Source organism: Canis lupus, chromosome 13, assembly GCF_048164855.1.
Source record: "Canis lupus baileyi chromosome 13, mCanLup2.hap1, whole genome shotgun sequence".
Lineage (NCBI taxonomy): Eukaryota > Metazoa > Chordata > Mammalia > Carnivora > Canidae > Canis > Canis lupus.
Window position 1 is genome coordinate 42359438 of NC_132850.1, and position 288358 is coordinate 42647795.

The window sequence follows — 288358 nt, forward strand, 5'->3', positions numbered from 1 at the left end:
TGATTATTATAATTTTCAAAATCTCTTAATTCATGTATTATTCTTCTCGATGAACTTTGGAATCATTTGTTGAGTTTCCAAAAATATATCCCCAAACCCACTGGGATTGCACTGAGTTTATTTATTTATTTGGGAAGAATTGACATCTTGATAGTATTAAGTCTTCTTCACTAGTAACATGATATAGTTCTCCATTTAGACACGTTTCCTTTATGTCCTTCAATAACAATATTGTGGTTTTCTTCACAGAGATTCTGCACATTTCTCATGAGTTTAACTCTTAGGTAATACGTATTGTTTTACTATTAAGAATGTAATTTATTTTCTAATTCATTGTTGCTGTAATGTAGGAAAATATTGAGCTTTATTTATTTTGTGATACTACTCTACTAATCTTTCTTATAAATCCTAGTTGCTTTGCAGATTATTTTTTTGAGTTTTATGCATAGACAATGATGCCATCTGCAAACAATATTAGTTTTTCTTCTTTTTAAAAATATTTGTACATCTTAATTTGCTTTCTTACCCAGTTGCATTGTCAAACTTTTCCACAATAATGTTAATTAGTAGACATATTTTACTTGTTCTTGATTATAATAATAACACATATTGTTTTGCTGTTAAATTTTTTTGTAGACCATGTGTAGTTGGATCTACTAAAAATATTTTTATTTTCCCATCTAATGATCACTGTCTTTTAATTGGTATGTGGATCATTTACCATTAATGTAATTATTGATGGTTGCTTTTTCTTTTTTTTTTTTTGATGGTTGCATTTAAGTCTGTATTTTACTTTTTTTCTTTTCTTTTTCTTTCTTTTTTTTTTTTTTTGGCTTGTCCTCTCTGATTTTGTTCCTTTATTTCCTTTTCCTTTTCTTTTTTTTTGTGATTCATTTAAATTTATTGTCTTGTTTTCTATATCTCTTTGTATTTTTTTAGTGCTTGCTTTAGAGATTATGATATACATAACCAAGTTAATATATTTCCAATTCAAGTAAAATGTAGAAGAAAATTTGAAGCCATAGAGTGTTTTGGACAAAAGAATGAAATTAATCTAATTAATAAGATAGCTTTTTTTTTTTCCTATTGAGAACAGACTCTAAGGGTACAAAGGCTAAAGTAGGAAGACTATTATAAATATAAGGAAAAAATAAAAGGAGTTTCCTTCTATTACTATTCTGCTGAGGGTTTTTAGTAAGAAAAAGTATTAATTTTGTCAAGTGCTTTTTCTGCTTTTTTTATTGAGACAACTTTTTTAATTAAAGTAATCATTTTATTATGTTAATGGGATGAATTGTAATGATTTATTTTTCAATGCTCAATCAACTTTGCATTCCTGAAATAAACCCCACTTGGTCATGAGGTATTATCCTTGTTATTATTTTGTTAATTTAACATTTGCTAAGGGGAGTACAGGGTGCTGGATGGTGAGCCATGGTTCCACAAAAGACCACAAGAGGAATTGAAATAGAAAGTTTATTACTCATAGGCCCTGAAGCAAGTATACAGTATGCCTCAAGGGACCATATAGGGAGATCAAGGCAAGGTGTAGGCAAAGAATGAGGCAGGACCTGGGGCATATGCATTTATCAGGGTCCATGGTGGGAGTGCATTGGGATTCCCAGACTAAGGGTGGATTATTTAATTCAAACCAAATTTTTATGGGGTTTTGATAAGCTCCATGAAGGTCCTATCCAAGGGGCATGCAAAGAAGACCCTGAGAGGCTGAGGAGACTGCTGGTCACAAGGGTTGTTGGGGAACTCATATGATGAACTTATATTTCTTTGTGACTCTCTGGGCTATTATCTGGGATATGTGCTTGCAATGAGGGGACTAATGTCTCTTTTAGACACTGGTTGCTAAATGAAATGGTTTCTGAGCAGCAATACCATGAAATAGTTTAGGTAACTCTCATTAATATATATTTATTTATATATATTTATAATATATTAATATATATTTATCAATGAGAGTATATATAATATATTTATTATATAAATATATGTTTAGACTTGATATATTAATATTTTGTTAAAGAATATTGAGATTATTCATGAGGGATAAGGGTCTATAATCTTGTTTTTGCTAGATTCTTGTCTACTTTTGGTATTAGGGTCATGTTAATCTCATACAATGAAATGAGAAGGTCTACAGAAGTCTTTCTAGGGTCCCAACTGAATGCTTGGGTATTCAGCCAAGTATCTTCATTGGGCTTGTCAAAACACAAACATCTCTCAGTATTATGAGGGCTTTGGAATCTTCATTAATCTCATGGCTTTTGAATAGTTGTTCCCTATAAGCCTCTTGGAATCTTGCTTTGTGCATACATAACTTAGTATTTATCCAGAGACTAAAAGGGATCTTTATGTAGATATATGGGGCTATTCACAGCTGTGGTACATTTCCTTACAAATTTCACTTTGCTTTCTCTACTCAGCAAGGTTTCTGCTGTTTGTGATCTGCTGTCTGTGCTACTATTTGTAAAATGCTTCCAGGCAGAAAGCCAGGAAGAATATGAAGTTCACCTCATGCTTTGTTTTTCCTCTCAAGAATAACACCCGTATTGTTTTTGTCCAATGCCTAAAGCAATTTCTTCATGTATTTTTGTTCAACTTTTTTTTATTGAGGTATAACTGACATAGAACATTATGTTAATTTCTGATATGCAACATAATGACTTAATATTTGTATATATTGTATAATTATTTTTGTTCAATTTTTGAGTTATTATGGAGGATGAATATAATACCAATGATTTCATTATAAATATACAGTATATAATATATATAGCTATACATTATAATAATACATATATACTGTACACACATACATATACATAATTGTACATTATATACTGTATATATACATATAAATTATATGTATAAATTATATATACATTATATACTGTATATAATGTTTTGAAGTGGATGAGATCTAAAAAGTTAGTTTCGATTGAGAGGAGATAAAAGGACTGAGCCTCTGGGCAACTTTAAAATATCAGGGAGATGAGGAATAATCAACAAATTCAGAAACATCAAATGGGTAGGAGTAAAACTAGTAGAGTGTTGTGACCCAGAAGTCAAGTGAAGAATATGTTTTAAGGAAGAGATGATCTTCCACTGTGCTACCCAGTGCTGATCAGTCAAGTAAGGTAAGAATATGAACAGATTATTGTATTTATCAAACACTGGAGTCATAATGACTTTGACACCGGAAGTTCTATTGGAGTAGTGTGGATGAAAGCCTGACTGGGGTGGATTCCGATCAGAATAGGGGGTGGGGGTGGAGGGAGAATTGGAGACAAAGTTTGGGGACTTTGTAAAATTAAGAATATAAAGATTATGAGGAAAGGAATGTAAATACAGATAGTAAAGAATATAGAGTAATTCTTTGTCCTTGAGTATTTGATAGAACATTAGTTGGAAACCACTGGATCTGAGCTACTTTAGATGGAGGGGTATTCCAGGAATATTCTGTTAAATGTTCAACAACTGGGTCTCTGAAAAGAAAAAGCCCTGATTTGTAGTGTTTGCCAATTTCTGTGATGTAAATATTTCCATCATGGGACATTTCAAGCTACCAATGTGATGTCACTGAACACAGAAGTGTTACATACGATCCACTCTCCAGAGCTCAGCATATCACCAGGTATATATTCACTTTTTCCAATTTATTGTATAACTATTGGTCTGTTAAGATTTTCATTTTACTTATTCTTGAATTAGTTTTATCAATTTGTGTTTTCCTGAAAAATTATTCATTTCATTTTAGTTTTCTTAGGCTGTTACTGACAATAGAGAAAACATAATGAAGGCTGTGAATTATTTAGGAATCACAAATATACAAAATTTTGTTTACACCCTTCGTTTGTGTGAAAATATAGTAATTATAGTATAACATAAGAGAAATCTTTGTGGAGAACAGAAATATGTCTACTTTCATTACTCTGTCAGAAACAAATTGCATAATATATAAAAAAGTATGATCAGAATTTTAATATATTATATCAGATGTATAAATAAGATGTAATAGGACTTTTAACATTAAAAAGGTTGATTGAACAGAAAAAAGACTTAAATTGAAAATATTGGAAGGAACCTTGTCTTTTGGTCTACTTCCTAGGAGATTTCTTCAAGTTTATCTTCTAACCCTCTTTTCATTTATCCTACCATATTTTTAATTTCTAAAATTTTTTTTCATCATCTTGTGTTTGTTCAAGGATACATTATCTTATCTTATGGAAGATATTAATTATATTTTGGAGGTTTTCTTCTGCTTCTAGTATTGCCTCTTTTCCTCCAAATTTCTTCTTCTGCCTTTTGGTTTGCTTTTTCTCTTTAGGGTTATAGTCTTTCCTCAAACATCTGTTAAGCTTGGTAGTTCCACCATATTTAAGAGCTCTGTATCTCTGCGTGTGTTTTAAATGATGTGCTTCATGGCTGGGTGATAGAAATAGGCCATTTCTTTGGGAGAAGACACACACATACACATATGTAAAATACACATGTATATATTTTTTCAGTGATCCAATTTCTCCAGAGAAAAGTTCTTTAACCCATTGCCTGACAGTTGTAAAAGCCTGGCTAACAGTATTCTGGGAAGCAAGTTAAAAATGGGGGCTCCCAAATACCACCACTTGTATATTCTTTCTAATATTCTCCCCCTACCTTTTTTTTGTTTGTTTGTTTGTTTTAGTATCCATCTTACTCCAATTCTCAATGAACCATGTGTTTCTAACTCCAGGATCCACTTGGTTAAGTATGTAAGAGAAGAAAGCCTTAGTCTTCTGTCAAGGTAGGGGAAGAGTGGTCACTAGCTGGTAGTATGAGATGGTGGTCCAGGAATCCTACTGCTTCATCTTTGGACTTTTTATTCAGTTCACCCATATTTAGTTCTAACTACACACTCTCTGGAATACATGAGGATTCAACTTACTGAGGCTGCTTTGGATTCTGCGGCCCAAATTAGTCTGGGTCTGGGGTTCCTTTATGGCCAGTTTACTTTCAGCTTTCTTTGGGCCATTGCTCAGTTCTACTTGTGTTTCTGCTTTCTCGTTTCCAAATTTGTGTGGCTTTCAATTCCTCTGCTATTTTCTTTATTTATGCCTGTGACTACCTATCTTAAACTTTTAAGTTATTTTAGTAAGGTTTCAGGAGAGGTAAATCACTATTAACACTAACTTCTACCTACTCTCTTTAATTATAAATTGACTAAGTTTTTTTCTTATGTAGGGCTACCTTCTCTCTGTCTCTTCCTCACTATCTCTCTCCCTGTCTGTCTCAACCTCTCTCTGTCTCTGAATTCAGAGCCCTTTCAACCTTAGGCATGTCTTTGTTAGCACAGAAATTGTTTTTATTATATAATTGATTACAGTACATTTTATTTTTTTTAAAAAGCCACTTTCTGTAACATCTAACTCTAGGATTATCTTCTCTGTGAACCAAATATGACCTCCCCCAGCAGAGCCAATCTCTTCATTCTCTGTATTTCCATAGCACTTTGAATAATCTTCTGTTGTAGCACTCATCACAGTGTTTTGCCAAGTAAGTTTTGTTTTGTATTTCTCCTCTGACTGTAAAATCCTTGAGGCATATTTTATGTAGTCAGTATATGCTACGGGAATGAGCAATTGAAACAGTATAGCCTAGAGAGGTTTCTGATAAGGTGAAGAGGTACAAATAAGAAATGAAATTAGTTCCCAGATATAGAATTATTAGGCTAAACTATAATGTAAACCAAGATCCAGAGATACAGAATCATATAGAAGTGTTCATGGCAGCCTTGCTTATTATGATAAGAAATGGTAAACAATGAAGGAGTGGTTAAGGATACTGTAGTATATTCATTTGATGATTATCCTCTTACTAATAAAAGAAAATTTAGAAGAATTTCACATGTGAAAAACTATGTGATAGAGTGTTAAGTTTAAGAAGCAAAATACAAAATTTTATATGTAGCATATTTAAAAAAACCCTATACACAGAAAAATATACTGGTTGTGTTAGGGTAGTAAAAATATGGGTGGTTTTATTATATTATCCAATGTTTTAATAAAAAATATATACTGTTTTAATAGTAAAAAGAGAAGAAATGAAAAAAATCATAAAAATGAGAAAATTTGTTATAGCAAGTTGAGAACTTCCCAAGTCACACTCCTAAGGTTGATTAAAAGGGAGGGCAGGAAAAGGCATGAAAAGAAGGGTTCAGGAGCATTTATCAGAGATCAATGAATGAAAAGCTTTTACTGAGTAAAAAGAACATGTGCATTGTGTTGTGAGGAAAAACCAGTAAATGACATTAGGTGGGAAAGCAGTCCTTCACAGAATGCCAATGAATTCTTTGAGATGAGCCTCAAAATTCTTAAATTGAGCCTCAAAATTCTTCCTGCTGTTCACTGACTCTTTTAAAAAGGAGGCCATGGTTTAATATGAGACCTGGTAGTTTGGGAGCATTGAATCAAGATATCTGGTATTGAGCACAACTGAGGATGGGTGGATGGGGATTTCATGTATTTCTGTATTGATGAAATAATTTACTGTCCATGTTTTATCTAATATGTTGGGTGGTCGTTAGGGAATGGAGTTGCTCTAGGAGTTCTACCTTGGCTCACAGTGTCAGAGAAAGCTTATTAACATTTACCAAATTTAAAAGTTTTGTCTTGTAATCCTTCTTTGACTGTAAAATTCCTTTAGAGTGCTTATTTTTGAAGTATAGGAGAAAATAATTATGCATCCAATTTCAGCAAATATTCTGTGAGTATATTATTTTAAAGTGAGGATACATGAGAATATGGTGGACAAATGATAGAAATGCACAATAGTTGTTCAATAGTTGGTTACCTGTATGGCATGCTGAGTGTTTTGGGCAGGAAGATAGCAACCAGTTAGCTATCACCATAATTTTAAAGTAGTGATATGTGTAAATGATATTTTTAGATATCTGTAGTAACTATAATGTGATATGAAAATATTTGTGGGGCATTGAGGAGGGCAATGTGATGTGATGAGCATTGGGTGTTATATGCAACTGATGAATTATCGAACACTACATCGGAAACTAAGTATGTACTATGTGTTGGCTATTGAATTTAAATTAAAAACAACCTGAAAATATTTGTGATTTCTTTTGGTGACAAAGTTATAAATGCTGCTAATATTGCTTTGATTTATTGCCTCTATTTATACTCAAGGGAAATAATCAAGTTAGAGTATAGTGAAGAAGAAAAGATACAATTTTTTTTCTCCCACCCATGGTCATGAAACTCTCAAATTCTACCCTTGGATCCAAGATTTAACACATTTGCCTTATATTTTTTATTCTAGTCTCACTCATGACCCTCAACTATATTAGTCATGGATGTTTAGACAATAACATTGGAGCCAATCTTAATTCCTTCTCTGCTGTTGTGCTTTAGTTTAATTGGTATTGAATCCTGAAGAAGGTGTTTTCAGCAAAAGTGTTTGATTTTAGATGGTGAAATCTAGAAGAATGAACCAGGCCAGAAACCATGGAGTCTGGTTGTTTTCAGATCTAAAAAGTGACTTGCTCTGAGAACAAACTTGCCCTGCTTTTCTTCAGGACTTGAGAAAGGTTGAGCTGATTTTTGTTTTCATGTTGAACCTTTTTCTTTGTCGACCACAGGAAAAGATCTGAATCAATGACACATGGTGGATATTTGGCCCCCAGAGGTATAGTTAGCCCAAAAAAACTATCCTGCAAAGTACAGTCTGAATTTATGGTTTTAATCAAAGCAACTGATCTGGATTTGTTTAGTTTTTTTTTTTTCATGTTAATGGAGATGGTGTGTGTGTGGGGGTAGGGGTGGGGGTGGGGGTGGGAAGAATCTTTATTTCTGCTGTAGGCTTAACTGTAGTCAGAAAGCTGTAGTGAACCCTAATCCTGTCATCTGTGTTAGGTTTTTCAAATGTATAAATTTAAGGTAGATATATTTGAGCTATATATAGTATCAACTATTATAATGGAAAATAGCTTTATGATGTTAGATCTAGTGTTTCTTCTAAATATTATGGCTTTGAGGCCATCCTTATAACTTAAAATCATAAAATTGAGCACATTGTTCATAAGTGAACACATTGTACCTAATTCTCTCTATGCACTGTTTCCTGGGGTTTGGAAAAATAACAAAGACTCTTACTTGTGTGGGTTTCTTAACTGAGAACAAGGAATAGGAACTTAAGGTTTGAGTTTGAAAGTTCTCTGGTTCCACTTTTGTTACACAGATAGGTCCTAATAAGTGCGAAATGCGTATGAGAGAAAAAGACTGCTTTTAAAAGGAATCATTTTAAATGGTGACAAAATTTTAAGATAAATAATAAAATTTTTTAAAATTAGATCATTAGTTTGAAAAAGAAATACAATCACTAAAACAAGTTTATTTTACTTCACATTACAAAATATAGCTTCTTAACTACATATTTACTTAAAACAAGAAATGAACAAAATGTATTTTTGGCATACATTTTCTGACAAATGGTATGATAGTAGGATATGACATTTTTATCTTCATGTTTTAATTTTTTTTAGAGTTATCATGTAGAGTCTTTTTTTTTTCAAATAATTTCAAGGGCTTAATTACTTTTCCCAACAGCTTTGTTTCATATTTTTATATTCAGATTATCCTCTTTTAGGTGCCTACTTTGTTTTTTCATTTTGTAAGATCTAAATTTCCCTTTTCTTTTTTTCAAAGATTTTTTATGTATTTATTTGAGAGAGGGAGAGAGAGAAAAAGAGAGAGAGAGAGCATATGAGAATATGAGGGGGGAGGGGCAGAGGAAGAAGAAGAAGCCCACTCTCCACTAAGCAGGGAGCCCCATGCAGGCTGGATCCCAGGACCCTGCGATCATGACCTGAGCCAAAAGGCAGATGCTTAATTGACTGAGCCACCCAGGTGCCCCTAAATTTCCCTTTTCAATCTATTTGCTTTGTGTTGTCAAATGTTAAGGAGTCTGAATTTCCATGAGGGTAGATGTTAGTGTATTATGTGGGAAAGGATGTTGAGCGGTAACTAATTTTATAGGTGTCTGGTGCTTTCCTGAAAAATTTCAGGTTATAACTATTATTGCCCTATACATCCTCATAACTGGGGTAGAGGGGACTCATCTACCAATTCCCCTTTAAAATATTAATGAAGGCACTAGAAGAAATATGAAGTTATGAAGTACAAACCTCTGGTTTATCAGCCAAAGATTGGCCTATACTGGGATGAATTTCCAATAATTGAATTGCGGAATTGACCCTGAGGAGGAATATGTAGGTGAGCAGGTAAATAGTAGGATATGTCTACCCCCTTCCCATGATGTCGTCTACTTTGGAGACAGGGAGCTTTCACTGACTAGAAGGCAAAAGTGAGTAAGAGAGTGTCTTTTGCCTTCTATCTATATCTTTTCTAAAACCACCCAGGACATTAGCTTTTATCTTGAACCCCATGTCATGTCTCTTTCAAATAGTATTTTGAAAATTCATTTAGAGATGAAAATTTGCTATAATGCGCTATATTGTGCAATGGACAGCCAGAGATGTTTTGTGAGAGGACATGGGAAGACTATAGTAATAATGATTATATAAATCAATACTGCTATTATTGCTAATAACAATAGTGGCTAACATTGAACCCATACTGTATAGTAGGGACTCACTAAGAAACTTACCAGGTCTTCACAACAACCCTGTGAGGTAGGTTACTGTCATCATCTCCATTTTACTGATGAGGAAACTGATAACATGGAGAGGTAGAATGACTTGCCCAAAGTCACATAGCCAATAATCAGAAGGTGAAAATTTGAACCTAGGTATCTGACTACAGGGTCCATAGGAACCACTGTCTTGCTGGCTCCCCATAGAAAGGAAGGGCAGAGACCACAATGGTTGTGAGACCAGATTACTTTAAGTTAGAGGTGTTACATGTTTGGATTTCACAGATTAATAAGAATACTAAAGGCATTGGAGCTTTGCTTGTCAGGAGGAAAGTTGGCCCTGGGATGCTTTCCTCAGGTAAGTGATGTAACATGTTAGAAAAAAGACATGTGTTCTTAAAAACCAGAACTTAGGTGAAGTTAGAAGATTCAGGGTATAGATAAAATATTTTTGAGAAACAATGAGAAAGAATGGGGCTGCTTCTTGTTTTACCAGCCAAGAAAGATCCCTCAGGGCTGAGAGGAAGAGATGTTGTACTGAGGGGTATTGATGAAAGCAGAGAGTCTAGGGCTTCTCAGAGGGAGGGGTCCTGCTCTCTGTTGTCCAGGCTGACAGCTGGGAAGGTGTCAGACCTTAGAGGAAGCTTAGGGATGGGATGGGAGATGAGCTGGATGTCATACCTTTCGTACCCAAGAGGATAAAGCCATGTGAGACTCACAGAGAGTCATGCAACCAGGAGGAAAAAGAATCCTGTTCTATTCTCAGCATGGTATGAAGGAAGCAAAGAGAACTGAAGACCCTGAAGCATCTGTTTAAGTAGGAAAGAGGACAGCTTTGTGAACTGATGACTGAAGAGCAATTGGGATAATGGATGTCTCCATGGATCTCTGTGTAGGGAGGTGATTCCAGCCCTAGATCTGCTCTTCCCCCTCCACTGCAACCAACGTCAGCTCCCCAGAACTTACACTCAGCCCCACAGAAGAGAAATGTAGCTGCAGCTCCAGATTTGTAAAATTTGACCACTATCCTGACAACATTTGTGTGCTCATTTATTCAGGTTTGCATGCTAAGATCCCTAGTTACCATGCTGCTTAGTCTCCAAAGTTTTGTTATGTTTCTGTAGGTATTCCTTAGTGAATCTCTCTAGAAAATTATGTCATACCCAAATTGCATAGTTTAGTCAAGCACCAAAATGTACTTACATGTTCTCCCCTCCCCGCAAACTTTCATTCATTCATTTTAAAGCAGGTAATATGTGTACTTAACAGACACACACACAAAAAAATCAAAAGGCATCAGTGAGTATACAATCAGAAGTAAGTCTCCCTCCTATGTCTGCCCCACAGTCTTACCACTGTCGTCAGTTTTTTGTTTCCTATCATATCATGTGTACCTATTCTCACATGTACAGTCTAAAAACAAACCCACAGTCATATTTTACACACTGCTCTATATCTTGCCTTTTCTGCATGACAAGATGTCTTGAATATTATTTCATGATTGTATTTGACATTTCATCCTAGAGATGCACCATGATCTATTTGAGCAGTTGATGGGAATTTATTTTATTTATTTATTTAAAAAAATTTTTTTAATTGGTGTTCAATTTGCCAACATATAGCATAACACCCAGTGCCCATCCCGCCAAGTGCCTCCCTCAGTGCCAGTTGATGGGAATTTAGATTGTTTCCAGATTTTTGTTACAAAGAGTAGTGCTACAATGAATTGTCTGTACATATTTCTTTGCACATTATTTGAATATATCTGAGTGATATTACTAGGAGTAGAACATAGGAATGACAATTATATACATTTAAAATTTTAACACACTCTCAGTGGCTCTCACAGATCCCTTTTTTTTTTTTTAAGTCAAACCATGTTTAAAAGAGTTGGCTCTAAGCTCCTTGGATGCTTGAAGAATGCTGAGACACAGGGAAAATCAGTTCCATTTCTATTCTTTACAACCATGCTGTAAAGAAAATCTTATCATGAGTATTCATTTGTACAGTCAAGATTCTTTCTTAGGCTTCTCTTCAATAGGAATGAAACAGTCTTAAAGTTTACATTTTGCCTCAGTGTAGGAAATTTTAAATAGCTGTAATGAATGGAGAGTAGTTCTGGAAATTTTTTTTCCTAATGCCTTTCAATGCTACTTTACTTTCAGTTATCCCTAAGGGAATATAGAAATCTCAAATGCTATATAGATTTTTTTTTCATATTCTCATAAACACTGTACCCCTGATAGCCATTGACATTATACCCACTTCTCATGTGACGTTATTATGGTTGACTGCATGGATTACATTAGGGCTAATTGATCATTCCTGACTACTTGATAGTTATTTGCACAATACATATGGGATGTTTGTTTGGCTTCATTGTATTTTGAAGATCTTTCATCATTTCAGTAGTACAATGTGATTATTTGATGTTTTGTAACAGTTACAATAACATAGAAGCTAAAAAAATGATTATTTTTTGTACTAAAAAAAAAAAAGGCAAAATGGTAACAATGATGTTACATGTGTGTCCTCAAATGAACTCTCAACATATGCAAAACATTATGGTGACTATGTGAAATTCCCACCTAAACATATGAATGCCTGTTTCTCCTTTTATCAAACTTAAAGTTTTTGTCTCATTTGATAAGTGAAAATGAATAGCTCATTGTAGTTTTTCATTTTATTTAAAAAAATTAATTTGTATTTTCTTCTGTACTTTTTTCTTTTTTATCCACTCATGATCTTTGCTCACTTTTCTCGCTGATTTTTGTTTTACATGTTCATGAAATACATTATACATTTTATGAACTTAGCCCTTTTGTAATATGTGTTGTGAATGTTTTCTTCCAGTTTGTTGTTTGTACTTTGTCTTCATTTCTTTAGACAATTTAGACTTTTTTTATTAACATATAGTTTAATTCATCAATTTTTTATAGTTTTAGTCAGACTTCCCTTACTCAATTGATTTTCTTTTTAAACCTCATGCTTTCTTTTAGTACATTTTTATGCTTTTATTTTTCTGTTTAAATCTTTCTCAGTCAGGAACTTATTATTGTAAAGGGAAAAGCAGAATTGCTGTGTTTATGATGTTCCATTTATAACTTTTTAAGTTCCTGATGAATCATGTGCAATGGAATAAGATTCTACTTTGTACCTTCAAAATCATCTGTTTGAATCACTTAACTTACTTGCCAAAATAAGTTTTGCAAGAAAAAAAGTCTTCAATATACTTTTTCATACTGCAAAAATAGCCATCCACTCTGGGTGAGTTAATTGTAACAAGACTGGAGTGGGGAGAAGGTCAGGGGGAGTGTTGGACTGTTGTAAACATAGAAAGCAAACACAAACCATGACAAACATGGTTTACAGTTTCATGTGAACAAAGACCATTCTCTAGGACCAACATTATAAAAAATGTAGTTTCCTATAACAAGACTTTATATTTTCAACATCTTAAAAGTCAATAGTCCTTGAAATTATTAAAACAGACCTTTGAGTATTATGGGAACACTTGTTCTGTAAACTTAAGTAGAAATTTAACTTTAAGAAAACATGATATGAAATAAGTATAGTTTTATTTTAAATTTTATGGTAACTGGTATATAAATATTATCTAAACTCCTTAATTATCTGGCTAGAACAAAGAGTAGTGGCTAACCCAATGCTTTGCATTTTTAAAAGCACTCATGTTAACTCAAAGTTTCTTCTTAAATAATGTTGAAACACATTGCTATCATTACAACTATTATTTTAACCAAGGCTGAGTTAAAGACCTTGGGCACAGAGTAATACACTCTAACTGATATGAATAACAGACTTAAGTTTTATGACATTGCAAAAGATTGCACTTTGAATTTAAATTTAACAGTTGATGAAAACTCTGTTGCAAGAATATTCTGTTGTCCAGCTTACTAATTTTTATCATAAACTTTAAGAAATTTAGTTTTTAATTACACTATTACAAAATAGATAGGCATCCAGTTTTGAAAACTATAAATACAACAGGTAAAGCTAAAATCCCCTTTTTCTCTACTCCTTTACCTGTTTTCTTCTCTGCTAAAACCCCAGCCCCAGACTGTTGGAAGTCTGATGCCTCTGAATTACTTCTTTATTCAACCCTATACTTCCAGCTGAATTACTTCTTTATTCAACACTATACTTCTATATCTATTCATATTGAAAAATGAGATCTTGTCAGTTTCTTTCAATTGTTGCACAATATTTCATCAAATGGAATGCTACATAAACAGTCACATTCCTCTGTTGAGGAGCATGTAGTTTCCTTTCAGTTTTTCATTTTTATGAATAACATTGCAGTTAATATGCTTGTAAATGTCTCATGCACCAATGATTTTTTATTTTGTTCATTTTTTGAAGATTTTATTTATTTATTTATTTATTTATTTATTTATTTATTTATTTATTTATGAGAGAGAGAGACAGAGAGAGAGAGAGAGAGAGAGAGGCAGAGACACAGGCAGAGGGAGAAGCAGGCTCCATGCAGGGAGCCTGATATGGGACTCAATTCTGTGTCTCTAGGATCAGGCCCTGGGCTGAAGGTGGTGCTAAACCACTGAGCCACCTGGGCTTCCCTGATGATTTTTTTAAAGGAGAAAGTTCTAAAATAGGAATTTTGAGGCTATAAGGTCTGAGCATTTTGAGTTACTATACTGTCAAATTATCCACCAAAGTGGCTGTACTAATTCCTGCTTCCATCAGTAGTGTATAAGAATTTTGACTTCCCCGAAATCTTTTCAACATTTGATTTTGTCAAACTTTTAAAATTATTGTTAATTTGGTGAATAATGAGACTTGTATCTCATTATTTTAATTTGCATTTCACTGATTACTACCGAGTTGACTATCTTTTTATATGTATACTGGCCATTCAAAGTTTCTTCCTCTATGAATTACCTGTTTTATCTCCTTTGCTCATTTTCCTTTTGGGCTTCTTTTTTTTTTTTTTTTAATTTTTATTTATTTATGATAGTCACACAGAGAGAAAGAGAGAGAGGCAGAGACACAGGCAGAGGGAGAAGCAGGCTCCATGCACCGGGAGCCCGATGTGGGATTCGATCCCGGGTCTCCAGGATCGCGCCCTGGGCCAAAGGCAGGCGCTAAACCACTGCGCCACCCAGGGATCCCTGGGCTTCTTTTTAATATCAATTTTCAGATTCTTATAGGATTGTTAGAATTCTTTGTATTTTTCCAGATATTAATTCCTGTCATGTTATTTGGGTTTGGAACTATTTTATCCATGCCTATTGATTATTATGGTATCTTTGGATATGTGGATTGGTATCTTTCATCATTCCTGGAATGTTATCAGTCATGTATTTCTTCAAATACTGTCTTTATTACACAACTCTTCTCTCCTTCTCCAATCAAATTAATCATTGCTCATCTCTATCTTCTATTTGTCTCCACTCCTTTTTTATTTTCTATATTTCTCTTTCTCTCTATGCTACATTCTGGGTGATTTATTATGGTCTGTTTTCTAGTTTAGTAATTCTCTCTTTAGCTTTGTTCAATCTGTTGCTAAATGCATACAGTTGAGGTATTAAAATTAGATATTCTATTTTCATTTTTTTCATATCTTGTAGGTTATATAATTTCCAATTCCTTTCAGATATTTACAAACTTGACCTTATTTCTTTAAACTTTGCAGGTCTATTTGTTATATAATCTCCATTTGATTATTCCAATATGTGACATTTTTGTGGATCTCTTTTTGCTGGCTATTTGTATTTCTATTTTCACTCATGGTATCATGTTTCCTTGTGGGCTTGCTTATTTTTGATTATGTACTACCAATCGTCCTTGAAAAATTATTTGTGAGGATTCCCTAGGGCATAGGGTAAAGTTTTCTTCTCTAGTTAAGATTTGCATTTGTGGCTGTCAGATCCCCAGAGGCATAACAGTGCAGAACCACTTTAAATTTACTGCTTGAGGTTTCCTGGACCACCCCACTGATGTGAGTTAGGGCTGAAAATCTATGCAAGAGATCATTTTTGGTTACCATTTTTAAGAGATAGGTTTTTCTTATTCTATTTTCCCCCCTCTGTTTTGTTCAGCATGAAATCCCACCCTCTCAAGTTCCCTGCATGTGGGTTGTGGTTAAGAAGGTGTGTTTACTTACTTCAGAGTTTTAGTTTAATGTGCTTATCTCCTGTATGGTTCCTCAGGTCTGGTGGAGTCTGAACTTTGACTTATCTACTCCATGCCTCTTTATGTTATCTAAATTGCAGTTCCATCTTATCTGGATCAGCAGATGTTCTGGAGGTGGGGTGGAGGTGGGTGGGAAGCAGCTTCGTGGCTGTTTACTTTTCTATATATCTGCTTTCTTCTAGAGTTTGTCTTGGCATCTCATTCTTGATATCCTTTGAATTCTTTGATGTTTCTAAGAAAATGGTTTTAATAATTAGAGTCGGTATGAATAAACCAGCCTTCCATTTCTGTAATTGGAGGTTGTAGGGAATCTTCTAAATTCATCTATTTGCTTTCTTTTTCCTTGAAATTCAAGAATGAAACCAGGATATTTTAAGATGTCAACTTCCAGAAACTAATTTTTCCTGGTACAAAATAAATCATTTTGTTTTATCGATTTCAAGGGTTTTGTTCCTTGATTAAATAAAATCTTCATTTTATTGCACATTTATCACTGCTGTTCCATTTCTCCCAATTTTTGCTTTAGGAACTGAGTCCTTCATGTCTATGATTTTCATCTTTTTATTTTCAACTATTAATGCTTTTGCACTTTCTTTTTTTTTTAAATTGGAGTTCAATTTGCAAACATATAGCATATCACCCTGTGCTCATCCCAAATGTGCTCCCCTCAGTGCCCATCACCCAGTCACCCCAACCCCCGCCCACCTCCCTTTCCACTACCCCTTGTTTGTTTCCCAGAGTTAGGAGTCTCTCATGTTCTGTCATCCTCACTGATATTTTCACTCATTTTCTCTCCTTTCCCCTTTCACTATTTTTTATATTCCCCAAATGAATGAGAACATATAATGTTTGTCCTTCTCCGATTGACTCATTTCACTCAGCATTAATACCCTCCAGTTCCAACCACATCGAAGCAAATAGTGGGTATTTGTCATTTCTAATGGCTGAGTAGTATTCCATTGTATACATACACCACATCTTCTTTATCCATGCATCTTTCAATGGACACCGAGGCACTTTCCACAGTTTGGCTATTGTGGACATTGCTGCTATAAACATTGGGGTGCAGGTGTTCTGGCGTTTCACTGCATCAGTATCTTTAAGGTAAATCCCCAGCAGTACAATTCCTGGGTCATAGGGCAGATTTATTTTTAACTCTTTATTTTTAACTCTTTGAGGAACCTCCACATAGTTTTCCAGAGTGGCTATACCAGTTCACATTCCCACCAACAGTGCAAGAGGGTTGCCCTTTCTCCACATCCTCTCCAACATTTGTTGTTTCCTGTCTTGTTAATTTTCCCCCATTCTCACTGGTGTGAGGTGGTATCTCATTGTGGTTTTTATTTGTATTTCCTTGATGGCCAGTGATGTGGAGCATTTTCTCATGTGCATGTTGGCCATGTCTATGTCTTCCTCTGTGAAATTTCTGTTCATGTCTTTTGCCCATTTCATGATTGGATTGTTTGTTTCTAGGTTGTTGAATTTAATAAGTTCTTTATAGATCTTGGATACTAGCCCTTTATCTGATGTGTCATTTGCAAATATCTTCTCCCATTCTGTAGGTTGTCTTTTAGTTTTGTTGACTATTTCTTTGGCTGTGCAGATGCTTTTTATCTTGATGAAGTCCCAATAGTTCACTTTTGCTTTTGTTTCCCTTGCCTTCATGGATGTATCTTGCAAGAAGTTGCTGTGGCCGAGTTCAAAAAGGGTGTTCTCCTCTAGGATTTTGATGGATTCTTGTCTCACATTCAGATTTTTTCATCCATTTTGAGTTTATCTTTGTGTATGTTGTAAGAGAATGGTCTAGTTTCATTCTTCTGCATGTGGATGTCCAATTTTCCCAGCACCATTTATTGAAAAATTGTCTTTTTCTTCCAGTGGATAGTCTTTCTTGCTTTGTCAAATATTAATTGGCCATAGAGTTGAAGGGCCATTTCTGGATTCTTTATTCTGTTCCATTGATCTATGTGTCTGTTTTTGTGCCAGTACCACACTGTCTTCATGACCACAGCTTTGTAGTACAACCTGAAATCTGGCATTGTGATGCCCCCAGATATGGTTTTCTTTTTTAATATTCCCCTGGCTATTCGGGGTCTTTTCTGATTCCACAGGAATCTTAAGATGATTTGTTCCAACTCTCTGAAGAAAGTCCATGGTATTTTGATAGGGATTGCATTAAATGTGTAAATTGTCCTGGGTAGCATTGCCATTTTTACAATATTAATTCTTCCAATCCATGAGCATGGAATATTTCTCCATCTCTTTGTGTGTTCCTCAATTTCTTTCAGAAGTGTTCTATAGTTTTTAGGGTATAGATCCTTTACCTCTTTGGTTAGGTTTATTCCTAGGTATTTTATGCTTTTGGGTGCAATTGCAAATGGGATTGACTCCTTAATTTCTCTTTCTTCAGTCTCATTGTTAGTGTATAGAAATGCCACTGATTTCTGGGCATTGATTTTGTATCCTGCCACACTGCCAAATTGCTGTATGAGTTCTAGCAATCTTGGAGTGGAGTCTTCCGGGTTTTCTATATACAGTATCATGTCATCTGCAAAGAGGGAGAGTTTGACTTCTTCTTTGCCCATTTGATTGCCTTTTATTTCTTTTTGTTGCCTGATCGCTGAGGCTAGGACTTCTAGTACTATGTTGAACAGCAGTGGTGAGAGTGGACATCCCTTTCTTGTTCCTAATCTTAGGGGAAAGGCTCTCAGTGTTTCCCCATTGAGAATGATATTTGCTGTGGGCTTTTCGTGGATGGCTTTTAAGATGCTGAGGAATGTTTCCTCTATCCCTACACTCTGAAGAGTTTTCATCAGGAATGGATGCTATATTTTGTCAAATGCTTTCTCTGCATCTATTGAGAGGATCATATGGTTCTTGTTTTTTCTCTTGTTGATATGATCTATCACATTGATTGCTTTACGAATGTTGAACCAGCCTTGCATCCTGGGGATAAATCCCACTTGGTCATGGTGAGTAATCTTCTTAATGTACTGTTGGATCCTATTGGCCAGTATCTTGTTGTGAATTTCTGCATCTGTGTTCATCAGGGATATTGGTCTATAATTGTCCTTTTTGATGGGGTCTTTGGTTTTGGATAAGGTGATGCTAGCCTCATAGAATGAGTTTGGAAGTATTCCATCTCTTTCTATCTTTCAGATCAGCTTTAGTAGAATAGGTATTGTTTCTTCTATAAACGTTTGATAGAATTCCCCTGGGAAGCCATCTGGTCCTGGACTTTTGTGTCTTGGGAGGTTTTTGATGACTGCTTCAATTTCCTCCCTAGTTATTGGCTTGTCCAGGTTTTCTATTTCTTCCTGTTCCAGTTTTGGTAGTTTGTGGTTTTCCAGAAATTTGTCCATTTCTTCTAGATTGCCTAATTTATTGGCATATAGCTGCTCATAATAGGTTTTTAAAATCGTTTGTATTTCCTTGGTATTGGTTGTGATCTCTTCTTTTTCATTCATGATTTTATTAATTTGAGTCTTTTTTGTTTTTAATAAGGCTGGCTAATGGTTTATCTTTCTTATTAATTCTTTAAAAGAACCAACTCCTGGTTTTGTTGATCTATTCCACAGTTCGTCTGGTCTCTATTTCATTGAGTTCTGCTCGAATCTTTATTAATTCTCTTCTTCTGCTGGGTGTAGGTTTTATTTGCTGTTCTTTCTCCAGTTCCTTTAGGTGCAAGGTTAGCTTTTGTATTTGAGTTTTTTCCAGTTTTTTGAGGGATGCTTGTATTGCGATGTATTTCCCCCTCAGGACTGCTTTTGCTGTATCCCAAAGATTTTGAACAGTTGTATCTTCATTCTCATTAGTTTCCATGAATCTTTTTAATTCTTCCCTAATTTCCCTGTTGACCCTTTCATCCATTTTCATCTTTTGGTTTATATTGTATGATAGTCTCTCATGTTTGCCTACCACATAAGTGATTTCCCCCTCCTGTAGTGTTGTTACTATTTTAATTTCTGCTTCTAGTCATGTTATGATATTGATGACATTATTTACCTCATTATAGCTTTAAAAAATTTTTTTACACTTTTCTCATCTTAGTATTTAGTTGGTCTCAAGTCATGTTTCTTTACATTCTTATAGAAATCATGATTTTTGTAACTTTATTGGGTATTACCTCCTAGTATATATCTCCTATAAAAATAGTTTTATCTTTGGGCAGCCCCGGTGGTCCAGTGGTTTAGCGCCACCTTCGGCCTGGGATGTGATCCTGGAGACCCAGAATTGAGTCCCTGCATGGAGCCTGCTTCTCCCTCTGCCTGTGTCTCTTTCTCTCTCTCTCTCTCTCTGTGTCTGTCATGAGTAAATAAATAAAATCTTTTAAAAAAAAGGTTTTATCTTTATTATTAATTACAGTATTTATATATTTTTCCTTGTTGGAGAATCTTTATATTTGTCTATTGTGCTTTTATTTATTCATTTTCAAAAATTTTGATAATCATTTTTTAAAACTGATAACAATAACAAACATTTAAATGGTGAATTCCACTGAAGAGAATTAACCAAGGAAATGAAATGTAAGCAATACCACACAATAAAAAGTAAAGCAGTTGAACTGTAACATTTAAACATGCAAACGATCTTCTTCTTTTTTTAACCTAAAGATAAGGAAGAAAATACTTAGGTCTAATTTATACACAAGGCATTTTTAGTAGTATATAAATGTGAGAAATCATTGGATTTAAAGAGAAGTTGAAATAGAAATTTCTAAGGCAAACATCCACCTTAGAAATGTGGATGTTTAGATGTTTTCTGTTCCTCTAATTCCTTCTTATTTATTAGAAGTGGAGAAATGAGTATAAATGAGCATTGAGACAACATGTGGATATACCTGTTGACACCACTGTAGAAAAAATAAATCTATCCTGAAAATCCTCGTGAACATCCAGTCAGAAGAAAAATACATTCAGTAAACCATGTTAGAAATTGAGGTGCAAAGTTTCTATTCAGGAGACACTTAGAGTCTAGTTGGGGGCTGATAGACATAAACCTTAAATAAATACTTATAGAGTGGCATCCTCTCTCTCTTTCTCTCTCTCTCTCTCTCCCTCTCTCCACTCAGTATATGTAAAAATGATTTATGTATATAATTTATCTGTATATATCATATATCTTGGTATAAACAGGGAAAATAAGCATCTGTATATACAGAATGAAGTTAACATTTGTATAAATATTTTGCCTTTTTAGTTTTCTTTGGAACATAGAAGCCATTGAATTCCTGAAATTTTAAACCTAAACTCAGATATTCCAATAATTGCATATCAGGTGCCCACTAGTAGCTAAGCATTTGCTACACAATAGCATACAAAAATTTGGAAGGTGATAAAAATGGTGCAAATGGGTTCCCCATTTCTTTTCCAAGAAAAACTTCCTAATGGGCTGCTGATGAGCTAATCAGGTCAAGTGCTCTCTGAGTTGCCCTCTTACAGTCAGCAAGCATAACATTTTGTTAACCTATTGACACAGAGGAAATTTGTTTTCCATCTGACCTTTTACAGTAACTACTCAAAATTACTTTCCCTTCAGCTAACAAAGTTAATGAATAAATTATCCAACTTTAACACTCACAGACAGGAGCATTTAAAATTTTTGTTTTTATTCCCAATCATTTGGTTTTCTCTTTCAGCCATTACTTCTTTCCCTAAGGAAAAAAAAATTTAATTTTTACTGAAAATTTGCAGTTGTGGTTTAGAGACAAATACTCTTGAACTATTTAGAACCAATCACATATTCACAAAGTAATTTGTTATTTTGCAAATATTACATTCACAGATGTTGAAATGGTCTCCTGGTAGTTCTATGATGCATAGAAATTCTATTAAGAATTTGTAAACATTTGTATAAGATAGAATAAAAGTTTAATTTTGAGCTGTTTTTAAAAATACATGAGACACTTTAAACCTGAGAATAAACCCTTTTCCAAAACAGAAAAGTAAATTGTGGGTCTTTCTTATCAATCCTTATTAAATCTTGATTCTGAAAATTTCTACTCATCAAAATTTTATTAAATATATTCATTCAAATTACTAAATTTCTTAAATATAATAGCACTTATTTTGAATTATTCTCAAGTTGAGCCTTTTAACTGTTTCAAACTGACCTTTCCCTATAAAGGTCCAAATTAGAAATTTAGTAAATTTGTTTTTAATGATTTTTTTATATTCATTATAGTTATGAAGATGGACATCGATTCAATTCCAAAGTTAAGTGTGCCTTCAGTTTGTTGGACTAATTTCGAATATTTCTTAGAGAATAAATTTATATATATTTTCTCAGCAGACTATGCTAACATTTACTGTCCTATGAATATTACTTAAGCATTGTTAAATCCATTTACCTCTCCAATTTCCAGAGAAAAATTCAAGCTCACTCACATTTCATTTATCATGAATAAGCACAGAGGCTATTATTTTAACAGGTTCTACTAACATAAACATATAGCAATATTATTGTACACTTGTTAGAAAAAATCTATAGACCTGAAAGAGCTGAGAACATTTTGGATTATCATTACAAATGGCCATTGTTCCTTTTGGAAGCTGTTCCTGGTCACTAAAAAGTGTATTGCTTTAACCACAACTCGTTAAACTGGGTTTAATGACTCACAAATTATACCAACAGCAGCATTTCTTTCAGTTGAATATGCAAAGTGGGTTTTTATTCTTGTCATGTTTGATTATCTACCTTGAGCATTCTTATAATGGAACTAGTTAAGACATCATTAAATATTCTTCTAATGGGAAAGTAACTCCTTTATTAAGACAGTATGCTTAAGTAATAACTACCCTGGTTATTAAATACTCTTGTATTACAAGATATTTTTTCCCTAACCTTTAATTTTGGAGGATGGTGAGTAAGGTCTCCTTTCCTTTAATTATTTATAGACCCAAGCACCCAACAGTCATAATATCTCTTAGTTTCTTTTAAAGCAGAAAAACAGGCCTTGCATGGAAATTCTTAAGGAATGTCAAAGAATGAGTCCTGTTGGAAAGGTTAGTAGTGATAGAAAAATATTTCAAAAACATAAATGCAGCAGTTTTAAACATGGTTTAGTGCCCAGAATAACTCGTTGGGTTTTTTTTTTTTTTCATTTTTAACATAAATATCAACTGCCACTGTGTAATTGAGTCGCAAACACATTTGAATTCAGGAATTTTCATACTGAAATATTTCTCTGTGAACAAATCCCATCTCACCAAACAGAAAGATTTTGTTACTGTTTGTGTATTTTAAAAGTGAGAAAGCCTTGTATTACATAGTACTCCATTGGGTGTTTTATGTATCTGTGTACTTTCTTATTCCATTCCCCCTCTCATTTTTGTGTTCTTCAAAATATCTAGGACAGCATTTTTTCATGCTTTCATATACTTAAGAATATAGCATAGTGATTAAAAATTTGGATTATGTAGCCAGACTCCCTGAGTTCAAATCTTACTCTGCAATCTTTAGCTCTATTATCTTTACAATTCACTCAACTCCTGTCCCTCAGTTTTCTTATCTATAAACCAGAGGCTGCATTAAATGTTTGTGGATTAGGGGATCTCTGGGTGGCTCAGCGGTTTAGCACCTGCCTTTGGCCCAGGGCGTGATCCTGGAGTCCTGGGATGGAGTCCCACGTCAGGCTCCCGGCATGGAGCCTGCTTCTCCCTCTGCTTCTCCCTCTGCCTGTGTCTCTGCCTCTCTTTCTCTCTCTATGTCTATCATGAATAAATAAATAAAATCTTTAAATGTTTGTGGATTAAGTGAAATAACACATGTAAAGCACTTAAAACCGTGTCTGGCACATAGCAAGCTCTTAATAAGTATTAGTTTTTATTTTATTTTTAGAGATATTGAGAGCATACAAACGTGGGGTTGGGGAAGGGGTAGACAGAGAGGGAGAAAGAATCTTAAGCAGGCTCAGCTGTAACAGGGCTTGATCTCACAAACCCCAAGATCATGACCTGAGCCGAATCAAGAGTGGATGCTTAACCAACTGAGCCACCCAGGTGCCCTGTTAGCTTTTATTTTTAATAAGTGTTTATCAAGCACCTGTTACACTGATGTTGTGCTGTATAAATGCCAGAAAAGCCACAATGAACAAGACAGGAATATTTACTCCTTTCATAGAATTTACATTTTAGTAGAAGATTCAGACAAGTACACAGGTCATTATAACACAGTACAATAGCCACTATGACTGGGTAGTGTAGGGTGCTGCAGTTGATTAATGGAAGACACTCTACCCAGACTAAGAAAATCAAGTTACATTTAAGCAGAGGTGTGAAAGATGGGTGGGAGCTTGCCATGTGATAGTGAATGGTGTGCAAGAATAGTTTCAAATGGACAGGGTATCCAGAGGACCCATAATGAGAAAATTGCCAAGGGGAGAGAGAACATGGCACATCTAAGGGCTTTAAAGAGGCTCAGTTAAATGTATTCTATGGTTCGGGGCAGGGCTAGTGCACAAGGCTGCTTCATTCTGAGAACGGAGTCACTGAGGAGATTTAAGAGGAGAATGTCATGTTCTGATTTTAGTTTTTTAAAGATCCCTGTATTTCCAGTATAGATCGTGTAGTTGAGTAAGTTAAAAGTGGATACAGGGTGGGCAGTTAAAATGCCGCTATGACATCCATAAAATTGTCCTGGCTACAAACTCTAGTACAATATTAAACAGAAGTGGCATGAGTGGACATCCTTGTCTTATTCCTCATCTTAAGGGGAAAGCAGTTTTTCACCATTAAGTATGATATCAGCCCTAGTTTTTTCGTATATGCTCTTTATCAAGGGGATATTCCTAGTTTAAGTGTTGTTTAATCACGGAAGAGTGTTGGTAATTGTCAAATGCTCAATGTGTCTATTGAGCTAATGTGGCTTTGGTTTTTAGTCTATTGGCATGGCATATTACATTAATTGATTTTTGGATGTTAAGCCAACCTTACATTCATGGGACAAATCCCACTGGGTCATGGTATATAATTCTTTTTATATGTTGCTAGATTTTGTATACTAGTTCTTTGATGAGCAATTTCACATCCATATTCCTAAGAAGTGTGGATCTGTGGTTTTCATGTTATATCTTTGCCTGGTTTTGGTATCAAGGTAAGACTGGATTTACTAAATGAATTGGGAAGTGTTTCCCTTTTAAAGAATTTGTGATGAATTGGTATTAAATACATCAATAAAGCCCATAGAGCCAATGTACTTTTTTATATGTGGGTTATTTTTGGATTAATAATTACTTCTTACTTTGATATGGATATATGTAGATTATCTGTATTTTTTTCTTGAGACCATGTGTATGTGAATATATATATATATTCATAGTATTCCTTATCAATCTTTTTTATTTTGGTAAAGTCAGTAGCAACATCTTTTTAATTTCTGACTTTGGTAGTTTGAGTCTTTTCTCTTTTTTCTTGGCCAATCTAACTAAAGTTTATCAATTTGTCAGTCATTTCAATGAAACATTGATTTTCTCCATTGTTTTGCCATTCTCAATTTCACTAATTTTCATCCTGATGTTTATTATTTCCTTTCTTCTTTCTTTAGGTTTGGTTGCTCTTCTTTTTCTAGTGTTTTATGGTGGAAGGTTAGTTATTGATTTTTGACTTTAAAAGCTAGACGTTTCCCTCTGAGCACTGTCTTCACTGCCTCTTATAAGTTTTTGTATGTTGTGTCTTCATTCTCAACATATTTTATAATTTTCCCTTTGATTTCACCTTTGATCCATAAGTTAGTTTGGAAAGTGTTATTTAATTTCCATGTATTTGTGAAGTTTCTGTTTACAAATTTTCTCCTGTTGTTGATTTCTAATTTTATTCCATTGTGGTCAGAGAACATATTTTGCATTATTTCTATCATTTTAAATATACTGGGGTTTGTTTTATGGCCTAGTGTATGGCTTGTCCTGGAGAATGTTCTATGTGCATTTGAGAAGATTGTATATTTTGCTGCTGGTGGGTAATGGTCTATATATCTATTATGTCTAGCTTATTTACAGGGTTGTCCAAGTCTCCTATATCCTTGTGCCTTTTCTGTCTAATTGGTCTATCCATTACTGAAAGTTGAGTATTGGAATTTCCAACTATTAATGTTGAATTGTCTATGTGTGACCTCATTTTTGTCAGGTTTTGCTTTGTGTATTTTGATGCTCTGTTGTTATGTGTATATATGTGTGTATATATGTTCATAATTGGTGTATCTTCTTAATTGATCTTTCATCATTATAAAGTGTTCTTTTTTTCTGGTAGTTTTTTGTTTTGTTTTGTTTTGTTTTAAAGCTTATTTTGTCTTATATTTGTATTGCTACTTCAGCTTTCTTATGATTGCTATTTGCATGATTTCTTTGTCCATATTTTTACTTTATTTGTATTTTGAGTTTGGAGTGTATGTCCTTTAGACAGCATATATTAGATCTTATTTTTTATCTAGCCTGACAATCTCTGCCTTTTGATTGGATTATTTGAACTATTCACAGGCAAAATTATTGATATAGTTGGAATTATGCCTGCCATTTTACTTTTTGTTTTCTGCATGTCTCATGTCTTTTTTGTCCCTCTATTCCTCCTTCACTTCTTTCTTTGATATTAAGTGAATGTTTTCTAATGTAACATTTTAATTTCTTTAATGATTTTTTTCGCTATATTTTTTGAGTTATTTCCTTAGTGATTGCTCTACGGGTTACTATATACATTGTAATTTTCCAGAATCAGCTTGAGATTTATACTAACTTAATTCCAGTGAAATATAGAAATGTTATTTTTCTATATCTCTACTTCTTGTTTTCCTTTTTGTAGCATTATTGTTATACATATTATATCTATAAAGTTGTAACATTTATAACACTACATTATAATTATAATATTTATAATTGCAATAATTATAACAATGCAATTATAATTATTGCTCTATATATTTTTATGTTTTTTAAAGAAGCTGAGAAAAAGAAAAACAAGTATGTGTGTGTGTATATATACTCTCCTATGAGAGAGAACAAGTACATTTTTTGTAGTACATACATAGAACATACATAGAACAAGTTTATATATATATATACATATATATATAGGCATATATGTCTTTTGTTATATTAGCCTTTTTATTTATCATTTCTGGTTATCTACATTTGTTTCCTTGAATCTGAGTTACCATCTGGTGTCATTTCCTTAGCTCAATACAACTATACTGCCATTCAACTTCTTTGTTCTGTTATTGTGAAATCTATTGCATTTCCATATGTTATAGTCTCAATAATACATTGTTCTTAAAGTCAGTTAAGAGAAGAAGAAGAAATATGCTGTCTTTTATAATTACATAGTTAGCTTCCCTGGTGTTTTTTGTTTTTTTTTTGTATAGATTCAGGTAACTATTAGGAGATATTTGCTTACAGCTTGAATTTCTTTTAATACTTCTGATAAGATGGATATGCTAGGAACAAATTCTGTTTTTATTTATTGATAAATGTCTTTATTTTGCATTATTTTTATTTAATATAAAATACTTAGTTGATAGTTTCTTTTCTTTGTGCATTCTGAATATGTTATTCTTCTGCTTTCTATTCTCAACTGATTCTGGGAACTTAGCTATGAATGTTATTGTAGTTCCCTTGCAAGTGATGAGTTACTTATTCTTTTGTCACATTCAAAATTTTCTCTTAATCTTTGGCTATCAGCCTTTTTACTATCATGTATGTGTTTGTGGATCTTTTTATACTTATCCCATTTGGAGCTCATTGAGCTTCCTGAACATGTGGACCAATATTTTCAATAAACTTGGGACCTTTTCAGCTACTATTTTTTTGAATATTTTTTCAGCTTTTCTCTTTCTTTGGTTTTTCTGATTCCCCTGTTTCATGTATTTTGGTTTGTTCAATGGTGTCCTATATTTCTCTGAGACTCTGCTTTTTTTCTCCATCCTCTCTCTGTTCTTTGGATTGCATAATCACTATTAACCTAACTTTATGTTTGCTGATTCTTTCTTCTTCCAATTCAAATCCTGTATTAAGCTACTCTGGTGAATTATTTATTTTATTTGCCATGCTTTACAAGACCAGAATTTTCATTTAAAAAATAATTTGTGGCTCCTTATTGATATTTTCTCTTTGGTGTGACACTGTCATCATACTTTCTTTTATTTTGTGACCATAGAATCCTTTAGTTATTTGAAAATATTTATAATGGCTACTTTGAAGACTTTTTTTTCAGTGTATGAGCTATTCTTTCTTGTTTCTTTGCTTATCTCATTTTTTAATTGGAAACTGAACATTTTAGAAAGTTTATTGTAACAATTCTGAGTATTAGTTCCCACCTCTAGAGCTTGTTATTATTATTATTTACTAGTTTACTTGTTTATTGACTGTGTTATTTTAGTGAAATCTGTTTCTTCTCCTGCAGTATGAAACCCCTGATGTTGCTCCTCGGGGAAGAAACTTAGGTATACCCACAATTACCCTGGGAAGACAATGAATTTGGCAGGACTTTTTTTTTCGTCTATATATTTCTCTGATCACAGCCAGCTGTTAAGTTCTACCAGCTTCTGTCTGATTGCTCTATTGCTTTCAATGATGACTTAGGACACAGATTGCTTTACAAACTGATCCAGTAAAATTTGGGCTTTTTTGAAAGGATACTTTCTGAAGTCAGTGTTTGATATAGCCTCTGACACCAGGAAGGCTCCTCCCAGCTCTCTTTTCTTGTTTCTCTTCAGCAAACTCTCAGTTTACAGTTTAACCTATATCTTCAGCTGAGTATCAATTTCATCCCAATTGTCTTTCACTACACCTTGATTGTTTTTGAGAGTGCCTTTAGGCTTGAACTTCTTCATGCTCTGTTGGAAATGAAGTCAGTTTCTTTGGGGAGAGAGTAAAAACCTGGTGTTTTAAATCCTCCTTCTCCCTGTGGGCAAAAATCTCTGTGTCACAGGTTTGGTGCTGGGGGCACACTTCTCAAGTGACACTCCCACTTTAGGAGATAAGCACTTAGTGGAGAGGGGGCAGTAGCCCCAGATCTCTTTGGCTTTATTCTTCTAGTGTGGGACTTCCACATCATAAGCCAGGGAAAGGACAACTGAGGTCCCAGTATTCTCTGTGGCCTGAAAGTAAAACCTCCCTTTCATGAATGGGGCCTGGGCAGAATAAGCGAGCCCCCACCTCTCAACTAGAGTTTGGAAAAGGTGACAGATCTTCCATTTTCAAGGAGACACATCTAATTTCTGGCATCAGAATCAAGGCAAAGTAGATAGGACTGGTCTATAAAATAAATTAGCACTGAGGGGAGTTCTTAGACTCAGGAAGTGGGATCCTTGGGGGACATATACTAAACTTTCTGTTAATCTGGGTCACTACGTCTTAGTGTTACATTGAAGCTGCTTTCTAGGATGACCAAGACTATTCCACTGTCTTCCTCCAATAAGTACCTCTCTTCTAATAATCACAAGTTCATATTCCAGACTTGGGAGGACCATGCCATTTGTAAAAGGCTGCTGCATCCTCTTTATTTTCATGACTTCCTACTTGCCTATTACTAGGATCCTTGTGTCTTAAGCTGGAAGACTAGCTGATATGCATAGCTAGTCTTTTTTCTAGTGTGTGCCTATCTTTTATTTTATGTGGATTCTGATTGTGTTAAAATGAATTCCCTTGTTGCACTGGCTTGTCTCATTGAGAGATGCAGAGTTCAAAAATGTCAGCCCATAGAGCTTTTCCTATGTATCTCTACTCCCAATTGAATAATACTGCAGAAAATGGTAGCAGTACTAATTGTGAAGGGAGTAAAATGTCCCAGGTTGCCTTTGAAATTAACTCTAAATCAACCAAGGCTCTCCAAGTCAAACTTTAGAGGTTAAAAATCTGGGCTGGGTAGATGGATTTGTTCGAATATATTTTTGTCCATATGCCTCTGCAATTGTTTATAGAGTTTATCTGCCATTTGACTGGTAGAATTTTTCATAGAATTCAGATCATAGATCAATATTGCTTGTTTCTAGGACTACTGGAACTTTGCATTTCTCACTTGATTTTCATTGGTGTTTCTATGGTAGGGAAAGGAGATGAAAAAATTAGAAGTTGGTAGTTTTTTTTTTACCATGATAACTAGAAAGTCTAGATTTGGATACTTTTATGGCAGAGAGGAGAATATTCCAGACCTCCCACCCCCAATTCCCAGGAGCCCATCTCTCTCTCTCTCTCTCTCTCTCTCTCAAATAAATAAATAAATAAATAAATAAATAAAATCTTGAATTCATTTATTTATTTGAGAGAGAGAGAAAGAGAGAGTACAAGTAGGGGGAGCAACAGAGGAAGAGGGAGAAACAGGCTCCCCACTGAGTAGCAAGTCCCATGTAGGGCTTGATTTCTGGACCCTGGGATCATGACCTGAGCAGAAGGTAGATGCTTAACCAACTGAGCCACTCAGGTTCCCCAATAGATTTTGTCTTAATACAACCAAAAACTTTCTAATAATTATATTTGTTCAGTGAGTTGTCTTGAGAAGTAGTAAGTTTCCCTTTGGGAACACCTCTACCAATCAGGTCATGATCTTAAAAATCTAAAAATTTAGATTTTTAATGGAACAAAAGAGAAAAGGAAAGGTAATGAGGGCAGATAAAAGGAGGCTATTTCTTTTTAGACTTGATTTACATTAGTACATCTCTTACCAATGATTGGTTGTTGTTGGGAGGAGAGAGGAAACAGGAAGATTCAAGCCAAAGAGGAGTAGAGCTTCCTTAGGCAGTGATGAGTCTTGGACCTTGAGTTATTATACAGGATCTACATGATCCTTGAGGAATATTCTCTCTATATTGGAGGATGGAGCCATACCTGTTCTATAAATTCTCATGAATGTCTGTGTATTGTGCTATCTCTGTAGGAGGAAGAGAAAAGGCAGAGATTGTCAGCTCTGAGTGGCTCTGGGTGACTCCAGAGATAGCTTGAGTCTGCTTATCAGGGCCTTCTGGGTTTTATATAACTTAGTATTATCAGTCAAGATAGTCTGGGTAATGTTGCTGTAACAAAGTGCTCCTGAACCTTAGAAGTTCATTCTTTTCTTTCTTCCCCTTCCTTCATGCTTCCCCTGCCTTCATCCCCTCTTTCATAATGCATTAGGGGCTGGAGGAGTAGGCTTTCTGTTTTCCTGTTTTATTGGCACTTCGAGTCACAATATTGTCCTTGAGGGAGGGGGAATCCTCTATGGCTGTAAGAGTTAAATGAATGTCAGGAAACAAGAGAAATGGAAGGAGCAACATAAAAGAACATTGGTTTGATATTTATAAAATATTAACTCCACTAAATTTGTAACAAAGCTGAAATTGAATAAATATGAAAGTTATTAGAAAAATGCTGATTAATTGGATATAGAGAGACAATGTCTGATTGCTAGATTTGTGGCCTATCCAGCCAATTGGAGGATGGAGTAATGTCATTCAATGGGATGAGCCTGGTTGAGAGATGAGGAAGGTTTTTTTGTTTTGTTTTGTTTTTTTAAGATTTTATTTATCCATGAGAGACACAGAAAGGCAGAGAGGCAGAGACACAGGCAGAAGGAGAAGCAGGCTCCATGCAGGGAGCCCAATGTGGGACTCGATCTTGGGACTCCAGGATCACACCCTGGGCTGAAGGCAGGAGCTAAACCCCTGAGCCACCCAGGGATCCCAATGAGGAAGGTTTTGAGGGAGAAAGTCAAGAGTTCTGTTGATATTTGTCAGCTTAAGAAGGTATAATTATGGGTGGTTATTTCTTTTTAATCCTCTTCTTTTGGTCTTATTTTTTTATTTTTAATTTTTTTGGTCTTATTTTTTTAAGGATTCTTTAGTAGTAAAAATAAGTTAATTATCAAAGAAAATATGTAGGTTATATTCCGAGTTCTGTGTCTGGGACATCTGCTGGTTCTAAGTCTCCATCCCAGCCTGGTTAGGCTATACCCAAGAAGGAAGAATGCTGCTGGAGAAGCCTGAAATGAGCTTCCTGTGGTTTTTTTAGATGCTTCTTGCTGAGTAAAAGTGCAGGGTATATGGCTCAGGTTGCCAAGATGGTGCTAAATACCTCCATTTGGCACAGGGTGGCTTGATGGATATTTTTGAACTTTTTTAAATGTTTCTCAGCTTGAAAATGTTTCCAATTTCCATCTTTTTCATGGGAATTCATTGAACATAAGTAAGCCAAATGTTTTTCTCATTAACTACAGAACTTAATCATGTAGCATGACAAAAGAAAGAAAGACAGAAAAGATTCACAATTCCCAAGAGTGGGCAATTCCCTTGAAGGGGTGGATTTTTCAGTGAAGCTGTTTGTTTGGTCTGGGTTTTCTCTGAGTTTATTGTTCTCCTCACTTTGAAGTTCAGTTGATACCTTGAGTGTTTCCAACTACTTTCCTTAACCCTATCACTTTTTCTAGGGTTTGTGCTCTGAATAGAGGGCCATCCAAGGGGCCTGTGGGTCCTCCAGCAAGTGTCCTTTGCCTCTTAACTCTTTTAAAGAAAGGTAAATTCTCTTACAAGGAAAAATGAAGTTATCTAAGGATAACTTGTGTATTATGTAGACTACATACTATGTTAACTCAGTTCATAGTGATTTATGCTTTTCTGTTTGTTTGTTTGTTTCAACTGTTGCTATTGAAAACTCTTATAGAAGAATTTAGTTTAGTTTTTTGGAATTTATTTAGTTATTTTCCTACTTTAGTAAATAGATTGGATTTTTCTATGGCTTGTGTCATGATGTAAATGTCTTAAGGGTAGGCAATAAATAGTGATAAGACATACACAAGATATATTTTTAAATGTTTCTTCCATAAACTCTTCATTTTTGTATTCCTACATGCTTGTTTTTTTTTTTTCCTACATGCTTGTTATATATTGGTATTCAACTGGATGCTCAGAATCATTTTTAAGAATGATAGAAAATGTTAAGAATAAGTGTCTGATCTTGGGTTGCTTATGAACTAGATGGAAAGAAGACATGCAGTTGAGAAAATAGTTACCAATACCTGATAAAACATGACAAGCACCATGTGAGCCAAGCAGAGAAAAATGGCTACAGGAGTTCAGTAAGAGTATAGTCTCTGTGCACAGCATAATCTGAGGAAGCTTCTTGGAGGAGATGGAAGTAGAGTTGAGATTTGAAATCTGATTTAGTGAAGTGGACTATGGGGAGGAAGTTTTCAGGGAAGGAAGAAGCAAAGGCACTGAGATGAAAAAGTATATGTGCTTGAATAGGGTAGAGGAGCATTGCAATGAACAGATATATTTGTTTGGAGCAGAAACCCTCCCACTCCAGCCACTAATCCTATTAACTGAAGGGTTCATGGAGTTGAAGTGAAGTAAAATCTGGTTCTTTACTGTTGTAAATCTGAATCAGTGTCCTTATTTGTAAAATGTATCAACCAGCCATGGATGCTACAAGAGTTAAATGAGATACAAAACTAAAGAGAAGGTTTAGCTAAGAAGGACTCCTCACTCTGTGTTATCCCTCTTCACTCAGTTCCTTGAGTTCAGCTTAATTCCAGTGCCATTATACTATAAAGAAATCTTCCACTCCCTCCTTCTTATACATCATTTAAATTTGACTGTTATTACATTTGTCTAGACCATTTTCTATTCATTTTCTGGTTTAGGATAATTTTCTTGGCATAAGCCATCTGTATATGAAAGGACACATGTCACAGTTAAGAGCTTTAAATGAGTAAATCACTAACTAGTGCAAGGTGGCTAGAGCCTAAAGGGAGAGCTGGAGATAAGAATGCATTCTTTTTCCTTTGTAGTTATATCAACATCTTCTGTGATATAAGTTTCCCAGTAAACAATAGGCAGAACATATACCATTACTCGGAGGAATTCAATTAAAAACTGACTGCTGTTATATTTGATCCATAGACGAAGATGACTCAGGTCTGGGAAGAAGGAGCACCGTATTATGTCTAATCTCTATGCCATATTAGAATGTTTGCACCAGCTTGAGTGGTTGTGATGGGGTCATCTACATCATTTGGTTCTTGTCCTTGTGACTCATTATTTCTGCTGTGGGGTTAACTCCCTGCAGTGGAAAAGGGAGGAATTACTTGCCAGACCATATGGAGGAGAAAACAGCAGATTGACTGAGGTTTTGGTAGAAGCTGAAAGCACATAAACTTAAGCCTCCCAAAGGATAACCTTGGAAAACTCTTTTAAATAGCATCTTCATATAGGTGTCTAATTTTCAAGATCTGTCTTGAAATCTTAAGATTCCAAAGTTAGCTTATGCAAAAAGCTTGAGAGAGGATAAATGGTACAAGGTCTGCAATTTTGCTGCCTAAGTTTCTAGCTTGGAGAATCTAGAAAAAAAGAATGCCTTCCTTTGATTTGCTATAATTATGCCTAGTTTAGGGGATCTGATCATGACCATGTGTGAATTGGAGATTCTTGGTCCTTAACCCTGTAAATTTGAGTTTCTGTGGTCCTATGTTGGACAAGCTAACGTTAAGGAGTGTGAATGAGCCAATGAAACTGGAAAACTGGAAATGCATGTGTTTCCAAGTGGGATTAGAGAATGCTCCTCCTCACATCTAATCCCAACAACCCATGGATTTGTTGATTAATGGTGGCCTTAAATCTATAGCGTACCTGGATTATACTTAGCGTTCCTGTTATAGAAAAATGTAGCTTCCTTCTTTAGCTCATTAATTGTAAACTTATGGAGCAACTATTGTTTAGCAGGTTTGTATTAGATACTAGGGATAGAAAAAATAGCAGGACAGAGTCTTGTGGGATTTTATAGTCAAGTACAGAGAAGTGTGTGCAGTTATAGAGCAATGTGATGAATGCTATAGGAATCTGTCATGAGTTATGGTAGCAAAGAGGAGAAAGTATTTACATCTGCTGATGTTTGGAGTGACAAGTCAGAGAAGGCTCTGTAGAAGAGCTAACCTTATAGTAGGTCCTGTAGAATGGGTAGGAGGAGGCAGGTACTGAAGGCAGAGGGAAGAGCATGCTCGTGGGTATGGTTAGAGAACAGTACAAGTTAGGTTAATAAATACATTAGCCCTCACTTCTTTTAATTCCTGTAGGATAAATAACCCAACTCAAAATTAGACAGAAATATCATCAGGAAGATCTTCAAATTAATTGGCTGATAGGTCCCAAAAAGTTAAAGAAGAGGAATGAGAAAGCAGAAGTAGACTTTAAGTTAGGACACAAAAAAGCAAGAGTGGAATGACTGAGGGGGTCCTGGCAGAAAACCTGGCATACTCAGAAGAGTTGAACTGATTTATAAAGGGACGATTTTAGGTCCAAGTTAAGGGAACCAACAAAGGATAGCGAAGTACCTAGGGACTAGCAACAGCAGGAAACCATTACTACTTTGGGACTTGAAAGGACAAAGTGAAGAAATGGTGTTATTGCAGCCCAGTGAGATCTAAAGTCATACAGGAGGAGAAACAGCTGTTCAGGAGCAGTAACTGTGAAGAAACATGGCTCCTGTCAAAATTACTGAGAGGCAAGAGGGAGCAGAGAGTGAATACCTCAAACACAACTTCCTCTATCCTCTGGTATTGGCCAAATCAGTGGCAACCAGAGGACAAGGGAGCCCAGATGACAAATTCTGCAGAGATCAGCCCTTAGGTTGCTTCCAGGCCCCCAATACCACTATATTTATATATAAAAAAATATAAAATACCACTATATATATATATATATATATATATATATATATATATATATAATAAAGTCCCAATGACATATCATTGGATCCCATTGACCCTGGCTAGAACCAAGCTGTGAGTTCTCTGATTCCCACAACACACTTTCTGTTGCAACTATTAAAGCCCTAATCTCATTCTTCAGAGTCTAACTAACATGTCAATGTCCCCATTAGGTTGTTAAATTTTATAGAGAATGCTTGTACTGTATCATCCAGAAATCCAGCCCTCTTTAGGATCAAGTCATTCATTTCCCTAGATGCTGGGAATATTGGCTGTTGACAGCTCATGGGCTCATGGTGGTGTCCCTCCTTGGGAATTATCCTCCTCCTGGGGGCTAGCTTGTATTCAAGGACTGGCCAATGCAGGGATACAAAGGCTGAACCCCTTTGCTTTAATTGGAACCACTCTGTAGTAGGCCCATTCATCTCCAGAATTCCCCATGGGATTGGCAGTGGCCAAATTGTCTATCATACCTATTTTTAAACTGTGTTGGGGGGGCATTATTTTTCTTATTTTCCAGCTTTGAGAATTAATCTAAGAATTAATTGGTTACACAAATTTTGACATGTTGTATTTTCATTTTAATTTAATTAAAATATTTTCTCTTTTTTTAATATTTTATTTATTCATGAGAGACACAGAGAGAGAGGCAAGGACACAGGCAGAGGAAGAAGCAGGCTCCCTGTGGGGAGCCCGATATGGGTCTCGATCTCAGAACCCTGGGATCACACCCTGAGCCAAAGGCAGACACACAACCACTGAGCCACCCTGGAGTTCCAATTCAAAATATTTTCTAACCTATTATTTTACTTTCATTTTTGATATGTAGATTAGACATGTGTTGTTCAATTTCTAAATCTGGGGATCTTTAGATTCCTTTCTTCTACTGACTTTTAGTTTCATTATCTGTGTTTAGAGAACATACGTTTTCTGATTAAATCCTTTTAAATTAGTTATTCTATGGCTCAGAATATGGTCTATCTTGATGAATGTTTGTGTCTATGTGAAGAGTATGTATTCTTCTGTTGTTAGAGGGAATATTCTGTAATTGTCAGATTGATTTAGTTTATAGTGTCAATCAGGTCTTTTATATCATTGACTGATTTTTGTGTCTACTTGTTTTATCAATTATTTAAGAAAGAGTGTTGAAGCCTCCAACTATAATTGTGTACTTATTTCTCCTTCATTTCTATAGTTTTTCCTTTATGTGCTTTAAGCTGTGTTATTAATGTATATACATGAAATATTATTATTTCCTATTGATGAATTTACCTCTTTATCATTAGTGATATCTTTTTTGCTGTTAATATACCTTACTTCGATCTACACAAAGGGGTGTTAATATAGGTACTCCATCTTCCTTTATTTAGTAATATAAGTTTTCTATCTTTTTACTAATTTTTAGTTGTCTGTGTCTTCATATTTAAAGCAGATTTGAAAAAAAAATAAAGCAGATTTGTTGTAGAAAATATATAGTTGAGTCATACTTTTGTATCCAACAGGACAATCTCAGTCTTTTAATTGAAGAGTTAATTTTAACAATTATTAATAATTATCAATGTGGTTGGGTTTAAATATACCAGCTGCTATGTTTTCAACTTGTCTAATTGGTTCTTCATTCCCCTTTTCCTCTCTAGTGCCTATTTTCTATTATTTAATTTACTTTCACAATTGGCTTAGTGTTTGCTTTAGAATTAAAAAAAATTTTTTTAGCTTTCAGATATATGTTACTTTCAAATATGTTGCTTCACATAGTATAGAAATCTTACCAAATACATTTTCATTTCCTCTCTTGATTTTTGTCCTGTTGTTATATATTTTCTTCTACATTTGTTATAAGCTCCAAAAATATATTATTATTACCATAGCTCTAAAAAGTCAATTATATTTTAAAGAAATTCAAAATAAAAATGTCTCTTACATTTAACTATATTTTTTTTTTACCATTTCTAGTGCTCTTTATTCTTTTATATAGATTAACTTTTCTACTTGTGCTGTATTTCTTTTTCCTAGATAACTTCTTTTAACATTTCCTATAGTGAAAGTTTGTAGACAACGAATTCTCTTAGCTTTTGTTGGTCTGAGAAAGCCTTTATTTCTTCTTTATTTTGAAAGATATTTTTGCTGGGTATATAATTCTGTTAACTTTTTTGTTTAAAGATGTTCCATTATCACCATTATCCATTATCATATGGATTGTATAGCTTGAGAAAAAGTCTACTGTAATTCTTTTCTTCCTTTGTAAGAAATGTCTTTTCTCTTTCTCTAATTTAATATTTTTCTCTTATATTTGAATTTCAGCAGTTTGACTACAGTTTTTATAGCTGTGTTTTTTATTTGTATTTATCTTGCTTGAAGTTTCCTGGGATTCTTTGAGTTTTTTTCACTTTATTTTTGTTTTTGTTCTTCTTATTTTCAGAAAATTCTCTATCATTATCTCTATTTCTTCTGTTCTTTCTATCTCTTGTTAATCTGGGAATAATTCCATACATGTTATACTATGGTCCTCTTCCAAAATATTTGGATAACCTATTCTTTTTTTCTCCCACTTTTTCCCTTGCTTTCCACTTTGGGTAGTTTCTATCTATCAAGTTCATTGATTATTTTTTTGCTGTGTCCAGTCTGCAGATAACATTATAAAGGAAAAACAATGGTATTTAATATTTCCATCCTTACTAGTTTCCTATTTCTATTGTAACATGTTACCACTATTGCTTAGAACCATACAACTTTATTGTATAAAAGTTCTGGAGATCAGAAGTCTGAAATGGGTCTCACTTGGCTAAAATTAAGGTGTTAGTAAGGCTATTTTCCTTCTGGAGTCTCTAGAGGAGAATCTTTTTCTTTGCCTTTTCCAGGTTTTAGAAAGTGCCTGTATTTTTTGACTGATGGCATCTTCCTCCATCTTCAAAGTTAGCAGAATAGATCTTCAAATTTCCAACTGTCCTGACTCCCTCTTTCACTTAGAAGAACCCTTGTCATTACATTGGGCCTATCTGGATTATCCAGGATAATAGCCCTGTCTCATGATGCTTAACTTAATCACATCTGCAAAGTCTCTTTTGACATGTAAGGTAACATATTTACAGGTTTAGGGGATGAGGATGTAGACATCTTTGGGGGAGGTTCATTATTCTGATAACCAGAACACCTTTTTTTTTTCCTTTTATTTATATTTTTAGTGGGTTGAATGGTGACTCCTAAATGATATGTGCATATCCAAATCCCTGGAATCTGTGAATATTATCTTATTTGTCTTATGTACTTAAACTGAGGTTCTTGAGATGAGATTATCCTGGATTATATGAGCAGGTCTTAAATTCAGTAATAAATATATTTATAAGAGATGGAAGAAGACACAGATACACAAAGGAGAAGACAACATGAAGATGGAGGCAGAGATTGGAGTGATGTGGCCCTAAGTGAAAGAGGCCAAAGAATATCTATGGCCATCAGAAGCTAGAAGAAGAAGCAAGGAAGAATTCTCTTCTGGAGCCTCCAAAGGAAATGTTTTCCTGCTGATACCCTTGATTTCAAATTTTAGGCCTCCAGAACTGTGGAAGATCAATTTTCTCTCATTTTAAGTCACCAAATTTGTGGTAATTTTTCACAACACCACCAGGAAGTGAATACATCTCTCTGTTTAATTTTCCCATCCATTCGTGCATTACACTTTTTCTACTAGGCCCTTTAACAATGAATTATTTTAAAGTTACTATCTGTTAGTTTCAATATCTAGGCCAAATCCAGAGTCTGTTTTATCTCTTGATGGTGGATCATTTTGTTCTTGCTTTTTATGTTAATCATAATTTTGATTACATACCAGGTAATATATCTAAAGGAATATTAGAGACTGGAACCAAACAATATTCATGCCCAGAACTGGATATGCCTCTTTTTCTGTTAGGTCATTAGTCTTTGGAGAATTGAGGCTATCTAGTCAGTAGATGAGCTGGGTTTGAATTTACTGTCATTGTTGTTGTGTTGTTGTCACCTGTAGTGAACTCTAGGCTTCAAATTTGTCCACTGTTGGACTGCTGCTACCTTATTGTCGGTGTGAGGCCTGGCATATAGAGAGATTTTCTGAATGTTCTTTCTCCATCCTCAACTTTCAGCAATCCCTAAGTGCCTTTGTCAACAAAGGGGATTTGTCTCCATGTTCTAGTTTTTCCTCTAGCCTTAGACTTCTGTTGCTTGCTATTCTGTGCAAAGCTCATGCTGAGGCTGAGGGTTTTTACTTCTTCAGCTTTAGCCTCAGTCTTGGGCAGATCTTTTGCTCCTGAATCTCATTTGTCAGGCTTTTTGATCACTCCCACTTCTCTGCCAAATAAGCTATCTTTGCCTTCCCCTCAGTGCATTTCCTCCTCTGCCTGCCTTTTAAAGAATTTCCTACTCCTCCCTAGGCAGTTGCAGACCCCTGCTTTGTTAGCAGTATAGGGTCTATAGGGTCAGAAAACAAGTTCTTAGGCACTTCTTCCTCAGAAACAGCCAACTTTTCCCTGGGAATAGAGACATGACTGGGTTTCTTGACTCTCCCTCTATATCAGATGCATTTTATTTCATGTGATATTTGGGATATGAGCAGTTTTTTTCTACTACCCCCAAGAAGATCAGAAAGATTTTGCTTCCTATCAAGGAGATTCTGGGCTGTGGGCAGTGGCAGCTGCTCAACATCTATATTCATGCAGAGCCCATTGTGAGATGAGATTTCATAGATATTCCTGTTCCACTTTCAAACAAACATTAGCAGGCCCTACACATTTGTGCTACCAAGGGGACTTTCTAGTTTCCTATCTGCACCCAGTCTTTCTTGTGAACATCCAGTGGAGGCCTGTGGAGAACAGCTGGTGTGTGGGCACAGACACCCTTATGCCTATGGCCTCTGAGGATTCTACACTTTTACACTAATCCACACTTGTCTTTTAAGAATGTGGAGAAATTTCAGTTGTGTACTTCTTACCCTTCCTATGGCTTTCTTCTTTTCCTCTTATGTTCCATCCAGGGTGAAACATTGGGTGTCTCATGTGTTTTGTGCAGCCTTTTTACTCTGTAATTTTGTTTACCTGATTACGTTGCAACCTCAGCTCACTGATGAACTCAAGAATGGTTATTTTGTAGGTTATTTCTTCTTTTCTAAGGCAGTGTAGATTATTTAAGAGTATAGATTATTGAAAACAAACAGACAAATCCAGAAAACCACATTGTTTTAGGACATTCCATGAGACAACTGACCCAGCCTCTACAAGTCAATGATATGGAAAAGTAAATAAAAGGAGAGAGTACTTAATAGTAATGTAGAAATACAACAACACAAGGCAATTTATAGACCTTGTTTGTCTTCTGCTTCATACAAGCCAATAGTAACAAGATATTTCTTAAACAAGTGGGAAATTTTGAATTTGGACTAGATAACTAGATTATGTCATGGAGTTATTGATAATTGTGTTAGAGGGATAATAGCCTTATAATTATGTAAAAAGATCCATTTTTTAGAAATATAAAATATGTAGATGTGAAATGATGGTATCTGGGATTTGCATTAAAATATTTCAAAGGCTCAGTTGGGGGGTGTGGGTACACGAAGCCAATGTGTCCACATCTTGGTAATCTTGGAACTTAAAAATATTCCCTAGCATATGTGAGAAGAATGAATTAGGAAGGTATGAGAGTTTAAATAGAGAAACCACTCCTATGGGAAACGATGGTAGCTTGGACTGAGAGGAACAGCACAGGGTAAGTCCTTGGTAAAGATTTTGTTAAATAAAGCCATGATAATGATATACATTTTATATACAAACACAGATTTTTAAAACAAATATGCGAAAGTAGAATGTGTCCCTTTTGAAAACCACATTAACTTCAAATCAAAATTAAATAGGAAAAAGGCTTCTAGACTTGGGAAGGCTAGAATTGTTCAGCTCATACTCTGCCCAAAGAAATCTTTCCTTATCAGCCTGTCAGTACCTGGAATTTAAATAATACAGGTATTTGGATTTTAAAAATGAGTATAGATTGTCAACTATTGGGTGATAGTGACATTTTTTGAAGCTTCTGCATCCTAAGTGAAAGGAGTGCTACATTTATTGATTTGACAAATATATCAACAAATGTATAGTAGGAGAGACTAATGGAAGTCTCAAACTTGAACATTAACATAATGGAACTTTTGAGTTTCCCCAACCTGTTCCTGTTCCACCTGTAACCCATCTCAGTAAATTATCCTGCAGTTTACTTAGCTGGTTAATCCAGAAACCCAGGAGTTATCCTTACTTTCTTCCTTTCACCCCACATATTCCATTGCAATAGTGACCACTATGATTACTGACTCTATTTCCAAAAAAGATATGAAATACATTCACTTATTTCCATTATTGTTGTCAATAGTGTAATCCAGGCTGTCATTGTCTCTTGCCTGGATTTATATGAAAACTAGCAAATTGGTCTCACAATTTTCACTTTTGTTTCTTTAGACTACATTATCCACTCAGCAACCAAAGTCAAAACCTAAGTCTAGACACATTCTAAAAACAGAAGTTAAATCAAGGTATGTCAAACCCAATGTCTTCTCATTGCCCTTAGAATGAAATCTTAACTCCTCACTGTGGCCTGCAAGGCTCTGAATGATCCAACCTTGCCTATTTTGCAACTTCATTTTGCACCACTTTCTTCCTTACTCTATCTGGCTACACTGACATCTTTCTGTTTCTTGAATACACCTAATTATCTTGCTACATGGTCATTGTCCTTGCTGTTTCCTTTACTTGGAAACTCATTTTTAGAACTTTGCAGTGCTGGTTTCTTATCATTACAGGTCTCAGCTTGAATGTTGACCCTAAATGTGCTTTCTATGACCCTGTAACCCAATGTCCAAGATAGCTTCATCTCCACTTCCTCAAGCCCTAGTATTTTCTTTCTTGGCATCCTATTTGTTTCCCCCACAGCACTCCTTAAATAGTTGTTTGTGTATTTGGTTTTTGAGTTTCTCCCTTACTAGATGTGAGCATCATGAGGGTTGATTTAGTACTATATCTCCAGTGTCCGGCACAATGGCTAGAATGTAGTCAGTACTCAAAAGAATTTGTTGAACAGATGAACTTATTTAGTACCATCTATATATTAAGCCCTATGCAGTGATGGGAATACAGTAGCAAACAAGCAAGAGTGGTTTTTAATCTATAGCTCAATACTTAATGAGGGAGACAGTTATTAACTGTCACAAAATTAACAATTTAACTATAATTGTAATTGGAGCTACAGAAGGAGCACAAACAGGAGAAGTTGACTTTATTTTGTCCCAAGGAAGTGGTGTCTGAAATGTTTCCTAAGATCTAGGGGGAAGAAACAAGTGAAAAAGGGTGGGCAAGAACAGTCTTAGAAAAAGAATGAGATGTAAAGGACCCAGGGCAGGAAGAAGAGTGGGTTTTTTTTGAGACAGAAGCAGTCCTGGGAAGCCTTTGTGCTGATCTCAAAAAAGTTTTCTTCGGTCCCTTCGCTAGGTGTATCTGGTCTTAGGCATTCACAACTGGGCAGTTGCCTCACTCAGTGGCTCTTATAAATTCTCACAGACATACTGCCTTGTACAGAAGGCACAAAGAGATCATCTGCTCTAATTGGAAAGATTAAGTTGAGATATTTCTTCAGAATTTTAGGGAAACCCAGGAAAGGAAGTAGAATAGGTTTCTTTTCCACCTTAGTTTCTCTTCATTCTGACATGTATCAAAGGCAAAGGTATCTCTTCTCTAATTTATACTTATGAACTAAGAATTTAAATATATGACATTAAAATGATGAAAAGCAGAGTTCAGTCTGTTAAGTAAGTCAGGAGAGACTGGTGTGACCTCAAGAAGTCCCTGCTGCTCTTGACTCCATGGTGGTTCAGCTGTGAGATGCCGTAAAAGTGATTAGCCTTCTCTGGACTTTTGTGTTTCATTTGTTCAATGATACATTTAAATCTATTAAAGGAGGCCAGAAGTTAAACAGATTACTTATAATCACACAATGAAGTATCAGAATACAAAGCAATATTTAGAGATTTATCACAATGCAAAGTGAGTTTAGTAAAATAATAATTTATTACCTGGAACACATGTCTAAATTATTTGGTTTGGTAATTTTGTTAGAGGAGAAAAATGCTTTTTATCATAGTTTACAAAATACTATAAAAGAAAACCTGCACTTACAAAATAGAATGTATTGTGGGGTACCTAATTTTTAAATTGATTTATAACAAGATGCTATAAATAACCTATGTCATTAAATATGTTTAATATGCCTTATTATATTTTATCTATAATGCTTTATAGGAACACCTGTTGAGAGGCATTCCCAATTTATGCATTTTTGAAGAATCAGAGCATTCCATGAACATATCCTTGAACTCTGTAAACTTTAAAATATGAAATATTATTCAAAAAAGAATTCTAAATTATTTTTGAGGTGATATCTCATTGTGGTTAAGAATTTTAAACTTTATATTTTAAAAGCTCTATTCCTTTTTTTAAATGATTTTATTTATTTATTCATGAGAGACACAGAGAGAGAGAGGCAGAGACATAGGCAGAGGGAGAAGCAGGCTCCTTGCAGGCAGCCCGATGTGGGACTGATCCCAGGACCCTGGGATCATAACCTGAGCCGAAGGCAGATGCTCAACCACTGAACCATCCAGGCATCTTAAGAATTCTAAACTTTATTTATTTATTTTTAAAGATTTTATTTATTTATTCATGAGAGACACAGAGAGAGAGAGAGAGAGAGAAGTAAAGATACAGACAGAGGGAGAAGCAGGCTCCATGCAGGGAGCCCAACCTGGGACTCAATCTTGGGACCCCAGGATCACACCCTGGGCCAAAGGCAGGCACCAAACTGCTGAGCCACCCAGGGATCCCCAAGAATTCTAAACTTTAAATCATCTTTATTTATTTCAAGTTTGCTTATTTTTTGACATATGTACATTACTTTCATCTCTTTCAAACCTGACTCATGTCTTTCATTGTTAACTTTATTTTTGCAAATGGACCATTGAATCAAAGCACTAAGTTAACTGATGACAGTGGATTCTCCTGAATCTTGTTTTACCCTTAATTGTTAAAATGTGTCTTTGGTACAGTCAATGCAGTTTGCTCACGGTAGGCATAAAGAAGGCAGGATGTCTGTCTTTGCTGTTTCCTGGCTATTCATCTCATTTGGAAATAGTCTACTTCAAGTAGTTAAATCTATTCCTGGGGGATCTCCTTTCTTTATGTCTTATTTTTTCCTTTCTTTCTTCTTTTATTTTTTTCTATTACATCATACAAGTAATTTGACATGAGGAGACCTTAAAGGCAATGGTTTCCTGTGGCAATGGTGACTTCCCTATCACTGGAAGTGTTCATTTGGGCATAGATGTGAGCCATTGGAACCATTCTTTCATCAAAACCAAATATTTATTAAAACACCCCCTTTGCCAGGTACTGAGATACTCACTAGGAGTTCAGGGGTAGAAAGCCATGCTCCTGGGGCCCCTGGATGGCACAGTCAGTTAAGCATCCAACTCTTGGTTTTGGCTCAGGTTGTGATCTCAGGGTCTTGAGAATAAGCGATGCTAGTGTGGAGTCTGCTTAAGACTCTCTCCTTCTCCTTCTGCCCCTCCCTACTGCATGTTATCGCTCTCAAGCTAATAAATCTGAAAAAGAGAGAGAGAGAGAGAAAGTCATGCTCTTAACAAGGGTCCATTTTAGGTGTCAGACATACAGCTTTAAATCAAGTGCTGATTATTCTAATGGAAAATGGGGAATTCAACTATCAAACTATTGCATGGCCCAGAAGACATTTAAGAATATTGTGAAAATCTCAATGTTACCCAGGGCAATTTACACGTTTAATGCAATCCCTATCAAAATACCATGGACTTTCTTCAGAGAGTTAGAACAAATTATTTTAAGATTTGTGTGGAATAGCCAGAGGAATTTTGAAAAAGAAAACCACAGCTGGGGGCATCACAATGCCAGATTTCAGGTTGTACTACAAAGCTGTGGTCATGAAGACATTGTGGTACTGGCACAAAAACAGACACATAGATCATTGGAACAGAGTAGAGAATCCAGAAGTGGACCCTGAACTTTATAGTCAACTAATATCGATAAAGGAGGAAAGACTATCCACTGGAAAAAAGACAGTCTCTTCAATAAATGGTGCTGGGAAAATTGGACATCCACATGCAGAAGAATGAAACTAGACCACTCTCTTGCACTATACACAAAGATAAACTCAAAATGGATGAAAGATCTAAATGTGAGACAAGATTCCATCCAAATCCTAGAGGAGAACACAGGCAACACCCCTTTTGAACTCGGCCACAGTAACTTCTTGCAAGATACATCCATGAAGGCAGAAGAAACAAAAGCAAAAATGAACTATTGGGACTTCATCAAGATAAGAAGCTTTTGCACAGCAAAGGATACAGTCAACAAAACTAAAAGACAACCTACAGAATGGGAGAAGATATTTGCAAATGACATATCAGATAAAGGGCTAGTTTCCAAGATGTATAAAGAACTTATTAAACTCAACACCAAAGAAACAAACAATCCAATCATGAAATGGGCAAAAGACATGAAGAGAAATCTCACAGAGGAAGACATAGACATGGCCAACATGCACATGAGAAAATGCTCTGCATCACTTGCCATCAGGGAAATACAAATCAAAACCACAATGAGATACCACCTCACACCAGTGAGAATGGGGGAAATTAACAAGACAGGAAACCACAAATGTTGGAGAGGATGCGGAGAAAAGGGAACCCTCTTACACTGTTGGTGGGAATGTGAACTGGTGCAGCCACTCTGGAAAACTGTGTGTAGGTTCCTCAAAGAGTTAAAAATAGACCTGCCCTATGACCCAGCAATTGCACTGCTGGAGATTTACCCCAAAGATACAGATGGAATGAAATGCCGGGACACCTGCACCCCGATGTTTATAGCAGCAATGTCCACAATAGCCAAACTGTGGAAGGAGTCTCGGTGTCCATCGAAAGATGAATGGATAAAGAACCTGTGGTTTATGTATACAATGGAATATTACTCAGCCATTAGAAATGACAAATACCCACCATTTGCTTCAATGTAGATGGAACTGGAGGGTATTATGCTGAGTGAAATAAGTCAATCAGAGAAGGACAAACATTATATGTTCTCATTCATTTGGGGAATATAAATAATAGTGAAAGGGAATAGAAGGGAAGGGAGAAGAAATGGGTAGGAAATATTAGAAAGGGAGACAGAACATGAGAGACTCCTAACTCTGGGAAACGAACTAGGGGTGGTGGAAGGGGAGGACGTCAGGGGATGGGGGGTGAATGGGTGACGGGCACTGAGGGGGGCACTTGACGGGATGAGCACTGGGTGTTAATCTGTATGTTGGCAGTTTGAACACCAATAAAAAATAAATTTATTATTAAAAAAAAGAATATTGTCTAATTCCTGAGAGTCTAAAAATTCATCTGCAAGCTTGCTAGAGGGATTATTAAAGATGGAAAATAAGAATGGTCTTCAAGTCCAGATGAACTTGGATTAGAAATCTGACTATACCACCTTTAAAGCTCAGTTAGCTTTTTTTTTTTTTTTTTATCTTTAAAAAGCAAATATTTTGAAGAGGGCTAGATGGGATAATACATAGAAAGCCCCAGTACCTGTTAGGTATGGTATAGTAGAGATGTGTTTATGAAATTGGAGATTGGATTTAAACAAATATTTCAGGGTCTTTTCCTTTTTTCCTCTCTCAATATGTATGTTGGGGCGATGGAGTGGAGAGGAGGTTTTATATTAAGCAAAAAGGGAAGAAAAATGTGAAGATCTAGGGAACACTATAATGAACTGTGACAATGTACTGTGTGTCCTGAGCCAGTTCTGAAGGCAGTGAGCCTCAGTAGAGCATCCTTTATGCACCCAAAGAAGATAATGATATTCAGTATGTCCAAGTGTTTGTGCCCGGTGACAGTTTTATCATCCGTTTCTGTTAGCAACCTCAGAGAACCTGGAAAAATTAATCTTAGTGTGCTTTATTTTAGAGAGAAAAGTTTTTAAAAATATATTTTATTGCTTTATTTATTATTTCTCATTATGGAAAGAACAGTGCATTCCTGACCTCATTAGCAGCTGGCTCTTTGTGAGGCACTTTAGTAACAATAATAACCAGTTTTGGAGGTGCCTGGGTGGCTCAGTCAGTTAATCATCTGCCTTCAACTCAGGTCATGATCCCAGAGTCCTGGGCTTGAGCCCCCCACATCAGGCTCCCTGCTGGGTGGGAGTCTGTTTCTCCCTGTCCCTCTGCCAGTCCCCCTGCTTGTGCTCTCTCTCTCTCTCAAGTAAATAAATAAATAAATAAATAAATAAATAAATAAATAAATATTTAAAAATATATAACTAGTTTTGTCAGATTGTACAAATTACAAATGTTTCCACAATGGGTGATCTCATCTTTGTGAATCCCATTTTACAGATGAGGACATCGAATCTCAGAAATGACTTGTCTGAAGTCATGTAGTTGGTATGTGTTATAGTAGAAACTTGAACTCTGGTCTCTCCTATCATATTGCACATAAATGGGCTATGCCTCAGATTAGGTCAGAATTTTCAATGAAAATAAAATTAAAATTGGATTAATATCTGTCATTATATTTTATTTCAGTCTTAAATATGAGTAGATAATCTTATAAAAGCTTTTATATTATCATTTAATTTACCCCTGCTGATCAATTTATATTCTACTCAATTTTTATATTCTATTAAATGTGGTGTCACTGAAAACTTATGGAGTATAATGAGTTGATTAGATTGGACAAACAAATCCCTTAAAATACACACACACACACTCCCCGAGGCATTTATTTAAACATAAGACCTGTATGCCATAATTAATTTAAGCAACTAATACTTGCTTGTTATGTTATTAGTAAGCTACTTTCAAATACTCCAATATAAATGGTGTGATGTAAATTAACTTTAATTTATACTATAAGGATGGTCAGTTACAGTAATGTGCTGGCAACACAGCTCTGGGAAGGATAGTCCTGATTTGTATTACTTGCTGATTTCTGTTTTGAAACTCTTCTCACCATGGCCAGTTTCAGCAAGCAACCAGTGTGAGGTCACGGAATGCAGTGTTGGGAAGAGATGTGCACTATTGACTCATAGCCAGCACAAGCCAGCTGTAGCACACACACTGTGACCTTGCAGTTGTCTACTCAGGGATCCAGATCCAGAACACTTCAAATGTTGCTATTTAAAACTGCACCAGAGGGTTTGGTGATAAGTGCAAGGGATGTTGGACATAACTTCTAGGGTGTAAGTGAATGATGGTGTGCAAAGTACATATTGGGCTAAAAGAAGATTGTATAGACATCTCTGTCCTTGAAGGAACAAAATTGAAGAATCCAACAAAACCCAGAAGCCTAACATCTTTAGATTATATGTTTTACGTCTAGAATTTTGATTCTGTGTCTCTATTTAATCAACACTGTGTCACCTGAGCTAATTAGAGTTTTGCTAATTTTTGTACTCAACTATTATTGTAAAGCTTGTTGGTGTGCCTGAAAAGCAGAAAGCAGGGACTTCCCCAAGCCCATGGGAATAGTTTGTATGACAATTTTGAAGCTTGCCTAGTCATAAATATTTCTATGTGGCAGAATTTGGTCTGAGATTTACTTTCACTATGCTTACCACCTAATGGTGAGGTAGAGAAAGAGATCATAGCTTCTACTTATCTCATATCATATTACCAAATACTGAGGCAATAAATATTTACCAAGAGAATCTGATAATTTTAGGGCCAACTTGGCATATATCAATTTTCAATGACACAAATGTGTACTATGTTTGGGGCATTGTAGCATGATAAAGTCCCTGTCTGCAGAAAGCTTTTAGGTTGATTGTATCATGAACAATTTCAAAATGCAATGTTACCATTTGCATTTGTAAGGAATGAAAACAAATCAGATGCCAAGATCACACATACCCGCAAAGAATGGTTTATTCATAATACTGGGGTTGAAGGTGAATATACAGATCCTTTCACTCTCTATCAGATAGCAAGGCCTTAAATAGAAACTAACAAAAGTGTGTAGGTAACATTTAACTGTAGTGATTACGTGGCACCTTGGTATAATGGGTTTAAAATATGGCCTCCAAGTTTCTGACCTTCCTTCCTTCTAGATGTGGGAGGTCTGTGTCCCTTCTCCTTGAGTCATTATGGATTGTGATTGCTTGACCAATAGAATATGACAGAAATATTGCTGTGCCAGTTTCTTAAAATATGAGTTTGGGAACTGGCACTGGATCTGGTAAGAAATAGGACCAGATTTCAAGAAATTGCTTGCAATCTTTGTAGAATGAGGTAAAAGGCTCATTCTAATAGTGAGCTACCTACTGGAGGAACGTAGAAACATGACCCCCACATACTACTCAATAACCAAATGATGTATCATCTTTGGCACACCAGTGAGCATTCTATCAGCCATGGCTACTTTGAAAGGATTGAGCTTCAAGTAGAAAACTCTAAGGGAACTAGATCTAAGACTTGATGGTATTTATATGTACTGCGGTGGGGGGATGTCAACAGGATATAGGAGCCCATCAATCTAAAAGGATTAAACTCAAGTCCAGATTCCCATCCCCGCCTCTGTTCTACTCATAGCCTTCCTCATTTCAGTGAAATGGAAACTCCATTCTTATTATTGGTCAGGTGAAGTCACCCTTGATGACTCCTCTTCCTCTCACATGCCCCATCTGACCCCTTGGGAAAACCTGTTGATTCTACTTTTTTTTTTTAATTTTTATTTATTTATGATAGTCACACAGATTGAGAGAGAGAGAGGCAGAGACACAGGCAGAGAGAGAAGCAGGCTCCAAGCACCGGGAGCCCGACGTGGGATTCGATCCTGGGTCTCCAGGATTGCGCCCTGGGCCAAAGGCAGGCGCCAAACTGCTGCGCCACCCAGGGATCCCTGTTGATTCTACTTTTGAAATATATCCAGAGTGGGATCCCTCTTCACCATCCCCATTGTCTCCACCCTGGTCCACATGTCCACTATCTCTTACCTAGATTATTGGAGTAGTTTCCCAGTGGCTCTCTGCTCCTACCTTTGAAACCCTACCTCCTTTTTATTTATGGTCAACACAGCAACTGGCGTGAGTCTGTTGAAAGGGCTAGGTGGATGCCGAAGTGTAATTGATGAACAATAAACTGCACAAATTTTAAATGTACAATTTGAGAAATTTTGACACACTTATGAACCCATAAACCATTGCCATAATCCAAGTAGTAAACATATCCATCACAGGCTATAAGTTCCCTGTTGTCTTTGGTAAGCTTTTTTTCACCCCCATCTACCCCAGTCCCCAGACAACTATTGAGCTAGCTGTTTTCTGTTACTACAGATTAGTTTGCATTTTTCATAATTTTATATAAATGGAATCACAGAGTACAAATTTCTTTTCTGGCTTCTTCCACTCAGCATAACTATTTTGAGATACAGCCACATATCAATAGTTCATTTCTCTTAGTTGCTGAAGAGTCGACCATTGTATGGTTATGCTGCAATCTGTTTATCCATTCACCTGTGGATGGAAATTTGGGTTGTTTTAGTTTTTGGCTATTATAAATAAATCTGTTATGACCATTCACGTATAAATCCATGTATGAACATATGATTTCGCTTTTCTTGAGTATATACATAGGATGGAATGGCTGCGTCATGTGGTAGTTGTACATTTGACACTTCAAGAAGCTTTTCCAAAGTTGTTGCACCATTTTCTTCTCTCCACTAGCCTGTGAGAGTTCTAGTTCCTCCAAAACTTCACCAACATTTTGAATGATGAATTAAAAAACTTTTAGCCATTCTAAGAAGCAAATAGTGGTATCTCATTGTAGTTTAAATTTGCATTTTTCCAAACAACTAATGGGTGTAAAAATCTTTTCATGTGCTTATCTGCCATCTATATGTCTTCTTTGGTGAATGTCCCAATTTCTTATCCATTTTTTATTATTGAGTGTTAAGAATTTTTTAAAGAATTTAAAAAAAATAGATTTGTAATAGAATCTCTTCATTGGATATATAATTTATAAATATTTTCTCTCAGTCAGTGGTTTATATTTTCATCCTCTTAACGTTTAGTATGTTCTTACAGAGTTTTAACACAGGTGAGTTATTTTACAAACTGTTTTTTGTTTAAAGAGGATCATAGGTAGATCTGGGAAGAAAAAAGTAATAGCAAACAATTCAATGGTTTGATGTTGAATGCTTTTTTTGCATGATTTTCTTTAGTTGGCATGTACTGAGTGACCTTTCTTTATAAAGCATTGTAGTGTAATAAGCATTGTGGTAAGTAATGTTTAAACTTGAATTCTGGGCCCAAAGCAAACTTTTAAAAACAGTTTCCAGTTTAGGGGTGCCTGAGTGGCTCAGTTGGTTAAACACCTGGCCCTTGGTTTTGGCTCAGGTCATGATCTCAGGGTACTGTGATTGCACTCCCTGTGGGGCTCTCTGCTCAGTGGGGAATCTGCTTGGGATTCTTTCCCTCTGCCCCTCCCCCCACTTTCAGATAAATAAATCTTAAAAGAAAAAGTCTCCAGTTTAAAGAAGACCTTATTCTCATGGTTCTCACTGTATTGTGTCTGGTCTGCAGTCTAAGCCAAAACATCCATGCATGCTATCTGTATTTCTATGCTTATGTTGTCATCTGTATCTATAACTATTTTTATTTCTATATATGTATGTATGACTTGCAAAAAAAATCCAACTTGCATTCACATTCAGCTCATGTCTTTGGTCAGATGTAACCATTGGGAATACTGTTATGAACTCAGAAGTAAACTGAATGATAATATAATACATGTCACAAAACCCATGTACTTTAGTCCACAGTAAAAACATGAATCTTCTCTCAGTCCTTTATCCAGACATTTATAAAGCAAGATAGATTATAACCAATGAGGCCACATTGACAGCATGTGGAATAACAGTTTACAATGGTGGGAAGAGAGAGATAAAATACAGATCCAACAACTACAATGCACAGAAGTCTGTATTTATTTTATATAGCTACAGAAAGCCTTATAAGCATGAATTCTCTGGAGGACCTTGAGTCATCAAAAGTTTATAATAATTTATTTCAGAAATGGTTGAAATAAATTATAACTTAAAGGAATAAAGTTTTGAGGAACATATAATTAAATTCTTGATTAATATAAAAGAATTTATGTTATGAAAGGATCTGAGGCTATAAAAAGTGTAAGACTTATAAAAGAATGGCATCAGAAAGCTGAATGGAGTTAGTGTGGAGAGTTTATCTTCAAAATGCTTCCGCTTTAAATGTTCTAAGTACAGAATAGAAAGATACGGTTAATTGGAGGGAGAAAGTAATACCTATTGAATGGAATTCTGCACGGTGGCAATAATGGAAAAGGGATATTCTTATTCAACGAGTTATTAAGCCTCATAATATCAAAATTTTATCTAACATTTGAAATATTTGATTTAGAAAATTAAGAACAGGTAGGATCTGAAGGAAGGAAGTTTATTTTCTCTGTTGGAGTTTTTCAGGATTTAAAAGCATAACTTTAGGGCAGCCCAGGTGGCTCAGCAGTTTAGCGCCATGTTCAGCCCAGGGCCTGATCCTAGAGACCTGGGATGGAGTCTCATGTCAGGCTCCCTGCATGGAGCCTGCTTCTCCCTCTGCCTGTGTCTCTGCCTCTCTCTCTCTGTGTGTGTGTCTCTCATGAATAAATAAATAAAATCTTAAAAAAATTTAAAAAATAAATAAAAGCATAACTTTAGAAACAGCCCAATCTAAGATTGGGTCATGGCATGATCTCTGACTTGGCTTCCAGAAACCCTAGGATCCTCATCTGCAAAATGGAGCTAGAAATCCCCACCTCACAGGAAAATGGTGGAGATGACATGGAATGCAAGCTTAGTACCGTACCTGGCCCAAGGTTTCAGACACTCAATAACTATTAAGTATTACAGTTATCGTTCTTGTTTCTTAAGGCAGATGTCTGAAAGTGAGGAAGCCCTGGAAAATTCAAAGAACATCAGTTGTCGGTCCTATAATTTGGTATTGAGGATTGAAATCAGGTTTCATTTTCATCTGTTTTTGTTCCTTTGATTTTAATACCAAACTTAAGCCCCCAGAAAAAACTAACTACTTTTTGGGGGTGTCCCCTGATGCTTTGTGGGCTCCACCTGGGTTTCAGCCATTATTCTAGCTACTCGACAGATGAGGAGGTCCCTGAGGTTAAGTGTTCTACACAACGATACCCAGGTCAAAGGCAGAGTTAAAGTATGCCCCGGGTCGCATAACTCATTCCCTGTTCAAGAATCTTCCCTAATCCCTGGTGCCATTTGGGAATGGTTTCAAAGGCATTCCAATTGCAGAATCATGCCAGTGCACTGGTTATCAATTATTTTGTTGATCCCTTAGCAAATCCTCAAACTGATTTTTCTGCCCTCCTGGGACACAAATCACAAAGCTGACCTTAACTGCTTTGGCATCCCCCTCTACTCCCAAGGCACACAAAAGAGCAATGCGGGGCTAGTGATTTATTGTTTTCCCACGCAGGTCACCCTCAAGCCCAGACAGATAGAGAAGATCTGTCTTTAATGAGAGAAATGTACCATTACTTGGTCATAAATTCAACTTAATCGTAATTTTAGTAGGGCAGCTTGCCCAGGCTTTGTAGAAACACAAATCAAAAATCCCAAATTCCAGGCATATCCTCCTAGAAACTCTTTTGGCAACTCCATTCCCCTTGCTTTTTAAGGAAATCCATTTCCCTAGTTATAGTCCCTAGTTGCTTAGGGTAGATTTGCACAAAGTCTAAAATCACTGTGGCAGCAGAGAGGGGAGTGGGTGGCATGCTGCTCAAATTATTTTTGCCAAGTGTTAGGCCCTGACTTCAGTCGTCAAGGAGGCACAAATGAACTGACACACAGATTCAGTATACAGCCCAGGAAAAGTAGTTTGCAGTAAGAATATTCAGACAATTCTAAGGAAAAGTTTTATTTTTTTTTCCAAATCCTTATGTCCTTGGTCAGTTCTAAACTGACTAATACTAGTCCTTACCACTCTTGGATTGCAGAACATGTTTTTATCCACAGACTTGGCTTAATTTGAGTTGCTGGGTTAGAAGTGTATAATAGAGTATTTTCATGCATAATGCTATAGACACCTTGCCACACTCTTAGAGGTGTCGACTTGAATGTACCCTCTTACCTTGTATCATATCCTGTGCTTACCTCCACTGTAACACCTTGCAGCTCCTATTGTGTTTAATTATTCATATATGTTGTCTTCCACTCATCTGTGTCATCCCAGGCGTAGGATCATATCTGAGTATGTTCCCCTAGTTTCTATACTCTAAACAGATAGTCAACATTTGTTGAGTGAGCAAAAGTATGAATGAAGGAAGTTTCTGCCTTTCCAGTACGATCTGACTTTTAAGTTAGGGAGCCTGGTAAACAGCCATTTTTTTCTATTTTCAGGATGATATGCTTGGCAAGGTGAGACAGTGCTCTGAAAGACAGTGGAGAAAGAACAGGACTGAGGACAACTGCCTCCCACAGGTAGGGTAACTGGAGTCCGTTAAAAATATTACTTCATTAATTTAAGCAAATATGTATAGATTGCCAACATATCTAAAGCATGTGTGCCAGCCACAAAGAACATTCAAGGTGACTAGAAATCAAAGAGCTTATAATCTTTAATTCTAAAATCTAATGTATAATGTTATCATAATTTTTTTTTTCCAATAGCATAGCTCTATCCAGAGAAAAGACATGGAATTCTAGTGTTCTTCTTCCGATTTGGTTTTGTAGGTGGGTCTACTGACACTCCTCCCTTCATTTGTAGAGGGGAGTTTAACTGGCAATTTATTTGTGTTGCTATTCATTCATCTAGGATATGGGAAGGTCAGGATTAGAGCAGGAAAAGGCCTGGAATTCTCATGGAATGGCATGTTTGAATCCTTATAATTCTCTAGGAAGAGTGATGGACAGCTATCATTTGTATACCTTCTATTTACATGATGTTAATTTACATTTACATCTCAGTAAAACTGGAAAAAAAGGAATTCAGAAATAATGACAAAAAGGCAGTGGCTCTCAAGCTTGGGCAAGCATCAGAATCACCAGGAAGCCTTATTAAGACACGGATTGCTGGGCTCCACCTCCAAAGCTTCCAAGTCAGTGGTTCTGGGTTAGGATTCCAGAAGTTGTATTTCTAAAAAGTCCCCAAGCAGTGCCGATGATACTGGTCCAACACCAGCTGATCTAAGGTAACCCATGATACTTATCCTCTACCATATCTTGCTCTGCCATTCTCTCATGTAACCCCATACAGTGATTATATTTTTATGGTTTCATCAGGGTAGCCTTGGACTGGGGTGAAAGAAAATCAGTTTGAATTATTTTTTAGCCATTTCTTAGTGACCCAGGACATGTATGTTTTATGTCAGGTATTTTCCTTTTGCCCATTTAGTCTGTGTACTTATAAACTGCCTCTTCTGCCATTAGTTGGAAACAAAAACGATGATAATATCAATGAAAGCAACACGTAAACCTACTGTTAGCAAAGACATATATACATGTGAAATATTTTACTTACACCATTGACCTTGTGTGAATAACTACCTGAAATGATGAATTTAATATTAGCTCTTGGATTCTTTCTTCTTTCCTTCATGTGCTCTGACTAGGAAAATAATTGTAGCTTCAGTCTAAATGGGGAAATATCAGCCAGGTCTTTCTGTCTTCTAGATAGTTCCTGTAGTCCAGCCAAACTATCTGGCTTTCTGATTAGACAGTTTCTATAAAGGGAAAAATTTTTTTCCTCAAGAATCTTTTTTAGTTATTTTCCCATCTCATGATGAAAGGCTTATCTAAAAGCCCAAACTTCATTCAGGATTCCTCCCCATTCTTTGTCATCACCCGTCCTTCCCTGACCCAACTCACCCCTCAGACAGCCAGGGATTTAAAAATATGTTGGAAGATTTTAATGGTGTCTGCAGAGTAGAATTATATTCTTCTGTAATGTGGCATTCGGACACCGAGCAGAAAGATAGCACAGTCTGTCTAGCTCTTTGTAATTAGTTTCATGATACTGTTTTAATTATGGCACAGCTTAATCACTGACTATGCACAAATTATACCACATAGTTAAAATAATTATGGGGATTTGATAAGATAATTATTTGAATTCATATAATGCTTCTTTTCCAATGGGCTCCACACTTTAAAAGGAAAGAGAGTAAAGAAGCAGAGCCCATTGATGCTAGTATTTGTCATTTTCTATACCTTGTCAGGGCTGGCCAGGGGAATATCGTTCCTTTATTTCAGAGCCTCTTGTACCTGCCCAAGGAAACATTTTATCCAGTACTCAAAGATTCTGAAGATAGTGAGAAATGATATGAACCTTGTTTGCCAGCTAATACTTAATACAGACTACATACTTAGTACCCTATACAAGCCTGTGTGGATGCATTAGTTCTAAATACAATGCTTTGTTTACATAACTGAGGGCTGCCATCTTCATAAGCAATTCTTTACTTTCAGGAGAGTACAGTCTGATCATAGATCTTTCTTAAAACTACTCTGCAATTTGTATGGTTTATTGAACATTCGTTCATTCATTCATTCACAGTAACATGCCTACTATGTGCCAAGTGCTATTCTAAACCCTAACAGTAAATAAGTTAAGCAAAATTCCTACCCTCATGGCACTGATGTAGGGGACATTCCAGACATAAGGGGAACTGACAGGGAACAAACAATGAAATAATGACTTCAGTTATGATTAGTCCTATGAGTAAAATAAATCAGGGCTGGGGAATAGAGAGTGTCTAGAGTGGGGAAATTTTAGATAGATCAGGAACTATCTTTTTAAGAAGATGACATTTGAACAGAGTCCTGATGATAAGGAGAAATTAAACATGTGAAGAGTAGGGGAAAAGGAATTTAGGCAGAAGGAAGAATAAGTGCAAGGGGCTGAGTCTATATTGAGCTTAGTGGCTCTGGGAACAGCAGGCAGAGTAGAGGGGCTGGAGCAGAATGAGTAGAGGGGAGAGATTTGGGGGCTGAGGCAGAGGCCAGGTCAGAGGGCTATGCCCCCTGACTGTAGGATTGGATTTAAAGGTGATAGGATGTCTTAGAAGGTTTATATTGCCTGATTCACAATTTCAATTTTTGATTTCTAATCTGACTGAAGAGATTAGATTTATGAGCAAGAATTGAGATGAGAAAGACTAAAGGATATAAGACCTTTTTGTAGACATTTGAGTTTGCGATAGTATCACACATCCAAGTGAAGCGTCTAATATAAATCTGGAACTCAAAGGATAGGTCCAAATGGGAGAGATGTATGTGGGAGTCCTTCTGTATACACATAATATATGTATACAGAAGCTGGATCTACCTAAGCTGGATCCAAGGTGAGTGGAGAAATGAGGTAATGCATAGGATATATATATATCCTATATATATATATATATATATATATATATATATAGGATATATAGGATATACGTATATCCTATATATATATATATATCTCCATATCATTGCTCTATCCTAAAAGATATTTTTAAAAAAATGTTATTTTTTAAAAAACTTGAGTATAGTTGACACACACAATGTTACATTAGCTTTAGGTGTGCAAAACAGAGATTCAACAAGTTTATATGTTGTGTTATGCTCTTTTATGATGCGTGTAATGAATAGGAAGTAACAGAGTATGACTTTAATGCATTTTTTGTTTCTTTGTTTAGTAGAAAATAGCAGAATTTAGATATTCAAATAAATCTTACTCTTCAAAGGAGCCATTTGAGAGGGCTAGCCAATTGGCCTAATAATACTGCCATTGCTTAGAACTTTCTTAGAATGATTGGGACTCGCTTTTAGATTTGCTTATGCTCCATAAGAAAGTCAGTCTTTTTCATAAAATTTTATTTTTGTTTAAAAATAGAACTGGATTAAAAATTAACCTGCTATCGTACTTGTAATGGTTTAAAAAAATAAAACCAAATAATTCACCATAGGGAGATGAATTGACATCATTGATGATTTTAAAATGAATTTGTCACTTGCTTTGGGGATTCTCAGAACAGCATTTGGATATTTTTTGAGCAATAAACAGATGACTAGGATTAGTACACAACCTCCCATGTGATAATTTTGAAGGAAATGCTGCTTATTTGGATTTTAAACTTTAGTTTTATTCATTCAATTCACTTCTTCATTCACGAAAAAATGTATTATCTGTCATACGACAGGTGGTTTTCTAGGCAGTGAAAAGGCAGTTATAAGCAATAAAATATGCTAATTTTCAGGACTTGATCTTTGGCCTAAAAGATTAGTACAAACAGCTTTTAAAAATCCCATTTCTGCAAATAGCTCCATTAATCAATTTATTGAAACAAAGACATTTACATGAAGGAATAAAATTTAACTTTACTTTTACCTTTCCTCTTCCTATTATATTTCCAGATACCTAACTCTCAACCTCTGATTTTTAAGTTTATTTATTTATTTATTTAAAAAAATATTTTATTTATTTATTCATGAGAGACACACAGAGAGAGGCAAAGACACAGGCAGAGGGAGAAGCAGGTTCCCTGAGGGGAGCCCCATGTGGGACTTGATCCTGGATCCCAGGATCATGCCCTGAGCCAAAGGCAGATGCTCAACCACTGAGCTACCCAGGCTCCCCTGGTTTTTAAGTTAAGTAATCTGTTCCTATATGCCATAAAATCCCTTCAGACATTGAACACCCTATTATTTTTCTTTCTCCTCCATCTTGTTACTAGGAGATGTTCACAAATTTCTGGGGTAGGATTCTAATTTATTAATTAATTCATAGTAAGGTGTAAATTATTTGATGCTGATTTACTACAGCCTGAATTTTAATTTTAAAAACAGAACAAAATTTAGATCAAAGAAATACATCTGTAATGATGGGGAAGTAAAGGATTTGCAAGTAGTAAAATGATATATTTCTTGGCTGAGAGCCTTCTCCATGTCTCTGAAATCACAGCCTATACAGCTTACATAAATTGGCAATCATAATCTCTAGGAACAAGAAACTTTCAGTTTCCCCTTGATGCTACTATTTCTTTTTCTTTTAAAGAAATATTCTGTAGCCCTCCAGTGCCATATAATACATTAGCAAGCAGTCCTTATAGTTTTGCTAGAGCAATGGACCAAATTTTGCCTTGGCCTTTGTTTAGCTGGAAGGTGCCTACCCACTGAACTTGGGCTCTCCACTACCATTGCTCCTCAGCCTTATGCAGCATATTATTACAATCAGCTTCACTTGTTCCCAGTTCTTTCAGCATCTGTAGTGGCAGCTGGCGCATCTCCCACATCATCAGGAAGTGCATTCAAGGGTATCCGGCTAGAAAGCTCCCCCAGCAAGCATTTCTTCATATTACAAAATGAAGAAGCAAGGTTTCAGTTGGAGGTATTCATATTTGGGGTCAAGTAAGGTAGAGTAAAGTTGGAGAGATCTTCCATCATCAAAATATCTTCATCATGGGTGAGACCAGTAAAAATATTCATTTTTTTTTCTAGTGGACTGGCATTCCTTTGACCCTGGTTTAATCAGAAAAGGGATGAGCAGAATTATGTGATTGGCACTGCCCTTGTTTGTTTTCTAAATTCTCAAAGAGAATTGCTCTCATACCATGGGTTTTCCCTCAAGATCTACAGTTCTGATTACTGTGGTTCACTTTTGTGTGGAGTTTTCTGCATTTTGCCTTTGGAAGCCCATATCTATCTTTATTCCAGCAGTTAATAGGAAAATTCCATTGTGCCACTTGTGGTTGCTTTTTTTTTCCTTGAGAAAACAACCTCTATTGTCCTCTACCTGTCTTTACCTCCTGTATTCTGTACTAATGTATAATTGCTTGTCAGAGAGGTGATGATGATGATCAGCACATGTCAGAAAACGGTTCTGATTAATTAGAAAGAGCTATGTTTTCAGAGATTTAGCTCATGTGAAAATAAGTGTGGCCCAGAGAACTGGCTTGTATATTTTCTCCTTGGGGAAGTGCTTTGGGACAACATCTCTCAAGGTCATTCATTTTTTGTCTAATTTTTTAGTATGCTGTATGTCTGGTAATGAGCATTAGAGCCAGAAGTGTTGCTAGCCTTCAACAGCCTTTGGCAGATATTGAGATAAACATATCTCTTGAAGAAAGACTAATTGGAATCTGATATGTTTACGGAAGCTAACAATTATTGAGTGCTTACTTTGTACCAGGCAATATGCTAGGAATTTCTGCATATATTATGTCATAAAGCCTCAATTTTTTGTATATTAGTTGGAATATAGATTTTACTTCATTTTATTTAAATCTTCTTTTTATTAATTTGATCTGAAATGTTACCTATGAGTTTTGTACTAGAGGGAAAGTGAATGTGGTGCTCTAAAAGAGCAATGGTAGTAGTAAATAATTTGAAATTAGATCTGTTTATGAAGTATATAAATTCAAAGTATACAAATAAATTTAAATTACAGAATTAGGGCCATTTAATACAAACAGAGTCAAGTGAGTAATTCCAACAATTTCATACTGTGGTAGTTACTGAGACTGTTCATCAACATTTCTAGACATCCCCCTTGAGTAATGCCTTGTGTCATATAACATGTCAGTAAACAATCCTCATAGTTATACTCTATTTTCCTACATCCTTAAAGTTAGGTGTGGGCATATAACTTGGACAACATGACTATCACCTTTAGGTAGAAGCCCTTACAGCCAGTGCACAAATCACCATCCTCCCATCCTTCAGTCATTATGACCAACAGCATTCCAAAGGGGGTTGCTCTGCCAACCTGAGGATAACATGAAGCCAAATTCACTATTGACCCAATACAGCATGAGTGAGAAATCAACTTCTTTTAAGACATTGAGATTTGGGGATTGCTTGTTAATGGAGCACAACCTAGATTATTCTACTTAATAATATAGGTTCCATCCATCCGGGAAGTAGAAACCCCAGAAGTCCTTCCTTAATGTATTTGCTTTCCTTACCTGAGTGGTTTAACCAGAGGTTTGAGTTGACCAGCCCTTTGTGATGACTGGCTAGTACAGAGGTTAAGAGGTCTGCAGAGTCAGGCTCCTTCTGTTCATGTACTGGCTCTGCTATTTTCTACCTGTAAAGATTTTAATGAGTTAATCTCTGAATCTCAATTTCCTCATTTGAAAAATCAGACAGTTAAAGTTCCTACCTTACAAGGCTATTGTGAGGTGAAGTAATATAATGTATAAAAAACACTTAGCTTGGAGGATACCCTTTTGAGGTCTTAGGGAGGGGGGAAATAGGGAGTTATTAAGAGTGGTCATAAAGTTTCTGTCAAGCAAGATAAATCAGCACCAGGATCTGCTGTACAACATCGTACCTCAATAGTCACATATTATACACTTAAACATTTGCTAAGAATGAATCTTGCTTTAAGTGTTCTTTCTCTAATAATTTAAAAATAAACATTAGCTATCATTCTATTATCTGATACCATTTGAGATTGGCTTCATGGATTCTGTCTTCTTACATTCTAATTGTTTGGGTGAGTGATCTTTAAAGTTGCTTCCAGCTCTAAAACTCTGTGCTTCCATGAAATACCATGCTTTCTGGTCCCTAACTTTACTTAGAGCAGCTTTAGCTGTGGTTTGAGTTTTGTGGTACACAAAGGAACAGATGCCAGCAAAGTTTCTCTGGCTTAGCAAGAAATTATCTACCAAAAAATCAATTTATTCTGCTTCATCTTTCTCCTGCTAGTCTATTCCATTATTCCTTGAAGTTGCTCCAGAATTCTATTTGATTTGTAGTTGCTTGCTTCTTTCTTGTTCTGAAATATATTTTTATTTTTGGCCTTTGACTCTGGACAACATAAATTTTCCTTTTGGTAAACTTGGTTATGTATATAGTAAATAAGACCAGGAATATGTCAAACAGACTTCCCCAAGAGATGATAGAGGTTTTTGATGGCAATGCAGTATACTAAGATATAGAGACACGGAAGAGGGTAGAGGAGAAACACTTATTGTTAGACACACATTGATTTTAACATTATATCAAAGTATTTCATGTGTACATATTTGTAGAAATATTTCTGATTTGCTATGTACATTTGCCAGTCCTCTCTCTGGGAAAGGATGCATTGTTCCCTGAAAAAGTAGTCATCATTGGCTAAAAATTTTTTGTTAAAATAAAAAAGTGCAGTCTTAAGTATTTTATTAGTGTGGTTGGGATTAATGACTATGCTTTGAAATGTGGATGTGGATTGTGAAGCTGTGAGTAGGATTGCACAAGGAAAATGCCATTGTCTAGCAGGACCTGTGTCAGATGTGAGCAGGTAGTGCCAAGATTATATGTAGAAAAGATGATGAGGGAGGAGGCTGGTTAAGTTCCTGGGACAATAGCCAGAGAGCTCATGGAACTGGCACAAATAGAGGGCAGGAAAAGTGACCATGGGTGTGGGGTAGGTGAGAAAACCTCAGCAGGAAGACAGACGAGATCAGAGAGGATGCAGAATCAAGGCAGGGCTGCAGACAAAGCCCTCAGGACCAAAAGCCAGAGAGAATCCCAGTTTGTTTAGTCCAGAGACAGGAAAAAGGACATCCTCTAAAGGAACCTAGGTTAAGGGCTGGAGGGAGAAGATAGATAACAGGAAAGGACCACGCTTCTCTGGGGACTCAATGAGCAAAGCCTGCCTGTCTGTTTCCCCTCCCCTCTTTGTCCCTGACCTAACCCTTCCATAAGACAATAGCTTGAGGCTGAAAGGTAGAAATGGAACAAACTGAAAGGAGAGAGAACCTGAGCATCTAAGTCAGAGGCCTACCAGGGAAGGCCTGGCAGGAAGGCCAGCATATTAATGGGGCCTGCAGTCACAGTCCATGCCAGGAAGGGCTGGTCTTATACTTTGAAAGCATTCTTTTATTGAATAAGTGAGTCTGTGGAGTGGGAAGCACTGAACTTGAGCTGATCTTACTAGCAGCATGGCATTTGATTCTACATCTAGGAGCTGAGAGCCTCAAATTTCCTCACAGGTGGAAAAGTGCCTTGTCTGGAGTTGATGCCCAATGGGTACTGTGTGAGGGAGATGATTCCCTCCCGGAAGCTGAGTCAGATGTGAATGGAGGTGGGGAGAAGGAAGAGAGGTACCCTGTGCTGGAAAGCAAGTGCATTGTGGCAATTCCCTTTTTTCTCTACCTCCCCTCTTCCCAGCTCTCAGATTATTAGGTGAGAAATGGGGAACTCAGATTGGTAAATCCATCACCCTAGGGTTGCTTTTATGGGATGGCATTGTATAATTTACTATAACACTTCCATCTTCTAGGCTCTAGTAGGGGGTCACTGAAAATCCAAAGCAGATACAGGAAGAGTTTGGAAAGCAACTAATGCTAGGAAAATTTCCAGAATCCTCTGTCAATTCAGTGTCATGAATCCTTAGCTCTTTTTCCTTTGCAGTTTTTATGGATCCGAGTTGAATAAGATCTGACTTAAGGGACTTGGATTCCCCTAGTTTGGGTGACTAGATCCTTGACTTGCATCTTTCCCTCTGAGGGGTCTTCTCCAGTGTTTTCCGGGAGGATAGCCTTGGGTGCTATTACCTCAAATTCTGGTTCTCCGCTCATTAGCTATATCCTTAGGAAAGCACCTTACTTCTCTGAACTTCAATTTCCTTATCTATAAAGTGGAATACCCACACTACCACACAGGGAGGTTCTACGAACCAGAGACATGACATATTTGAAAAGTGCCAAGGCATGTGCCATATACAGAAGTCCTCCAGTAAACATTTCCCTTTTCTCAGAAGGCTAGACATCTAATATATCTTACTGGAGGATTTTGCCCCAGGAAAAAAGCAAGCCAGCACGGTGTAAGCATGTCAAAGACTGCTCCAAAAAGACAAGTTTTCTCCTAAATAACTGAACAGCCATGAATAATGGACAGTTTCATTGTTACTTTCATCCCCTAGCAGCAGACCTCTTCTTAGAATTGTAGCTGCCTGAAGGGATCAGCCACTGAGGCCAATGTAAAAAAGTAGGTCTTAGCAAGGCTGAGGATGATATTAAATGGGTTATTTGCTGAATGTGGCTTTTCATGAACCTGCAAATTCAAACAGGAAATAATTTAGGTGCTTCCCTGACCTTCGGCCACATCGCCCCAGAACCCAGTGTGGTAACCTCATAGCTGCACTAGCATTGCATTCCTGTCTTAGTCACAAGTTATAAAATAATTTACTGGATGTCACACAAATGTCACCTTAATGATGACTTATCTTTTAGTCTGATGCCCGGGAGAGACTGAGTACCTCTAGCCTGGCTGTGACCTTCACAGGCCTGCAGTGTTGGTGCTGAAGGCTGCTGTGATTCGGAGAGTCAGCACTGTGCATAGTGTGGAGCCCTATATGTCCTGGCAGATCTTGAAGAGCTCATGCCATCTGCATGAGGGGCGCTACGTTTACCAGATTTCCTTGCCAACCGGTTTGCTGGTGGGTTTGGCCACTGTGAAGGATTCATGGAAGACTGAAAGGCAGGATGTACCAAGGTGTTTCTCCTCCTTTTTGTTTCAAATGAGGCCTCCAGCACTAGCGGCTTTTGTTTGCTTGTTTTTGCAGTTTCCACTGCTATTAGTTAGTCCCATCCTTTGTGTTCCCAGCTACCATGGAGGGGTCACAACCACAGTTCTAGGTCTCACTTACTCGTCTCAGTTCCTGGCTCTGGTAATGCTACATCTTCCCTGTGTCCCTTCAGCCCTAGGCAACTTTCATTTCTTGCTAATACCTGAGTTACCTCACCAGCCTTCCTTGACTTCTTATTTCTTTCATCACCTGTGAAATTCCCTGTATGGGGAATGTGTAGGGTCACAATTCCCTGTATGACATTGCTTCTGTTTGGAAAGCTACTGGCACATCTGTTTTCCTCACTAGATGCTCAACTAGACACCCAACTGCTACACCTCCTTCAGTCAGTGCTATTTTATCTTCGTGTTAGACCTAAGACTCTCAGGTGAGATATGCAGTCTCCCATGCCATACACTGGGAAATTAGACAATGGTTCCCTGCAACAGTTAGTTGTCCCTGAACATACCCTAGGTTTCACTTACCCATTAGGCTTATGACCCTGTGAAGGAGACAGGGTGCTTATCATTTCTTAGTGACCTACTTTATATAAACACTAGGTAAGCTTCTTGAGATTGTCCTTGTTCTCCCTCCCATTGGCTAAACTATTTTCTTTTGAGGTAAAAAGTTGCTCTTAGTTCATCATCCATTTTTCCCCTTTTCCTTGGTTTATGTTATGCATTGTATGTTATTTCTCCAGGCTTTGCTGCTAGAGACAAGCCTTTAGATAAACACAAATGCAAAAGCAAGACAGGGATGCAGAGCATCAGGGACTATACAGATCCATTAAAGTGCTTAGCAGCTATATCTGATTTCCAGCGACAACAGTGGCTGCAGAGCTATCAGCAATGTGGGGCATGGGACATCTAGTTCTTGTGAGAGTAGCAGTGGTGTCTTCAGCAACCAGGTTTTGTAGCATGATTTCAAACATGGTCTCTGAATGTGTAGCATCTGAGCTGGGTTTGAAGACCCCTAGAGATTTTGTGAGCTACCCAATGTCATTTTTTGGTAAATAATATGAAGTTTGTTTCTGATATTTATAACTAGATAGTAGATACAGAAATTGAAAGCATGCACAGTGTTTTCTGATCCATAATGATACATTCAGGTGTGCCCAGGTACACTGTAATCTAATGTGCTTTCAAAATGAATCCACAATATCTGATTTCTGTATGAAGATTCACTAAAAGGACCTATGATAATTAGATAATTACTATGATCTGTCCTTTGAATGCTACTAGGTATTTGACCTCAGCTGTGCCAATGGTGCCCAGTGGGCTCATTAGTTAAATGGCCATGGTAGCAGGAACTAACCTACTAGTTATGAGGAATTATGTGGAATTCCCTTCATTAAGAGTTTCCAGGAATCACCAACTTGTCAGGTCTAGTGGCCAACCCTGTCTCAACTGAGACCATTCTAGTAATTCACATGGTGGCAGGTGTATCATATTTGACTTCTTTTGTGGAGGGAGAAGCAGTACTGCCTTACTAAAACAGATACTATTTGGATTTGGATTTGCTTCCCTTCCCTCTGTGCTTCTGCCAAAGCCATCATCTGTAGATACTCTAAACACCTTGTTCACTGTCACAGTATCTCACCCAATGTTGTTTCATGCCAAGAAACTCACATTTTAGAAAAGGAAGCCAATGCGCTGAAGCCCATGGAAATACGTAGTCTTTCATAAACTCTGTCCTGGAAGCACCTGGCTTTTTACAGCAGAATGACTTAAGATAAGACTCAGTTATTGTGCCAACATAAAGTCCACATCTTGATATGTTAGAGAGCCATGTTAGAGGTGATACCTATGTTTACTTGTGTTTGATATATGATGCAGACCTTTACAGAAAAAATGGATCCAGGGACCACAGCGAGGAAATGGGACTGCCACTTCTCACAATTACATTTAATATGATGGTCATTATGTTATGTGTCGGGGCAATAGTTGTATAGAAGCTTTAGTACTTGGAGGAGATATGCCTCCCCCAGAGGAAACAACAGATTGCCACTCTATCATCTCATGCTCCTTTTACCACTGGGCCAGGAAAATATAGGCCACAGTATTGGCTAGGGTGACTAATGTGACTTATCCTAGTTATCAAAGGTTTCTGATACAGCAGGGTCAGAGAGGAACAGGAATGAAATCCAGAGAAAACTCCTAGGACTTTGCTGTTCAGTTTTAAGTTAAGGGAAGCTATTTCAATTCTCTCTAAGGAGGAACCACTGAAGGCTCAGGTTCTTCAGGAATAAAGTTTTGAGTTACTCCACAGCATGAACACTGGCCATTTGAAGAGAAAATAAAAGGATGAATAGTGGAAGGTAGAAATAATAAATATTTACTATGGTCTTCTTACCAGGGGAGTCATGGTTTGAAAGTAGACACAGAAAGGGTAGGAAGTAATCTGTATTTTTCAAGAACATAAAGGAAATCGTCCAAAGGTTTTCTTTTGCAATAGGAATAAAATCCAAAGTTTATTCTGATTTACAAAAACCTGTGTGAACTGGCCACTGCCTACCTCTCTCACTTCATTTCAGCCTCCCCTTTGCCTGCCTGTTAAAGCTTACCAGTGAAATTCATTCTAGTTTCAAGGAATTGTACTAGCTGTTTCCCCAACCTGGAATACTTTCCCCCTAGATGTCCATGCAGTCTCATCTCTCACTTTATATGGCTCTCCGCTCAAATGCCCCTTATCAGGGCCCACTCTATAAGAACTGTATTACCCTGTTCTTTCTCCACCTCCTCAACCATACTTTAGTTCTAATGAGTATGGAACTAACGACTATATTGCATATTAGATAATAGGCATATGTATGTTTATTGTCTGTAACTTTCCAATGGAATATGATCTCCATGAGGACAGAGACTTTTTGTTTATTATGGTATCTGTAAGGCCTGGAATAGTGGAGATATTCAGATATTTGTCAAATAAGTGATTTAATTACTTAATTAATGGCAGAGATAAAAAAATGTATTACCAGATCCTGGAAAGCCCAGGAAATCAGATGAGTTGCTTGTGTCTCTCAAAGTTCAGACAGCTTAATAAACATAGAAGATGCCTTAGAGTTTTTGAAATTGCTCAGAGTCCTTTGCTAACTTCTCAGTTCTTTAGCCACTCAGGATTGTGCTAATGGCTTATTGTAGTCTGAAAATGCTTTTATGTTGATTCCTGTTCTTCCCAAACTACCCCCAAATCTCCCTTCTGAGCACCTCATTTCCTCTTCCAGTAAAGTACTGACTTCTGTTTTTTCCCCCCAACATTTTCTTCTTCAAGTGATACATCTTGATTATCTGGCAGCTGCTTCATAAAGATGGTGGGAGAGGGCCTTATATCTTTGTTATCACCCAGCATCCTGATTAATGTGCCTGTTTGCTTCTGTATATCAGCTTTTGAAGCTATTCCGAAGCTTTTGTTTGGTATTTTCATTATCAGAACATCCACACTGCTACTCAGATGCCTGGTTCTTTTTTTTTTTTTTTTTTTTTGATGCCTGGTTCTTGTGAAATATAGTATGGACTTAACTCCTTACTGTCCATCAGGGCAGTCAAGGTGGCCTTCTTTTCCACCTGGTCTGTCCACACAATCCTGCTGCTTCAAGGTTTCTCCGGAAATTTTTGCTGCTCTTCCATATGCCTTACTGCTTTTCTCTTTGAGCTCGTTTCACATACACAGTTTCCACCTCACATGTAAGCCCTTAATTACATACTGTTAGGCATTCTATTTCAGTGAGGGCTCAACTCTTTGCTGCCAACAGAGAGTTACCAGTTCCCACATTCTCATTACCGATATCTCTCCTGTCAGTGATCATCAGGTGTAGAGAATTTGACATGTCCCACTGCGTTCTATTTGAAAACCTTTGCCTATTTCATTTGTCTCAATTATCTTTCTCAACTAGTTTGTAACTTCTGAGATCCTTGATTCTATCTCATGTTTCTCCAGTATTCCTCCAAATAGTGGCTTAACATCTGGGATAGTGCTAGACACATAACAAATACTCTTCAAAAAGAGTAATTGATTGATAGTTTTTTAATTGGTTACTAACTGAGGGTTATGTTGAAATTTAGAGGAGTCATTATGTATATATACACATATATATATACATAAAACGTATATATACAACATATATATGTTATACATAATGACATGTATTATATATAATGATATGTATATTTGAATATCTTTACCTCTATTCCAAAATATATACTATATAAGATGTATAAACATATCATAAATATGAATTATAAATATTAAGTATGTATTATATATAATGACACACACACACATATAATATATTCCAAACTTATAGTAAGGCTATTCTGGGATTGATGCCATGATTATGTATTGTGGATAGGGGTCCGATGGCTCCATGGAAAGTCTAGTTTTAGTTCTGCAAGCATTAACTCCCATTTCAAATATGACAAAGCCCAGGCACCCTGTACATAACCTCAGGCCTCTTCTAGCTCAGCCTCTGGGAAAGTGGAAGTGCCACTAGAGACTGAGTTTAACAATGTGGGCAATCAATAAGTCAATCAAATAATTATACCTATGTGATAAGACCCCAGTAAAAACCCTGGACACTGAATCTCAGTTTCCCACATCGGCAGTTACTGTGCTTGTGTTGTCACACGTTGATGCTGGGAGGGCAGTGTGTCCTGAGGATGACATAAGCTTTGCATTTGGAGCTCTCTGAAACTCTGTCCTATATGAATTTTCCTTTTGTTCTTTTTAATCCCTGTAATAAACTATGGCTGTGTATATAGTATCTTTCAGTGAGTTCTGTGAATCTTCTAGTGACTGATCAAAACTGAGGTATTGTTAGAAATTCCTTGAACATGTATTTAGTGTCAGATGTGAGTGAATTCTGGGAGACTGTGCCCTGAGACTTTGCAGTTTTGCTGACTCTGGTAATGACACCCCCGTATTCCTCTCCTTTCTCAGAATTTGAAACATGACCAGAATCACAACTTTACATTGTTGTAGTTTGGGAGAGACAGAGTGACCTTTGCTTTTGTTCTGATTTACTTTTCCACCCACTCAGTCTACAGCCTTTCTCAGCTTCTGTTTCCCCTCTCCACAATGTCCATTACCTTATACTCAGCCTTGCTCAGCTCCACACTTCATAGAGGTAGGATAGACAGGAAGAGCTGCCTCTCTCCTAGAGATTTTGTTTGTAGGTCTGGGCTTTGATTTGAGAGCCCGTATTATTTGAATTTAAATAATAAGTACACTAGTTATTCTTATAATTACTAACTGTACCCATGAGCCTGGACTTCTGCTTCATATTTACTTCTGACTTTCAATTACCATCTTATGTTTTTTTCTTGTCCCTGTTGGTGTTAGGACATAACCTGAATCTGTTTTGTATGTCCTCTGTGTTGAAGGAGTCATGCCCTAGTTTGGTTCTGGGGCTGGCAGTCCTCCTATCCCATCTTGTCATGGCCAACACTCCTCTCTGGATCTTTCCTGTGCCTTATCCCAGCATCTGTAGTCTTGCCACACATGAATGGATGGATATCAAATACGTTGACCAACTCCACAAACAACTTCATTTAATTTAATAAACATTTACTGACTTGAACTATGTCCCAGGCACTGTGCTAGTTGCTGGCGAAATGAAAAAAGGAAAATACTCATAGTTTAAAGGGTGTGACAGACACATAAAGAAACTGCCATAATACTGCATGATAAATGCTTTAGCAGAAGCATGTACAAAGTGCTACGGAAACTCAGACGGGAAAGTGATTAATTCCTCCTGGGAAGGGTCAGGAAAAGTCACAGAGAAGAGTTTACATTTGGAAGGTGACCGAAAGTTCTCTCAGAGGTCGGGGTGAGGGGAAGGTATTCCAGGGAAAGAGCAAATCCGAATCGAAGCCAAGGAGAGTGAGAGTGCTCTCTGTGCTCAGGCAACTTGGACTGAGTAGTTTGGTGGATAGAGAGCAGTGTTTTTTTCCAAGTGTGGTCCTCACGCCATCTGCAATGAGATTCCCTGAGGATTCTATTGAAAATGCATCTTTCAAGGCTTCCACCTCACACTCACTGATTTAGAATCTCGGCGGGGGGGGGGGAGGGGGGGGAGGAAGCCATCTTTATTCTTAACAAGCCTCTGAGATGATTCTTAAATCAAATGATGCAGTGATTCTCTACTTCAGTAAGTTATAACCACCAGGGGGCTTTACAAAATACTAATGCCTGAGTCTCACCTTCAGAGATTCTCACTTACTGGATTGTGAGCATAGCCTGGGCATCAGGGCAAACTCCCCTAGTGATTCTAATGCGGAGAACTCTTTCACCCCACTTTGAGAACCACAGGACCATAGCATCAGATTCAAGAAGATGAAATAGACACACGGAGAACTGCTACAAATTATGCTGGAGGTATAAGAAGTTCATGAAGGAGTTTGGGGAGGTTGGTTTTAATTTTATGGGTGCTAGAATAGAGGAGGTAGCTCCTTAAAGCTCACATTTCTTTAGGTCTCATTAAATGGTGATGGTAAGATACAAGACCCAATCTGGTTTGTACACACTTTGTGTTGGGGAAAGGGATATTCTCTGGGAGCTTTTCCACAAGAAGTGGCTCAGCTGTGCCCTCAGGATGACTGTGCTTTCCTGGTAACTGGGCACTGAGTATTCCTGTTACTTTCTTCAGAGCTGTATAGTGCACCCATACTGTGCCCACTGCTGAAAAATCTCTGTCTGTATCCCAGGTGAATTCTGAGCCATGTCAAGCTTCAAGGAGGCAAGACTGCAAGGAGATTGGTAGTGGGGATTATGCATTTACATAGTCTCCTCTAAGCTCAGAGGTCAGAGGTATAAGCTTCAACCAAGTCCCTGAGGTTCATGAATAGAAAGAAACGTGTGGATTATGGTGCCTTTGAAGCACAGAGGAGAAGTTTTGGGGGTGGACCAAAATAGCATATAAGGGAGAGAGGTAGGAGATGAGAGAGAAAGTACAGAAAAACAGCCAGCCACCATCCCAGACTAAGGTCCTGAGACCTTAGTGATCAATTTGATCAAGATAGAATGAGATATTCTGTGGGACAGGTGTGAAGGGAAAGGAAAGGAGGCCAGAAGTCTAGTACAGGAGCTACCTGAAGGCCCTTCCTCGCAGCTAGTCAAGCAGACTTCAGTGAAATCTCCTTAGAGTCTCCTCCAATTTCACCCTTTCCCTCTTATGTGTTCCCCATCCTTTGTCCTATTGATCCTATGCATCCTCATTACCCATAGAGCTCCCAGGAACAACTAACAAAGCCCATCAGACTCAAAAGTTTTTAAATGAGCCCATGAGTTATAGCCTTTGTTGAAACTTAGAGATGAGAAAAATGTGGGCAAGTCTTAAATATGGACTCTTTTAATTTGTGAAAGAAAAGTTACTGCCCAGAGAGGAAAAGATCATACAACTAGTGAGTGGTAGAAGTGAGACAGATCACTGGGTGTTGGTAAGTAAGTAATGAATCACTAAATCTTACCCCTGAAACTAGTATTATACCATATTTTAACTAACTGGAATTTATTTATTTATTTATTATTTATTTTATTTTATTTTATTTTTTTTAACTAACTGGAATTTAAATAACAACTTGAAAAAGAAACAAAACAAACAAAAGACAGACCCATGTCTTCTGACTTTTTCTCTGAGCCTATGTCTGTTGTACTAAGCTGTTGTCACAGTGGTGAATTCTTAGATTTTGGATGCTTTGAGTGAGAAATTTTATATTCATCAGCTTAGTCCTACAGCCACTTTATAAGAAGGCTACAGCAATTAGTTCTTCATGTTTGCTAAGTCAACTGAAGAAGAAAACTACTTTGAAAACACAAGTTTCTCTAGAAAGGAAGTACACATTTACAAAATAGGGAATTTCAGGCTTATATAGTTTTAGGCTGTATTATCAAATTTTTCATATAGTAGATTCTAGAATTATAGTTTGCCATTATCATTATTTAGAGTCCCAGAGCCACTACCCTGGGATAAGAAAAGACTTTTATTGTTCTGTGGTTGAATGCAGGAAAGGGCATTATGTGGTTACGTTACTTCGGTGCTATGACCTTTGTCTTACTTCCTTTTCACATCTGCTGACCTTATCTGCTGCTGCTCTCACCCTAGGATGTGGGAAATGAGCTCATTGCTTCTCTCACAAAGCAACACAGTGGTGCCTTTGGCCATGGCTTTATGAAACTTGGGGACCCAATATAACTCAGTGGCTGACACATAGCAGGTACCCAGATTATTTGCTGAACCAAGTTGAGATGACATCTGCAGAACTGCACTGAATAACCATCAGGGCAACCTTGGACAAGTCGTTTCCATTCTCCATGTTCACTCTCTCCTACAAAATAATAGACAAGAACCAGACACTTTCCGATGTTCCTTCCCACTCAGAGATTATATATATTTTGGCATTTCTTTAAAAAAAAATCCCAGAAATTTGGACCAAGGAGTGACTTTGAAGGTCAATTAGCCCAACCCACAACTTGTTCAAGGCAGAGCCAGACTATTCAAAGAAATGGAGATTTGGCAACTTTGTGGTTTGTGTAATAGTGAAAGTCAGCCAAAAAGAATAATTCAGATTAAAAATCATTTATTTGAGGGCCAGAATTATTCTTTTTTTGCTCAATATCCATCAAGTCAATGAGAAATAATTAAGTCTCTGCTTTGGTTTCCTTCTTTGTTTTCTATGAATGTATACCTTACATACCATAAAATGCACTAATCTTAAATGTTACAGCTTGGTGGATTTTTACAAATGTATCCATCCATGCAACTATTTCCAAAATATAGAACATTTCAATACCAGGGGAAAGCTCTCTCATGCTGTCTTCTAGTTGTCCTCTTTCAAGGAGTAGAGATCTACTTTCTCCAACCACTGGGTGCTTTTGCCTAGTTTCATACTTTTATATGAATGGAATCTCACAGTATATAACCTATTATGCCTGACTTCTCCTCTTAATGTATGTCTGAGATTTATCTGTCTGGTTTCACATGTCAGTAGGTTGTTTTATTCTTACTTGCTATATGTGAATTATATGACTATATACATTGTATGACAATCGCACAACTTAAGAATTTACCAGTGCAGGATATTAGCTACAGCCCAGGAGAAAAAGTCAGAAGACTTGGGCCCTAATCTTAATTTTATCACTAAGTAGCTTTATAAGCTTCTCTCTGGGCCCATTCTCCATTTGTAAATGAAGAGGTTGTGATAAAGAATCACTAGGAATTTTTCTAACTCCAAAGTTCAACAAGTAGTATATGAGTCACAGACTTAATAAGGAATTGGAAGATAGTCATAATCATATATCTGACTCACACTGAGAACTCAATATAAAGAACCCATCTTAAGAATTGTAAGGGACTCCTATAAATCAATAAGAAAAAAGGATAGACAAGACAACTGAAAACAGGAAATATGCTTATATGCTGTGTGTGTTACTGTTATCATGATGGAGGAGAACATTTTTAAGTGGGAAATCTTGGAGTGCTATGAACGTGTAATAAATATATTTAGACACTTAGAACCATTTGGTCATCTACATGCTGTAGAAGCTGATTTTTTTAAAAGCATCCTTTTGTTTTCTATAAGGGAGGCATCATATTTAAATGAATGCATGAAATGTACATAAAAGGGCTAATAAGCTGTAAAGCTTTCTGCAAATTAAAGGCATTATTTTTATTCCAGATATAATATGAATGCAGTTGACACCAACCTCCATTCATCCCATTTGCAGGTGTAACAACCAACAAGGGTATTTTCCTTTGTTCCTTTGCCATAGCCATGGGAGAGTTTCTGAACCCAGTACACAAATAACAGCTGTGATTTTAATTGAAACTTTTGAGTGGATAAGCAAGGTGTACACTGAACGCATAGCAACAGATAGACTTTCACTTGGGCAGCCACATTATTATTTCCTCAGACTTTGAAAAGGAAAAGTTTTAACAGACCTCTTGGAAGTGACCCTTGTTTTTCCCCCCACCTGTTCACAGTTACTGTCACAGAATGCGTCATCTCTCTCCCACGCACACAGTGGGAAAACAACTTTGCCATGCAGAGCAAGAGAGTATTTTGCTGCGTCAGGGATATGAGAATCTGCATATGGTTCACTGTTCATTTCCCAATTGGGCTCCCTCCCTAAGTAACTGGCGTTTCCTGCCCAGAGAGCCTGCCTGGGATCCTTATCATTTCAGCAGAAATAAGTCATCATGAGAGGCCACTGCAAACCAGAATTTTGCCAGAATGCTTGTGGTCTGCCTTGCCCTTTTTAAAGATTTTGCAACTCTGGTCTCTCCTTAGAAGAGTGAAAAATTGTCCCAACAATGTAATCAACCCAGATCGGTCAACCAAAGGGAATTTGCTTGTTCACTCACATTTGCTTTCTGTATCTTCTTGGATGAGGATATCCCCATGGCTCTGCCCCTTGACTAGGGTAACTAACCATTGGGTGTTCTCTTTCCGGTATTGGGCATAGATGTGTTTTGGAATGTGTATTTGCCCATTAATGTTTCCCCTATGGTGGACTTAGAAGTGCTTTAGTAACACACATACACACACACACGCACGCACACACACACAATAATAGATGTAGAATAAAAAGGGTTTCAGGGTCCAGAAAGCCTGGGTTTGAATCTTGGATTTGCGTGGATTTGTCACCACACCTGGATGATAAGCCTCAGTTGCCTCATCTGTAAAACAGGGATGAAGATACCTTCCTTGCTCTCAGAATTCTTGTGAAGTAAGAGAGGTTATTCACATACCCTTTCCTTTCCCCTGGCCCCCAGTAATTGCCTCATAAATGGTGGATTGTTCCATAGGTTGTGCAACTGGGACAGATTACCCAGCAGTGCAGGGAGGTAGCCGGCCCAAGTTTTGCAATAAGTTAATGGCAGACTTAGGACAAAGGCTAAGGCCTAGAGCTGTTTTCCACTCTGGAGCAAATCAGGCCATGTACAAGAATTGCTTCTGCAGGTTTTGGGAGGAGGCAAAATGAAACAAAAGAAAATGAAACCATATACTTCAATGAAGTAAATTATTAGGCTTTGATATTTCTTAATTGAGTAGAGTATGATTGGCTGGCACAAAGGGAGGTTCTTATTTTTATTTTTGTTTTTGAAATAATAACCTCTCTGTATGCTTCAGCATTTCTTCCATGTTCAGCCAGAAGCATCTATATTGCTTTGAGGAGAGTTAGGATTGTTAGATAAGGAAAGGAAAAAGAAATAAACTAATAAAATATGTTCATGTAGCCTACAACAGAAACATAGATTCGAATGCCAGAGATTTGTAAGGGACAAGTTTTGTTGGCAGAGAAAAAAACCCTTGAGTATCCAAAGGAAAGGTCCTTAAGGAAGCAGGTTATAGAATCTATGACATAGAATTAGGTGACAAAGGGAATAAAGAACCAGATAATTGCACTCTTTCTTTGGGCTACCAAGTGATAGTCACCTGATTAGAAAATGGAGAGAAGTGGTAACCTGAGTGTTGAGATAAGCAGGCCAGACCTGAGGGGGCCTTGTGGAGGGAAGTTGGTGAGCATAGAGGGACAGGGCATGCCTTGCAGACTGTGTATTGCCATTTAGGGGATGGTTGTGTTAGCTGTTTCAGCCTTTTTTGTTGAGGATCTTTTGTAAACAGTGGCCTGCATGTCACCTGTGTGTGGGCTGTCAGTACAAGTGAAACCCCACAACGTCCTAAGAGTTTGCCAAGCACCATAAGAGTTACCTATTTGACCAATGACACTAACAAATAACCCCCAAAACATAGTCATACTTCTCAGAAGGTGGGTGGAGATGTGGAGGGTAAGCCGCTAGCATTTATCCTGAGTCATCAGCCATCTTCATTACTAAGGCTTAACATTAATTTTGGTGGTTAACAGAGCATACATAGTGATTAAGAGCATGTGCCTAATATCGTGGTTCTCTCTGCTTTTTAGATGGGACACTTTGAGAAAATCTGAGACTGTCAATCTATTGGTTTCCTTGTCTGCCAGATGGCATAATCACAATGTCTGCTACATAGGTTTGCAGTGGTTAAAATGAATTAATACACATAAGGGACTTCATTAGAACAATCCCTGGTACATAGAAGAGTCCACCAATTGTTAGTTCTAGTTGCTTTCACTATCTATGTTCAGCCACACTAGAGCAAATTTCTGTGTGTGTGTGTGTGTGTATGTGTGTGGTATGGATCTGACGGTTTTTTACAATAATCAGGAGAGAAGTTATATTTCACTGTCTCAACTTTCTAGATTCGCTCATCTGATTTTCAATTCATTCATTTATATGTACTTTCAAGAAATGTTTACCTAGCTCCTTCTATCTGACTGCCAAGCATTGTGCAAGGTGATGAGGATAAAATGACTAAGGGAGACATATTTCCACCCTCAAGGAGTTTGCAACCCCAACTAGTCCTTTCAAATAACTTCTTTCCCTTTATCTGATCTGGGGACACAGGACAGTCTCCTGAGCCTATTCCCTAGTGCTGGCAATCTGGGGTCCTGCAGCAGGCCATAAAATACATGGTATATGGGTTTAATAATGTCAGGGGAAATTTTCAGTTAATCCCTTGGACTGTGGGTATACTTAGGATTAAAAGGCCAGACCAAAATGGCATGAAGAGAAACAGAGAACCGGTAATTATCTGGCAAATTTGGGTCATGTGGAAAGCCAAACCAAATTACTTTAGCCAAGGAAAAAATGATTTTTTTTCTCTTCACAGGAATTGGTAGTTTTGGTAAGATTTTGCAGGGGTCTTCCCTCCTCTTTTTGCTTTATTCCACCAAGTATTTCCTAGAAACCAGCATATTGTGGGAAAGATATGAAGACAAGGACTTTGAGGGAATGACAACTGTCCATTATGGGGTATTATTTTGGTGGCATTGGTGTTGGTCTTCTTTCCAGGGCATATATGGAAAATCAAAGCAAAGTTCTCAGTCATACTAAGTTGACACTGCTATCAAAAATCCAGTCAACTCTTAGGTGTTCTAACTTTGAACTAAAACTGACAACTTTTCTTAATTTGTGAAATAAATATTTTGAGTTAGATGCTTTCTTTTAGTTCTAAATTATATTATAAATTTGTATTTCTAATGCAAAATCAAATGAAGGGAACATTCTTTAATTTTTATATTTTGAGTCATTTATTATCCTTTTAATAGAAGGTTTCAATGTATTCCCCATCCAGGAAATGGTAATGGAAATCTCCCACTTCATGTAATCTATAAAATTTTGTTAAATAGTGTAATAAGAATTTGTCACTTTGTCACCTAGCTGAACTTTTACAACCCTGAGACCCAAAGTGAAATGACCCAAAGTGAAATTCCCCAATTCAGATGAAATGCCCACGTATTTTACTGTGTTCTTACCAAGAAAACTCTTCAGCCAAAATTCAGCTAGTCTAAGTCAATTTTTAAGCAAAGTGCATAACCAGAAATTGGCACAAACATTTGTGTATCATCCTTTCCATATTCAAAAGCTGTCTGAGACTCATTTGATTAAGCATAAAAATAACTCTGTGAATGTCATTAGAAAGGCTGATGAACATTCCATGTCTGGTCCCTTGAATTTGTATTCTGAAGATGCATTATTAAGTCACTGCTAAATAGTTTCTCTTGTAAGAACCTGATCATGCTCTCTAGAGTCTGAAGGAATTATTTTTATATTGAGTTTAGGAGGTTTAATTTTTCTATTTCCATTCAACAGAAAGGAAACAGCTGGTAAATTAGGGAAGACCGTTACAGTTTATTTGGCTACGTAATCTCCACTGACTTCTTTGGTTAATAGAGCATCTTTATTCCAACCAGGGCCCACTCCCTGCCAAATCTCCTCATTAAACTGAATTGTGATTAGAAAAGAATAAATGACATTTTATTTCATATGTGGTTCCTTCCAAGCTTCATACTCCTCTTTAAGTTTTCCTTTTATGCTACTTTTCCTTGGCCTTAAGCATTTCTTCTCTCTGGCAGCTCTTCAACACAGGATGTACAAAGTTCTTGTCCAGTCTTATAGACTACTACTGAATGCAGCATCTCCTTGCCTCCTCCTTGGACTCAACTGTTATACATTCATTTATTCATTCCACAAACAATTCTTACACATGAAATGGTCTTGTGTACTTTAGACTCAAGCAGTTATCTCTGAGGATGATTAATTGGTTCAGACATGGAAGTCCTCCTTCACTTTCACAGATTTGTTTCTGTTAGGTGGAGCAGTGGTATGTGTGTGTGTGTATGTACATGTACTTCTTTCCAGAGTCAAGAAAGACAAAAATATACCTTGCATGTGGTAGAGTGTGTTCCAAATGTGGACAGATGATGATGGAAAAAGTATCACTTGAAGAGTTTCTTAAAAATGGAGATTTTAGGATCTTATCCTGAAAATGGTGGTGTAGAAAGATCCTGAACTCTTCTCCCACAGCCAGAAAAAAACTCCCTATATAATGATTCCCTCTGAAAAGACCTGAACACTTGCTGAACAGCATCTCCACAATAAAGGATAAAAAGGCCATACTGAGATAAGTAGAAGAGGCAGAGATACCGTTTTGCCAAAAACTCCACCTCTGGCATGATGACCCACAATTGTGAGGGATCTCACAAATATAGAGCTTATCCCTGAGGAACTAAGGGCTTGTGCTCCACATCAGGCACCCCAGCCCTTGGAATCTGCCCCAGAGAGACAAGTCTTCAAAACATCTGGCTCAGAAAAACCAATATGGCTTAGGCCCTGGAGGACCAGAGGGCTGTAAGGAATAAAGATTCCACTTTCAAAGGGCTCATATGCAAACTCTTTCAGCTTGGGACTCACTGAAAACCAGCAGTTTGAAAAGCACCTAAACCATGTGACAGGGAGATTAATTTACTAATCTTAAAACAACTATTAGAAGAGTGAGAGTTTGTTAGAACTCTCTAGGGACTGAGGCAGGTGCCATTTTTTCATTCTCCCTCTAACCTGCTAACAGGGGGCCCACCTCTATGCTGCTCCTATAACTCTGACAAAGCCACACATGCAGCTCACACAGCAGGATGCCTCTTGAGCATTTACGTCTGGTGGTCAGGGTCTATGGATCTGAAATAATCAGGGAGATGGTTGCTGGTTGGCTAACACTCCAGGGCAGCAGACAACAGACCAAAACATACCCCAGTCTTCCTATGAAAAAAGGCCTACCTCCTTGTCCTGGAGCTTCAATCTGAGGGGCAGGCTCTAGGCTTACCACACATCTAGAGGTTCTTAAGGAACACAGGACAGAGTAGGCCATTTTTGTGCTCTCTCTTGGCCTCATTACAGCTCACCATAATCCCCAGAAAGGAATTCATACACTTGTCTGAGCCCTGATTTTTGCAACTGTTGCCAAGGGGACATCTCCATGTGACATGGTTTGAAGGTCATCAGGCTTTACAATTGAAACCCCACAAAACTGTATATATTTACATATCTTAAAAGTTGCTTCTTGAGGTTCTAGCTTCCAATCAGCCTGAAATTGGGTGCTGATTGAGATCTTGCCTTCTGGAACACTTGATGTACCCTCAACAATAGGGTTCTATTAAGAATAAATCAGGCTGCTTAGACAATCACAAAAGTTCAAGAGACAACTGAGAGCTAGAGAAACGTTAAACTATAAGGTTCATCTTTCTACAAGGCCACTCCTTCAAGACTGGAAGAGATATTTCACCTACTTCGTAAAAACAAACACAGAGAGTCAAGCAAAATGAGAGAAGAGAGGAATATGTTTCACACGTAAGAATAAAATAAAATTCCAGGGAAAAGAAACCTTAATATAATATGGATAAGTAATTTATCTGGTAAAAAGTTTAAATGGTCATAAATATACTCACTGAACTTTAGAGAATGGGTGAACACAGTGAGAATGTCAACAAAGAAAGTATAAGAAAGTACCAAGCAAAAGTTAAGAGCTGAGGAATACAATAATTATATAAAAAGAAGCAAGAGAAAAACAACTTGTTATGTATAAGGGAATTCCCATAACTCTGTCAGCAGATTTATTATTAGAAACTTTGCAGGCCAGAAAGGAGTGGCATGATATATATTCAAAGTGCTGGAAATAAAAAACTTTCAACTAAGAATACTCTACCTGGAAAAGTGATCATTCAGAATTGAAGAAGAGGAGCAAAAGCTAAGGGAGTTCATTACCTACTAAACTGACCTTACAAGAAGTTATATAGTAAAGGAAATGAATCAATCAATTGTAAAGCTAGTCTGAAGGTTAAAAATCAAAAGTAGCAAAAATAACTATAAACTATGATGTAGAAAATAAGATGTAAAATGTGACATCAAAAACATAAATGTAGAGTTTTAGATTGTGTACTATCAACTTATCAACTTAAAATAGACATATATATGTATGTGTGTGTGAATATATATATATATGTCTCATGGTAACCACAGGACAGAAACCTATAATAGATACACAGAAGATAATAAGAAAGGAATCTAGGCATTAACATTACAGAAAAACCCCAAAGGAATAAAGCAAGAGAAAAAGAAAGAATCAGATAGGAACTACAAAACAACTAGAAAACAATGAACAAAATGGCAATAAGTACATATCTATAGTAATTACTTTAAATATAAATGGATGAAACTCTCCAAATGACATAGAGGGACTGAGTGGAAAAAAATAAAAAGATCCATATATGTGATGCCTACAAGAGAACCACTTCAGATGTAAGGACACGCAGACAGTGAAAGTGAAGGAGAAAAGATATTTCATGAAAATGGCAACCAAAGGAAGCTGGGGTAGCTACACTAATATCAGATAAAGTCAAGTTTAAAACAAAGAATGTAAGAGAAGATGAAGATGGACATTACAGAATGATTGAGAGGTCCATCCAGTAAGAAGATATAACAATTATAGATTTTTATGCACTCAACTTAGGAGCACCTAAATATATAAAACAAATATTAGCAGACCTAAAGGGAGAAATTGACAGTGATACAATAATATTAGGGGACTTTAATACCTTATTTACACCAGTGGTTAGATTAACCAGACAGAAAATCAACATTAGCCTTAAATGACACATTAGGCCAGATGGACTTAATAAATAAGGATAGAACATTTCATCTAAAAGCAGAGGAACAGGGGCAGCCCTGGTGGCGCAGCAGTTTAGTGCCGCCTGCAGCCCAGGGTGTGATCCTGGGGACCTGGGATCAAGTCCCACATCGGGCTCTGTGCATGGAGCCTGCTTCTCCCTCTGCCTGTATCTCTGCTCTCTCTCACTCTCTGTGTCTGTCATGAATAAATAAAAAATAAAATAAAATAAAATCTTTAAAAAAAATAAAAACAGAGGAATATATATTCTTCTCAAGTGCACATAGAATATTCTTCAGGATTAAGCATATATTAGGCCACAAAATAAGTTCCTAGAAATTTAACTGTGTCTCTCATGAATAAAATAAAATCTTAAAAAAAAGATAAAGAAAAAGAATTTAAGAAGATTGAAATTATATCACACATTGTTTCTGACTGGTAGGAAACTTGAAAAGAATTACAAGAATAAAATGGGAGAAAGACGTCACAAATATGTGGTGATTAAACAACATGTTACCAGACAACCAATGGATCAATGAAGAAGTCAAGGGAGAAATAAAAATACCAATTATTAGTTAGGAGATTGAATCAGTAGTCAAAAAACTCCCAACAAACAAAAGTCCAGGCCCAGACAGCCTCACTGGTGAATTTCGCCAAACATGCAAAGAAGATTTAATACCTGTCCTCCTCAAAGTCTTCCAAAAAGATGAGAGAATACTTCCAAACTCATTTTATATGGCCAGCAATAACCTGATACCAAAACCAGACAAAGATATAACAAAAAGAAAATTAAAGGTCAATATCCCTGATGAATATAGATGAGAGAAAACCCAAACTTAACAAAATATTAGCAAACCAAATTCAATGCATTAAGAGGATCATGCATTATGATCAAGTGGGATTTATTCCAGGGATGTAAAGATGGTTCAACATTCACAAATCAATCATTGTGACACACCACATTAATACAGTAAGGATAAAAACCATATAATCATCTCAGTGGATGCAGAAAAGGCATTTGGCAAAAGTCAACATCCATTTATGATAAAAACTTTCAATGAAATGTTATCTCAGTGTAATAATATATAACAAGCCCAAAGCTAACATCAGATTCAACATTCATGCAAAGCTGAATGCTTTTCCTTTAAGATCAGAAACAAGATTTTAAATATGCCTTCTCTCATCACTTTTATTCAACATAATATTGGAAGTAGTGCCAGAACAATTAGAAAATTAGAGGAAAGAAATAAAAGGTATTTATATTGAAAAGGAAGAAGTAAAACTGTCACCATCTGTAGATGACATGATTTTACATACAATTGACACTTCAACAATACAGGGGTTGGGGATGCTGACCCTCTGCAGAGTCGAGCATCTGTGTTTAACTTTTGGCTCCCTCAAAACTTTACTAATAGCCTACTGTTGACCAGAAGCCTTTCCAATAACATAAACAATTGATTATCATATATTTTGTACATCATATGTATTGTATACTGTATTCTTACAATAAAGTAGAGAAAACATGTTATTAAGAAAATTATAGGGAAGAGAAAATGTATTTATAGTACTATACTATATTTATTGAAAAAAAAATCCACGTACAATTGGATCCACACAGTTCAAACTCATTTTGTTCAAGGTCAACTTGAAACTTAAAATTCTAAAGGCTCTACCAAAAACTTTTAGAGCTAATAAACAAATCCAGTAATGTTGTAGGGTACAAAATCAATATAGAAAAATCTGTTGTGTTTTTATACACTAACAACAAACTATCATTAAAATAAATAAAGAAAAAATTCCATTTATAACCAAAACAAAAAGAATAAAATACCTAGGAACAAATTTAACCCAGGAAGTGAAAAACCTGTATACTGAAAACTATGACATTGATAAAAGAAATTGAAGAAACACATATAAATGAAAAGATATTCTAAGGTCCTGGATTGGAAGAATTAATATTATTAAAATGTCCGTATTACCCAAAGTAATCTACAGATTCAATGTAATCCTTGTCAAAATTCCAATGACATTTTTCACAGAAATACAACAAATCTACAATTTGTATGGAACCACAAAAAATCCCCAAAGCCAAAGCAATCTTTAGAAAGAACAAAGCTGGAGCACCACACATCTTGATTTTTAGAATATAGTACAAAACTATAGTAATCAAACCAGTGTGGTATTGGCATAAAAACAGACATGTAATGTTGATAGAACAGAATAGAAACCCCAGAAATAAGCTTATGCATATATGGTCAATTAATTTATGATTAAGTATGAATATTCAATGGGGGAAAAGAGCAGTCTCTTCAATGAGCAGTGCTGGAAAAACTAGACAGCCACATGCAAAGAATGAAACCATATCATCACTTTACATCACACACAAAAATTAACTCAAAATGGATTAAGGATTTCAGTGTATGATCTGAAACCATAGGAGGACCTGAGTGGCTCAGTCAGTTAAGTGTCTGATTTCAGCTCAGGTCATTATTTCAGGGTTGTGAGATCAAGCCCTGGATGGGGCTCCGTGCTGGGTGTGGAGCTTGCTTAAGATTCTCTCTCTCCCCCCCCCTTCTGCCCCTCCTCTCCCTCCCTCTCACACACACAACAACAACAACAAAACAAAACCCTGAAACCATAAAACTCCTACAAGAAAACATAGGAAATAAGTTCCTTGACATCAGTCTTAGAGATGAGTTTTTGGATTTGACTCCCAAGGCAAGGCAATAGAAGCAAAAATAAACATATGAGACCAAACCAAACTAAAAAGCTTTTGCATAGTAAAGGAGACCATCAACAAAAAGAAAAGGCAACCTACTGAATGGAAGAAAGTATTTACAAATCATGTGCAGTAAGGGATTAATATCTGAAATATTTAAGTGTCCATACAATTCAATAACAAAACAAACAAACCAATAACTAAGAGATGGGAGGAAGATTTGATTAGACAGGCACATGAAAAGATGCTCCATATCACTCATCATCAGGGAAATGCAAATCAAAACCACAATGAGATATCACCTCACACCTGTCAGAATGGCTATTACCAAAAAGACAAGAAATAACAAGCATTGGCAAGGATGTGAAGGAGGGGAACCTTTGTGCACTGCTGGTAGGAATGTAAATTGAGGCAGCCACTCTGGAAAACAGCATGGGATTTCCTCAAAAAGTTAAAAATGACCCAGCATTTGGGATCAAATGAAACCGCATGATCCAGCAATTCCATTCTGGGTATTTATCTTAAGAAAATGAGAACACTAATTTGAAAATAGATGTGCACTCCTATATTCATTGCAGCATTATTTAGAATAGCCAAGATACAGGGGCAACCTAAGTTGGATAAAGAAGAGGTGCTATATGCGTTGTATACAACAGAATACTGCTCAGTCACACGGAAGAATGAAACCCTGCCATTTGTGATAACATGGATGGACCTTGAAGGTGTTATGTTAAGTGAAATAGGTAAGACAAAGAAAATACTGTATGATTTCACTTATCTGTAGAATCTTAAAAAAATAAAGAAACAAAACATAACTTATAAATAGAACAGATCGGTAGTTGCCAGAGGGAGGGGGTTAGTGGATGGGCAGAATGGGTAAAGGGGATCAAGAGTACAAACTTCCAGTTATAAAATAAATAAGTCACAGGGATGTTGTGTACATAGAGCAGGGTGACTGTAGTCAACAGTATTGTACTGTATATTGGAAAGGTGCTGAAAGGGTTTTAAAAGTCCTCATCACAAGAAAATAATTTTCTGGTAACTTTGCATAGTGACAGATGGTAACTAGACTTACTGCGGTGTTGATGCATAGAAAGTGCATAGAAAGAGTGAATTAGTGTGTTGCATGTCTGAAACTAACATGTCAGTTGTACTTCAATTTTAAAAAATGGGGGTTTTAGGGTCTAGAAGTTCTGAACCAGTTTGGGTGGAGCTTGAGGATCCTTCTGTGCAGCTAGCTTTTGCCCTATTGAATGTGCAGGGTTAGAGTGAGAGCAGTAACTATGGAATGCATTGGAGAAGCACCCAGGAGGCAGAATGGGAGAGCATGATGGCTACCAGCGGTGACAGGAATCAAGGAAAGTGAAGAATTAAAGTTATACCTATTTCTCGGTTATTTACAAAAACAAACAAACAAAAATCTCATTAATGGAGAAGCTTTCAGAACAGCTTTAACGAAGCACCACCAAACAATATTCTCCAAATAATTCTTGGATGTCAAAAAATAAATGGCTGATAGAATGCACACTTTTTGCTTGACTACGAGTTTGCTGACAGTTGAATGAAAGTAAAACTTAGAGCTGTACATTTTCTCTAGTACATTTAACCTATAGCCACAGACAAATGATCCTCTTGACGTATAGATTTGTAATCCTCAGCCTCAAATAGACATTCTCTGCTAGTGCATTTCTCTACTGAGGTTGTCCTCCTACTTACCATGATACATGTATTCTATACCTTTTACTCCCACCTCAAACATCAACCTCTCCCACACCTCATGCTGCCCTCACTTTTTTTTTATTATATGTGTTTCAGACATACAGTATTGTAATTCAACATCTGTATACATTAAAAAGTGATCCCCCCCAAAAAAAAAGTCATCACCCATCACCCTACAGTTGGCTGCTTTTGTCCCTTTTGTCCACCTCTAACCCCTTTCCCCCTGGTAACCACCAATGGGTTCTGTGTATCTATGAGTTTTGTTTTGTTTGTTTGGTCTTGGTTTTAGATTCCGTTCCATATGGGTGAGATCCCATGATATTTGTCTTATTCTTCTGACTCACCTCTTTTAGCATAAAACCCTCAAGTTCCATCCATGTTGTCACAGATGGAAAAACCTCATTCTTTTTATGATAACCTTGAATCCTACTACTTCACAGAGAATGTAGGCATCATCAGACATGCACACCCCATTTTTTTGCTACCAAGTTTATAAGCCTATCTGCAGTGGCACTTTTTTCCTCCTTCCCTCTTGTTATCATTAAGGAAGTTTCCCCTCTCTTATCAAATACCTTTTTTAAATTTTTTTTTCCTGCAAGAATCTGGATCTTATCCCTTTTCATCTTTCCAAGGGTTTTGTTTTTGAAGTTTTCCCTTTTCTCTCACTTTCATCTTTGATTTTACCTTTTTATGGGTCATTTCTGTTAACATACATACCTTCTCTAGTATCTTCCATTAAAAATAACTCTTGGGCCCACATCCCCCTGTGTCTCTGACACTTTCTTGATTGAAATTTCTCTATACCTTTTTCTTCATTTTCTCACCTCTCATTAATTCTTTACTTTCACTTGAATGTGTTTTCTCTCTCTTATTCACCAAAATTACCCAAGAAAAGCCACCCATATCTGCTATGTTGCAAAATAACCTATTAATCATTTTTATCACCTTTCAAAGTGGTGGAACACTGACTATCTCCTGGTAACATTTTGTTGACCTCGCTCAGTTGCACCTCAATGTTCTGTTTCTCTTCCTATCTTTGTGACTGCAGCTTCTCAGAACCCCCTTCCTTTACCCAAACTCTGAATAATGTAGCTCCTTGGGGTTTAGTCCTGGACCATTCACTCTTCTGCATACTCTCTCCTTAGGTGTTTTATTTTTATTTATTTTTTAAAGATTTTATTTATTTCAGAGAGATAAAAAGTGTAAACATGAGCAAGGGGAGGGAAAGAGGGAGAAGCAAGCTCCCTGTTAAGTAGGGAACAAGATGTGGGGCTCAATACCAGACTCTGGGATCATGACCTGAGCCTAAAGGCAGACGCTCAACCATCTGAGCCATCCAGGTGCCTCTCCTTAGGTGTTTTAATCTATTTTCTTGTTCTAAATGCTCTTGCTTTCTTCCTTCCTCCTTTCCCTCCCCCTCTCTCCCCCCCTCTTTTCTTCCATTCATCAATCAATCAATCTATCCATCTAATCTATTGTTATGGTCTGAATGTTTGTGTTTGACCAGAATTCACACGTTGAAAACCTAATGGTCAGTATGTTGATATTAGGAGATGGGGGCTTTGGGAGATGCTTAGGTTATGAAGGTAGAGCCCTCATGGATGGGATTAGGGCTTTTAGAAAAGAGACTCCACAGAGTTCCTTACTCCCTTTTGTCATGTAAGGATAAAATGAGAGGTCTAAAGTCCAGAAGAGATCCCTAACCTGATCATGCGGCACCCTGATCTCAGACTTCAGTTTCAAGGAGTATAAGAAATAAATTTCAGTTGTTTATAAGCCACCTAGCCTTTGGTATTTTCTTATAGCAGCTTGGATAAATTAAGATATTTATCACCTATCTGTCTATCTATCTCCACAGAAAATGCATTGATCTGTGTTCTCTTGCATATATTATGTGCTACTATAGATATCATTCTAAATCTTACTTTGGATATGTATTCATATAGTTTATAGAGATACATCCCATTTTTAAAAATTACATGAATAGAAGGGAAGGGAGAAGAAATGGGTAGGAAATATCAGAAAGGGAGACAGAACATAAAGACTCCTAACTCTGGGAAACGAACTAGGGGTGGTGGAACGGGAGGAAAGTGGGGGGTGGGGGTGAATGGGTAACGGGCACTGAGGGGGGCACTTGCAGAGATGAGCACTGGGTGTTATTCTGTATGTTGGCAAATTGAACACCAATAAAAAATAAATTTATTATTAAAAAAATTACATGATAGCAAAAAAAATTACATGATAGCAAAAAAATTACATGATACTCATTACCATGAATGCACTTACAGTTATTTAATTACTCTCCCCACTGTTGACATTGAAATTATTTACGGTTTTGGCTTTAACAAATAATGCTTCATCAGATATCCCTGTGGTGTCCTCTATGCACACATTGTTAAGGGCTTCTCGAGGGTAGTAAGTTGAAGTGATGGAGGATATGGGCATTTTAAATTTTAATAATTACCGCCCACTCCCCTTTCAATAAACTAGAATATACATCCACAAGCAGAATATGAGAATACCTGTTTTTCCATACTCTTGTCAATATTTGATATTACCAAACCTTAAAAATTTTACCAATAAGATGAGTAAAAATTTTTTTCATTATGGCTTAGATTTTAATTTTTCTTTTTTTTTCTTTTTTTTTTTAGATTTTAATTTTTCTGACTATATGGGAGAGTGAGCACTTTTAAAAATATGACCATCAGCCATTTGTATGTTTACTCCTGCAAGTTCTCTGTTCAATTTTGTCCAATTTTCTACTTGGTTATTTTTATCCTTTTATTGATTTATAGGAATTTTGTGTAGATTCTGGGCAGTTTTTTCTGTTCTATATGTTGATGCTACTTAACCTTTCTAAGCTCAGTTTAGTCAATAGATAATCATGATTCCTAAAAGAATTGTTTTGAGGACTGAAACAAGATACTTAAAATCCTTCATCCAATGCCTGGCACATGGAAATCCTTAAAAAATGGTTGCTGCCACTATTGTTTATATTTTTATTACCCTGACCTACCATCCTTGGCTTATTACAAAATCCTACCAGATTTTCCTCAGGCTCCAACTCAAGTTTTCATTCATTTATGCATGCATTCCATGAATATTTATTGAGGGCCTGTTACGTATCAGAGACTGTTATAGGTGCTGGAGATATATCACTGAAGCCAACCAATAGTAAGCAAACCAATACAGAGCATATGGATAATATAGAGCTGGTAGGAAGTGCTATGGGGCAGGGAAAGGGGATCAAAAGGTCAGGACAGTGTATACTATTTTAGGTAGGGTGTCCAGCGATGGCCTCTTTTCTCTTTTTAGTGGAAACTTGTATGGATTGGAGAGGGGAGAGCCTATAGGGAATTACTGCAACTGTTCAGAAGGCAATAGGTGTTGCACCATGGTGATGGATGCCTTTGGAGATAGGCAAGAAGAGAGATACGGGAGACGTTTGAATATAGGTTTCAGGGGGATTTTGCTTTGGACTAAATATGCATTGGATGGTCAAATGTGTTGCTAAGGACAATTCCACAGTTCTGAACTTGGTTGACTGAGTGATGGCTCCAAAGACAGAAGTTCCAAATGGTAAATTCCTTTCAGGGGTGGGGGCTGAGAGAGGAAAATGAGTTGAAGTCAAAGTGATGGAAGATATCCAAGTGGAAATTTCCAGTAAGCCTTCAGATGACTAAGGGATTCAGAGAATGTCGTCTCTTTCCAAATCTTCTTTTCTTTTTGCCTATATAGAAAGTGTTTACTTTATGCATTTCCCTGTGGCTCTGTTGATTACATTCTTATGTGTGGTTTGAAGCTCCTCTGGCTTCAAACCTGTATTTATTTTGGGCATGGTTGGAGTAGAGTGCTAATGAGCCCAAGGTCATGGGTTTGATCCCTAGAAGGGCCAGTTAGTTTCATGGAGAGGAAAACTGTGTTCTGTGGTTCACAGACTGCATTCCTAATCTTGTCTACTTGTCTCTAAACTATGTAGCATTGGTCCCAAGAGGGCCCATGAGGAAGTGTGAGTGATTGTGTACAGTCCATTAAAACTACTCAAGAGTGTCTTCAAGTGGGTTTATCGGTTGCGTCTTCAAGAAAGTTTGTCTGCCTTCCTCCTTCAGCTTGTGGACAGAGATCATATTTTCAGAGACAACGTCATGACCAAAAGCACATGGAACTATATTGTTTATGGCCACCCATATCTGTTTACCCACATTTATTTACTTCCCAGGTAGAAGGCTGTGTGATGATCCAAGACTGTGTTATTCAGTACAAGTGTCTTCTTGGAAGTATTTTAATATTATCAGTCTGACTTTGGGGATTGGCTTACTAATATTGTACAAATAAACCCCAGAGAGCATGAATGTGCCCAAAAGACTCTAAGCAAACCTTTCACTGACAGATTTTCCTTATCTTATCAGGCTTTGCTAGCTTGCTGCAGAGTCTTACTGGGAAATAAGAGTCTCCACTCAGAATTCTTGCGAAATGATCATACATGGATACAGCATAGAATGTGCTATGTTTAAAAGAGTGACAATGTCCATAAAACAACCTTTGGACAAACCCAAGGAGGCGTGTTCTACACAGGCACAAAGTTTCCAGGATTTTCTGGTATAGTATCTGAAGTCTGTTTCTGTAGATACTGCATTTTCAAAAATCAGACCTAGAGGTTCTCAAATTGCTTTTCCAGTTAACTGATACATCCCTGGGTCCTGCAGGAGCAACCCCAAAGAGGATTTGGAATAATGTTACACACATATTGGAAGATTCAAAGTAAATCCTCACAGCTTAAGAAGGACTTGAAAATAGGTTCACTTTTCTTTCAGGGACTCTGTTTGCCACATTAGGGATATTTCTATTTGGCATTATGGAAGATTTGAAAGGCTAAGGAGTGAGAGACCAGACCATCAAATATCATTTAATAGATTGCTAGGAACTATAGCGATGACTTAGAAGAATGTAGTGTGGAACAAATATAATGAAGTAAAAGAATAACTGAAGTTATATGCTGATGAATCCAGGAAAAGTGGCTGAAAAATTCGTGGAGTTTAGGTTGCACATTACGACACAAAGGGGACTTATGTACATTGTTTTCTTGAACTGATTATAGTGACAAGAGTAATTATTTTTGTACTATATGCAGACAGCCTGAAAATATCATATATGTAGTTAAAAATCATAGGGAAAGAAAAAATCATAGGGAAAGTTTGTAGCTCTGATGGCTGGGCTGGGTTGGGGTGAATAAAAAAAAAAGGATTAGTGACACAGTAAGAAAATGCTAGGTTTGAGATTTTACATTTGCCTTTGTGGTACAAGGAGTTTTACATGCAAACAATGCTTTTCACCTGATTTTGCTAAATCAGATCAAATTAGGGAAAAAGGTGATCACTTGGTCAATGTCAGAAAAAACAAAGCTATGAACCAGAATGTACATAGAAAAGAGTGTTAGGGTATTATGCTGAGTAAAATAAGTCAATCGGAGAAGGACAAACATTATATGGTCTCATTCATTTGGGGAATATAAAAAATAGTGAAAGGAAATAAAGGGGAAAGGAGAAAAAATGAGTGGGAAATATCAGAAAGGGAGACAGAACATGAAAGACTCCTAACTCTGAGAAATGAACTAGGGGTAGTGGAAGGGGAGGTGGGCGGGGGGTGGGGTGACTGGGTGATGGGCACTGAGGGGGGCACTTGATGGGATGAGCACTGGGTGTTATTCTATATGTTGGCAAATTGAACACCAGTAAAAAATAAATTTATAATAAAAACAAAACAAAATTAAATATATTTTGACAAGAAAAGAAAAGAAAGAAAAAGAAAAGAAAAGAAAAGAAAAGAAAAGAAAAGAAAAGAAAAGAAAAGAAAAAAAAAGAAAAGAAAAGAAAAGAGTGTGACAAGGGGCACCTGGGTGGCCCAGTCTGTTAAAGCATTGAACTCTTGGTTCCAGTTCAGGTCATGATCTTGGGGTCATGAGATTAAGCACCCCCGCTCCCAACGCTCTGCACTCAGTGTGGAGTCTGTGTGAGAGTCTCTCTCCCTCTTCCTCTGCCCCTCCCTCTGTTCACATGCTTTCTCTCTCTCTCTCAAAACAAACAAACAAACAAACAAATAAATATATAAAAATAAAAGAATGTGACAAGCCAATGGAGAGGTCCTACCTTGGATATCTTAGATCTTTTCTTTTTTAATAGTAAATTTATTTTTTATTGGTGTTCAATTTGCCAACATACAGAATAACACTCAGTGCTCACCCCGTCAAGTGCCCACCTCAGTGCCCACCACCCAGTCACCCCCACCCCCCGCCGACCTTCCCTTCCACCACCCCTAGTTCGTTTCCCAGAGTTAGGAGTCTTCCATGTTCTGTCTCCCTTTCTGGTATTTCCCACTTATTTTTCCTCCTTTCTCCTTTATTCCCTTTCACTATTATTTATGGATATCTTAGATCTTTAATTAATTCTGTCATAACTAATAATAACAATGGAAGTGGTGATACTAAAGGTAATTGTACAAATGTTAGGAACCACACCACACAAGAGCTGATGAGCACACCAGTCAGGACCATGCCTGTGTTTTAATCTAGCCATAAAGAAACTGAAAAGATGAAAAGAACAAATTAATACAAAGTGATAAATTTTCATAAAGGATAATGTATTAAACTCAAGAAACTTCTCTTTATTCTGAGATTATATCCTTGTTATTTAAATGAATTCTCTTATAATGACTTAAGGATCGATTTTTTTTTACATGTCCTTATTTTAGTCAAATATATTTTTCCACCTTATATCAATTATACTTTTATTTTTTGGAAATTTCACTATTTTAAGAAATCTAGAAGTTTAGGGACTTGCATTATAATGTTCAATCCTCAAATAATATGAGGTAGATGGCATTATTATTATTGTCACTTTACAAAAGAGGAAACTGAGCCTCACAGAAGTTGTTTTAACTTGTCCAAAGCATCTCACAGAAGTGTCAGAACCACAACACAACCCACATCTGCCTGATTTCAGTGCTTGTGCTTCTCACCTATAGGTGATTCCTGTGGGTGTTAGTTTGAGTCTAGTGAGGGGAGCAGAAACCACTTTAGGTATTGCAAACAGTATTTAAAATGGATAATGGAAGGATGAGCAGCCAAATAAGAAAGGGGGGTCAACCCAGAGATCAATATCAGGAAGTCACTCCCATCCCTCAGACTAGGAAGACCCAGAGAGGAGGTGGTGCTCCCATCTGAGAAAATCTACCTGGATGGGTCTAGATCCCCCCAGGGATAGGGTGCTTATCGGGGTGGGGGTAGGGGTCATGGAAGGAGGAACTGCCATTGCTGCCATAGAAGCTATTTAACACAGAGAGAGAAAATGGGGTGAAACACCCTGGCTTCTTCCCTCCACCTGCCCTGCTTCTTTCATTAGTGCCTCTTATTAGGCAAACCTACTCAGAAACCAGAGAACATGGGGACTGGGCAATGGTAAATTGAAGCCAATGAAGGGAATGTTGGGGGAAGGATATCTGCACAAACAGATAAACAACCATTTATCGTAGCCTAAATATGTATTAAATCATTTCAGTGTATCTCTTACCATGGCAGTGAGGCCTAGAGATACTAGAAGAAACTTTTCAGTATTAACAGTGTAAGAGAATTTGTTTGGCTACAGGAGGGGGGTGGGCATATTTCCATTTCCAAATGACCTTTAAAGCAGAGAGAGGCAAAAGGAATAGGAAAGAATTCTGGTCTTGGGGTAACCCTGCCTTTGAATATTTTAGGTTCTATATGGGTGGCTGAATTAGAAGTTCTGGACCAAATAAGGTGGCAGAGCGAAGCCTTGGGTATCATTTCTGCCTGTCATTGTGTCTCCTTGCTTCTTTAGAGGAATAATCAGTTTCTCCTCATACACTCACTCTCTCTTTCCCTCTCCTAGATATTTGGGGTTGGGAAGGACAGTTCCATATTTGTGGAGCAAAATGCGATGCTCAGCCATAGCACTTGTATAGACATGGTCATGAAAAGATTATGATCTCCCTGCCTCTGCCCCCCAGGCCCCAATTTCCATTTGGAGAGAGGCTGTTACTACTGCTTTTATTTGGAGGAGGTTAGAGGCTAAGCAGGAGCAGTTTTGACTTCCCTGGTAATAGCCATTCACCTCCTGGGGTGCCAGATGGCTCAGCTGGTTAAGTATCTGACTCTTGGTTTCAGTTCAGGTCATGATCTCAGGGTCATGAGGTCAAGCCCTGCCTCAGGCTCCATGCTCAGCAGGAGCAATCTCTGCTTGAGATTCTCTCACTTGCTGTCTGCCCTTCCTCCTACTCTCTGTGTCTCTCTCTCTCAAATAAATAAATAAAACCTTTGAGAGAGAGACAGAGAGAGAGAGAGGGACAGAGAGAGAGAGAGAGAAACCTCCTTTCTAGGCCACATTTTGTACCTTGCTTGAAATCCAAGGTCGAATTTTACTTCTGATGCACTGCTGTAATTGTCTCAGATCCAATTTACATCTGTTCCTGTTTTTACTGATTGCTTTATTCTTTTCAAAATCATCTCATCCCATCACCGGGTGAAGGAAAGAACCTTTACAAACCAGATGTTATATTAGCCATAACCATTATCTTTTATGGGATCCCAAAGAGATCTAATCTCCATCCATAAACAGGTGAGGAAGACACCAGCTTTCAGCTCAGCTTCACACTTGTGCTTCACTGAGAAGAGGGCAAAGGCTCTGCCATCTACCTGCCATTATGACCCAGGGAGGCTCGTGGTTGGTATGGAAAGCCCAGTGGTTCAGTTCTTTCAAACCCAAAGCTCCCTTTCATGTAACAAATATTTCATGATACTCCCTTTGGTGTCCCAAAGAAAAATTTATAGATGATGCTGGCATATACAATTTCAACCACAATATGAAGGAGAACTAAAATGAAAACAGTTTGTCATAAGATAACATGCATTACAAAGTCAAATGCTCAGGCACAACTCTATTAGCACACATAATGAAGCGGTCAGATGTTTATGGGTACAGAGAGTCCTGAACTTGATGGCTGCAAGTTGACTGATCCACTCAGAGAATGGAGAGATTTAATTAGCACAATTAGCATGGTCATCAATGCTGTTTTTTTCTAAAATAGTGGACGACATTTGGTAAGGTTCCAAATGAAATAAAGTACCACCTTTCTCTCAGTTTACATGGTAATTGCATGCATGAAAATTCAGTGTATATTAAAATCATGGAAAAATACTTTGAGTTTATAAGCTTAGGTGATTACAAATACTTCTGTCACCTACATGAAATGTCTGGAGCCCTAACCACTGCCAATTAGATGCCAATAATGCCATCCTCAATCATCATGAGTGACAACCCCGAATGTCCCTATACATTTCCAAAATGCCATGTAGGGCTAGCATTATACCCGTTGCAACTCCCTAGACTGGGCCAACTACAGTTCTTTTGAAGGGCACTGATATAAGAAATGGGTCTCATGAAATTCACTCCCTGAATCCACATTTTTCTGTTGCTGTTGTGGAAGCCCTGATCTAATGATGTCCCTTGAGGCCACACTAGCTTTCACAAACTGTCAAGAGAACAGCAGGTGTATTATTGACAAAGCTCTTGCTGAGGTTCTTCATCAGCAGCTTCTAGTTTTACTATGTGGGAATGGTTTATTTCTGAACTGTGTAAGGACCCAAGTCGTACCTCCTCACTGAGGAATCCTGAGATTGGTTTACCACCAGGTGTTCCATACACCACGTGAAGGACTCTCAGGAACTGACATTGTGTGAATGAGCAGAGAAATGGCAGCAGGGAGGGATGAAAGCCCAGTGAGATATGTTGGTTATTGAGCAAAAATGCTTACTTATCTTGATAATATAATATTCATAAATAGTTTATCACTCAATGGTACAATTAGGTAGATTTCTGTCTGGAGCACATAAAAATTATTTTTAACAAAATGTATCTCTCACCATATGGAACTGTTCTTGTATCTGGTTTGGGGCATGAACAGCAAAGTAGTAAAAACACAGGTTTTGATGTCCTCAGGCCCAGATTCAAGCCTGTCTGTGACCTTTAGTAAGTTACATAATGTCTTTGAGTCTCCAGTTCCTCACCTGTAAAATAGGGTTCATAATAGTGCCTGCATGATAGAATCTTTGTAAAGGCTAAAGAGATAAGGGGTATAAAGCTCTTGGCATAGTGACTGACCCATAGTAGTTGCTCAACAAATGTGAACATTATTTTTATTTTATTTGTCTATATCTGGGGAGAAGGGGGCAGAGGGAGAAGGAGTAAGAATCTTTTTGTTTTTTTAAAGATTTTATTTATTTATTCATGAGAGACACACACAGAGAGAGAGAGAGAGAGAGAGAGAGATTGGCCTCAGAGACACAGGCAGAGGGAGAAGCAGGCTCCATGCAGGGAGCCCGACATGGGACTTAATCTCGGGTCTTCAGGATCATGCCCTGGGCTGAAGGCAGCACTAAACTGCTGAGCCACCCAGGCTGTCCAGGAGTGAGAATCTTAAGCAGGCTCTGTGCTGGGCATCTCACAACCCTGAGATCATGACTTGATTGTGACTTGAGCCAAAATCAAGAGTGGCACACTTAACAGACTGAGCCACTCAGGAACCCCAAACATGAATGTTATTAGTCAACAATATTAATCATTATTGTTGGGGTGGTAGTAATTATCACTCATGTAGATCTTGTAGGAAGGAAAAAAATGACATTTTTAGAAAGAGGCTACAATTGGACTCAGACGATTGTAAAGGAAGACAGAATTCCTCTTAAGGAAGAATTGCTCTTTTGTTTAGGAAAAATTTACCTTTGGGGTCTATTCAGTAATAAAAAATGAGCAGGCCCTGCACCAACTCCCACCCTGGGTGAAGCTGGGTTGGGTAAGATTGCTCTGCCTGAGAATGAAATAGAATTTCCTTGCAAGGCTTATTTTTTAAAAAGTGTATGGTGGTGGGGGAGCAGCAGAGGGAGAGAGAGGGAGAGAATCCCAAGCAGGCTCAATGCCCAGCATGGAGCCCCACACAGCGCCTGGTCTCACGACCCTGAGATCATGACCCAACCTAAAACCAAGAGTCAGATACTTACTTGACTGAGCCACCTAGGTGCCCTCTTAGCAAGTTCTTTCTAAGGGAGGAGAGGAAGGATTGAGTAGGAGGTAATTCTCAGGAGAGTTTGCTGAGGAGATAAAGAAGTCTTTAAAATGACAAGAGGCCCATGAGGAGCCGGAAATTCCTTAATGGATTTTAGTGACAGTGATATTTGCCATTGGCAGCCAGTGTCTGCCACATGTTTAATTGCCTCCCACTTCATCATCCCCAAAAGTACAGAGAGAGGCTGTGCTCAGACTAGCCTAGTATGAATGAAGGGGTAAGTGTCATCGAGGGAGAGAAACAGCACAGTTAGAAGCTAATGGCCATAGGACACAAGATGCTGAGCACAAATAGGACAAGGAGGCCCGGAGAAGAAGGTTAAGGAGAACTACAGAAGCTGCAAGAGTGACAGGAGCAACGGTGAGCTGCATGTGGGAAAATAAATAATACACTGAGGTTGCCAGCAGTTCCTTAAAATCAAGTACAAGGCTCCTGAGCATTTTTTTTTTTTTTTTTTTTTTTTTTTACATTTAGGTAACTTTCCAAACAGCTCATGAAAGAAAAGGGAAGTAGAATGAGATGCTTTCAAACAAGAGGGAAATTACTAATCTTTCCACTTTTGTGCTTCTACAAATGCTGCTGTGAGTTTGACATTCAGTAAAGAATTAGAAAGATTTATTAAAATAAAAACTCAGTGCTGAGAGACCACATTCTTATGAAATCTTACCATATGGGAAAATAGTGAATGTTACTTGCATATCATGTGCCTTATATAATGGAAAATCTTTTCCCAGTCCCTTTGTGTCATGGATTATAACTCACTGCTGGGTACAGTGAGTGGGGTCAGTTAATTAAATCTGCTTTATTGTTAATGCATATATCGTACAATTCATACATCTCTTACACAGTTTGTACAAGTTCTTTGAAACATTTATTTTTAAATATAATCTGTAATGGATGAGTAATATTCCATTGTATACATAAACCACATCTTGTTTATCCATTCATCTTTTGATGGACACCGAGGCTCCTTTCAGTTTGGCTATTGTGGACATTGCTGCTATAAACATCGGGGTGCAGGTGTCCCAGCATTTAGAAACGACAAATACCCACCATTTGCTTCGACATGGATGGAACTGGAGGGTATTATGCTGAGTGAAATAAGTCAATTGGAAAAGGACAAACATTATATGGTCTCATTCATTTGGGGAATATAAAAATTAGCAAAAGGGAATAAACGGAGAGAAAATGAGTGAAAATTTCAGTGAGGGTGACAAAACACGACACCTAACTCTGGGAAATGAACAAGGGGTAGTAGAAGGGGAGGTGGGCAGGGGGTTGGGATGACTGGGTGATGGGCACTGAGGGGGGCATTTGGCAGGATGAGCACTGTGTGTTATGCTAAATGTTGGCAAATTGAACTCCAATAAAAAAATTAAAAATATATATATAATCTGTAAATTCTGTAAGATATCTCCATTCTGTTGTATGATTAGTTTTACTTTTTTTCTGGGTAAGTTTTCTTGTTTATTTGTTGCAGTGACCTTAATTGATAGAAATGCTACAGAACAACAGAATTCTTAAGGAATGACACACCAACATTGTCCAAAAGAACTAATTAATCAAATGTGATTAATTTTAATGTAATTACTAAAGAAAGATATATCATTTTATTATGACGCTCTAGCCATACATTTTTCCAAATATGCTTACTTAACAGTAAATGTAAGATAATGATTCAGTTAGTTACAGTTTTAGAAGTCATTAGGATTGATATTCCTCTGCCATAAATGAATAATGATTTCAAATACAATCAGAGTTAATTTAATAAAAAATATGCTCTTGAACTAAGACAGATAAAATGAATGACCAATCATTATTTCCTGGTTTCAAAGTAGCAGGGAAAAAAAATTCAGTGTCTGTATGTGTATTTATCACACTTGGCTTGTAAGTGTGATAAAACCGTATGAAGCAAAACACATGATATAATCCCAGTTCTCATAGTTCATTAACTCCCTTAGTAACAAAAGATCTGACATGATATTTGGGGCCTTTATGTAAACTGAATACAAGCTGCATGGTGTTTGAAAGTTTTTAATATTTTGAATAGACATTCTAATGATACACAGATACAGATAAGAGATGTGAGTAGACAGTTCGAGGTTTCAGAGTCCCTCCTGCAGTGTATTTAGCAGCAGGTACAAGATAAATATCCAAACAATCAGATTAAGGGATTAACAGAAGTGACTTTGCTCTCAGTAGGTAAATGGGGCCAGTGGGTGGGTGACTTGGAACTTTGAGGTTTTTTTTTTCCCCTACTTTTACATCAGTGCATTTTGGGCAAAAGGAAATGGATAATGTTTACTTTTAGGATGCAGTAGGCCTGGGTAGTTAAAAAAAAAAGGGTAGATTATAAGGGTTGTGAAAAGTAATTCTGAAGGCGACAGGTGATTCAGCAGGGATTAAGCAGGAGAAACTATTTCCATTTTAACTCACATTTCAATTGGGCAGTAATGTTTGAACTTTTTTGTTCCCCTTTTAAAATTATATATATTTTTTCCTTTAAATACCATGTCAAGGACAGCTGAAGAACAAGGAAGAAAAGGGACCATGTTTAAGATCAACGTGTAGTCATAAATTAAGAGGGAATGTGTAGAATATGTATTTTTTAAAGAAGCCCCTTGAATTACAGGGTTTCAGCTTGGTGACCCCTCTATACAATTTTGAGGCAAATATTAATTGAATAAGGACTGGGAGGAATAGAGATAGTTTCAAAAATTCCCTGGGCTTCTGTCTTATGTATGAGAAGTTCCCCCGCCAAAAAAAAAAAAAAAAAAAAAAATTGTTTTAGGATGGACTTGGTTATTTCAGTTGGTATCTTTATCCTGTACCATATGCACTTTAAAGCTTCAGTCTTCTCATCTCCTTTTTTTTTTTTAAATAGAAATCACAAAAAAGATATCTATGTATCAGTTTCTAACACCTAACAGGAAAGTCTTTTAGAATATTAACATAGCAATAAGCAAATATGTACTATAGGATTAAACATTAGCACTGAAAACAAACCGAAAACAAAGAATCCACAAAATTTTCTTCTTGTTTTTAACCCCTCATATTTTGAACTTCATGATCATTGCAAGAGAGGGGCATAAAGAATTGCAATTCTTGTATTAAATTTTTTTAAAAAATAAATGATGCCATAATGATGGATAAATCAGATTTATCTTTTGAAAACATTGATGGGAAAGCCCTGGTGATTCTTCTTTCTTATGAAGAGAGCCAAACAGGATCTGTCTCTAATAAATTAGTACACTTTTTTAAGATTAAAAATAGAAAAAACATTTTAAATAGTCAAGTCAAACATACACTTCTATCTAGCCTATAGTTTTAAAGAGTCTATGTGGGTTTAATTTATCATCCCTCATTCCAATACAAAAAAAAAAAAAGAAGAAGAAGAAGAAGAAAGAACCAAATCGGTTTTGAACATTAAGATATTCATAAAGACTGTATAAAGTAAAAAACAAAAGAAAACAAAAAAAAAATCTTCACAGATTGTTAGCCATCTCTTTCAATGATTTCTCATAAATTCTTCTTTCCTTATCAGTAGATAACCCCCATCTCATAAGGAAATACTTCCCAACACTTCCCAATGAGATCAGTGATTGCTTTTTAGGAGAGCTACTGCTCCTTGAGATGTTTAGACAAAGGGAGAGTATCTTCTATAAACCAGTAAATGTCAGAGAATGACTTGAGGGGGAGGTGGCGGAAGCTGTTTTTAACAGATTTAATCTATGCAATTTTTTCCCTCATTTTTAAAAAAATTTTCTCCACTTGCTGAATATCAGTTTTAGAGCAGAGCACAAAAATCAACGAGTGACTTTATCATCTTTTGTTCTGCCATTTGCCTATAAGATCCTTTTTTTCCCCCAAAATGTACTCTATGCTCTTGATCGAGGTGTTCAGATTGGATAACATATTGCTAATTTTGCTGAGTTTAAGAGCCGACAGAGTAACAGAGCCTTCTAACTTTACAAAAATTCCATCTTCTGCCCCTACACCCCCAAACTCATAATTTGGAATTTGGTGAACAGTATGCTACTTGTGAGTGATTAAAAAGTTGAAAGTTGGTGGTAATGAGACCTCATGCTATTTTATTAAGCCATCTATCTATAGAATTGTTGTTCTCATACTTTAAAAAAATATGTCTATGCTTTTTTTTCCTTTTTTTTTTTCCTTTTTTTTTTTTTTTTGTCAAGTACTTTCTTAAAGAAACAATAGCACCACATTGGCATAGCCGGCCAAACAATAAATGGGAAAGCAAAATGTGCTACATCTTCCATTTAAGCAGTCTCCCAAGTGCATAAACTAGTAACAGAAACTCTGGAGCCACAGTGCATGAGATGGTTTCATCTACACAAACATTGACATTCCAAGGAGGGGATGTATTCTCAAGGGAGGCCAGGCTTGCTTTTCTTTCTTTCTTTTTCTTTCTTTCTTTCTTTCTTTCTTTCTTTCTTTCTTTCTTTCTTTCTTTCTTTCTTTCTTTCTTTCTTTCTTTCTTCTTTCTCTCTTTCTTCTTTCTTTTTCTTTCTTTCTTTCTTTTTTCTTTCTTTCTTTCTTTCTTTCTTTCTTTCTTTCTTTCTTTCTTTCTTTCTTTCTTCTTTCTTTCTTTCTTTCTTTTCTTTCTTCTTTCTTTCTTCTCTTTTTTTCCCCAATAAGTTTTTTTCAAGGAAGTCATTTCTTCTCAGTCTTTCATTGGACTTTTAGGGTGAGTGTGTGTGCGCACATGCACTTGCATGTGTGTGTATGTGGGGGGAGTGGGTGTTGTGAGTTTTTATCTCTAGAAGAGTGGATTCTGATAGAAAGATAAGTTAACTTTTTCAGTGGAGCCTCCTCATCTTCAAGTGTTCAAAAGACACTGTTACGTTATTTGGGGAACTGGGAACAGAAATTTGATCTAGGTATTCAGCATTGTCGGTTAAATTAGGACTTAAGCCTTTAAGCTTAAGAATTGGCTCATTCTTACCAATATTTACAGATTTTTCATAAACATTTTGAAATTGCCTTATTTGAAAAATCCAAAGCAAAGCTTATGAAAGTTTTGAGTTGTGAAGTTTTAGGTGCTCCTTTCCATCAATCCTGGGTCATTCTGCTGTAGTGTATAGATCAACTGACTTTTGAAGTTTTGCACTGATTTGTCTTCTAGTTTAATGTCATTTAAAAGTAAGATAGTGAATTAGTATAATTAGTCAATTTTTGATTTGTTGATTTATGATACAGTTGGAGAGGATTATGTGTTAGAAAAATTAAGAAAGATAATATGGCTTTGCACATTTAAGCTTTCCTCACTGGGGTAGTTTTGGCCGTGAATAGAATTATTAAGTGAATCAAATAAGTCAGAGACACTTAGAATTACCATATCCAACTGTGTCTGGAAACCCACAGGTCTGCAGAGGATTGCACATAAGGGTATACATGAAGAGCAAGAATAAAAACCAGAAGTGCCATTTTGGGAAGAGGGGTCCAGCATCTAAATCCACAGAACACATCTGTCTGGAAAACAGATAAAGGGCAACAATGAGTTTCTTTTACCAGTTTCTTTTACCTTTGTCTGTAATGATCACAGCATGGCTCAGCATTCCAACGGTGCTCAATTCAAGTAATGCTGAGGGTCTGAGGGTTTAAAGACTTACTGGCTGAGTGGGGGACCCACCATATAGGCCTTTTTTTTTTTGCATATGTTTGAAGATCCAGGAAGTCTTAGACTTTCTCTGGTTTCTGAAACTCAAGGTGAACCAGTGGGATGAAAACTAAAGATGCTATTTTTGTTTTCCATGTACACTTTCCAAGAATAAAGAAATACAATTTGCATGAAGTAATCAAGCCTGGTTGCTTTTCACCAAAATGTTTAAAGGCAGATAAAAAAGATCTGAATGATGGACGATTCATCATTCTAATAAGAAAATCTTAATATGTATGTAGATGGGAAACATTTTTTAGGTCACCATGGGCCTGTCCTCACTGTTGGATTTTCTTGATATTAATTTTCAGTTGAATGGATAAGATGCACCCACAGAGGGCCAGGGGTCACTCTTGTAAGCAGACATGAAGGAAAATTTCTAGTTTTGGAAAAGAAAATTTTGCCTCTCAACTAGCAACTCTAGTCAAGTATGTTTTAACAAAAATTTATATATATATATGTAAATACAGGTAAGGATAAGAGCAAAATTATTAAAGAAAGTAATTTTGTGATTTTAAAAAATTAGATACTATGTCAATATTTGGAATCTTGGGCAATTTTTTTAGATTGCCCAAGGAGTAGGAATAACTATATTGTTCACAATGAACGGAGTATCATTTATAATATTACAAGAAGTATTGTCTTAGATTACTAGTAACTGCCTAGAAGAGTCAGTGAGTGCTAAAAGATGGAGTAGTTGCCCTTTCACTGGTGGAAGTCTTTTTTTCCCTTTTTTTCTTTTCCTTTTTCTCTTTCCACTTTGTATTCATACATCCAAATGCAGAATTCAAATGAAACTGTAAATCAGATATTTCTAACTTATTTTGAAAGGGTTTTAAAAGAGATGGAGCTGGCAGCTTTTCACAACTAGGAGAGTTGGATGGTCTGTGGAACAGCTTCATTAACAAGAGTTAGTGTGTCAGGAACGTTCGGCTAATCAGTTTCCTAGCTGTACCATGAATGGGTTGTTTCTACAATTCCTCACATCCCAGCAACTGAAGGGCTCTGACCTTATGCCCTCATAGCAACCCAGGATAGAATCTGGAGCTTTATCTGTGTAATCTTCATACCACCCCCATGAGGTAGGTAGATGGCATATTGCCCCCATTTTGTAGATGAGGAAACTGAGGCACAGAGAGGTGAAGTGACTTGCCCAAAGTCACACAGTGGTGAGTCCATGATGGAGTCAGCAGATGTTTGTTTCTTCAACAAGAACTAGAAGCCAGGACTGTTAAATTCCTAGCTTCTCTGCTTTTTCCACTCCTCTCTAGACTCGCCAATCGAATTGGCATCAGTGGACTTTGTGTCTTACGTTTTTCCCGGAAGGCATAATTGGGGGAATTTTGCCTTCTTCCCACATGGATGGATTTTTAGTACTCTTCCTCTTTGTGTCATCTTCAGCTCCAGGCTTCTTTTGTTTTGCTTTCACCTTTTACCGTTTTGGCCAGACTCTTTCATATAACAAACTACAAAATAGCACCATTGTACTAAAAAAACAGAGTTTTACATACTGTTTGTGATATATCCTGTATTCTTGATATGCTAAATTTACATAATGCTCTATATGGAAAAAATAAAAAGAGAAGTTACTAATCAGGTTGTACACTAACTCATCATTTTAAGGAACTGTTAAGAGTTTGAGACTTTCTATGCTTAAAACATATGCCTAAAAATGATTGGCCTCAATATTGCAACTACTTGCATTTTTTTTAGCAAGATGTGGAAAAATAAAGCTTTTGTCTAAAATAAATGCATCCAACTTATATTTTGGTACAAATGCCACAGATGGAATCTTTTGGGTTAAAATCTTTTGGGTGTGCTATTTGACTGCTTGTTGCTGCTCTTGAGGAGGCCAAATTTGGCAAATGTAAAGATGATGAAGTTGAGGGGGTGGAGATAGACAAGATCATCAGACATTGTAGAACAAACAGCCTGTGTTGTGTAGAAAGAAGTGCAAATAAAAAAAGATTAATAAACCACTTAGGCTGCTGAATGAATGGCTCCAGCAGCCAAGACTCAGAAACAAATTTAGTGCAACTGGATCTATACAACACCCATGCATTTGTGGCTCTTGAGAGGCAGGGATTAAGATATATATATATTTTTTTCTTTTTTCTCTATAGAACATTATTGATAAAGGATCAACAGCAATCTACCAACTCCAGGACCATTTTTGCAAGGTGCAAAGCTTTTAACAATCACTCCTAAAGACAACGTTGGAATGTTTACTTGCGTATTTCATTGAGGGGAATGCCCATCTTTTGAAATGTGATTAAATATTTTTTGGTAGGTCTTCTGGTGTTTATCAGGTAACTCCTACAGAGCAAACAATCCTGCCGGTGGCATGTCATTCTTCACAACTCAGGAAGGTCTTCCTACATTCTGTAGTTCTTGTTTCCTGCACTCCCTCTACTTGCATTCTTCAAATGTACTTCCTAAAAGTAAGGGAGAAACAGCAACATTAATTGATGCAGTTTTATGTGCCCCCCCCAACCAGTTCTAACATGGGGTCTCATATTTTATGTCTCATTAGTCAATCTCATAGATAGCTTTTTTCTAAGAAAGACATATGTAAGTAGATGGGCCTTTAGCTTTTAATTTAGTCAAATCTTACTCAGGCTACTTTTATGTGCCCCTGAGGGTGTCATGAGATTGTTTTATAATCACACAGAAATATGTTTCTATTCATCTGTTGCTGTCACAGATTTGTTGACAGGAAGGAGACTTTGAAAAATTCAGAATCCTGTCCTGTGGCATCTTTTCCTACTGAGAGGGGAGAAAAAAGAGAAAAAAAAAAAAAAAAAAAGAAAGAAAGGAACACATTCTGGGATCATCCTCTGTTATTTTATTGCATTTTGTTTTGGTTTGATTTTTATAAAAAAGGAGATCTTTCTTTTTATTTTTTTTCTCTTTCTCCTATGGAGAGAGGGAGAGTTTTTAGAAGTAGAAGATTGGGAAATTTAATGATTGACTTAGAATCTGTAAAATCATAGACATACTGAGCTGGGTTCCAATCCTGACTTTTTCAGTTTTAGTTATGTAAACTTGTGAAAGTGGCAATCTCTTATGTCTCAATTTTATCTATAAACTAGTATAATAATAGTTCCTACTTTGTAGGATTAAGAGTTAAAGAAGTAGTACCTAAGAAGACTTATAATAGGTCTGACACATGGTAAGCACTACATAAGTATTAGCTATTTATCATTATTATTATTTACTCATTATTATTATAATTTCATCTTCATTGGAAAGTAACCATTCCTAGACTACCTGGGTTCCTTATTTTGGTGCTACCATTCACTTATCAGCAAGCAATGCTGTTGTCCAAGGCATATTAAGTTTTGCTTAGAATAGAAGCTCCATGTAGTAGAAATCAGTCTGTTCACTGTTATATCCTTGTGTCTAAAACAATGCCTGGAATATTGCAGTTGCTCAATAAATAGCTACAGAATGAATTTAATGAATAACTATAATAGGCCCTTTAACAGTGCGTGATCATACTTTTCCTATAGTTATTATTTTTCCTTGAATATATTTATGTAGCAAAGTTTATTTAGATGAATAAGAAGATGTGAATTTAATCTGGGAGGACATGGCATCTGCGTGCATAGAAATTAGGTGCTGCTTCTCTTGGTTTCACCTTGAGCCAGAAGGACCTTAGTAATAATAGTAACTATTATGTATAACCGATAACTGTTTGTTACAGTGTGAGGTTCAAGAATTCACAGTATACCTTTTTAACCCCAAACATGTTTTCATCATGACCAAAAATAAGAGTTCTCACTATGGCGGCTGGAATCTCTAAATTCTTCCCTTCTGGCTAATGACCTCTTAACCCAAGCATTCTTAGGAACCCAGAGGTCATTGTAAGGGACCCTGGAGATTGCTCACACCAAAACCTACAGTGTGTGAGAAGCTGGGACAGAACCAGCTACAATCCCTGGAAATAATATCTATTGGCCAGGGCCCAGAGGGATTTGGTAATTTTTCTTACACCTATTTTTATCAGCTCTACCTGGAACATTCAAGTTATCACCGAGTCCTTCAAAAAAGCTAGTAGCACTTTGGAAATTGACGGTCAATATCCTATATTTATTAAATAGAAGGAAGATAGTGTTATTGTATAGATATGTTTATCAAAATAAACATAGCTCAGTGGCCATTGAGAAAAGGTTGTGGGAAGAAGTTTGGTATTTGTATAGGATAGCTTGAAATGCATCTGTTTTAAAATCCTGGCACTTTCCCCCCAGATACCATACAATTTTACTACGTCCACTGAACATGCATTTGTTGCTGTTAAAGCACCTACTCTTAAGCTACCAGTAAATTTGTATTTCCAATTTTATATGCTATTCTTCTTTCTTAAAGGAGTTCTCCTGAAAAATGGAAGAAAGACAAATAGGGCTATATAGTAGGCTCACTATTGTCCTAAACACCTTGAAACTTTTCTGTTCGATATGCAATGGATCCTGCAGATGGTATGTGGCTCATCAAAACCCCCACCAATGGCTATTATTAAGGATAATCAAACTATCAAACTACTAATCAAATCAAATAACAGATCTAAAAAATATGCTAATCTGAGTTTGCCTTCTTTTCGCTTTAACAGGCATACTAGCCTAGAAAAAGAAGACTTAAGAATCCTAATGATGCTTACACTTGGAAAATGCTCAAGAATGAAATAGTAACAAACTAAAAGATGAAGTATTTAATCTCTAGTCTTTCTCTCAAGCCAAATTAATCCCAGATTTACAGAAGAAAAAAACTCAGGTTATATTTATTCTATATATCCCTCTCCAAATTCATGAGGGCTGTAAGTCAAAGGACTGAAGTCAGATTGGTCAAGCGCATGGATCTTATCCTTTTCCCCAACAGAGAAATTCTTCTTTTCTCTGGATGGCAGAGGTGTAAAGTGTCAGTGAGCACAGAGATCCTCTGGCCTATTTCTTGTGGGTCTGTTTCGACCTTGCAGCAGAGCCATGGGCAGAAGCTCACTTGAGTCGACAGACACTGCGCCAAGTAGCATGGTTCCCATGCACACACGCGTAAGGTGGAGGCCATTCAAAACCAGCTGGGATGTTGTCTGGTTTGCATTTGGCTCCCTTCCCAGGCTCTCACATGTGACTTCTTTGTTGCAGACAATGACAGTGACAAAACAAAAGCACTCAGGGATTTGGTCTCAGTCGCATCTGTTGCTTTGCTCATTGTCTTAATTTAATTACGCTGGCCACCCTCGACAATGGGCAGCAAGTGGAGGCATGTTAGAAGCAGCCGGAGCTGGCACCCACCTTCAGTGCACTTCTTGAAGCGTTATGAAACTGTCCCACATTCAGCCAAGCAAAAACTTTTCACTTCAACAGCTTGTCCAAGACAAACAAACCAGCTGAAACTGTTTCTAGTATGCAACTAGACAGATTTTTGAAAGGAAAACAGTAGTGAGTAAATACTGTTTCCTATTGACACCAGGGAAGGTAAGATTATTTAAGAAAAAAAAAAGAAAAACAGCTGGTCCTCTAGCTTGCTCAGGTTGGTTGAGGAAATTTATCACTCCAAGGGAAATGTTGACCAACTCATAATAGGGAATAAGTTCCAGAAGGTCTTAATTTGCGATATACATATGTACATGTATACCATGTACATGGTACATGTGTACCATGCACACAATTTAGGAAGCTGGAAAATGCCCTGGATTATTACATGATATACATATCCTTCCATTGTCTCTTGACTTTTATCCTAGCTCCTCACTTTACAAATGAAAGCAATCCACAAACTTTTTGATTAAAAAGATCACCAAGAGGGGCACCTGGGTGGCTCAGCAGTTGAGCATCTGCCTCTGGCTCAGGTCGTGATCCTGAGGTCCTGGGATCGAGTCTCGCATTGGGCTCACCACAGGGAGCCTGCTTCTCCCTCTGCCTCTCTCTCTGTGTCTCTCATGAATAAATAAATAAAATCTTAAAAAAGAAATGGATCACTGAGTGTGAATAACAATGGCAGTAACAATAACCTTGATTAACATTTGTAGACACTTCATAGTTTACACAGTAATCTCCAGTAGGTGATATTATTTGCATCAGTTTTTTTTTTTTTTTTTTTTTTTTAATGATAGTCACAGAGAGAGAGAGAGAGAAAGAGAGGCAGAGACACAGGCAGAGGGAGAAGCAGGCTCCATGCAGGGAGCCCGACGTGGGATTCGATCCTGGGTCTCCAGGATCGCGCCCTGGGCCAAAGGCAGGCGCCCAGCCGCTGCGCCACCCAGGGATCCCTGCATCAGTTTTATTTATAATCTCATGCTTGCTAAGATTTGGTGACTTGCTTGAGGTCACATAGGAACAAACTGATAGATCTAGGACTAATAATAAGACAGTTTATTATGTTAATAAGATACTTCTATGGCTTAGCACCTGGGCTCTATATTATGCATGTTAGTTGCACGTATTTTTCTTAATTAATTCTCCTAGTTCACTTGGAGGTGGATACTGTGTCTTGCTCATTTTACCTTTAAGGAATCTGAAGCTTAGAAAAGCCAACTTTCCTAATTTCTTACAGGGAAGATGTGACCGTGGTTGGGATTTGTGCCAGTTTCCTCTGATCCTGGAGCTCACCAGTTAGCCATTCTACCATATGGCTTCCCCAAAAGATAAAACATTATTGGGTACTCCAAGGTCCAAATATCTTTCCAATAATATTGGAATAATGATTATTATTATCATTATTGACAATATTATAAGCTGCCCATAATCCTAGACAGTGTTAGATGCTTGTTTAGAGGGCAAGGGGGTGTCCTCCCTTACCAGTGTGAGCTGGGCCTCATTTATATTGTTAATCATAGGAATCTAGTAGCAGAGTATCAAGTTAGCCAAAGCTAACCCTGTGGATATTATAAGCCTTTCTTTTTTTCCCCTGCCCATCTTTATGAGATTTTGGCTCGAAAAATAGTATCTAAAAGAAGAATGATAATAGTCTCTTTAAATTCAGAGAGGAAGGGCAGCCCTGGTGGCTCAGCGGTTTAGCGCTGCCTTCAGCCCAGGGCCTTAATCCTGGAGACCCGGATTGAGTCCCATGTTAGGCTTCCTGCATGAAGCCTGCTTCTCCCTCTGCCTGTGTCTCTGCCTCTCTCTCTTTCTCTCTCTCTCTGTCTCTCATGAGTAAATAAATAAAATCTTTAAAAAAATTCAGAGAGGAAGCAGTGATGTTTTCAATAGATTATGTTTCCATCTCAACTACTCCAAACAAGTAAGTATTGTATGACACAAAGTCTAAGAAAAGCCTGGCACCCTATAAAAATGGTGGGAAAATAATGTCCAGTACAGAATATTAGCAGCCTACTATATCCCATAAAGTCCTAACTCAGCATTGACCTTTGCCCAAAAAGGGCAAAATGGGGGGGAAAAGGAGAGCAGATAATTGGAAAGATCGCCCAGGTATCAGCTCTTTACCTGCCAGAAAGGATGTGCTCTAGCTATTTTGCTTGATTTGGCCTGGAGACACATGAGATTGTGGAGGACAATTTAGATATTTCAGTATCATCTTTGATATTTCTTTACTTGAGGGAATCACAAGTTCAAATTCCAGGAGAGTTGGGTCAGCCTTTCATCTCCAGGAGCCAAGAAAGTAAGTGTCCTGCAATCTACTCAGCGCTTTGGGATGTGACTTTTAAAGCCACAAAGGTGCACATTTCAAGAGACTTGTTTTCCTGGTGTGATGGTTGCCTCTTAACAAAGTAAAAGGTATACAGTTTGGATGTAATGTCGGTCTGCTCAGCCTCTTACTTTTTTCCTAGAAATTACCTCATCCTACCATTTCTGCGGTTACAGTGGGAATGGCCATTTTTTTCCAGTATGACCCTCTTCTCTGGCCATGGGGAGTGGCCCAGAGCTGGCACCCCCAATTCCAAGACTGAGCATGGTGGGGACACAAGGTAGACCCATTCCTGGGACATGCAAGACTCCTTTCTTGGCATACTTTTGGTTCAAGGACCCCCAGGGCCTTTTCTGCACTCTTCCTTAGACTGTAAAGCAGTTCGAGACACTTCCACCCAACACTCTCTCCCCCTGCCCTTCTCCTTCACTTGGGGTCCTTCACTTGCACTGTGTTCTGATGGTCTGCCCAGACTTCCTGGTTCCTCCCCAGTTTCCTTCCTCACAGGTATTTGTCCCTAATAAAATCCTGCTCATGTAACCCAGTCCCATCTCTGTTCCCCCAAAGACCTGGGTTTATACACTTGGTTAGGATCCCACCTCCCCACACAGGAATTAAGGGACTTTGACAATCACAACATTGTTTGCTCCTATTTCCTCTTCTGTAAAGTAAAAGACGGGGGTAAGCACACCCACCTCATAATGCTGTTATGGGAACATGTGATCATCCTTACACACTTGACCTGGCATAGTTGTGTGTGAGCCTACTGTTTCAAGGGCCCTTGCTTTTGATTCATTTTATGAGCTCATTTATTAGCAACATCCATCTCTGTAGACCTTTATGCTCTCAAAGTCCACTCTGCCTCTATCTTTGTTAGAGCATTGAGGTGCATGCAGTAGAGTGAATTATGTCTGTGTGTCCCCACTGAAAAGTAAGCTCCTTGAGGAGAGATAACATGTTTCCTTCAACTCTGGATCTTCCCCAGACTCATGGTGCTTTGGACAAATGGAGCAAACCAGGAAATGCTTGTCAAATTGTTTAAATTTTCCTACAGTTAGTAGAACAGAGTTTAGCCTCCTCGCCTCAGCTTCCTACCTCCTGCCGTGTTCTCTGTGGGGACACATACTACGGAGGCCCCTCCTGTTTTGGAACTTACAATCAGTGGATGATAGTACAAGACACATATGCGAAAAAATGCAGAAGAAAGAGTGCAGTTCATGGCTAACGCCCTGGAGTCCATCTTGAGTTTAGATTCTGGTCTGACCACTTGTTAGAGCAAGACCATGGCAAGACATTTAGCCTTACTCAGCCCAAGTTTTTAGATCGGTACAATGGGGATAATCGTAGTACTTATCCTACAGGCTAAAGATGAAGATTAACTGAAATAATTCAGTATAATCCTCACCACAAGTGTGTGTTTAACAAATACCACCTATTCTTACTGCCCACTGCCCTTTTTATAATTGATGTGGTCAAAGCACATCCCATTGAAGGGTGTTGACCTTTCCCTGGCTGGAGAAAGGGAATATTGACTTACTGGGTACTCAGTACTCCCTTCAGTGCTGGGATAGCAGATGTATACCTCTTTTTTTTTTCTTTCTTTTTTTTTTTTTTTTCTTCTAGTGACTGGTGTATCCCTAGGAATCCCTAGGATTTAGGGAATTTATATTTGTCCTGTAATTCCTCGAGGATTATCCTGATTTAGCAACTTTCTTACTCTTCAAAGGATACCACCTGACTCTATCTCAGATATTTCTGTCTGTGATGTAAGAAATCACTACCAAAGTTGTTTAAAAGCCTGGAGAGAAAAAAAGAAAAAGAAAAGGGGAAAAAAAGTGCTGAGGGGTATTTTCCCTTGTTGACAAGAGGTATTTAGGTTGCCTTTAATAGTCTTGAAGGATGTTGTAAAACACTTCAGGGTTCAGGTTGCTTAGACTGTTGATTTTATGGGCAGCTTGTTCAGTTAGCTGTTTGTGTCTGTGATATATATATATATATATATATATATATATATATATATAAATTTAAGCCCACTATCTTTCCCAGAGGGAGTTGATTTTGGAATTGCTGAAAGGTTCAACTATTGTGGTATTTTAAAAAGTGAAACACCACATTCTAGCAATTTCACTGATAATGTGGTAAAGATTCAGTACATTTTTACCTAAAAACTGGATTTGATTATTATTATTTTTTTCTCTCTCTCCAGCCTCCAAAAGGCCTTTGTTTCCTCTGTCGTACAACTTATGCTGGGGTCCTGAAAGTAGTGTATGCAGCAATTCACATTACAATGTTCTGAGGAGATGTGAGGCCCAGGGTTGTACCTTTTGGTGTCATTTCAACGTTGTAGTGATGAGTTCACAGGATCAGTAGGAAAGGCCACCTCCACTCATTCTTTGTGTGTATGACACATCTGGGCACAACACTCAAAGGCTGTGTTCTAAATATTCCTCCTTGCTGAATTGAGAGAAATTTTGGAAGTTTGGAAGGCTTGTCTGAACTTTTAGGATGAACAAAATAACACTATGACAAGTTAAAGTGATTTGCATCTGTTTGAGGTTGATGGGAGACTTTCAGCATATAAAAGTAAACACACAGGGTGCCAACCAGAGCTTTTCCAAGACAGAAAATGGCACAAGAACAATTCATGTGCATATACAGTTTTTAGAAATCAGAATTGTTTCTACCTCCATCCTAATACTCACTTGAAGAAGAAAATAAATGTCATTGTTTACAGACAGACCCACCAGAGCATCCAACAGTGGCCTAAGTCAACAGATATTGAGGAAGTAACAGTAATGATGCTGTCTTTATTGATTCATTTATGCTTCTCTGATTTTCTAATCCTGCAATGCCTCATGAACTACTCAGTCATACCACACTCACACCATAGCATAAATATGGCATACTCTCAAGTCTGCGACAGTCAGCTGATTGGGAATCCTTAAGCAGCCATCAACCTGCTGTGGACTGGCACCACATCATTTGGTAATTTTGTCTTACTATGATTGTTAGCTACAGTTGTGAAAAGAGCACATCATATTTTCACAGGTGGCAGAGATGCTTAGTCTTTGATCGCTTGACCTCTTGGAGCTGGCCAGGCAGAAAGCTCCATACAAGTGTTTATATATTTTACACAGAATTTTATAAAAACTTCTGGCATGTGAATCCCATCTTAGAAGATTAGGCCATTTGGTCAGCTTGGGTTTGATGTAAAATCTCTTGGTCTCTCACTGGGAACTCTAGGGTTACTTCATGAGGCAGAAGAATTGCCATCCTGCTCAGCCTTTCATAGGTCTTGCTCTTAACAATGCCCATTCTCTGATAGAAGTAGGGGCAGGGCTTGCTGGAATGAAGACAGGCTGGATGCAACTGACCTTTGATTGTGCTGGGTCAAGAATTAGACCTCAAGGTTTCTAAAGTTGCAGACTGGTTCTATGTGAAAGTTTCTGTTTTCTAACCTACGGAGCCATTCTTTCTACCTCTGTAGATGAGATTGGAGGTAGTTGAAACCCATGGATCCTTAGAAGAAGATACAATAGAAAGAAAACCAACTTCTTTCTGGCACTTCAATAATGTTCCCGTTGTTTCCTGAATATTTAACTTAGGACTAAACCTTTGAAAAGACGAAAGAATAATGTGATTTCTCTTGAATGGTGATTAGTTTTCACATAAGAGTTTGCCTTTACTGAAAGAAAAGCCAAGAAATTGTATTTACCTATAATTTTGAAAGTGATTCACTCCAAATCACAGGTGGTTGCAAGAATCCTAGAACACAAAACTGCACACACACACACACACACACACACAATGTGAAAATAGAGAAAAGAATCCCTTTCTCCTCAAAACTATTTTCTGTAGTTAATTACAGATTTTAAATTACCAGCAAGGGCATTTAGAATAAAAATTAGTTGTATGCTTCTTTAACATTCTTATTTCTATCAAACTTCTACTTTTCAAGAGTCAGTTTCCTGACCAATGGGTCTTAAACCTGTAACCACATTAGTAAATAAAATAAAGATAGAAATTTTTCAGAAATGTTTTCCAGCTCTTGTTACTTATTTAGCCCATCAGATCTGTAATTGTGTCTCTAATATATGGTGAGAACTTTCCTGGCTGCTTGTTAGAAGTACCAGTTATGGACTCACAGGCCCATTGTCCCACATTTCATGTAATTTCCTTGATGTTCTCAATTCCTATTTCTCTCTTTTTGAGTTTAAGCATAAGTCAGTATTTCTAAATAACCTCCTTTGGTTGCTGGATAAAAGGGAAGTAGCAGTAAAGGCATTAAAGGGTCCCATCAAAGATGAACCCCAAACCTGTGGACATCAGGGCAAGGTGCTCACATTTCAGTTAGCACCCTGAGGACGGAGAAGCTGATTTCAACCTAGAAGTTTAGTGGCCCCTGAAGAACCTTTGCCAACCTCACCTGCCCCTTCTTTATAAGTGGACTTGTCTTGCTTAGGTCAATAAAGACTGTCACTGATTTTCATAGGAACCAGTTGCTGGGCTTTTAGCCATTTTGTTGAGCATACAAACCTGAGGAATTCTTCATTGAAAGAAAAACCAAGAAGTTGTATCTACCTATAATTTTGGAAAATGATTTACCCCAAACCCCTAACCCCATAAAGGGACATTCTGCTTCATCTCAAACAATTTATCTTATTGCTACCAAGGGCTTCCACTTTAACTTCCAACTGTCAACTTTGCCCTTGGATTAAAAGTCAGTTCCCTATTACCTATTAAAGAGTAAAAGGCCTTATTCCCATCACACAGACAAGTAAAGAGAATGGACCTCATCTTTCCCCATGGATGAATGCTCAGGGTCTGAAGAAATTGCAAAATGCATTACTTAGAAAACTATTTCCTGTTGGTGGTTGGCGGGAGGGAGGTGGTCAAGGGGTGGAGGGAGGGAGGAGGGGCTCTTTGAGGACTCTTTTTTTTTTTTTTGCCTCTTTTTCCACCCTTACATCCCAACAGCACACACATTCGAAGCTGTATGAGGTTTTGTTTGTTTTCAAGAGATGTTTGAAAGAAGATCAAATGCTTGTGAAAGGCACTGGATCGGCAGCCCTAGTAACTGAAATGTCCCGGAAGCTGTGTGAGCCCGGAAATATCCCACATTTCTATTTATTTTGGCAATTTTACTTAAAACTAGTAAGAGCTGGAGTTCATGCTACAATTAAATTTTCCTCAGGCACCATGAAATGAAAACACATATTACATTTGATTCTAACTGGTTGAGAAAAATGGTGGTTTTTCTTTCTGAAAGTTCATTCTGTGACCTTGAAATAAAAGTTAACGGTTCCTCACATGGGAGAACTGAGCTTCCATTTAAGATGGAATTATTCATAGAACTGGGGTTCTCTGGGTTGGAAGGACTCTAAGGTCACTGAGTCCTCTTCTATCATCTGCTTGAAACCTGGCTACCACCTCACCAAAAAGCACTGGCAAACGTGGCTTTGAAGGTTTTGGTGACAATACAAGACTCGCTTCCCCTTGAAGAGATCGATTTTTTACGTTTGTTTCAGATGGCTCTAATTTTCAGAACTAGATAAAATAATGTAACTAAAACTCTAAAGGTGATTACCATATGCCAAGAACCATTTTAAGCAATATAATATGTGTTTGTACACACACGCTCCCATACACATTTATATAGATGTTATCTCAGTGAATCCCTCACAACCCTAGGAAGTATCATCAGTTAGCACCCTTGTTTGACAGATGAGAAAACCAAGGCACACATAAATGTCATGATTTGCCTTGGTCATACAACCAGTGAGTGAGAGTCGGGATTTGAACCTGGGCAGTGTGGCTCTAGCATCTGTGTTCTTAACTGCTATATTTTCCTCCCTCTTCAATCTATTTTAGGATTCCCCTTCATGCCTTGTGCAGAGGTTGGTGCACTGTAGGTGTTCAATAAAGATATTTTTCTACAATTTGGCACATTGTAGGTGCTCCATAAAGGTATTTTTTGACGATTTTACTTCAGGATCATGATTCCTTCCATCTTCCCTTTAGTTTTGCAGCTGGTCATCAATTTGCCCCAAGAGAAATGGTAGAAACAAAAGAATTCTAAATGATGATGAATACTCTGCCTACTTTAAGAAAGCATTGGGGAGAGCAATAAGTGTACAACATTCACTATAAAGGACTATTCAATCCGTGGCCACCTTTCTCAGTAAGTCCTTGAATGCTTTCTGTGTAAGCTCTAGAAGGAAGTTCAAAACACGCAAGGCTGTGTCAGTACAACTCCTTTGCTTCCTTTTTTACTCTGCCTTTGTCTCGCTGTCTCATGCAAGGACGAGAGGAATCATTCATCTCGGCACTGCTACTTATTTTTATGGTCTTCTTTACCACTATTCAGCTGCCTCTCTCACTTTTTTGTCCATCTGTTTTTATCCAGCCATCCATCTGTCCACCTGTCCATCTAGCATTACATGTATCACTGGGTGCTTAGCATTGACACTAGAGAGGAAGAGATGGAAAGACAATAATAATAGGTTCTTCCCATTTAGTCAATTCATATCCTTCAGAAACCATATGTAGGCATTCAAGGTGACTGCTTTAGAGCCAATAAAACCCATTCCAAAAAGAAATTATTTTAATCCATAGCGTGAGAGTCAAGCATTCTTTAACTAGGAGGTTCCATTCTTTTGTTTTTCTTTTAAAGTCTTTGCCTCACTCCTTTTGAATGAAATTTATTGTAGAGTATAATTATAGTTTATCCAAAGCTTTCAGTCATAATTGGCATTTACTCAGTCAACAATGGGAAGAGAGATAATCCTCTGAGGAACCTTTCCATGGGACATGAGTTGTTAGTTCTTCTGTGGAACTTGAAGAGTCATCTGTATTTGCAAACCACTCTAAGGTGGTGGTCACAGCAAGCATCAGCTCACTTCTGAGCTGGTCTCAAAGCATGATATCTTAGTGGAATAACTCAGCATCTCCTGAATTAGGTGGCTGACTAGGTGGGCTTAGATGCCAGCCTACCCTGGTCTATTCAGACAGGCCAGGCTTTTGGAATCACAGCAGAAGTGGCTCAGCTCCCATCTGGGGCTTGACATGTATCTGACTAGAACTTTTCCTCCTGGGCTGAGCCTTGGACATGGCCTGTTATGTTACATTATGTTATATTTATTATATTTTTCAGTGCACCACAGAGGAAGGATGATCCTGAAGTAGAAAGCCAGCAGAGGCATGAAGGACCAGGCAGAAAGGAGGTTCATTTATACCATGACATCTTCAGAGTAGGTGATTTGGATGAAATGCTTCACTGTTGGTTTAGTCATCTTCTCACCACAAGTGTTGTCATGTGCTTGGCTAACCACTTCTCTCTTACACCCTCTCTCAGCTCCTATAGTTCATAATTTGGATGATCTTGACAATTTTTGTTTTATATCTATGAAGACTCCAACCCTACTAGTTAGATCAAAGAAGCTGAAGGAAAAGATTTAGAAGACCTAAATTCTGTGGTTCTACTTAGCTTTTTGTTTTGTTTTGTTTTGTTTTTGTTTTGTTTTTACCTTCAGGGAAATCCAGCCCCTTGCTCTCATTCATGCCCTTCCTTCCTTCCTTCTGGTGGAAAAATAGTAAGCTAATGGAAGATTTCGTGTGCTGTGTATTTCTGCCCTGACTTTTCCTTTCAGAATTCTTTCTCAGTCCATGTTGATTATGTGTGCTTTTCTCTGCTGGCCAGAAGGAGTGTAGCTTGGAACTCAAGCGTGCCTTCACCCTTCTATGGTTCTCAGTATTCTTGTCTTTAAAATGAAGGGATTGAACCAATCAGTTTCACAGGCTTTTTGTCCTAGTGTTTCCATGGAACAGAAACTCACAGGATGTCATATCTGACCTAGATTCGTGTCTGTGTGTGTGTGAGAGAGAGAGAGAGACAGACAGACAGACAGAGTTTTCATAGCAGATGGCATCAGAAGACAGTAGTCAGACAGTTATGGACTGAACCATGCCTCTCCTCAGCTGTTCATACATTCAAGGCCTGACTCCCAGTACCCAAAATGTGTCCTATTTGGAGTTAAGGTGTTGGCTGAGGTAGTTTAGTTAAAATGAGGTCAACCCCTTCATCTGGACTTCCAACTTCCAGAAATGTGTGAAAATATCTGTTGCTTAAGCCACCCAGTCTGTGGTACATTGTTAGCACAACCCTAAGCAGACAAATGCATCTTTTATATCTGATTCCAAAGTGCAAAAATAAAAAGGAAAGGATCAATGACCTCTTCTTCCAGGTTACCTCACTGGCCCCACAGGCCTTTAAGCAAACACTGAGTGCCCTTTGGCCTGAACATGCACTTGACTAAGAAACCCAGCCTCCAGTGACACCACAGGAAAGGAAATCTGGGAACTTCTGTGACACAATTCAGTCTTGCTGAGAATTTGGGGCTAATATTTAACTATGGACATATATTGACATGGGCAGTTCTACAATAGCTTCACACAGAACTTTAAAATGCATATAAAAAATCTTGATTTTTTTTTAAATCTTAATTCTTTTACTCTTATTTTTTTTTTTTAGCAGGGAGGGGAATGTAGTGTCTTATTTGCCTCTTTCATAATTTGTGTTCCTTCTTTCATTCTTGCCACTTTTTTTTCTCTGGGCTTCCTTGGGCATTACATTGGTCTTTTCCATCCTCTCCATATTTGTTAGCCACATTCTACAGCAGCTTCCACCTCTTTCCATCACATGCACCATCTAGCTCCACCACGCCTACCGTTCTTCATTCCTCTATAGCACTTCCCACTTTTCTTTATCGCTGTCTGCTTCTCTCCCATCGTCCTTGCCTCTGTCTGCTTAGTCCTTCTCTCCTCCAGTTTCCTTTCTTGCCTCTGCGTTCAGTTTCTAGCTCCAGTCTCCCTTCTCTGCTCTTTCTTCTTTCCTTTCATCTGCTGACTTGCTTCCGTCCCCACCTTCTGTTCCCCTCCTGGGCGTTTCTTTGGCCCACCTTTCCTTCTCCTCTGAGACTTCATTCTCTTGGTGGTAGATGGGGGATGATACTGCAAACATCACAAAAATAATTGCATTGAGAACAGGTGGCTCCCTGGGTGTCCCAGAAAACAGAGCCTTTGCGTCCGCCGGGAATGCCTGGGCTTCATGTGCTACAGGAGACAGCATTGGTGGTGGAGGGATGGCTAAGGCCTCAGTCACAAGACACAAACTTCTAGAACCTTAGGACTCATCTCTGACCCCTCCCACCCCCCCACCCCCGCTAGACATTGTGAGGCAGTGGTCACCGGGGAACAGAAAGAACTACCCTGCCTTTATCCCCCCAAGCACACTTCTCAACCACATTCACTTATGCTGCTACTGTGGTGCTTGCTCCCTGACTAGCCCCCGCCCGGGCTACTGCGATCCCCTCCCAGCCCCTTTCCATCATTCATGGTGGCTCCCTGGGGGTCACATCTCCGCTGAGCTCCTGAGTCCTCCCCCCAGCTTGGCAGCAGTGTAGGACCAGGAAGCAGCAAATATGTCACTGTGAGCTTCTAGGTTTCTCTTATGCTCTCTGCACAATGCTAGCTAACTTTGGCTCCAGAGATTAAAACCACAGTTTTGTTTTTGTTTTTGGTTTATGGTTTTTTAAACAGTGTCCCAAAGGGGAGCTCCTTGGGCTTTGCTCTCCTTACCCACCCTTCCTTACTTTTTTTTTCTCCTTCACTTACCCCCTACTCTTCAGTTTCATTTTTGCTACTTCAGGACTAAAATCTAAATCACCAAATCACTTCTATTCATTTGTTCATTCATGTATTCACTCTTACAACAAAATTTATCAAGTGACTAATATGCATCAGATAATTTATGTACTTTTGATGGCATAAATAGTAGCTCTAAGGTTCATTTGAAGTCTAGGTTTTAGAAAAAGACACCTATGGATTTTAGTCATTAGAAATTTCTAGGTTATTCTTATAGCCAAACAGAAATTTCTATGTTTAGTGTTTTTTTTCTTTAATTAAGTTTGCCATTGAATGTGAATTTCAAATAATTCCCATTTTAGCATATACTTTTTTCTTTGCACCTTCACAGATTACTAGGACTTGAAAAAAGTTGCATGCCTTGTTATTAATTACAATTATGAAAGATGTTAACACTTGTCCAACAGTTACTTCGTGCAGGATGCGGAAAGAATTGCATGTGTATTTATTAATTCTGAAAACAAGTTGATGTGGTAGGTATTATTATCCCAATTTTACTGATGAAACAGGTTTGGATAGGTTATGTTACTTGGTCAAGGGCTCTCAGTTGGCAACTGGACTTCAGTTTTGTCTGATACCAAAGCTCATGTTTAGTGACTGTTCTCCATTGTCTTCTGGTATCAGATCGTCCAGAGGAGTGGAAAGGAGAATCTACAATGTGGAGTGACCAGAGGGATGGAGCTCTGAAGTGAGGACGGTGTCTTTCCGACCTGTGAGCCAGGATATTGGCCGTAATTCCTATTTGGCCTCCCCACAGATAGAAGACACTTCAATGTCTTGAGGATGGTGGATCCTTCCCCGCCAGCTAGCTTACCTTCTGAGCCTTGGGCATGTCAGTGTGGCGCTGGGCACGGACCGAGCGGGCAGACTTGGCAGGCTTGAGGGGTGCACAGTACATCTCTAGCCTCCTCAGATCACAGCTCCGGAAGCAGCACTCATCCACGATGCCTGTCTGAGGTGCCCTCCGACTGCTGGAGCCGTACCCTGTGGGCTTGTCTGTGCAAATCAAACACAAGGTGGCCTGGCTTTAGAGGGGAATATGCTACCTCCACAGTTCCACCCAACCCCGGAAGCCTCTCTTCTCCCCACAGCTGGTCAACCTACACATCCCAATCTCTTCCTTGAAGCTTCCCCAACAATTCCTGGCCCCACAAATCCTTCTGGATCCCAGTGTGGCTCTGGACTCTGCCCCACATGCCTTAGCACTAACTTGTGCACTGGGGATTTTGTGTTAATTCTTGAGTTCTCAGAAACCTGTTGTCAAGGATCTCGTCTACACCCAAACTGAGTCTTTCCTTATATATTCGCTTAGTTAATTAAATGAAGATCATGTGTTAAGTTTTTTTCATCTTTTTAGCAAATCTGCCTAGTTTTTATGCTCAGGATGGCTCAAGTGTTTGCTCTTTTGCTTAACTGCTTCCATTATAACATCAGGTTGAGTATCAAAGGAATTTTAAGCCTGGAAAGGGCTCCTCATTTTACTGATGTGAAAACAGGCCCAGAACGACTTAAAGCAAGTCATTCATGCAGTAAGGGGTGGAACCAGGATTCAAGGTCAGATCTATCCCTGCATGTTCTGTAATTATGGACAAGTCATTTAAACCTTCTGGGCCCCAGTTTACCCATTTGTAAAGTAGGTTAATAATGTCTTCCTTATAAGGATTCTTTGAGGATTGCATGAGATAATCATAAAGAAAAGATAAAGATAAAGAAAAGTACTTAGAACATCATTTGATATGGAGCAGGTCCTAAATAAATGTTGGTTCACTTCCTCTGAGCACCCTTTTCTAGGGTCTTATAGAGTCTGTGAAGAAGCAGCTTTCATATTAACTGCATCCAGATGCTTTGGAACTTGAGATTGATAACAATACTAGTGTAATGGGCCTTCCTCCTCTATCACCGTAGAGAGAACAGAACAATTGATTCTGTTTTCTCATGGAATAGCTACTACCCTGAGAGAGAGAATGAGCTAAATGTCAATCCTTCGTGTGAGTCTCATTGCCCAGAGGCACATCATGAGTCCCATTTCTTTTGATATTTGCAAATCAATTAGACCTCTTTACTTGGCAAGTAGGTTTTGGTTTAGTTTTATTTCTTATTGTTTTGATTCGGACACAATTTTCCTGGCTCTAGAATTAAAAAGAGAGGGCAAAACAAGCTTACGTGAACTTGTCATAGGAACTTGAAAAGCACCTGAGTTCTTTGTAAACTTTTTGTCAAAGTAGAACTTCTGTTAAACCAAACTTTGCTTATACACCAATCGATAAAGCAGACAGAAGTGAAACTGCTCTGGCTCAGGCGAAGGCTGGGAGACTGGATCTTGGCTTTCTCTCATCTCTCTCATCTCTCATCTCCCTTGGGAGGTGCAGGGCCTGGTCTTCTGCACTGATATTCAGCCTTCATGGAGGAAAATTTGTGAACCACTGATCCAGAAGAATCCAACTAATCAATCTGGCATATGTTCAGTCTTTATTCCTGACACAGAAGACAATGTCATATTTTAAATAAAAAGTCTTACGTTTGTATAATAATGACACTATTGTTGGGAATGGTGTTCTGAAAGTCAAAATCCCCATGTATATTTTGAACTCCCTGGTTGGGAAGATCAGACCCATGGAAATGGCCTGCTACCAAACTAGTTTGGCTGCTTCACTGCTTGAAGGGCCAACCATTCATGGCATCCTCTACAAACCCAAATGTTTTCCTGATGTTTGGCACAGGAGCCTGGGGATCCTTCCTCCCCATAAGGCAGGTTTATTGTCATTCTTAGGGCAGCTGGGGGCAGTAATTCAGTGAGGGTTCATTTGTGGTCTCTTTGGGTGGGGTCTACTTTCTCGCTTAGGGGCAAACCCTGTGGGTGCCTCATAGTTGAGGGGTTTGGGAGGGACTAGGCAGCTGGCCCCAATTGAAGACTTAGTAGTGTTTTCACTTGCCATTGGAGGATCCACGTGCAGAAGACTCTCGTTCTGTTCGCCAGCCGGGCCCTGGCAAGCTGAGACTTGGCCAGTCCCTTGGGCAATGTAAACAATGTTTTTTTGTTTTTATAGTCTTTTCCTGGGACTATAAATTAGAGGAAAGGCACAAATAGGCTTACATGGTTCTTTGTAATCCACAAAGGACTTCTACATACTTTTTGCTAAGTGGTTATTTCAAGAGGTTGAAGGGGTCAGCCAGTTACGAGTAGCTGATACACTTTGGTTTTTCTCTTCGGGTGGGGAGAAGGTGACTCAGCCTACTTTGAGCTCTCCCTGTTGTCTACCACAGGTAATGGCTGCTCTCTGTTGAAACTATAAACTTCTTAATGAGACATAATTGGGATTTTTTTTGTTGTTGTTGTATAGTATAGATTAGTAGTTTGATGTTTTAGAGGTGGGGTAGTAAAGGTGGTTCCAAAAACATCCAACCTTGGCTAACTCAGAAACAACCCATTTCAAAATTCATGCTTATGAGTTGAAGATGGAGAGGGATAGGTTTTGTAACTTCAGGACCTCTTTAGCATTTCCATTTCATGCATCTCTACTGTAATCTTCCTTCTGGAGGAGGACAGCAACCTTAGTCTTGGGAAGGCAGAAAACACTATGTACTGCATATTCCCTTCTTGACAACTGTCAATAGCCATGAAACTCACCACACATCTATTTCCTTTTATGAAGTAGAAAGTAATCATCAGAGCAGAAAAAAAAAAAAAAAAAAGACCCACACTGGGCATCTGCTTTGTCATCTTTCTTAGATGAGCTCAGAGTTTGACATGGCTCAGTCTATAAAATAGCTGTGCTTTTTCAGTCCATAGAGCAATGAATTTATGAACAGAAATTTAGGACTTTTCTGTAATGCTCCATAAAGAAAGTTTACCTTATGTTCATCTATTCCTTTTTAATATTGTTGAATGGTGGTAAACAGACTTGGATTTTACCATAACAAGTAACTACTGGTTATCTCTAGCGACCATAATGCTAGAGAAATGTTTTTCTTTGTCTATTCATGGTATCTACAATGGACTAATTGTACTTCATTGGGAATATATGAATATAACAAATATTTACATATTGCCTTTTAAAGTGTAATTCACCCTTTGAAATGTCCTATAGACTTGATTTCTGGTTCTACATAGGACATGTAACAACAAAAACAAATCATTTCTTACTAATCAAGAGGCCACAGTTGAAGATCAAAGTTTCGTCCTTTATCTTCGAGTGCCTCATATTCATTCTTTCTTTATTAATTGAAGTGCAGTTGACATTCTACTATAATATGTGTACAAATGTGAAGTTTAGTTGACATATTACTATAATATGACTATTATATTAGTTTTAGGTGCACAATATAGCGATTCAACATTTATATACATTAAGAAATGATCCCCATGATAAATATAGCTACCATCTTTCACCATACAAAGCTGTTATAAACCCTGTGTTGGGATCCCTGGGTGGCGCAGTGGTTTGGCACCTGCCTTTGGCCCAGGGCGCGATCCTGGAGACCCGGGATCAAATCCCACGTCAGGCTCCCGGTGCATGGAGCCTGCTTCTCCTTCTGCCTATGTCTCTGCCTCTCTCTCTCTCTCTGTGACTATCATACATAAATAAAAATTAAAAAAAATAAAATAAACCCTGTGTTGCACATTGTCTCCTTGTTTTTCATTTATTTTATAACTGGAAGTTTGTATCTTTTAATCCCCTTCCCTTATTTTGCCCATCCTCCAGCCTTCCCCTCTGGCAACCACCATATTGTTTTCTGTATCTATGAGGCTGTTTCTCTTTTGTTTGTTCATTTGTTTTGTTTTTTAGATTCCACATATAAGTGAAATCGTGTTATCTGTCTTTATCTATCTGATTTATTTCACTTAGTGTGATACCTCTAGGTCTATCGATGTTGCTACAAATGGCAAAATTTCATTGTTTTCTATGGTTGAGTAATATTCCATTGTATGTACTATATACCACACTTTAAAAAAAAATCATCTATTGATGGACACTTAGGTTGCCTCCATATATTGGCTATTATAAATAATGTTGCAATGCAATGGGCTTAGAGGTGCACATAATCTTTCCAAACTAGTGTTTCATTTTTTTTCAGATAAATACCCAGAAGTGGAATTCCTAGATTACATGATAAACTTATTTTTAATTTCTTGAGGAACCTCCATACCATTTTCCATAGTGGCTGCACCATTTTGCATTCCTACCACCAGTACACTCATATTACTTTTTTTCTAGAACCAAAATATAGACATTTGTTGCTATGGGCTGAAACTAGAAGTCTGAAACAATGTAACTTAATAGAAAGGCTGTAAATTCATTTCCTCCAGTATCAATTTTGAGAAAAATGGGGATTTTTAACAACCTGTAAATTATTCCTCTTGTCTTTATGATTGATTTTTATTATTTTTTGTATATTTTTAAATTATTTTTAAAGATTTTATTATTTATTCATGAGGGACATGGAGAGAGAGAGGCAGAGACATAGGCAGAGGGAGAAGCAGGTTCCATGAAGGTAGCCCGATGTGGGACTTGATCCTAGGACTCCAGGATCATACCCTGAGCCGAAGGAAGACACTGAACTGCAGAGCCACCCAGGCACCCCTATGATTAATTTTTAAATGAGATATAATGAATTGTTCTATCCTTGCCTTTAAAAACTCCTCATTAGGAACTATGTAATTCTGCTTCTGTGGGCAGAGTCAGAATTGGTAGGTGAATGGGAAACAAATATTGCCTTCATATAAGAAAAAAAAATCCTAACAATTTGTACTTGAAAAGTATTAAAAATGGGACAAATTTCTTTTAAAGGTAATGAACTTCCCATTGCTAGAAACAGTGAAGCAAAGTCTTTATGAACACCCGCCAGAGATCTTAGGTGTATATTCCTGTATTCTGCACAGTGTACGACTGCCATAGACCTGTCTATTTCAGAGATTCTGTTACGAGTAAAGAAATGGAGGAGAAAACCCATCTAGGCCAAATATTCAGTATGGCTGGAAGCTACTTACTTTGTCTTCAAGAAAGAGGTTCAAATATTTTTTAACTTAGAAAGTGAAAATATTTTTTTCTATTTTTACTTGAGTTCTCCAAGAGGCATAAAATATTTTTCTTCACTTGAAACTACTACAAAAGGAATAGAATAGAAAAAGGATAGTCCTTTCTGCAAGTAGGTGTAGTCCCAGAGTTCCGTGGTACTGGCGTTATGAAGGGACCATTAGCATGAACAGACAGACATGTATAAAATTTCACAGAATTTTTCTTGCTGACAGTATTGACTTTGAAAATTTTATATATTTATATATTTATTTTGTCAGTAGTTTTGCTCCAACGCATGCACACCAAATATTGCTTAGCAGAAAAGTTGGCCACCACCTAACCTAGGCTTTGACTCCACAATGAGTAGACATAATGCATAGTCACAGTGCAGTGCTGCATCTTGAAAGTTGGCCAACAGACAGAATTCCAATGGTGAAGCAGCTGGCTTCTATAATAATAGCACTTCCCTTTAAATAATGCATGGTCAGTGGAGTAATTCAATAATCTTCAGGGCAAACTTGCTAGTTACAAGGGTTTTGGGCAGAATTGTGGCATCATCAAAACCACACCAATTAGCTGAGTCTCACATTTTGTCATAGATGCAAGCAACTTGCTTCCCTCCATCTCTGAAGGAGAAGGTGTAATGCTGAGATTAAACTGGGATCATCACTGCTAGAACAAAGAATTCTAGTTGTTCATTACTGGAGGAGATGGTACTACCTCTACTGGCACTATATATGCTTGTGTTATAGGTTTCTTGAAATGCAATTGGGATGCTGTACTCAATTTTGATTTCCTTTGAAACTTTCTATTTCATTGAGGAAAACTTTAATTATTTTAACCCCATCAGTGGAAAGAGGAGACCCTGATTTGAAGAATCGCTAAACAACGAAAAATGCAAATATTTTGCAAAGAGGGAAATAGCCAGTTCTGAAGACACAACTTGCTACTCTTTTGGTTCTGAGGAGTAAAACTGTTCTTTAGAAATTGCGAACAGGAGTAGGTTCTGAAGTCAATCATATTTTGAAGGCAGAAAAAAAGAAGTAAGACAATTCAAGTTGGCTATTTCTAGAAAATTCACAATTATGTGTTTGATAGAAAACATGGATGCGGTTATTAAGTAATAAGAAACTACTTCCATTTAACTTTGATTAACTGAGGATTGATCTCAAAATTAAATACTACAATAAGAATCTATAGAAGCCAGAAAATTAGATTCCTTATACCAACTATTTATCCCAAACCTCCAAACATGTTGACAAGTTTAGAGTAACTCAGAATAACTAATTTTTTAGGGCAATGTTTCCCCATGGGCCACCCTGTCTAATAAAAAATATCTGAGGCACCTGGGTGGCACAGTTAATTAAGCGTCTGCCTTTGGCTCACATCATGATCTTGGGATCGAGCCCCACATAAAACCCAACAGGGCTCCCTGCTCAGTGGGAGCCTGATTCACCCTCCCCACTCCACTCACCCCTCTGCTTGTGCTCTCTTCACTCTTTCTCTCTCTCTCACTGTATCACTCTCTCTCAAATAAATAAACAAAATCCTTTAAAAAAATCATTCAGCTGACATAACTTTGGATGGTATACTCTAGGAAAGTTGAGTGAAATAGGAGCAATCTTAAAGTTACTTCTATTTTAGCATTTTAATTGTTATTTTCATTTGTTGGAAGAGTGAGAATCACCTCCCAACACTTTTTACACATTTCATGGCTTCACAGGGAAAACTAGACTCCTTTTGTTAATTCCTAAAATGAGGAAAATTGTGATAAGACTATTTATCCAAATTCAAATGTAATACATTGTTGGGTTGATAGTTTCTGAATTTGTAGGATTGGCATTTAGTTTAAAGCCCTTTTGATGCGTCAATATTTTACCTTTAAAAAATTTCTGTGGAAATCACACGAGTGAAAACAATTATTAAGATCTATGTTGTCACGTGCTCAGTAAAGATACGGAAAGAGGCTTTCACTACTAGAAACTAGGCACCTCATTATGCAGTTAGAATAACACACACTTAAACGTGTCAAGGAGTCTAGTGAGTTACCATCAGTATCAAGGCTACTGTCAGACACTTTGAAATTAGGATTGTTTTTGAGGAAGTTTTTCTAAAATATCTATATATTCCCTGCCTTAAATGTTGCTACTGGACTCCATACATTTCTGCTTTTTGGCAGAAGGATCTTTCCAAGTAGGATCGACCTTTAGCATCTGTAAAAGTGAACACTGAGAAAATGTCCTCTCTTCTATGAACTACATGTCATGAACTTTTCTGAAAAACCTATCACATTTAGGCATTGATTTCATTTTGGCCTATGTTAAATTTTAACTGCTGGCGTTTGCTGGTCCCACTACTTCTCAGTTGGACAAGGTCATCTTTTCTAGGAATCTTGGCCCTATTTGACCCACCCCCACCCCCATCACTCAGTAACTCTTTCTCAGCTACTAAATCCCCACAACTCCAAAAGACCAAACTCTTCTCATCACCCAATCAAGTCAGTGTTTGTGTATCTGTGGGTCTGAAAAGAATGAAGCAAAGATCTATGGGGCTTCCCCTTTCTTTAAGCACTCCCTTCTTTTGGAAACCCTCAACTCAAGGGCAGGTGTAAAAATAGTGCTGTTTAGTCCACCTCTATCTCTAAGATCAGGAAGCTAAAACACAAGGCCTAGGAACAAGAAAACTAGCGATTCAGAGCAGAAACATTACCGTTTTAGGACTCTTTGGAGAAATGGGCCAACAGAGTGGGAAGCAACATGATGTATTACTTTAGCCTGATACAATCCCCTGGAGGACAAGCGTCTTGCCAGGACAGCACAATTTACTAGCTTAGGTCTGATTCCAGGGCTTGGAGGAGATAGATGTAGCCAACAAAATTATACTTTGGCAAGAGAAATGCTTTGCTGGACAGAAATGTCGTCCTAAGGGAACAGTTTGGTTTATCAACGTCTAAGGTAAAAGATAATCAAATGCCAAGAGGTCATTTTTATGTTTGAATTACTTCAGTTGGGTCTGCTATATAAGTTAGCTACCATTTTCTGGTCACATCGTTTCAATTATTTAGAACATAGTACAGGATTCCAGTATGATCTGCCTGTGACAGGAGACATACCAGTGTCGGAGGCAGTATGTGGAATGGCTGGCGGCACAGGGCTTAGAGTCAGGCGGACCTGGGTTCTGCCACCTATTCGCCATTCACCTTGGGCAAGGCAGCAAATCTTCTAAGACTCAGAGGCTGTATAAAATGGACGTATGTAAAAGAGAGCCCCCCGGGCTGATGGAAGATTAAGTGATAATGTATGTTCAGTGTTTTGCACAATGTCTGGTATGCAGTAAAGTCTGAATAAATGTTAGGTCTTATAACTAGTATTATCATAGACTCGAGTTGGATAACATAGCTAGCTGGGCAGGTATCCCCTTCCTCTCTTCCTCTTAAAAATGCATCCTTTCCAAAGTTTGGTTGCAAAAGGTCCTCTCCAGATAAAGAAGGACTGTTCACCATTAAAGTAAATGCAGAACTATTCCTTTGAAAGGATACCCACACTCTATGTTGTATAGTCTGTTCCAAGAAATTTTAATCCACAAGAGACACCGTGACAATGGATCGTCCTATCGAGTCAAACAAGGCAAAGTCATATGGTCTTATGACCAAAGATAAGCTATCTTGACCTCTTGTAACCTCAGTAGTTGTTCAGTGTTAGCATCCACATCCATCCACTTATTTCAAAACAGTGTTGTAAGGTATGAGATGGCTGTGAGAGAAAGAGATGGTCAGAAGTGGTTTCCCATTCACTTTTAGCCAGCATATGTATGTTTCTCCTCTCTCTTCATTTTGTGCCTCATCTCTTTCCTTTCTCTTCCTCTACATCTTCTCGCCTGCTCTTGACAGCCACTAACGTTTTTACTCACTGATGAGTTTTAGGACAAAAGTCGATGCTATGCAGACTAGGCTAGGTATTGGAGTTTAGTTTCTGCCCTGGAATGATGGGAAACTAGTGCTCCCTCTCCTGCCAACCAAACTTTGGGACTAAGCAGTCACCAAGGACACAGTGTCACCAGGCCCACTTAATCACTACTCCATCTTGGAGCCATACTTGAATGAGATGAAAACAGACAACAAGAGAAAGAACACTAAGGGATGTTGAGGAATTACATATATGGACTTTACTTATCTCACATTTTTGAGAAAGACTATGACGGAAATTGTAAGATGAGTCTGGCTCCAACTTGTAGATTGTAGCCATGCTACCAACATTATCTCCTATACTCGCATTGTTACTGCTTGTTTACTCTTTCAAATGTGGTAAGAGAGCCCTTGTGGACAAAACATAAGGCACTGGTGAATAGAGGGTAACGCCCCTCTCTCTGGTGCCATGGAAAGATGAATCAGCCAAAAGGGTATTAAAACACATTCTCTTTATTTTTAGTTTCACTCTAAAGTCTATCATTTCTCTTTTCTTTGCAACTTGGCACCTGCTCTGTGTTTTCAGGGGCCCTGTTCCCTGTCAGTCTCCTCACTCAGGCCTCTGTGTTTTGCTCAGGGCACATCTGGAGATTTTCCCAGGGGTGGGTGTGACACGGTCAGGATGGCAGGTGAAGGGGTGACAGCTGCCAGGGCAGTCTGGCGTGTCTGAAGGGAGAGTGTTGGGAGGAGGAGGCCCCATAAGGAGAGGCACTGGGCCTGAATCAGGGAGTGAGCTGTTGGAAGGCAGCCTCCACAGCAGCAGAGACAGCCCTTGGCATTACCACAGAGAAGGAACAGCCAGAGTCAGTGACAGATTGAACACAGAGGAGGAGGGGGGAGGGAGAAGGTGGTTAAGGCGTTACATGATATAAATAACCACATGGTGTACACTCCAGTGCCAGTTGCGTTGTGTGTGATGTCCCTTTCATGCTGGGATGTCAACAGTGCTGTTCCTGAATTGAAAGGTCCTGGGAAGTGTTTCTGTAGCACCTACAAGAGTGCCATATGCAGAGAGTGAATGAAAAGAAGGCAATGTGGTATGTGGAAAACAACATTGGATTTTAGCCCCAGATCCTTTGTGCAAACTCACAAGTCACCCAGACTCTCTGAGATCCAGTTTTCTTGTGTTGACAACCAAAGTACTGCTTGGTATCGAGGACTCATTCTAACAATATGACCCTAAGGATTATCTGGATGGTTATGCTACCCATTTTTTACTCAACCATGTATGTAGGGCCTATCAGTGCTTCTCTCTAAGAAGAGAAATTTGATGAAAGAACCAGGAGTTTCCTCTTTTTCGGGTTTAATTTTAGATGGAAACAAGATTTATAGGCTGAATTTAAGGAAAGCAGGGATCAGTGTTGAATTTGATGGAGGAAAATAGGGAATATCCAAGCCATGATCTGATTAAGAGGAGCGGACAAGACCATCTATGGAGATTACAGAAGCCCCTTCCAGAAGGACATGGGCATGAATTAGAAAGAGGGTAAGAAAGAGAGTCATTTATTGGAGCTGTTGAAATAGTAAAAAGAATCAAGCTGCATTCTGGAGATCAGGGTTCTGAAGGCTTTGAGCAACAAGTGAGGGATGGCCTTCCCTTGTGTGGCACTGGGAATTGAGAATTAGTGTAAAATCACCAGTCTTTCACCAATACTCTTTTTGAAGCTGCATCTTCAAAAACTGAGTAAGTGACCTGCCCCTCGAGGGTTGCTAATGTTTTTGACCAGAACGCTAAATCTCATAGCACTCAGAGTGGCCAACTCTTTATTTTACTACTTTCCTTGCTGTCTGTGAGTGGTATATGAACCCTCTGTGAGATATTTAGTTCCTTCCAGGGGACATGTGCATAGTTTCCCTGGAAAATTCCAGCTACAACTACATGCCGTCCCATCTCTGATAAAGTGAATGGGCTTCAGACAAGCCATCACCTTTGCCATTGGTACCCAACATCTGCCCTGAGGGCAAAATTAGAAGATGACCATTTTAAACATGGTTTTTCAAACATCACCCCCCCCCCTTTTTGGAAAAATAAATGAATGTTAAGGTTATTAAAAATTTAAAATTTATACAAGGAGTTCTTAAGCAAGTTTCAGTATTATTTATCAAAACACCAATCAGGTATGCAAACTGAAGCTGAATGGTTTATTTAGAGTGATTATATTATTCCAGGAACTTGCAGCTAAAATCTGGACTCATAAACCATCGTTTCTTTCTTTTCTTTCAATGGAATTTTGCTGCTATAATTTTTCTCCCTTTTATCTTAATGTTTGATTGCTTAAACATGACCAAGAGACTTTAAGTGCTCTCCTCAAATTATCGTATTTTAGAATTCCATACCTCTTTGGACAAGATAGCAAACTCAAGGTCAACTAAAGAGGTTTCTTAGTAATGTGGCAATCATTAAGTCTGTTAGCTTTTAACCACCCACTCAACCTCCTTGCCCCAAATGTTATTTTTCTGAATTGAAGAAGTAAATTATGAATAAGGAGAAAGAGAGGTGTGGTTAAGTTGTGGCTTATCTCCAAGATAAATACCACTCTTGATTTTGTTTCATAGTATGCCTACCTCTTCAAAATTTATCAATGCTATTTGGCGAATATTACTACCAACTAAGAAAAATCTCTGATTCTCTTATTTATTTTACTAAATCCAACAACAACAACAAAAAAAGATTTTCATCTTGTGATATTGGGAAATCATGAAAGAGAAACCAAACTCCTTTATTTTTATTTTTTCTTACATAGTCAAACATACTATGAATGACCACATTGCTCTGGCCTCCCACTCTGATGCAGGGGCCTTTTGGCCTTCTAGCCAGTCACTCACTTCCATGAATTTACTTTCTGAGAACTAGAGATGGTTGCCCTAGAAGTCATTTTTCAGTTTATCACAAAACCTACCCATGGTTGGAGAATTAATGAGCCTCATTAGGAATAAGCAACGTGAGGACCAATGTGTCACAGAGCTGGGGAGACTCCTTTGTGCACTGGGCCAGGATGACTATTTATGGGACATTTTATTTCCCTCAACATCTGCCTTTTATATGCTCTCTTTGGCTCAGATCTAAGTATGGGAAGGTTGCAAGGAGACATTGCTTATGCTTATGCTAATACTTAGGCATGATTAGCTCTGTCTTAACTCCAGCAGGAAGTGAGAGCCCAGGTTTACAAATCTCTTCTGATGCATATAATCTTCTAGCAAGGCAGCCTCCATTTTTCCTTCCCAGCTTTCCAGCAAGTATCTTCTTGCTTGTAACCCCACACCAAGTCTCTTATACTTGTGAGAAAGAAGATCAGCAGTTTAGTGCCTGCCTTCTGCTCAGGGCATGATTCTGGAGTCCTGGAATCGAGTCCCACATCGGACTCCCAGCATGGAGCCTGCTTCTCCCTCTGCCTGTATCTCTGCCTCTCTCTCTCTCTCTGTCTCTCTCTCTCTGTCTCTGTCTCTCATGAATAAATAAAAAATCTAAAAAAAAAAAAGAATATCAAATCCATTGACCTCTTGATGGGTATGGTCTCCATAACCTCCACTGTGTCAATTAGATGCATATTTGTCTAAAAACTACATATAGAAACCTTGAGGTTGATGTGAAGAAATGGTCATCAAGGTAGCAACTTCTCTATATTTGGGGTGAGAGAAGAGAAATAAAGTTTTTTGACTGAGTAGCAGGGTTTCTGGTAAGAGAATGTGGAGAGAGCTGCATACATCCTCATTTCTGAACTGTGAGTTTAAGTCATTGATGATGACTTTTTTAAAGAGAAGAATGATGGGAAAAAGGGGGCTGTTGGTCTAGAAACATTTTAATTACTTCTAAAGACTTGATAGCATTTATTTTTCTTCTAAAACAACTTCTTGTCCTCCTTCTCTTCCTCCTCCTCCTCTGCTTCTGGTTCAAGATGATACTCTAGTAAAGGTCACTTGTGAAGTCTTGGTCTTCACATATCTTCTCACTGAACCAGTGCTCCCACGGTCCACTGAGATCTGCCCTTGGCAGGCATTTCCCGCAGTCAGACTATGAATCGTCAAAAATTCCTTGCATTCTTCACAACATCTGTGCCTTCTTTTGCCACATCTTTCTTCCTGGTACTCAACAGGCCACAAATTACCCTGGACTTCTCTTTCCAAGCTGTTGATGTCTTAACACTCTCCCTTCAAACCAAATTCCTCTCTTGTCCTTGGCCGTGGCTCTTGGCTTCCCAGACTTCTCATCTCCCTCATCTGGGTTAGTCATCTGTGGCATCACCAGCACTGTCTCTTTCTCCTAGCCTTCTATCTGGCCTGAAATTATGCATTTCTTCAAATGTCAGAGTTACTATGCCCAAACATGCTACCTGGTTGGATGCTTGGTTAAATGTCCTAACATGATCTAAACACTGTAGTGCAGACAATACCTCCACACAGCAAGAGCACTTGACAAGACTCAAACACAGAGGACACTGATTAGCCAGTGGAGAGAAGGAGCTATAACAAGACCCAAAGACATACTCAAATGAAGTTGCAAACTTTTCCATTGAACACAAGTTTCTCTTGAGAATGAAAGGCAGCATTTCAATCTATTGAGCATTTTATATTCAAACTTATTTCTTTGACATTTAGAACAATGGAGGCCTTTGCAATAAAAACATTACCCAGAGCTTCCCTTTGTTGAGTGCTTTCTATTAAAGCACTATAGTAAATATTACTTTCCCTGTCTTTTTTCATTTACATCCTACAGTATTACATGGAGAGGCATTATTACTATATCCATTTTACAGATGAGGAAGCTGATGCTTAGCAAGTTTAAGTAACTTGACTCAGATCATACAGCTAGTTCCCCTTGATTGGGGACAGCTTGAAAATGGGAGGAGAAACTCTGAAATTGATACTGTTACTGGGATTTTTAAAAGCATGTAATACCAATATCCATGAAGGATGTGAGTGAGGCCATCTGTCAGCCAGCTCCAAGGTTTGAGCACATGCAGGAGACAGTTCTGCACTAAATAATCTAGAGAGTATCCGAGGGAAGGCCATGCATGGCTTTTGCCCTTGAGAGAGAAGTCTATGCAGTTCTGCAGTTTGTGGCACAGCTGGATATGGGATGCTCACATCTCACCCAGTACACTATGATTCTTTCTAGTTCCAGAAGGGGCAGCAGCCAGACCAACGTTTCCAATTCTTTGGAATTTCCAATGTTATAATAACTTTAGCAGAAATTAAAATAAAGAAATTTTATCCATAATTTTGGTACCTTAACAAATAATACTATCTTCACTTAAATTTTTTTTCTAGTTCTCCAGATGCACACATCATTTGGACATAGCTAAATTTAATGCAATACTGTTTTCTTTGCTTAACATTATATTGCAAGCATTTTACATCTTGCTACATATCTTTGTAATTATAATTTTAAAGCAGCAGAATATTTTATTGAGTAGAATTTTCATCATTTATTTCTTTAAACCATTTTCCTATTACTAGACATTTTGGTTATTTTCAGTTTATCGTTATTTTAACTAATGCAGCAGTGAGTGTTTTTGTGAACACAACTTTCTACTCTTTGAGATAATTTTTAAGAATAAATTCCCAGGAATGGAATTACTGAGTTTCAGAAGATGTTGTCAGACAACCCAATTTTGATGAAAGTCCACAATCTTCCATAAAGGCCAGAAGGGAAGACCAAAGGACTAAAACAGAGAATTATATCCAAATATTTTCCCAGGATTAGAAAAGACACAGCCAAGGTGGAGCACAAATAGAAATTTTACCTGCATCTCATGAATTAGAATAAAAGAACCAATTTCTGTTTTCAATTACTAGTACAATTTGCTCTGAAGGAAACATGGGGTGTAACCAAGGCTTTGGCTTGGCATCCAAAGGTTTGCTAAGTAGAAATAAAACCAGGAAAAATGAAATTGATGACAAGAGACCCTAGATCTCAACTTTGAAAACTACTGAGTACCTATGAGGTTTCTTCTCTAGGGTGGGGAAAGTGGGCACTCAAGGAACCAAGACAGCACCACACCCCACTGTATGGAGTGGAGGAATCTGTATTGTGAATAACAAAGTCTGTTCCGGTTCTCCTGAACCCAGTTCTCTGTGGAATACCGAGTTCTTGTCCAATCTGCTTTTGGGGAGTCATATCCCAGACCATTGGCCTCCCCATCCAACCCCAAGTTTGGGAAACTATGTCTGTCCTTTTTCATCCACCTTATTCTTCTCCTGCTTAATATCATTTAATCACAGATGTTAATGGAGCACCTAACTATGTTCTAGATTCTGCTTTCAGTACTGAGGATGAGTGAACAAAACAGACAAAAATGAGGTAATATGTCACCATTCCCTTTATATCCTGATGACTGGGATAGCCTTGAAGGAGACTGTGTGCAGGGATGCTGAACTCAACAGTTCAAAGACAGTTGCCCAGAGCAACTGAAGTCTGAGTCTAGCAATAGAAGTTTCCTTCAGGCCCTTGTGAAAATTCTTATCTGAGGACTTCATTTCCACCAACCTCTCTGAAGGTGTAAAATGATTACTTTATACATCATAACCAGCCCTTAACTACCTATTAGCCTTTATTTTCTGTTTTATGAAGACTGGCACATTTTCCCAACTTGATTTGAAGCATTTTAAGAGCAGAAACTCTGTCTCCTATTTCTGTGTCTATAAGGACAGCACTGGGTACTAACTAGGCACTTCATAAATTCTTATTGACTAATGGATTGGTAAGTCAAGTGCACAAACAGGACACATGGAGGTGCAAAATGAAGACGTTTTTACCTTGGTAGAAGAAATCCAACATGAGGACTAGTCTCTGTTTATTTTAACTAATGCAGCAGTAAGTATTCTTCATTCAAATGACTTTATACTCCTTGAGATCATTTATAAGAATATATCCCATTAATAAGAGGGATGATAATAGTATGTACCTCTCTCAGTTTGTAATGAGTTAATGCACAAAGAGAGCTTGGAATAGCTAGTGGCACAGAGCAAATATGACATGTCACCTCCCATCACCATCCTTAGATCATTACTCATGGATTAATTGTGAGGCTGTGCGATGAAGTTGGAGCTCTAGAGCCAGTCTGCCTGAATTCAGATGCTGGCTCCAACATTTCTAAATATGTGGGCATGGATAAGGTTCTTAGCATCTCAGTTCTCATCCACAGAAGGGGGTACAAATAGTACCCACCACAAAGGGTATTTGATGAGCAAACATTTACCAAATGTTAGTTATAATTATTCTGGCCATTATGTGCTTGGGCTCAGGGTTTTGAATACTGATGAGGACAAAAAAAAACACAGTCCCTGCCTGTGCGCTGCCCCCCTGCCCCTAATTCATAATACAGTTCATAATATACTTCAGCATTATTGACTTGTGTAGCTAACTCTAGAGCTAACTGTATAGAGTGCCTTGCAGTTCATGAATCACATCCACACACTTTCTGTCCTTCAGCCATTCCAACAACCCCATGGGGCAGAGTTGGGAGCTACAAAGTGGGAATGGGAGCTATTCCCATTTTGTAGATGAGAAAACTGAGAGTTCAAGTGACTTATGAATCAGGAAGTTCCTTTGATTTCAAATGGTAAAACTTCCTCACACACCAGTTGTCTCCACTAACCTCCACACAAGGATGAATTTCAGATTTCTAAACCTGCGGGCGTTCCTGAGGCAGCCAGTGGGCAACATGACTAATGGACCAGGAGGTGGGTGGTTACACAGTGATGCATATCAAGGCTTTTCCAACTTGAGCCTGTATCAGTATGTCCTGGAAGGTTGATTAAAGCAACATTCCTGGGCCCCACCCTCAGAATTTCTGTTTCAGTAAGTCTGAGGTAGTGCCTGAGAATGTGCATTTCCAACAAGTTCTCAGATGACGCCAAGGCCAATGTCTATGTGTGATATGGGCTTCCAACATGTGTACACAATGTATGATTTAGTAGAACGCTAGCAAGAAGGAAGGGCCAGTGAGGATGGGAATCCTGAGAAAGACCTCTTATACTTTAAAAACCCCAGATATGGGCAGCCCAGGTGGCTCAGTGATTTAGTGCTACCTTCAGCCCAGGGCATGATCCTGGAGACCCAAGATCGAGTCCCACATTGAGCTCCCCGCATGGAACCTGCTTTGCCCTCTGCCTGTGTCTCTGCCTCTCTCTCTCTCACTGTGTGTCTATCATAAATAAATAAAAGTTAAAAAAAATTAAAAAAATAAAAACCCCAGATATGCTTGATACCTCTTTTGATAATTACTAATCAAGGTACTCATGTGTTGTTAGTCTGGTAGCAGGACCAGTTTTATTGCAAAAAGGAAAAAAAAAAAACATGACCCTCCAAAGTAGGACAGTAAACTGAACCTACAAAAAAAAAAAAAAAAACAAAAAACAAAAAACAAAAAACCACACACAAAAAAACACATGTTGACCTTTTCCCCTTCCCTGCATTTTTTATTTACACAGTCTGTGTCATTCTGACTCCCAGCTAGTACCTGAAGACCAGCCTGGTCATAGGGAAGGAAATTAGAGCCTTAACAGATTCCCCTACCACATGGAAAGCTAGAAACACAGGGACATCCTCTGATACTGAAAGCCACCTTTTCTAAGTACCAGGTTTAATTTATTTTTAGGTTTTCAAAATTTTCAAGCCAATCTGCTCAATTGTAAAACTTACTTCAGAAGACAGACTTCCCAAGGACCCAAATCTACCTTTTCTATGCCCTCACCCTCTATAACCTCCCAGGGTAACACAGGGAAGCCAAAAAAATGGGGTGGGTTTTTGGCACACCTTCAGGACCACATCATCAAAACATCCTTTCATGGATCATTCAAAACTCATGAAGGAAAGTGAAAGGGAAGTATGCCACTGGTGATTGCCTATAGAACCAAGGTGGTTATATAAGCCAAAGGACATTCAATTTCGCAAAAAAGAAAAAAAATCATAATTTGTTATTTGTCAGGCTACACATAATCATCAAAATTTCTCAAGCAAGTGTCAGGATCAATCCTGCTGAGGAAACAGGGTTAATTAATCTAACTGCCTTCATCCAGAAGTGGCAGGAAGAGGGCAAATGCTGCTCTATTTCTTTTCCAAGCCCTTCTCATGAGAGTGTGTGTGAGGCTCCCAGAGCTCTAAATCAAACAGTACCCTGCAGGCAGGAAATCCATATTGGGAGCAAGGAGAGGAAAGTTATAACCCTCCTCCAGGTCCCTGTTTCCATTTCCCTTTTAAAGAAGTTGAGTTTTTAATAATTCCCTTTCTAGTCACTTCCTTCTCATTGCTTTGCTAGGTCATTTCAGTGCATGCCTTCTTCACAGATCTATTTCTGGAAAAGATCAGAGGAGAAAATGATCTCATTCACTAATTGGGAAGCCAACTGGGTATCCCCAGGGTTGGTTGGTCCTTCTTTGTTGGGGGGGTCTCCCCACCCTCCCTGGCTGTTTCTCAGGCAGCAGCCACCACAGGACCCTCTGAGGAGGTGACCACAGGTACACGGGTGCGTATTAGAATCCCTTGTGTACTGAGCACTCCACCAGGGCTGAATGAGCTCAGGAAGAGGTAGCACACCCAGTCTCAAGAAACCCACAGGCTAGTAAAAAAATATGAACCAAGAGGTCATTATGATCTAAAAAATAGAACCTTAGAACTTTAACACTGAACAGTTTCTTAGGAGTTTTCTAGTCAATGCATTTTTTGTAGGAGACCCATGAACCCTCTGCATGATGTGTAATTATGTATGTTTGTGGATTTTCCTGGAATAAGGAAATTTAAGACATTCAGAAGACTCCCCAAAGTCTCCCCAAGGAAACAAGAGAAGTATAGGCCCAGGCTAATGGAGAAGCTCATCTTGTTTCTGTCATACCTTTCAGAAACAACCAGGGTGAGCCTGCACACTGGGCACTTATGATTTGGAGCCATATCCCCAATGCCAAACCCAAGGTCAAAAGACACCAAAGGATCCAAGACATCTCCTCAGCCCAATGTTCATCACAGAATATCCTTCCACATAATAAAAGCTTAGGGAACAGCTGTAAATGTCCCATTTGGGAGACTTCTACAGTTCATTAACCTATTCAAGGTCGTAAGAAACCCTGTCCCAAAGAAATCAATGTGATGGTACTAGAGTCCACTCTCTCCACACTTGAGGGACCACAAGATCCTTGTTTTCCAGGAATGTCTATCCACTTCCTGTGGAACTAGGTCACCTGTATCCTGAAATTCATTTATTATTCTTTTTGATTAAAGAACATGAAAGAGTCCTTTGGAAATGTAAGTAATTTACTAAGAAACAGTGCATCATCAGCCATTAACATCCCAGCAGAAGTTAGTTCTGGGTCTGATAGAAGAGACCTCGAGGAAGGTTTGGTTTGCTAAATACAACAGGTTCAGAATAGCAGAACCCGGTGAGGATCTCATGTCTGCAGAGCCCCCTCCTTGGGGAGGTCCTTCCTGGACGGGAAAGCCACCACCATGATGTCTGTCATTCCACTGCTTCTTTCAGAACATTTATCAGGATTTGACATAGTATTGTTTATTTATTGGTTGACTTATATTTTGTCTCCCTCTTCCTCTACTTTTCTTAGGATGTGAGGTCCATAAAGGCAAGAACCTTATATGTCCTGTTCCCTGCTGCAGCCTCTGTCTACCCACCACAGGTTTGCAAAGATTAAGTACTTCATGAATATATTATGCGTGTGTATACATTATGTGTATATGTTACTGGATGGTTAAAGAAATTGTGACTTGTTCATGACTGTATGCCTAGTGCCTATCACTAGTGCTTGGAAAGATGTTTGTTGAATAGATGACTGGAGAAGGCTGGTCTGCAGTGCTTTTCATGCTCAAACCATGCATGTGGGTATGGGGGAAATAATTGAGACTCCTTCCTCAATGAAATAATAGACTTGGATGTTTTTCAGATTGCACCAAGCCAGGAAAAGATCTTCAAGTATTAGAAGGTAAGATTAGAATTTAAAGTGACCTTTAAAAAAAAATTAAAAAAAAAAAAATAAAGTGACCTTTAACCATGTAGAATGGGGGAGATCATGAAAAGCAGGAAGATGTTTAAAATGGGCAAAAATGGGCTCCAGTTGACAGAGACAAGTACTACAGCAAAATAGCTGTGGGCCTCAAGTCAGCAGGAAAGTACTATAACAAAACTGTAATATGAAGCAGGCGTATGTCGAGAATTATGAAATGAAAGCCTAGAGAGTAATCCTTCTACAAAACTTGGCATTGCTGAGGTTTTAATTAGAGTGGGGACTCAGATTTCATCCTCCTATTTTTAAGACTCATTTGGAGAAGGTGGAAAGAATCCAGCTTGGAGTAGAAAGGAAAAAAAAAGATGAACTGGGTGGAAAATGGAGTTAATGGAGTTAAGGTTTAGCCCCCCAAAAGGCTAATAGTTGACTTAATTCCACTGCCAGGTATAAGAAGGGTTATTATTACAGAGTGTCTTCCTCATCTCCGCTGAAGACCAGACAAGGGTAAACAGACGAGTGCTATACTGAAAGGGTTTCCACTTAAATACCAGGAAGAATTTCTTGATTGTAAGGGGGAAGCATGCTGACCCAGGGCGCTGTGGGAAGCTGCCCTGGAGATCTTTAAATGTAGGATGACAACCATCTGCCTTGGAAGGCTTAGATAGAGACAGGGGACTGGACCTACGGACCTCTTGGATTTCCTTCCATCTTTGATTTTGTGTTCAGAATCACAGCCACTAAGCACCCCCATTCTATGGTAATCCTCCATTCCCGTCATAAGACAGACCCTGCACTGTCAAAATCAGAATGGCTTCCCCTGGGAGGAGCTCGATTGTTCTCTTCTGAATGGGAAGGAAACTGATAGTGTTGCTTCAGCTGCTTCCCTTCTCCAGCCCTCACAGAGAGAGGCCAGTTCTTGTCCTGATGGGCCTCTCCAAATACTGGAATGGGCTTGCTCTCCATCTTGTGTGGGATTAGAAAATGTGGATCTAGTTGGAGACTGTTGATACCTCCAAGATTCAAGGAACGTCAGAGCTGCAAGGCATTTCAGAGCTAATTCAGGTCGATCTCCTTGTTACTCAAGTGAGGAAACTGATATCTTGAAAGGTTAAATGACTCTCTCCAGGTCACATTACCAGTTCTTTCTTATGGGACTAAAATCCAGGCCCTCTGACTCCTTATTCTATACCATCTCCTCATGACCTACCTGTGTTTGTACTTCAGTTGGAAAGAACATTTTTAATCAGGTAAAATGTCTAAAAACATATCTTTGGTAGCTGAACCATAGCTGAAAAAAATTAGCAAGGAAGAACAGAAATTCTACGAGTAGGTTACAGTTACCTGGCTATTCAGCATGAATGAACAAGGATAGGTCACCTGGACTCTCTAACAGGTCAGTTTCCCCATATGTAAGTGAGCATTTGGGTCAGGAACATGTTAGGGCTTATTCCAACTGCAGTATGTTTTGATTCTGTAATTCCAAATTTTAGTTTGAAAAAATAGTAATGAATAAGAACTCAGTTGCTAGCCTAAAGGAATGAGTTTTTTTTGGAGATCATTTGTGATATAATTGGATGATGCTCAGTTCTTTTGAGATTCTAAAATTTATATCTTCCTTCTTATTTTAAAAAATAGCTTAGAATTTAAATACTGGAGTGTATTCTTTATAAAAAAAAGAATTTAAATACTGGGGTGAGGGGATCATACTTTGGCTATCATGTGTACAAGAAAACTTCCAAACCTATTTCTTTGGGTGCCGTCTCTCTGAGCTTTGAACCAGCACCAATAATGAGCCATCGGAATTGTCTTCTGAATGCACCATTATGATGCAGTAAAAACCAAAGTCAACATCTTTGCCATTGACCAAAGTCAACCAAAGTCAAATCTTCCTCTGGACTTGTCCATGTCTGCACCATCATCCTCTTGCTTATCCAGACTCAAAGTTTTACAGTCACCTTTGTTACTAGCTATCCCTTCCCCACTTTGTTCAGGCAGGCAATAAATTGCATCAAGTGTTATCATAGCTCTGGGGGCTCCTGCAAAGCTCCAGGTACTCACGACTCCCCTGCCTCCAGTATTTTCGTACTCTAGATTCATCTTGATGGGCTAGAGCAAAGGGGGCGTGTGACAGAAGAAGGCATGTTCAGGAGTTTAGAGTGTCAATTAGGAGGAGGAAATAGTACTGGAGCAGACTGTGGAGTGAGTTAAGTAAGGAGAAGCCTGGTGCCCCCAATATTCAGAGCTTTTGGGCAGCACATGGGCTTCCCATGGAACGTGGGAAGGGGTCACAAGCCATTTTAAGTAAATAGTGGATAAAAGTGATTCCTAAGGAGACCAGAAAACCTGGGGACATCTGATTTATACATATACTGTCTCGATTAATTCTTAGAACAATCCTATGAGATGAACGCCATTATTATCCTCATCCTACAGTTGAAACCACCAAAGCTTAGAAAAGTCTATTAATGTCTCAAGATCACCCTCCTATTAAGTGGCCAAACCAGAATTTAAACTCAAGTCTGCCCAAGTACGAAATCATTCTACTACAGTACTTTTCAGAATAGTAACTTCCTGACTAGATAGAAAACAATGGGAGGAATTTAGTGCATCTTAGATCTTCTTCTAAGAGGAATTTAGTATGAAACAGTGGAAAATAAAGCCCAGTATACCTCTTAACCCATTTATTTGATGTGGCATAGCGGGCAGTACCAAAGTGGTATATATATTTCTTTACCCTTTTCCAGCGTGACTTTTCCACAGTAGTTTGCTTGACCTGATAAACAGAGTGAAGTGGAAATGAATACTCTTTGTATTCTAAAAAGCTCACTATCCTCTCCATCATTTTAGGCTCCTTTCAGTGTGCTGCTGATTCTAATTGTCATCTCTTGCAGTGCTGAGAAGTTTATTAATTGCTTTTGTCTTATTTGACACCATCTGACAAAGAAGGGGAAGGACAGCTAAGGATAAAGACATTCTCTTGAGCAGCCATTCATTTGCTCTAACACATCTGGCTAATGGATAGGATGTAAAATTGCTCAAGAAGCACGGCCACCAGGAGCTTTATTAATGTTGTCAATGCCCAACTTGGTGTAAAGCCTGCTACAGAGCAGACTGGAGTCTTAGAATGATAATAATAATAATAAATGTGGGCAGAATGATAATAATAATAGTAAGTGTGGGCTCAGCATCTACTACATGCCAGGCACCATACTATGCACCACCTGCCATCTCACATCACCCTATAGGAACCTAAATGGAAGGTATTATTCCCATATTTAATAGCATGGGAAAAGGTTAAGAGAGCACACAGTTGATTTCCTGATGCTGCCAGAATTGGCCTCTGGATCTGGCTGACACAAGACCAACCTTTGACTTTGTAGTGCATAGGTGAGGACTTAAGTGACCTGACTTAAAGGGCTCTGGGATGGCCCTTCTGGCAAGGATTCCTTCTCTTTTGCCCAATATCCATTCTCCTTCTTTCCATGATAATGGAAGAAACCATACCTATTCTACTAAAGCTGTTTGGAAAGATAGAAAGAGATGGAGTACTTCCAAATTCATTCTATGAGGCCAGCATCACCTTAATTCCAAAACCAGACAAAGACCCCACAAAAAAGGAGAATTATAGACCAATATCTCTGATGAACATGGATGCAAAAATTCTCAGCAAGATACTAGCCAATAGGATCCAATAGTACATTAAGAAAATTATTCACCATGACCAAGTAGGATTTATTCTCGGGACACAAAGCTGGTTCAACACTCGTAAAACAATCAATGTGATTCATCATATCAGCAAGAGAAAAACCAAGAACCATATGATCCTCTCATTAGATGCAGAGAAAGCATTTGACAAAATACAGCATCCATTCCTGATCAAAACTCTTCAGAGTGTAGGGATAGAGGGAACATTCCTCAACATCTTAAAAGCCATCTACAAAAAGCCGACAGCAAATATCATTCTCGATGGGGAAGCACTGGGAGCCTTTCCCCTAAGATCAGGAACAAGACAGGGATGTCCACTCTCACCACTGCTATTCAACATAGTACTGGAAGTCCTAGCCTCAGCAATCAGACAACAAAAAGACATTAAAGGCATTCAAATTGGCAAAGAAGAAGTCAAACTGTCCCTCTTCGCCGATGACATGATACTCTACATAGAAACTCCCCCCCCAAAAAAAAAAATTTCAGCTGACTGTATTTCCCAGCCTCCCTTGAAGCTATGTGCCACCATTTGCTCAAATTCTAGGCAATGGAATATAAGTGAAAAGTTTCACAAGACAGCTTCTGGGATCCTTCCTAAAAAGGACAACCAGCATGTATCCTTTGCTTTTAAAAAAATCTTCCTGCTGGCAGGAATGCTGTTCTAGGGTTCTAGTAGCTATCTTGGGCCGCGTAGATGAGGGCCACACTGTAAGCATGGTGAAACAGAAAATTAGAAGGAGTCCGGATACCTGAGCTGCTCTGTTCAGCTGGTAGTTCAGCAGCCCTGAGCTATGTATCTTGGGACTTCTATGTGAGAGAGAAATAGACTTCCATGTTGAGTAAGTCAATATAATCCTGAAATGTTACTTGCACAGAATCTCAATGATAACCACTTCTTGAGAGAGCAAAGTTTACTGAAGGTCACTGGCTTTTTATTGGTGCCTCAAATGACCCCATTATGGCCTTGTCCCATTGGATTAGGATATATTTATACAGAATTTATGGGAAGGAAGGTAATAGATCACTCAGGGTGCATGCATGGAGTAGGATGAGGTATAAAACAGGCAAGTCTGAGGTTCCCGTAATTCTGTGGCTGGGCTTACTAGGTGCTGTTGCAGGGGATACGGAGTCAGGATGAAAGGCGCAGAGCAGAGTTAGGGCCTCCCTTGCTCTGGACTATATGGAAGAGGCCCAGTTTATACTTTGTCTATTTAACAATTTAGTTCAGGGGCTGTTCTTTTCTAGGAAAATCACCCAGATCTGTGATTACACAGAGCAAAAGTTCAGGTTACATCAGAATTGGATTAACGGTGATGATGACACCTTTGTATCAGTGACACTAGCCTGAAACAGAAGAGGGTGGGTTGGAAAAATAAGAATTCTCTCAGTGCTGCCTCGACTTCAGCGGGGAGGAGTGGACCATCCTCCATGGGCAGCTGTTCATTGATGTATTCACTCACAAATTCATTCAACAAACTTATTCATTGTCTGCTATGTGTTAGGCATACTATCTATGGATTAAATATTAAGGGAATATTAAGGAAATTTAAATCTCTAATGACAAAATAATTTCTAATGTAGTCTTCCTATAGAACTAAGATGGAATTCAATTTAAAAACAAGCCACACTGGGGGCACCTGGGGGGCTCAACCAGTTAAGCATCTGCTTTCAGCTCAGGTCATGTTCCCAGGGCCCTGGGATGGAGCCTCACATCAAATTCCCTGCTCAGCAGGGGAGCCTGCTTCTCCCTCTCCGTCTGCCCCTGCTCATGTGCTCTCTTTCTCTCTCTTGCTCACTCTGTCTCTCAAATAAATAAATAAATAAATAAATAAATAAATAAAATCTTAAAGAAACCAAAAAAACACAAAAAAAGTCACTTTAAAAAGCAAACAAAACTTTATGTTATCTGCCATTTTTAAGATGCACCATCCTAAGTGTGGTAGTTTACATGAAAATAGTTGGGTAAGGCAAAGCCCTTGCTTTCAAGGTATTTATGACCCAGCAGGGGTTGAAACAACCCATAAATAAACGTAAGACAAAGCAGAATAAGGCTAAGTGCCTGAGCAAGTACAGATATAATGAAGGTTCAGAAAAAGAACCTTGCTGAGTTCCTGAGAGGTGACCTCTATTCATCAGAGAGGACCATCCCATGGGTTGGTATAACACCCTATTGCTGTGCTTCTCTGCTTGCAGGATGGGAGAGGCAGTAAAGTTGGGGGTGGGGGCGTTCAGCAGAGTCCTTCTGTCAGGACTTGCTGTTGAAGAGCAAGAGGAATTTTATGAGTTTGAAGGTTTTTTTGCAACCCTAGGATTCTACAGTCCCTCTATCTCCATTCTGTTTTTTAAAATATTTTATTTTTTATTTGAGAGAGATCTAGAGAGAAAGAGAGAGCACAAGCAGGAGGTAGGGGTAGAAAGAGAGGGAGAAGCAGAGTCCCCACTGAGCAGGGAGCCCGACTCTGGGCTTGGATCTCAGAACCTGAAGATCATGACATGAGATAAACTCAGATGCTTAACTGACTGAGCCATCTGGGTCCCTCTCTCCATTCTTGACAGAAGCTCTGACCCAGTGGTCTACCATGGATTCCTAAGGCTTGTCACATTCCTAAGTGTTGTCCATATGGTAGAAGTGAAGCACGAACGTGGGTAGGCACGGAGACCTCTGAGGGACTGACTGTACCTCATGGGTTCTCCTTTTTCATCTCCAATAGGTGCAAGATAGAGAGGGGGGGAGGGAGAGAGAGAGCAAAAGGAAGTATTCAACCACGTTAAATGAGAAGTCATTACGATGACTTTAAGTCAAATGATGAAGACTTAAAAAGCATTTAGTAAAGTGATAAATTTTTCTGAACTGAGAAAACCTATCCAGAGTGTATCTGTTCTACAAGTGTGGATTTTCACACAGTGGATTCTCTAAAGAGGAAGCATCCTCTCCAGGGCTTTTATATTATTTCCCTATCACTCTTTCCCTCACTGAATTTCATGCTTTTCTTGCCAATTCACTCATTTTCTGCTTAAAGCTAAAAATCTTACTTTTACACAACTTTCATAGAAATTGCTCCATTACAGAGTAAAAGAGCAACACAAAGAGCTAAGTGAACTATTTTGGCTGTGACAGGAATCGTATTTGCCTTTTGGCACTGCTCTCTGAATTTCTTTGTGAAGTTGCTCTTGCTCTGATGGCCCCAGCAGCTTTCTGCATGAACAGAAACACAGACACCAGGCAATGTTCCACTTGGAGACAAATGGACTCCCAATAGCTCTAGGACTAAATTAGACCTGATAAAACACTGCTTCTCTGAATTTCTCAATCTCTTGTCACCAAATAGGTTGGATGCGAGGGTTTTCAACCATCTCATTTAGAGATTATGATTTTTACTCTATGTTGGCAAATACAGATAAAGGACACACTGGTTCTCCTTTCAAGTTCATTTCGTGCACTTAAACAAGGTTTCTGCTATGTTTTATTTTATTTTATTTTCTCAAGTTCTACATGCTGTTTATCGTATCCTATCCTTCTTGTATGCATCTAATTTTGATTCATTCTTTCCATTCTAATAAGACTCCAATAATACCTTGGGTAGATTTTTTTCAGAAGAAAAGTCTTGGGTCATTTCTCCTAAATTTCTGTTAATTACAAGATTTGGGGTCTAGGGATATAGAATCACAGAGGTTTAGCCTTGAATGAAGCCTCAGGTAATGGTGTTATAGCAGATTAGTCTGTGATAGTGTCAGAGGAGAACAAAGAAAAAGCATTTTGGAAAACCAGAAAGGCTACTGGTGAGAAAAATAAGCAAGGTCAAAATATACATTCTAATATATCAAATGGGTCAGTTTCATATCTAATTTGATATGATTTGAGCAACGATTCCCCACATTAAGTCTGGCTCGTCTGTTCCCAGAACTCTTCTAGGTAAATCAGTTGGCTCCTGGGTTGGTATTGAGTTCATTAATGAATTTGTATCAAAACTGGTGACTTCCTTACAGATTCTATCAAGGACCAGAGACCACTGGTCTCCCTCGCACAGAGCACGTGGATATTTCTCAAACAAGTACCAGGAGACCTACCCAGTGTTTCTTACCGTTCTCTAGTTTTTTTGTTTACACGGAATAGGTAATACATTTCCAGGAAGCTGGCACTTTTAGAAGCTTGAGATCAAGGTGCCAAGACATAGGCCCATGGACATTTTATGGTTTCCTTTACTTAACACCTCAGGAACTGTGGGCCTTCCCAGGACAAGAAACTCCAGTGTATCTGGAATATCTCAGTATATGTAGAAAAATTGAGGCGAACAATGAGTTTGACTCCTGATGGAAACACACAATTAAGCTGCCTCCTTTGATTGTCCAGGATAAGAAGAGGAAAGAGCAAGAGCCCAAACTAAACCTAAGAGCGAGGCTTCCTTGCCACCAGGAGTCTACACCAGTGCCTATAGCAGTGGGTGTACAACAACACCTGCTAGAGAGGGCAATAATAATAAGAAAAGGTAAGAAGAAGAAGAAGGTGGGAGATTGATTAGAACAATATTCCAACAGTTGGGAAGAAAAGAAAGCTTGGGGGAATGTACTGTATAATTCCCCCCACCCCAGGCAACTGCAGGGCATAACTCATCATTCCTTGTTCATCCTTATCACCAGCCATCCATACCCCTCTGGCTAAGCCATCAGTACCTCAAGTAGGAACCCTGTCAGTTTGGTTCAGCACTAAACCCCCAACACCTGCTACAGAGCCTGGCATATAATAGATGCTCTGTAAATACCTGTGCACCCATCCACCACACTTCAGCACTCAACCTTACAGATCTATAAAGCTCAATCTGTATTGGTAGTATTGGCCTTGACAATTAGATCATTGTAGGCCATTCCACATGCTTGTCTGATGCCCTTTCAAAGGCATCACACTTGTTGTTATTGACCCTCTGAGCATGGAGGTAACTAATGACAAACATTAAAAGGATACTTTTTAAGAAAGATAAGTCCTTCTCTTCCTATTGGATACATTCACCTGTGGGAGAAAGAAATCCTTCAGGCCAGAAGAGTTGCGTGAAAGAGGGAGAGCTTGGGCTGGCATTTGCCTAAGTGACCTGGCCCTCAGTTATACCTAAGCAGCAAAGCAATTTAAGGACATGGGCTGTAAAAAGAAAACAGCACCTGCCTTGCTGAGCAGTCTAGTCTGGAAATTGCTGGGTTAGCAACACGTTGCACCCTGTGAAAACTTGTGACTTCAATGTGAGAAAAAGAGGTTTTAATTAAATGGGGTGTTTTTGAATCTCCTGAAGGGAGTTGGGATTTGGGGGTTGAGAAGCTGAGAACTTTATTAGGATAAAGGGAGCCTTCTCAGAAATCCTGGAACCCCACAGCCCTTGGTGAGAGGGCTTCATCCACGTTTTAGCCTTTAAAAGCACTGTTAGAGCAAGCATTCTTTTCCAGCCAAGCAGGGCTAACCCTGGAATGGAGTTCTTGGTCTGTGGCCTGGGACTGTCCACATTGTGCTTTTCCAAATGGTTTTTGATGGGCTGTAGGATTTCAGGAGTGGTAGAGTTCCCTCTAGGGCTCAAGATTTCTTAATCTTTGTTGTTGTTTTGAATTTGGAAAGATGATATAAATGAGATTTGGTGGGATTAGGGGACATTTCCCTAGGCTTCAACCAGTGGACTCTGGTATTCAACTCAGGGTATGTTAATTGAGCACTTTCTACATGTAAAGCACTATCTCAGAGTCGGAGGGTATAAAGGGAGATAGCATGACAGTTCTGGCCTGTAGAAGTTTGTAAAGGACCTAACTCTAATATAAGTAGGATTGGAAAAATTACTGTAGATACAAATAAAGAGGACCTTCGAGTAGGGAAAGATAAATTCTTACTGATGGAGTTGGAAGAGATCTCACTAAGGAAGGGATATGTGAGCTTTCCCTTATAGGTTATCCAGTGTTTCCATAGCTAGGGAAGACGGGATGGAGGAAAAAGTGAAGAATAGAGGCATTCTATGGGCAGTATGCTGAAAGGCTACCAGGTACAATGGATGTTGGGGTCAGCTGCCTGAGTTAAAACCATGGCTTTTGTCCCACTTAGACACTATGGTCCTTTATACACATAATATCCTTTTCTGCCTCAGTAGTCTCACTCTAAAGTGAGGATACTGATAGTATACACTTAAGTTTTGTTGTGAGGATTGAAAGAATCAACACATATTAGTGCTTACAATAGTACCATGCACATAATAAATGCTTGAAAAATGCTAGTTATTATTCTTCTTCAATACAAATGTTTCTCTAACCCATGTCTTCGGGCTTATTTTGCACTGTTCTCCACTAGCCTACTACTCCAACAACTGGCTGTATGGCTTATACACCTGCAAACATGCCCTATATTTTGCTATTCAAGGCTTTTCCACTAAGTTGTTTTTTTCCGCCCAGGATTTCTCCATCTATCAAAATCCTGCCTATTCAAGGCCTCTCTTAAACATCAGATCTTCCAGACAAATGTGAGTATCCTTATTCCATTACACAGGCATCATGGCAAATTTCTGGAAGCTTTTTTTCTGAAACTTCCCATTAAGCACAGCGACTACTGACCTTTTTGAGTGATTCATGAGGTCTGGGGGATGTCAGGGTTTTCCCTTCCTTTTCCCTAGGGGGAGGGAAGGGCAGATTCATCTCTCTGCCATTTCTAGATTCCCTGAAAGATGACAGCAACACAAAAAGAACAAGGGAAGCCTGGTCTCTTGAATGTGCTAATATTTCACTTAACCCAATCTGAAGGCCATTGCCACCTTTGTGCATAAGACAGGACTCAGAGACAGCTCTTCATGAAGTTCCCAAGAATATTCTGGACTAGCCTATTTCAGAATGGAGAAGGGCATCATCTTCTCAACTTTGAAAAAAAATGTTTCATAAATTGAGCTAGAGGAATGATCCAAGGGGATGAGGATGGAAGAGTCCCCACCAAAGAGTCAACAGGTCCAATGGCCAACATTGGAAGTAAAGTCAGGCCGTTAGACAGAATCCCAAATACCTGATTGGGAATGCAAGGCAGAGTGGGAACAGGCCTTTCCTATTTTCTGTGTGCCTCTCAGTCTGGGAACAAATGGATGAACTCAATCTCATCTTTTCACATTTTACTGTGTCAGAGGCCACCATAATGCAGTGCTCAGCAGAGAAGTTCAGGACTGAACAAGCAAGGCCCAGAGCTTCTTTCCCATTCAGCTCTCTCAAGCCTGCAGAATTTTGGCTGGGAGTGTGGGGGAAGGGAATGAGAAAAGAGGAGGACATGGCCCCAACCACCCACTGTGCCATTCCTAGGTTTTGATTAAAGAGGAAAATATTGGCTCTGACATTCTTCATTTGTAAGATCCAAATGCATTTTGACTTTTTAGAAGAACCAAGGGCTCAGGTTTCACGGGAATGATCCTGCTCAGAACTTCTGACTCAAAACATAAAGCTGCTCGGCTTCTCAGTAGTTGAATGCACAGCAAGTGCAGTTAGCAAAGTGACATTGCAATGGCTGTGAGTTGCACAACAGCATGATGTCAGTCTTCTGATGAGAGCTGGGCTGTTGAGCAATGCCACTTGGAAGAGAGAGGCCACACACAGAAACCTGTCCAACGGTTCTAAGAATTTTATATCTTTAAAAATATTCAATATATTTCTTTATGTGTTGGCACCCAGTCCTTCCAAATCCCTATTAGTGTTTTTCCAGAAATCTTCCTTGAATCTTGGGTCAGGCAGTGAACTTCCAGTTGACAAGCTAAGTTCATTTTAAAATATCCTATAGTTAAACCGGGATAGGGCATTTAAAGTGGGGGAGGAATTTCCGAAAAAGGTCCCTGCTCATTGCATCTGTCCTCTCCTCACAATTACTCTCACCTACAGCCTCTTTCTTAATGCTAAGTCTGGGGTAGCTGAGATCAGGAGTCTCTAAGAAGCAATGTAGGTTAGACTCAGATAAGGTTTTCCATCCCCTCATCCTAGCAGGCAAGAGACATAAATTCTGTTGCATTCCATCATGCCTGATACAGCAGCACCCTGCTGCTTCATCTGCAAACCCTCGTCCCAGGATGAATCTAGGAGACAGCTTGGATGGGAAGCTGCCACTTCTCTCTCTGGACCTAGGAAGAGATGAGTCATGAACATGAGCAGAGGACAAGGAGTTGGCTAACCAGACTTAAAGAGTTGGGATCCCTCTGGATATTGCTCCCTGTAGAATGAAAGGAAAATGGCTACATATATGACAAGTGCTCAGCAGCAACAACCTATGGCATATAACCCTTCCTCTATTGATTTTTTACTTTGTCCCTTCAGTCATTATGTTAATACTTGATTGCTAAAGACCCACAATTTGGTAAAGAATCTCCTTCATGTTCATGAAAAGGCAAACTTTTCTAATGTGGTATGGTGATCATCTTGGAGCCTCTGAGGAGAATTTTTACCTCTTTTGAATTCCTAACACTGATATTCAATTTATTCAATTTTTTTAATTTAAAAAGTAGTGTGTGTGTGTGTGTGTGTGTGTGTGTGTGTGTATTATAATATAGAAGATAAGAAGAGATCCCGAGAAGGTGGTGAAGTATGAATAAATGTACTTCAAAGACTAAAAGTGGATTCTAAACACAAATGTCTTCATTTAGAGAAAATCAGAGAAAATACCTCAGGGAGGAAAAGGTATCAAATCTGTTAGCATGTAATAATATTTTGTCAGTTTTTTCCCTCATTGCAGTTCAACTACAGACTTTCAGCTAGAACTAATCTTCTAATCAAAAGGGAACAAATCTATTTATAATTGACATAAATGATAGTCCTATTTATAGTTCTCTTTGGTGTTCCATGTTTCTCTGCGGGAGATTTTCCCTGAAACAAAAGCCTACTTTTTGAAGCAACTGTGTTCCAGGGGCAGCCTTGATCATTTCTGTTGCCCGAGAGATATATTTAATTAACCTCTTATCCCTACTCATGGGATGGTGGACTATGGGAAGTACTGACCAAGAATATAGCTACTCTTACTTTTGCCCTTGTAATTCTAGCAAGAAAACACACACGACCCAAAAAAGAATGGCTGTCCCAACCTCTAGAGGAAGGTGCCTGAATGTCATCTTAGCTAACCCAATTGCAACTTTGGAATATACTCTGGCCTAGCAACTCCATGAATTCAAACAACACCTTATTCAAATTTTCTCTAGAAACCGTAGCTGGCCTTGATTCCCTGATGACACCACAGGTATTATCTTGCCTGATACACACAAAACCCCCTTTTTGAAGGCAGAACAGGGCTGATAGTACCCTGTTTATAAGCAAGAGATATACCTAAAGGCACCCAGCTTATAACCAGCAAAGCCAAGTCTCCTCAGGATGTTCAGATCTCCTCACCTCATAATCAGAGCCCATTCTGATACCTAACATTGTCCCTTTGGTTAAAAAAAAATGTATATGGGGGATCCCTGGGTGGCTCAGCAGTTTAGCACCGGCCTTTGGTCCAGGGTGCGATCCTGGAATCCTGGGATCGAGTCCCATGTTGGGCTCCTGGCATGGAGCCTGCTTCTCCCTCCTCCTGTGTCTCTGCCTCTCTCTCTCTTTTTCTATGTCTATCATAAATAAATAAATAAATAAATAAATAAATAAATAAATCTTAAAAAAAAGATGCTACTCCTTTAAAAAAATGTATATGTATATGTATATGTATATGTATATGTATATGTATATGTATATGTGTATATATATACATTGTTCAAATATACCCAGACACTCACAGTTGGATTTCTGTTTATTTTGGAAAAATATCTGTTAAGGAATCTTTGTGCTGAAAGAAAAGGCGCCAATGATGCCCATGTTCTCTGTGTCTGATATGTCTGGACTAAGAGATAGAGAGAATCAGGTAGAAGGGAGCCTCATGACTCTATGTAGGATTTGGATACATCACTGGACCTGAGTTGGAAAACTTGGTCTGGCGACTTCACAAAGGGAGGGATTTTTTCATGTACTCTCCATCAACTCAAAGTCAAAGCAGCTTGCTCACCCAGTATTTCTTGCCTCTCTCAAGCAACAGAGCACATCCATACCTCTACCTAGTTAAGAACCCAGGCAGACAGAAGGCCCATGAAGATGACAAATTCTACCTTCCTTTTAAACATCAATGAAAAGCCTCACAAGACTATATGTAGAGAGAGAATGGAAATTTTCAGTATTCATTTGGAAATTTAGTAAGCATGTTTTGACATCTATCTTGTCCAGGAGAGAAATAGAAAAAAAGAATGCCATTTTTATATTTTATTTTTATTTTAATGCTGTTAGTTTACCTTGATGATAATTTCTACACATGAGTAAAGGTTGCATTCTTAACCAGATTGCAGGTAACTTAAGGCAGGCTTTTGTTACATCTGGAAAACATGGTGTGTGCTTGTTAATATACTAGTTTTTTTCCATTGTGTACTTGTTTTACTTTTCCCTTGATTTCTAGCACTGTCCTGGGTACATATTAGTCCATAGAACATTGCTGGGTTGAATTATATTTTAGAAGACTAACTTTCTTCCTTTTAGTTCATATTCTATACCTGATCATTCTGACCAAAATCCATTAAGTTGGATACATTTCTGGAGCCGCTCAGTTCTGACTCCTTGCAACTTGTTCCTGCTAGGGCAAACAAGAATGAGAGTGCCTTTTTGGGTGCTTGGTAAGTCTGGAAATGGATACCTTTGAATGCAGTGTGCAGAGTTCTTTCTGTTTCATTTTTTTCCCAGCATATTTGTGCTCTTCCTGGCACTGGCTCAACTCACTGTTTCAGCTGGACCCCCAGGAATAGACTGACTCCTGTAATTCTGACAAAGTCGAGCATACTAAAGGGTTTGCTGATGCTCCTTGTGAGACATGCAATAGGGATTTAATCGGAAGATCACAGCCGGCTTCCAACAAAAAGGATCATGTTCTGTTTACCTAAATTCCCTCAGTAGTTTCCTTTAGATACAGCATTTCTCACTCTCTACTTGAAAATGCTTAGAAGTCCATGGGGACCTTCCGACTCAGTCATGTCTGCATTTCAAATGAGTTACTACCTTCTTATGGGCACACACAACTAATGTAGGCCTGGAAGGCCAAAGAAAAATGGATAGCTTAATTAATTCCATGCAGACATTGACTGTACGAGGGAGTATGTGGGATTTTACAGAAGATTAATAAAACAGCCCTCACCTTTGAGGAGCTAATAGCAAACCAGATGGTATAAAGCATGAACACTCACCAAAAAGCACAGTATAGAATAGATTATAAGAGTTGTAAGAGTAATATTATTGTTATTCAGAGGAAAGAGAGTTGACATCTGGTAGAAGATTTTTCTGAGCAGGTGACATTTGAAAAAAATCCCAGGAGGAAAGCTCAGGAAAATAATATCTATGTTAGGAAATCACCTAGGTTCGATGTTGGAATATGTAGAGAACATTTGTAAACTCAAATGTCTAGAAAAGCCAAGCAAATCATGTAAAGAAGGATTGGGCCACAGTAATGCAATCAAAAGTGGTGAAGATTCTGGTGCCAATGTAGAAGTAAGAGTCATTTATATTGACGGATTATTCAAAGTTTTGTAAAAACACTGCCATTTGCCCATAAAATACTTCTGAAGATTGGATACAATTTGCAGACTGCCAGTTTGTGAGCTTTGTTGTAGGGAAATGGTAGGAAGGGAAAAAGTTAGATAGAGGTGTTATATAAAATGCCTTACTGTCAAATTGTGGAGTTTGGATTCAAGTTACTTAGCCATGGATGGTCCCTGAAGTTGTTTAGAAAAAGAATAAAGTGATTAGAACTGTGCTTTAGAAAGATTAATTTCATGGGTGGGATGGCTGGTGTCAAGTAGTATTGGACACAGAGTGATCATTGAGGAGGCTGTTGCAATAGTTTTGGTGAGTGATGAGGAGGTCCTAAATAGTGATGGGAATGGAAGGAAGGACACATGTGTAATCTTCCAGTGAATTGGTAACAGCTGTTCTGGATCTTGGTGCAAAACAAACTACAATGCTACAACTCACTTTGTCTGAAGAGTTGGGTTTGATGGCCTCCATTGTCCTAAACACTTGGAGTGATTGCATAACTTGTCCGTTGCATTGGCTGGGAACCTGGTCTTTCCTGCTTTATAAGGTCACTGGCCAAAAACTTGACTTACTCTTGAAGAAATATCCCTTTGATGATCTCTAAATTATGGAATGTTCAGTTTTTCAGACTTAGGCTCTTCCCTCACCAGGAAGACTTGATCATCTTTTAAATCTTACCTGAGCTATACCCTTGCTATATTTGAGGAGAACCATGAAGCCCCTTAAAGAAAAGTTTTGTGTCATATTTACATGAATCAGCAGTGGCTAGTCTAATATGTGGGTGGTAATGCAAGGCAGTAAATTAATATTGTGTTGAATAAGGGAGGAAGGTGCATAGTTAATATCCAAAGAGATTTTGTATATCTGGGGTAGGAATGGCACAGGTCCATGTCAGCTGAGGCCAGGTTGGTGTTTAAATGAATAAAGCAAGCCTGTAAGGCACTGTGGTGAGCTGGAGGGACATATGTCCCACCTAAAAAGCTCTCGCCAATAGCTGCTACTCAGGAATGCTGGCCAGCAATGCTAGATCACTTAACTTTTCAAGAGAAACTGTTAATCTTTGTTTTTGTTTAAAATCTCTTGGTTTTTATAATTCCAAAATTTTAAAAGTATATTTTCTGGTGCAAACAAAATGTATTTGTGGGCTAGATTCAGGTGGGGTGGAATAGGATACCATTTTGGGACATCTGCTCTAAAGTAACTCCATGAGGGTTGTTGGTATCTTTACTCATTTCTTTCATCATCAGTGTTTTGCCAACAAGAGGGCATTCAATGAATGGTGTAAGCTGAAATAATCTAGGGGAGAAACATTTATATCTGATCCAAGGTTGGGGTTCAAAATTGATATTTAATGGGTCCTCACATATGAGTGAGAAATCCCTTTGAAGGCATGGGCAGTGCCCATGAGGGGCATGCCCCTCTCTTGGGCAGTGCTTAGCACAGAACAGGTACCCAGTTGATGCTATAATTAAACAGGTTAATGCCATAATTTTACTTCCATACATTTTACTAAAGCTCTGATGAAAGAAGAATGCTAATAAAGAACAATAGTTCTATATCCAGTTGGATTTCTTAAAGGATTTTAGAGATTAGCATGAAACAACAGTAAATGTTAGTTTTGGGAAAGGTCTTCAAGAGTATCTTGTCAATATTCTTTCAACGGGTAGAGTGCCAAGGAGTAAGGGATATTGCATTAAAATGCTGTGGACTAAGTCTAACTAAAATAAATGTACAATTGTGAGCTAAGTCCAATACTGCCAATCCTAGAATTGAATACAATCAAAAGGTGATAGATACTTAAAAGTTTAAGAAAAATGTGTATGACAAGAATGTGAAAACTATTATCTATGACTTATTATTTTCTCCCTGGAGAACTGTGAAAAGAGATCAGAGTGACCCCATTTCAGAAGTGGAATGTCATGGTTCATCTTAATGTTATTGTTCCAATGGAAACAGATTTTGAGACTCTTGGGACTATTCACCAAATTTACCAAGTTATTTAGTGGTAAACCTCTGAGTAAATCCAAGATTCCCAAAGTCCCTATCCAAAGATCTCCCTCTTTTTTCTAGTGTCATTCAAGGAAAAGAAGTTATAAACTGGCCCTCTCTAACTTGTACCTGCCTTGCTGTAGGTTGAGGTCTTTCTGAACAATCGTGTCCTTTAGATATCTGGACCTTCATTAACAGGTTCAGGCTTGGGAACTTGCCAAATTCCAGAAAGGGTCTAGTGAAGGCATTCAACTGGGGAGCCAGCTGCCTCTTTGGAAAGTGGTTTTAGTTTACCCTTCATCTTCCAATAAGAGACAGAATCCCAATTTTCTTAGCTCAAAACCATTTCTTTTAGATTCCAATAGCAAACCTAATGGAACTAATCAACTCAGAGTCCTAAGAAATAATATTAGAAACTGGCTAAGCATGACAAGGGAAGCAATTTGATATGAGTAAAACACACATTTGTCCACTCAATGCAATTAGAAATATTTTTTTTAAAGGACTCTTGCTTGGCTGTTCTTATAAAATGTAACTATTGAAAAAGAAGCTGGCAAGATCTTAAGGACTGGATCTCAGTTCCTGGCCCCAGTGATGGGTTTGGAAATTGCAGCCACAGCAATTAGGAGTTCCAATTTCCAGTTCACAGAAGGTCAGGCCTTGGGATTATCCTTGGAGCAGTTCTATACTTCCTCTGAGGAAAGGCTCCTCAACCTGAAGGAATTGGGTACTTCATATGGTTGAATCAGCATATATGTTGTTAACGATCACAAGCATGTTTGGCCCCAACAAGATTTTTCAAATCTTCAGTGGGAGTTCAGCCCTGACTAGCTTGTGTTCTCTTTCTTAACAGATGAGTCACCAAGCAACATGTACCTGTTATTTCCTGTGATTCCCTAGACCAGGGCTCCTCAAATCCTAATGAGCATACAAATCCTGTAGGTGTCTGGTTTATAACGTAGATTTTTCTTTTAATTAGTCTGGGGTAGAGCCTCTGAGTTTGCTTTTCCAATAAGCTATCAAGTTGCTCTGAGTAACAAGGCTACTCTCTGTGTGAAGACTCACACTTTTCATACACTAAACTATGTATTTACTATGTGATATGTGTGACTCTTAGAACATTTGTTGGTCAAACCAAATTTTCCTGTCATAAACAAGAGACTATTTCTTGCTACAAAACACTTTCCATGGTCTTCAATAACATCTGGTTTCTTCTAAGAGACTTCTTTGTTCCTTATTATTGCCATTGTTTGTTGTTGTTGTTGTTGTTGTTGGGGAAAGATACTGAAATCATTTTTGTTGATTGAAATCAATGACCTGATGAATGACTTTAAGGCAGTAAGTGATCAGCATCTACCTCAGAACCAGACAGAAGTAAGTCCTTCTGTGTCTTTAGCTTACACAGCATAATGTTTTCATGCAATGTTACTGAACCCTTGTCTGGCTTCTCTGGTAAGGAAGATTTCCATAATTGCATGCAAAGCACTAGTAATCTACAGAAATGCCAGCCAGATTTGTGGCACTAATACGTTTTACAAGTCTTATGATTCAAATGACTCAGGGCCCACAGACTGTCTATCTTAAGGTAAGCCTGAAATGATGCTTATTGTATGTCATTGATCTTCTCAGAATCTATCCCCAAATATCTGTTCCGTAGTAGGAGGCAAGAATCATCAGAAAAGAAGGAATCTTTGGAAGCCAAAAACATCTCTACACCAAATTAAGAGAGTGGAATTATAAGGTGAATGCAATTAACTGGCAGTCATGTCTATGCCGAAAACATAATCATCTCTTTAATAAGGAACATTTGCTGTGCTTGACAAACTCACAGTGAAATGCTTGAATCCATAGGAAGGAACATGTTGAAAATGGTTTCAATATGATCCTGTTTTTTTCACTCGATAACCATTGATTGAGGGTATCCAGCCAAAAACAATGGGAAAATGAGCCAACAATAGTCTTACCCTTTGACCATATTAGATATAGTTGCAGATGAAATTTGTTATATGTTTCAGTAATAACAAAGCATCCATATGGAACAAATATTTGGCAGTATGGCAGCTGATGAAACCAGGAAAAATCAGACAAATTATCAATCGTTCGCTCCCAAATTACCCTGAAAAGAAATTAGATCCATTTTCAGTAGCTTTGCTTTCAAATTTCTTCATTCCATGAGTCACCACTACCTTCTGCCAAACTAAATATGTCTATGAACGGCTGGAAAATTTAATGGAAAGAAACATAAAACTCAAAATACGTAGGAAAATTTAAGCTTCTTCATGGAAGACCTTCATAGAAGACTAGCAAGTCAGAAATGTGTGGAGACAGAAATAATGCATTGACAATATCCTTTGTTTTGGGTAGCTTCTGAGTTAACAAGCAATACAAAATACATAAACTAGACTACCAACTAACATGACTTGAAATTAAAAGTATCTCTAAAAAGAAATTAGTTTTTTATTTTTTTTCTTTTAAGCTACCAATCCATCAAACTATGAGAATCTATAAAGAAGTCAGGTTGATCAGATTTGGAATAAAGGAACTTGATGATGTTTTATCCAGTGGGTGATAGAAGTTGGCAAAAGAAGTTTTCTGATTGGTTAAGGGCTCAGATTTTCAAACACTATTCTAATGCATTGTACCAAAAGAAAGAGTAGTTCTGAGTTGCTAGTACTACCTTCATGTGAATTTACCAAGGTTAAGTTTAAAGGGTCCTCCTAGTACCCTAGACTGAGGGAGGTGACTACAGTCCTGGCTTCCCCACCAGTGTGCTTTGTAACCTTATGCCCATTATGTTATTTTCTGGACCTTGCTTCCTTCATCTGGGAAGTAAGTGCAATGAACTAGATTGCTCTATATGATTCTTTCTAGATCTCCAATTCTTCAATTATGCTTTGGCAAATAAAAACTACTTGTGTTCTCTGAAGGCTGGTGTTCCAGTGGTTATTCCTATCTTGGGGGCTTGTTTGCCAAGGAGGTACCATTTGTTATGTGCCTTCCCTTGACTATCATCTCTCCTTTTAGTAGGAATATTTCAGATGAAATAGAGAGGAACTGAGTGGAGGTTCTGTTCTCAAAACCATTTCCACAGGTAGAATTTCTTTGTGAAGGCTCTTTTGGTAGACCTTGAAAATTACCTGTCGACTATAATTAGCTGGCTGTTGAGCTAGGAGATATTTTTTCCAGGACAATAGTGAAGAGGTTCCCAAGAAATGATACCTCAAATAAGCTTTTTTATTCTATACTTTAAATCTCAGATCTTTAATAGTGGCAGTAGCAAATGGAATGTCATGGGGGTAAATTTAGGGGACTGGTAGGAGGAAATAGCTGTTGGAATGATTTTGTCAATATCAAATCAAGCAGTTTTTTAAGTGCCCAACACTGATGCCGTGTAGGACAGAAAAAAAAACCAAAAAAACTCAAAAAACTTTGTTTTTCTGAAAGAGCTCAAAATAGAATGAAAATTCATGGCAGCAGTAACCAGTATTTGATTGTGAGGTTCAAAAGTGTCTTTGCTGAGTCAAATATTGTGTTTCTGACAGCTTTTGGATGTGAAGCCTCAGGAATAGAAGAACCACATGCCACATAGTCAGTGGATCATATGGTGATAAAACTCACAATTTTTATTTCATCAAAGCCACTCTCAAACAGCAACAAATCAATTCCCCTAAGTCAGACGGAGATAAGGAAGCAGTTATGATGGGCAACCTGAGAGTACAGAGATACTTTTCTGATTAGGAAGTATATTCCCGCTGCTGAACACTGCATTTTGAAGCTGAGCAGAAATCACCAATAGCTGACTTGGGAGAATGGAAATCTTTTGTCTACGTGTGAAACCTCAGTGACTACCTAACCACCTTGGAGACAGACGCTGTAAGCAAGCTTAGTGTGGTAAAGTAATAGGCTCTATCTTTTTTCTGCTTCCCACAATGAGGACATGAACAGTAATACTGGGTGAGCATCTAAAAATCCATTAGTTAACTCTTGGGCTGTCTAAATGCAAAGTGATATGTTAATGGAGGATGCCAACATACTTTTCTTTCTTTTTTTTTTTTTATTTATTTATGATAGTCACAGAGAGAGAGAGAGAGGCAGAGACACAGGCAGAGGGAGAAGCAGGCTCCATGCACCGGGAGCCTGACGTGGGATTCGATCCCGGGTCTCCAGGATCGCGCCCTGGGCCAAAGGCAGGCGCCAAACCGCTACGCCACCCAGGGATCCCATACTTTTCTTTCTAATTAATAAGGTTGAGACAATACACTACCAAATTAACTTTTCTAGGTAATTCTTGCAGAACAATTGAACTAATGGGTCATGTCATTAATAATTGAAATTGAACCACCGAACTAATTTGTGGTGGTGATTAGAGGGACAAGGAAAAACATTCAACTCAATCAATTAATAGTAACATATTTGGATGGCCCTTTAGGTTTTCAAAGCCCTTCTATAGCTGAGTCTCAAAACAACGCTCGGGTGTAATATTTTAATTCCCACTTTATAAAGAGGAATGTAAGACCCAAGGATATTACCTAATTGTTCCAAGGGGGAGAAGTGCTGTTAAGTATGGGAACAGGGTGAGGCTTAAATGTGGAACTTCTGATTTCCAATGCATTGAACTTCTTTCTGTTTTTCTGCTGGGGCTGTTCCTGGGTAATAACCAGATGTCTCTGGTGACATTCAGATAGGAAAGACACAAGAAAGGAAGAGAAAAATTGTGGCCACCGTATTTGAACCAGGCCTTTTCACTTATGGGGCATTGACAGCTTATTTATTATATGACTAAGAAGGGAATGGCCATAAATATTGAGGCCATAGGTAACAGGTTTCTTTTTCATTTGCTCCAGGTGGTCATAATCATATTTTTAAGCACAAAGTTTTGCTTTACACCATTTCTGCCTTCTTTTACTGCTGTTACTAAAATAAATGATTTCCATAGCTATAAGATGAAAGGAGTGCCTACAATATCTTCTAGATAGCCTATGGGAAAAGTTTTTTTATTTTCAGAGAAAAGTTTCTAAAACCACAATGAATCTTCTCATTGTTTACTCTGGGCAATGGAACATAGACTAATAGTTCCTGTGTTACTTTACTCATGGCTTTCCCATCCCTCTAGCTGCTTCCCTTCCGTAGACCTCTAGTCCAATAGTTTTCAACTAGGGGTGATTCCACACCCTCACCCTGGAGACATCTAGCAATGTTGAGATGTTTTTGATTGTCATGACGGGGAGGAAGGATACTGGCACCCAGAGGATAATAGCCAAGTACAGTGCTAAATAGTCATGATGCATAAATTCCCTCCTCCAATAAAAAATTATCTAGCCCAGAGCATCAACAGTGCTGAGGCTGAGAAACTGTTGCCAATGGCACTGCTGGGGAAGGTGAGTAGGGAGTATGAGAATGAAGTAGGATTTAAAAGCATGCCACTTGGTCTCATAAAGGGGCTGAGGCTGGGGGCAGTGAGAAAGGAGAAGTGAGGAGGCCAAAATCTACAGTATCCTTATGTCAGTTTAATCCAGAATTCTAACTCTTAGTGCTCCTTTCCCCAGTTTCATAGATAATCGGGAGTTGGCTGCATGTAGGTTGGCTCAGTGCAGTCTTTCTTAATCATTTGCCTCTGATGAAAGAGCCATTTCACCAGGGCAAATGGCACAGAGGTAGTACCATCTTCCCAGCAATATTCACAGAATTGACTCTATGACTAACCCAATTTCAGTTTAAAAAGACCCCCGCCCCCAACAACATTTTTAGTACCTCATAAAGCTACAGATGAAAGAAGAAAGTCCGAAGAGTTTCAATAGAGTATTTGCTTGGAAGTCTGCAAAAAGATCAGGTGTAAATTTCTTTTGGCCTGAGGCCGTCATAGAAATCTCCAGAAAAAAAGCTGATCCAACAACTCGTCAGACTGTTTCAGATTTTCCAGGAGCACAGCTTTGCTAGGTCATTCCAAAGCAGCTCTACCCAAGTTGACATTGGAGAGAGTGACCAAAGAGTCAGAATAATATAATATACAATAATAGTCTAAATTATGACCTTAAGTGGACTTGGAAGATCTAAAGCACATCTGAAGATTTTGTGTAATGTATAAGGAATAGGCAAGGAATTACTTTAGTTCGTGCAAATTTCTACAGCAAGGGAAAGTGTTAAATTTAAGTTTCAGGTGAGTTCATTGGAATGAGAGAGCCACCAAGTTCTATATTTATTTGGGTGAACTTGATTGTAGACCTTTCCCAGGCCATTTTAATTTACCACGTAACTCTGACATAGGCATGATTCATGGCTGCCAAAGGGCAAGCTCTGCATTGGAATCAGAAAACAGAATCAAAAGTATCTTTTTATATTTCTGCCATTAATTAGAAGTGTGTCCTTGGCCACATCGCCTCTCTGAGTCTCTTTCTTGATGTTAACTATTTTTCAAGGGTTTCCAAGGTTGTAGCAGTCTTTAATTTTACTTCCTTTGAATAATCAGGTATTTTTAAGAGGGAGGTATTAGAGGGATGTATACTTAATCAATAACCAGATTCTTGGGTATCATCACAGGGGTTTTAGCATGCTTTTAATTTTTTCTAATTTTTAATTTTTTCTTTAATTTTTGGCTTGGAAACCCTATCATGTAGTATGTCTGAGCATTAAATGCAAAAGGTTTTAATTTAAAAGACTGTGTGGTCTCTACTGGTTGCATAATTTCTTTGTGTCCGTGCTGCTGCTGATCAAATATTGCAAAGCTATTAATTACCTTAGGACAAATGCAGAGGGCCACGTGCAAAAGTTCTGGCCAATTGCATAAAGCAATATGCCAGATATAAAGTAATTGAAGGGTTTTTCTTGGTATAAATACCAAGGTTCAGTGAAAAAGTAAGAGGGGCAGCTATGCCAAGAATGAAAAGCCAGAGCTTGCCAAGTGCTTCTTTAAGTAGCTTTAGCCAATGTGAGACTAAACAATGCATTAAATAGGCGTACAACTTACTGCAGTTAAGGAATTGCATGTCAAATAACAGCTCTTTGCTGTTTTAAACATGATCTCGCATATAGATAAAGACAAAATGCTGTGTTGTCATCTCCTTACTCTAACAGCTAATAAGGCCTGAGGATTTGAATTTTCCAGGCAACCAAAAGTAATTCTTTGTGATGTAAGAGCTTGCTGATGTTTTACAGAGAGGTATAGGATGGAACTATGCCAGGGCAGGAGCTTAGTGCAAAAACGATTTTTTGCCACCATGGTTGTCAAAGACGTCTGGCTGCATAAAAGAGCAAAGGCTTTGTAGCCCATTATTGAGAACAATGAGAAATCTAATTGAGAGAGATCTTGTACATGTTTTCAATGTCTGATTTTTTGTTATAGGCTGTGAAACAGGAAGGAAGGCTGCTGGCAGAATGAGGTCAGCCCTTAACAGAGGCCCTGAGGAATGCTGGCATGGTACATAATGTCTGGAGAAGGTGTATGGTGGCCCAGGAAATTTGAAGGACATCAAAACTCTCTTCTGGATCCCAAATGCCTAACTTACCAGCCATGTAAGATATGAGACATCTGAAACCAATAGTGTCAAACAACTGGCTGAATGATGCCTGCACATCCAAGCCCCTGGCTACTCTCATAAGTCCTTCCATGGTCAAGCTGGAGAAGCCTCTTCCTGTCTAGCATACTCTGGATCATGGCACCCTGTGACCACCTCTCCTTTACCACCTCTCTTATAACACCCAGAGAAATATTCTTGGTCAAAGTAAACAGACCTTTATCAGTTGGTCTTTGAGAAAAACCAACAGAGCTAAGAGCTGCTGGAAATGAGGCACTTGAGGTTTGCTGGTAGGGAAGGAAGAAACTTGAAGTTGGCCAGAAAAGAAGCTCCCTCAGATCATATTGAGTATCGTGGTGCTCACAGGTGGGCTGAATTCCATCTGAGTGGAGTCTAATCTGTGAAGGCTTTTGGACAGCAGCAGCCCCTAATCAAAGACTTTTCTTATGCACTCTGGGGGAAATTCTATTAGTATTTCCTAAATTTTTCTGGAAGATGAAATGTAGCGTTATCACATAACTATCTCCCTCATGACTCCTTTCAACGAAGTGTTCAGAATCGACTGGGTTACCCTCCCTCAGAAGAGGACTGGTATTTTTGGAAGCATCTTCCTATGCCATAACACTTTGAGCCTCTAAATAATGTAAATGGCTGAATGAACATGCTTCTTAGAGACAAGAGACCTTAACTTTGGTTCTGGATCTGTCCTGTGAGGTAAGTCACAAAATCTCAGGGTCTCACATTTCTTATTTGTCCAGTGAAGCAATAATTCTTGCCTTCCAATAAAACCAATGTGAGAGAGCTAATGCAAGTGGATTTTGAAAAAGTAAATATACTAGCTAAACACAAGATATTCTTCTTGTTACTGATACTGCTATATACCTATTACTACTAATAATAGGTTTTATCAGCAGCCCCTAAGGAGAGAAAATGAATGTATGACTAATTGGGCTGTTCAGATACCTCAGCCTTTGCAATAGACTCTGAAACAGACCCCACGAGAGAGTAAACAAGTATAACTGCTGACATGTGGGCAGCCCTGGTGGCTCAGCGGTTTAGCGCCGCCTACAGCCCTGGGCGTGATCCTGAAGACCGGGTATCGAGTCCCGCATCGGGCTCCCTGCCTGGAGCCTGCTTCTCCCTCTGCCTGTGTCTCTGCCTCTCTCTCTCTCCTCTCTGTGTATTCTCATGAATAAATAAATAAATAAAATCTTTTTAAAAAACCCTGCTGACATGTGTATGGTGCTTACTATGTGTCAGGCAGTATTCTAAGTTAATATGTTCTAATACATTAACTCATTTAATCCTAACACCAGTTCTATGAGGTAGGACCCGTTTTACAGATGAGAAAATTAAGGAACAAAGAGTATAAGTAATTTTCTTAAGCCCACCGCTAAGTAAGCTAGAATTCAAACTCTAAATTCTTGGCAACAGAAACCATACTCTTGGTCTTGAACCCTTCACTCTTCTGCTTCTTACAATTCTCCATCAGGGAGATGGTATTAAAGAATATTAAAATGTCAGAAAAATGCAAATTATTTTCTAATTTTGTACGGAAACTATTACTTTTTAAGTGGTCTTTTGATTGCGTAGACTGGTCCTCCTGGACATATTTAAAGAGAAGTATCAAGCATTTAGGGTCAATATAAAAATTCATTACTTTTCTTTAAGAATATCTGTGGTCTATTAGCTTAGTGGTGCTAACGAGGCCAGGGCCATAACGTCAAACCCCATATGTGCCAATTAATTTCAAAGATAAAAGCTTTTCCACAGCCAGAGACTGTACCCTTAACTCTGACCAGCTGTCATACAAATGCATGGCTGGCGGTCAAAGGGATACACGGACTACAAATGGTGTAGCTCAAACCCAGACCCACTCAAAGCAATGGTAATGGTGTGTATCTTGGAGTGCCCACAACTATACACTCCCTTCTGTAATCAGAAAGGCAGTATCAGTAGGCTGGCAAAAGGCAGCTGGTCAAGGTTTAGAAGCCTATAGATTCTTATTTGTCCCATCTGACTTACAATAAAGGGCAACTAAGAACTGACCTACTCCCTTCTCCCTTGTTCTCACACCCAAGAGAGTGAGAGAATGTAAAGATAAGAACAGTCAGCTGGTCCTTCCTTGCAAGGAAAAATGGCAATATGCTTGCATGAGGCATGTGCTCTTTTGGCCAGATGACCTTTGTGTATTTAGTCATGCCTGAGCTTCCGTTCCATCCCTGAGGGGTTGAAACCCAGTTTAAAACAAAACAAAGCAAAGCAAAGTGTAAGTAGGTAGACTCTCCTATCTTTGGGGGCAAACAGAAACTCTTTAGAGAAGATAAAGGACGCTAAATATTCTTTGGTCACTACTTAAATCCAAGGCACTCCTTTCTTGAATAGCACCTAATCCTAGTTCATTACTACCTGGACTCTGAGTCTGTTAAAGTTAGAAGTCATTTACTTTGACAAAATCCCCTTGTTTATAGACAAGGACATTGTGACCAAGAAAGTTTAAATGCCTGCCAAAGTCATACAGCTAATGAGTGACAGGTCTAGGAGCAGTTTTCCAAGCACTCTATTTCAAATGAAAGAAGCCTGAGTTAATAATAATACCTAGATCTAGGAAGGTTGTGGCAATCAATAACAATGAAATTCCATGCAAAGTTTCACTTAAACTCCATAAAGCAGTATGTTTTAACACATAAGAATGTCCTTAGTTTATTCAGACTGTTCTTAATAAAGTATGTTTTACATAAGCTATAAATCTAGAATAGCTGAAAGGGGATCTAACTTTCTTTTCTAATTGATTTACTTCTCCTTTTTCCCAGACCAATGAGGTAAAGCATATACAATTTATTTAAGGGACTGTTTATAGACTCTTTAAAAAGGACCCCAGAAACTTTCTTTCTTTTGGTTGTTCTCAATTAAAACCATCCAAGATGGTTAGTTGTCTGTCAATTTTTTAAGTATCGCCAAAGAGAGAAATTCCACAAGCCCCTAAAGTACATGTTAAAATGGTTAATCATCATGACTGTCAAGAAATTACATCTATGGCGAGCTTAACATCTTCATTTTTACTTGAAGCTTGTTTCCTCTTGCTATGTTTCATGCAAAATGAGGTTATAATAAGCCCTCCTCTATGAGGGCTCCATCAATCTGACGAGATAATATCTAGCTCTTTCCCGATGTGCCACTTCATTACGCCACCATTTTTCTCAAAGGACTGTGAGAGCACAAGACTGGCTGATACCTTCTCTTACTATGATGCATAGGGAAGAATTAGTAATTAGCTCATCATTGGAACTTTCATTTCATAAAATGTCTGGGGAAGCTGCATTAATTATAGAGGAACTGTTCCACTTATGTTGGAAAAATTGTTCACAAAACAGATAATCTAGAAGGTTGCTTCCACTGTGTTGTAGTGGAGCTTGTGCTTGCAGAGAAATAGGAGCTCATCCACACACTGAGTCAGTCCATACGAAGTAAACATTAATTTTTTTTTCAAATTCAGAACTGTTCTGTTTCTAATACGTTAAGAAAACTCCCCTTGTTAAACATTCTGACCCTTGAAAAAGATAAATACGGAGCCAATTTTCTTTCAGATGTTCAAATTTCAAATGCAGATCAGAAACTGTTTTCCACTATTAAAAAAAGAAAACACTATTAAAAAAAAGAAAACAACAACAAAACTATACTTTCAAAATGGATTTGAAGCAGTTTAGAATAAAAGGCACATCCACAATAAAACGTTGAAAATAAGGGTAAAAACAATGAAAAAAGTCAACTGACAGAGGGTAGAGGTGAGGAAGACTGCTTTCCTCTAAAAAGTATCTCAAAGACTATAAATGCTTAGAGCTGATTTCTCCACACACACTAAATCTCAGGGGACAAAAAGGAAACTCAATAAAATTGGTTGACAACAGTTAATGCCTGTTAGAATAATTGGCTCAGACACAAAACAGACCATCAGTGAGGCTTGGGGACAACCAAACTGCAGCTTCTAAGTCATTGTTAGTATATGCTGTATTCAGTTGAATAAAAGAAAAGCAGTTTTATCCAATAGTTGAGTAAACAGGAGATACAAATTACCCAAAGTACTTGACAAATCTAATTCTTTATGGTTCTGAAGACTAGATCCCAAATAAGTAATTTCATTCCATTCAATTGGATTCAAGTGGATTCAATTCAATTTAAGCTTGTCAGTTCAGTGATCAAATATGAGACTGTACTATATCAGCCAGGCATTGAGCTAGATACTGGGATTCAATGGTAAATAAATCTAGTCTTTGGCATCAAGGAGCCCATCGAGAGGGTAGATCCTGGCTAGGTGATTTCAAATGGGACAAAATATTCAGGAAAAGCATAAAGGATTATATCTATTCTCCTATGATTATGACACTTGATAATACTTATGTGTGTTTTTTAACCTCCTAACTAGACTATGAGTTCCTGGACATATACTCACTCTGACATATAAGCATATGATCCACTGATGTTTTGGATTAAAGAATGTAAAGCGGCTAACTTCTCTTGGGCAAAAAGGATTGTCTGGTTAACTAGAAAGGTAACAAGAATACTTTTGTTCATGAGGCTCTATGTCAGATAAGTCATGGAATTGTATAAGGCAGAATTTATGAAACATGGTCTCAATGACAATACTGACAATAATCACAATTCATGAAACCACTTTCTATCCAAAGTCATACTCTAAACACCAAGAGTTGCTATATATAACCTTTCAGTTTCAAGTTAATATAATGGAATTTAAAAACATTTCCTAAAATTTGATCATTGTAGTAACAGTAAAAACACCTTTTTGGTGTCTTGAAATTGGTTTCCATCATAAATGTCCAATACTGTCTGAGTGCACATGTATCAATATTATACGGTTACTTGGGACCAAATGATTATTTCCATTCCCATTTTTCATCATCTAATGCAAACATTGCAGGCATCAAATAATCCAGTTTCCTTGCACTGTGCATGGAAATTTTGGAACATGTCAAGTTAAACAAGACAATTGATCCTGGCACATAACAGAAGAAAATTGTTGGCTTGCTAGTACCTTGATCCTTGGCTCAGAGGAAACTGCACAAATAGATTACCAAGGCAAAAAAGTCCTCTTTGGAATAATAGGTGGGAATTATTCATTTTTTTAAATATGTGAATCAGTAGCAGCAAAGTAAAGAATAATGGCAACCCACCATTGGGTGATGTTGATATAAAACATTTGCCTTTCACTGTATATTTCAAAGGCAAAAAAAAAAGTCTGCTATTTGAAACGTACCCACCCAATGAACTTATTCATTTGCTCTATAACAGAGAACTGGATAGAATTGCTTTAATGACAGAAAAATAAGTGAATTCACTCTTTTAAACCATTAGCTGGAAACAGAGGGGGCGTTTGCCCATGCAAGTAGTAAAAAGCACTTCTCATTCTCTGTCACTAGTTGTTTAAAGACTATTTGTTGCCAACTCTATAGTGAGTACAAATCACCAGTCCTCCATCAGCCTCTCCCTTCCTATCTCGCAGGCTCATCCCAGACTGCTGTATTCAGGCCCCTCCCCCTAGTCTCTCTCTCTCTCTCTCTCTCTGTCTCTCTCTCTCATTCTGTCTCTCTCTCTCTCTCTCTCTCTCTCTCACACACACACACACACACACACACACACACACGCACATGGGCACACACCACCTTCCCTGGGAAGAAGATGAGAGAGACTTGAAGTGTGTGAGTCATCAGAGGAGCTATTCAAAGCTGAGTGGGCAACTGAGGTAAGCTGTCTACACTCGAGTGGTAATGAACCTCTAAGAATGATTCATGCTCACTGAGGACCTGAACATCAGTTTCCTGGAACTTTCTAAAATTCCAAATAATTAATAGACTGAACAACTGGCTTTAAATCTTTCACTGCCCTCTAATATACAATGAGATGGACGCCTCCAAGGTAGATTCTGCAGGTGCTCAGTTCTCCCAGGCAATGTGTTGATTTATGTTTGTGTTTGTTATTTGCAAACATTGACTTGGCCGTCCATTTTTTATTGGCTGTCAAGTTTTTAATCACCTGAGACGTACTTATGGGATAAGTAACCCCATACTTGTCAGAAACCCTTTTCCAGATGGAGTTGTCACCAGAGAGCCCTGGAGTAATGCTAAATCACAGGAAGGCAATCACAAAAAGTCAAGGTTGATTTGCATAGAGGACACATTAATATGGCATTTCCGTTTGCATTTTAGAGAGCGCCTGTGTTTTTGCCAATGTGCCTTTGAGCAAAGTTCACCTTCTGTCCCTGGTGATGTCACAGTGCATGGATACATACGGTCTGTGCCCCCTTACTCCTTTTTCTGAGTCCACCTCACTATTTTACTCCAACTTACCCAAGCACTTAAAACAGGCCTATACATTTCTGCCTTGTGTTTAGATGTGCACCCCCGGGTCTCAGACACCAAAACCTGATCCCCCCCAGTTCATTTTGTCCCTTCCTCTCACTGAAGGGGAAGGAATAGTGAGGGCAGAGCACAATGATTTCAGGAAAGCCCAGCAGGAAGTACTTAAGGACCAACTGCCAGGAAGAAAATTCCATCCTAAATCTGCAGGACCTGCCTCAGCTCCTCCTCCTGCCTCACCTTCATAAGGTGAGGAGTCTCAGTGGCAGGACAGCCTCCAGCTGAGGGCTGTCACTCAGCCATTCACACTCTCTGTAGTTAGGAAGCCACCGAGTGGCGGGGGGTGGGGGGGATGGGGGGGTGGGCTTGTACTTACTGAAGTAGAACCCCCTGTCTCCGCACACGAACTGAAGAGCGTCCACCAGCTCAGCCCCGCAGAGCGTCTCAGGCCCAGCTGTGGCGGGGCTGGGGAAGGTGAGCAAGCACAGTGCCAGGTAGAAGAGGTGCGAGGAGGACACGGTGTGCATCTTCACCTGCCAACAAACCACAAGGGATGGTCACCTTCCCTCCTTGGTCCTCACGAGGCCGTGGGGCACCTCCCCTCAGCCTCCCATCCCTGCCAGGGTCAGAGCCACCCAGCACAGCGGTGCAGAGCGTAGGCTGCGGGTGGTGTGGACCAAACGTGCCCTGGCACCCGACGACATTAGCACTGAGGACTCCCCTGAGCCCCTTCTTTGCACAGTCCCATTGCAATTCAATGAGAGATCCTAAACATTTACTCTGTAAATGAAAGATGTCATTATTGCCGTGGAATCCCACCCCACTCAGAGATCCTGGTAAACCTTTTGAATTTATCACAGGTTAAACTGCGCTCAGTCCAGATTGGGGGCCAAATACGTTTTATTAATGTAAATTCTCTAAAGACTGGCCACCCACAGATGGCATTTGTGTTCGATATGACCAGAATATTAAGTTAACCAGAACGTCGTTCCCTGGCTGCTGATTGAAGATAATTTACTGTGGATAAGAAAGGATTTGTGAAAATACTATATGTCGTTACCGGGTTTTTTTTGTTTTGTTTTGTTTTGATTTTTGCTTTTCACCTGATGAGAGAGAGAAACAGAGACACAGAGAAAGACAGAGAGACAGAGAAACGTCTTACCTGGGGAATATCAGCAGTCAACACAACCACAAGTGGAGGTAAGAAAAAAATAGAAACAGGAAAAGTAGGATTTAGGCATGAAATTGGCTCGAGCTAAGTAGGCACTACACCTTTTCTACACGAAAGCCCTCTGAGTCAAATGCAATATCAAATTCACATATGTGGAGAGATTGCCCTCCGTGAACAGGGCATTGGACTCAAAACTTGCAAAAGAATTTTTTTTTTTTTTTTTTTGTCACAGGAATTCTGATTTCATGTCTTAGAGGTTCTTACGTGTCACTGTACCTATTTTATAGCAGAATACTCTGAGAGCCCCCGGTTGGCTTACTTAGCTGATGACTGATAGCCACAGGGCTGCCTGGCTGAAAGCTAGATTTCTGTGGCTCGGGGCCCCATCCTCTCTCAAAGTAGTAGAAACAATGCCAAGGTGATCACTGACTCTCCCACATCGCTACTTATGGCACAAAGACGGGGTTTCTTCTAGGAAGCCTCCCAAGGCGAGTGGCTGCAGTGGCCTTGGAAGAGTCACCGGCAAGATACAAGTGAGGGGCTCTATCCAAAGGGCCTTGGAGTTACACTGAAAGCGGGCACTATAAGGAGAGGCTTCTCCAGTTCTTGGGGTCATGGCCAGCCCGTCCAGCCCCCATCCCTTTTGGAGAAACAGACTCAGTCATTTGCCTTCCTTGCCCTCCATGAACTCTCAACTTAATGGCTCTTTACCTCTGTGGCAGAGTTTGCTCCATCGTTTTAATTAAGATTTCTATGTTTGTGGCCAGATCTTCAGCTCACACATTGGGAGGAAAAAAAACAAAACAACAACCTTAAAACTCCTGATTCTTGTTAACACAACGTAAATGTTTAGTTAATGCTTGTAAAACATTTTAAGATGAAAAGTGCCTTCTATTTGCAAATCATCATAAATAATGGACATAAAGTAGAAGAGGAGGTGAAAGCTCACCTGGACACCTCTTCCACGTTCTCGGGAGGAGCTCTGCCTGGAGACCCTGCACTCCCACATAGCCAAAGCCACCAGGATTGCTGGAGACAGGGTCTCATCCAACCTGTATTTTTCTTAGTTATCAAATAATTGGTGGAGTTTTTTCCCCCTTCAATATTCTCAGTGGAAATCTCAACGGTTTCAACCTGTCTGGACCTCAATGCCTTTTTCGGAAGAGCAAACTCCGAACTGATCTTATAGAACATATCCCACACTCTGGCAATTGGCCTGTTCTAGAGTGCAGGCTACACTACCAACTTTATTTCTCTGTCCCTCCCTTCTTTTTGAGTTCACAGCGATGCTGAAGACCAAGCACCTGCACCTGGACATGGCTTGAGGTTCTACAGTTCTCGTGAAATCCAGTGGAAAAGTGGATTAGTGAATGGAGAACTTCGTGAGATGTCAAAACTATATATTTTTTAAATAGCTATTTCTGGAGTAACACCTGTAAGTTCAACAATACATATAGATCTCTAGCATTTCAGAATATAAGATTTATTTTTTATGGTTTTTTTTTCTTTTTCTTTTCCTTTCCTTTCCTTTCCTTTTCTTTCCTTTCCTTTTTTTTTTTTTTCTGAGTTCTGTTTTTAGATAAATATCAGCACTTACAGTTCTAGGATGAGAGAGAACCTCCACTGCATTTCCCTTTAGTTCAGGGAGCAGTCCGGTACACCCACAAAGAACCAGAGAATTCTGTCGCATTATGTTCCCCAAAAGAAAACAATAACAAACTTGCTTAGGGGTTAAAAGTTTGAAACAAGTGGCCCCATATGTCCATCTTCTTCTTGGTCTTTTATTTTGCCAAACACAAAAGAAACAAAGAGAAAGAAAGGAAAGATAGAAAGGAAGGAAGAACCAAAAAGAGAAGAGAGAGAGAGAGAGAAGAAAAAAGAATTCAGAACAATCCCTCTCAGAAATCATTCACAAATTCACAATTTAAAAGACCTTTCTTTTTTTTTTTTTATCTTAAATAAATGGAATATCAATTGATTCCAGATGTCTGGGCTACAATGAAAATGCCCAGCAAAATTCGAGGGCAATAGTCATAAGAAAATACTCACTGTAGGTGTAACCATTTTTTGTTTGTTCCAGATCTTTTACAGCAGGTCAGGGTGGGTATTATGAGGCTGATGTGAATAGAAAACTGAGGACTTAAAAACATGTGCTGCCTTGTGGGTGGGGTTTGTGAAAGCATCTAGTTACATTTGGACACCCAGGCAGGTATGCCATTAGCCTGAGTAAATTGCCTTTTGTCCATTCAAACAATGAACAAATTGCACAGCTGGGATTTGAGTCCATCTGCCCCCCAACCCCTGATCCCCCCAATCACGGCACCGGTTTCCATTGTGTGCCTATGGTAGCCGGTAGCTGCCTGGGACAGTGACCCTAATGAGGCTCCCTCCAGTCCTCTGTCTTTACACCCTTCCCCAGACTCGAACACTCCCAAACATGTCGAGACTCAGTACAATCAGCTTGCGCGTCCCGCCTCTAGGCAGGACACCTTTACCTACTGAATTACATCTGGAGGAACCGGCGGCTCCCTCCAGCCACTTCTATCTCCAGGTACTGGGGGGGGGAGAAGTAACGGCATTGCTAGCTCTACTTTTGAAAAGTTCAACACACACAGCACGAAAAGTTCATTCGGAGACATTTTTCCAAACTTGTAGTTAATGCAGAGATGACACTCAACAACCCCTTTTATGGTCGTCTAAGTAGGGAGACAAAAACCTTAGCTGCCGGACCACATAGTATATTACAGACACGGTACAGGTCGTATGTGTTTATATATGGACTTCGCTGCTTGTAAAAGCAAGGCAGCCAGCATGTGTCTCGGCACCTGGAGGGCAGCAGAATCAGGTGCCTGACAAACATGTATTCTTAACTCCTAAGCCACTTATTTGACTAATAAAGTCCTAGTGGTGGAGTATTTGAAAGCAGCGAATGAATCCTGTACTGAGTGGCAGGGAGGTTTTATGAATCGAGCTCTTAGGCAATTGCATCGAGGAGCCAGTGACAGCGGCTTAAAAATGCTTGCAAATTGGAAAAACACAAGTCTTGAAGGATATAATTTTGCTGAGAATGGAAACTTGAACTAGGGCCAGTGATTGGAAACGAGAAGTTGGCATGAACGGCAGCAGCCAAATTTACCTAAAGAGACTTCACAGCACCGAGTATAAAATCAGAGTTTTACAACATGAAACCCCAAGTCCAAACTTCGCCCACGAAAGCCCTCTTCAGAGGAAAAAAATTGGACATGCAGTTGCTAGAAAGTTTCCGCTTTCCGTATATACAGCATGCATTTGTTAAATTATCCAAATATCTTGCAGGGACAGCAAGAGTTGTCAAGTTCTTTTTCAGAAGAACAAATTAAACTTCGCTCTAACTTTGACTCCCTGAGCATAAGTGCAGAGAGTTCTGGGACCTTAGCTCCAGAGTTCATATTTAAAAGCTTTAATATCATCTCAAAGGTAACTCTTCATATGTGGCTTGCCTTATAATAAAAAGTCCTGACAAGTTACACACACACACACATGCACGCACAGACACAGACACACACACAAACATGGTCTTAAAAATAAAACATCTGCACCTGCAAAAAAAAAATTTGAAAGTTCATATCCACGCTCTATAGCCCTTAACCATCGATAGGATTTAAAGGAATCTTCTATAATGATACCACTGAAGCCCTGCAGAAGTGGAGGATTTAGCATAAGTACCTTGCAATAGTTTCTACTCATACAGATATCTGTGCAAAGGCACCCCTCTCCCGGAGCTAATTTTTCAGATCCCACAGAATTGCATATTCAGCAATTTATAAATAACTCCCAGTTCCGAAACAATGAAAATTCTAAAGTGAATAACATTTCTAGGTAGAAGAAGCAAACAGTACACAATTTAAAGAAAATTCCCCCAATGACTTCAAAGAGTAAGAAATATTTACCTTCAAGAAATCACAAAAGCAGCACTTAAATAATTGGGTTGGAAGACTGCTGATTTTTCCCATTGCTTCTGAAGTGCAAAGTCTGGAAATGAATTGGTTAGCAGGAATAATGAGGCAAAAAGAAATCCAGAGAGATGGGAGATGTTGAGAGCAATGTCACATTTCAATTTTGAGGACTTTATTCCATTGCGCAGGCTCTATCTGCTCTGAATTTAGCAGTGACAGTGAGATTTAGCAAACAGAAGAGGGATTTAGAGAAAATCCTCACATTTATCTACAAAACACAGACACTGTAGACAGGAAACAGCTGGGGGAACATTTGCCTTCTCTCTCTCTCCCTCTTCTGGCAAAGTTATCGAGTAAGGACTTTTTTGGGCATGGTGACAAATAACATCATACCTTTGCATTTTAAAACTAGAGCACAGAAGCATTTTTTTCCCTTAAAAGAATGTGTGTTAGTGACAGGGTTCGCAGACATTAATATACGGATGCTGCCATAGAAAATAAGGATCCGTCCTCTGATTAACTTTCTCCTGGGCACGGAGAAACACACATCTGCTAATACACCTTACCAGTATTAAAGGAACACACAGTGGAGGATGGGTGAGCGTTTTCATATTCTAGAGCAAATGCAAAATTAGAAAAAAAAACAGAAATGAAGAAAAAACCCATCTCAAGCAAACCCTACAGGTTTAACTCTGAAATGACCGGGGTGAAGTAGGTTGAAAGACAGCACCGGGGTGACCCCTTGTCCTACTTGCCAAGCAAGGAGAATGATCTCATTTCCTAGAACCTAGGAAAGGGGCAGGCAGCGTTGCAATTGGCTCCCTTTAGGACTGTCTCATGGTTTTTTGCCTGCGACAGGGCAAAGACTTTGCTGAACTGTAAAACCAACTGAAAAAATAATTTTTTTTTCTTTCCTTTCTCTCCTAGGCTTCCTATCACCCGCCCCCACCCCCCGCCCCGGGGGAAGGGCACCTGAGGGGCAAACTATTTTTCCATTGTTCATGTTTTTCTGCATAGCTTGAACATGTGTGTGTGTGTGTGTGTGTGTGTGTGTGTGGTGTGTTTTCTTTCTCCAATTTTTGTGTATTCTAAATAACACCAGCTGGCTAGCAATAGCCTCTCAAGGGTTATGATGTCATTCAAATCCCTCAACTGGATGAGTGGCCGGCAACATGGTCCAAGCCAGCTGTTTTGCTATTTATAATGTATACTTGCCTTTGCCATTGAGAATCAAGTTCTGATCTTTTGTCAATACGGTTTGTACCAATTGCTCTTCGGTTTTGCGAGATAGTAGATAAGAAAGTGGATTATGAAATGAGGTTGCAAAAGCCCAGATCAGACATAACACTTTCCCTAGATGTCTATCCAAGCTTGGTTTCCCAGGGCGGGTGGAAATAACCTGGACTTTGCATTTCTCTCTCATGATTCTCATGGGGACTCGATGAGACTGATGCAACAATTAAAAACAGAGGCCTGCTGGATACCTTAGTCTGGACCTTCATGTTGTCCTGTGGCCAGAAAACTGAGTGCAGAGTTAAGTGCCTTCAAAGGAAAACCTGGTTGGTTTTGAAAGGGAGCTGCATTTGCTTGCATCTTCTGTGTAGTAGTTAATAACTTGTGCAATGTTTACCTTCCAAAAAGAAGGATTAGAAATCTGGAGTTCTGTTGTTTCGATGGTGCATTTCATTCCGTCGCATTGAGTGAATGTCTACTATGTGCCCAACAACATGCACCACAGTCAAGGCCCTGCAAGGGCTTTCAGCAGAGCCAGAGGACAATGTCCCTGTCATGTGGTGGGTATGGACTCTTTTAAAAACACAAACAGTGCACAATGAAAGGGAATAAAAGACTCTCCAGAAAGACAGGGAAGTGAAACTCTTTTGAAAATCCAAAATGAGGGATGTGTCACAAGAACATGTAGGGCACGAGGCTGGGAAGTTTCGGGAGATGTGATTTGACCTGTAGAGTACACAAGTACGCATTGTCAAGAGGTGGCCTGGGAGGCAGCTCCAGGTAGGTGGGCAATTCTTGCCCCTAAAGAGCAATTCAAACCTTCCTTTAATGAGCTGCCCTTCCTGCAGTTACTATATGACTTGATACATCAAGCATCTTCTCTGCCACCTCTGTGGATTACGCCCTTTGTGAAAAACAAAGTCCATGCTTTCATGAACTTTGAGGATGTCGATTGCGTTAACCCAAAGACCTATTCCTATTTCCCAGGTAGAGAGAACTGCATTTTCCGAGCGTGCGGTCCGGGGTTGGCTAGAGTCTTGGCACAAAGGGCCCTGCTCCACCGCTGGGCACCATCACAGGTGAAGGCCAGGATGTTCTCCTGCCATCTTAACGGATTTTAATCTTGCCAAGATATCCTCGAAGCTTACTGCATTTCTGTAAGGCCGTGGCCTGATCTGACATCTGCCCCTGGGATGCAGTGTGCATGGATTGCCTGTTCCCCAACCATCCTGTGTGAAAGGCTCTTTGGGATACAGAGCACACACTGTACCATCAGACACTGCACTCCTGCCATATCGACATGCCGATTCCCAGCCTCTTGGCTTTATAACCCCAATTACCCTTAAAGGATAATTGGGCTTTAATTTATGTCCCAGTTTTTATGTCACAATCAAAGAAAACTGAAATTTCAGGGAGTCGTAATTATCATCAGCTGTGCTGTGGCAACATTCCGATGTGAGCTCTCAGTTTCCAATAGGGAAAGCAATTTCCTGAAGTGATTATTGTCGACTCCAATAGGGAAAATGGTCTGTATTTCTGGGTAGGGCAAGCCAGCGACAGAGCAGGGCAATAATTCCTAGAGAAATGGCCATTTTCTTGGCTAATTCCAGGAGTCAGTCTGAAAGAGAAAGGGGCAATAAATATGCCACATGATTACCTTTTAATAACTGAGGGCTGTACCTGTTTAGGAGAAAAAGAAAGGAGATGTATCTATTACTAGACAGACCAGGGTGGTAATAAATCTAAGCCCAGGAAAAGTCCGGGTCAGTAGTCTCAGGGGATGAGGAACGTGCAGGGTCAGTCTAAAATTACTAAATGAGGGCAGCCCTGGTGGAGCAGCGGTTTAGCACCGCCTTTAGCCCGGGCGTGATCCTAGAGTTCCAGGATCGAGTCCACGTCGGGCTCCCTGCATGGAGCCTGCTTCTTCCTCTGCCTCTCTCTCTCTCTCTCTCTGTGCCTCTCATGAAAAATAAAATAAAATCTTAAAAAAAAAATAAAATTACTAAATGATTATGTCGTCTCCTGCCTGGAACAATCTAATGGTTGGGTATGGGAATCATGTGCCACCAAAATAGCTAACTGCAAGGATGCGCTCATCATGAGAACATCCACTCCTGGAAACTCAGAGATTCACAGTTTCACCTTTTGCGTGTGTAATGCCTGTGTGATATAAATAACTCTCCCCTAAAGCGGTCTTCTTGAGTAGCATATTTGCATAAAGCTGCCGCCTCAGAAGACTTCTGACACCTTTCTTAAAAAAAAAAAATAAAAAAAAAGAAGGTTGTTCATCTCCTTAGAGAACAGGCTGATTGAGACTCACAGAACTGGGTGAGCAAGGCCCAGTCTTGTCTTTGTGCTCCAGCCGCATTCCCAGCGCTTGGCCTGCCCACCACAGGGGAGCTCACCCAGGAGGCAATCCTATATCCACGTACAAGGGGCCTTGCTTACCATGTGGCTCATGAACGTCTTAGCTGACTCTCAAGAAGAGCTCAGAGTGGATATTTAGTGGGAAGGAGACTTTGGGATCAGATAAAGGGTGAGTTCTAAGGTGCTAGGGCCACCCACCAGGCAAGGAACTCAGGCAAGTCCGGGATGTACATCTTGGATGGTGATTTGTAGGGACAGTCGGTCTGGGAGTGTGTTCTGCAGTGTTTGACATCCAGGGCTTGTCGATTCAGAATGTAAAAGTCAGAGAAAAAAGAAAAAAAAAAAAAAAAAGCCGGAGACCTCAAAAATACAACATGCGGCCCACAAGGGCACCCATGTCAGCTCGGAGAGAACTACTGGGAAGGAGCTCTGTCATTCCTCAGAAAGATCTCCCGCTCACAGATGCTGCTTGAAATGCGTAAAGGAGCATTTTCCCCACAGCTAGGGATACCAGCAAGAGGGAGAAGAGGTCTTCTCACTAAATAAATCAGTGCTTCCTTTGCAACATCACACTTGGACCTTATTTCTTCTAAAATGTTAGAAGGACCGATGCTGAAAACGGTCAGAAGTGCAACTGCTGTGGTTTGGGGAGCAGAAGAGCTCTGGGTCACGGCAAAGAACGGGTCAGTGCAGGGCCGAGGGCGCTTCGGGGTGGGGGAGCCTGGGGCTGAACGACAGTGAGGAGGGAGGCTCCATCCCAAGCGCCCAAATACGCACTTTCTTTCGGAATCGAAAACTGTGCGCGCCGCCTAGTGGCCCCGCGGGTGGCCGCCCGCTCCTGGCCTGCCCCGCGCCCGCGCCCTTGGAGGAGCCCCGGGTGCAGACACCCAAGCCGCCCTCCTCTCATCTTTACATCTGTCGGAAATCAATAAGCTGCGTGTTCGATTCGCTGCGATTCAAAAAAAACAAAAACAAAAACAAAACAAACAAAAAAAACAACAACAAAAGGGGGGGGGGGGGGAGCTCAGGGGAGAAAAGATGAGGACTGTCAGCGAGGGCAAGACTGTCTTCCCCGTGCCTGCAGTTGCAAAGCGGAGCTGTTGGTTTGGGTCCAAACCGTTTTGTTGATTTAATCAAAGTCTGGAAAATAAGTGATGATACCAGTAAGCTATTTCTAAGTGCAAACTATGGTAGACTCTCTTGAGAGTGAATAGGGAAATGAGGAGGGGAGCATTGATGGATAGAAAAATGAGTAGTTCAATGAAACAAATTTAGGGCCTTGCACGTGGGTCTCCGTTCCAGTCTCCCTATCTGCTCTGTGCTCACCAGTGCTCAAAATGTGGGCTTTTATGCGAACGGTCAAAGACAGGGCATCAAAGAATCACACAGGTGTGGAAGCGGCTTCGTGTGCAATTCTTTCCACCCTGGTAACAGGGAGAAAAATCCCAGTTGGTCACTAGCAGCATGTCTTCCGTGCTCCTCCAACACTGATCTTCCGGTCTGATGACAACAATCAAAAAAACAAAAACCATGGACCTTAAATCCAAAGTCTTTGCATGCAGTGGTTTTATCCAGAATTTACCTGTTTTCTTTGCATGGTATTTATTTTTAGGGATAACTTTTTATTTAGGGCAAGTAATGCTGTTTTTGAGGTAGATAGTTTAAAGCTCAGTTTTAGAATCTAACTTAGTATGTAACTCTTAAAAAATCGATTTAAGAAAAAAAAATTAAGTAAATACTATTACAGATGGCCAACAGTTATGACCAAAAAAGAAAAAAAAAGTGTAATTGGTATTTGAATGTCTAGTGTTTGGGAATCACTGTTGTAGAACATGCCACGTGTTGGGGAGGAAAGTACATAGCCACAACAAAGAAGCAGGGAACAAAGACCCTGCATATAAAAAATACCACCATATAAATGTATTCATTATGTTTCTTGATAATTTAAATACCCTCTGAGCTCACGCTCATTTTTATTCTAGTCTTTCATAGAGCTTAGAAGTGTTGAAAAAGGTTTGGGGGAGTGAGTAGCAGTTGCATTAGGTCTTGAGGCATGAGGTCATTTCCAAGATGATGAGAAAATAGTAAAGGCTGTTCTGGGTAGAAGCAACAGTATGGACAAAGTTGTGTAAGAATGAGGAGGTTCCCAGCGTTGGGGCAATGTGGGCAATGAGGCTGTAGCTGGGCTCTCAGATTCCTGCACTCTGGAGGCCCTTTGGTCTTTCCCTTTCCTCATCAGTTAGCCTGTGCTTAGCTGGAAGACTGGAAAACAGTCTTAATTTGCTCACGATCCCCTTGTATAAAAATATTTGTGTGTAGCTGAATTTGTGATGTACTCTGAGAATGGCATCGTGCCTCAAGATATGTATGGAACAACAGACCTGGGTTATGTTACAACATCAGTTAGTTTGAGAGAAAGGCTAGGTAAGAACTGAGATGTCTACTGGTCACCTGATGGTCTTGCCAGAGCTTCCATTTTGAAAGATTAAGTTGTGTTTCTACTTTGGTAAGTAGATTTTAATGGAAAAATGAAATAATTATGCTTGAAAAAGATTTTGCACACTGAAGGTTGAAGCAAAAAGGTGTTGTTTCTGGTGAGCCTGAATTTCCTAGGAAGACTAGTTCATCAGAGCATCCCACTCTTCATGTGGGTCAGTTAGGGAAGTTTTGCTGTGTTCTTTGACAGCAGGAAACACAGCCTCCAGCCTTAATTCTTTACATAAAGAAGTCTGCTAGGGAACATTTCAGACTACTTCCTGTTAGGGTTCCCTGCATGAATCGCGGTTTGAGTAATCAATTGAAGAGAAGATACAGACTCCAGGGGAGCAATTGGTAATGATCCATGTGGTAAATATGTACCCATGATGACTGTACCATATCCTCTGCCAAGCACAGACCCTTGATCATGGAGGGAAAGTAGGCTGTGAACACATTGCAGGCACTCAGCTATGTCTACAACACTTTGCTCCTTTTTACAACGCCTGGTGTAGTCCTCGGCTTCTTCCAGAGCTCAAAATAAATATTTAAACACAGTTGTATTGATCAGAATTCTCCAGAGAAACAGAACAAATAGGATCAATTGATTGATCTCTCTCTTTCTCTCTATCTAAGTTTATTTTAAGGAATTGACACACATGAACATGGAGGCTTAGCAAAATCTGCAGGATGGGCCAGCAGGCTGGAGGCTCAGGGAGGAGCTACAGTTTGAATCCAAAGGTGATCTGCTGGTAGAATTGTCTCTTCTTCCAGGGAGGCATTCAACTAATTAGAGGAGGCCTACCTACTTCATAGAGAATAATCAGCTTTTAATCAAAGTCTACTGGTTTAAATGTTAATTTCATCTAAAACTTACCTTCACAGAAACATCTAGAATGTGACCAAATATCTAGGGACTGAGGCCTAGCCAAGTTGACATATGTATTAACCATTATATCACTGATTCACTCACTAGCCCTCCCTCACTAAAATTAAGCAATAATAATATCACCTTTTCCCAGTTTCAGAAAAGAAAACTCAAGTTAATGCATTATATTTTCCAATTCTAAGCTTTCCCTCCATATATTTTTCTTAAGCCTTTGACTCCTGTACTCACTATTCCCTAATAATTGATAGAAGGAAGTCACAGGGCACTTGCCTTGGCTATGTCATCACATTTTATAAAGATGCTGCTCATTGATGTCAAAAAACCCCGTTTTTTTTTTTTCTACCACTAAGGGAAACAAGTGTGCATATAACACACATGTACACACTCATACACCTTAAACACATGCACATAATCACACACATAAACATCTGTGCTTAATTTCTCTAGATAATAAGAAATGGATTCATCTCTTTATTTAAAAAATAGCTGTTTAGATCACTGGAGAGAAGTTTCAGTCTCATGGTGGTGTTTGGGTAGGGTGATGTCTTCCCTTTTGGCAAAATGGGGAGAGAAGTTTCCTACAAGCTTCTGCCTCCAGAAACTGACTCCATGCCTGGCTTTATGGAGGGTGATGGCCCTTTCAGTAGCTGGACAAGTGATTTTAACTGTCTTCTTAATGCTTTTCTGTATTTTCCAATTACCATTATGTTCTATATTCAGCAGGTATTACTTTTACAGTCAGGAGGAATCTAAAAAGATATTAAAAACATCATTGATAGGTGCTATCTGTCCTTAGTTTTGACTGAATATGTAGCATATATGTGTGCTTGAGTGGATGCCCATCTAGTCATTCAGTTTACCTTTGCGAATCTTTTGAACTTCTCTGATTACTTGGTCTTGGCTTGTATATATGCTTGCTCACCAAACCTCACCCTCGTTCTTCCGCCTTCCATCATAATGTTTAAAAAAGCTCAGCCTCTTCCTCTCAATTTGCCCAGCACTGTTCTAGATTGGATCAATGAATTCCTGGAATATGTCATGGGCTTCTTCACAGTCCTCCTTCAGGTCAACCTAGCCAGTCCAGGTTTCTGAAGTCATCCTCCTCCGATCCCATGCTCATATGTTTCATGCCTCCTCAGAGTCCATTGGCCATGTCTATATCTCTCTCCTCCCATTCAAAATGCCCCCTTCTTGAGCAGCGTCCTCTCTTACTGATGCCCATCATGGCTTCTTCATAACCTGCTGTTGTTTACCAGCATATCCCTAGCCTCAGCATAATGCTTGATTTTTAATGGGTTCAATATATATTTGTTAATTAATAATAATAATCACAAGCTTTATTGAGTATATGTTATATTCAATTCTTTACTTCATGTAACTTTAATTGTCTCAAGTCTCACATACCTCAATGAAATGCTTTATTTCCATTTTCATTTCAAAGTGTCTGGTGCAGTTCTTGGAACATAATCGGATTCTCAAAAATATTTGTTGGAGGAATGAGGAGAAAATTGAGTTAGGAGAATGTAATGATTTGCTTAATGTCCCATAGCGGGTAAGCTACTGAGCCAGGATTCAAATTCAAGCTGGTCTAATACACAACACTATACGATTTACACATCTTTAGTAGCTGGATGATCCTTTTCAGTATTTTTGTGTGTGTGTGACCACTCTATCCCCTTCGTAAAATGTTGTGCTTTCATTGCTGCTCAATGAAGGGATAATTAATTCTAAACATGGATTTAGAGCAATTGTAATAGTGATTTCCAAAATAGCTAAAAATTTTTAGAGATGAACCCTTTGGGCAGAGTTTGACTACAGCCATGTTTGGAGTATTTTAGGAGAAATTAGCAAAGAAAGATTATGCTTACTTCCAGCCTGAGCTACTGCCTCAGAAACAGAGAGAAGAAAACAGGTCCCTATAGATTTTTCACTACTATACTCCCTCTAATAAAACAAAGTAACCAAAGTTGCTTAAAGAGACAATTACTCTCAAGAAGTAAAAGGTACAAGAGCTCAAGACAAAAATTCAGGCAGAGCTTGCCTCAGAAGCCACTTATATTCCTCCAATTGTAATAAGAACAGGGGACAGATTTTCTGAGATGTAGATGTGGGCAGCTGCAGTAAAGCAACTCCCTGTCAAGCATCTATCTACTGAATCTTACTCTGATTTATATAAACTGTGTTTCAATGAGACATAAACACCTTAACATTTCCTATCTAAGGGTAATTTATGGTCAAGTTCGTAGACTCTTAGAGGTTAGGGCAAACAAGCCCAGGGCGGCTAGAGGGTTCTCAGAAAGTTGTTACTTTACCTGCCTGGCAATTCCCAAATGGAGCTCAGGATGGATTAGGGACAGTTCCTGAAGTCTTACTGACTTTTCTCAATTCAAAATAGGATGGTTTGACTAGACTGTATGCTCACTAACTAGAATTTTGGCCTTTTACTCCCAGTTATGCTTTGTGTTTGTTTACATCCTCTTGTCTTTCTGCTCTTTTCCTGGCTAATGAATACTAGCTGAACTAGTTCCCTTTAATCAACTGCTCTCTGGCTTTCCGTCCCTGATTCTTCACGAGGAAGATGGTGACTTCAGATTTGGATCCTGCTGAGGCTAGATCATTGCCAATCCAACTGGCAGGCCCTTCCCTGCTTGGGTTCCCATCAAGGTAGCTATCCCATATCCTGGAATGGCCAGCTTCTCTGCAAGATGCCAAGGCTGTTAAACTCACTCCATTACTTTGGAAAGCAAGAGACATCCAGAGGTATTTGTAGCATTCGCAGAGTTTGGAGAGAGGCTGGGGCTGCTGAGGGAGGGCATCTGTTTTTCCCAAAAGGCTATCTAGGTCAAGTTTTCCAACACCTGAACTTCTCCTACCCACTCACTTTTGTGGATTTTTCAGATAAAGCAAATGTTGTCAAACCAGACAATTTGCCAGGTGTTGCCCCCATGGACAGCCTCAGTGGGGCAAGTGGCTCTTGTGACCCAAATCTGACCAATTCTTAGGACCCAAACACGAAATAGACAAAACATGAAACCCAACGTTTGTGGGGAATGAAGGGAATCTTTTCAGTGGGAGAGAAGAACCAAGAACAGATGCTAAGTGTAGTCAGGAATAACCAGACAATAGCAATTGTCAGCATTTAGCACCAACGGTGATAAATTTGCTTTTTTTTTTTTTTTTTTTTGCAGTTTATACATAATAATTCCACAGGATCTTCATTGAGTCCTTCTGAAAACTTTTAGCAGCAACCATGCTGCCAAACATGCCAAACCCAGGGCTGTGTTATCCTACACCAAAGGGATTGTCTTTATGAAAGTAAAGGGCATTTCTGAAACATGGGACTAGAAGATGCAACTCCTTAGTTGGGCCATTCCAGCCACCCACACTGAAGCTGGAGTCACCCCAAACTGGAGACAACATTCTGCTATAACTACTGAACTCTGCTGCCTTAGTTAGTAGTTAACTACTAAAATATGCTTACATAGCTTAGTGTCAGGAAAATGGGCCGTTTGTCCAGAAAATGAGCAAGAAATTCCAGGGCACGGCTGACATGGGTACCCTAAGTTACAGCATCACTTTGAATGAGACTCTTATTTACTTTTTAAAGTAAATATCATGTGGCAAAATCCTGCCTTATACAAACCAGCTGAAGTGTGTGATGTAACCATGTTAACACGTTTTTATAGTCTTGGAAGAACGCAACAGGATTGGGTCTATCAGTAATCATGTAAAGAAGCCGAGTATACATTCCAGATGTTCATTATGTCCCAATCATCTGCTGGGAGCAAAGTGGAGGCTTTTTCCCTACCCGGGAAGTCTGATTTTAGTAACTGAGACAGAGACACACTTGAAATATGATATGTGTGGAATTATAATGCTAAATCCCATAGTTCCAGTTAAGTAAGTGTATGTGTGCAAAACAAAACAAACATGTAAAAAGCAGTGGGAAAAAAGAGAAAAAGAAAAGAAAGAGCAAGCAAAAGCGATACTGAAGGATCTTTTCTCTGAGACCTTTCCTAGTTTAGCCTCACAGCGCCATGCTCCTTTCCACCATCAAACAGAATCTTTGCTGGCAAGGTCTGGGGCATGGGATGCAAATGCAGATGGAGATCACCTTGACTGTATCACTGAGTAACCAACCTTCATTAAATCAGACCTTTCAATGTCCTGCATGATCAGAGTAAGAGGCTTTTATTTGTGGTGTTGCTAAAATTTCAAAATCTCCTCCAAAAGGAGAAATTCTAAGCAACCTCTACAGTGTCTTCTTAAAAAGTATTTAGACTTTTAGACTGTAGATATCCACTTGACAATGTTCTCTGTCCTGGAGGGTAATGTTTTGAATCACAGTAATTTTTTTTAAAGTTATTATGAAATTAATACAACTTCCAAGCCTTTTGCAGTTCAGCCTGAACTGATCTTTGCAAACAAATGTACCTCTTGTTACATAACTTCATATGTCCCTTGGGCCAAATTAGACTACTTGCTATACTCTAGACATGTTTGCCCTATTTGTCCCTGTAGCCCTTACTGAAGTATCTTTATGCTTACCTCAACCCTAGCACTTTGGGCTTGAAAATTCTGGCACATTTTCCACCCACCCTTCCTTAATCCTCCTGGCATTTCTTCCGCACCCTCCTTACCCCTGCACTAGCTAGACATGTTAACTCATCCCTATTAGCTCCTATATCACTTCATGCCCTTCTCCTCTTGTATGCATTTATGTAGACATAAAGATACTTATTTGTATATTTATTCCTTCATTCATAAAGTGGTAATTGAGCATAATAGGCAACATATGAAAAAGTGGAAATACAACCTGTATCCTACTAGCTGTATTCTTCTATCCAGTACCTAGATTAAATTGATTGTGTCACTGACTCACTTTGAAAAAAAAAAAAAAAAAAAAAAGGCCTCCTAGAAGCACAAAGGGAAAGTATGCTGTGGGTTTTAACTAAACAACATGAACCCAAAGTAACTTTAAAAAAAAATGCAGATAGAAATAGATTGGACTCAAGAGATGGTAGATAATTTAAATTTGAAACAATATTAGAAACATAAGCATCTATAGGTAGTTCTTTAAAAAATTGAACATATAGAAATCACCTGTTATAATAGTCATGGTGACAAGACACAATAAAAACCAAAATCTCAAGTTGCGTGAACCTTTTAACTAGCAGAATAAGTTTAGTGCTGTAGGTTGAATCAAATGTCCTCCTCATTTGAAATTGTAGTTTCTACATATTGAAAACACAGAGTTAGGAAACAAATACTCAAATGTTCTTGAAAAACGAACAAGCAAATGGATTAAGAATGAATCTTAATCTACCTAAATGCGACAGATAAAGGTTTTATCTACCTAAATGCGACAGATAAAGGTTTTACTGTATTTGCCCTGGGCCACATAAGGTTTTATCATGCCTCTTCGGTGACATTACTTGAACACAGTAAGTTTTCCAAAGCCATATGTGTGGTCTACAGTCTCCACAGAGCAGATGGCTCTCCAGTATTTGCATCTCAGTTGGTGCCCTCCCAGCCATTATTCCCAGCCCAAATCCCTAAGCCTCAAAGGCCAGGAGCTCAAAATCAACCATTCTGACCATATTCTCTTTCTGTGTTGACATCAAGCATGTGATATCCACCACACCAAGTCCTGATTCTAGAGAGGTACTGGGTATGGCTCTAATTGAATGCAGTGAGTATTCATGGAACCTCTGCTATGTGCTCAGCTCCTCTGGTAGGCACAATAGGAACACAAAGGAGGACAAGACATGATCTATGACCTTGAGGAGCTTGCTATCTTGCTTAAGAGACACTACACACACAACAAATATTAGAGATGATATAATCATGAAGTATCGAACTGAGCATGTGATCATTTTCTAGGTCATGTAATTATGGTTAAGTGTTTATTGCTATGGTAAGCAGGGAGTGGAGAATGGGCCCTTTACCTTGACTAGCAATCATACTTCATTTTCCTTATCTGTTTACTCACTTCCTCTTGTGGATGGCTGTTTTCATTTTCTCTTCTCTCCCAGATTCTCTACCACCTCTGCCCACATCCTCACTTGTAGGTGAAGACCTTACTTTCTGTTTCATCAAAAATATAGAAGCATCACAAGAGACTTACTGCAAGGTCCTCCCACAGTACACTTGTATCCACTCATTTTTTGTTACCACATATATTATTTTCTTTCTCGTTAGTAGGTGTAAATATTCATGCTCCAAGTTGAGGCTAATCACCATTTGCATCTCCTCTTGCCTATTCAAGGACCTCACTCCAGAAATTCTTCCCCTCTCTCCTGTATTCTCAATTAAACCTCCCTCCTACATCATTCTCACCAGCACAGAAATACGCTGACCCTTCTCCCATCTTGATTCTACCTTCCTAACCAGCTAACACTTCATTTGCTCTCCTTCTTTTTACCACAAACATTGTTTTGTTGAACTTTTTCCCACTGAATTAAAAAAATATATATATTGTTACATGGAGCAGGGAAAAATCACAGTTTATCAGTGGTAAGAGTTTCTAAAGGTCTGATTCCAACTGGATAGAAATGAAGTATTTTCCATAGGTTAAAAAAAAAAAGCACTTCTCAAAAGTAGGTACGATAAAAAGAAAATTGGAATAAAAATAAGGGCTTGTGTATTGTAAAGTGACTTCATAGCCAATATTCTAGCAAAAGGGTTATAGTATCCGTAGGCTTGAGTTTCTTCATGCAGCTATGATTTCTTGGAGTTCATAAACATGTAGAACACTTTGGTGAATTAGATACTGCTGCTTATGTAACTGAATTATAACCCAGCAATTGCACTGTTGGGGATTTACCCCAAAGATACAAATGCAATGAAACGCCGGGACACCTGCACCCCGATGTTTATAGCAGCAATGGCCACGATAGCCAAACTGTGGAAGGAGCCTCGGTGTCCAACGAAAGATGAATGGATAAAGAAGATGTGGTTTATGTATACAATGGAATATTACTCAGCTATTAGAAATGACAAATACCCACCATTTGCTTCAACGTGGATGGAACTGGAGGGTATTATGCTGAGTAAAGTAAGTCAGTCGGAGAAGGACAAACATTATATGTTCTCATTCATTTGGGGAATATAAATAATAGTGAAAGGGAATATAAGGGAAGGGAGAAGAAATGTGTGGGAAATATCAGAAAGGGAGACAGAACGTAAAGACTGCTAACTCTGGGAAACGAACTAGGGGTGGTAGAAGGGGAGGAGGGCGGGGGGTGGGAGTGAATGGGTGACGGGCACTGGGGGTTATTCTGTATGTTAGTAAATTGAACACCAATAAAAAATAAATTAAAAAAAAGAATTATAACCATGACAATTTTAGTTTATTGGCAGCAAATAATTTACTCTCATAGAACAGCACCAAAATTGTGTTAGATGTAAGTGCATAGCTATTTGAGAAAACTCATGGAAAATAAGAATAGACAAAGCTCAACTGGAAAATTGCCAAGACAGTTTCTAAAACAGCCAGTCTGTAGACATCTAGATGAAGCACATGAACCATTTGATAAATACACACTTATTACCAGCCTCAGAGACAGGCTAATCAATGTCATCTTACTACCAAGTATTTGAAAACTTGTATGACAAATACAGAAAATCATGACCTCCTTCCCTCTTTATAATCAAATCTTATTACTTGACGTCATAGAAGAAGCTACAGAAATGCAAATGCAACACTTAAAATAATTTATGCATGTTTTTGTCGGGGTGGAGGGAGGTGGGGTGGTAGCAGTGAAAGCACTTGTCTGCTATGAGTGCTTAATGTACCATATTTCAAGACAAGAATCAGAAGTGCAGTATTGAGAGACTCATGGCATTTTAGAATTGGAAGGGACCTTGGAAACTACTTCAAGTCCAGCTGCCTGTGCATTTGATATCTTACTGAAATGGAGAAAGAGAGATCTGATGAGGTATATGTACAGAATAATGAGGTACAGTAATCTCAACTGGGCAAGAGAACAAGAAGGAAGAAATGTGTATTTTTGCTACATATGTTCACTAGTGTGGCACTTCATAGAAGTGGCAAATGGTAAGGATGACTTCTTTGATACATTGATGGGCACTTAACCAGGAAAAAGATTTCTCCTAGATTTGCATGCCTCAGGGGCAGCCTGGGTGGCTCGGTGGGTTAGCACTGCCTTCAGCCTAGGGTGTGATCCTGGAGACCCAGGATCGAGTCCCACGTCGGGCTCCCTGCATGGAGCCTGCTTCTTTCTCCCTCTGCCTGTGTCTCTGCCTCTCTCTTTCTCTCTCTGTCTCTCATGAATAACTAAATAAAATCTTAAAAAAACAGAACTATTTAGATTTGCATGTCTCAGAAAAGAGAGGCAATACAAAAAGAAGGGAAGTTTAGACATAGATTTTTGGGTGGATAAATCAAGCTTCAAGATGGCCCATGTTGGGGAATAGAAGCATCATGTTGGAAAGAGTAAATAACAGTCCCCCAAAGTAAGTGTCACAGAAGCTGAACCAAGACCTGGGTTTAAATCTCAGAAGTATTGCCAAATAGTTCTATGGCCTTGGACAAGTTACTCATTCTCTCTGGGCCTTCCTATCTATAATCCCAAATTGAAACAGATTGGAACTTAAATCCCAGCAGCACCATTAACTGTTGGTGTGACCTCGGGTTTATTTATTCTCTGGGAAACTACTTGCCTCTAAAATTAGATTATGGATACCTACGTTATAGATTGAGCACACAAAAAGTGCTGAAAGTGCTAATAGATTAGACGTTGTTAGTATGAGAATGTTTGTATATATTTAGTTCAAACCACTAATATAAAGTTTTCCAATTTGGAACTTACATTGTGTTATCTGTATACAGAGTCTCCTGATGGCCTCTCTGTAGTAGAAAAGTTGAGTTAAGGTTAAGGTGACCTGTTTCAAACTGATTTGGGTATTCCCTCACTTATGTAAGCATTTTTTTTTCAAGATTTTATTTATTTATTTGATAGAGAGAGACAGAGGGAGCACAGGCAGGGGGAGTGGTAAACAGAGGGAGAGGGAGAAGCAGACTCTTTTTTATTTTCAGCATTTAAAAATTTATTATTTTGTTTTATTAACGTCTAAAAACAATCTTGATTTCAAGTTAATGTTGACTGTTCACCCTTTTTAGGGCTACTGAGATTTATGATTTCTTTTTTTTTATAAATTTATTTTTTATTGGTGTTCAATTTGCCAACATATAGAATAACACCCAGTGCTCATCCCATCAAGTGCCCCCCTCAGTGCCCGTCACCCAGTCACCCCCACCCCCCACCCATCTCCCCTTCCACCACCCCTAGTTCGTTTCCCAGAGTTAGGAGTCTGAGCAGGGAGCCCAATGTGGAACTCAGTCTCAGGACCCAGGGATCATGACCTGAGCTGAAGACAGAAGCTTAACTGATTGAGTCACCCAGGTGCCCCTGTAGGTCTTGATAAATAAGCTAGCTAAAAGGAAATTGCAAAGCCCTTAGGAATTATCACCTACTATAAAATGTACCATCCCTGTCATTAATCCACAGTGGACACCAAATCTAAATATCCAACCTAATAGCTACCCCCCCAAATTTCAGATTCTGAAATCTCATTGAGATCACAAATAGTCACATTGATCTCTCTGTCCTATTTGTCAGTTGTAATTTAGAAAGATATTACATTAAGTATTAGTATTTATTTTATTTTGATGATTTGATGATAGGAGAGTAGCAACTGTAATCCTTGCTTTGCCATATTAGCTCTCTAGACAATTAGCTGAGGTGAAGTAGGGACCATACATAAAATGGGTCAGAGGAGGCAAGATGCAGGGGCTCAGATCTCTTCCCTCCATACATGTAAGGAAAACAGCCTCACTTAAAAATACAAACAGTTCCTGAAAAAGTTTCAGTTTATGCAGAGCTTACTAGGAATTGTTTTGGGATTCCTCATAAGGCTAACAGAGCTTCTCATGCTTTTTAGCAAGACCATGTTGCTTTCCAACACTTCTCCCCTCACTACTGAAAACTACTTCAGAGAACAGTCTCAGAAAGGAGACTACAGCCAGAGGGGGCAACTAACTTCCCTCTAAAAGACCAGATGGACTAACCCTGTTTACTTGCCAAGTCACATCTCGTCATGAGTACTCTTTATCATGCTCTATACATTCTTTAATCTGACACAGTCCTCTTTATTCCTTCCCCAAATTCTTCTGCTGTGCTCTCTGAAACTCATGACATGTCATCAGCAAAATCCCCCATTTCTTCATCTTCTTTTGCTTCCCTTTTTTGCTCTAACTGAAACCCATCTGTCTTTCAAGAACAACAATTTTCCCCAGTCTTCTCTTGAGACTGTTTTATTTTTTCATGTTATATTTCACGAAAAACAGGGTCTGGATATGATGGATAGGTGTCCTCTTTATTCCTCATGACTATTTTCTGATTTTTGCTCTCTTTTCCCTAAGCTACTCCACTTTCGGCTCCTTGGGAGCACACGCTATTAGAATATACCACCTTCTCTTCCACCTGATTGCTATTACCCATTGTCTTCTTGGTCATTCCCCTTTATTTGTTGAAGATTTGCTGTCCAGATCATTGCTTTTCCTTCTACCATTGCCATTGTCACCATTTTTGAGGACTTCAGCATCTATATGGACAGTACATCTGTGTGGCATTTGAACTCCTTGACCTCCTTGCGTCAGTTCCTCCACTCTATCTCAGCTATCACTCATCTCCACACACACACACACACACACACACACACACACACTATATCCTATGTGTTACTATTTCAACTACCACTATCTTGAATATCTCAGTTGGATACATCAGACTTTTAATCTGAGGATTCAGGTTTCAAGTTTCTCTTTGGGGATTTGTGGCATTTGCCACTTACTTAGGCTACCAAATATTATCACTTAAAATTCCAATCCTGAAGCATGCTTCCACTTTAAATTGAATTCAATCATCTTTTCATTATTTTCATAATAATCTAGATAAACATGTTTTTAGGGAAGGAAAAAAAATCATCTCCAAAATCTTCATTTCAAGTATACCACTGGCTGCATATCATTCTCTACCTTTCCAGTTTACTTCTTTTAGTTCTCTAACTATTCTTTACCCCACCGGGATATCTAATCCTTTGATTCTACCATATTTCCCTCTTATTTCCTTATGTCCTTGTTTCTGTCTCTACCCAACTTAGATTCTATCACTCATCATTTTAATCCATCCCCATGTGCATATATACCTTGTCATCCCTCCTCCCATCATACTTGTCAGGCAAAACCTCAATTCTGAATCTCTGTTGACTCCATGGCTGCAGCTGAATGTGGCTGAAGAAAACATGTAATCAGGCTGAGCAACCTCACATTAGTTTTTTTTTTTTTTTTTTTTTTTAATATACGGCAAACATGAAGTCAACCTGCAGTGCACTATTGCTTGGAAATCCAAGACCTTTCTAGAAATAATGTGAAGAATATTGGGGGAGGAGATAAGACTATAAGCAAAATACTGGGTAGGATTCGGATGACAGTCAGAAAAGAGATGATGGGCCATGGACTAGAGCAGTGGTCACAGGAATGTAGGTCAGGAAATATTTTCTAGAAACATTTAGGAGGCAGAATTAGCATGATTTGATGAGTGAAACTTGACTTGGGAAATTAGATAATCAGCTTTGCTTATATCATGAGCCATCAAGTAGAAGCTAGAGACAATGGACAAACGAAATCATTCTAGATTTAAGATTTTACCCAGAGTACTTCATTGGGGATTAGAAAGGACTTAATAGGAAGGTTACTGTTCATAGGAAGTTGTTCATTTCTGTTGTTCACTGGTTGTTCATTTATTTGCACTCTGACCTTCCTTCAACAAGCTTTCTAAGAATTCTTAGAAATAGTCTTCGTAGCTCCTTTCCATTTGTTTGTAAAGTTTCCATTCTACTATCTTTTGTTATTTATAACCTCCAATTTGAGGGGATGAAGAGAAGATACTGATCCTTATTAGATCAAAAAAATCATTAATTTAAGAAGAAAAATCCATTCAAAGAAAACTGAGTAGGAAGTTAAAAGTAGGGAATATGTTAATTTCAGTTTGGGACATTTTAATCTTCTTAAGTGACAGTGTCAGTAGGCAATTGGTTATAATTTTTAAAGATGTAAGCCAGAGAATTGTATCTTCTGTTTTTACCCGGCTAGAATTCATGATTCCGACTAACATCCTGATTCTTCAGGAAGTTACCCTCATCCCCCTCCACAGCCTCATCACTCTCTACCCCTTTATCTTCCTAAGCTTATATTTATCTGTTTGTTTCATTTACTGTCTATACATTCCTCTGTAATATAAGTCCCATGAGCCTAGGAACTTTGACTCTGTTGGTCACTGTTGCATTCCTAGAACCAAGAACAGTACCAGGCACATAGTAGGTGTTCAATGTATGTTAAATAAAGGTCAGTTTGCTTAAAGTTGACCTCACTTCTACCTTCAGAGATGGTGATATGAGTCAGGCTTAATCAAATTCTACTTTATTGGAGACAATCATTGGTTTAGGAAAAAACTAATATGGCCTTGGAACTGAGAGCATGTGCTTTTGGAGCTTCAGGGGGTCACATAGCAGGGACCTGGACTGGAAACCAAGCCAACTCAGATGCAAGCAGAACTAAGAGACAAAGAGAATGAGCCCAAATCCTGATAACGTTATTTAAGATCCTGGGGCAAGACAAACATGTTACATGAACCAGTAAGTTCTATCTTTTGTTTAGTGATGCTAAACATCACTCAAGTTGAATTGCATTTTCTGCCACTTATAACCAAGAGTCCTGACTAACACTAACAGTTTGTAACTGAAGTGTTGTAAATAGATGACATCCCAAGGGCAGGACAGATAGTGAGATAATAGAGCACCAGGAAAAACCATATTTATGGATGAATGGAAGAAGGATACTAGAAAGGATAGCTTAAAATGTAAAAGAAGAACCAGCACTTCTAGCTCATAGGACCTACATGAAGAAAGAATTTTGCAAAGGAAGAGAAAAGGTTAGAAGAAGAGGTTAGAACTTAAACTCAGAGTCACCTAGGGCTTACTATAAACAGATTGCTAAGCCCCAGCCCAGCATTTCTAATTCAGTAAGTCTTGAGTGGAGCCCAAGAGTTTAAATCTTTCAAGGGTTCCCAGGTGATGTTTTATTTTTTTTCTCATCTGGGGCCCACCTTTGAGAACCACTGCTATAGAGATTTTGAAGAAGCTGGGATTTGAAAAGAGTTTATTGGAATTGAAAATGTGGAAAGCAGTATGTGTGTTTGTGGTGGGCAGAGGAAGATGCAGGGAGTTAGGAATTATTGGGAGGAGAAGAAGTGAAGGCAATGAAGACAGGCAATTATTTCAAGGCATCAAATTATCAAAGAAATGAGAAGGAGCCAGTTAGAGGGACTGACAGAAAAAGTGCCCTTTATTTAAAGATGGGAAAGATCTGGGCATGTTTATTTGTTAGAAACCAAAGGCTATGTGACATTTTGAAAAAGTGAAGATACAAGAGGAATAGGAGGTGAGCCCTAGGGTAATGGGTTGGAGGGGACCAGACAAAATAGGTAAGGTTCTTCAGTCCTCTCGGTAATCGAGAGCAGGAGATGGTACAGACGTGGAGAGATTTATGGATGGAGGAGCTATACAAATTTGGATTGCCCTTTCCCCCCCCCCCTTAAAATAGGAAAAAGGTTCATGTGTTTAGGTTAAGGCCTAAAGTAGAAGACCAGGGGGTTTAAAGAGAAAGGAGAAAATTTGAACTAGCTGCTGAGAAAAATGGGGAAAAGTTGCTCATGGACAAGTACAAATGATATTCAAAGTGTCCAGAGCCCAGCTGTGGTTGGAGTCCATGATGATAGAATGGAGGGACTTCTTCCCAGCAAAGCTTGGCAGCCTGGCTTAAAAGCAGAGAAGGCAGACCATGGCATTCATCCAGGATAGGGGTGACTTTCCTTTTTGTTCTTTTAAAAACAATAATACCTCCATTAATTTGTGCTCTGGGAATAAAGCTCTTTACTATGAAAACAGGCAGTCTGAAAAACAAAAACATGTCCATAAATCATGAAAGCAGAACATTTGTAGCTGTATGACAGAACTGCTCACCACACAGTTTCTTTTTGTCCTGGACTAGACCCTAGTCTAGATCACCATGTGAAATCTCTGAAGAATATTTTCTGTCCCAGGTCCCCCTGACCTACTTCAGGAGTCTGACATCTACTGTTCTCTTCAACCCCAACTTTCCACAAACCTGGGGAGGATTTGATCATCAGTCATATTGCTGCTGATTACAGATTTTTGGAATGCCTCTCTTGTGTGTTTCTTTACTCAAGATTATGCATTTTCAATGCTTTTATTCCAACTGTGGAATAGGATTGGATTTACTTTTCTTCAAAACAAATGTGGTGTCAACCTAAAGGAGGAGGAAAACAGGTAATGGAGGTATGTCTGATCGCTAGTGCTTTGTATTATATCCAAGGGCCAGCTAAGTGCCTGAAACATAGAAAAAATGCTCAAAAATGATCTATTGAACAAATGAACAAATGAATAAAAAATAATACTGATGATGAGTTGGGGGTGGGAATGGAATTGAGGCGGGGATGGGAGCAGATATAGTTGGTGGAAATGCAAATGATCACAACCTTTGTGGAGGGTACTTTCAAATTGTGTTTTCTCAGAAGTAAACCCTGAGACAAAGATTAGGGCAAGTAGTTTACTTAGGAGGTGATCCCCTGTTGCACTGGTAAGGGAGAGCAAAGAGAGGGAAGTCAATAAAAGGGAATGTTAACGAGAGAGTTATCATTGTGGACAGCTGAGGCTCAGATCCACTAGTGACCTCTGTATAGAGTTGTTCCCCGTGACAGGATGCAGAAAATGGGGGTGTTTATTTGTCATTGACTGAGAACTTCCCTTGGGTATGTTCAGTCCCCAACTTTTCTGGCCTACCTTGTGAGTGCACAAAACACACTTTTACAGCCAGGGAAATACCTCAGACAAAGAGGTGCAGGTGCTTGCAGTAGGAAGTCATTAGTGACTGAAGAAGGAGTATGGTGGGGGGCATCAAGAGCAAAACTACAGAGCCTGTCTGGCATAATCTTTCACAATTTTAAATGCCTACACCCTTCCAGGCAGTAATTCCAATTTTATGAATTTATATACTTGATAAAGGCTCACATCTGCACAAATATACACACCTATACGTGCAAGGATATTCATTACATAATTATTTGTAGTAGCATGATTTTGGACATTGTCTCAGTATTGCACTATCATATATTGGAATCCTGTGTGGCTGCTAAATAAATAAGAAGGTTCTATCTGTACTGGTACAGAAAAATCATCAACATATTATTAATATAGAAAAGCAAGATCAATAATGGTTTGAAGAGTATGCCACCATATGTGTAAAAATGTGTGTATGTATGTCTGTGTATATATGTGTATATATTTATATAAGAATAGAATATCCCTGGAAGGATATTAAAGAAAATTGAACGTGATAATTCCTCTGATATGGAAATTGAGAATGAGAGAAAGGCAGACAGGTGAAAGAGAAAAAGCATATTTTTTTTTACTATAATATGTTGTACTGTGCAATTTTTTAATATACTCAAGTAGGACCTATTTTAAGAAATTAAAATAGTAAATGAATTGGAGTAGTTGAGTGTGTATGTATGTGTAGATTGTAGTTAATGAAAGAAAATAGATACTTTCCTCCCTACTTCCATTTCTGCCTTCTAATCCCAAGGGAATTGACTCCCAAAGGATTCCAGCAATTTTCTGGAACTTTTAGATGCCCTAATGCTGAGATTACTCCATTCCCAGCCAATCGTGAAAACAACCTCCTCCAGACTCCTTTTGCTGTTGCAAAGGACCTACAAAGTAGGTCTCTGCTTTACTGTGAACCAGTAAAGAGAACTGTTGGCTGAGAACTGTTTTTAAGGCAAACACAAACAACAAATAAGTTCTGGTACAAGCTGGACTAGATGTTCTTGATAATACATTGCCAGCAGAAGTGTTCTCATCCTTGAGGGATGGTCATGACACTCTGGGACAGGCAAGCCACTCCTTAGGGGTCCCCAGAATGTCTCAACATTTGGCTGGGCAGTGGCATGTCACAGAATTCTCTAATACAGAACTTCATTTTAAGGAACTGGTGCTTTCTCTGGAGTCTGGGAGCTAGAGGAACTAATTTTCCCTAAAGAACTGGTGAATTGCTATAATTCCTTCTGCCTTCTCAGCCTTTCCATGGAAGAGATGATTAATTAGCTAGTTGCTCAGTGGAATCAGTATGGGCAGCCACATTTAGCACAGACTTCCTAGATTAGATGGTTTAACCTTTGGCAGGGAGTTGGGGGAGAAGTACAGAATTCCCATTTTTCTTAGTTGGCACCACTGAAGAATAAAAGAGATCACAATCACATCTGGATCATCGCTATGACAAACCTTAAATACCCTTCCTGTTTCCAGTCCTGCCATTTAAAAAATAATCTTCCAAGATGTGATCTTTCTAGAATATGGATGTAACTTTGATGATCCATTTCTTGAAACCCATTAGTGCAATCCTATTTTCCTATAAAGTAAAATATATCCCATTAACCAGGGTACTCAAAGTTTTTCATAGTCCAGCCCATGCCAACCTTTCTAGCTGTATTACTCACTAGTTCTCACCCTTTTGTATTTTTAGCAGTGTCTATGGGTTCCTATATGCTGCACATGTTCTCCTGTATTTCAAAGCACAGAGACACATTTGCTGGTCCTCTGAGTTCCCATGGATGCATTAGAATCCTTCTTTCTCACAATACTTAACACATGGTATTACAATTGCATGTTTGTTTGTCTATGTCCGTTATTAGATGGTAAGCTTTTCTAGATAAAGACAGTCTCTTAGTTTTTATAACCCCATGCAGTAGGCAATCAATAAAAGTTGTTTACATAGACTAACTTCCCTCTACACTCTTCCTGTCAAGTGCCTGTGCTTGAATGCCTTCAGCCTGTGTTCTTTGTAGGCATCTCATTCTATTTTAGTGATGGATAAGAATAGTGTCACAGGCTAGGTTCCCCAAGAAAAAGATTCTAAAATGGAGATTTGTGTGCAGGAAGTTTTGGTGAAGGTTTCTCAGGATCTGCACCTGTGGAGGAAGTGAAAGAAGCAGATTGGGAGAGAGGATGTACTGTGGTACAGCAGCCACAAAGCCTTAGCTAACCCCAGAGAGTTCTGAAGCTGGGGCAGACCTTCAGAGTTGGCCCAGGCTGGGGGAAGGAGGCTGAGCTTTCACATCTCTACATGAACTAGATGTAGGATGCAGGCTCTCTCTGGGGGGAGTCATGACCTTAGGCAAGGTGTCTCTTTTCAGCCAAGGGCAATTACTGTGGAAGCTTGAGGACTGAGAGCTGTTGGTGAGCAACACACCCAGCACTTGCTGACTATGCCTTTCTTTGCTGCAGGGGTATCAGGCCAGTGCATGACTCTGTATAAACTGCAAATATAGACTCTGGCATTAGAATGCCTGTGTTCAAATGTGAGCTCCACCATTGGCTAAGTGTTCCAGTTGTCTATTGCTATGTGACAAACTACCTCAAAACTTAAAACACAGCAATCATGAAAAATTTCATTTTAAAACAACTTTTGCCTTAAAAACAACAATCACTTACATAAATCTGTGATCTGGGTACAGCTCAGTGGGGACAGCTCATCTCTGTTCTACATGGTGTCAGCTGGGGTGGTACATGTAAGGTTGGGAGATCTACTTCCAAGGTGGGTCACTTACATGGCTGGCAATTTCAATGGGGACTTCTCCACACAAGAGCTTGGGCTTCCTTATAGCATGGTGGCTGAATTCCAAGGCTGAGCATTTTCAGATAACTATGCAAAAGCTGTATCACTTTTTCTGACCTAACCTTAGAAGTCACAGAGTATCACATTTAGGTAGATGAGTGCCCAGGTTTCATTGTAAGAAGAGCGTGTAAGATTGGAGCTATTGTTATACTACTTTTTTTTTTTTTTTTTTTTTTTAGAAAATACAGTCTTCTGAAAAAAAAAAAGTATAATCTTATGTAATCTATTTTCTGGTCACAATAATTAACATTTATTCTTTATGCAAAATATATTTACACCCCTCTCTAGACCCCCAAGTCTCATCTCATTATGGCTTCGGGTACAGTCATTTGACTCTTGAACAGAAGACCTGTGACTAAGAGGCAAGTTATCTGTTTTTCTCATACTCAACATATAATTTGGGACAGTCATTAAATAACCTCACAGACAAAGAAAGAAGTTTTCTTTCAGAGAGAGGGAAGAAACATATAACTGTTTGAGGCCATAATAATTTTGGAATCCTGCCAGACACATAATATTAGTTCCTTGATTAGGGCTCATCCTACTCTCTGGGAATAGTTCTCCATGGCTCTTGGTTTTACCTTCTTACTCTGGGTTCCATCTCCTGAATTATCCTCTATTTTCCATAAACTGTAGACCACATTTGCAGCTGAGTAATCTTCTTAGTCCACATTCCAGGCCAATTGTCTCTTTTAATTTTGTAGAGTCTCTGTCCCTTTTCAGCCCAAATTGGTAGGGCTTCCACCAGAAAAAAATTATCTTAAAAACATTGTGGGTTTTCTATGTATCATATTGATGTTTACCCATTAGACAAAAGTTATACCCACAAAACTATTTGGAACAGGCATTTAATATTTGGCTCCCTGTGAGTCTACTGAATGACATTACTTTTAAGATTTTTGGAAGCTCTGTTATTTAATGGAGAGAATTTGGTGATCTATTCCTCTCATATTCTCAGAGGTCCTTTTATCAAGGTATCTGAGGCACCAGCTCAAGTATCTTTGAAGTCTTAACAAAGGGATTTATAGTCACATCCTGATTTTAATCATTTTTGCCTTGAAGCCATTTGTAGATTTTATCATCTTGAAGAGGCTAGGAATGAGACACAGTTTTATTTTCAAACCTGCAAATCCTGGCTTATTTGTATACAATAGTTTGTTCTTTAGCTAATCTGTCTCCCCTTACATTTTATCATAGATATTGAGAAGAAGCAAGGTGGCTTTTCCAATACTCTTGGAATTCCCCTTAGCTAAGCCCTTAAATTCATTAGGTACCTTTCCTATTGGCCATATTGCCCTACATGACTGACTTGTCAAACTTTCTACCACTACATTATATGGATACCGTTTCCTCCAGCTTCAAAATAACATTGAATTCACTTTTCCTTTTGATACCTTTAGGCTTTCACTAACACTCCCTTCAAGATCCTTGAGATTTATTCCCTGTTCAATCCCAAAGGCTTTCACTAACACTCCCTTCAAGACCCTTTACATTTCTGCCCTGTTCAATCCCAATGCCAGTGTGGTTTATTTTTACTCCTCCCATCCCCCATTCTCAGTACCAAACTTTGCTCCCTAACATACCATTCCAAACATATGGATTAGAGTAAAACCAATAATTTATTTGGTTCATGAGCCTTTAACCTGAACAGCACTCAGCAGGAACATTTCATGTCTGCTCCTCCCAGTTGGGGTGGCCCATATAATATTGGATGGTCCTCTCCCAAGATGACTTATTCACATGACTGACAATTGGGTGCTGACTGACAATTTCTCTCCATGTGGTTTTCATCACAGGGAGACTGTAGGCTTCCTTACAGCAGAGTTACAAAGGTTACAAAGACAAGTGTCCCAAGAGAACCAGGTGGAAGCAGTATCACTTCTCATGAACTTGTCTCAAAAGATATACAGTGCCATCATGCCGTAGTCACGATTTTGCCCAGAGTTAAAGGTAGGAAATGTGGACTCCATCTCTTGATGAGAGGATGTTAAAGTCTCATTGTATGAATAACATATGTAATGAGAGATGTTGTTACAACTATATTTGAAAAATATAAGCTACCACAGGCATATTATATAACCTGTTTGAGCCTCAGTATATTCTAAAAGCGTGGTACCTGAGAGAGACACACTGCTGTAGGGTGGAGAGAACTTGCCTTTTCCTTTTGTTCTTCATATCAGGGTGCTTCAAACTATAGCCCAGTGTCAAATCTGGCTCAATGCCTGGTTTTATTTGCTTTATAAACCTTTATTGCAACATAGCCACACTCATTCATTTCTGTATTAACTATGGCTTCTTTCATATTATAATGGCAGAGTCTAGCAGTTGCAACAGAGACCATATGGTCTTCAAAGACTGAAATATTCACTATTTATTCCTTTAGAGAAAATATCTGCCAATGCCTACTTTACATCCTACCAAAACAGAGAATGGGAACTGAGAACCATCACAAAGATAGTCTTGAGCACATTCTATTCCATGGATAAGGTTGCTGAGACTTACAGAGGACTAAGTGACTAGATAGAAGTAGAGTAATGACCCTTTTTTTTTTTTTTTTTTTGCTCTTTGCTGTATACCTTGTTAATGTGCTTCTGAATATTTTACAAACATTCTCTCCTTTTCATATAACAGGAAGGTCTTATTGTCATTCCCAATTTGTATCTAAGGAAAGTGAGAACATAAGTAATTTGTCCAATTATGTAGAGACAGAGCTGAAATTCCAATCCAAGTCTTCCTGACTTCAGAGCCTGTGCTCTTAGCCACTGGAGTAGCCTTTCTCAAAGTGCAGTTTGCATTCTACTTGCCTCAGAATCCCAGTCTGAGACCCATTGCACCACACATATGCTAGGTTCTCAACCCTGGCTTTACATTGGAACTAATTGAGGAAGTAGATAAAAGTACACATTGTTTTATTCCATTTGGGTTGGTATAACAATAGACTAGGTGGCTTATAAACAATGGAAATTTATTCTTCACAGTTCTGGGGGTTGCAAGTCCAAGATCAGGGTCCCAGCATGGTTGGGTGTTTTCCAGGTTGCAGACTTCTTGTTGTATCCTCACATAGTGAAAGGGGCAAGAGACCTCTCTGGGAAATCTTTTATAGGGGACACTAATTCCATTCACAAGGGTGCTGCTCTTATGACCTGATCACCTCCCAAATGACTCACTTCCCGATACTGTTACCTATGCTGTTAGAATTTCAGTGTATGAATTCTGAGGTGACACAAACATCCAGGCCATGGCTGAGGAAATCTGTGATGGATCCCCAGGCATCTCTGTTTTTAACAAATTTCTTTGGTAATTCTGATGCTCAGTCAGGATTGAGAACCATTATTCCCTACCTACTAGAACAAGGTCCTCCTAACTCTTATTTAGGAGTTTAGTGGACAGTATTTTTGTTCAACTTCCATCTTTCCGTAGCCTCCCCCTTACTCCATCTTACCATTGTGGCCACAAAGAGACAATGAGACAGGCAGTTATGAAAGCTGTGCCCAATGCTGGGGGCATTTAATGCAGTGACCAGAAAGAATGCACATCTTTTTCTACCTGGCCTGACTCATCTTCCCAAGGCAAGTTTTCCTTTGAAGCAGGAAGAACATGGGTAAAGGCCAAACAAATCCTTACTCGAGAGCTCTGGAGCATTAGACTAGGAAAGAAAAAGTGGGAAAAATTAGGAGAGGAAAATGTGGCAGATTATATGGCCTAAGGAGCAGCTTCTGGCCAGTACTATGATGTGGAGCTTTCTTCTGCCTTCAATCATAAGTGTATTTGCAGAGGATCTAAAAATGGAATAGAAATGCCAGCAACAGCTCTAACCAGTCAAAATCAAGGAAACTAACAACTTTTTAAGTCATCACTACACTCATGAGCTCATTTAAACCTTGGAACTTTGAAATGGTACAACAATTATATCTCCATTTTACATATGGAAATTTGGTTTTATTTATAGTAGATGTGATTTCTACATGTATCACAGAAGTTTGGTGTGCTGCCCCATTGGGAGGATAGGAATTTAATCCCTGTCCATCAGGCACAAGACTGGGAAGAGAGAAACTTTCTAATTGAGATTCTCACATTGGTTAATAATTTAAAGCATTACTATTATCCTGGGAAGTGGCTTTTGAAAAATTATACATTCTTTGGTGTGGGAAGGTATGTTTTCTTTATTTTTTTTGGAAGATATGTTTTCTTTTCCCTTTTGCTCATTTAACCTGTTGCAAAACTGCAAAACTTGACAATGTTTTGAAAAATTTGACAGTCCTTTGGATTTTTAAAGAGTTATTTTGTAAACTAGATATTAAATGAGGTCTTCAATTCCTGTCAGTATGTGTGTTGCCCTGGAGTGATTAACTCCCCTGGTTTGTCCAGAACTGAGGGGCTCCTGGGACATGGGACTGTGATTCCTACACTGGGAAAATCCTAGGTAAACTGAGATAAATTGGGATAAGTCAGCCTAATGGTTGCCCCAAATTGGGTTCAGAATACAGTTATTTCATGGACCTCCCAAAAAAACCAACTACTCACCAATACTTCATGACCAATATTTCTCCTCTCTTTCCTCTTTCTTCATCCCTCCCTTTTTGAGGAACAAATACAATTCTCTCCTCTTCTGGAGTGGAGTTCTTCCCACCTTCCTGAAGCTTTGGCACCAAACCATTTCATGGCCCCAATGCCTCAACTTCCAGTCCAAGTAAGTTTATCACAACATGTTTTGAAATAAATACTGTGCTCTCCTCCAGTGGAATGCTAGCGAATACAGTGTTCGTCTTGCCTTTTTTTTTTTTTAAGATTTTATTTATTTATTCATGAGAGAGAGAGAGAGAGAGAGAGAGAGAGGCAGAGACACAGGCAGAGGGAGAAGCAGGCTCTATGTAGGGAGCCTGATGTGGGACTCAATTCTGGGACTCCAGGATCACACCCTGGGCTGAAGGAAGGCGCTGAACCACTGAGCCACCCAGGGATCCCTTCGTCTTATCTTATTACTGTTTTTGTACCCACCTTGCTGCAAATGGGTAGTTTTGTGGTGGGCCTTTCTAATCTGTGATAATCTTTCCCCACTCATCATATGAACCTCAATGTACTTTTTGTGTAATGTCATATATAAGGACATGACTAACACTGCAGCCTAAGGCAAGTCACTTGGCTCCTCTGAGCTTAGATACCTCATCTAAGAAAGGGAGCAAAGTAAATTGATTAAGAAGATTCCTTTAAACCCTAAAATTCCATTGTATTATTCACTGAGTTGAATGCAACTGGTCAAGGTAATCTTTTACCTATGGCCTGGAAAACTTATAACATCCTTAAACATATAATATAGAACAGGGGAGTATCAAAAAGGTTAATCCTTAAAATCTTTCATAACCATAAGTGGCTATTTGTGTTCCCATCATTCTCAGAAGTCACTTCTCTCTACTCTGTTCCCCTATGGTGGAGTGCTATTCAAAAAGTTGTTTTTAAATCAACTACTTAAAAACAAAAAGATGCATGCTTCACCCTACCTCCTAATTTTGAAAGCAATGCTAGCACTTTATAGAGATTGCAGAAAATTTAGAAAACATAAAGAATCACAGAGGATGACAAAAGCCACCAATAATCCCTTCATGCAGATGTAACCACTATTAAATTTTTGGAGTATTTGGTAAAAACAAAAAACAAAACCCCAAAACCCCCATTGTACTGTACTGTTTTATAATCAGCTTTATTCACTTAACAATAGATTACTTTCTCATTTCATCATGAGAAGTCTAGTGGCTCATTGTATTCCATTTTATGGGAAGCTATACTTTATTTAATTAAGTTTCTGGATAAGTTGGATATTGTTGGATCCAACAATATTGGATTAATCCAACAATTGTTGGATTAAGTTGGATATTGAGAAGTTCCTCTCCAAGGTTTCATAAATAAGCATCTAATGTATTGTTTTCCCACCAGATATTTTTAATGGTGAATTTCTAGAATACTAGCTATATACATTTCTGAGTTTTTAATATGTCTTCCAAAAAGTATCCTCAATTTATACTTCCCCTAGCAGGATATAAGAGTGACTCTTCTTGCAGCTTTGCCAATAATTAGCCATGACCAATGATCACATTGGCCAAGGGCTTTAGGCAAGTGGCAAAGTCCATAATGACAGCCAAACTCTGATATTGCTCTTTGATATTAGTGTGTTTATCAAATATCTGAAAATAGAACAAGAAAGTAAACAGCAACATTGATCATTTGGCAAAAGAGTCATATGCTGAATATTGGAGCATCTAAACATACATCAGGGATTCTTAACCTGGCGTCTATGAACCTTACCCCAGTCTTTTATCCCACTTAATATAAGTGTTTGCTTCAACCTGTACAAACCTATTGAAACCAGAGGCTATGGCTGCCACAAGGAAATTTGAGAATAAATAAAGTCTTTATGAAAAAAAGAAGAAATGAAGGGAATATTCTCATAATGAGTGCACTTGTCATATGGATCGACTTATTTCATTTTCTTTAAAAAAAAGATTTTATTTATTTATTTATTTGTGACAGAGACAGAGAGAGAGGCAGAGACATAGGCAGAGGGAGAAGCAGGCTCCTCGCAGGGAGCCTGATGTGGGACTCAATCCCTGGACCCAGGATCACCCCCTGAGCCAAAGGCAGCCACTCAACCGCTGAGCCACCCAGGCGTCCCAACTTATTTCATTTTCAAATAATAGTGTGAGTATTTTTTATACCCATTTTATCAATGAGAAAACTCAGAAATCAGAGTCTGAAATTTGTCCCATGGACATGCAGCTAATTAAGAACAGGTCTGGGAGCCAAACCATAGTTTTTCTGACCCCAAAGCAGTATTTCTGTTGTAACACAAAGATCTTCCTAGAAAGGAAGAATAAGGCTGGGGTTAAACATAAAGTGTAAAGATAATGTGAGGTTAAAGGCATAATGCCTAGTGCACATAGAACTTGAATGCATTTGTGCTGATAGATTGAATGAATGACTAATATTTCCTTCTTATCCTTGGCTTTAAGAATCCTAAGCAATGGCAAAGGGTTTGGAAGTTTTCCCTTCCACAGGGTTGTTTGGGGCAAGACTTCACCCTCTAATTATGACCCATATTTTCTTCACTCCAGATTAGTCAAGAATAGATGACAATAGCTTTGGGTGCCATGACTGGATAGGAGAGGCAGGCGGGAAATGTATTAGGCTGAGTGATATGAACCTTTATTTTTTGGTAGGTAGCATACTGGCAATTTCACGTGGTTTGCCTTAATATTTCAAATCTGCAATGTTGAGTGTTTTTATTCTGAGTGTTTATGAGAAAAACAGACCCACTTCTTCTTCCTTTTCAAGATCTTGGGGATACCCTTCCCACCTTCCAAGGAGGAAAAGCAAGGCAAGTTTGCCTGCTCTTGGTATACATGGCCCACCATTTGGGTGTTGACTGCTTTGGTCAAAAGTTGTTGTAAGGGGAATGTGAAGAGCTTTGATGGGGGATACGGAGATAGATCCAGAGGAGACCCACCATGTCAACAGCAGCTTGGCCTCAGTACAGATATGGGATAAGGACCAGGATCTAACTCCTAAGATTGGGGTGAGTGGATAAGAATAAGGCAGAGAGAGAAGCAGAAGAACAAGGCAGAGTCTATTAATGGCCTGAAAAATAATGTGGATATTTAGATGAAGGAATAAGCCATAGCCTTAGGAGTTAGACTTCAGGCCCAAGATGAGAGCAGGCCTAACATGAAGGGAATTAGATGTGTGATCCAAGCAAATCAGGGCTCGTTCAGCCTTTCCTAGAGTCTGGGCCCCAGGGGGGCCAAAGTGTGTCAAAGGCTGTGTACTGAGTTGAGGCCCAGAATAGAGGAGCTGGCAGGCTGATGCAAGAATTCAGGCATTCTTCACTCACAAGCTGTTAAAGGTTTGCCTTACTTCATCCACCTGATAAGTAGTTATTGAGCTCATTTTCTGTTCCAGGCACTGTGCTAGTTGTTGAGAATAGAGTGTTTAAAACATAACTTGTCTTCATGGAGTTTCTATTTTAATCAACAAGGGAGCAAATATATAAATAAGTAAAATAATTACATATAAGGACAGTGTTAGGGATCCCTGGGTGGCGCAGCGGTTTGGCGCCTGCCTTTGGCCCAGGGCGCGATCCTGGAGACCCGGGATCGAATCCCACATCGGGCTCCCGGTGCATGGAGCCTGCTTCTCCCTCTGACTGTGTCTCTGCCTCTCTCTCTCTCTGTGACTATCATAAATAAATAAAATTAAAAAAAAAAAGGACAGTGTTATAAAGTAAATACCCAGGATGATGGAACAGAAATACCAGGCAGGAGGTCCATCTTAAATAGTTTTCCCAGGGCAGTTGGTTAGAGGTCTGAAGGATGAAAACAAGCCACCCTTAGGAAGAGTTGCGGGGGAACAGGCCAGGCAGAAGGGAAAGTAGGTGCAAAATTCTTAGGTGGGACAGGCTGCAGGTTCTAGTTTCAGGGAAATGAAAAGAGGCCAGTGCAGGAGAAGAGAGGCTGAGATGGGGATGTAGAGACGGATACGAGGTAGGACGGTTGGGAACTTGGAGGCCTTGAGGAGTTCGGGCTTTATTCTAAGCACAGTAGGAGGACAATGGAAGGTTTTTGCTGGTGGAATGACGTGATTAGAATTGCATTTGAACAATTTCACCCTGGCTGCTCTTTGGAAATTGTAGAGGGGCAACAGAGCATCCAGGTAAGGGACTTCAAAGCTCTTTGGGGGAATCAAAGCCAGTCCTTGACCTCTTGTAAGATCTCCCAGAAAAGGTAGTTGGCAAAGGATTATATTGCTCTTTACAAGTATCTAAAATTTATATTGAGATGGAGTCATAGCGAGAATCTATTAACTATTTGGGCATTCTTTTCTGAAGGGATTTGTAGAAACACATGTTTAGAAAAGTGACCCCAAAATTCACGCATCTTTTAATTAAATCAATTAATCATTCATTCATTAATTTTTGTCTTTCTTTTATGTAACAAATATATATTAATCCCTTGATCTGTGCCATCTACCCAAGGAGTTAAATGGTGAATAAATAGATTAACTCTCTTCCTTCCTGTGGCTTGTGGTCTACTCTAGGGGTTAAGGACCAGGATCTAATTCCTAAGATTGGGGCAAGTGGATTAGAATAAGGCAGAGGGAGAAGCAGGAAGAACAAGGCAGAGTCTATATATGGCCTGAGAAATAATATTTAGATGGAGGAATAACCTTAGGAGTTAGACTTCAGGTCCAAGGTTAGAGCAGGCCTAACATGAAGGAAATTTTTTTTTTTTAAGATTTTATTTTTTTTTATTTGAGAGAGGGAGAGACAGAAACAGAGAGAGCACAAGCAGGGGGAGTAGCAGAGGGAAAGGGAGAAGCTGACTGTTATCTGAGGAGGAAGTCTGACACAGGGCTTGATCCCAGGACTCTGGGATCATGACCTTAGCTGAAAGCAGATGCTTACCAGACTGAGCCACCCAGATGCCCCTCGAGGCAGTTTTCATAGCCTAAGTTCTTTAAGAACTGAGCCACAGGGAAGCATGAGGAAGAGCAATGGAACTTTACATGGGCAGAGGCTTGGGTTCTCTCAGGAGTGAGAGCTTGATAAATATTGGTTGATGAACAAATGACATTGAACAAATCATTGATCTTCTTTGGTCCTCTGTGCAGATGAGAAAAACTGGTCAGAGGGTCATAAACTCGGAGTGGATTCTCTTTCTTTCTTTCTTTCTTTCTTTCTTTCTTTCTTTCTTTCTTCTTTCTTTCTTTCTTTCTTCTTTCTTCTTTCTTCTTTCTTTCAGACTTTATTTATTAATTTGAAGTGGGGAGAGGATGAGTAGAGGGGAGGGATAGAAGGAGAGGGAGAAGCAGACTCCTCACTGAGCAGGACTCCAAGATAATGACCTGAGCCAAAGGCAGATGCTTAACCAACTGAGCCACGCCTTGGAGTGGCTTCTTTCAGTGTTGAAATTGTATCACAAGGAAATCAAATTGAAGGATCAGGGCAACATTCCGTAAGTGCCCTTAATATGACTAAAAGCAAGACAAATAGACATTACTGACCTCCTGAAAGGCACGATACGATGTATGTCACACACTCTGTAAATTCTACTTGCCAAAAAATTGAACAATAATCCAGGTCTGGGGGCACCTGGGTGGCTCAGTGGTTGAGCAGCTGCCTTGGGCTCAGGGTGTGATCCTGGGGTCCTGGGATCAAGTCCCACCTTGGGCTCCCTGCAGGGAGCTTGCTTCTCCCTCTGCCTGTGTCTTTGCCTCTCTCTAGGTGTCTCATGAATAAATAAAAATAAAATCTTTAAAACAATAACTCAAATCTAGCCAAGTCTCTGGTCTGGTTCTACCATCAGCTCTCAGTAAATATTGGGATAAGGAGCACAGCAAATCCTCCCCAGGGTGCATGGGCTAGATCTAATGTGGGCAATTGGATAGGACAAATGACCTGGTTTCTATAGCAAATAAATGGCACAAAACAGTGCCAGATTTGCAGTAAAAGGGCACTGTTAAAGGAAATTTTTCTTAATAATATCATATTAATTTTTAAAAGGATGACAATGGTACTGGATTTTGCTACAGAAAAAAAGTCCTCAGGGGCTGCCACAGATCCAGGGTAGTTGGAGGCGATGATATGAAGAAAGACTCGGAGTCTCACTGCATTTTAATCTGGGGGCCAGGGGGACAGAGATTGGGACTCAGACTCAGATCCAGGCTTTGTCTCCTCGAGCTTTTATTAAGAGAGCTGGCAGATTGGCTATAGGCACGATTAACACTGTGAAGCAGAGAAATGTGCTTACTTTAAAAGGTAAAAGAAGAGGCTGTTGACTCCGGGATGGGGTGGGGAGAGCAGAGGAACCGCGTGTGGTTAACCATGTGGTCCGGAGTCGGGGAGCGGACTCAGGACCTGCCACGTCCCCGGTGCGCCCAGGGTCATGGGGTCGGTTCCCAGGCGGGCTCCGCTGCTGCCTCCCCACCAGGGTGACGTGCTGCCACGTGGGCGAGCCGTGAGCAAGCTGTGCTAACTGTAGTAAGCCAGACACGAGAGGACAAATATCGTCCCGTTCCCCTCAACCTAGGATCCAGAGGAGCCCAAAATCTTAGAGCCAGAAAGGGAAGGGAGAACGAGGAGTATCTAGTGGGGCCAGAATCGCAGCCTAGGAGGACGGAAACAGTTTCAGGGATGGTGGTGGCGATGAGTGTGCAGCAATGAGTGCTCTCAACACCGCTGAGCAGTACGCTCGAAAGTGCTTAGAATTGTAGAGTTCGTGTCATTCTTGTTTCTACCAGCACAACAAAAAAAGCCCTGAGGTGCTAGAGGTAAATTCTGGAGTAGTTATAGGTGAATAACACTATCACCTGGGATTTGCTTTGAAACAATCTAATAAAGCAAAATGAACAAAAGCGCTGGAGGACAGAGAGGAAGCAGAACTGGTGAAACAAACCTAGTCATTGACATCTAGAGATGAGTACCCGGGGTTCCCTTGCGCTGCTCCTTCAGTTTCATGCATGTTAAGCCCTCGATAACAAAGTTTGATACATCTATCACGTTTTGGTATGTTGAGCTTCATTTTCTGAGATGCTCTGAGCATTGCTTCTTTTTAGAAGACTCAACTAAAAAAAAAAAAAAAAAAATATCCCCTGTAGCCCTTTGATGTCCTGAGCTGTCATAGTATAAATAGGCCCAAGCTTGAGGAGAAGGCCACCCAGGCCACTTTCTAGGGAGCAAGCCCCTCACTCATCCTCCTTGATCCTCCCACCGACCTTGCAGGTTTGCAGGGGACGATACATGAAATTGTACATAGCAGCATTGCTTACTGCTGCCCCCGCCTTAGAATCACTAGAGAGTGTTTGAAAATACTAATGCTCAGCCCCCAACCCAAACCAATATGAGCTGAAATCTCCAAGGGTGGGCCCCGCAGGAGCAATATTTTTAAAAAGCTCCTTCTGGGATTCTAATGTTCAGTCAAGGTTAAGAACCACTGTGAACCCCAGGGTACCTAGAGGTGCTCACAAAATACTGATTGAAAATGGATCTGGAATGAGTTACCTAGTATGCTCTGTTTCAGTCATTTGACAAAGCCCTTTTATGGGACAAGAATTTATACGCAACCTTTACTCCCTCCCACCCAGGAGATCCAACTTTCCAGAGGCTGTAAACTTACTTCCTGAGACTTTACTAGGGCAGGCGTACTTATGCCCAAGAGAGTATCGAGGTGGCTGTTAGCAAGAGCCTAGAAAGATAAGAACAGTTTTAAAAATGTTTTCGGGGCATCACAAAAAGCCCATTGTGACACAACACTCTTTGAAATAACATTAAAGAAAAGTGAATTATGCTGTTTATCAAAGGGAAAATGAAAGCCCCTTAGACACAAATTTTATTTTGGAGCTAAAGCCTTTAATCAAATTGACAATTAAAGATATGGCCCTCTATGAACCGAGGAATGATAAGCAGCCATTTGCAATCTCAATATGTGGCCGCTGGAATTTAATTCTATGTTTCATCCCCCATGTATTGAGAATGGATAGATTTTCCTAACAGAGAGAGAAATGTAGTCCTTATGATGATTCAGTTAACTGCATGAACATGGAGTAGAAATAACTCTGCATATCTTCATTTCCTCACCTTGGCACTTCAGGATTTGGAGTGAATACTCACAGCACAGTCACTTCAAACAGATTGACAAAAAACAAAAACAAAAACAAAAACAAAACAAAACAAAAAAACAAATGCTCTAAACTTTCATGGCAAATAACTCTTCCATGAAGTGAGAGAGTAAGTGATCCTAAGTCAGAGGTATATGCATGTGTGTGTGTTTGTGTGTGTGTTGTGTGGGATGGGCATTTTTCTTTTCTTTTCTTAGCCCCAATCAGAGTTAAATGGTAGAGGAATAGGGTTGTCAGATTTAATATATAGAAAATGCAGGATTCCCAGTTAAATTTGAATTTTAGATAATTATTTGCAGATATGGCTCTGAATATACTAACACTAAATAATATTCAGGTTTTATTTGAAGTGCAAATTAAACTGGGCGTCCTCTATTTTACCCAGAAACCCTACGGGGAAGAAAAAAAGAAGTCCTTCCAAATGTGAAGTCTAAATATCTTATTCCAAGATGCTCATGTTGTCTAGGAGGTGCAGGTGCTCAGTGAATGTCCACGAACATGGGCCACAAAGGGGATATCAACAGCCAGTTTGAGGAAGTCGGTGTATCCAGTTAGCAAATGCTACATAACTTATGCCTCCAAAATTGTGGGGTTTAAAATAATAATCGTATAGCATTGCTAATGCTTTTGCAAGTTGGCTGTGATTTGTTCATCTAGAATGGACTTGGTTGAGCAAATCTGTCCATAAATGTGGACCTTTGGTTAGGTTAAGGAAACTCAGGTCAGACTATTGCAGTTGGGAAGGCTGTCACAAATCTCATCCTCTGCTTGGAACCAGTGATAACAAGTGTAAATAGAAGTATGTGAGTCCTCTGAAGGCCTAAACTTGGAACTAGCACATTATTATTTCTGCCCCCATGCCATGGGCCAAAGCCAGTCATATGGTCATACTCAAAGTCAAAGGGTAGGGTAGTACCTTGCTCCCAACAAGAGGCCATGGCAAGGTTGTGAAGGCAGGAGGGGTGAAAAACAGGAGCTGATGATCTTATTTACTGTGAGCAGACATGGGGAAAGTGAGACCCAAGAGAAGGAAGTGAAGTCCCTGGAAGCTTCAGAGCCCAAAAGTCTGACTCAGGAGAAGGGGGATGCAGGAGATCAGTTCTTAAGGGTTTCAGGGGTTAGAGGGACCCAGATACAAGGCCTATTGGATTCCAATACATCTATGTTTGCCTAGAAAGGTTCTCATGAACTGAGGTAAGAGTGCATAGGTTACCCTTTAGTGGTCTCATCTTTAAAAGTTAGAGGCCAGGCAAATGGTTTGAAGTTGTCTTAAATGTTATTACCCACAATTCACATGGACTCCTTGCCATCTTGTCCGCCATTTAATTATTCCTTTGGTTGTAAAGGTAAGACATTAAGGCCATTATAAAATGACAACTAATTTGTATCCATCAGTGTTTTGTAGTCGGTACTTTTCCCCTTCAAGTAAGAGAAGTCAACTAAAACTAGCTCAAGCTGAAAAGGGAAGTCATTAACATAATTGAAAAGACCGAAGATACAAGCTTCAGACAGGGCTGGAGCCATGTGCTCAAATGATGTCAATAGGATTCTGCATCTCTCCATTCCTAAGGCCTGTGCTGGCATAATTCTGAGGAAAGCTATTGCTTCATAATGCCACAATGGTCTCCGAAAACTCCAGATTTAGGGGATCCCTGGATGGCTCAGTGGTTAAGCATCTGCCTTCGGTCCAGGGCATGGTCCTGGAGTCCTGGGATTGAGTCTCACATCAGGCTCCCTTCATGGAGCCTGCTTCTCTCTCTGCCTATGTCTCTGCCTCTCTCTCTGTGTGTGTCTTTCATGAATAAATAAATAAAATCTTAAAGGAAAAGAAGACTCCAGATTTATTTTATCAACTTGGCACTCTGGCAGAGAAAGCATGCCTTTTATTCTTCAGCTCAGTGAAAATCCTGGAATTGAATTTTAGGTTTAATGCAGGTCAAGTGTCCACCTTAGAACCAACTCCAACGGTCAGGATACTGATTTGCTAGACATGGGTGTCGAAACCTGAATCATGATGTTTGGTCAGCTCCCCCTAAAACACAAGGCCTGAGAATGGGGGAGGGAAAATGGAAGTATGATAACAGATGGGAAAAGGGTGTTAGGTAGGCAGTAAAGCAAAAGATGGCTCTGTCCAATGGCTCCGCATTTTCCTTAGAGTCAAAGATACTATAGCATCCACCCTCCCTAACCCGTTTCCTCATCTCCTACCTCTCTTCCCCTTCCATTCTACTTCAGCTGTATCACATACAAGCATTCAAGGATTACCTGGTCTTACGGACTCTGGGCTGGCCACATGTTCAGTCACTTTCCCACTGACCAACCCTAGAGAGAGCCAGTGCCCACTGCCCAATTTCCATTTGGTTTTCTAAGGAAGAAATATTTGTTACTCACTAATACTTAGGCTGATGCTTTTGAGGAATGCAATGGAGAGATGAAGAGTGAGTTGGGATTAGTGGTGAGTGGGGATGTGTGCCACTTTTGGACCAGGGCAAGCATTTGGGGTAGAATACATTTGAAAGGCCCTATTTGAAAGTTTTTTTCTTAGGGCTTTTCTGAGAGAGCTGCACTTTAACTTAAAAAACAATAAAAAATATATATAAGTGGCTTGTGGTGAAAGCAGAACAAAGGGGAGAATCCCAAATTAACACTTGGGACTTTCTCAACTTAGGGATCTCCAGGACAGCACAGATCCTTGGGAATGTCTTTCTTTGCCAGTGACTTCATGTGTTTATTTAACTGCCCAGCTGAGAGCTCACCCTGACATTTCAGCAACTAGGCAGCGTCTGCCCATTTAGGGTGACATAAGAAAGGGAGAGCTGTCCCACAGAGCTGCAGGAAGACTATTCAGAAACCTGCTTTTCAGGATTTTTCTTTTTTTTTCTTTCTATCATCACAAGTGTTGGTGATTAAGCTCTCATTCTTTCATCCCATGGTTGTGCTCAAAATGACCTAACTGTGCCAAAGTTGGCAAAAGCTGTTCCTGCCCTCCAGGAAGGGCAAAGAGGCCTTAGGGTGGAGGTGGGGCAGGAAGATGCAAAAGACAGGAAAAAGGCAAAGAATGGTTTGTGTTCAGAGAGTGCTGCCTTAAAATGTCAGGGAAGGTAGGAAAAGGTGATTTAAAAGGAAGAACTACTTTTTTTTTTTTTCCAAAGGGGATTTCTGCAAGACACCTTCCAGAAGCTTCAGTTGTTACCCTCATGGAGGTGGACAGGAAAGCAAAAAAGGGACAGCCAGGTAGGGAGATTTCTGCTTCTCACTTTGTCACACTCCACAATGTTCAGTTATCTTGTGTACCTATTGCTTTTTAATGGAAATTTTTAGAAAAGACCAATTGAATGAAAACAAACTAAATCACAGGGACTTCACCCACTTTATATTTTTTATGATCCAAGAAAAAGGGCTTCATTTACTCACTGTGTGGACCTTGGCAAATTTAAGCTTTCTGTGGCCTATTACCTCATCTGGAAAATAGGGTTAGTGACAGAGCCTGCATCGTGAAGTGGCTGTGGGGATTCAAGGAGTGAAGGTGTGTAAGGTACTAAGCAACAGTTTTCATAAGCACTCAATCATCCTAGCTATGGCAGGTATTGTCCAAATTCTGTCCTAACACAGAACTCAATAATTTAGGCTTGTTCATTCTAAAGTCAGTGCCTAACTGTCATGGCAGGTGACCACAGCATCTGGGCTGTGATGGATGCTGGTGGTGATGGTGGAGGTGGTAGTGGTGGATAGTTGGTTCCTGAACATTCAGCACACTGGAAGTGGGGAAAGGAGCAGATGGTTGAGACTGAAGCCACAGAAATAGGCAGAAGGCAGGGTTGATGGGGGTCACAAGCACACCTGCCTTATCTTAGTGGAATAAATTGTCTGCCTTTTGTCATGTCCTGAATATGTCTGAGATGGACCTGAGAGGAATAGATAATGTGTGATGACTCAACAGGAAATAAGAAAAGAAGTATTCTTTCATTTGGTGAAAAATGTCTTCCCTGCCATCTCCTACCAGAACCCCTGTGCATTATTCATCTTTCTGTTGAATATGTACAGGGCTAGAAGCCACATCTAGGCCTTACCCATATCTAGGCTCATGAGGACTGAAAGGAACCATACAAATCAATTTGCCAGTGTCTCAATTAATAGGAAACATGATTCAAACTAACCTGTACAACTAAGGCATTGATTTATCTCATGTAATACGTTTAGCAATGAGGTGGACTTCAGATTTGCTTGATCCAGCACCTCAACCACGCCATAAAGTCCAGGTTCTCTTTCCCCTCTCCATCATCGTTGGTGTATGGGTTGTGTTCTTGGACTTCTTTCTTCCTATGGTCATAAGGTTTTTGTCAGTGACAGGTGGGACAACATGTTTTCTTGTTTCTAACCAATTGAGGGGGTGGGGTTGAAGGAGAGAAAATGAGACAGAGGAAGAAAGAGAGATTCTTCTCCAACTGTAGGGGGAAAGAAGTCCTTCGTTGCAGCCAGATTGAGTGAATTTAGGATAGTGCTCACTCCTGGACCTGAGCTGGTGGCCAGGTGGATGCTATGAGGTACAGGCATTTTAAACCAATCACAAGCAAAGCGTATATAATGATTAACTTAGACCAGGGTTTTCTACTTTAGCTCCATTGATATTTAGGGATAATTCTTTATTGTGGAGGTCTCCTGTGCATTGTTGTTATCAGCGTTCCTCGTGTCTGCTTACACGGTTACCAAGAGCGAGGGGCAGGTGAGTGTGGAGAGGCAGGCAGGGGCTAGATGGGGGACTTTGATTTTTATTCAAAAAGCACCAAATGGTTTTAGCTGGGATCTGCAGAAAGAAGAGAAGACTTGGAGGGAAAACAATTATTGCAGGAGAGCAGGTAATGAATGATGGCAGTTTCAGTTATGGTATAGATACAGAAAGAGAGGATGTAATTTAGGAGTTAACCAGGTAGGACCTGGTGCTGAGTGGACATGAGGAGTGAGGAAAGGAGGACAGTAAGGATGTTTCATAGGTTTCTTGTTTTCGCACTCCAGTGCACTAATATTATTTCTCATGGAATGAGGAACACCAGAGTAGGAGCAGACTGTAGAGAGATTATGTTCTGGTTGTGTTGAATTTGAGGCCTGTGTGAGTTACCCAAATAGAAATATTAAGCGGGCAGAAAGAGACACAAATGTAGTGCTAAGGGAAGAATATAAAACTGGAGATGATACCTGGAGCTGTGTGTGATTGGGACTCACCTTAAGGATGCTGGGCGGGGCGGGGGGGGGGTGGTGTAGAGATCCATGAGTCTTGAGAGGAGCAGCCAGGGGAATAGAAGGGTTCCAGGAGAGAATAACTAGGTTATCCCATTACCCACAGAGAACATTTGGAGAGACAGGGCTCTCCTGTCAGGGCTCAATCAGCAGAGGTCTGTACTATTGGGAGGGGGTGGGAGATAAAGACCAAAATACTGACCTTTGGATCTAGTGACATGGAAGGCCGTTGGTGAGCCCAGCAAGAGCCTTTTGGGAAATGATGGGTGTTGTGGTCAGAAGGTAGGCTGGAGAGGCCTAAGCAATGCCTGGAAGAGACAGGAAGTAGATAGATCCCTCTTGGAGAAGTTTGGCTGTGGAATAAGGGAGGAGGGCCCAGCTAGAGGGGAAGTGATGACCAGTGAGAGTTTTTCTTGAAGACAAGAGACCCTTTACCATGTTTAAATGGTTTATGAGGAACAGAGGTTTGAAATATAGGAGAGAGAGAGGTAGAGGTAGAGGCAGAGAGAGAGAGAGAGAGAGATTGGAAATGAGTAAGCTTCCTGAGAAGGCAGGAAGGAATGTTATCCAGATCCTTGAGGCTTAGAAAAGAGAAGGGGCATCAGTGCAATCATAACTACAGGGTGGGGGAGTGGAGGGGCAAAGTTGCAGGTGGACTTGAAGGGTTTGTAGCAGGAAGTTAAAGAGCATTCCTGTTTGAACTCTTCTGTAGTTTCTGTAGAGCAGGAGACTGGGAGGGAGTGGTAGTTTCAAATACATTTGGGAAACACTGTTAAGGTCAAGCAGTGATCGTCACCAGTGGACTTTTCAGAACCTTTACTAACACGAGGATCTGTTGCAGGTGTCCCGGGATGGGATAGAGCACCCATTGTCAGAGGAAACTGCAATCCTACGGTGGGAAGGGGCTCAGACAAAATCAATTGATTGGCTTAGCAGGTGTGGAGGGCCCTTCTGTAAGGAGAACAGGGACTTCCCCAAGCCCTCCATGCTGTGAGCAGGTGCCTCTCATCCTGACAGCACCGTGTAACCCTGGATCCCAGCCACTCTTCACGGTTAGGCAGGGATAGCCATCAAAACTTCCTGTGTGACCTGAAAGAGTATGAGGCAGGGCACAACTCTGTTGCCTCTGAGTTCAGCCTACCTGGAATCCATGACTTAACTGTGTGTCCTTGAGCAAATCATTTAATTTCTCTGTGCCTCAGTTTCTTCATCTGTACAGAAATGGCACTTGTGGCATCCTTGTCATGTTGTGATGGTTAAATAAAACAATACATATAAAGAGCTTAGAATAGGGTCTGACCTGTGTGAATAGTAACTCTGAACTATTACCTGGAGCAGAGGGACAGCTGTGTTCCATCTCAGAAACAGGGCATCAGAAAAATCTATTCTAGCAAAGAAAAGAAAAGCAAACAGATGTGTCGAGCAAAGTAGAGAAAGAATAGTAGAGAAATAATGGAGAAGGCATATTCCCTCCAGAGGTATGGATCAGCCTCTGGGTCAAACACTCCATGATAAACCTCCCTGTTAGTTGGAGCTATCCTGGGGATGCACAGAGAGGTAGCATGAGTACAGTGGCCGAGACGGGATTTGAACCCATGTCCCCTGGCTTCCAATCCAGTGCCCTGGTATCATGATGACTGCACACAGTTCATTTAGGCTCTGGATGGGATTTGGTGAGAAAACTCTTCTCCCAGAGGAAGAAAGCATATTTTTACAGCCAGAAGCAGGTTGTATCAGAGATTAAACTGAGTGTCCTGGTTTCCAGAGCAGCAGCCTTCTGATCTTCTGACTGCTGTGGCCCACACCTGATGGAAGAAGCTAAAGGGACTGAGGGCTCCTGGAGTATCTCAGCTCTTCCCTTTAAGGTCTTCAACTCAGTGGTCAGTCTACAACATCATCCAGAAATGGATGCAGTGCATAATTATTTTCAGATTCTGAGTTTTCCATGAATGTCCGTAACTCCAGATACTCACTTGGACATGTCTCCCTGCCTGAAATGTTCTAACCTTTCCTTTCTGGCTGCAGAGGGCCTCTTCTGGTGACCTCGAACTGTAGCAGACGGACCAGAGAATTACCTGCTGGTGGTGGCTGGGGTGGGTGTGGAGGGTGGGGCAGGGGGGCTTGTTAAATGGCCACTTTTCGGGACCCTCCTGAGACCCTGACTCTGGCAGCCTGGGATGGGACCCAGGAGTGTGCCTGTTAGACAAGCATCTCAGATGATACTGGTGTCGGAGATTCGGGCACCACTCTGTAAAAACCTCCCTGTTCTTGTATCCTGACATTGTGCAAAGAACTCCAGAATTGGGGACCATTAAGGGGTGGGGCCTTGAAACACAGTTTTGATGTTGGAAGTCAAAGTTGTGTGGGGGCTACTTTTTTGTTTGTGTTTCTTTTTTACCCCGAGCTCCAGTTTTCTGGTCTGTTAAATGGAGTTGACAACGGACACACCTCTCTCTAGAGGTTGCTGTGCAGCTCGAAGGAACTCAGTGCAAGTTGAGGCCATTTGTTAGCTGTAAAGTCAGTGGCGGTGATTATTTTGTATTAAAATGTGAATCTCTTCCGGAAAGGATCTTAGTGATGTGTAGTGTAGTCTTTAAATTTTCAGCAGGAATGAGCTGGAGCAGGATCCACGTCTTATTTCCTATTGTATCCCCTGTCCTGGCTCAGTGCATAGTGTACAGCAGCAGGCTTAATTTTTTGATAAGGACCTAATATTTTTAAGCTTTTGAATGCAAATGAGTCATCATCCAAGATGCCGATTGGCTGACATCAGTTCTCTCTGGTCGGATACAAAATAATGAGGAGAAAAAAACTGGTTATTAATGCAAAGAAGCTAAGAAAAGGCAGTGAATAGCAGTGCAAAAATAGCCTCAATAATTATAAGTCTTACAAAGCCTGTTGCGACACACTTTGAGTCAAAAATGAAGTGTGTGTGACATGAAATGAATCACTGTGTGCATAAGAGAAGGAATCTTACTTATGCAAGTGTGTTTTGTCAGCAGTAATGCTCTCACCTGGATAATGTGCGCCCTTAAACAGGAATGATGGATCACCTTGTGACCATCTAACAGAATAAATATCCAACACTTATGGACCTAATATGTACCAATGTGTAAAATCATGGGTAAAATTCTTCTTGTAAAAAAATCATGGTATTTCAATATCAAGTTGGCTCTGGCTCCCCTTGAATGAAAAAAAAAAATGAATCGGCTCCTTGCTCTTTGGGAACGTGTGGCTAGCACATTTTTTTGACTTTGGAATTGGACACTGGGTAGAAATAAGAAGACCATACTTCCCCACTTATCTTCCCTTCGAGTAATCTCTTGGTATTGCTACATGCTAGTCTCAAAAGCTGCTGCCTTCTATATCAAAACATACATATTTTCATACTTATATGTGAATGTTTCTAGTGTTTTTTGTTGAGGGCTTGGGGAGGGAAGGTTTCTCTTTGGTATATCAGCATCTTGCTTCCAGAAGAAAATTGAGGCAGATATATTAAGTGTATCATCTGTATCAATTTTCTGTAATGCATTGAAGGTATTGGGTTTCAGTAAATCCCTTCTTCCACTCCTGAGCTTGAAACAACTGAGAAGTCAAAGGAGATCCACATATTCCCCTCGTGACTAATAAACTGAAAATGTAGGTCTAAACCATGGATAGACAAGCTTGCTAAGATTTCTCTTATGAATTAAGTAGCCAAGACTGATAGTCCTAATAACCAATCCCTCTTTTTCCTTAGTAATAAAATTTTATTGGAACACATCATCATTCAGAATAAAGACCATATTTCCTAGCTTCCTTTGCTGGTAAATATGGCCATATGATTGACTGAGTCTTGTCCCAAGCAGTTTAATGGTGTGTGTGTAACTGCTAGATAGCCTTTAAAGGGAAGTCTTTCTTTATCCCTTTCCTTCTTCCTATTGAGTGGAAGATAGATGTGATGGCTGGAACTTAATAAGCCATCTTGCACCATTCAATTCTAACTGCATATTGACAATGATGGACAATAGGACAAAAAAAAAGCTGGTTTTCTGATGGCCACCATGATGAATAATTTTGTGTTTCAATTTGACCAGACCATGGAGCACACAAATATTTGGCTAAACATTATTTCTGCATCTGCCTGTGACGGTATTTCCAGATGAGATTAGCATTTGAATTGGTGAATTCCATGAAGCCGCTTGCCCTCCCTGATATAGGTGGACATCATCCAGTCTATTGAAGGCCTGAATACAATAAAAAGGAAGAGAAGGGGAGAATATAATCTCTCTGCCTGACTGCACAGCTGAAACAGCAGCCTTCTCCTGCACTTAGACTCCAACTAGGACTATATCGTTGGCTCCTCTGGTTCTTAGGACTGTGTTTCCAGATTCAGACTATACTACTGGCTTCCCTATGTCTCCAGTTTGCAGATGGCAGATCATGGGACTTCTCAGCCAATTCTTTCTATGTCTCTTTCTCTCTTCATTTCTGTTTCTCTCTTTTCCGATCTGTTTCTCTGGAGAACAGATTTGGTTCTGAGAATTGTCCAGAAGGTGAGCCTATAGCTACAGTGGGTCCGAAAGATGGAGCATTGAGCTAAAGAGGACTGTTCTTGAGCATTAACATCTCATGAAGTTTGCCTTGCTAAGTTTTAGATTCTCCTGGGACCCGTTATCCCTTCTTTCTTTTATATTTCTCATCTTTGGAATGGGAAGGTCTATCCTATGCTGTCCCACCAGGTATTCCTGTATTTGAACATCTAGTTTGCACATGTTCATAGCTGAAGATGCATTTTGCCTCAGGATGAGTCATATCTTGAGTCTCCCCCCATATTTGATTTAGATGATATTTAGATAAGACTTTGGATTTCAGACATTAGAGTTGATGCTAGAATGAGTTAAGACTCTTTGGGCTGTGAGGGTGGAATTAAAGTATTTACTTGTAAGAAGAACATGGATTTGGGGGGGCCAAGGGAAGACTGCTATGGACCAAACATGCCCTCCCAAAATGTACATGTTGAAGTCCTAATCTACAATGAGATGGTATTTGGAGGTGGAAAGTTTGGGAGGTAATTAAGTCATGAGAAAAAGCCCTCAGCAATAGGATTAATGCTCTTATGACAAAAGATAAGACAGAGATAATCTTCTGTCTGTTGTGTGAGCACGCAGTGAGAAAGCAGCAGTCTGCAAACCTGGAAGAGGGCCTTCACTTGAAACTGAATTGGTTGGCACTTTGGTCTTTGACTTCTAGCCTCCAGACAGACCTGTAAGAAAGAAATTTCTGTCATTTAAGCCACCAGTCTGTGGTATTTTGTTATAGCAGCTCAAGCTGACCAAGACCGTAATGAGATGCCATGCTGGTCCTAGATGCTTGTCTCCGAATTTCATTTACACAAGGCAAAGGATAAACTTCTTTGTGACTTAAACCCTAGTCATTTTTTATTTTTTTATTTTTGTCATTTGCAACCAAACATAATCTTAAATAAAAGTTCTTTAAGAAGCTGAAAATTACCCCTGAGATAATCTGGTCCTATAATCTTCACTTTACTGTTGTGAACCAGAGTGGTTAAGAGAATTTTTCAAAAGCTGGTTACAGGATTCCTATGGGTGCCATTAAATGCACCAGGACCAGAGCTTTAATCCCCCAAAGGTCTGTGCCTTTCCCCTGGGACTTTGACAAATTGGGAGGAAAAGAGGATCAATACAGGTGGAAGAGAAAGACATGAGCAGAGGCTGAAAAATAGAATTGCCAAAACATGTTCTACAGGCAGTAAAGTAGACCATTGTGGTTACAGTAGGTGGTTCATTGTGCTAAGAGGTGGGATGAGCAGAGCCCGTTATATGTGTTTTTAAATGTCACATGGAAGTGTTACGAGTTTATCTTTTGGCAAAGGATTTTGGAGCTGGTTTATTTATTGTTATGTGACCCTGGACCAGGTATCACACAAAGAGTGTGTCATGGGACTGTGAGCTTCTCAAAGGCAGTAGGGTTTGGCTAAAGCATCTCCCCTGATTTGCAAGATAAAGCTTGAGTGCCTTAGATGCCCACCAGACACACCTCTTAACGTTCTTTGATTTCAGACTCTATTAATACTAAGGTGCTTTCAGGCTGCAGCATCTGACAATTCCATATTTTAATGGATTAAAGCAAAATGTATTTCTCCAGTGTGTCACATGTCAGCTGCAAGCAAGCAAAAGGACTCTGATCATCACAGTAGGTCAGCTCCAGACTGATGGAGGCTCTATCCAAAAAACACACTCCAGATTGGCAGAGGCAGGGAAAAGGAGAATGCAGTAAACCATGCACTGAGTCTTAAGGCTGCTGCCCAGAGACAACACATCCCTCGTTCACATCTTGTTGGCCAAAAATTCACATAGCCAAGACTGCCTCCATGCCTCCCTGGAGTGCCACGTTTAACACTCCTTGGGGAGGAGAAGCAGGTAATACAGTTTACCATGGCCCCCACACCTGCTATCTCTGCCCTCGCAGGGCTTGTGTTCTGTGCTCCTTTAGCACAACCGTGTTCTTCCTCTCCATCATTGCTCACTGTGTGCCAGGCACTGGGCCAAGCCTTTCCCACTCTCTCTCTCATTCAATCCTCAGTGACTATACAGGCCAGTGCAGCTATTAACCTTACTCTACAGAGGAAGACATTGAGGTGGAGAGGTTAACAGCTAGCTCTTCACTCCCTGCCTCTGTCTGTGTTTCTGGCCCTGTGGTAACTCATTCTGATTTCTGTCTCCACTGGTCTTTTTGTCTTTCTCTCCTCTGCAGCTTCTGGTGAGAGACTGCTGAAGCTTTGGGAGCGCCAGAGGTCAGGGGGCATCTGCAGTACCTCCAGCCAGGGATAGGGAATTAGGGAAAAAGACAAGGTGCTTTGGGAACACAAAAAATTGACTCTCTTGATAATGAGGAAAGGGAAGGGCTATGGCTTAGGAAACATGTCAAGTACCAGTTTGCTGGGCAAAAGAACTGCCTGTGTGATATGTGGGAGCCCTGGGAAGGGACAGGTGTTGCTCTTATTAGAGAGATGCTTTTTATTGGCTCTCTTATCTCTGTAGTTCAGAATCTGGGCTCCACATGTGATGGTGATGAGGATGACAGCAAACATCCTATCATATGCTTATACGGCATATAACTCGTAATAATATTGCTCAGATGATAAGTTCTCTATATATCAACATATTTAATTCTCACAGTACTCTTGGGAGGAGAGACTATGATTATCCTCATTTTCCAGATGATGAAACTGAAGCAAGGCAGATAAGTGACCTGCCCAAGGCCATATACCTACTAAGTAGCAGAGACTGGGTTTAATCCCAGGCTGTCTGTCTCAGAAGTTTGTGTTCTTAACCTTTGTAATTGTGACATGGGTGCTTTCTATGGGCCAAGTTTTAAGTGTTCTACATGTGTTATCTTATCTGCCACATGCAACCGGTGTTATTTGGTGTTTTTGGTGTTATTACTCTGTACTCTTTTCATTTGATACATAGGAAGTTGAGGGACAGACAGATTAAGTAATTTGTCCAAGCTTGCCCAGAGGTAATTAGCAGAGCTGGGGTTTAAACCCAGGGAACCAGACTCCAGAGCCAGTGCTCTCAGCTACTGTGCTGCACTATCCCTGTGTTTGCTCATTTATAACCTACTGGATACAGAGCTCTCCATATTGAGACCAGATGGGTTTGAGTCTAGAGTTAACAAAGACAACATTGACTGATCTATCCCATGAAATAAGCTCTTTATAGCTAAGTGAATAGCTATGTATATGTATCTGTAATTAGTACATAAGCCTCAAAGGCAGTGCGATTCCAGTGTTGTGTCAGTTCCTCTTCACTAGAAATCTGGCAAAACTTTAATTTGATAGGGCCATGAAAGTCTCCTCTGTTCTGGTTCTGATTAGAAGCTATTCTGTGTCCCATGATGACCCACATCCCACAGAGACCCATGTAGTTTTGTTTGTTCATTTTCCATGCATTCATTGATCCATTCAATAAACACTTATTGAACCCTACTGCGGTCCAGGCATTGTTGTAGATTCTGAATCTACAGAATTGAGCAAAAACAGTAGAGTCTACAGTATAATAGGAAGAGTCAAATACTAAACAAATAAATAAGTGATAAGTCCTAGGGAGAAAAGGAAAGTAGCGAGGGATGAGATGGAATTCCAAGGAGAAGGAGAGTTGCTTATTTAGGCTGGGAAGCTAGAGACAAATTTTTCTATTTTTTAAGATCTTATTTATTTATTTGACAGAGAGAGAGCGCGTGCACACACAAGCAGAGGAAGCTGTAGGCAGAAGGAGAAGGCCAGCAGGGAGCCCAATGCAGAACTTGATCTCAGGACTCCAGGATCATGACCTGAGCCAAAGGCAGGCATTTAACTGATTGAGCCACCCAGGCACCCTGAGAAGGTCTTTTTTTTTTACAATAAATTTATTTTTTTATTGGTGTTCAATTTACCAACATACAGAATAACACCCAGTGCTCATCCCGTCAAGTGCCCCCCTCAGTGCCCGTCACCCATCCACCCCCACCCCCCGCCCTCCTCCCCTTCCACCACTCCTAGTTTGTTTCCCAGTTAGCAGTCTTTATGTTCTGTCTCCCTTTCTGATATTTCCCACACATTTCTTCTCCCTTCCCTTATATTCCCTTTCACTATTATTTATATTCCCCAAATGAATGAGAACATACAATGTTTGTCCTTCTCCGATTGACTTACTTCACTCAGCATAATACCTTTCAGTTCCATCCACGTTGAAGCAAATGGTGGGTATTTGTCGTTTCTAATGGCTGAGCAATATTCCATTGTATACATAAACCACATCTTCTTTATCCATTCATCTTTCGACGGACACCGAGGCTCCTTCCACAGTTTGGCTATTGTGGACATTGCTGCTAGAAACATCGGGGTGCAGGTGTCCCGGTGTTTCATTGCATCTGAATCGTTGGGGTAAATCCCCAATAGTGCAATTGCTGGGTCGTAGGGCAGGTCTATTTTTAACTCTTTGAGGAACCTCCACACAGTTTTCCAGAGTGGCTGCACCAGTTCACATTCCCACCAACAGTGAAAGAGGGTTCCCTTTTCTCCGCATCCTCTCCAACATTTGTTGTTTCCTGCCTTGTTAATTTTCCCCATTCTCACTGGTGTGAGGTGGTATCTCATTGTGGTTTTGAATTGTATTTCCCTGATGGCCAGTGATGCAGAGCATTTTCTCATGTGCATGTTGGTCATGTCTATGTCTTCCTCTGTGAGATTTCTCTTCATGTCTTTTGCCCATTTCATGATTGGATTGTTTGTTTCTTTGGCGTTGAGTTTAATAAGTTCTTTATACATCTTGAAAACTAGCCCTTAAAAAAAAAAAAAAGAAAACTAGCCCTTTATCTGATAGGTCATTTGCAAATATATTCTCCCATTCTGTAGGTTGTCTTTGAGTTTTGTTGACTGTATCCTTTGCTGTGCAAAAGCTTCTTATCTTGATGAAGTCCCAATAGTTCATTTTTGCTTTTGTTTCTTTTGCCTTCATGGATGTATCTTGCAAGAAGTTACTGTGGCCGAGTTCAAAAAGGGTGTTGCCTGTGTTCTCCTCTAGGATTTTGATGGAATATTGTCTCACATTTAGATCTTTCATCCATTTTGAGTTAATCTTTGTGTATGGTGCAAGAGAGTGGTCTAGTTTCATTCTTCTGCATGTGGATGTCCAATTTTCCCAGCACCATTTATTGAAGAGACTGTCTTTATTCCAATGGATAGTTTTTCCTCCTTTATCGAATATTAGTTGTCCATAAAGTTCAGGGTCCACTTCTGGGTTCTCTATTCTGTTCCGTTAATCTATGTGTCTGTTTTTGTGCCAGACCACACTGTCTTGATGACCACAGCTTTGTAGTACAACCTGAAATCAGGCATTGTGATGCCCCCAGATATGGTTTTATTTTATTTTTTTTCTTAATTTATTTTTTATTGGTGTTCAATTTACTAACATACAGAATAACACCCAGTGCCGGTCACCCATTCACTCCCACCCCCCGCCTGGTTTTATTTTTTAAAATTCCCCTGGCTATTCGGGGTCTTTTCTGATTCCACACAAATCTTAAAATAATTTGTTCTAACTCTCTGAAGAAAGTCCATGGTATTTTGATAGGGATTGCATTAAACGTGTAAATTGCCCTGGGTAACATTGACATTTTCACAGTATTAATTCTGCCAATCCATGAACATGGAATATTTTTCCATCTCTTTGTGTCTTCCTCAATTTCTTTCAGAAGTGTTCTATAGTTTTTAGGGTATAGATCCTTTACCTCTTTGGTTAGGTTTATTCCTAGATATCATATGCTTTTGGGTGCAATTGTAAATGGGATTGACTCCTTAATTTCTCTTTCTTCAGTTTCATTGTTAGTGTATAGAAATGCCATTGATTTCTGGGCATTGATTTTGTATCCTGCCATGCTACCAAATTCCTGTATGAGTTCTAGCAATCTTGGGGTGGAGTCTTCCGGGTTTTCTATGTGCAGTATCATATCATCGGGAAAGAGGGAGAGTTTGACTTCTTCTTTGCCAAATTGAATACCTTTAATGTCTTTTTGTTGTCTGATTGCTGAGGCTAGGACTTCCACTACTATGTTGAATAGCAGTGCTGAGAGTGGACATCCCTGTCTTGTTCCTGATCTTAGGGGAAAGACTCCCAGTGCTTCCCCACTGAGAATGATATTTGCTGTGGGCTTTTTGTAGATGGCTTTTAAGATGCTGAGGAATGTTCCCTCTATCCCTACACTCTGAAGAGTTTTGATCAGGAATGGATGCTGTATTTTGTCAAATGCTTTCTCTGCATCTAATGAGAGGATCATATGGTTCTTGGTTTTTCTCTTGCTGATATGATGAATTACATTGATTGTTTTACAAGTGTTGAGCCAGCCTTGTGTCCCGGGAATAAATCCTACTTGGTCATGGTGAATAATTTTCTTAATGTATTGTCGGATCCTATTGGCTAGTATCTTGTTGAGAATTTTTGCATCCATGTTCATCAGGGATATTGGTCTGTAATTCTCCTTTTTGGTGGGGTCTTTGTCTGGTTTTGGAATTAAGGTGATGCTGGCCTCATAGAACGAATTTGGAAGTACTCCATCTCTTTCTATCTTTCCAAACAGCTTTAGTAGAATAGGTATGGTTTCTTCTTTAAACGTTTGATAGAATTCCCCTGGGAAGCCATCTGGCCCTGGACTTTTGTGTCTTGGGAGGGTGTTGATGACTGCTTCAATTTCCTCCCTGGTTATTGGCCTGTTCAGGTTTTCTATTTCTTCCTGTTCCAGTTTTGGTAGTTTGTGGCTTTCCAGAAATACTTCCATTTCTTCTAGATTGCCTATTTTATTGGCGTATAGCTGTTCATAATGTTTTTAAAATCGTTTGTATTTACTTGGTGTTGGTAGTGATCTCTCCTTTCTCATTCATGATTTTATTAATTTGAGTCTTCTCTCTCTTCTTTTTAATAAGGCTGGCTAATGGTTTATCTATCTTATTAATTCTTTCAAAGAACCAACTCCTGGTTTTGTTGATCTGTACCACAGTTTTTCTGGTCTCGATTTCATTGAGTTCTGCTCGAATCTTAATTAACTCTCTTCTTCTTCTGGGTGTAGGATCTATTTGCTGTTTTTTCTCTAGATATTTATGTGTAAGGTTAGCTTTTGTATTTGAGTTCTTTCCAGTTTTTGAATGGATGCTTGTATTGCAATGTATTTCCCCTTAGGACTGCTTTTGCTGCATCCCAAAGATTTTGAATGGTTGTATCTTCATTCTCATTAGTTTCAATGAATCTTTTTAATTCTTCCTTAATTTCCTGGTTGACCCTTTCATCTTTTAGCAGAATGGTCCTTAACCTCCCCGTGTTTGAGGTCCTTCCAAACTTCCTGTGATTTAGTTCTAATTTCAAGGCATTATGGTCTGAGAATATGCAGGGGACGATCCCAATCTTTTGGTATCGGTTCAGACCCGATTTGTGACCCAGTATGTGGTCTATTCTGGAGAATGTTCCATGTGCACTTGAGAAGAATGTGTATTCAGTTGAGTTTGGATGTAAAGTTCGGTAGATATCTGTGAAATCCATCTGGTCCAGCGTATCTTTTAAAGCTCTCGTTTCTTTGGGGATGTTGTGCTCTGAAGACCTATCGAGTATAGAAAGAGCTAGATTGAAGTCACCAAGTATAAGTGTATTATTATCTAAGTATTTCTTCACTTTGGTTATTAATTGATTTAAATATTTGGCAGCTCCCACATTCGGGGCATATATATTGAGGATTGTTAAGTCCTCTTGTTGGATAGATCCTTTAAGTATGATACAGTGTCCCTCTTCATCTCTCACTACAGTCTTTGGGGTAAATTTTAGTTTATCTGATATAAGGATGGCTACCCCTGCTTTCTTTTGAGGACCATTCGAATGGTAAATGGTTCTCCAACCTTTTATTTTCAGGTTGTAGGTGTCCTTTTGTCCAAAATGAGTCTCTTGTAGAGAGCAAATAGATGGGTCCTACTTTTTATCCAGTCTGAAACCCTGCGCCTTTTGATGGGGTCATTAAGCCCGTTCACATTCAGAGTTACTATTGAAAGATATGAGTTTAGTGTCATCATGATATCTATTCAGTCCTTGTTTTTGTGGATTGTTCCACTGAACTTCTTCTTAAAGGGGAATTTTAAGAGTCCCCCTTAAAATGTCTTGCAGAGCTGGTTTGGAGCTCTTTCAGTTCCTGCCTGTCTTGGAAGCTCTTTATCTCTCCTTCCATTTTGAATGAGAGCCTTGCTGGATAAAGCATTCTTGGTTGCATGTTCTTCTCATTTAGGACCCTGAATATATCCTGCCAGCCCTTTCTGGCCTGCCAGGTCTCTGTGGAGAGGTCTGCTGTTACCCTAATACTCCTCCCCATAAAAGTCAGGGATTTCTTGTCTCTTGCTGCTTTAAGGATCTTCTCTTTATCTTTGGGATTTGCAAGCTTCACTATTAAATGTCGAGGTGTTGAATGGTTTTTATTGATTTTAGGGGAGGATCTCTCTATTTCCTGGATCTGAATGCCTGTTTCCCCTCCCAGATTAGGAAAGTTTTCAGCTATGATTTGTTCAAATACATATTCTGGCCCTCTGTCCCTTTCGGCGCCCTCGGGAACCCCAATTAAACATAGGTTTTTCTTCCTCAGGCTGTCGTTTATTTCCCTTAATCTATCTTCATGGTCTTTTAATTGTTTGTCTCTTTTTTCCTCAGTTTCCCTCTTTGCTATCAACTTGTCTTCTATGTCACTCACTCGTTCTTCCACCTCGTTAACCCTCGTCGTTAGGACTTCTAGTTTGGATTGCATCTCATTCAATTGATTTTTAATTTCTGCCTGATTGGATCTTAATTCTGCAGTCATGAAGTCTCTTGAGTCCTTTATGTTTTTTTCTAGAGCCCCCAGTAGCTGTATAATAGTGCTTCTGAATTGGCTTTCTGACATTGAATTGTAATCCAGATTTTGTAACTCTTGTGGGAGAGAGGACTGTTTCTGATTCTTTCTTTTGAGGTGAGGTTTTCCTTCTAGTCATTTTGCTCAGTGCAGAGTGGCCAAAAGTAAGTTGTATTGGGCAAAGGAGCAAAAGAGAGGAGAGAAAGAAGGAAAGAAAAGAGAAAAAGAAAAAAAAAGAAAAGGAAGAAAAAAAGAAAAAAGAGAAGAAAAAGAGAAAGAAAAAGGGAAAAAAACGGGTGGGGGAAGCAAACAAATCAAAAACCAAAAAAAACAAAAACAAAAAAAAAAAACACAAAAAAAACCCACGGGGGAGTATCTTCTGTTTCTGTATACTTTAAATCCCTTGACTTCCCCTGGAACTTGTCCATCTAGCTGGTCTTCTGGGGGAGGGGCCTGTTGTGCTGATTTTCAGGTGTTAGCACTTGGGGGAGCTGCTCTGCGCCCTGCCTGGTGCAGGGCTCAGTGGGGGTTGTTTACCCTGTGAGGCCCCAGGAGGAACAACCACAGTGGCGGCGGCCAGCTCTGGGGCCCTGGAGTCAGCTCCGGCAGTAACTACAGAGCTCTCCGTCTGCAGGGCCTGGAGGCTCCCGGGCGGGGCCGCTGATCTGCTCAGCTCGGGGCAGGAGCGTCCTTGCTGTCCTGGGCCCTCCTGGCCTCTGCCTGTCCCGGGGGGACGCCAGATCCTGGGCTGTGTCCCGGCGCCCAGTGCTCTGGGGCCTGCGCTGTTGGATTCGCGCTCCGGCCGTGCAGCGGCCTCTCCACGGAGCCCTGCCCGAGCCCTTCCGAGCTGCTCCCAGAGCCGCGAAGCCCCCTCCGCACGGAGCCTCTTCCTCTGCCGGAGCCACCTCCGAGCTGCTCCGGGTCCCGCCGTGCGCTGCAGCCCTTAGGGAGCTCGGCGCACTCTCCCGGGCGCAGGTGTCTGTGAGTGTCCCAGGGAGCCCGAGGGCATCCCCGCCCTCCTGGGTCCTGCTCCAACTCCCTGCGAGCCCCTTTCCGCCCGGGAAGGTCGGTGCAGCTCCTGCTCCTCCGGGACGGGGCTCTCCTGTCCTGGGGACACTCGCCCCGGCCTCAGCCCGGCTCCTCGCGGGGCCCCTCCCCCTTGGAGGCCTTTTGTTTCTTTATTTCTTTTTTCCCCGTCTTCATACCTTGATAGAAGCACGAACTCTTCTCCCTGTAGCGTTCCAGCTGTTCTCTCTTTAAATCTCAGGCCGAATTCGTAGATTTTCAGGATGATTTGAAGGTTATCTAGGTAATTTGGTGGGGACAGGTGATTTGGGGACCCTACTCTTCCGCCATCTTGCCCCTCCTCAATCCTGAGATGGTCTTAACAGAGAGTCCTGGAGAAGCTGAGGAAGTGAACCAGGTAGATATCGGTGAAAAATGTAAATCCAAGAGAACAGCAAGTATAGAAATCCAGAGGGAAACGCAGTGTGTGGTGGATTTGAAGAGCCACAAGGAGGCCAGTGTGGCTACAGCAGAGTGAGTGAAGCAGAGAATACCCAGTGAGGGTGGAAGGAAATGAGGGTCGAAGAATTATTCACAACCTTGCAGACCATTAGAAGGCCTCTGGACCTCATTTTGAGTAAGGAAGGGCACCTCTGGAGGGCATTGGTCAGCTGATTCACAATCCATGAGTGGCATTTAGACCGTGGAGCACAGGAAAACTGAATGTTCACCAAGAGGTGGTGGTTGAATAAATTATATCACAGTCAAACCATAGATTAGGCCATGATGAAGATTGACTTAGAGCTCACCTCTTGATTTGGAGGGAATTCCATGAGGAAATGTTGAGTGAGAAAGCCAAAATGAAGAAAAGCATGTATAAATCCCATTTTATAAGGGCTTTTGCAAGTTTCCATATGCAATATAAACATGCATTTATTGATATGATTATATAGGCATGGAGACAATTATGGAGCTAGGTAGTTCACGGGGGCTACATAGTTATGAGAAGGTAAGTTTGCAGGGGTTGGGGAGAGAAGAAGGAAGACGCTAAGTTAAAAAAAAAATGAGTGCTTTTCAAAAATCCAGTATGTCTGAATTGATCACATTTAAGCATTTATGGGAAAACCTCTGTGTGTGTGACACATGCATTTGTAGATATATAGTGTGTATATACACATATATGTGTGTGTATATATATTCATATATATGAAGAAATTTTAATATAAATATGGCATTAATCCTATGACACAAGCATGATTATTCATGCTGAGGGACTTGGTAAGTTCCATGTCCAGGGCCACAACTGTACAGCAACTGCAGAGGAGAGGTTAACAATTCTTACTCTACAGCCTGCATTTCTCCCCCCACCCACCCCCGTTCATTCCTATGCCTATTTCCCCCTCCTTCTAGAGGGAATAACTTTCCTTAGCCAAAATGGAAAGAGAAATCACCTACAGGATTGTCCATGAAGAGATAACAGATTTCCTGAGATTTTAAAACTTTGGAAAAGCACGTCAGTCTCAAATTCAGACCTGCAGGGACTGCGGCATTCATGAAAGGGGTGTCTGCACCATGTGGTAAAATACCATTGCTGAGATAATTGCCCTCTTCCATGGTGAACAAAAGAAGGTGAACTGGAATCTCTTCACACTGGAAAAGATAAATTGCCAAGGGAAACTAAAGGGAAGAAGGCCCTATTATGAAAAACAAAACAGAAAATGACACTTGTTGGTGAGATTGTACAGGAATGGGGACTCTTGTGCATGGCTGGTGGGAATGTAAAATGCTGCAGCCTTTATGGAAAACAGTATGGCGGCTCCTCAACAAACTTAACAGAATTACCATATGATCCAGCAACTCTGTTTCTGGGTATATAACAAAATAATTAAAAGCAGGATCCTGAAGAGGTATTCGTATACCCATTTCATAGCATCATTAATCATGATAGCCAAGCGTCTATCATCAGATACATGGATAAGCACAATGTGGTCTATACATACAGTGGAATATTATCCTGCCTTAAAAAGGAAGGAAATTCTGATACATGTTACACCATGGATGAACAATGAAGGCATTCTGCTGTGAAATAAGCCAAATACACAAAAGAACAAATATTGTATGATTCTGCTTGTGTGAGGTTCCTATAGGAGTCAAATTCATAGGGACAGAAGACAGAATGGTGGTTGCCAGGGGCTGGGGGCAGAGGAAATGGTGGGATAGTCTTTGGGTACAGAATTTCAGTTTAGGATGACAAAAGTTTTGGAGATGGATCGTAGTGATGGATATACCACCAAATGTGAATGTACCGAATGCCACTGAAATGTACAGCTAAAAATGGCTAAAATGGTGAACTTCAGGTTGTATATTTTAGCAATTAAAAGAAAAAAAAAAGGATAAGGAAGCCTTGTGTGACTGATAATCCACCATCCACAGTGGCTGAGGTCCTATGAAGACCACACCAGGGAGAACTCACCTGAGCCTATGGTGGCCCCCTCTTGGAACCCTTTATAAAACGGAGCCAGTGCTTTTGTGCTCCACCTTTCCCAGAATCAATGAGCTGGCAGTGACCCCAGTGGTGCTCCTTGCCCTGTTCTGCTCTCACAATCTGACTGAGTATGCCCAGATGTGGAGGCTCCTAGGGGAGGACAGATGGTGGTGGCCATCGGTCACAGAGACAAGACCATGGAGATGGCCCTCCTGGGAAGGGTCACCTTCCTAGGGAATCTGGTGAAGCTGGTAAAATTCTGGAACCAGGCTCTGGCAGCACAGAGGGCATGGGACTTAGGTGGGAGTAGAGGTGACAATCACATGGGAATTTCCAAAGCTTACCCAAGACTCCACTTCAGTGCCTGTTGTATTGAACCTCCTTTTCACTTCCCACCTTCCCCCATTAAGCCAGCCTTAGATAAACGTCTCACTCCAAGGAGGAGAGAGATTTGTTTTACGTGGCTGAAAGCAGGGGGATGTCACAAAAGCCTTAGTGGTTATCTGCCAACAGGATTGAAGCTGTTGTCTTCCGTTATGAGAAGCACCTACTGGCAGCCTCCCCACTTCCACTGTGAGGACCTTGTTGTGTATGGAGCATCCTGTTTCTTTCTCCTCTCCTTTCTCCTTAACCAGCTCCTTGCATCATGCCCCTCAGAAAGAAAGGATATTCTTCATCAGGCATGTACGAGCACCTAGCAGACCCTGGCAGCATGGAGCAACTGCACTTTCCTGACCCGGGATCACCTGCCAAGGCATAAAACACCCCCATGGAGAACCCAGCCTCAGCCAGAGCAGCCAGTGGAGGACAGCAGTTGGTGCTGAAGATCCAGGGCATTTTGGCTGATGGGAGAAGGGAGTAGTAGCAAATCGAGAACTCACCTCTACCCCTGGGGAATGTGTGGCTGGAAGGAAGCTACTGCTTAACTGTGAGCAAGGGCATGTGGGAAAGAAAGTGCTTCTGAGTGTAATGGAGCATTTACAGCTACAGCTATTCTGCCCTTGACTGCATGGTCTCCCAGCCTCCACTTTGCCTGGATGGTAAGGATGCTCTGTACGGCCTTCAATCTCCCCCCTCCCCAGCCTGTCTCCCCAGCATTCCTGACCTGTAAGCATGAAGCTGAGGTCTGAGCCTATTCTGCCCATGAGGCTGCAACTGCATCTGTCTTGCTCACTATCATCCCTCTCTGTTGCCACATCAGTTCCTTAGTCATGAGCTAGACTGCCTGGATTCAAATCCCACATCCCTAGACCTGAAGGTTGGCCAAAGGGCAATGCTTTGGGGCTGGGGGCAACCTGGGTTCACCCTGAAGCTCTCGCGGTGCTAGACAGAGGAATGCCCACCCCACTCCATCATCAGGGAGCCGACTGGAGTCAGTGTGCTGCTGCTTTTTCTGGCTGGCTTTGCTAATTCATCCCACATGTTTCCTTGCTGGATGGTGAAAGAAAAATCCAGTGTCAGGTTGTGCTTGAGACCAAGTCAGAACAGCTTCTCCTGACATGTCTGTGATCCTGGGCAGCTGCATTTCCAGGGCAGGGCAGCATGACCACCAGGCCACAGAAAGTCTGTGTCAGAATGAAGCACATGCATGGGCTGAGGGGCTCGGCAGGAACCTTTCAAGGTCACTCTGGTGTTAAACCTTCCGGCGTTGGAGGCAGGAACAGCCTAGCATGTCGGCTACCTGGGGCTGCATGGACCTTCACTTTTGGTTGCTGTTTTGTAGTTGTGAATGCATAATTCTTTAATCACAACCTTACACATAGCACTATGTGCTACTGGTATGCTCACATGGTCTTACTAGTGGGTCCAGAATATTCTCACCCTCTTTGACTGATGAGGAATTGGACTCACAGAAATTCAGGTAGCTTAGTTCCAGCCACCAATCAAGGAAGCGGTGAAACCTTGAACGTGAGCTCCCTGGCGGTGGAGACTGTGCACTTTTCTCCTACTGCAGGATGTGGGCTGACTCCGCAGAGGCAGAGAGAAGGGTGGTAGACAAGGGTCAGGGAAAGAGCCCTGAATTGCTTCCAGTGCCTTCTCTTAGTTAATCCGATTTCTTGTCAGGAAAGCAGGGAGCTTGCAGAATCCTAAGTTTGCTTTTAACACCCTTTGCTATTCTTATTTATTGATGTGTTTATTTACTCATGTATTTATTTTTCTTGCTTACTTTCTCTCCAGTGCAAAGCCATTTCTGTGTTGTTTCCTTAGGAGATTTTAACTCTCAGTGTGCATTTGTTTCCTTCCCAGCACCAGGTCTGGGCAGGGCTGCCTTCATGACAGAACGAACAAACATGGTATGATGAGATGCAGTAGGGGTGGGATGGGATGCCGCTATAGGGTCTCTGCCCAGATCTTGCCTCTGTCTGTCTTCAGCTGAACATGTACCAGCTCCCATGGAAACTTCAAAGCCCAGTGCAGTTGTCACCACCACAGAGAGCCTTCCTTACTATAACCCTGTGCTCTAGCTACCTCTAAGTAAAGTTCATTCCCCTGCTACTGTAGTTTGTACCTGCTGTTGTAGCTGTGGTGTCTTGGGCTAACTGCTTATTTACACACTTGTCTTCTCTACAGGTATGTGGATCTCCTGCATGCAGGGGCTAAGTCTTTTCACCCTGATTTAATAGTACCTAGACTTGGTATATAGCAGAAACTTAATCAAGATTTGTGGGAGGAAGGGAGGGAGAGAGGGGGGAAAAGATCTTAATTAGTTGGCTCTTTTCTGTAGTTATGCACTTAAGGAAATCTTCAAAAGGTGTGTGCCAGTGAGCAGGGTTGCACCACTACCTGATGAGGTTTTGCTGAGCTAAAGAGTCTCTCTCTCTCTCTCTCTCTCTCCTCTCTCTCTCTCTCTCTCACACACACACACAGCTTCACATTTGAGCAACATAATTAATTTTAATAGGCCTCATTTCCCTTCCCTTCAAACTTAGAGAAATTTCACGAAATATCCTTTAATTACTCTTTAGCAAAACTCATGGGTGACATTTGCATTATTCAGATCATTTACATATCTATGACTATCTCTCTTCCCTATTTGTTTCTTCTCCTGGGAAGCTTTATTTTTTATTCTTAAAAATATGTGTGTGTATAACATCAAGCAATAATGATTTTTAAAATTAGTTTCTTAAAACATTAAGCATCCTTGAAACTTTTCCCTCATTACTTATTTTTCTAAAATAGAATTTTGTGGTAAAAAATTATAAGAGAAATAAAGTCCTTGGGATGAGGAATAGTGTTAGCTGCAGGCATGTCCACTCCTTCCTATAGGTCATGCCTACAGGCTCAAATATACAGATACACAATAATTAGGAGGTGTGATAAGTGCAGTTAAGAAATAACTTGAGGAACAAGGCAGGAAGTCACGAATTAAGGTGACATCTCTCAAATAAGATAGACAGGCAAGGCTGGTCTGAGATGAGACCAGAAGGATATGAAGAACACAGGGAAGACAGTTTAGGATATCAGGAGCCATGTGTGCAAAGGGCCCAAGGTGTAGAACACTTTAGTATGTTCTAGAACTTGGCAGAAGGCCAGTGAGGTTGTAAACAAATGAGAAAAGCAGAGGTGACCCAACATGAGATGAGAGAAGGATGCGGAGGCCAGACCATGACCTTGTGCACTTGGGTGAAGCCACTGAATTTCATCCAAAGTCCAGTAGAACACCACTGGGGGTTCTACATCAAGGATTCTGTTAAGAAGAATGTGGTCTATTCAACATGAAGTTCTCTGGAGTGTGGATGAGATGGGTAAGACAGCATTCAGGGGTCCTATCAGGAGACCAAGACGAGGATCTCAAGGAGGGTTAACACGGACATAGAGAAACTAATGGTAATAATTACAAGGCACAGCTCTATGCCCACCCTCTGCACCCTGTTCTGTGTGCTTCACAGACGTGCGTAAACTGAATCCTCCTGAGACTCCCCTGCAGTCAGTTTGCTTACTGCCTCTATGTTACAGATGAGGACATTGGTTCATAGAGAAGCTAAGTAACTTGCCAAAAGTCGCTCACCACTTAATTGGTGTGGAACAGGATTTGAATCCAGGCCGTCTGGCTCGCAACTAAGGAATAAACAGTGATGTGAGAGGAGAGGGTGATGTGTTGGAGGAAGAACTGGCTATACTGTGATGTAGTGGTAGGAGGGTGGTGATAGAGAGGGGAGACTCAGATACCCTGAGAATGGTGACTTGGATGCTGGTATAAATGGTGCAGACAACACAAGGGTCTACCTTTTGTCTGTGCTGCACATAGGACAGCAACTTACAGGAGCCTGCCTTGCCATTGGCTTAGCATAAAGACAGGCCCTTGTAATCCTGTCTCCCAATTTGATCTGTACAGACTGAGGCTTCCAGAGTTGGCACACATGTGTATCATGTGAAGACTTCACTGGAATGTCACAGGGATTATGACCCTGCCTTCCTGACCTCCCAGGAATAATGTGACCATCAAATGAGCTAATGAGAGGCAGAGTGGAAAGCCAGAGGCTGGGGCCAAAGTTCTCTCCCTGTCTCTGAGCCCTTGTGGGAAATCAGCTAAGGCCAGCAAGCCTCAGTTTTCCCACTGGTGAATGGGAGTCATTTCTCCCCAGGAGTTATTGAAAGAATGCACCTTGAAAATTGTTGCGCTCTTCACATATATAGGAATGGTTGCTATGATCATAAGTACATGCCAGTGGGACAAGGAACTCTACACAGTGCATACTATTCAGGTAGATAATTTCCACTGATACACCTGTATAATCATTGAATAAAAGCAGTAAATTGACTGAAATTTTCAAATGATGGTCTGAAATCATTGAACTTTAAGCCTTAAAAAGAAATAGGGAATATTGAGTGATCTTAGTCCTAAATCCCTCTGTGGAGTCTTCAGCTAGGAATTCATTCATTTCACAACCACTTTTAAAGCAACTGGCCAGAGCACAGAAACTCCCAGGCTTCAGTGAGGTTGCGTTCTAGTAAAGGAAGACAAGCAATAAGCAAACCACCAGATAAACAAGCTATCTTCAGATTGTGTTGTGTACTGTGAAGGGCACAGTCAAGGTGGTAAGGAGAGAGTGACTTGGGGAGCAGGAGGTGGCAACTACTTTACATGGGCGGCCAGAGTGAAAAGGAGAAAGCTCTGGGAAGACCCAGGAAGAGAATCTTCTGGGCATAGATTCTAGAGTGCAAAGACCCTTAGGTAGGAACCAATAAATAAGAAAGCCCATGTCTTTGTAGTGTTGTGAGTGATGACAAGTGGGGCTGAAGTGATCGCATCATGCCGAAGAGGTCATATGGGACATAGTAGGATTTGGCTTTATTCCAAGTACAATAAGAAACCATTGGAGGATTTAAAGCAGGAGGATGACATCTTCTGAGTTAAGCTTCTTAAAAGACCCCTCTTACCACTGGTTGGACATAGGATTGATACGGGGCAAGTGTAGCAGGATGAGACCAGTCAGGGGACAGTCATCCAGGCCGGAGGTGATAACAGAGTGGAGAGAAGTTTGGGACACATTTTGAGGACAGAGGCAAAAGGACTTGCTGAAGAATTAGATGTGGGTAATGAGAGAGCAAAGACCTGAGAAAGATGCCCAGGTTTTTACCAGATAAAAGGAGGCTCTTGCATCAAACTCTTTGCTCCAGATTTCCATTAAGTATACATTCTTCTGTAAGATTGCAGTCAACAAAGAAGCTTTTATTTGTCCACACCTAGAATTGTCCAGTCATCAGAGTGAGCAATGCTTACTCAGAACAAGAGCTCTGGGAACTGGAAATGGGCTAAAGCAATAAGAAAACCTGAAGTGTAGAAGTAGGAAGAATGTCCCAGCTTATTTCCTTCTTATCTTTTCACTGAGATCATTACTGACTGCTCCTCTGTCCTGACAATTCTCCTTCATATCTGTGAGAAAAGCCAGAAGTATAGAAAAAAGCTCTAAAATGTTCATTCTTATGATTTTCAATGCTGTTATTTTTCTTCTCATGTCATTTCTGAGATTGTTCTGTGATGCTATGGTGGGGGGGGCAGAGAATGGAAGATGGCTAGAGACATACTGGGGGAGATGGGAGAGGAGTCAGAATTTACACTAAAGGAAATGGGTTGCTGTGGAATTTGCTCCTCTGCTCATCTTCCAACCTCACATACTGGGCCTAAGGTCCCTTCTACATGCACTATGGATGACCAGATTGAAAGGAAGACGTATACCTGGACTGCAGAGTTTCATTCCTAACAGCCTTGCAGCTCTGCCCCGAGTTAACCCTGGAATAAGAAAACAGTCTTACTGGAGCATTTATTACAAGGTTTCATAATCTCCTATTTGACAGCAGCTGGTGATACAAAGTGTGGAGTCTACTGGATCTGATTATTTAACAGACAGTTCTGTTTTCAAATTTACTCCAAATGTTCTGATGCTTTTTTCACTATATTCATATTTCCCATCTGATACTACCCACTGGGACTGAGCTTTAATCTGGGTTGTAGTTTGTGATTTTGAAAAAAAAATTTAAATCTCCCAACAGAAAGAGAATTCCCAAACACCAGAGGTATCACAGGGGCCAATGACTGCACATTAATACAAGGGGATTGTTCTCTGAGGCAAGTCTTGCCTCAATCAACCTCCTGCCAGAGGTAGACTTAGATATGCCCTATTTGGTAGAAGCCTCAAAGCCAGGCTCAAATGACCTTGAGATTTGAACAGTGTGTTCCCCCCCTTGGTCAGTAAGCGTTAGCGCATCGAAATTCTTAGTAGCAAATTAAACCTCTTTTAACAGAGAATAAAGGCACTAAATAACTGTGTTACTGGTCCATGATGTGTCTCTAATTGTGTCACCTCGCTCCTCAGGGTTTTACATTCATTATTTCCAGGTCCTTTTCCCACTGCTGCGCATTAACGGTCTCTCTATTCTTTCTCTTCACTCCAGCTGCTTACAGCTGTCAGCCACCCACTCCAGCTCTACCTTTCTAGTGTTTTTATCTTCCAGCATTATAAGATTTAATTTATAACAACAAAAATGTTCCCCAAGTCTCCTTTCTTGATGAATTTCTGGTTTCCTTCACCGTTTAGGATTCTCCCCATTTCTCTGGGCACCTGTTCCTACAGATGTCCTTTTAAAATGTTGCCTTTTCTCTGCCCACGTTCATGTTCCTAGTGGACATGGGAAAGAGCACAAAAGCTTTGGAAGGTGATTTGTACTCAGGAGCTAGGGTGGTGCTAGGTGGAGAGTATGGTGGTTTGGAGGCTTGGTTCTGAATCATTGTGCGACACATCTCCAGGGACCACTATTCACATAGAAAATCAAGTGAATGGTGACTTCTGCAGCTCTAAGATAATGAGGCTGAATGGGGCTGCCCCCTGAAGTTGTGCAAAGCAATGGCCCTCTCACCAATGATCTGTGAGACTTGGGGGTCCATTACCTCACATCTCTGGGGTTCTATTTTCTCACCTGATGAGAAAACTTCATATGTAATGATACTAAAATCATTGTTGCCACTGTTTCTAAACCCATTATAAGAAAAAGATCTGCCTACTGTTCCGTGTGTGTGCCTTTTCTATAAAGATTGGTCAGAGAGGGATCCCTGGGTGGCGCAGCGGTTTGGCGCCTGCCTTTGGCCCAGGGCGCGATCCTGGAGACCCCGGATCGAATCCCACGTCAGGCTCCCGGTGCATGGAGCCTGCTTCTCCCTCTGCCTATGTCTCTGCCTCTCTCTCTCTCTCCCTATGTGACTATCATAAAAAAAAAAAAAGATTGGTCAGAGATAGCTACACAATTTGTATGGCACAAAATGAAAATGTGGGACAGGGCCCCTTATTCAATGACAATTAAGAAATTTAAGGTAGTGACAATAGAACATTAAAACAAGTATGGGGCCCTTCTGAGGGTGACACCTTGTATGACTGTCCAGTTACCTGCCCACCAAGTCCCTGATGCTGCCACTATACCATGAACCATGAATAGTCTACTGGGTAAAGTCATACCCACTTAAGAAGGCATGTTTTCTCAGAAAGGAAAGATTTCCTGAGTCAATAAAATGAATAATAGACGGATCCTCAGCACCATAAATGAAAAAAAGAAAAAAAAAGAAAAGGAAAGAAAGAAAGAAGGAAAGAAAGAAGAAAGGTCTTTGTTTTGGTTGAAGTCCCTTGGGTCTAAATGTCAAAGAGCTTGTGCTGCTGGATGGTGGTGGTTTCTATGTGATGTTCTCCACATCAAGGCAGTCCTGAAACTTGGATAAAATCAGGTCTATGACTATTGAAGGCAGGTAATATTTGTAAAGTAGATTCTCTAAGTTTATATTACTCTCCAGGCTTATTACAAAGACAGAGAAAGGGAGATTCAGCAGAATTATTCTTAGAAATGCACTGTATCTATGTGGAGGGAATTCTTTGATGAATTTCTAGGGCAGGAGGGTGAGATTCCAAGGGTATATTTAAATAGCAGAGGATGTTTGCTAAATTGCTAAGACAAGGAAAGAAGCGTATATGGCTTCTCAGAGGGTTAAGGGTTGAGAGACCACAAGAAGAAAGGAGAGATGAGACATGAGTGGAGACTGGGCATAGCTAAGGAGATGGCTACTGGCTCCAACATAGGTAGGGAGCTTTGGGATAACAGTGTTCAAGAAGAGGTTTTCCCTCTGTTTGGTATATTTGATCTAAATCCTCATTCCCCTCGGCTCCTGTATAGAATCTTTAGGGGTCTGGATTATGTGGTGCTGTGTTGCGTGTACATATAAGTATGCCTGTGTGCGTGATGCTTTCTTGGGAAGGTGAATAGATGCTGATTTTTGTGTATTTGATTCAATGTAAAGGCACAGCAGCGTCTGTGAACAGGACACCCAGGACAGAAGGAACCTGAGGCTGTAGGGTCCTGACAAGCTTCTGAACAATCCCACGCCATGGTAATTGGTGAGGGAGGAAGGGGTGTAGCAGTTGGTTTAAAGGAATTTCTTCTAGAACAAAGGGATAAGGAGGAATTCCGCTTATATCTGCATTTTCTTTCCTTGTATTATTCCTGAGTCTTTAGAATTCCAGCTTGGTCTCAAGCTGTAGTACAGGCTATGAAAGAGAAGTTCATATGTTCACACTTGGACCAGAAAGTGAAACAGGGGAGAGGCACCCCATCCACCTCCTAAAGCTAGCACAGTAGTGGCAATTGTTCTTAGTGAAAGATGTTCATGGTGACAGTGAATTTTGGGGATAAGCGTGATGGTTCTATGATCCAACTTCCTTATCCCCACTTGAATGTGAAGATTTTCTCTTTACTAGCATCCATGAAGCATCTACAGTTTTATTTTATTTTTTTTAAAAAAACACCTAATGTCCTTCAATCCATCTGTTGTATATTTGTCTGCATCATGTGTTTGCACTTTGGGGAACCGTAATAAGAGCTATATTTTTGTTCAGTTATATTTCTAAGCATTCTGAAATTTATAAATCTTAAATCATACTATGATACATATCTGTGGAAGCTTCCCCCTAAAATAGAAATGCTGTTATAGATACTACAGAATTAATATTTTTAAAAGTTGATAAATGAGTAAAAGTGCAATTTGGTCATTAAAATTTAACATATTCTGCTCATGTTTCTCATCTACCCAGCTATGTTCTCAGAAGTAATTTTCACATTGTATTTAATGTGTTCTTTTTTGATAGCTTCTTTGATCTGTGTAAGATGATAATTCAGGGAACACATGAATGTGATTTTTGGTGTAGGGAAAAGCACCTTTTCTAATAAGAAGTCATTTCTTAAAAATAGTGTTTCAGTCAAGGTTCTCTGGCTGCAGGGAACAGTTTTCACAGTTCAAATATAGTTCAAACTAATTCAAATATAAGGAGAAATTTTATGGACGTCCAAGGACAGAATAAGAGTAGAAGGAGGGAGTCACAAACTAAGACAAGACTCCTGTGATAATTATAATTCCTTTCATCTCTCCTTATGTTGGATGAAAACTACCTTTCAATTTCCTGCCTTGGTCTATTTATTTATTTTGCCTCAACTCCAGGCTCCTAGATAACACCATGTCTCTGTGGTGGTTTGTGGCTAACAATAGCATTGTAGGTCTAAATGATCTATGTGATAGGTGCTGAGGAGCCCACTCTGCTATAGAATAAGAATGATAGTGCTCAGATTTGCTTGTGGAAGTTTTATTTGGGATGGTGTTGGCAGCACTGAAATCATATCTTCAGAGGTAGAGGAGCTTTTATTAATTCTTGGGGAAGATAATGCAGGAGAGGCTGAAGGAATACAAATGTCATCTGCCTGAGACTGAGCAGAGAAGAAATTGGAGAAGAGAGGATTTTTAATTTTATGAATTTAGCTCTTTCTACTTTGAGCTTTAAAATGGGACAACGTGGATAGAACTGGAGGGTATTATGCTGAGTGAAGTAAGTCAGTCGGAGAAGGACAAACATTATATGTTCTCATTCATTTGGGGAATATAAATAATAGTGAAAGGGAATATAAGGGAAGGGAGAAGAAATGTGTGGGAAATATCAGAAAGGGAGACAGAACGTAAAGACTGCTAACTCTGGGAAACGAACTAGGGGTGGTAGAAGGGGAGGAGGGCGGGGGGTGGGAGTGAATGGGTGATGGGCACTGGGTGTTATTCTGTATGTTGGTAAATTGAACACCAATAAAAAAAAAATAAAATAAAATAAAATAAAATGGGACTTTGGGGTTTAACTTTTGGGTTTTCATTTTGCTGGGAATTGAACAATTAGAGGAAGTTTCTGTTATGTAACTTTGGAACAGTCTTCATTGTATTAGTTGGTTTCCTTGTATAACCTCCGGCAAGCTCTACCAGACCACGTGGCTGCGAATGATTGGAGATAAGAAATAGAATAGTGATTCTTTAGCCTATGAAGAAATTGGTCTTGAAGGTAATAAATGTCTTTTTCCAACCCAGAGAACTCTGGGGCAATAGTTGAATGGCACATCTCAGAGATTGAGGAGAGCATGTTGACAGTGGTAGGAACCCAGAAGGTAGGGAGACCAAATGTCCTGGTTTGCTTGGGACTGAATGATTTCCTGGGATATGGGACTTTCAGTGCTAAAATTGCTAAAGTCCCAGGTAAATGAACCAGGTTGGTCAATCTGCCTAAAAGATGGAGCAGATTGGATCTGAAATATAGCTGGACTTTTCCCCTTGATGGTCACAATCATGAAAATGGGGAGGAGACAACTCTGTGGTTGTCCATAGCCCTGGCCTCCTTGCATGATAGTAGTCTCCTAGTGGTTGGACTTCTGATATGGTGGCTGGTTTTTAAAGGGGGGGAAGACAGAAGCTGCCAGTTCTCCCACGGCCTAGGCTTGACAGTTCAAAAACATTACACCATCACATTCTTTTGGTCAAAGCAGAGACAAAGCCAGCCTAAATTCAGGGGGAGAGGGAAAACTTTCCAACTCTTGATAGATGCAGCAGCATGTACATGCAACACAGAAAGAAAATGGTGATAGGAATCTTTGGAGACTATCTGTTGCAAATATCATTTTGTAAATTATGATGCACCTGGGAATGTAAAATGTTAATGTTGTAAGGGCTCATTGTAGGCCAGATCTGTCTACCTTGAGGTAAATGAGATAGTTTCTCTCCTTAAGAACCTATATTCTAGAAGGAGAGACAGAGATGGAAATACACAGATGTAATACAGCATGATGCCTATCTATTTATATGTACATATACATTTACATATTCATATATAAGATATACAAGTATTATATAGACTTCAGTGATTTTTTTTTTTAATTTGGAGGTGGTAGAAAATAACCAGATTTCACAGACAATATAGGGGATTTGAGGGATGAATAGGAGTTTCTGTGGTGTATAGGAAGGGTAAAAGCATACCAGGTATGGGGAAATCATGTACAGTGTTTTGGGAATTAAAGAATGTGGTTTGCACTATAAGATTAAAGCATAAGATGTGAGAGGTGAAAATATAGGACAGGTGGGGAATATAACATGGAGGATCTTGCCTGTCAGGTTGTAGGATCAATGTATTTTAAAGTGAGAGAGTGCTTGAATTAATTTTAGTTTTTTTAAAAGTTTACTCTGGGGATCCCTGGGTGGCGCAGCGGTTTGGCGTCTGCCTTTGGCCCAGGGCGTGATCCTGGAGACCCAAGATCGAATCCCACGTCAGGTTCCCGGTGCATGGAGCCTGCTTCTCCCTCTGCCTATGTCTCTGCCTCTCTCTCTCTCTCTCCCTGTGTGACTATCATAAATAAATAAAAATTTAAAAAAAAAAAGAGAAAAAAAAAGTTTACTCTGGCAGCAGTAAATAATAATAACAATAATCATAATAACTAATACCTAGTGGACATTTATTGTTTTCCAGGCACTGTTCTAAGCATTTTAACATCACTTGATATTAAAAGAACCCTAAAAGGTTACCATTACTATCATCTCCATTTTACAGTTGAGGAAACTGAGTCATAGAAAAGACAAATCACTTGCTCAATATCTTATAATCGCTAAAGGGCCAATCCTAAATTTGAAGAGAGGTAGTCTGTCCCTTAACCATCTACTCTGTGGCAGATTGCTCGGTTTTAGGACTGGCTGGAGATGTTTCCACCACTTAGGACACTATTGAAATAATTTAGATGAGTGTTATAATATCCTGAGAAAAGGAAGCAATAGTAGAAAGAGAGCTCCAAATACAGATACAGATGAGCCCCAAAGCTAAGGGAATACAGAAAACAGGATTCAGTGAACAACCAAATACAGAAAGTAAAGAAAGAAAAACTGAGGATGACTTTCAAAGTTCTGGTTTGGGTGAGCTGAAGAATGCCAGTGCCATTGTCAGGAATAAGGAAATGGAAGAGTATGGTTTTGTTTGGAGGGAAAGACAGAGTTCAATTTTGACACTGATTTTGAAGTGCTCATAGAACAACTGAGCAGAGGAGACAGTTGGAAGTTGGGAAAAATTCAATGGAAGAGGTAGTGTTTGCTAGTGCCAAATGCATTAGGAAGGTTAAGGAAGGTGAGGCCTGTGGAGCTACCATTGGATCTGTAAATACAGAGGTCAGCATGACCTTGACAAGATCAGGGTGAGTGGAGAGGTGGCTGCAGGCCAGACCACTGTGGGTGAAGAGAGGAGGAAGGGAGGAAGTGAAATCAGCAAGGGGTGGCCTAGATTTCCAAGAACTCGCCTGGGAAAGGAGGGAGAAAGATAGAGCAGGAACTACATAGAAAAATGGAGGATAGGGAGGGGGCATATTGTTGGCTCATTTGTTTTTTTTTTTTTTTTTTTTAAATGGGTTTATTTTCTGGGTTGTAAGGATCAGAGGGGAGAGACAAAGACTTAAGATTTATGAGGAAGAGGGCACAATGAATACTGGGAGTAACCCAAAAACAGAGGTAAACAAAGGACAGATGGCAGGACATTTCTTCTTTCAAAAGAGGAAGGAAGAAGATAAGAATGCTAGAGAAGTGGGTCTATTTGTACTTGTGGGGGTAGGGTAGGAGATTGAGAAATGTCATCGTCTCTAAGAAGTATTAGCAAGTCATTTGCTTAAGGAAGAGAAGAGGGCTAGGAACCTGGAATAAGAAGGACATTGGAGGTTGAAATAGCACTTTGGTGAATAGGATGATGGGAAGAAAATCACCTTCATGAAGGGTTTGGTTTGTGTTAAGTACTACACTAGATCTTTATGCATAATAACAGTGGTAGTAACTGATACCAACTGGAGGTAGATCCTTTGCAGTTACCCATACAAAGTTGGTCCTCCGTAAATATTAACTGAGTGGTTGCACTTTGCTTTTTGTGGCTCAGTTCACAGGTTAAGCCATTCCTCTCATTGAATCAGTGAATATTAACAATTACTGTGTAAAAACATGAGGCAAGAAGCAAGAACAGGTCCAAGGAAGTTACCATTTGCTAATGACACTTTTATCATTACAGTTATTTATTGAATGATTAGGTTGTCCCCAGCACCAAGCCATTCATATGGGATCATATTTAATCTTCATTAATAGGTTTTAGTTTATGTCCATTTTCTAGATGAGACAAGTGAGGTCAAATTGCTTTCTTAAAGTCACATAGCCCAAAAGGGGTTGCTGGGATTCAAACTGAGATTTGTTTGTCTCCAGGCAATTAAGTCACCAAATTATAGTGCTGACTATATAAGAAAAGTCTTAGGCTCTCAGAAAATAACCTCTCCTTCTCCCTCAGTTTCACTGTCTCTCTGTCTCTTTCACACTCCCACAATTTTGTCAGTGACTCCAACATTGGCTTGATTGATGGCTGTTACCCATCTTAGTAAGACATTCCTGTCTCTCAATTCATCTGTCCTTCCTTTCATCTTAAGTGCACAAGTCTGTTTTCTGGAACTCATTCTTCTTACAACTGCTCCACACAGTTCCAGCAAAATCCACGGGAGTCACTGGAAAGTACAAGGTGTTATGAGACAGCACACTGTATTCCATTTCACCTAAGCAGATGTCAGTGTTCTGATTCGTCTCTCTCTCAATTTCTCTTCTTTCTCCCTCCTGCTTACCTCCCACCCTCATTCTCCGTTCCTTCTCCTCCTCCCTTTCTATAACCAGTTGTCTTACTTGGTTTCTTCACATTGGACCCTACATACAGTTACTTTTGCAAGAAGCTGATTGTTGAACACATGGTGTACCAAGGACTGGGTAATTCTTTTCCATGAAAAAAGTGGGCATGGATCAGCTCTGTGACTACATTCTACATTGGCTCTGCTGGAGGGAAGATACTTTCTGGAAAAACCAGTCAATTTATCCCGCTTCTGGCAGCCTTGCCTTCTCACCAAGCCTGTGGTTAGGTTGCTGGAGCACAAGAGCTGCTGTGAGCCCTTTCTGCATCTGTGGCCATGGAGGTAACAGAGGAAGTGGGAGGCTCCCGTCAGCACCCCAAAGCCATAAGAATGATGCTATGAAGCTACTCTGCAGAGGTGGCTCCTGGGGTCACCAGCTGCCTAGAGCTTTCCAGGGCTTTCAGTGCTCCCTTGGCCTGGAAATACATTCAGGGCAAAGGGCTTGGGCTCCTGCCCCCCACCCCTTTGTGGTATTTGGCTATGTTGAGCTCAAATCCTAGCTCAGCTCTGGCAGAGCTGAGGACTGTATAAGTGAAAAATAGTGGAATGAAACCTCAGAATGCGTTATGACCTTCAAGAAGGTTTGGTTTGGATTGGTTTCTAGAAATGGTCTGGGTTTTTTTGGTCGCAGACTTAATTTTTTTCCAGAATGCATTTTGAACCTCTTCAGAAAGCTGTTCATGACCCCTGAGAAGTATCTGGGGCTCTGGTGGTACCCACTCTGTTCATCACCCTCAACAGTAACAATAGGTACAAAAGAAGGGTAATGTTAGAAGTTATCGTTAAATGAATGTCATGTACCAGGAACTGGACTAAAGAGCATTACAACCACCACCACATGTCACTTTCAAATGGGTCCAGTGAGGAAGGTATGGTTGTGCCCATTGTATTATGATGACACTAAGGCTTAGGGTATTTGATGTCTTGTCCATGTTGCCAGGATAATGGCAGTGTGGACTTTAACATCAGGGTATTGGACTTCAGGTGTGGGCTCTGAACCCTGTATTGTACCCCCTTTCTCCTTCCTTTCCTTCTGTTCTCCTTCTCTGTTTCCCGCTACTGTTTTTGTCCTCCTCTCCCCTCGTCTGTGTTCCTCTCCCCTCCTCCTCTTCTCCTTTCCTCTCCTTTTGTCATTCTTCCCTCTCTCCTTCATTCACCAGGGCAATTAAGGCAATGTTTTTGTAGTGCCTGCTGTAGGCAAACTATTATGCTGTTCAAAAATGAAGAAGATGTGCCAGTGTCAACGAGGAGACCTTTAAACATTGACAGGATAAGATTGGGGCTGGGTTAGTGAATCCGTTCTTCATGGGGAGGCCCTCGAAGCTAGTCTTATTTAAGAACACACCTTCTTTCCTTTGATGTCCAAATGGGGTGCTCAAAAATTTCCGATGGTTAGATCCTAATTAATTAAGAAGAGAAAGAAGTGAGGATATCTCTTGTGAATTGATTGTCATTTGTGGCTTCATGTTTGTGACTGCCACTGCATATTTAAGTTGGGACATTAGGGGATGGAAATCAGTTTAATCTATTCAAGATGGGTCACATGAACCAAGCCAGACCAATCAGAGATCTCTACAGAACTTTTATTGGTATTATCAATAATATCAATAATACTTTTTCTTGGGCCTGGCACTCCACAGTAGGCTTAGGGCTGCCAGTAACCATCTTACTACCATATGAAGAATGTCTGTCTGAAAATAAAGCTAAGAAGAGGTGCCCAGTATTGAGGGAGAAAGAGGACCTCTTAAGAAAAGCATTGGAATGATAGATGTAGCCATGCCCGAAGCTAACATATTATGAATATCCCCTACTTTCTGGAAGTTTACATTATGACACTTTGCTTTTATGAAGACCTGTTACATTAATACCTGTTTTCACTGATTGAAAAAAATCCAAAGAGAATTTATGAAAAAGTTCATTACTGTACTAATGAGGATCTTTTGTAATAGCAAAGTGGCATAACCCAAACTTTTGGAAAATGGAGATTCTTCCCTTTATGCCATTAAGGCTTACAAAAGGCTTTGTAGGAACAGTCTGTTTTCAGATAATAGGGGAAATCCGTCATTATGTGAGCCAATACATTCCAAATGTTGCTTAAACTAGTTTGAATTGGGTTTCAGACATTTGCAGACAAAATACTCTAAGCAGATACAGACAGAAAGAAATATAGCGAGTTGGGCATATGGGATGTCTGGGCAAAAGATGGCAAGAAAAGAGAACATTGAGTAGGGCCTTCCTGACCCTGCTCACTGACTTGTACCTAGCACCTAGAACAATGCTTGGCATATGATAGGCACTTTATAAATATCAGTTGATTGAATGAAAGAATTCAGGTTGGATCAGGCGACTTGCAGATCAGATTTAGATATCTTAAGTTTAGAGCATTGTGGTGATATGTTTAGCCATTTGCCATGCTTTTGTATATTTCTTTCAGTTTCCCCTTGGCTTCTAACAAAGTTCTTTTCTTTCTTTTTAGGTTTATTTATGAAGGGAAGCAGGGGAAGAGAAAAGTAGGGGAGAGAGTCTTAAGCAGATGCCATGTTAAGCACAGGGCCTCACATAGGGCCCAATCTCATGATCCTGAGATCATGACCTCAGCCAAAACCAAGACTCAGATGCTTAACCAGCTGCACCACCCATGTGCCCTGATAACAAGGTTCCTAAAAAATAAATAAATAAATAAAAATAAAAAATAAAATTAAATAAAATTCAAGCTTGTCTGTTGTGACAAAGTGTCAAAGAAAAGATTTATCCAGTTCTGGGCTAGAAAGAGGAACAGATGCCCTTGGTGGCTGGGTATGGTGAATGAAGTAAGGAAAGGATTTATATAGAACCGTGACATGAAGGTATGGAGAGAGATGGTCTGAGATCCACAATGAAGTACTATCCCTCTCACCCTCTCTCCCTCTTAAAAGCTCTTTTTCCTCCATCCAGTGGAAGATTTTTTATTTGCAGGGTGTGATTGTCTCCCTCAGTTGCTTGAAAACAGCTATCTTTCTCCTTTTTCTTATTTTATGCCTCTCTTTCTTCTTTATGCTACTACCCCCATTCTTAACCAGGAGGCTTTTCCCTCTCTCTATTTTCTCTTTTCCTTTCTTCCACTTCAACCCTCCTCCTTAGTGATTGCTTTCAATGACTTGCATGGGATCCCTGGGTGGCGCAGTGGTTTAGCGCCTGCCTTTGGCCCAGGGCGCGATCCTGGAGACCCGGGATCGAATCCCACGTCAGGCTCCCGGTGCATGGAGCCTGCTTCTCCCTCTGCCTGTGTCTCTGCCTCTCTCTCTCTCTCTCTGTGACTATCATAAAATAAATAAAAATTAAAAAAAAATTTTAACAATGACTTGCAAAGGCTGGTCCCCATCGCCATGCCTCTTCAAGCTCATCCCATGCTCTACATCTTTCCTCTGCCTCACCATTATTCCAAATTGTGGTTATATTATGGAGCAATGTGGACAGAGGCACATGCATAGATGAAAAGGAGAGAGCTCCTGGAAAGAGTACCAGAACTTGCTGACTCTCTAACACTAGTTGGCTCTGAGCCAAAAGGATTAGAGCATGACCAAAGCATGCTGCACAATTTGCTGCCTTAAAAAAGGTCACCACTCTCTATTAACTAGGGAATGAGTTGGGGCAGTATGGAGGAACACAAAATACAGGGGATCTCACAATACAATAAAAGGCTGAGACAGAGGGAAGAATGGAATCTTTGGAGTTCTTGGAGTTCTAGATTCACATCCCAGTTCTCATCTACAGAAGGGCTGAATTTGGCCAGGGTTCTTAACGTGTTTGTGCCTTAGTTTTTTATTTGTAAAATATAGATAAAATATTTATCTGTAAAATATAGATAATTGTAAAATATAGATATTTGTAAATATAGATAATTGTGACTTTTACCTACCAGGGTTTTTGTGAGGATTAAAAGATTCAATATATTTAAATTACCTCATTAATAATTAAGAGTTGGTAGTTCTTGCCTCCTTTCCTAGTTGCAGAAACAAAGTTTAACAGTAGGACACTTCTCTTCAAGAAGAAATTTCCAGCCAACCACAATTCCCACCACCAAGAGATCTGTGGTAGTTTCTTAGCCTTACAGCTGGGGTTGCAAACCTTAAAACCTCCTGGGGTCAGATAGAGAATGTAAATGATGAAAACTGGTTAGGTTTACTCCGTTACATAGGGTAGTATGGAATAGTGAGGACTGTGGCAAACTGGAGAGCGTTTGCCTCATATAACAGAGAAATCCAACCTCCATCAATTTCCTGTGAGACTGTAGGTCCAGAGTTACCACATCATTCACTGTTTTTTCATGAAAAGCTGAAAGTCTGGATTTTTAATAGTGAAATTTGCTGAATTTTACAATGTTATCAAATTCATTCTGATTAAGAACATCAGCAACAAGAAAATACTGTGATGGATCAAAATGCATGCCTTTAGAAATCAAACACATTTTACCTCTTCTTGGCTGTCTGTTTGGAAACTATAGCTCTTCTTTTGGGACCCCTTCTGCTTAGGCTTCTGCATTCTGCTTTCACTAGAAGTCCCCTAATCTCAATGAGCATTTGGTGTGACAAGAGATTTAGCTGGGAAGTTGAGGGTCACAGAAAAATCCCATCACACCATATGTTTCTCTTGCCTCTCTCACCTATACTCTTCACCTTTCTGTCTGCTTCCCCTCCACTGTCTCAGGAATAACTGATTTTTTTTTTTTTTTTTTGGTCTTAGCTGATTCGTGAAGCTCTTTTCTTTGAAGCTCTAGCACCAGCTGACATGTTTGCCCCACAGAGATTTTCCTATCCTAAGATTGTCCCCTTAAGACATTTTGCTATCAAGGCTGGTCCTTCCCCTGAAAGAATCCTCTGGCCTGCTGCGAGGTGGCAGGGAGTGGTAGGGATTATCATTTATATTTTTACAAATGAATGGACCAATCAGCAAGGAAGGCATGGTTTAATAAAGTACCAAAGGATGTGGTCCATAAGTTGAATGCCATACATCATGGGAGAGAAAGGTCCCTGAACCTGTAGGGGACTTTGGTCTCAAGAACACTTGATGTTCTGTGGCCATCCACACTGACTTACAGAACACTGGGAGAGGCAAACTATAGCAGGTGAATTGCCAAGTCTGTGTTTGTATAGGAATTGTCTAAAAGTTCTTCAGAAAACAGAATGGTGGACATAGGGAGCAAGAACAGAGGCTTAACATCAGAGAGGAAGACTATAGTGGTTATGAGGGTGAGGTTAGAATCCCAAATTGGCCATTTGCAGGTTATATACTCTCTTTGAACCTCAGTTGCCCTTATCTACATATAGGAGAACACAGTACTGTTTCCAATGGTTGTTGAATGAATTTCATGGAAAACTATGTGTAAAGAACCCAGCCTTTGTAGACACTGAGTGCAAGCTTCCTTCCTTCATCTTCTTTTTTATCAAACATTTCTTTGTTTGTTTTGTTTATTTGAGAGAGAGAGAGCAAGAGAGAAAGCATGAGTTGGGGGGAGTGGCTGAGGGACAGGAAGAAGCAGGCTGCACTCTGAGCAGGAAACCTAACCTGGGGCTCAATCCCAGGACCCGAGATATGACCTGAACTGAAGGCAGACAGTCAACCAACTAAGCCATCCAGCTGCCCCCATTTCCTTTCTTGCTAATTCCTTCTCATTCTTCCAGATTCATCATAGGGTTCATGTTATCCCCTTCAAGTTCCTTTCCTTGGACTCTCCTTCATTTTTTCCACGCTAGGTTAGTATTCTACTCTTCTCCACCCCCCAGACTTCCTGGAATACCATGTGTATATATCATACATGGATATAGCATCGAATGGCCTGCTTTTATTTCTGGATCTTCTTGAATGCTAGGAACCATCTCACATTTACCTTTGTCTCTCCAGGTCCTGGCATAGAGCTACATAAGTAATAAAAACTCATTAAATGTTTCCTGAACTAGGGGCTCTGAAGTGAGGAGAAGATTGTCTTAGGTAACTAGATAAACTTATGATTTAGCAAAACCATACAAAATATTTTTGAAAAGGGGGTTTAAAGAATTTATATTTTTCTCTATCTACGTTATTACCCTACATCAGTGCTTGGTCAAGCTCTAGCATTTGTGGAGGACATTAATAAAGGCAAGCATGGAGTTTAACCTGGTGTCAACTTGAAAGTTTGGTCAAGATCTCAGGGAAGGAGAACTGAGTGGGAAGGAGAATGCTTGTTTCCCTTGTGGAAAATGTCTTTGAGGGATGGCAATTAAAGACCCAGTGTACTTGAAAGTGTCTCTTCCAATTTGAAAATAAACTAAGCTTCCTGAGCTGCTTTTGGAAAACCAAAGCTTGGAGGATTTTTCTGACTTTCATCCTGCCTGTGTCAGCATTTGGAAGAGAAACAGAGAACAATTAACAATTAAAAGGAACCAACTGTATTAGCAATCAGTAGATTTGGGGGAGAGGGAGACAGAAAGGCTAATGACTCTAACTTTTTAATTTTGCGAAGCCTAAAGAATTATGGAATTACCTAGAACTTAAGCTTTTCATCTTTTTTCATTTGATCTCTAGCCAAGTAACTACTGTAGGATATTTTAATATTCTCTGAATCGTCAATAATAACGCTCATAATGTGATAGTTAAATGCACTTGAAATTTTGATGAGATCATCAATAATATCTCTTGTCAGTGACTTAACTCTAGTTAATAACTTCCTTGTGACTTTTGTCAAGTAGATTTTCCTGGGGGATATTAATTTCCAAAACTTTATAGATGTCCTTCAATTGTTAGCCAGTGACAGAAATAGCTTTTCTGCTGTGGCATGTTTTGAGGTTTTGCCCTTACTTCTAAGAAAAAGGCGATAATTGTGTAGACCAACTACTCATCTGTGTTTGGCATCAAGCTTTAACCTAAAACCTGAAGTAATATTTTCTAAAAAGAATAGTTTCATGTAATTTTCACAACAGCATGCCAACACCAACTATTCTAAAATGGCAGCCTGTTATTTTACGAGTTATATAAGTCTAATAGAGGAGAAAAAATCCTCTTACCGCCTCTCTTTGGGAACAGTTTCTTAGAATTTTTTTGACTAATAGGAGATCACGTCAGTATGCTCATTTCTCATCTTCTGCAGCTCACGCCACACAACCAATCCAAACCCACTTCCATTCCAGAGCCAACCCCAGAGTTTTCAAAGTGAACTGTATTTGTATCTGTTCTGTGGTGGGGAGGGAAAGCTTGAGAAAGGGTCAACAGAGAATTGTTCATCAAATCCTAGAACTGTTGAGCAGTGGGGCACCCGTCGACATTGGAAAGAAGTATTTCAGGGCAAGAAAGAGAGAGCAGTGCTATACATTGAATAATGATTCAGAATCTGTCACTTTGCATAGGAACCTCAGCCTTGGTGCCAAGCCCACACACATTTTTGTTGAATGGATGAATGTAATAAATTGAGCCAAGCAGGGTTTGGATAAAATTACAGATGATTGATATGTAACTGATTAGAAAGAGGAATTCAGTTTCTCTTAGGTTATAGACCGTCTACTTCTTTCTCCTCTCGTCTTCCTCTCCTAATTATGTGAATTACTGGAAAGACTCTTGCCCCTGGAACCAGGAGAATCTTTTCCACTATTATGTTCTTAGAAAACATAAACATATATTCTTTGAAATTTCTTCTTAAAAAAAAAAAAAACTGAAAGAGAACTTTGTACATGATCTCTAATGTCCTTTTACCATGCAGCCCAGAAAAGAGCTGTCCCTTAATCCAGTTCTTTGCTCCAAATGTAGTAGAAAAGAAGCAAAGGGTTGGGTTAAGAGATAGCCCAGCATTCTGGGCTGCATGGTCCTGTTGGGAGACAGGACACATTCAGAAATAGAGAAATAATGGTACAAACGAATATATACTGAAGTCCAAACAATGAGCAGGTCTATATGCGTCACCAGGAGGTGAGACATCCCTCTTGCTCCACTCTGCTTGTTCTTCCAGGCCATTGTTCCACCAATTCATCCTTTCTAATACCTCCACCTGTCTTGAACAGTTCTTCTGGGCTCAGAAGAGTGCTTAAAAACTTCCTAATTTAAACAAACACTATCTCATTTGGGCAATGTCTCACTCCAACTATTGGCCTATCTTTCTTTGTCCTATTTTGTCTCAATTTCCATGATTATTACTTCTACATTCTCGTCTGCCTTTCATTTCTTAACCTTCCCAACCTCTATAGTTTTTTTCACTTTCAGTCTTGCAGATGTTTTCTCTAAGATCTGGTAGCTTCCCTTAGCTAAGATCAATAACATTAGCTAAGATCAATAACCCAGTCTCTAAACACTTTCGGTCTCTGTTTTATTGGATGGGTCACTCCACTTCCTTTGTCACCACTTCAATGATCAACTGAGGTCTCTAATATTTTTTGCACCTTGGTTCTCTGCTCTCATTCTCTTCTGAACTTTCTTACCATTTTAGACATCTCCATTGTGAAATCCTTGTTCCTCTTACCTTTTCTTAGATGTTGGTGATCTTCTTTTCTTTTGTCCAGTTCTTTTATCAACTTATATGTTTTCTTGAGACAATTAAATTCACTCTTAGAATGTACATATAATTTTTTTCATAAAACTATATCTTTCTTGAGCATCAGACTAATATGTTCAATTGTCTTCTCACTGGGTAGTTTTATATCAGGTGTGATGGGCTTCATGCTGGAGTCTTACAGACTCCAGGCCTACTAAGACCTGTGAAACCTAAATAAATGAATAATAAACTCCAAAAATATTAAGACAACCCTGAGAAAGTTGAATTAATAAATGTTTTTGAAAGCATAACATTTTGTTAATTTCACTACAAAAGTAAACTTATTTTTTACAATGTTCAATTTGTAAACAATTGAAAAAATCATAACAAAAATTAAATGTATTGCAAATAATTTCAAAAATCAAAATTATAAAAATTATAAAAACCCTCTCAAATTTTTTATTGCAAAAGTTAAATTTAATGCAGGATGTGGGTAAATTTTAATATGTTTGTTATGATGTGGGATGGGGCTTCCAGAAATAAGAGTGCCTGGGACTTTGAAGGTCTTAAAAACAGCACCACTTCCTGTATTATCTCCATCTGGATATTCCACAGGCATCTAAAAACTTGGCATATTCAAGGCCAAATTCATCTTCTTTCCTCCCTGGTATTCCCTATTTTGGTTGGCATCACCCAGTCATCCAAGCTGGAAGTCATCCTTGGCTTTTTTATCTTATCCAAGACTCCTCATATTCTCCTGTTCAATCAGTTGCTACATCCTATTAGTTTTATCTCCATGTTATGTATTAAATATGTTCATTCCTTCTATTTCTTTCTTGCTGCTGTAGTTTAAACCCTGTTCAACCTTCACTTTGACTTTTGCAATAATCTTGTAAGTGGTTTCACTGCAGTTGTTGTGGTTGCCCTTCCCTTACAGGTGACTTAAAGCTCACATTAGAACTTGTCACTCCTACTTAAAATGCTTCGGGAACTTGGTAGTGATTATAAAAGAAAGCTTGAGCTCCTGAGCATGGTCACACAAGGCTTTAGTGATCTGCTCTTACCTGTTTCTCCAGCCTTATCTCTCACTTCTCCAACCCCCCCCCACCCGCCCCGCCCCAGGCACTTGCCAGTTAATCAATTACTTTTTTGGCAACATGAGGGCCCTCCTAGCCTCTGGGTTTGCTCCTGCTTGAATGCACTTTTCTCACCTCACCTTCAACTTATTCTTGAAAATTCCACTCAGTTATTACCTCTTAAAGAAAGCCTTCCAAGAATGTCTCAAACCAACAGAATTCCCTCCCCTGTAGCATCCTCACCTACCTCTATCACAGACAACACATTCTATGGAACAATTTATTCACATGTCTTTCTCTACCCTCTCAATGATAGGTCACAGGATGGCAGGGGTGCTCTCATTCTTATCTCCAAATTCTCATTCCACACTTCAAGACAGGAATAAATTTCCTTTAAAAAAAAATTATTTTGTTTGAGAGAGAGAGAGAGGTAGAGGAAGAGGAAAAGAATGTCAAGCAGATTCCGTGCTGAGTGCAGAGCCTGACATGGGATCTGATTCCACAACCCTGAGATCACGATCTAAGCTGAAACCAAAAATTGGATGATTAACTGAGTTACCCAGGCCCCCCAGGAATCAATTTCTTATTCAGCCTCTGTCAGGAAAATCATTTTCCAAGTATTAATCATCTAGAAACTCAAGTCTTGGCTAGAGTACTCAGGTAGAATTCAGATACATCCAACCTAGAAATCTATCTAAAAAAGTCCCTATAAAGTAATTTTTTAACTCAGGTTGGATTGAGTATGAATTAACATGTTCTTTGAAGTGGAGACCACATCTAGTTTACATAACAATTAATATAAACTTAATCATATGTGACCATGGAGACTATCAATTTTTTAATTGCTCCTCACGAAGAATTTGCTAAAATCTCTTGGCTAAGTGTGGCCAAGGAATTGTCTCTGTTCTGATCTGGTCCAGATGTGTTTTTCCTTTAATTTCCCATTTTCTGCTGTCCTGTCTGGGGACTTGGTGTTCTTACGGTCTCTGATGTTTACATACAAGGCTCATTCCCTCTAATCCATGGTCTCTATTGGAAAGAGAAGCCTCATTCTCTTCATCTGCACTTGTTCAAAGTCCATATCTAGATTTGAAATAGTGTCTGTACTGTCTACATTTAAAGAGGTTTTTTTTCTCCAGCACTCTGCCAAATGTTCTTTGACAGCTCCTTTCCTTCTAGGTCCTTTTTTTCTCCTTCCCCTACACACCACTGCAGAAAGTGAATGAGACAGGCAAGGGGAATGAGGAGACATTTTTGTTTTCTAATGTCCTCATAAATAGGATTGTTGGATTTAATAAATAAACCCAGGATTCCCAGTTACATTGAAGTTTTAGAAAAGCCATGAATTTTTCAAGTCTATCTCATGCAATATTTAAGACATACTTACACTAAGGAAAAAAATTCCATTATTCATATGAGATTCAAATTTTATTTTATATCTTATTTGGCAACCTATTCCTAAGTTGTACCCTTAGGCCCAGACACACTTCATGTGCATATTAAACAAGTAGGAATATTTTTCATTTGCACGAGGAAATATCTTCATTCCCACTTTTCCTAAAGCAAAGATGCCCTCCTGTCTATCTTTAATTTCTCTACATGGATCGGGAGCCCATAAAATAGTTATTTCCTTTTTAATTCTACAGTTAGAAAATGATATCACAATTATGATGATACCTGGCATCTGGCACCACATCTAGATTTTAGGGAGTTAGAAATATTGGGTTCTGTGGGAAACCAGAGGGCATGTGTTCCTTCTAAAGGAGGTGCCACAACTCAGTCTCAGGGTTGCCATTTGGCAATACAGGTTCACTATTTTGAGAGTCCTGTTTTTGTCCTCCAAATGAAATCCCAGACATCTTAAATAAATGTGAAAACTCCAGAATTTTAATCATTGATAACAAATTCAACTGCTAATGGAAATAAATGAGCACAAACTAAAATACACACACATACACACTTTGCACTTAAGCATCTCCCCATCTCTTGAGGTATTCAGCCTGCTGCCGCTAGAGTTGTGCACTTTGTTCTGATGTCTCAGGGCAAAAAAAAAAAGGTTAAGCTCTGAGTGAGACAATTTTGGAAGAGTTTCTGATGAAAATGTTCCCTCAGTTAGACAGAAGAAACACAGGTATTAAGGTAGCGAGATGATTTTCTATACATCTTTCTTCCTGAGTTTTCTCTTTTGCTGTCCCCCAATTAAGCAGACTGAGGAATCTTGCTTCCCTTTCTCAGGGAGTTTTATGGCAGAGAACAAAGAATGTAAACAATTGCCTTTTTTGGCTTTCGTTTTCAAAATTCCATGCCATTGAGGAAATTTTCTAAAGCTGTAGTCTAGAGAGTTTGAGGAGATAAAGAATGGCCCTGGGGGAACCATGAAGAGTGAGATTCTCCCACACTAAAAAAAAAAAATAATAATTTTCAGACAGTAGAAAGGGTCAGATGTTTGTGGTTTCTGTGAGCAGAGGACAACATCCTTCTCCTCACCATCCCTCCCTGGCAGTGCTTCAAGGAGGTGACTGGGTCCCGGAGGGAGTAGTGGCAGCGGAGGCCAAGAGTAAACACTGAATTCCCCAGAGGCACATCATAATCTCATGGCCTGAGGGAACCATCTGAATAGAAAAAACACAAATTACAAAGTGGATTGGTCTCTACCGTGATTGATAAATAAAAGGGCTTCTCTGTTTCAGGATGCTACTTAAGACCCCAGGGCTTATCTAGTGCCAGATGTGAGAGGAGACCCCAAAATGACCGTGGTTGGGGGATCTCTGGGTGGCCTTAGCGGTTTAGCACCTGTCTTTGGCCCAGGGCGTGATCCTGGAGTCTCCGGATCGAGTCCCACATCGGACTCTGCATGGAGCCTGCTTCTCCCTCTGCCTGTGTCTCTGCCTCTCTTTCTCTTTCTGTGTGTCTCTCATGAATAAATAAATTAATTCTTTAAGAAAAAAAAGAAAAAGTGACCGTGGTTGAATGTCCTAACTGCACAGTGTGATGGGGACTTAGAACTAAAATTAGTTTATTTCTAAACACAAGGCAATAGGCACAAAGGAATAGGAATCTTCACCTGAGTGTATGGATAGAGATTCTTATCTACAGCTCCTTGATACTTGTCAAACAAATCTCTATTGTACGGATAACATTATTTGTACCTACTCAGGTGGCAACAGCTCAGAGATTTACTAATTAAACAGTTCTCCTCACTCAACATATAGGGCACATTTAGTCAGGGTGGGGTGTTTTAACAGACTAAAATATAAAAACAGAAACTCTTGGATTATTTAGCATAAGACATGCCTGTGCTTTTGCCAGAAAATGCTAAGTACTTAACACTAGGTAACTCATCTAGATTACCACTTGCTAAATTCCTGACCTCCTAATGTATGTTCCCCCAAACCAGTGGGGAGCAATAGCTGTACTTAGTACAAGTCTGTAGTTTAGCACTTACATGTCTGTAGTTTAGCACTTAGTACATGTCTGTAGTTTAGCACTTACAAGATCAATTGATCTTCATACCAAAGAAACTTACTATATAATAATAATAATGGTAATGATAATTATAGCATACAATAATAATAATAAAATCATGATATTATAATAATATAATAAGGTATGATAATTTGTTATATTATTAAATAAATAATTATCACTCAATCTTATTTTACAAATGAGGAAACTAAAGCACAAGAGGTAAAAAAAAAAAAAACTCATTCAAGATTACGCAGCTAGAAAGTTCTAGAGCTAAGATTGAAATCTGAATGTTCTGACTGGCTCCAGAATATTAAACCCCTCCCCTCGCCATAGGCTATTGGTGCTTCCTGAATGCTCTGGACTTGACCAGGTTAGTCTCCCCATTCTATGCTCTCATATGTTTCCTTCATGATGTTTATCATAGTTTGTGATGATTTGATTATTTTCTGTCTCCAGGTGGGGATACTGGAAGGCCAGGACAGCTAGCTGTCTTTGCAAATCTTTCCTCCTGTTCTGCACAATGATAGCACTATAGCCAGGCACACGACTATGATTCAACACCTACATTGCCCAGCTTCTTTTGTAGTTGTTGTGACCACATGATTAAGTTTCTACGAATAGAATATGGGCATTTTTATTTTCCCTTTCTGTTCTTGTTAGCTGGAATCAATTGTGACCCAGTGTCCACTGTACAGGGGACACAAGGCAAAGCCTCAGAGAATGGCAGAGACAAGGGAAGGCACCTGAGTCTCCAAATGACCAAATGGAGTAGAACTACCCATCAACCTGTACCTTACCTCAAACTGTTATATGAGAAAGAAATTCACTTCAGTCTTTTTCAAACCACTGAATTATTTTGGTTCTCTTTGTTACAGTAGCCTAGGCTCACTCTAACCCCTCATTGCATTTCTGGAACCTAACGAAGTATCTGGCAGAGAGCAAAGTCTCAACATTTATTGGTTGGGTAGCCCACTGAATTTGTTGAGTAACCAGCATGAATAATTGTGCATAAAACTCCTTGAAAGTTGGGATTGTGCCTTCCACTTGTTTTCTTCCACATCAAGTACAGAATTGAACATATAGTAGGAGACCAAAGAATGAATGGAGAAATGAGAGAGAGAGAAATATTGTGCATGTATACGTTCACATCTGTATGTCTTTTCACATCTTGCCAGCAATGGAAATACTTTTCAAATAGTAATAATTTATTCTTACATGAAAAGCAATTCAACCTGAAGCTCATCTGAAGCTCACCTATGAGGTATGTTCATGTAGATTAATTGTCAAACCAAAATAATTGGGAAAAGGTAAGACACTGTATCATGTTTAATGGACTTGGAATTAAGGGGACCTGAATTTAGTTCTATTTCTAGGTTTGTGATCTTGGACAAATAACCTAGTTATTCAGACATCAGTTTGCACATCTGTATATTCATGAAATGCATAAAAAGGTTTCTTCTTAAAGATTCCTTCTAGTTCTAAAAGTCTATGATTCTGTATACTACACACTTTTTATTTTCTGGCAATATCTTGCTTCACATTCCTTAGATTCCAACCACTTTTAATGACCACTCTATGGTTCCTACAAATGATTATTTTCATTTTTTTAATTACCACATAATGAAAAAGAATTACTCTGAGCTGCACACTGTGCTAAACATGTTAAGTGCAATTAACCCTCATAATAACTCTCTTAAATAGTTAACAGGTGAGCAAACTAATCTCATAAGAGTTGAATGTTTTCTTAATGTCCCATAGCTAGTAAATGTTAGGTGTAGGTACCAAGCCCAAGTCAAATTGTTTGTCAATCATTCACCAATCCATTCATCTAGCAGCTATGTATTGAGAACCTACCATGTATTAATACAAGTCACTGTTTGAGGTGATGGAATCACAGCAGTGAACAAGACAGACAGTTGGGGCAGACAGTAAACAGTAAAGATACACATAAGGAGATTTCAGATAGTAGTAAGTTTTATAAAGAAAATAAGATAAAGTATTATAATAGGGACATAAGTAGAAATGAGTTTTTAAAGGAGAATCTAGAGTTCTATTTTAGGAACATTAACTCTGAGATGAGTCTTTAACATCTAGGAGAAGACACTCCTATTGCTACTACTGGTGATAGTAATTGCTGTAATTTATTGAGTGTCTACCATGTTCTTGGAACTGTTATATATTCCTTAAATGCATCAACTCATTTAATCTTTAAAAGAATACCAATGAGGCATTATTCCTATTTCATAGATGAGGAAACAAGTCCTTAAATTTCCAAAGTCCTGAAACAAGTAAATGCCAAGTAAGGATTCCAAGCCAGGTACTCTGACTGTATGAGACCCATGCTTACTTCTCTTCTACACTCTCTTCCTGGAAAGGGGACTGTTAGAGGAGGGAGATGCCAGAGACAAAGCCCAGGATGGGCAGGGTTGTGAGTGTACATATGGCATTAAGACCACCAGACAGGACCCAATGGCAGAGAGACAAACAGAAAGACAAAGAAAGGCAAGCTAGAGTTCTAAGGTGCACCAGGATTTCAAGGTCAGGTGGACAGCCTGGGAGGTGACAGGGAGGGGATGAAACTAGGAGAAAGTGTAGTTAACAACAGGCAACAGAGAAGATAAATATTTCAAATAAGGAGGTGGTCCTTATGTAGAGATTATTGCTGAAAAGTCAAGTAATATAAGGACATGTTAGTGACCACAGGACAGTGTTGAACTTGATATGAGTGGCCTCAGGGTGAAGGGACAGCAGCCTAATTGTGGTTCTGGAAAGAATGTGTACTGAGGAAGTGGAGTGCCCATATAAATATATGTAAATAAGTTGAGAGAGTCTTGCTGTGAAGGAGATCAGGGAAATGAAAGGACTTGGTGAAAAGAGGAGGATGGGTGGCCAAGACACATGCATATGTACATGTCTCCGTGCTCATATACATATTTTTAAAGATTATTTATTCATTTATTTGAGAGAGAGAGAACATGAGTAGGGGGAGGGACAGAGGCAGAGGGAGAGGGACAGGCAGACTCCCCATTGAGTGGGGAGACTGATGCAGGGCTCGATCCCAGGACCCCGACATCATGACCTGAGCTGAAGGCGGACACTTAACTGACTGAGCCACCCGGGGGCCCCTACATGTTCATATACATATTAAAGATGGGGGGGGGGGAACACTAGAACCTGTTTGGTTTCTCTGATTTCTATTCCATGATCTCAACCTCCATACCACACCATCCCCATAATTACATTAAATAAGAAAGGACCAAATAGGCTTATTAATGAACAGAAGTGGAATCCACATGTAATTGATTAAAAACAACAAGGCTATAAAGCTATGTCAATAATGTAAAAGCAGTCCTTGGTGCTGGAATCACATTGTCAGTTTCCTCATCTCTCCATCTCATTCACCCATCACATAGGCAAATAGGAATCCAGGGAGTGGCAGGGGTGTCCAGTGCATATTCATAAGTTTGCCCCTAGGAAATCTGTTTTTGAATCACAAATTTCAGCTTCAGTCTTCCCTTAGCTGTGTGACTCTGTGCTTGGGTAGTTTTGAGAGCCAAGAAGTTTCCTCATAATTTGGGATTCTGTATGTACACAGTCAAACCTTAGTAAAAATAGAATTAAAAGCTGTGAGCCTCGGTGTCCATCAAAAGATGAATGGATAAAGAAGCTGTGGTCTATGTATACAATGGAATATTACTCAGCCATTAGAAACGACAAATACCCACCATTTGCTTCAACATGGATGGATGCTGAGTGAAATAAGTCAATCGGAGAAGGACAAACATTTTATGGTCTCATTCATTTGAGGAATATAAAAAATAGTGAAAGGGAATAAAGGGGAAAGGAGAAAAATGAGTGGGAAATATCAGAAAGGGAGACAGAACATGAAAGACTCCTAACTCTGGGAAATGAACTAGGGGTGGTGGATGGGGAGGTGAGTGGGGGCTGGGGGGTTACTGGGTGATGGGCACTTGACGGGATGAGCACTGGGTATTATTCTATATGTTGGCAAATTGAACACCAATAAAAAATAAATTTATTAAAAAAGCTGTGTTTATGCACACATTGACAGTAGACTATTTATTCAGTCATTTATCCAGCAAACATTTATCGAGTGTCCACTCTGATAAGCACCATGCTAGACACTCGTTATATAAAATGGAGAAGACAAACACCCTGCCCCCAAGGACCTCTCAAGAGTGGAGACAGGAAGAAAACTTTTACAACTAGATGTCGTAGAGCAAACCAAATGCAGTGTTGGTGATATTGCAAAGTTCGATGGTACCCTCGTGAGTCGAAGTGCTTTGTGTGTGTGGGATGTATGTATGTGTGTGGTCTAAATGTACCTAAAGGGAGGGGGAGGTTTGAGCTGGGCCCTGAGGGTGATTAGGATACAGCTGGCACAAGGAACAGTGTAAATAAAAGCACATGGGTACATCAGTTCTGTTCATGATATGAGCTACTAAGTATTTCTACAACACTGGAAAGACAAATGGGTGGTGAGAAGGTCTAAGTTGTGGGGAGTGGTTTTCGGTAAAGCAGCAGGATTGAGGCTAGAAATGTAGGTTGGTTCAGAGCATTTGTTCATTCATTCATCTTTCCATTCACTTAACAATGACTTTTGAGGGCCTGCTCAGTACTAGGGACCTGTGTGTATTGTTAAGGATGCAGGGGTGAGCAAAAATGGATGCGATCCCTGTGCATGTAGAGCTTTTCGTCTGATGTGTGAAGAGCATTGGCTGCTGTGCTAAGTTACAAATTTCAATTTTTAAGAACTGTAAATAAGATCTTTTCAATGTCGATAATCAGATCTGTGTTGTGAAAACTCAACTCTGTAGGTCACATGGAGGGTGGACTTGAGAAAGGAGAAGGTAGAAACAGGGATATTACTCATGAGGGACATTACTTGTGAGGCTGGTGCAGTGGTCTCAGAGAGGGATGCTAAGGAGGGAAACTAGGGCAACATGATCAAGCATGCTGGCATTCAGCCATCTGTGACCATTTTATTAATTCATTTAGGAAATACTTTTTGAGAGGCAGCATAGCAAAGCTGTTGACATGGGCTTTGGAGCTTCATCTGGGCTCTGCCATTGATTATCTGGACAAACCTGGGAAATTATTTCATCCCTGTGCTCAGGTCTTTTAATCTCAAAAACTGATGTCACAATAACTGTTCCTACCTCTGCTGGCTTGAATAGCATCCCTCCAAATTCACATTTACCTGTAACTTCACCACTGTAACATTATTTGGAAATACGGTCTTTGCAGGTCACATTAAGATGAGACGATCCTGGAATCGAGTGGGCCTTAATCTAATGAGTGGTATTCTTATAAGAAAACAAACACACAGGGGACACCGTGTCATGATGGGGATAAGGTTGGAATGATGCACCTGCAAGCCACCAATGCCAAGCCTACCACCCCCCACCAGAAGCTCGAAGAAGAGGCACATAAAGACTCTATCCTACAGATTTAAGAGGGAGTATCACTCTGCCAATTCCTTAATTTTGGACTTCCAGTCTTTAGTACAGTCTATTGACGTGAGAAGTGGGAGAGAATACATTTCTGTTGCTCTAAGCCACCCAGTTTGTGGTAATTTGGTAAAGCAGGCACAGGGAACTAATGCATAGCTCATGGTGAAGATTAAATTTGTTAATACATGTAAAGTGCTTAGGGCAGTAGCTGTATGTGGTATACGCTCAATAACATACAGGCCATTATTATTATGTGCCTAACATTATTCTGTTGCAGTCTCCTGGCTAGGCTCACTTGATTGGGAAAATGGCCCATTGAACCTATTGTTGGTAATTATGTGTGAGTAGGTGCTTGGTGGGTAAAAGTGATGTTTGCCATACCTTTATCAAGAAAATCTTTCTAGAGAGATTACCCATTTCACTATGTATCACATTCTTTTAAAAGTAACATCAAAATGGCAAGTTTTCATTTTTTGACGGCTGAGTAATATTACATTATGTGTATATAACTATTTGTGTATATATATGTATAATATTATATATATATAGCATATAAAACTAGGGGGTATTATGCTAAGCAAATAAGTCAAAGACAAATACCATATGATTTCACTCTCATGTGGAATTTAAGAAATAAAACAGATGAACATAGGGAAAGGGAAGGAAAAATAAGATAAAACAGAGAGGGAGGCAAACCATAAGAGACTCTTAATGATAGAGAATAAACTGAGGGTTGCTGGAACAGTGGGGAGGGATGGGGTAACTGGGTGATGTATATGAAGGAGGGCATGTGATGGAATGAGCACTGGGTGTTATAAACAACTGATGAAACACTAAATTCTACCCCTGAAACTATTAATACACCATATGTTAACTAAATTGATTTTAAATAAAAAAAAATTAAAAAATGTAAAAGTAGAGTCCACACCCTTTGTCATTCACTCAATATACTTCTGTCCACTCTTGGGCACAAAGTCTCCTATTCTCTCCTGCAGCCACCTAGGAGAGCAACTATATTAGTTTTCTGGGGCTGCCATAACAAAATAGCACAGACTGTGTAGCTCAAACAACAGAAATTTATTTTCCTATGGTTCCGGAGACTAGAAGTCAAAGATCAAGACTTTGGCATGTTTAGTTTCTCCTGAGGCCTATCTCCATGGCTTGAAGGTAGCAGTCCTCTCACTGTGTCCTCACATGATGTTTTGTGGATGTGCATCCTTGCCATCTCTTTTTGGATGTCCAGATATTCTCTTATAAGTATACCAGTTGGATTGGATTAGGGCCTACCCTAAAATGGCCTCATTTTAACTTAGTCACTCCTGTAAAGGCTCCTACCTTTAAATACACAGCATAAAGAATTGGGGGTTAGGACTTCCACATACCAATTTTGACACATAACTCAGTTTCTAACAGTAGCCTAGGACAGGTCAAGTTCTAAGGTTCAGTCGTTAGCTAGAAGCTGTTTGCTCATCTTTTGAAACTCTTATGGGCCAGGAAGACCCAAGTCAGAGATTCCAAGTCCTCTGCCTGGATTGGCAGGAAGTGGTGTGTGAGCCAAGGAGGGGTCTGGTGTGGTTTCTGGTGGAGTTGTTGGGGGCACGTGGGCATTGTGTGAGATGGGGACCCTTGCTGTAAATGCCCATTTCTGTGGGTACACACCCTCTAGACTGTTATTTTCTGGAGGGCAGGGACCATTTCTATCTTGTTCATCTTTGGATTCCCTGATGCCACATAGTCGGCGTATTTGTGGAATGAATGATTCACTTTTGCAGCCTTTTCCCTATGTGAAAGTCACTTTCCATGTAATGAAAGCAAATTCCTTCTGCATCTAGAAACCTTCAACATCCTCCAATCTTGATCTTAAAGAGGCCTTGTCTTGTTTTTTCTCTTTGGAAATGTTTGATGCTCACAGATGTAGGCTGTGCTCCAGGCAACCCTATAAGGCGTCACTTTATTTATTTAATATTCAAAATATCCACCACTCAGAGGTGAGCTTCCTGCCTCAAGTTACACAGCTGTCAAGCGACTACTAGATGAGCTTGAAACTCAGGTCTCTCTGACTTCAGACTCAGGCCCATAACCACCAGGCTTTTCTGCCTCACAACCAGCATTTCTGTCTCAGATTTGTTAATGCTTGTAGGTCTTCAGAATGGATTCCCAGGGATAACCAGGCCTCCTGACTATTTAAGTCAAGTTATTTGATTTGGTTTGATTAATAAATGTATTAAGAGAAGATATACGTTTTTAAGCCAAATAATAGTACCACTTGTTTTACAAAAACCTTTGCTTAGAACCTAGGATTCTATGGATGAAACCTCCAAATGGTACTAAGCTTCATCTCCCTTTTCTTTCAGCATTTGATCTGTCTGGGGGTGGACATGGTGTTTAGGTCCACACACTGAGATGAAAATTCACAAAAGGAGACTGATCTGTATTCCCTTTGTCAACCAGACTTGAACTGTAAGATTTTTCTCTCCCCCGCTTATTTTTCTTTTCCTTTGCTTTGCTGCTGCTGCTGCTTCTTCTTCTTCTTCTTCTTCTTCTTCTTCTTCTTCTTCTTTTTAAACCAATTTGACTTATTGTCTTAATATTGTATAGATGCAGCCCTGGTGATACTCAGGATGAGTTTGGTATTCTTCAAGATCTAAACACAATGGGGGTGACTTAAGGACAGAGTTTCAGCTTTGCTTCTGACTCTCCTTGGTTTTGTGGGTTTAACTTAATGTTATTTGAAAGTTTTTGTGTGTGTGTGGTTGAATATATACTATAACTTGTTCTTTTGTGACAACAAGATTTATACTGGCGGTGTCTCTCATACCACTGGAAACTGGAAGGAAATCTACAGTGTGAACCTCCGGGAGTTTTAAAAAGACAGCAGCCGTTATTCGGTGGTGATGGGTTCAGGCTGTCCTTGAGCCTAGTTACATACAGCCTTATGCTCTACCCTGGATCTCAGGTGAGATCAGTGTGCAAATGGTCTGTCAGATATTTAATACATCACCTATGCATTTCGACCACTTCCCTGCCTTCTCCTTAATTAAGATTTCTTCAGTGAGTAAGATTTCAGGAGAAAGAAAAGATCTGATGGAACTGTATTAAATACCAACTCACTTCCCAGGTTTTTGAGTTTTTTTACTTAAATTAACTTGGCCTGAAAGACGAAGGGATTTGAACAAAGTATAGAAGCTAGTGTTCCATTTTGTGTATCATTTTGGCTCCAGAGAGCTGCTTCTGGTAAAAATGAGCCTGTGAGATGGAGCTGTTTTATGCAAGGGCTAACAATACTAGTCTTTTATAAATCATAAATCCTCTTAACCTCAAACAATTTGGAGCCACCAACTGTAATCTATAAGGTTTCAACTCACAGGGATTTCATTTCTTCTCAGTGCCTTTCAGGCCATTAGGCAAATATTTACATGAAGTCCTCAGCTATTAGGGGATTTAAAATCATTTTGTGTTGGAATAGAAATTTCTGGTCTATACCTCCTCTGTTGAATTTTTTGATATGAGTTTTATGTGTTCCTTTTGTATTTTCTGCAGGTTTGGCAGCCATTTGATTTAATTTCTTTTAGAAATAATTTGTAATAGACAAACCTTAGGTTGTTTTTTGTTTTGTTTTTTGTTTTGTTTTTGGATGAGGAGAACAGTGAGGTAGACAAATTATCATTGCGTAATTCTTTCTTTTTGTGGTTTCCCCTGCACCATGTGTTTCTGTTTTTGAAAATAAATAGGAATCAATGATAGTTATTACTTGACACTATAGCAATCAAGATCCTTTAGCATAAGCAATGGCAAACAACTCTAGAAAACTTGAGCAGAAAAGGAGTTTATTGGGTACTTCAAAATCAAAGAGAGGGCTAGAAGATTGATCTCTGATGAGCAGAGAAATCAGCAAGACTAGATGGTGGAGAACAGGAACTATTGAACAAACCCATCAGGATGCAACTATGGAGGGAGACAACCAGTGAGCACCAACTGTTTATTTCCTCCCTCCCTTCTGTGTTATCATTCTGAGCAGATTCACTGCAGTCCTGGAAGACAAGGTCTGATTAGCATAGCTCCATCACATGCTTCATCTTTGTCTGGGGAAAGACAGAGCATGTTTTTTGGGATAACTCAACGATCCATATAATGGAATCTCTCTGAAAGGAAATATGGCTCTGTTAGGAAAGAGAACTGAATGCTGAGGAGCCAAAAACAACATCCACTTATTGCTTAACATCACACTTAGAGAAATAAGCAAAAAAATTCCATTTTCTTCTTGCACCTAGTGCAGGATTCCAAAAATTCAGTAAGTCTCTTTACAAATTAATCTTACCTCAGTGAGAAGAATCTGATCATCTTAGACTCAATTCAATGAGACAGTTGTGTAATCCCTTTAGCTTCAAAGTGGAGAGAATACCAGGAACAATACCCTTGATTCAATTCCACACTGTAAGCTGGGCAGTTTAGAAGAATGGCCTGGGTTTTCCTCCAAGCACTAATGAAAGTTAATGATCAAGAACTGGGCTACATGCTTTTATATGGTTGCTTATTATGAGCTATTTAACTTTTACAGCTTTATTAAATGTTTTATGGAAAGGTTTATTTCATGTTTTATTATAGCTCTGTAGGATGGCCATGTTTGACTAAGAAGTCTGACAGATGAGCACAAATGTTTTGCAAATATCACTGGTAAGCAGTTTCTGGGTAAAATTATGTTTCATTTTGACATTTTGTGGAGGCTGGGTGGGAGTGTTCTCTTTAACGAAGCCCAGTAGAGCTGGGTGATATAACAGGAGAGGAGTAGAAAGTTGAAGGAGCATGCCCCACGTTCTGATTTTTAGATGCAAAAAATAAATTAATTAAAATAAAATATGTTATAGAAGTCCACTTTGGCTGAAAGTGAACATTTGAGTTAAGAACCCCTCCCTCTACTCAAAATATATCTAGCTGATATTAAATGTGCTTTATAAAGCTAAAAATAATATTTTACAGTGTATTTATTTTACTTTACAATAAATTCATGAGGTTGTAAAATAATAATAATTACCGTTGTTCTAAGCCTTTTTCTAAGCACCTGACATTCAATATCTCATTTAATCCTTATGATAAGATATTAGCTGAGTATGAATATTGACCTCATTTTATAGGTGGGGAAACTAAACCTTCTATAAGTTTCCCAAACATTTGACTCCAAGTCCAATTTATATCTCACCCTGTCACAGAGACCTAACTGCCTGATAGTCTGATGTGTGAGCCATTCAAGTTATCAATTGATCTTTGAGACATCTTTTTCTTATTTTTCTACAGACAACATAAAAACTATTGAGGACAATGCATTCTAAGGCTACAGTCACACTGGCTGTATCTCAAGTTTGCCTTGTGAATACTCTTGCCATCCTCAACCTGACTACAGGTCACTACCTTTTTAGAAAAAAGCTCACATCTCCAGATTCTTGGTTCCCATTTGTCACCTTTGCTGGGAAATATGGGCCATTAAGTTGAACTTTTCCCTGCAAAGCAAGAATATAGCTATTTGGAAATCAAAGTGTCATGTAAAAAATTCCTGAATACTTGCCTAATTTTTATCAAGAATACAAATTTTGTTTTTCTCCTCCCAATTTTGTTAATGTTGCAATGAAGAATTCAGCTGAAATACCATTTCTTTGCAAAAACACCCCACATCTACCCCTTAGACAACTTGACTTTGTGTAACATATGTTTAAGGTATAATACAGCATTTAACCTGCGATTCATTGAGAGCCAACTATGTCTCAGTGACTGTTATGAGTACTTTACATATGTTGTTACACCTCACTTAATTGTCACCACAGAACTAAGTATTATCTTTTTATACATGGGGAACCTGATACCTCATAAACAGAAAGTTTATGGGGCAGATCTGGGTTTCAAACCTAGGTCTCTGTCTCCAGGACTCAATTTTCTTTCCTGTACTCCATATGGTCTTTTCCTGGAGGTGAAAGAAGGGCATCCTTAAGGATGTCCTAATTAAGCTCATTGGGGGGAATTTTCTAACGTGTTGTGATGTTTAAATTAGGGAGATATTTGAAGATAGGTGCCCTCATTGGGGCTATAAAATAAAAAGCCTTTGGCTTTATCAATAGGAAAGTCTCCAATTTACAATCTTATTGTACTGCCCTACCTTCTCCCTACTCTGAAAGTCCTTCCTCTTCTCCTGCTCAAGCAGCAATCTCAGTCCCCAGGGTAAAGTCCAAAGAATTTACCAGGCATATTTAAGGCCTAAAAGTTGATATGAGGGCAGCCTGGGTGGCTCAGCGGTTTAGCACCGCCTTCAGCCCAGGGTGTGATCCTGGAGACCTGAGATCGAGTCCCACATCTGGCTCCCTGCATGGATCCTGCTTCTCCCTCTGCCTGTGTCTCTGCCTCTCTCTCTGTGTCTCTCATGAGTAAATAAATAAAATCTTTAAAAAAATTGAAAAATAAATGTTGATATGACTCTTGAACATGGTGAAACTTGGCATTTGTGAGTACATCTGTATGTGTATGTTTAGTTACAGGGGTGTGGGGTAGGGTATGAGCAAGAGGAGACATTATCCAAAGGGATATGTGTATGACTTATATATGTGTTTCCTTGCTGGGGAAGGGGAGTATAAAATCAAAAGGTGTGTGTATGTGTGTGTGTGTGTGTGTGTGTGTGTGTGTAAATAAGGTTTGTGTGTATAAGGGATGATTATGCAGTCATGTGTATATTAATTAATGGTTTGTGTGTGTAATCACAGTAGCAAGCATGTAAATTGGGAGAGAACATGTGCTCATGTGGGAAGGAAGAAGTATCCAAATCCCAGGTTTAGAGTTCAACTGAGGAAAACGTATGGATTTACACAATTCAAAATATATATATATATATATATATATATATATAATAGAATATTGCTCAGCCGTCAGAAAGAATAAAATCTTGCATTTGCAATGATGTGGATAGAACCAGAGGATATTATGCTAAGTGAAATGTCAGTCAGAGAGTTCAATAAAATACCATATGATTTCACTCATATTTGGAATTTAATAAATAAGACAAATGTACATAGGGGAAGGGGAAGAAAAATAAAACAAGATGAAAACAGAGAGAGAAGTAAACCATAAGAGACTCTTAGTTATAGGAAACGAACTGAAGGTTGCAGAAAGGGAGAGGGGGTAGGGGGATGGGATAACTGGGTTATGGGCATTAATGAGGGCACGTGATGTGATGAGCACTGGGTATTGTGTGCAACTGATGAATCACTAAATTTTACCCTTGAAACTAATAATATACTATATGTTAACTAAATTGAATTTAAATAAGAATTTTTTTTTAAATCCCCTAAAAGTTGACCTACGTAAATTTACCCTAGATTAATGGTATAGGAAGTAGAAATGCACCACATGCACACACATCAAGCTACTTTGAATAAAGCACAACCAGAAATAGGACAGATCCATTTTGGATATTCCCTGAGGAATCAGTACAAAAGGGACAGTATCATAGGGCACTTTACCTGCTACTTCACCCTGAGCTAATTATTTTTATGTGTCTTTCCGGATTTCTACAGAGTGGACTAGCTCTGTAGAAACTGTTAAGCCTTTCAAATATATCAAGATACTGGTTAGCAAGGGATAGAACAAATAACCAGCAATTAGGTTTGTTACCAACTAACTGTGAATAACCTGGGAAATCACCTAGGCTTATTATACCTCAGACTTTGCATCCCCTAAACAAGCAGTAGAGTATTTGTCCAACCTACTGTTCAGGGCTGTTTTATTGTGGCCAATGAAATAATGTGAAAGCTTATGAATAGCATATATATTATAAAGCAAATAAATTGTTATTGATTTTGTTGTTGTCTTGGAACCAAGTTATTGAATGTACTTGTTGCTTAGGTTCTCTGCTAACTGATTAAGTGAAATGAGCACCTAATGTAAAAACACAGGAGTTGAAAATGTGAGCTTGAGCACTACTTTCAAGTAGTGCTTTGGCACAGTGGTTTTTACCTCTTGAGCCTTAAGAGTGTCCACATTTGTAAAGTAAATTTATGATACTCTGATTAACTCATAGGATTACTTTAAGGACTCCATGGGATGTGGGAGCACTTTGTAAGCTTCCAAATATCATTCACATGAAGAGGGTATTAGTGTTTCCCTCATCCTCTCCTAGCAAATTTCACTTTATCTTGGTTCATGTGATAAAGGGAAGGTTTGAGAGCTTTGCCAATAAATACACATTTTGTTTACCTCCCTGTCTTTGAGCACATAATTAACAGCTGGCTGGTGTTCATGGACCCAGATGTGTTATTGTGAATTAGGATTAAGAGGCTCTCTAACCACTAAAGCTTCTTGAAAGTTAGTTTATCATGTAACACTGAATAATTGGCTAGGCAATTGATGAACATTTAACTAATGACTTTATGTTGTTTTATTAGCCTATGTATTTTTAGTTTTATATCTTCAAGCTTAATATCTAGATACTAATTGATTCATTCATCAAACATTTATGGAGTTCTTACCTGGTTCCAAGTAGAAATTAGGTCTCTGGAGATGAAAAATACTTGGTCCTTGTTTCCAAATAGCTCCAAGTCTAGTTAGGAAACAGGTAAAAACTAAAAAAAAAAAAATGATTCCAGAAAGGTGCAGTAGGTACATTAATAGAAACATAGATGCAGGTGCTGTGGGAGAAGAGAGGATGAGAGCCTAATTCTGACATTTGCCCCAGATGTTGGAGGTTATGATGGACCTGAGTCTTGAAGGATCCATGAAAGTTTACCATGCAGAGAGGAGGGAGAAAGATTTGAGGCAGGGGAAACGATAATACAGACATGAAAGTGTGAAAATGAATCGTATATAGTAGAATTGAAAGTAGATTGATATTGACCCATTAGGATACCTACGAGGATACAGTTGATACTTCTCTCCTAAGAGTGGGAGAAGTAGTGACCAATTTATTAAGGACTTGGAATTCCAAACTGAGAAACTCGAGTTCTCTCTGCATTCAAGGATGCACTATAGGCAGGAAGATAAATAACATAATCAAAGTTGTAGTTTAGGAAGGGTCAAAAACAAACTTTTGTTGAACATCTACTATATACTCTGTGTGAAGCTGTGACAGACTAAAGATAAACTATCTTGAGGATTCTGATCTACTGGAATTTATAGTAAAGTACATGGTGGGGACTGTGAAGTTTTCAGCCCTTGATTAGTTTAGAGTATAAAGGCACCAGGATGGAGAAATTCAGTCCATTAGAGCAATACCAGAAGATAGCCCGGTAAATAGTGGTGTTTGGGCCAGAATTTGTTCATATCACCCTCCTCCACTCTACCCCAAAGTATTCTGATAAGGAGACTCTTCCAAACCTTTGTGAGTGGGTACAAGTGCCAGTCACATACCCTATTATTAGCAAACATCAAGTATAGGCCTCTTCTACTTTGGAAAAGAAAAGAGATACTTCTGAGTACTATGAAAATATACTCTGTAAAAGAAGAATCCTCTAGGCCTATGAAAATTTATGGCAGAGAAAAGGAACACATTTCTTTGTGTTGGATTAGAAGATGAAGATCATTATCTTCAAAAATTATTTTTTGATGGGAAATGGAAAATTGTTTGACAGTAAGATGCAAATAGACACAGGCTTTTTAAAGATAAGAGCAGAGAATAATGAGATGAGAACATTCTGAAATGAAAATACAGCAAGATGAAATGTGAAGACAGTAAGTTGAGCAGAAAAGAGAACTGGGTGAAATAAGGAAGATGTAGTAGCCAATTTAGTTAATCGACGTGCTTATTCCTCTCTCTGAGCCAGCTCTCCTACTCCCATTTCCCACACTGGAGAAAGGGCACATGATTTGCCTTGCTCCCAGTTGATTGGATTAGAGATGGACACATGATCCAAACATGGCCAGTCAATTTTCTAGAAGAAAATAGGGACCCAGGAATGATATGCAGGCTTGAATGGTGCTGAAAGAGAAAGGTAGAACTAGGTTGGGAGACATTTTTCTTTTCTGTTCATGGAGATCTGAATTGAAGAGAGGAATGAAATAAGAAGATGAACAAAGGAAAGCAGAGACAAGAGACCACAGAGTCTGTAGAGAGATATACACAGAGAGAAAGTAGCTATCTTGGTTCCTGACAACTTTCCAGTTCCTCATTCCAGTCTCCCATGAGGCCTCTCACAAGACTTCCTGACTTTGGATACTATGAATTACACTTGTATTATTTTAAAAACATTCCACTTTTGGCTTACCCTAATTTGAATGGGATACTATTATTTGCAACCAAATGGTCCTTGACCAAAAAAGAGGGATTACAAGAATACTAAAAACAAAACAAAACAAAAATCCAGTACTAGTGTAGACTTCTGTTTTGAAAGTCAGCTGGAGAACAGCTTCTACTGCAGAATTTCTTGATTTCCCACAAAAATACATATAAATTAAAGGATTTAGAAACAAGTCACAAGAACATTGAAAATTAAGACTTTTAGTCAACCTAATTCCAGAATCAATGGAGTTGATTTTCAATACTTATTTGACTTAACCTCTCAATGGCATTTGTCACTGTGGGCTAGCCCTTCTCTCCTGAAGCACTTTCTTTCTTTGGCTTTCATGACTATATTCTTCTGGTAGTTTTCATACCTCTTTAGCTACATCTCTGTCCATTTTCCTTGTTCCTACTTGACCCTTTGATGGTTTCCTTACAGTATTCCTGGGCATTCTTCTCTCACTCTACTCAGCATGGTTGCACTCACAGTTTCTGTTATTACCCATATACCAATGATTTTGAAATCTTTTTTTTAATAATAAATTTATTTTTTATTGGTGTTCAATTTGCCAACATACAGAATAACACCCAGTGCTCATCCCATCAAGTGCCCCCCTCAGTGCCCGTCACCCATTCACCCCCACCCCCCGCCCTCCTCCCCTTCCACCACCCCTAGTTCCTTTCCCAGAGTTAGGAGTATTTATGTTCTGTCAGTCCATAGCCCCAAAGTATACAGACATCTTCCTACTAGAAATTTCCACTGGAATGTTATGACAGTATATCATAGGTAACCCAGATCATTTCTATTTCTAGCCAAATCTGCCCCCTTTTCAAGAAATACCACCTTCTCCATCTTCCCAGTCATCCCAACTAGAAACTTGGGAACCATCCTGAAATATTTCCTATCCTTTTCCTTGATATTTAGTCACTCACTAGGTCTTGTGAAGATGAATAGAAAAAAAAAAAACTAGGACAACATCCCCACTCTATCCCTACCCACTGACATTTGATTTAGTGCCAGCAATCTCTAAGCTTCATCTTCTTTCCATGTTCTTCACCTGTAGCACAATCCTGATAGGTTCACAGAAGTCCTGGCAAAATGAAAGCCTGTGTGTGTGTGCACACTAGAGGAGTATATGCTGAAATAAAGAACTCTAATAACAGTGGATGATGGAAATTGAGTTCTAAATAAATACTAAGAGATTAGAGTATCAGAGAACAAGGTGAAGAGTGTACAGAAAGCAGGGCATTAAGTGAAACTGTGATAGAGCCCAAGGATTGGGCTGGAATGAAGCATACCCACCTAACCTCATCTCTGCATATCACCACCACCACCACCCTCTGCTGCTACCACCACCTCCATCATCTTCCACTCACAGTTGTATAGCTGTAAAGGAGATTCCTCCATCATATGGCAGTGTATAAGTCCAATAGAGTCCACACACACTCTGTGGACAAAGTATGTCTGAAAACCCTTTTCTATGTTTAAGAATGAATAAAGTTAGAAAAAATGGAAAGAACCAATATAGGATTTATGAAAACAATACTGTAGAATAAAGGAAAGGGACAAGTATTGGGAGACTCAAAGGAAGGACTGATTTCTGAAAATGATCTATTGTACTGTATTAAAGTATAGGCAAAACTGATGTAAAAAAAAAAGATACTCCATAATACAGGTTATCTTTTCTTTTTTAAAAAATAGAAGTTTATTCTTCTTTCATGTAATAGTCTAGAGGCAGGATGGTCAAGAATAGGAAAGCAGCTCTAAGAGATGCCTTCTATCTTATTACTCTGTAGTTATCTAGAGTAATACTATTCAGAATGAGGTTCAGTCAGTGAGAGGCCTTTGACCTTCTTATGAACAGTTAGCAGAAACAAGTACAGAAATTGACAGTTTATTTTCTCTGATTTTTCAGTAACAATACTTATCACTGACCAGTAACAAACAATTTTCAGATTGTACCTGTCCATGCATCACACTTTGAATAGCAGTGACTGCGTGGGCCATCCTCATGGTATACTTGACACTGACTAACTAATGCCATGCTATAGACAGAGAGATGCAAGAAAATTCTTCAAGAGGAACAGGCAGCAACTGTACCAATATTAATACCAAAATTAATAAGATAAAATGAAATTAAAGCAGGATATGATAAATTAAAGAGAGAATAAAAGGAGATAAAAAAATAAATGATAAGCCAAAGATGTTGTTGAAATTACAATTTAACAATAACCTTAAAATCTACTTTGGAGGCAATGGAGAGCATAAATCAATGCTGTGAAAAATCCAGTAAATGGTGTAAGAGATAAATCTGAGCTCTTCTCCTAAAATGCAGAAAAAAACTTAAAGAAACTTAAACATTTGAAAAGGAAAATGACATAGAAGCCAAAAACAGAGAACCAAAAATCAAATAAATTACTCTCCTGAAAAAAAGAAAAAACCCACCACAAATAGAATCAAATTATTAATTAAAGATGTAAGACAATACAATCTTAACTGAGATGAAGCAAGACTTGTTTATTTTTTATTTTTTTATTCATTCAGAGAGAGCGAAGAGAGAGGCAGAGACACAGGCAGAGGGAGAAGCAAGCTCCATGCAGGAAGCCCGATGTGGGACTCGATCCTGGGTCTCCAGGATCACACCCCAGGCTGCAGGCAGCGCTAAACCACTGTGCCACCAGGGCTGCCCACAAGACTTGTTTAAAGATTTAAAAGTTCACTCCATTCTAGGAGAAAATCAGTGAAAATGTAATTAAACTTACATTCATCCACATAAGATTTCTGGACTAGAAGAATAAAGAAAAATACATTGAAAATCCAGGCAGAAAAAAAAAATGTAATGTGGGGGAAATCTAGATTTATTCTTAATAACAATGAATTTTATGATTACAGAATTTTGAGTGAGGAAAAAAACCTACAACTATTAGCCAAGAATTTTATAACCAACCAAATTATCTTAGTCTTTCATAGGTAAAGTACTAAAATGTCATTAAATTAATTTGTTCTATAAATGTAGCCTTGTTTGTTAGATGTCAGGCCCTTAAAGAACAATGGTAAACAAGTATATATATATTTCTCAAGTTAGAAATATACAATGAATAGTATTATTAGATTATAAATAATTTGGATTTAAAATTCAAGATTATATCAACAAAGACCATGAAATGAAGGAAATATGGGAGAAAATTAGAGGACTAAAAAGATACTTCCTCATTCCTAACCAAAATAAAAATAATTAGAGGTTAAAGTGTTTTTGAAAATCTTATCAGTAGCAATTTATAGAATTAACAATGGGAGATTTTAAGGAAATCTTTCCTTAAAATAATATAAGATTGAAGATTATACATGTTAGTTTTAATCAAAAGCATCCATAGACAAATTTTCTTTATTAAAAGAGTCTCAAACTAGATTAAAATAATCAAATTATTTGTTTCTTCAAAAAGAACATATATAACATACCTTGAAAGTTTAAAAGCAAAATTATTAGCAGTGATGTTGAAAATTTGATGTGAAAAAAACAGATTGTAATATTAATTTCAAGGCAAAATTCAAGGAAAACATTACATATAACAATTATTTTGACCTACAATGAAGATAAAACTATCATGAATATTTTCTTGCTGAATGCTATCATATTGAACTAGAAAAGGCAAAGACAGAAATACAAATAAAGTTGAATGAGTATGTATTGAAATCTTTTTCTCTCAATCCCATTCCAGAAAAATGAAATAAAAGATAAGATAATATAAGAACCATATTTGAAACAGGAATATAATTTTTCTTGTCCGAAAGGCCAATCTATAAAGAAAATGGAGAATGGAGATCTCAGCACTAAGACTGCATTTGCAGTAAGCCACGTATAGGGAGGAATCCAACCTAGAAAGCCACAAGCAATAAGGAAGACACTTTAAGCCCAGGACATGGGGATGAGAATTCTCACAACCAAATATCAGTAAATTTACACAACCAAACATACACCTCAACAGGGTCTCACAAGCCTAACAAACAGAAACACTCTCAGCTTAGGAAATAGGGTCAGCAAGCCAATCCGAAAAGCACTTTAAATAAACAAGATCTTCACAGAGATAAAGGAAGTACTCTTGAGATAAGTACAGGGCTTATAAAATATAAGCAGCTTGATATATCAATATATCTGTATCTATATATCAACTATAGCTATACCTCCTATTAGAGACGTAGGAGGTAGTATGTATGTGTGTATGTGCACGGGTGTGTCTGTATACAAAGGAAAATGGAAAGGTGTCATAAATAACATGCTGGATAGAGCTAAGGAACAAACCAACATGCCAAACTTCTTTTTCTTAAGATTTTATTTATTTATTTATTTATTTATTTATTTGAGAGAGAGAATGAGAGAGAGAGATTGAGTGCAAGCCGGGGGAAGAGCAGAGGGAGAGAAAGAGAGAGAAGCAGATTTCCTGCTGAGCAGGGAGCCTGAGGTGGGGCTTGTTCCCAGGACCCTGGGGTCATGCTGGAGTCCAAGGCAGATATTTAACCAACTCAAGCCCCCCAGCAACCCCCAAACCAAACTTCTTAAGTGAGGAATGCCTTCCAAAACACAGTGCAAAATAATAAAAAGTAGGAAAGAGGGGTGGAAAAAAGGTTAGGATATTTGGAAACTGAATCCAAAAGTTCCAACCCTCACCTAGTAGAAATATCATAAAAACAGATTTTTTAAAAAACCAGATTAGTTAAAATGAAGGAGAGAGAATGTTTGAAGGGCTTGCCAGGTGACAAACCAGAGAGAGAAAAAAATTACACATGAGAATGTTATCAAACTTTAGAAAGATGAAAGATCAAAAAATGATTTCTAATAGCTATAAGGGAGAAAGATCAGATCACCTGCAAGGAAATGACTACCAGTTTAAAATCCCTTTTTCACCAATAACCTTGGCAACAAGAAAACAATTGAAAATATTTTCAAAATACTTAAGGAAAAATAATACTGACCTGGAATTTGATTCCTTAGCAAACTTTCATTCAATAGTAAGGATAAAGTAAAGACATTTCCAAACAAGCAAGGACACGTAAAGTTTACTCCTGAGTACTCTCTTAGCAGGAAGGGGACAACTACTAGATAGTAAAGTCTAACGAGAAGAAAAATGAATCCAAAGATATAGTAGAATGTAAGAATCAATGGTGAAAAAGAAAATCATCTCAACATTTACTGTGTCCAAAATATTCTATTTTAAATAATTATTATATTGTAGCTAAAGCTACAGATGAGACTTTAGAGATGAGGAAAGTAGCTAAGAGTACAAACTTTTCATCTTGTCTTATTTGGGATGAGAAAGAAGAAAAATAAAAATACTGATTAATTCTACAATATTTCATAAAAATTTATATTTGAAAGCTAAATCAGGGTGAGCAGTGAAGAAAGTGCATAAGTTTAAAACAATAGAGGAAAGTAGCTAAGAGTACAAACTTTTCATCTTGTCTTATTTGGGATGAGAAAGAAGAAAAATAAAAATACTGATTAATTCTACAATACTTCATAAAAATTTATATTTGAAAGCTAAATCAGGGTGAGCAGTGAAGAAAGTGCATAACTTTAAAACAATAGAAAATGGAACAAAAAATGTACGCAATTCAACTAAATGCTCAAGAGAGATAAAGCAAGGACATGGCAAGAGAAAAACATAAAATGTAAAAATATTTGTAATAAAGTATGAAGTAGTTTGAATTACGCATTTAACAAGATTGATCTAATACCAAGCACTGAATTCAACAAATAGGAATAACACAACTTTAGTCAAACAGAACAGGTGAAAAAGCTAATTATATACTATGCCACAGGGAGAGTCTTGTCAAGACTGATATTGCATAAGCCATGTTCACTGATGGGAATGAAATAAAAATAAAAGTTCACAACAAAAGTAGAGCTTCCCAAAAGACCAGATATCTGGAAATTAAAACAAAACAAACACATCAATTTAATTCATAGATCTAACAGAAATAAGTATGTAGAATAGAAATAAAATAAAATTTGTCATGTATTAACCAATGTGGTACATAGAGAGAAATTTATATCCTTTAGTGGCTTATTATAAAACAAAAGGTTTAAAAATAACTAATCTCTCCATCCAGAAAGCTAGGAAAAACCCAAAGTACAAGGGAGGAAATGAAGATCAAGGCAAAATTTAATAAATCAGGAAAATGCTCAAATGCCAAAAGTAGAGTTGATCAACAAAACCAAATGCTAGTTCTTTGAGAAGTTTTATAAAATAAACAATACTCTGGGAAAAAAACTTCTATGAGAAAAGAAAGTCCAAATAGAATCTGAAAGGAAAATAGAGGCATAAAAATGCTTTAAAAATTAAAATATGTCATGAAAATTATGTGAACAATTTTGTACCAAAGAATTTGAAACATAAATAAGCAGAATATTTTAAGGAATATATAAATTATAAAAATTAGCTTAATAACATAGGTCAAAAATATAAAAGAAAAGGAAACAGAAGCCAAAGATCTTTCCTAAGAAAAGGCACCAGACCCAGATAACTTTATGGGTGAGTTCCAGAAAATCTTCAAGGAATAGATAATTCTCATCTTATGCTAACTGTTCCAAACAATATAAAAACCTGGGAAACCAACCAACATATTTTGTAAGGCTAGCTTAACAATGATATCAAAACCAGACTATGTTTGAAAGTCAGATTCTGTGTACACTTCTCTTTTGGTTTGATGTGTGTGTGTGTGTGTGTGTGTGTGTGTGTGTGTGTGAATTTTATTCATAGGTAGTGAATTACGGTTTTCGTTGTGAATATGAAATAGGAACATCCTTCCTATTATCTGTTCTAGTTGGTTATCACCTCTTCAAATAAAATACTATCGAAAACAATTCTGAAATCAGCATAACTTAATGGAGTTTGATAGAAAGGGATACTTTGCCCTTTAAGGGATTTATTTAGTTTCATGCTAGATTTTGATAGTTGCCTCATAACTTCAGGGTAATTTGTATAGTGTAGACATACACTCTGATTTATGTGCATTTTATTTGGAAAGAAGAAAAAAGGGATGAGAAAATAGTCTCTAAGGTCCCAACCATCATACATCAAGATCCCCTTTCATCTTTCTACATGTTACGGTTACTTCATATGTAAGCTATAGAGAACTCTACAGATGTTAGTCATTACAAGAATGGTCACTCTTCTGTGACAGGATTGGGAAACAGATCTGTCTCCAATCCCAGAGTAATAAGTTTCTCTTCGTAGTTCCTTTTCTCTCCAGTGCTTTGTGAGACCATTGCTGGAAAAAGAACTAATACTCAAGTTGCCACATTGATGGTTCATGAGTTAGTGGGAGACTGAGGTGGCTCTGGCCAGGGGCACGTGAATTCTCTGAGCTACAGTTACCACCTTTTCTTGCCATTTATTGTCATTCACTTTTCTTTAGACTCTGTGTTATAAATGGTGAAGTAACACCACATATGCATGTAAAGTTGTGGAAAGAACACGTAGAATTAGTCCTGGGTTCAAATTTTGAGTGCTGTTTTCTAGTTGTGTGACTTCGGGCGGGTCAATTCAT

General features: G+C 39.1%; 1 protein-coding gene and 3 long non-coding RNA genes across 20 annotated transcripts; 3 read left to right on the forward strand and 1 right to left on the reverse strand.

Annotated features, from left to right (window-relative positions):
* Positions 1-3286: 3286 nt before the first annotated feature.
* On the forward strand, positions 3287-122105 carry LOC140602986 (uncharacterized). 13 transcript variants are annotated; one of them, XR_012006009.1, is made up of 11 exons: positions 22007-22039; positions 22770-22829; positions 41954-42027; positions 55003-55083; positions 91021-91210; positions 98219-98325; positions 103130-103852; positions 105548-105604; positions 117087-117246; positions 118219-118315; positions 121392-122105. It is a non-coding gene; the product is annotated as an uncharacterized lncRNA (long non-coding RNA). The 13 variants fall into 13 exon arrangements; XR_012006006.1 differs by lacking the exons at positions 22007-22039; positions 22770-22829; positions 41954-42027 and adding exons at positions 3287-3649; positions 9940-10012; XR_012006001.1 differs by lacking the exons at positions 22007-22039; positions 22770-22829; positions 41954-42027 and adding exons at positions 3287-3649; positions 55570-55793.
* Positions 99286-178281, reverse strand: IGF1 (insulin like growth factor 1). 5 transcript variants are annotated; one of them, XM_072773371.1, is made up of 5 exons: positions 177949-178281; positions 173225-173381; positions 121582-121763; positions 120023-120074; positions 99286-105859 (listed from the first exon to the last, which is right to left on the reverse strand). In XM_072773371.1, the coding sequence occupies exons 1-5, from the start codon at positions 178009-178011 to the stop codon at positions 105834-105836; spliced, it is 480 nt and encodes a 159-aa protein (XP_072629472.1). In that variant the 5' UTR covers positions 178012-178281; the 3' UTR covers positions 99286-105833. The 5 variants fall into 5 exon arrangements, with proteins under 5 accessions (XP_072629472.1, XP_072629473.1, XP_072629474.1 ...); XM_072773372.1 differs by lacking the exon at positions 120023-120074 and having other exon boundaries at positions 177949-178279; XM_072773373.1 differs by lacking the exons at positions 120023-120074; positions 177949-178281 and adding an exon at positions 176069-176159.
* Positions 140415-167652, forward strand: LOC140602987 (uncharacterized). Its single transcript, XR_012006010.1, has 6 exons — positions 140415-140599; positions 141303-141374; positions 141639-141677; positions 149758-149893; positions 151821-151888; positions 166306-167652. It is a non-coding gene; the product is annotated as an uncharacterized lncRNA (long non-coding RNA).
* A 94900-nt stretch (positions 178282-273181) lies between the features above and the next one.
* On the forward strand, positions 273182-276941 carry LOC140602216 (uncharacterized). The gene is made up of 3 exons (XR_012005190.1): positions 273182-273516; positions 275166-275234; positions 275853-276941. It is a non-coding gene; the product is annotated as an uncharacterized lncRNA (long non-coding RNA).
* Positions 276942-288358: the final 11417 nt, after the last annotated feature.

What these genes read in the sequence shown, in the direction of transcription:
- IGF1 (XM_072773369.1), bottom strand. Translation starts at nt 178,011, where the DNA reads ATGGGAAAAATCAGCAGTCTTCCAACCCAATTATTTAAGTGCTGCTTT. An exon ending in GCTTTTGTGATTTCTTGAAG is followed by an intron (nt 173,382 to 177,948) that starts GTAAATATTTCT and finishes GTTTGTTGGCAG; the next exon opens with GTGAAGATGCACACCGTGTC. An exon ending in ACATGCCCAAGGCTCAGAAG is followed by an intron (nt 120,075 to 121,581) that starts GTAAGCTAGCTG and finishes TGATGTTTGCAG; the next exon opens with TATCATCCCCCATCTACCAC.